Genomic DNA, 252611 nt, shown 5'->3' with positions numbered 1-252611 from the left:
CTTTCTCATTCTCATCTCTCATTTCATCTCTTATTCATTAAAGCTTATCTGTACTAGTTTACAGGAGGGATTAGACTGCCCTGCAAGGTCACTTGACAGGTGGTTATCTCATCAACTCAGCTCTCAGTTAACATAAGAAAAAGAGGATCATGGGGGACCAATGGTCACCGATTAGGCACTGTTTGTTATATAGAGGGCAGAAGTAGCTACAAGTAGTGCAGTGGGCCTTTAAAGGAGTCAGATTCTCATCCCTTTTCTCTATCTTTCTCCTTTTGTTTCCATTATACATGAAGGAGATCTCCCCAGCCCCTCTTTCTCTCTCAAATCACCATTATGTGTAGCAACTTAATTTGGCAGAGTTTAGACCAATAGTCTGCCACAAATCTGTCGTACTAATCAGCCAACGGGAAAGGTTATTCGGAATACAATAAAAATATTGTTTTTCTTCATATAATGCTTGATCAGAAATTATTAAGCAACTAAACTCTGAAAGCGAAAAATAATAGGTACTGTATGTGGCTGCAATAACGTAAATATTAATTTATTTTGTTTACATTTATTTTGCCCATTATTTCTATCTTGTAATCAGTTCTGGTTATTTTACATGTACCGGTATCCCGATCTTAAGTTTGAACTTCTAGACTTAACTCATACAACAGTAGCCTAATAGGTAATGAATGCGAACAACTCAGCAGCTGGAAAAATCAAAAGAAACTGAACATTTTCCTGCATAAAATCATTTATTTAAAAATACAATGTATACAGAATACACAAACTGTCAACAGATCTGTGTGTAATTTTGTTACTGAAGTAAAGTACCTTTGGATAAAACAAAATGATCGTTTCTTTTCTTGATCTTTCAAGGAAAGAATGCTATGGAATGCAAACCAGACTTATCAACTACAACAATAGCCATTTTTGACAATGGGGGAGAGTGTGGAAACATTTTGACCATGAGTTTTTGTTTCTGATATATCCATCATACAAATAATATAAATTGAAACATAATTTCCTCCCAAAGTCACACATACTTCTGAATAAAAAATAAAAATATGTACAAAATCATTTGTTTGCAGTTGCAAACTGAGGACTTCACCCCTGACCCTTTTTATGAATTAATTCATTTAAAAATAAGAAATAACAATACTGTTTCTTCTTTGAGAAAATGAGAGAAATAAACAAATAAGATTTACTAGATACATATCCTTTAAAATCAATAAAAACTAAAAATTGTTAAATCAGTTAATCTTCAATAAGTTATGAGTATTATATGCTTTAAAAAAAAATTACAAGCAAACAGAATGAACAAAGAGCCAACAATCACACAACTATCTGAGGGACAAAGACAAATACCAGTCTTTTGGTATGCACTCTTTGCTGTTTATGTTATCATTAAAGAAAAAAACAATTTGTTGCAATACATCGTTCCCCTCAAGAGATATTAAAAGTGGTTCATAATTGCAACTGAATACTGATGAGCATAAACTTCCTGCCAAAAAGGACTAACAAGAATGGATAAAACTGATTCCATCTGCTTATATATCATTTGGCATTGTGCATTAAAAATAATAACAGCTTTTCCCACTTGGACATCAAGATCTCTTACCGGTACTTGATATTTGTCCTTCAAAAAATATACAAAGATTGAAATTTGTTGCTTGCACTTGGAACCAAATATTGCTTGCCTGTGTGACTCCACATTTTGGCTGCCCTTGGATGAAAGAGTTCATGTAGTTGTACCACAATGCATTACACAGCAGTCAGCTGATTTTGTTACAACACAAGCAAAATAATATCAGGGAGTGTGAGTTTGATGAGTAATGAATAGTTTACTATTTAATGGCTTCTGCCAGTTTAAAAAGGTTTAGTTTACAATGTAGGCCAGCCAGCAAGTAAGATATCATCAGCTCATTCTGGTGAGAGCCTGTGGGTTGATAACTCATGTGAATTTACGCAGGGATCACTACCGACCTTCTGGCTCTAAGCTGACTATATTGCATATCCACATACATGAAAATGTTCGTTCATATCGACTACTTCTGCTGATCGAGAGCATGAAGGACATTTAAATAATATTGACTGCCTTCTGGGCAATACAACATATATCGCTCGAACCGAAGGTGAGGGTGATATATGACAAGTCGTATTGCCCTGAATTAGGCAGTCAATATTACTATTATTAACCACATCAGACATCTAGAGCAAACAAGAAACTCTGACTATCTTATACTCTTAAATTATGTAGGCTACACAGGGTTTCCTAGCATTAGAAGTTGCAAAAACATTGTCAAACCTGCACTGTGCATCCAGTGTTTGACAAATTTTCGATACACTGCAAACAGTTTGCCTAGGGTGTGATTGTTACGTCACAATAGAGTTCGCGCAAAGTGCGCATTTTCTTATACGCGATGTAAATTACAGTAGCTGATGCGCGATGTAAATTACAGTAGCTGATGCGCGACGTAAATTACAACTGGCTCTATATTATTGCTCACTAGTTTAACACGCATTTTGCCATTGACTTTTCAGAGCGGGCTAAAATATTTGTTCATTGGTTTACTGTATAACCATATTGACCGGCAAATTACACACAAAATCCCATTGACTTTTCTGAGCGGGCTAAAATATTTGTTCATTGGTTTACTGTATAACCATATTGACCGGCAAATTACACACAAAATCCCATTGACTTTTCTGAGCGGGCTAAAATATTTGTTCATTGGTTTACTGTATAACCATATTGACCGGCAAATAACACACAAAATCCCTTTGACTTTTCTGAGCGGGCTAAAATATTGTAATATTGTTGGCTTATCCATCAAACCTTGAGGGCAATAACATTTAAAAATTGCCCTGCTCAGATGTCTGATATGGTTAACAATACCCGATATAGGTTCTGAGAGTTAATACCCATCTGGCTGTCACCCAACAATATCACATATCAACAGACATGGATGTATTCTATGCATGCCAACACTATACATGTATGTCAGGTGCCAGAAAAGCCCATAAGAATTCCCACAGAGATCACTTCAGCCCTTCTGGCTCTGAGGAGAAGATATCACCTACCCACCCTTTGACTGTCACTGCAGTATCCTTTACATGTGGGCCCATTGTTTAGTTTTTTAAGCCCACTCCTCTCCTTTCTCATTACAAACAAACAGGCTATACCGTAATTTTTAATCAACACCATACTGACTGAAGCATGACGGTGTCAGCTCCATGTGGAAACGGTTAACTGGGTCATTCGGTTACTTCCATAACTCAATGAGGTAGCTTTACATGCAAGCAAGATTGTGTACATTACTTGTTCAAACAAGCATGAGATCGTTGGTAGAATCTCAAAATGATCTTCAATTTGTCCTGAATGACATTTTATTTTCCCCATTTATTTTATCAAAAGAAATCAGTGTTTTTTTTTAAATGACCAATGGCAATTGGTTCCTTTTCGTGTGACTGCCATTATTCATTGGTTTAAATCAAATATATTTTGATTTTGAATGAAAAAAATTGATAATAAAAACAAATGTGATAAGGGACACATTGCCTGGAGTCACCCTACAGCTTCTAAGTCCATCAGACAGCATTTTGGTATCTTCACTTTCCACTATCCACGCATTCACGGCACTGTTGGTCCAATCCCAAAGTGAACCTATAGCTTCTCCATCCATAACACAGCCTTTAAGTGTCTGCATCTCTGCATCCATAACACAGCCTTTAAGTGTCTGCATCTCTGCATCTAGTTCTGACTTCCCCATAATGGTATCCACACACGCTTTAGATTGTCGGTTGTATCTCAATAAGGATCTTTTGCTCATCAGTCTATCTTACAGACAGCATATGGTGACAGGATCACTTTCTTCTCATTTTCCCCCTATCACAAAGCAGTTATCCTGTGCATCTTCCTTGTCACTATCACTGCTGCTCTCATTGCTCTCTTCTTCGCTCCCCTCCTCACATCCTTCTCCCTTTCTCTTGGCTGAAAGAGAATTCAAAGGAGAATTGAATTTTGGATGAATAAGCATTGAAAGTGAAAGTATAATCTGGGAACACATTCTGGTGCTTTGGGCACGACAGCCATCTATCAATCTGTAATTCGTCGGCCCGGTGGCAGAAGGGCGTTAGCGCGCGAGCGACTCGAAAACTACTTTTCAATTATTAGCATTCAGAGATTTGTTTTATTTAAACTGCTTTCCGCCCTGAAAATTGATTTAAAACATAAAAGACTAATAGAAATGTTGTAGTAGAACACGGCCACAATTTTTTTCTTGGAAATAATTGAGTTTTATAAAAGTTTGAGGCGATTTAGTGCTAATGCCCTTCTGCTTAGCACTTCATAATTGACCTGAAATTTGAGCTAACGCCCTTCTGCCAGCCAGGCGACGAATTTAGCAAACAATCAATCATAGACATTGGATCTACTTCTATAATAATCTTAATCCCAACATTATCCCCCTTCCTAACATTTCCCCAGATTGAATCATCTGATCAATCATCTGAAATGGTCTAAAAATTTGTTGTAAGTACCGGGGCAAACACAAGGGTAACAAAGAGGATTATGCTTTTCAAAATGTAATAGCCATATATTTGGGTTTGCAAAGAGCCAATAGTATTAACCCTAACCCTGCACAATTTTCTGCATCATTTTTTTGTTTCATTTCACTGTATTATATGTGAACAAGGCTTATCAGAAATCACTTAAGGAAATGATTGTTCCTATTTTATCAATTGAAATACATTGTATATAAATAAATTAAAGAAAGAAATACATTACACCATTACTTTCTTACCCTTCTCTGCCGCTTTTTCTTTCTTTTTCTTCTTTGCTAGCATGTTCTGCTTTTGTTTTAACCTGCAGATGGCACAACAGAAAGATACATGAATAGAAAAGTAAGGAAGAGAGAGTGAAAAAAGAGAGAAGATTGAGAAAGAGAGAAGAGTGAGAAAGAGAGAAGATTGAGAATGAGAGAAGAGTGAGAAAGAGAGAAGAGTGAGAAAGAGAGAAAGAGAGAAGAGTGAGAAAGAGAGAAGAGTGAGAAAGAGAGAAGAGTGAGAAAGAGAGAAGAGTGAGAAAGAGAGAAGAGTGAGAAAGAGAGAAGAGTGAGAAAGAGAGAAGAGTGAGAAAGAGAGAAGATTGAGAATGAGAGAAGAGTGAGAAAGAGAGAAGAGTGAGAAAGAGAGAAAGAGAGAAGAGTGAGAAAGAGAGAAGAGTGAGAAAGAGAGAAGAGTGAGAAAGAGAGAAGAGTGAGAAAGAGAGAAGAGTGAGAAAGAGAGAAGAGTGAGAAAGAGAGAAGAGTGAGAAAGAGAGAAGAGTGAGAAAGAGAGAAGAGTGAGAAAGAGAGAAGAGTGAGAAAGAGAGAAGAGTGAAAATGAGAGAAGTGTGAGGGGGTAGTACAGAGGGATTGTATGACATGAAAAAAGGTCAAAGGAGATATAATGACAGTCAAACCTGTCTATAGCAACCGCCCATGGGAAACACAAAAAGTGGTCTTTGTAGACAGGTTTCTTTTATAGTACATGTTTCAATGAGGAACGATTTTCAAGGGAACAAAAAATGTGGTCTTTGAGGACGAGGTGGTCACTAAAGCAGGTTTGACTGTAGTAAGTGATCACATGTACTAGTATACACCTCTGAAATAACAATGCAGCCAGTTGCTTCTTAAAATAAGCTAAAAATTGATATTTGTCAGAAGTCCGATACATGCTCTACTCACTTAACATGTGCCTGATTCTGAAATGTAAAAGAACTTTTTAATAAAATATCAAAGTATGTGGAAAGAAAAGAAATTTCACAGCAACTGCTACCATAAGTTGCAAACGTATCATGATTGTATCTTGTTATGGAATATCTGAAAAAGGTGTAATATTAGAAGTATGGGACATACATTCAATACAATTTCCTTCACCTCAATCTAGTTTAATTTTGCTCTGTCCATGACTACGGCAACAAAAGGCAGATCATCAAAACTATTTGATTTAGACTACTACTGCAGAGTTAAATTCAAAGAAAAGATACACATACATAATAGGATCATGCAAAATATTGCCAGTTTGTTGTCCTGAGCGATGAAACGTTTTTTCAAATGCACTTCTCTCTTTGATTGTGCAGCCTTTCAAATAAAAAATTTCATACAAGTTCATTTTCTTTTCTTAAAGTAGATGTCACCCTAATTTTTTAGAAAAGGCTTAGACCCTTACCTCTTGGCACGTTTCTTGGCCGTCTTCTTATCAGCTAATTTCTGGTTTTCTTCAAGCTTCTCGTGGTAGGTACGATCCAATTCATCCTACATTTTAACAGTAATGATATGAAGTTCCTTGAACATTTGTGATAAGATATTAAATTTTCATGCACAAAAGTACTTTTTATGATTTAAAAACACACACACACACACTAAAGTTCATTCTACCAGTATGCCCCCCCCCCCTTTTTAAAGGATATAATATAGTGTGTTACTCATTATGTTCATCCCCAATTTGCAATTCATGGATTTGCAGGTAGAAAGCTCAATGTCATGAAGGCTTTAATTTCAGTAAATATTGATTACAATGGGCATACTCAACCATTTAATGGTTAATGTTGGTTAACAATAATTATATTCAAAGTGTTGTCAGCCCAAATATCAATCCTCTATATATACTGTACATGTACAGTATCTGGTACCTGGAAACATCAATTCAGAATTTCACCTATCACTTTCTATACTTTTCATGTTTTCATCTAAGATATATTAAAAATTACAGCATGGTTATACTCTGACACAATTATATAAAGAGCAACCCTACCTTTTCTCCTTTAACCTGGATGTAAGCTTGCCTGGCGTTCTCTCGGCGACGGTATCCACGGTAGACATGGAACTCTCCACTCCCAGCACCGGCACTAGATCCTAAGTTTAATATAAATAAAAACAAAAAAGATATGAAATATAACAAAATCGCTTTGTTTTCTAAGTTTGAAAACAGTATGTACTTTAAATAGTATATTTTAACAAAATCTGTTGAAATTGAATTCCATAACCTTTTAGTGGTTTTCTTTTCTTATCCCTTTGATTCACTGAGAAGTTTTTTTTCTTCTCAATCATTAAGTTAGCAACTATACCCATATCATGACAAATAACTTCCTATACAGTAAATAAAGGAAAATATTCTAATCTTTCTCTTTCTCTTAGAAACATCCAATATAATGAATACAATTAATTTCATACCAGAATACACCTCACATGTAGGTCATTCCTTGCTGTTTAAAAACAATATTGTTCACAACATTAATTCCTCAACAATGATGGATGACCATTCATGATAGAATGTCCAAACGTTTTACTGGTAACATGATTGACGATTCATAGGGAGATGGTCTACCAATATTTATTTATTGATTAGTCTTTTTTTAGTAGGGTGGCTCCATCAGTAGTTAAATACTGTTTTCCGTGGAGGCCCTATAACATAAATACAAAATTTACAAACTTCATCAGATCTGTTTAGTCTTTTAACAGCTGATCAAACATCAATTTTTAATTGCAAAAATTTATATGAAGTGCATTATTAATATATGCTTCATGCCTGCCAATCTTAGGAAGTGTCATTTCCTCTGTGCATGTCATTCAAAACACACTGGTACTGTGGGCACATTGTGACATTAAGGTGACATTATATTTTAAAAAGCGTATCACATTTATGTCATATATATGTTATATCATTTTTTCTATTACTTTTGTTCTACCTGCTAAGCTCCATCCCTAAAAAAAACACCTCCAAAAGCAAATGACTTCTGTTACATCATCATGCCAATCGTTCATCAGTCAACTTACCCATGACATCTCTGACAAACTCGGCAGGAGCTCTCGGAGTCCATTCCTTCTTCTCGTCTGGGATGTACACTGGCTTATCCTGCAGATGAAGGTCAGAAATAGTAAGCAAATAACTACCGTTGGTGAAGGTGATGGGACAAACTATCACTTCCAAGGCGATCTGGATGTAGCTATCTTTCCGAAGCGAAGCTGAGGATAGATAGCGTATGTGCATTGCCCTTTGTAGATAGTACCTCTATCTTCAGTGAAAGTACGTTGCACTGTGTAGATAGTAGTACTATCTACAAAGTGTAACGAACCTTTTGCTTCTCCCATCAATAATGGGCGATCTGTCTTTCATCACGTGATTTACTTTTGACCAATCGTAGTGCAAGATTCTTAGTATGTGGAATATAATGGAATATAATGCCATATAGTGCCATATAGTTTAGAATCAAAATCTCATCAGAAAAGTGCTGGCGTCAAAAGAAATGAATAATTGAACAAACTAATGCAGAGAAAACACTAGACTGAAAGATTCAGTCTCTGACATTGATGATTGTTCCACCACTGACTGCTTCTATACAGAGACTGAAGTACATGTACATTGTACATGTAGGTGTTAGTGAGGGTAGATTTTGTGTGTGATTGCCAATAACCCTGCAAGTTGGGGCATTAATCAGATCGGAGCAACACCCTCAAACTTTTGATTGGTATCGGCAAATTGTCGGTTCAACATTTTTTTCATTTTTGTTTACCGTTATACTTGAAATTTTGAGCACTCTAATTCCTAAAATTTACTCATATCTTGGATAATTCTCTCATTTGACGTTGTTGTAGTTCATGTTTAAAACTAATTTCATGCCTTTAACTGTTGTTTTTTTTTTGTAATGATCAGAAGGAAAACAAAATGCCAACATTTTTAAAGTTTTGGGCTATCAAATACCCCAAAACATGTAAAACTGGGATCACCGGTATTTTGTCATTTAGAGTTGTTGCAGACCATGTTTTTTGGTAGTAGGTGCCTTTTCATGACTTTGAAATTAATAATATTAGTCTAAGAAAAGAGGCAAAACATGTGAGCCGCCACCTTGGATTATAAATGACAATGGGAAAAATATGCATGCTTACATTATAATCCAAAATGACGGCTAGCATATTATTAATTTCAAAGTCATGAGAAGACACTTAATATCAACAAGCATGGTCTACAACAACTCCAACTGACGAACATTCCTAGCCATGGATTTTTTTAAAGTAATTTTATAGCCCAAAACTTGAAAAAAAAATTCTGCATTTTTTTCTTCTTTTTTTCTGATTATTTTCTGATAGTATTAATTGGTGATCAAAACTTATAATCCAATTTAAACTGATCTGCTGATGATCGGCCCCTGATCCGATTATTGGTTACAGGGTTAATTGCCAATTTGATTGCGTGCACAAGAAAACGGGCAGATTAGCTGAAGTCGCTATAGCCTATTTGGATGTTTTACAATGATTTTTTTATGTTATTTCACTTAAATTGTATAGTACAAAACCGGTAATGTGAAAGAGGATGTCGTTTAGGACACATTTCTACAAGGACAAATGTGTTTGAAGTTGAATACTGGTGAAAGAATGTGCAATTGTTGTATTTTTTTTTTATCGATATTTGTCTTTCTTCTGAAATCTTAACTGACAATCCTCTTTAACATAAGTGAAATTTGCCAATTTTTTAAGGAGAATTTGGGGCTCCCAACACTTCAGAGGGGCTATATAAGTTTAGATAAAGGAAACTGAGGGAAAATTGGCGAAAATCACAAGTAATATTTGAATTTTAAAAACATGGGCATCACCGCATCACTCATCATTATTAGAATCTAACTGTCTTTAACAAACTAAAAGACTTGTTTTTTTTTACATCTTTACATTCACAATTTAGCTACCGAGTATATAAAATACTGACATTCAAAGGAAATATGCCCAAAATAATAAATAAGATGACTTTTCAGCTAAAATCAAAATGATATCATACCCTGACATAAGTAACAGTAAGTAACACACGTTCATTTTGCGAATCCCTTATGATGCGGTCTCGCATTGAAACAGCATTACATCTACAGTCGAAATGTGTACAGGAATAACGAATACAAATGTTCGCATTCAAATAACTAAACTTGGGTTTACTTACAGGATTTCTCATCAATTTTTCGATCTGCATACGCTGTCTGCCTGCTGCGCTCTTGGGAAGAACTAAAGGGTCATCATTTTTTTTACGGAAATGCTTTTTCTTAGCGACGTCACTCTCTGTTGACGGATTGTTGGCCATGGTTTTTGTCAACTGTGCACTACGTCTATGGAGCTGTGCGAATATTCACTTCTTCTTTTTTAGCAAAATGAGCGTTCCATACTTATTTGTTTATTTTCATCTCGCACTTTCATTATCTCCGCTTCCCCACTTTTCTTTTTATATTTATCCTTTTGATAGATGGCATATACAACGTGAGAATTATCATTGGCAGTAATGTTGCAGATATTCTATAAAACATAATAAAACACAAACATCAACAATTATAGATCTAGTAATAATAATAATAGATAAGTCTAAAATAATAATAATAATAATAACAATAGTAATGATAATCTAGTTTTCTTTTTCGCACCCACCCCCTCACACACACACACACACACACACGCACACACAAACACACAGGCACACACAAACACTTTTTTTTTTTTTTTAACAATTTTGTTTTATTTCTCCAGATGTGTAATACAAACCATGACATACAATTGAATAAAATAAACGTGTTCAATATTGATGCTTTGACATAAACATAATTAAACACAAACTTATTTGCAGTATAATATAACTTAGCAACAAGGTAAACGTATAAGTACCTAAACATAATATGTCAATTGTAAATGTTATTTACTTATATATTACAAAAAAAAACAAATCTGGAGATAATTTTACTGAAACAATCCTGCCCCCTCCCTGCCCCCTCCATCACACAGACATACTCACCCTCTATCACACAAACATACTCACCCACTCACACACATACTCACCCACCCACCCACCCACCCCCCCCCCCCACACACACAGTACTCACTCAGTGGATGTCTGCCAACATTCTCAACTTAAGAAAAATATACTAAATAAGTTATCCTAAGAAAAATATACTAAATAAGCTATTGGGACTATTGGTTTCAATAGGGAATTCAGGATATGGGACTACACACACACACGCACACACGCTCGCACACACACACAAACACACACACACAAAGGTAATGAGCTTATAGAAATAGCATTTTTATATTATGGGCAACATTTGGGATTCTTATTCACCATGTATGGAGCTTATAACGTGTTATTAAACATTGAAATCTATTGTCATAAGGCCTACAAAAAAATAATATTGTATTGCCCTTTAGGTGCTAAAACATGGGTCGGTCGGTAGGAAATCTTTTCATTTTTTTATTTTTTAAACTCCCTCTTTGGGCTGATCGATATACCTCAGTTTAAAAAGCCAATCGTAGATTTCAAGATTTTGGGGTGGGTCGCAAAGGGCAATACAACATCTTTTTTTTAAGGCCCAATTTGTTTGCGGGTGCATTTTTAAACATTTATCAAGGCAGGATGAAAGGGGAATATCACCAGAATGGTAGACAGCTGATTATACCCCCTCCCACTTCCTGGCTAAGTTGCTAGATACACTCCTCTCCTAGTTTTCTCTTTTATTTCAATTACCCATCTTTTCTTCTCCAGTGTATAATGTATTGTGGTCCATCTTATATTTCTGTTATCTGTAAGGTAGGCCTACAGTAATATCACCATCGTCATAGTTATCAGGATCATCATTAGCATCATCTTCACATATCCATCTGTTGCTTAATCCTTATCATCACCATTACATTATCCTCCTCCCTCCTCCTCAATATCATCACCATTCATTATCAACCGTCATGTCATCAACCATTCCATAATCATCAGCAGCAACACCATCATCATCATCCTCACATTATCATCACCACCACCATCATTATCGACACCATCTGATCATCGTAATTACCTCTCTAAATCTATTACAGCTGAGATCCTCATCACCTAACATCCATTTTTTCAAAGAAGCGATACATGTACATTGTTTTGCATCTTTACACTCTCAACATTAAGAATTGTTGAAGGAGAGAGCCAGGATTGGATGAGAAAAGGGCAGGCTGAAGAAAGAAAGAGAAACAGAGAGAGAGAGAGAGAGAGAGAGAGAGGGGGGGGGGTGGAGAGGAATGAGAGAGACAGACAGAAACCCTGAGGGAGGCATAGTCTCACACATTGAGGAAGACAGGGCGAGAGAGAGAGAGAGAGTAGAGAGAGATTGTTGTAAACATAAATAGGACCAAAAAAAAGGTCATGACAGATTATGTAACAGAAACAAAACTAGAACAAAAGTTGTGCTTTTAGCCTTTTTAATAGATGTTCAAAATAAATGCACTATTTACAATGCGAGCTTACACAGATTGATGAAGGATCACTGTTTTCACAAATAAATGGACTCTAAATACTTTTTACAATGTTGGTGAAAACAATGTTTACTTCTCCCCTGGGTACACTATTATCAAGATACACATAAACATTTATAGGCTTCATTATAAATGAAGTCGGTCAAATCAATTGAGTTTGTTGTTAAAATAATTTTCTCTGTACAATGCCGTCAACAAAACAACAAGCAAATGACATGTGCAGGGCAATCAAAAGAGATGTAATTGTACTTTAAAGGCAATTCATGTAAGCTATATTACAACCTTAATTAATAATAGTACTTTTGAAAAATAAGAGGCTTCTCATTATAATAAGTTAAAAATGTACATGGGATTATTTCCCAGCACTTCTTTTATAACAATAACAGAAGCTGAGACATAAACACTGTAAGCATAATTCTGCAAACTTGTCTGCAATACATGGAATGCATAAATCTGTTTCTAAAAAGTCAAGCTCCATTTAATTTCCTCTTGAAATTAAATGGTCAATCTTTGTTTGTTTGTTTGTGTGTATTGTTTTCCGGGGGGGGGGGGGGGGGGGGGGGGGGGACAACATTTTTACAAACCAAGTCCTAAATTCAATGAAGAAACAGTTAAAATACCATACAGTAATACTACTGATTAATGAGCACATACTAAATGTGATTTGACACAATATGGCTCTTCACATGCAAATTTAAGTAACCCTGGTTTCTTTTTACCCCAATTTCAAACTCTGAACTATATAAAACAAAAATACTATGGGAATGCAAATGAAGGTGGACATACATGTAAGGACTTTTACTTTATAAAATTTACAAATCAAGTGAAGGGAAAAGATCTGTAAACTGAGTAAACGATTCTTCCCACAAGCTATCTCCTAGGCCAGGAGACCCTAGAGGACCCCCTTCATCACTAAATGGAGATCTGGGGGCATCACTGACACCAGAGTCTGACCCGGATCCATAGTCACTCCTTCCACTCAAGCTGTGAGAATCATAGTCCTTTGAAGGGGAGACCAATCCCATAAGTTCTTTGAGGTCACATGTCAAGGAAGTGTCTGAGTTTAGAGGGCTCATACTTTCAAAGTCGTCAAAAGTATTTTTATCGGTACCCATGGCGAGAAGAAGATCCATTTCATCTTCTCCTTCGATCTTGAAAGATTGTACAGTGTCCATTTCACCAATCTGTGTAATACGATCGCTGGTTATTCTGATACCCATCGTCTGTGGGATCTCAGCTGAATCTTGCGTCAAGGATGCATTAGCAACGAGATCGCTTCCGTTTATAAGGCTCTTATTTTGAACATCTAGAACAGGCTTCAAGTACTCGTGGTCAAACTGGATCAGTTCTTTGATGGATTCCAGCTCTGCTGCTGTGGGCCCCACCAATCCCCGGCGTTGCGCTTGCTCTTGGTCTTGCGCGTCACCAGACACAAGGGCTCCTCCTCCCTGCTGCTCGTCCTGTCCTTCTGGGCCGAGAAGACGAATGGCTCCGCTGACGGCTGCCTGGTTGAGCTGGCCGAGCAGCCCCAGAAGTTCGTCGTCAGACTCCACATCAGCAACGTCGACAGGAAGGTGAGGAAGAGTCGAGTCGATTCCTGCTGCGGAGGAAAAATGAGTGCTGCGGACCCAGGTGACTCGACATCAACCTCTTTCTTCACGGTCGGATGTGTACTGATGGGGGAGGGGGTGGACTCCATGCAATAGCCATGATCCAAAACGACCTGAAACAGCAGATTAAAAAGCAAACATTTTCTTTATAACACAGGTATTTGCTACCATTTACATAATAGTTCTAGAAGTTGGCCCATAAAGTACCAGAATAACATTTCACAGTAATTTCATGAATATGAAAAATAAATCATGAAGTTATTTGACTGGCTGCTACCATTTAATAATTTTTTTAATTTTACATCCAGATATGCGTTGTTAAACAAGTACATGAATCAAATGAAATTTCAGCACATCATTCAATGGATTTGAAAAAATTACAGTTTAAGAACAAGCACCATTTGAGAAAAGAAAAACAAAATTGAATTTGAAAACCTACCACTGACTGCGTCTCTTCTTTGCTTTCCTGGAGACGTTCCTTTAGTTCTTTGTTCTCTTCCAGCAAGGACTTGTTCTGTTTCTTCAGGAGGGAGTTCTCCATGAGAAGTTGTTTGTTTCTGGCCTCCATGACGCTTGTGACGGCCTCGAGGTCATCAAACTGAGCCTTCTTCCTATCCCTTGCTGTCTGTGCTGCTACTCTGTTCTTCAGCTTCCTATACAAAATCATTCAAATAAATAAAACGTTGTCACTTCAAGAAGTCAGGGACAGTAAAATGATAAAAGAACTTTGTTTGGCAAATCTTTTATAGCAAAAGTAGACTTGCTATTATACTCACAATTTTCTATTACGATTATTACCATGAATTGGTTCATAGGGGTTAGAATGGAATCTAATAAGGATATTGTTGTTGTTACTTGTTAATCTCTTATTTTAGTGAAAATATGACAGAAGTATCAACTTGTTTTACTTTTAGCTCATTATAATAATAAAGGAAAAAGCTTTTAAAAAATGTTTGTAATTCTTTAAATTTGTATCTGAATGTTGATGCCCTTACAATAAGTGAGGGGGCCCATAGGATGATGAATGTAATTACACTACAGGCATGAACAGTTTTCATATTTTAAAGTTTTTTCAAGGTAAAAAAGACATTTGCAGGGGGGAAGGTTGGGTTTTACAAAGAGGTCACATACTCACTTGATATCCTTTTTTTTTCATTATTCTTGCATTAAAAACTTCTTTTCTTGACAAAAGATCAATATCGATTAGTCTACATCCACTTTGGTCAACATAGCACAATGAACTTATAAATCCTTATCTCTACGACCTACCCCATCACATTACACAAAAATACAACAGCTGTTCATGCAATCAGCTGTTCGGTTCGTTCATGCCGAGCTTGACAACGATAATAATTAATATTTTCTCAGCGCATTAAGCCGTTATTAACATAGAAAAACACATTTGACCATACTTTCCCATACAACTTGTAAGACTGACACAATCAATAACATATGCCTGCCCTATAAACGTCAATTTTAAACATCAAAATTACCTTCTGTTCATTTTTTCTTCAGTCGAGAGATGTGTCAATCTCTGTCTCTTTCTCGGTGCCGGGTTAGTATCAGGCATCGCCGTCTTGCGGTTGGGGGTCTGCAGGCCCAGTTTTACATCCGTAGCTGCGGCCATCTGCTGCAGAATATGTGCCTTCCTTGAAGCAGGCAACATATTGAACGCTTTAATTTGGTCGGATTTGGGGACAGTCGCGATAATAATTTTCGTAGAAGCCATCTTGAATGCCTCTTAAAGACTTCCTTCGGGTATATATCTGTTTGGAGAGGGTTAAACCCACCCGTTCGCAACAAAAATCGATCTGAAAGAGGAGTTTCTGTCGTCTTCTACATGTCGTTTTTATTTGCCTACTCCCTTATGAACAGAAATTGTGTATACAATCAATAGATGATGGAGTTTTCGCGAATAGGCCACCGTGTCGATTTGTGATTGGCTGCAATACCGGGAGGCTACGTCATCAACCGAGGTTGTGATTGGTCAATTCACTAATTGGTGTGTGCAGTTCATTGTGACGCAATAAACGACACGTGGAAGTTGTTTATAAATAGAAGGTCCTCTTGGATCTTGCATCAGAAAGTCCAACTGAAAAGCGGTATTATCGATATTCCTCACAAATCATTTAGTGATATTTTGATAAATTACGACTCGCACTGATAGGCATATGACCAAATATACTGGAGTTCTTAAAATTAATAATGATCATATCTCGGGCCTGGTTCCACTACTTCATGATCAGATCATGCAAGCCCTTTATTGATTATATAAAATGATAGCGGGCAGAATTATTTTAAATAAGAAAATAAACGACGCCGTCTTACTTCACGATTATTCTTTATTATGCATATAATGGCATTCTTTTCACAACCATCAAACGATAGACAACAGGCTTAGACCATGTGCTAAATCGTTTGAAACGAGTGCCATAAAATGACGAAATTTCCATGTTTAAAGAGGTACATGATGCCTTCTTCAATTCAATTCAATTCATATTTATTTCATTTCAAACAGAAAGATAAACAAAGATATTACATTTTTGTTCATATATAATTATTGTTTTCTTTGTAATTATACAAATACACTTTGCACATAGTTGATATAGTTCAATACCCCCCCCCCCCCCCCCGTTTCATTCAAGTATGATGGCCCCTCGATCTTTCCATGTGTTTTGTTTGACCTGCATGATCTTTTCATTTTCTTTAAATTCTATTCTATTCTAAGCATTTCCTGTTATTCTTATTCCAATCACACACTGTCTACACAGTTATTAAAGATGATGATTTTTATTTATAACTTGTTCACAACAAAGTTTGTTTACAACTTCAGAACCAAAGCAGCACTTATCGATCATTGTATTTTGCCCTTCATACTATTTTTAAAGAATTTAGTCGCTTATGGTTATTTTCCACAATTATAGCTGATCATGCTGTTTCAAATAAAACCATAAAAGAGCTGTGACTCAAACTTCTCCACGTCATTCGGATAAGGTTCCCGACGGACAACAAACTATAGAATTAAAAGGAAAAAAAAACTTTAAAACTACGTGGCCTTACCTCTTGCATCAGCTATATCTTGCATCAGTACTTGTTCTCACCATGGTCAATAACAAACACGCCCCAAACCAAAATGACATTTCCCTTTGTGTGTGGGTGGGGGGGGGGGGGGGGGGGGGTAATGTCAATATCTCGTTTTAAAATGTGGTATGCAATTTTTGATTTCACAAATATTGCTAAAATGTATTATGAATTTTAAGGAAAGTCACGGACCAGTGATTGTAAGGGAAGTGACTTGATAAAGTTTGAGGTAGTGACGTAGCTTCAGGGGGTAGGGATACTTGCCCCCTTTATCAATCCCCCCCCCCCAAAAAAAAAAGGGGGGGAGGCGAATCTAGAAACGGGGAGGGGCAGAGGGGGGAAGGAACGTGGAAGAGAATACGCTACAACCACCCATCGAGTAGCAAGCCTGATGCCCCGTACCCATGATGTCATGTAGGCCTAAAGTACAAGTGCCCCTCATTTTCGGGAAGCACGTACGCTACGCCATTTGTTTGAGAGACACAGGCCATGCAGAAGGGTCGCGTCATTGATGTCCACGAAAAACTTATCGACGTGTCAAACTATTTTAGTGCATCCTGATTAGATTTCGAAATGTCAGGAAATGAAACAATAATTATCACCGTGACTTTGCGTGCTCGTACAATGGGCGCATGTCTTCTCTATATTTGTATGGTTTTAATAAACTTCAAACTGATTGTTGTAATTGGTCAATATCTTACAACATTTTGTATAGTTTAAACTTTAAGTGAAACCAAAATCAATTTCGTTCCCATACATTAATAGAGATCTCAATTCTCAACTAATTTCCAAACTTTCTATATTTCACAGGCCACATCTTACATCATTCCTTTAATTTTAAGCCTTCTATATCTAGCTCTTTATCGTAGATTCCAAATTTCCCTAAAAAGACAACTTAGCACTTTAGTTTTTGTTTTTTGTCCAATTTGTGAGGAAATATTTAGCAACGAATCGTCCAGCCGGTGAGTAAGAGGGGGGCGGGGGAGAAGAAACACATTTATTTATTTTTTGCTAGGGGGGGGGGCGGGCCCGTCACCCCCCCCCCCCGTGGAACCGTGACTGCCTCCTGTATTGTGTTATACATCAGCAGTTGGATATCAGTCCTTTTCCAATCGCTTTAAAAAAACACAGTTTGTTTCACAATGAAATGGCATGACCAGAACTCAGCTTAATCTTTTAAATTTCATTCTATCCAGACTCCAGAGTGAATATACATCCTTTTAAGAGCTCTGAATTATCCTAATTGGAAATGAATAATAAAATGCCGCGCGGAGACAGTCCCACTCACTTTGGCAGTTATTTTTGTCTCTTTTCTTTACGAGCAGGAATTACGACTTGTCACAAATATAGGCATGATTGATGCACACATCGGGTATATTATAATCTCCTGTGTTGCATGTACACTGTTGGTCATAATGGTGGAATATTTATTTTTACCCCAGTTTAGGGAAGGATTTTTAAAAAATTATTTATTTCTAATAGATCTAGATAATGGCATACATTGAATATTAATGTGCGAGTGTTTGTTTTGCGTGACTTCTTAATCATATGTGTGCTACTATGCTAATCAGCTAAGGGACCTACGTCCTTAAGTCATAATTGACAGTAATGAGGATTAATGCCTCACAAAACGGCACTAATATATAGCTGATCGACACGATTTTTATCCTGGGGCCTCAGAGTAACGAGGCCATTGCTTAGCCCCTGAATCATGACTGTACGCAGTGTTTGCTAGGGTACGCGGCCCCTTCCACAAATCCCCCAAAACGAAGAAAATGCAATAAATTGTCAAAAATTCATTGCATTTTCCCCGGCCCCCAACAGGAAAAAGTCCTCTGTAGGGCCATGCATTATGGTTCAAGGCATGGCCACACAGAGGAATTTTCCTGTTGGGGGCCGGGGGGAAATGCAATGAATTTTTGACAATTTATTGCATTTTCTTCGTTTTGGGGGATTTGTGGGGGCGGCCGCGTACCCTAGCAAACACTGCGTACAGTCATGATTCAGGGGCTAAGCAATGGCCTCGTTACTGTGAGACCCCAGGATAAAAATTGTGTCGATCAGCTATATTAGTGCCCTTTTGTGAGGCATTAATCCTCATTACTGTCAATTATGATTTAAGGACGTAGGTTCCCTAGCTGATTAGCATAGTAGCACACAAATGATTTAGAAGTCACGCAAAACAAACACTCGCAAATTAATATTCAATAAAATCTGAGAATGTATGCCATTATCCAGATTTATTAGAAAAAACATTTTTTTTAATCCTTCCCTAAACTGGGGTAAAAATAATTATTCCACCATTATGACCAACAGTGTATGATGAAAAGTAGTTTCATGAATCACTATAGCGAATTTGAAGGAGAAACAAGGAGACAAAATTTAATATGCCCCTCCTGACAGAGTTTCCGACCAAGAAAAAAAAATTCAGCCATCCTTTACGTGCTTAGTAGTTAGCAGGTTATTTCATGGTTAGTAAATAATATCAACGCATGGAATAAAGACATATCCTAAATGGTCTTAGCCATAATAAGTCATTTGGGACAACACCCCCCCCCCCCCCGTAATGCAAGCCACTACCCTCACATATTGGTTTTAAAATGTACGGGTCACAGTAAGTTGAAATGTTTTCCCTTTTGCTGAGGCCAATTTGGTCTGAATACGCCACTGTCATTAATTATGATCAGAATGAATAAGTCATGGATAAATGGAAAGACTGATGATGCACAGGAGTGGTTCTAGAATAATAATTTATTTTATTTGGGAGGGGGAGGGGGGAGCTAGGCTTGGGGGGTTCTTGCATTACATTAAATTTCTACATTTGCCTTGCGATATATTTGAGCCACCCCCCCCCCCCCCCACAGCCCCCACCACCCACCACTGATGACACTTGTGTGAATTATGAATACATGTAGCATCAATTAATTTGCCAGATAGTTGAGGGAGATGTATTCCTGGGATTCCGGCGATATGTAAGCCCAGGGCCTCGTCAAAGAGAGGGTTTTGGTTCGAGTTACAACTTGGGTTTCAGCTAAGGTATATAGGCATAAAGTCTGGGTAAGGGTTAGGTAGATAGCGCTTGGCCTATATAGAGCTGAAGTTATAAGAATTCGGTTAATACAGGATTAATAATAACAATAATAATAATAATAATAATAATAATAATAATATTTAATTTTTATATAGCGCTTAATACAAATGTCTCTAAGCGCTTTACAATATACTATTACCCCGGTCATTGGATTCAGTGCTTGCCCGCACACACTGTGTGCACAATCTCCACTCCTTGGGGAGCATTCCAGCCGGGCGTTACTTGACGCTCACAAGCTGTATAATAATAATGATAGGATATATTGATCTTGATTGATTGATATTGAGTAAATGTCAATGAAACATGTGTTGTAGGCCATTTTCGTAATATTTTTATTGTAAATTTAATGCATATGTCTGTGTATTGTTTGTGAAGTGCCCTCGATGCAAAAAACAAACATTTATCTGTTACGAATAATTGTATTTCAATATTCAGAATTCAAATTGCATATACTACGTGTTGGTAGGTGGGGGAAGTAATAATGTTTGTCAAACCTAGCAACAATAAAAGTATGCAATTTGCACTCTGACTATTAAGATAAAATTATTCGTAACAGCTGAATGAAATAATTTGAATCGAGGCACTTCACAAAGACGTATGATTTGATTACATTACGAAAATGACATAATCATGACCTACTCTGTGTGCAAATCGATTCGACAGTGCAGACAGTTGAGGTTTAGGAGAGAGTCGACAAGTCGGATGAAGTAATTCTGACTCTTAAAATTGCGTTACTTTCTTTTAAACAGTGGCGGAGCGACGTAAGTCCACCCAGTGAGGGGGGGGGGGGGGGGGGGTTGGAATATAAGTGATCAAAAAAGAAATTGTACTTGAAAGAAGAAGGTTCATTATTTATGACTATTCATCACTTTAGATGATGATGTTTCTAAGCAAGATATCAAAGATTCATCTACATTTATAATCATATATCGTTTCCTATATCGATGCTTCTGCTAGTGAGCTTACATCATTCGACGGCAATCTATACAGTATATAAATTATATTGATAAATGATATGCATAATAGTACAATGATATGAGGGTCTGAATTGAAAAAACTAATTTCAATCAATTCAACGCACTTGTCCTATCTGGCCTCATGCATTTTTTCCCTTCAGGCCTAAAGGACTTCATTATCTTAACACGTATACGTACACAGATAATTAACCATTAAGGGTGAGGTCACACTTTCATTTATAAGAGCTAGCTGAAATTATCTCGGAGGGCAAAATAAATTTGATGATGATGGTCGATTTCGGCGGTAGAAAAAAATTCCCCTCCTAAGGTTAAAAAGGCCCCTCGAAACTAAAGGTGCAAGATGTCCCCTTGTATTGCTGCCTTATTCACTTCCTTATTGTCAATCCTGAAGGGCTAAATCGGGGCCAGTTCTGCCCTCTTCTAAAACAAATCTTTATAGGGAAAATGGATTATACTAAATTATTTAAAAAAAACTGTCTATAATAAAGACATAAAAATGTCCAGAGAAGCCGTATACTTCTGTCATGCATAACCGCGGGGTGGGGGGGGGGGGGGGGAGGGGTAGATGTAGGATAAAGTAACGAGAAAAGGGCATTGTTATGGTAATTCGTTTAGAATAAAAGGAATCTCATTTACAAAGAAAGGGCGATTTTACCCCCAGAACATGCACCTTTTCTAAGAGACATTTTGTTCACTTAGCCATGTTAGAATTAGCCATTGGCCATTGGCCAGTTGACAGGGGCGTCTCAATTTAAGAAGGGATGTAAACTAAATACACCCCCCCCCCCCCCTCCCCCACCAAAAAAAATTTATCTCAGGCACAGGGCAATCATGCAGAAGCAGTCATTTTGGAAAAAAGTACGGGCCATACCGGTTCACACTATTTAGAATATTGTCCATTGAGTTGAACTTACGAGATGTATTGGCGGAGCCTATGGAAAAGCAGAGCTTGTTGTGGATATAGGCTCCTTAAACTTCAAATTACATAATTAACTAAAGTAAAGTTTATAAAAATACAAATATTCCCAATACAGCTAGGTTTTCTGTCACAGTGTGACCGCAACCTTTCGTCACATACGTATGTGCCAATGAATGCAGGAGGCTTCTAATTAATTCCACACTGTCTCCATTCGACATTCGTAATCATTGCTTCTGCATGTAAAGTACCGATTAGCTACACTAGCTAGTAGCTACGTCATGAAATAGATGAATAGAGTAACTAGATTCTAATCACTATCGGCTATATAGTGAGTGTGTATAATAATCAAACGGTATCATCATGCCTATCGAATTTTGTGCATATGCCTACACGATGTCTTAAAAAATGATCTATAGGTAGGGCTCTCGTACTATTTTCCATCCAATATAAATGCTATCGGATTCGTATACATTTCCAACATTAATGCAGCTCATTGCAAATCAATAATTAATTGTGCTCTTCCAATCGTTTCTTCTATACAGTTATTTTAATAAAATTGGGTATTTGTCTTGATTGCTCTCTGTTTCAAATAATAATGATTATTATTATCATTACTCGGAAGGAGCAAAGAATACACTAAGAATCTAGAATGATTTAATGGAGCAAACAATAAATCAGTTCTTGCACTCGTACTGAGACGTATATACAGAGATGCATCATCATCGTTCCAGCGATGATTCATTGAGAGCTTCCAACATTACGTTCGTCAGCTAGATTGGTTCATTAGTGCAGACTGCACGTGCAGATCGAGCCAATGTATGATCAGCAGCATTGCGTCTTACTTCATTAAAGATGTTGTACGAGTCAGCTAGGGTATAGCAAATTCGATATGTGTCTATCTATAATGATTTTGATTTTTAATTCAAATGTGTTTTCTCAAGGGAAATTTAAACGAAAATCAAAATGAACTTACATCAATGTTGGGGGAGGGGGGGGGGGGGGGGGGTGTCAGTGGGTTCTGGAGTATTAATATGTTTTTGTGTATTGACCCCTGACCAGCTGTTTTGCCTGTATACACCCCCTTCGTTTGTCTGATAATTATTTGTTCTCAAGATATAACCAGGGACCAATCCCAACTCTCTGATATATTAACCATCTTCAGAGGGAGATCCAGGCGTCCGTACCTGACCCAGTTTGACTCTACATTAATGTTATGACCATCTTTCTATGATCATCTGTCAAAATGTTTGATAATTATGGTCTTATTCAACAAATTGCCTCATTACATTTTCTATCATATTTTTGTTGAGTTTTAATTCATTGATGTATCTGTTTTGATTTGATCAGTTGTAAATTGGATATAGCGCTATAAAAGAAATTATTATCAGTATTGTCTTTTGTAATGCTCTTCTATAGGCCGAAGCATGCATCGTTCTGCACTTTTACCAATAAAGTTGAAAACAACTTTCTTTACCTCTTTTCATGAAATGTTTCCGACAATATGAATTTATTCTTGATAGACAAAGTATATATTTTCTTAGAAACGTATTGATCTATCTAAACGTATAGAGTCATGTAGAGTCTAAAGTCATCTGAAGAAGCGTGTGTAGAATTCAGGAAAGACATTACTTTATCTCCCGGCCCCCCCCCCCCCCCCCACTCAGTGTTATTTGGGGTACGCATATGCTCGTACCCTCTTTTTGAAAGCACCCCATATCTGAGGACTGCCAACATTTCCGAACCCCCCTTTCGCGGGCTTTTCGCGGGCTTTTCCTGCCTTGGAGACCCCCCTAAATCAGGTAAAATGCTCAATGTACCCCTTAAATTCGGAATAATTTCTCAGGAATCCAAAGAGATGAGAGAAAAAAGGAAAAACACCCCCTTTTTAAAGAAATCTCCGGGTGAAAAGTCAAATACACCCCTTTTTTTACAATTCTCGGGCCGGACTTTGTAGCACGAAAAGTACCCCTTTATCGGACATTTTGGCAACACGCATGCGGTCATTCCGACCTCTGAGTGGGGGGGGGGGGGGGGCGGGCTTTATCTATAAATATTTAAATCATTTTTTCACAATCGTTTCATGAAAAGAGATGAGAGAAAATCATATGATTATAATCATATTATAAGCAACAGTGTACCATTACCTAGGCATATTGCCAGGTAAGGGCCAGTTAATACCGATTATTTGAGGCATTTGAGTTTTGACACTGTTCGAGAGAATGGGCGATAGACATATACTCACAGATATGGGGGGTTTGGGGAGATCATAATTATTATTATACGAAATGTAACACGAGCAAAGACAACGTTTGGCACATACATTCTACACAGTTTACAAGATTTCAAGTTTATTTTCGCAACCAGCACTTTACGGCACCTTTGACCATATTGTTGCTAGAAGCAATTATGCATGCAAAAAAATATGTAATTCCAAGAACAGAGCAAACATGTAATCTATTTTAGAGCTGTGTACCAGCATAATTTTTTACAAAAACAGGAGCCTACATTTCATTGCTTTTACAGTATATAATTAGCGTTCGTCTATGAATATTAAACGGAATGGGGACTGACACGCATTGATCCATAGAGCCGCTTATAATTATGCTTTTATTAATTTGGACAATTCTCATTTTTAAAATCAAATAAAATCATTCATTTCCCCCAAATAAACACATACAGACATGATCATTGACAAATAATTTTTGTGAACAATATAGTGGTGAAATAAAAATGCATGAACTATCCTTTATAGCTACACACAAAATTAGAAATGACTTGTGAACTAAATCTTCATGACAAGTCATGAATAATAACAACAATAAGAACAACAGAAGTTACAGTACTATTACTACTACTACTTCTACTTCTTTTAATGATATTGATGATGACGATGATGATGATAATGATAACAATAAATAATGATAATCATTATAAAAAATAATGTTACTACTACTATACTACTACTACTATACTACCACTACTACTACTACTACTACTATACCAACCACTACTTCTACAACAACTACTTCTATTACTACTACAACTATTATACTACTAATAATGATAATAATCATAATGAAAATAATTTTACTACTACTATACTACTACTACTACTACTACTACTACTACTACTACTACTACTACTACTACTACTACTACTACTATTACTACTACTACTACAACTACTACTACTACTATTGCTGCTACTTCTACTATTGCTGCTACTACTACTACTACTACTTATACTAATAATTATGATAATAATACTTATACTAATAAATGAAAGAATGAATGTATCTCGTCAGATTTTTCTTGTAACTTTCAATACTTCGTCACATTTTCGCTTCTCCTCCTTTGAGCTTTTTATAAGGGGTTCATTCCCTTTTAATCTGCATACGCATTCGCACCGCCTCTTGAGACATTTACAAATGGATTCGCACTAATCAAAGGGCTTGAATCGAGACCATTAAATCGGATTTGCATGCTTGGCTTGGCTACTTCCCGCTGGCTATTCCTTAAAAATGCAAAGCGCTGGTGGGGCCCTCTAATTTCTGCAATCTGCAAATAGACAATCCAATATAATGTGTATGGGTCAATCGCATAATAATTACACCCTCCTGTATGACTGTGTGTTAATGTATGTATGTTATTCATTGACAAGTACATAGCCCAATGCCAAGTAAAGTATGATGCATAAAAGGACCCCATGGTGACTAATTTTACCCAATACAAAATGGTCATGAAGAAGACGAATATGTAAATTCTTCCCTAATTAAAAATGTGTCCCCTTTTCTAGTAGTCATGGTTTTGGGTAAAATACATGTAGATCATCATATTTTACGCTCTACCCAATACACATTTTACCAAATACAAAATAGTCATGAAGAAGACAAATATAAATTCTTCCCTAATTAAAAATGTGCTCCTTTTATAGTATATGGTTTTGGGTAAAATACATGTGGTTAATCATATTCTACACACTATTTTCCAAGAAGTTTATAACTTTATATCTAACTCTAAATCAATAACTGATGGAAAAATGCTAACGTATCTTACATCATTCTATATGTATTAAAACAAAAGTGGGAAAGGGGTAGATCTACAGATAGTGGATGATTACAAACCCACACAAACCAATGCCCAGCTTGTAGGTGCTGGAAACACACAATTTATACAACAGGAATCACACAAAGCAATGCAATTTTGAAGTTTCACTTGTTATTTTATTAGAACAATTACATTTATGAGTTTAAAGATCAACTCTTTATAAAGGGAATTAAAGAAAGATAAATACTTTTCTCCATAATGAAATTATTCAAATAATAATAATAATAATAATAATAATAATAATGATAAATCTTCATAAACAAACTACAACCCCAAAACACATTGAAATACGGTTGAATTTGTGTTTACTTTTACATAACACAACTTAATTCCAATACAACATTCTTTGGGTGTGCTTTCTGTTTTTAAATAATACTTTGAAAATAAAATCAACATCAGTCAAATTCAATAGCCTTGAACATCACATATTGAAATGTGCAAACATGACTTTAATGCCACATACAATAGGGTATTGAACTTGCCCTCAAGTTTATTTTTTGTAAATTTTTTCATTCATTGGGTAACATCTATAGGAAACATTTCCATTAAATTACATAACCAGATAACATTTCCGTCCAATATCTGTTAGTGCTCAAATAAAAACTTGGACTGCTTTATTTTTCAATAGCATTTTCAAGCAAGAAACAAGACGTCCGCTACATGTTATATCTACTCCATAAGACGAAAACAAATTGTACAAACAAATATTTTTTTTTTTCTTCGGTGCAGAGCTTTTAGGTCGTATGATTCGTATCTATTTTGTGAGTCTTTTTCCCCCACAACTGAGTTCTGCAAAGGAATTAATAATTTTAATTGTTGATTTATCACAATCATTTCCACGCCAAGGTATACATCTGTCTCTCACTTTCTCCATAATTTCTCATATTTCCCGCATTCTTCTGAAGTTGCTGTTCTTTTACCATCCCATTTCAATTTTCATAATTTCTGCTAGCTAGGAATTATAAGGAATGGTGTTTTAATGTACTACAATACTGAGCATACATTCATGTAGATCTACAGTACATAATAAGTCGGAAAACAACATTGTTTGGAGCAATTATAAGCCAATGATCTGCATGTACACAGTTCTGTTGATTGAATAATAAGATCTCAACTTTTTGAATTTCATGAAATTTGAAGAAAAAGAACCTGTATTTTTCTTTATCCTTGTTCCCCAAACAACAAGAAACTGATTTTTGTTCCATAGAATATGATTAAATATGTTATCAATTCTAACTTGCCTGCAGAAAATACAAAAATTATCAATATTGGATGAAAACAGACCTATAAGAAGAAGAAAAAAATACAATAAAAAGAATATAGACCTGGCTTTCTAGTTTCTACCTCAAAACATCAACTGGAGATTCTCTGTCACTTTCAAATAAATTCCTATCAATGGTAAACTCACCTACAAGTATATATAAATCATGCTTACTTCATAAGTATAGACATTTCTACACAAGTCTTAATACTAGAGATTTTTTAATGACCAATACCGGGCACATTCCTAAGACTGAGAGACATGAAAAAAGAGGAAAAAACTTTGATGCTAAATATACATGTACAATTGCAAAATCTATTATCTTACAGCAAACAATAATTTCAAGAGCTGACATAATATATAGTAATAGGGTGTAACAAATAAAACAAAACTTGAATAGGCATATCTAAAAATCACTATCTTGTATAATATCAAGCACTAGCAATATACACATATATCACAACTTGTGTATTAAGGAACATCAACTAAATGCAGGATAACGAAATGAATTTTACATTGATAGTAGAAAAAAGGAATATTAAGTTATACAGTGCAGTTACATAACTTACATCAAATTAGTTTAGTAATATCACTAATGCTCATGTGCAAATGCAAGTCTTATACCTAAATAGGGTTTGTGGGTTAAAGCAAATAGAAAATTATGTGTTGATGAATCTTTGGCTGCAACCAGAAATGATGGCATCTTATTTGAGTAGAACAGTGCCTTTTTTAATGTTTGAAATAGAAATACAGAAAGGGAGAAGGAGAGAAAAATAGAAAGAGAGGGGCGAGGGGGTAGACTACTGTAAGGGTGAAAGTGAGTGATTGAAAAAAGACAAGAAAAAGAAAGAGAGAGAGAGATAGAGAGAGAGAGAGAGAGAGAAAGAGATAGAGGTGAGGGAAGGTTCTTCCTAAAACAAATTTTGTATATCAAAATATTATTTGGAAAGTTAATTAGTAGATTAACAATAACTACAATTCGCTTTTTAGACAACATACACATCAATTAATATTGGACAAGTTAAAGTTCACTTAGCTATCTTGTCAAAATGTTCAGTTATTCTGTGAAGATGGATTTGTTGTTTGTATAACAGGAGACCCATAAGGCTGAAATCACACAAAATAACACTTTCTATGCAAAATAATCCCAATTTTCATAAAAAAGAAAAGAAAATAAGAATTGATGCGCTGTTCAGATCTGACATGAGATGCAATGAGTCCTAGGAGTATCAGTGTGGTGAAATCAGAGACATGCACACAAATGCAAATCAGAGTAATATGAAGAGGAACCAATACTTCACCACAGACACCCTCCATGCACAACTTGCAAACCATTACTAGCATCAGATTTAGATTGGAAGGATATTAAAATGCAAGAGAATGCCAACTTGGCTTTGAATGTGGTTTGGCTGAAGAGGTGTTTTGAATAGTTGCATGTCTAATTGAAAGGGAGGCCACAAAACAAAACTCTTCTAATAACCATGCCTTTCACAAGGCTGAACTGAAGATGTTTGTAACCAACTTGGCAGAACATATACCTGCTTTAGTGTCTTTTCCCCATAAATGTATTATATGAAAATTAAGTGTTAAATCTAGTTAGCCTCTGCTAATATAAACTATTTGGATCATTGTGAAAAGCTGATTTTGGTAAATAAACAAAGTTTCTAATTCTATATTCAGCTTTAGTATCATTATGACTATATTTGAGTTTATATGTACATGTAGATGCTATAAGGAGTAATATGTACATCAATTCATAATCACATCTATATGAGTACATCCATAAACTATAATAAATGAATCATTTTGAAACATTGCACTATGATCAATTTTGTTTGTCGTTCATTATCTAGCATGCTATTCCAGAGTTGCATTCGTATTAGCTGAAAAATACCCACAGGTGACAAAGACTAAATCCACTGTAATTTTTATTTTATCCAGCAACTGAATATGAAAATTCTCTAGTCTCTACTCTCTACAGCTACATTTTTAAAGAGTTGATATAAAAAACAATTAATGAAGCAGAAAGAAGAAAGAACCATTCAAAATTACAGGTGATACTTCATGAGTCCATTTTCACAGCACTGTGTACATTATACATGTATTGCCATTACACACAAATTCAGGCACAAAATACAAGTTTCAAAAATTCAAAATTTGCAAAATATATAACAAATGTTCTTTTTAAAATAGTCACGACCCACACAAGAATTAAATGATAATTAAAGACAAGAAATTCTTTACAAAGACCTTTGATTTGAATATCCAGTAATCCTTTCATATGCCTCATTGTGTGAGCTTCCAAAATCACATGAATATTTTGTACCAAAACAAGCGCTCCATGCAATGCATGCTATTTTGATCTGGACAAGAAAAAGATATCTACATGTACATGTTTATTATAATATTGTCTGCTGAGAGCCAGCAAGTCGTTAACTCTATAATTAAGAATGAGTTAGCACCCTTCTGGTTCTCAACAGATGATATACATGTAAACCCCTCCAAAAAAGTGTAAAAACTCAAATTGGATCGATTATAGCTCTCTTATCATGGCATAATCATCGCTTTGATTATTATCATTAAAAGTGTGTTTATTCCTTTTACATGTATATACAATATTTGTTATGATTTTGCAGAAATGGAGTGAGAAGTTCATCAGAATAAGGGGTAGGGTCAAAAGTGGAAAAGTTGCAAAATGGACTGGTAAGCACTGGTATTGTTATGCAGAGCACTCTTATTTCTTTGACATGCGAGAGTGGGATTTTGGAAAATGAGAGTGGGGCTGTTGTTCCCAACCGGTCATCCTTAAATGTCAAATTCTAAAGAATCTGAAACTGAAATCCATGCATTATGACTATGGTGATATGTCATAAGGTCATGCAAGATTTGCTACTCTTGGGTTATCAACTTTCTGAAGCATCATGCCTAGGTTTAAACTGTTGAAAAAGTCTGTGCAATATTTGAATGAGCAATGCATTTTGCAACTTTTCATGTTTGACCTTGCTCCTTATTTTGATCTACTGCACACTCCATTACTAAAAACAAAACAAAAACAAAAACAAAAACAAAAACAAAAACAAAAACATTTTAAAAAGGAATAAACCCACTTTCTAATTACCAGTATTCTAAACATAGTGATGATTTTGCCATGATAAGAGAGAGATAATAGACCATACTTGAGTTTCCAAACTTGTTTTGACAGGTTTATATTCCTGAAATTGCATAACTAAACCCCACACAAAATATGTTGGGTTGGTCTACACTGTACATCAATTTATAACGAGTTTTGTTTCGCTAATAGATGTTGGAAGTTTCATGAAACTTTTTTTCTTTTCTAAATCTAAGGAAGGCACTGACATGTATGTTAGTACTCAAGTTTTGAGAAGAAATGGAATTAATATATCGGTTAATTATGAAAATGGCCCTTTTTCAAACAATCTTAATAAATATTCAATTATCCGTACACTGTACATTTTATTACAAGCTACTGTAAATTCAGAAACTTTACACAACACTTTACATTTGCTGTGAGAATTTCTTTTGCAAATCACAAAATTCTTGTATATATATTGTAAACGGATACTTTCATAAATCTGTATCATGTATGAAATTTGTGAAAGTTTCTGAGTTTACAGTACGGTATGTTCCAAATGAGGAAAAGCATTTGGTAATTTGGAGGTATTATCTTACACAAAATTTATCAATATAACACAAATTTGAATTAGAAATTACGACAATCATGAATTTATTGTATTATCCATTCATTTAGCTATGGTTTCATATTGAATTTGGATGATTTCTGCTTACTTGATGATCCATCGCGATCACGACAGTACTCGTTCCAAATCATTTTCACCAGAATAACATGAAAGCATATGATAAGACTGACAAGTACAATCCAAACGATGACTGGAACTCGGAAACCAAGGTGGTCTTGGCCGGAACTGTTGACGGGTACCTCGTCCAACCACCGAAGTTTCTTGATGTGGATGATTTTCTGGAGATACTCAAGGTGCTTACGGTCATGTGACAAATACAGAAATGGTGTTTGTGGTTCGGTCCACTTGAGGTCCAGCTTCTGGTCTTGTTCTGTAAGCTGCAATGCCTGCAAGCAGCCGGATCCACAGGCATACAGAGGGCGCACCATATCATCTCGATTCTGGTAATGACTGACGTGAAGCGTGACCTTTTGATTTTCAGCAGGGCCCGACGGATCCACATTGATTTGCAGGAAGGACGAATTGTAGAGGATGTTCTCAAAAAGGAACTTGCCTTTGATGTGAGCAGGATCTGCATGAAATGAAAGCTCCTTGTCTGTGAATTGAGCAGAAAAGACACTGAGAAGCATGGCCTGGGTGACTCCTGTCACTCCAGCTGACAACAAAGAACTGCAACCATGTTTGTACAACGTATGCATCCAATGTGAGATCAGATCGTGAAGCTCCTGAGATTTCGTAAGCTGCATCCAAAGCTCTGGGTTATCAAACGTTGGTTGCCCGTTAAAGCACGACTGCGGTCGCTGCAAGGCACTCACTAATTCCTTCTTCTGCTGTATACTAAGACCAGGCACCAAGAGAGGGGCTTTCACTGACGTCATCATATAGTAAAACGTTGCAGTGACTAGCTCAGTGGTCAAGTAGGGAGAGTCCAGGTTTTCCTCTGCACTTAACAAGGGTTCAACAAGTAGTTTACTATTCCACATACTCTTAGACCACACACTAACATGTTCATCCAAAATGTCCCTATAATCGAGATGTAACAAAGAGAACAACTCCTCTTCTGTTTTATCAGTTAAACTTGCTATAACATCAGTGTCTGCATGAAAATCTAACACTGGCTCTGAAAATCGAGCAATTGCAATGATTGTCTTTGAGTATTTCGTGCCAGGAGCTACTTCCACTCTTTTGTCAAATCCTGTAGCTGCAATCACTAATGCCACATAGTGCTGTCCCTGTGTGTCTCTGACATAAGGTGCGGGAAACTTCCCTGTTGATATCACATACTCAATTGATTTTCCATTCACTTCAAATATCTCATTGCTTGTTGCGGATCCTTTCCAATTATTAGGACCATTCCTTGTAACAAGCAACGTGACTGGGACTGAAGCTGTATTGTCTACTTCTACCTCCTGATATAATATTGCTTCTCTTGTCCTGTGAGCCAGTGTGGTCACTTTAACCTGCACACACGAATCTTCTACATAGTAACATTGTATATGTTCTATAAAGCCCTTCTTGTAGTTGATGATAGTAGCACGCTGATCACTGTAACCTTCGATCTTAGTGCGCAGGAGCGGGCGGTAGGGTGCATCGGATGTCCAGGAGTCCCCTCTGAGATACAGATTGTTCGGCTTGACATGATCCACGATTAACTCAATGTATCCGTTTCCTGTCACAGCCAGCACCTTGGGGCGTTCGGGGCTGCGGGTGGCGTGCAGCACCGTCACCCCTGAGGGTCCATACTGCTCCTCTAGCTGGGCGACCTTGGCGCCCAGGCACTCGATGGTCACCTGTGTGGTCTTACCATGATGGATAACCCAAGGCCCGATGTAGCCAAAGATGACCAGTACGAGGATTGCTGCAAAGCAGAACTTCTTCCACTTTGTTGCTGGGATTGCCCCAGTGAGTGCGCTGATTTGACTCTGGAGCCACATGTGATATGCTATCTACCTCTGCATGGTCATCCAGTCTACAATGACTTTCATCTGATGAAGGACATTCACACTACAGCACTTGCTTTGGCATCTCACAATGCGTCTGTATCTGTTATGAAGAATCTGTAACACAGAGAATAAAATAACAAATGAATTCAATGAGGCATAAGGGTGAAATAAGAATACCCTTAAGAAAAAATCATGAGCTGGGTAAATGCTACATGACAAATGAAGATATAAACCCACGTATTGTTGGAGATGGTAGATTGTTAAAGGTAGTGTATCCCTTTTGCAGCCAACACTTACGAAAAGCACTGTCCAATATGCTCTGTGTATTGATTGCATCATTGGAGTATTACAAATATGATTATCTTTTTGATGACATGAAAAATATTGTATTAAACAGTACTTGTTTAATACATGTATACTATTCAATATATATATATTGTCTTACATGTACATGTATATCATCAAAAGAACAAGCAGAAATACACAGGTCTGATTCAATATGGAACTTTGACCCATAGTTAGACACAGTTACAGTACATGCTTGAGTTATTTGTACAGGGGTGATAGTGAGCACTAAAAAAAAAAAGTTTTTTGTTTTCCCCTCAACCACGCCCCCCTTTCGAGTAAGAAAATTGGGAAACCGTTTTAAATCAGGTTTTTATCAGGCCTGTATGTAGGGCAATCCAAACATCATTCAGTGAGCCTTAGGGCAGACCAACCATCAAAGAAAATAATTTGCATACTGTTAGTTACTAGTTAGTGTATAAAAATCAACCATAAAAACTACAGTAAATCTAGCATTCTATAGGCCAACAGTGTAATATGAGGTGTTGTGGTCCAGTGGATAAGTCTCTGGACTGAACCCCAAGGTACTGGGTTCAAATCCCTAGTCAGACCACGAATGTCCTTTGGCAATACATTAATCTATGTAAATGTATGTCCACACTCCAGCCAGGTGAAGTACTGTACATGGGTCCCCGGCAGAAATTAATTCCATAAAATGTTTGAGCACTGTAATGGCGGCCGTGCTAAAGCCTGGGTAATAACAATGGAGCACCTGGCCCCAGTGTTGTTATTACCATTATCATGAAGAAAATAACAAGATAAAATAAAAGCATCGGGAGATGGAACCAAAATTGGAATTCTATTCTGTGTGCTCCTCTTTTCTTTGCAAGTGCATTTGCATTGACTTGTCTCCTCACAAGTTGCTTTTAGATTCATTGAGAAAGTTCTAGATCTAAACTAAGTAAACGTGTGCTATCTCTACAGAAGTAACATTTGAAGCTAATATCTGTAATGTAAGTAAAGCATAACGCACAGAGCAAAATATTTGTGGGATTGGTCCCTTTAAAGCAGGAAGATCTTACTCAAACAGAAACCAAACTTCTCTACAACAGACACGTTCAACTGCATGAGTGGAAGTGTGATATTTTAGAAAAGTCAGAATATAATTTAAGATAAACTTGAGTTCTGGCATTGATAGAAAATAAATTCTCACAGAATCCAACAAAACTTACACTGAATGTTCAAGATTACAAATAAATGACATGTGCCAAAAAAAATTGGTAGAAAATGTATAGGGGCTGAGAAGGCTGTGTAATGCGCATAGAAAGATAAGAAAATCAAGGTACATTGTAAGTACATGTAGGCCCGACCCCATGTGCTTAACACAGGTCACTATGTGCAAAGGAGAGTTGTAATTTTTATTGAAGATAATTTCCAGCAAAATTTTGTGAGTTTTTTAAAATTTACTACCTTTAGTTCAAACAATCAAATCTATTCCAGGATAAACAATCCAGAATGAATTACAGCCATGTTCTCTCGACATACGATGCCCACACCAGAGCTTAAGATAAGGTAAGCTTTAACATATTCATTACTGTAACCACAGTTAATTTATCAAATTGAGTGTGACTGGTACAGTTTGTAGTTTGTACTGAATTGGCAATAAACTCTATTCCTCTATGACATCATTGGCTATCCACACAGGAAGGCTATTGCCAATACATAGCTCTTACGACCTTCTAACCGGGAAGCTGATGATATTCAGTATCTGAGAGGAAATGAAATATTTATACAGGGAACTCATGATAGCAGCAGAAGTTCAAACTCGCTTAAAGTTTCCTCATTCTAACAATTGTATAATTTTCCCAAAACTGGATTCATTTCCTACCCACTGATACTGAAACTGTATTAATGTGGTATTTTTAAAAAGATTTTTTAAATGTCAGTCTATTTTCAACTTACTAAATGTCAAAGTTTTTCCAGAGAACTACCAGTATGCATTTACTATTCAATGACAGAATTAGTTCTCTAGAAAACTAAAGAGTATATACGGGCCTCACATTTCCCACAATTGTACACACACAGTGAGCAATACAGTACGGTATGCTGTGCACTACTGCACTTGTATTATTTGTGCAGCGTTTTGCCGTGAAACCTGTGAGCAAGTGTATATTATTAATGTTCTCATTTAATTTTAGGAAAAATACTCCAAAAAAAGAAAGAAAATTGATACGAAACAGGTAAGAAAGACATAACCGACATATAAATCATGACCATTATTTAAAAAATTGTTGAAGAATTACAGTAGTTGATTTGTGGTCCGTTTTTCGAAACCGTCCAACTTCTTGACTATCCCACTGAAATGTGTGTTAATTCTATACACGTTTCAATGGGATAGTCAAGAAGTTAGATTTATGAATACTAGTACGACTGTTTTGAGAAACGGGCCCCTGGTGAAAAAGCACATTCCATTGGCACCAATATTTATTTTTGTCTAGACTAATTCATAATTGCATGATTGATGTAATGATGATCCTGATGTCTGATGATGAATTCAGATTTGTGACTTCATCATGATCATGATGATATGGATATCTTCCAATTTTTCTAGTAATGTCATTGATGATTATTTTTAATTTATGCAAATAAAGTTTCTACATGGCGACTTCGCTTAGTAGGCTTCCTATCCATGTAGCACTAGCCACTAGCACTACATCTATTGTTGTTACTAGATCTAGTGACTAATCAAAATTGATGACTGTGTCTGTGACTGTGACTAACGGTAGATCTAGAGTCTAGTCATCATGTTCAACAGTCAACTTCAACTTCAATTCATTCAAGTATCAACTAGGTCTACAATCAAAAAGAAAATACTGAATAAAGATCCATTGCCAGTTACATACCTCGTTAATGAATAAGAAGTTATAATATTATAAACGCAATGTCTCACTTCCAACAAAAGATCAGCGAACGCGATAGTACAGTCATAACCGTCTGCAATTCGGTACTACGTGTAGAAAACAATGGTTCAGTACAGCGCGATCATCGAACTTACGACTCTGGTAGGCTTATGTACAAAACTATCATCACATGCAATAGAGTGCAGATTAAAAACGACAGTAAAGTGTAATAATTTCCACTCAAAAGAGTCTTCCCATAAATTTTGATACAAAAATATAACTTTTATCTTTTCCAACTTGCTTAATTTTAATATTTTTATAGGCACAAATACTTTTAAAAATAAAATACACGAATATTTGCGGTACATAAATGTCGATCTTCAAAAAAGCAATTACTGTTGCCTCGCTTTGCCACGCCCTCTTTTGGCGTCTGTTTTATATACACGAAATAAGAAATGCCGGGCGTTGTCGAGTTTTTGATGCTTGGTTCTGTTTGGAAAAGTAGAATAAGATTTTAATAATCGCTCATACTTGTACCAGCTCAAACACTATTTCCACAGTATACTGTCTTTTTGTTGGGTCGTGTCTACTTTTTTCCTACATTTCTATTTCTGCTCTATCCCATGTTATTATTAATCTACTTCTTTAAAAAAAAAATTGTCGTTGTTCCTGAAAGGTGATCTGAGTATAACAACTTGTGCTTTTTTTACAGACCACCTTTTTTCCACTTTTTCGATTGTCTTTATAACTTTCTTGCTACTGTTCATGAATTTATTCTTGTTGACGATGAACTTGCTGTTACTGTTCATGAATGTATTGCTTTCATGTCAGTGGAAAGAAATTAATAAATCTTGAATCTTGTTCCTTTTTGTTATAAGACCGAGATGTGTTGAATCTCAGCTTTTTCAACAAGTCCAACAACGCACTTATGACAATGATTTGAAAATATGAAAACTTGATCATGACTGAGAAACAGAAATGAAAAATATTGACAATTAGGAGTAGGCCTAATTACAATTTTTTTTCTCGAAGGATTTAATTTTGGTACGCTAATAACTTAAACACATACTGAAATTGTTACCTTATTTAGATCCACAAGGAACATATACTTAATTATAAGTTATATTGCTTGTTTAATTTTTAAATGGAACCCGTGCATGTCTTAATTTTGTATTAAATGACGACCTTATGGACTTCTCACGCTATTGAATCAGTAATATTTAATGTATAGCCTATTAAGCTGAATCTAGTCGGACATTCCGTAAAAGAAATAACAATAAATTTCGCCCGAGACAGACGGTCCAGTATTCTGTCTGCCTATAATGATCCCGGCCTATGATCCACTAACATAACCTGAAAGTCTTTTAGAAAGTCAATTTCAATCGCCTTGAATATTTGATTCTGATAAATTAAATAAAATAACTTGATGTCAGGCTCCTTATCTATTTAGGCATTACAATAGCTAGTTAGGGTGACCGAACAGTTATCATCATTTCGGTACTGATTCTATGAAAATAATGTAATTACCTTTGTTTATCTTTCTGTTGGAAATGAAATAAATATGAATTGAATTGAATTGAATTGAATATATGCCTATAAATAATTTAATTTGTCATGAATAAAGTTGTGCTACTGAAGGCTGTTATTTTTCCTAATTAATGTTATACCCATTATTTCTTAGACACGACGATAAAAGAGGGGTTATATCGGGAACCCAGATGGATCTCTTAAAACGGGGAAACGGGGAACCCCCGAGTGTGTGCATGTGCGCTTGCTAGGAAATGGGGGAAATCCCCTAAAAAGGCTAATGCGCATAGTGATTGTGACGTTTCCGTAAAGAAACAAGGTAATGCGCGCATTAGTAGGAAGAAGGGATTTCTCCCTTCAAACGCACAGCGATTTTCGGAGCAATTTTAGAATATCTTTCACCACAAAAGAAAAAAACAGCAAAAGACTTAAGTTGTCTAGATGTTGGTTGACCATGCATTGAACGTCTTATCAAAAGACTTTAGTTGCTTAAAACTTACTCTGACCCTAATCCCAAGGTAACACTAAACGTAACCCTATGCCATGGGTGTCCACGTAAATAGACTCTTTAGAGTTCACGGACTCTATAAAAAAAACAGAATTGACTGGGAATTTATTGTCCCTTTCAGGAAATGTTTTTTTCACTGGTTTTACAGTCATTGTACATATATAATACATAATACAAGAAGAAATACATAGTACAATCATATCAAATGTACATCGTCACAAACGTAATAACATTCTGAAAAATGATTGTTACATTGGAAACGGAACAATACATACATTGATTGCAGTATAAACATAAACTTAAACTGCATCTATGTTACCATTTCAAGTGAAAATTTGAACATTAAGCTTATTGTTTATTTTAAAATGTAGGTAAGTTTAGTATTTGAAGCGAGTTATCGTGGCTAAATAAATGAAATAAAATGAAATATGTGGGCTATTCTAATATATCCCGACGCGAGACGTTCAAGTACAATTCTTTAAAATGTATTTACTTCTCATCTAAATTAATTAGAAATTGGCCTACCTAAACTTATATGTTCATTTACTTTTTGCATTACTACATTTATTTATTTTCAAAATTGTTTTCATTTATCATATTAAGTAGGCCTAAATAGTATCGGCCTATTTAAAGTTGGCTGAAAAGGCTATTTCCTTAGTTTCCCAAATATTTTTAGTAAATAGCTATGCATGAATCCTCACTCCCAAGAAGGTAGTTCCCCTCGATCGCTCTACCATTAACACTTATAGATCCATATACTCCAGAACAATCACTGTGTCCTTTTAAGTTAACAAGCCATTTAGCAGGGTTATGATGTTTAGTTAATTGTAACTCGTCCTGGCCTTCGCTCGTGTACTGACAGCACCCTGCTGCACGTTCCTCGAACATACCATAAAGCTGGCGACAATGCTTTTCATGCATGTGCTCCACGACTCTGGAATGAGCTTCCACGTTTTATTCGATTAGCACCATCGCTGGATGTCTTCCGAAAATGTCTAAAAACTCTCCTCTTTGACCATGATCAACAATAGATTCTTTTATAACTTTTTATGTAAAGCGCTGTGAAACAACAGTTAGTTCGTAAGAGCGCTATATAAATGACTTTATTGTATTGTATTGTATTGTATTGTATTCCATTTAAATACATTTATGTAATTTTAATATGAGACGCATATGATTTCCAATCCAGCACGAATGCACGGGCACCAGATCTAGATGCATCACCCCCCCCCCCCTCCCTCCCGAAAGCATCACACGGAGGCACCCTTTTCTTTGGGGGAGTGAAATGGGAGTGGCGGTAGCACCATTCCAGCTTATCATTCATACTTTTGGGCTTCTTTTTTTCAAGAAGGAGCGCATATTTACCGCCCCCTCTCCCTCCGTGGCGAAATTTAACGGAACCTCTATGACCGATCGTGGCGTATTTTGTGCCTTAATTGGGCTTGGTTCACAGCATTTCCCCGCCACGTACTGCGTGTTTACATTTAGACCTGCGATACCAGAAAATGGCTGCTGAACCAGAAAGTGTAGAAAGAATTTTGGAGGAGCACCTCCCAGCTGACAAACTCGAGATAGTGAATCGTATTCTGTATGGTTCATCTTCCAGGTAATAATTGCAATAAACTAGGTGTTTGTCATTTGCTGTCATGCAGCTTTTGTATGCCAATTATTTGTGCGATGCACGATGGACAGGTGCACAGCCGCTTATGGAGTCGACGGTCAGTGGTTGCACCGAGTCTGCCGTGCTTCCTCCCGGGGAAGTTCAGCGGAGTTGACCATCGATGCTTAGCCGGGCATTGGCCTTGGAAATACCTGACCTTGATTCATTTTTAATTTTCTTGTTTGAATATTTTTTAAATATTTTTTTCTTCCTCTTGTTTTCCGTTTTTTGCTGAGTTCAATTGTCTTTTTGGTGCAAATTTGATCCTATTCTATGACCATTTTATTTCTATTGTCTGATCATTAATTGCCACTATAACTTATATAATCTATATCATATATACATGTATGAGCTCCAAGATTCATTCATTAATACTAGCTGGCTAGCTAAACCTGCGAATGCGCACGCGCACATGGCAACCATTAGGGTTAGTGATAGGGTTATAATTATCATGCAATATCCCACGTCCCCCTTTCATCAACCCATCGTTAGCTTTTAATCTGTGGGTTTGAATCTCGGTATTTATTCAGTTCTATTTTTTGCCTTTATGAATAGTAAGGCAAAGCAATAAATAATCAAAGTCTAATTGTGAGGTAGGCACAGCTGTATAGCTGGACTCTTTGCGAGCTATAAAAATTGTGACCTTTACTGTGAATTCACTAATAATGTAATAATGAACGAATCTTGGAGCCCATATAGTGTCAACCGAATCAATTCTGAGTCTTCTTACTAAAATGAATTTCAATCCACTTATCAGGGTACTTGCTTTACCTGCCGAGTGTGCTGCGTTAGGTGAGAAGGGTAACTTTGAGGTCAAAGGTCACCAAATTGCTGCAGGATGTGAGCAGTTACGTTCTCCTCGTCTAGTCAGGATCGGCTTGATACAAAACCAGATTGTGCTTCCAACCACAGCACCAGTTAAAGAACAGGTTAGATTATACAAAACCAGATTGTGCTTCCGACCACAGCACCAGTTAAAGAACAGGTTAGATTATACAAAACCAGATTGTGCTTCCAACCACAGCACCAGTTAAAGAACAGGTTAGATTATACAAAACCAGATTGTGCTTCCAACCACAGCACCAGTTAAAGAACAGGTTAGATTATACAAAACCAGATTGTGCTTCTAACCACAGCACCAGTTAAAGAACAGGTTAGATTATACAGAGACAGGTGCAAAGGCAGGCAACCCTGCAGGATTTTGTTTAAAAAAAAGGAGGGGGCAATTTTCCTGGCCCATGAAATTCTGAAGAAAAAAAGAAAGAAAGAAAGAAAGGAAGAAGAAGAAAAAGACAGGCACGCTGGACTAAGGCTTTCTTTACCATAACACCCAGCTTTTAAATTGATGTCTGGCAAAAGACCAGTTTATAAAACTGTATTCAAATGTATGAATGTTTCTACACTGAGTAACTTATTATAGTTATTCATAAGTTTTTTTGAATAAATAACAAGTATCACATTTCTATAACAAGTTTGCTCACAATCAAATGCAACATTTTTAGCAGTTTTATTTATTGTATCTTGTTAATTTGATATTGATAAGATGTTTTATGGAATGGGGCCCCAAGTACTTTAAGCTTTTTCGGCAGACTTCCAGGATTGTTTGATGATTAATTGAAATTAAGGAAATAGTAATTTGGTTTCATAAATAATTTAATACTGTATTCTTTGCTTCATAGAGAGATGCCATTCACAAGCGAATTGCTGAGATTGCCGAGGCTGCCGGGAAGGCTCGGGTCAATGTCCTGTGTATGCAGGAAACCTTTGGTAAGAATGTTATCTTTAATATAGAGACGTAGAGTGTAGACAATGGGTAACGGAGAGATGAAAAATCAGGAATAGTTCAGGAAGAGGTCAAGAAATTTGATAACAAGAAGAGATGTCAAGAAAATAGTCTCCCCAGAAGAATGACAAGCAGGAGGAGAAATTGAGAAGACATTTAAAAGTATCCCTTTATGTATTGATTGTTTCAGGAATAATTTGTGTAACATGGATGAGCTTTCTTTCTTTAAACCAAATTTCTTTAGTTGCTTTTAAAGATAAAGTTGAGTTCTGGTCATGTGATTGCATTGTGAAAGAAACAGTGTGAAATCTATCAGAAAAGGTTGATCATCTAGTATATAAGTATTTGTGTGTATTGCAAGGTTCTGGAATCATCAAAATGATAAGAAATTTGGCCAAATCTTGGCAAAGTTACAAGCACTTTACACAGAATGATGTATATACATAGGACTACGATGTTTCATGTCATATTTAGAATATGAAGGCATTTGAAGAGCCATGCTTTTCAGGAAACATGTTTAATCTGATGTTCTTCCACCCTTGCATAATAAGAATGATAATGCTCACAAATTATTTGTTACCTCTTCCCAGAACTCAACCTTCTCTTTAAGTTTGCAGCAAGGAAATTTGAAAACAAAAAACTGAATGAAAAGATGACAGACTCAAATATCTGTATGTCATGATTTCCCTAGGAATTAAGTGTGCATTAGAGGTCAGCTATCCTTGTTTGACCTTATTTGATCTTGTTTCTTTGTCAATGTGTAGCCATGCCATTTGCCTTCTGTACCCGAGAGAAGACACCATGGTCAGAGTTTGCTGAGTCAGCAGAGGATGGCCCAAGCGTACAGTTGTGCCAAGAGGTATTGATTGATTGAAAAGGTTTTATTATGATTGCACTTCGCAGCCAAATGGCTGAATTATTTACAATTTACATTGGCAATGATACATACAAATGTGGTTTGAAAAATGGATCTACTTTGATAAGAACTAGATGCTATTTGCACAAAGTATAATATATGCATAACAAAATTGATGACCAACATGACTAAGGCAGTAACAGACAAAAGATAGAAGACAGAGAAAAGGGGCAAATTAAGTTATATGTTGTGAGGTGACACAAAAGTGGGTCAAAGGATGAGCAAGCAGTCCCTTTGCTCTCACATTCTCAGACACATCCTTCTGACAAACTTCTTTCATGTCAGTTATCTCTAAAGTTTGGCATGTAATTGATTATAATCTCTAAAGTTATCTTTGGTTATCTCTAAAGATAGAAGCTAAGTTGTTGCATATGTTTTACATTTCCCCCATTTTAATTAGGAACACAGTATAGTAGTAATTGAAGTTTTATAAGTTTATACATTGTGTAGTTACTTGGTAGAGAGATATGAAGATATGGCATACTAGTTCATTTGTTTGACTTTCTTTGTTGAGTTTTCAGATCTTTACAAGTCATATACATATTACATGTAGATATTATATCTGGAGTGCATGTTCACAGACAAGGCATTTCACTTACATTTGACTCTCTCGACCCTGGTGTAGTAGATGGATACATGGTTGAATCCATCCCTTGTAGTGGGTTTTAATTGTGCTCAATATGGCTACTGAAGTTAAATATAATTTCCAGAGGATAGTGAAAATGATTCAAATGTACTGTTTGAAAACAGGACATTGAAAACAAAAATATTACTGTACCAGCATTTTAATTTATTTTTGTTATTTTTTTAACTAATTAATGGGATAGTGATTTTGATGATGAAAATAATTAGTTAATAATAATAATAATAATAGCGCTTAATACAAATGTCTCTAAGCCTTTTACAAATATACTATTACCCCGGCCATTGGATTCAGTGCTTTCCCGCAAAGAAATAGATAGTGAATCTAAATATTTGATCTTTATTTTTTAATATTTCTAGTTTGCCAAACGGTACAACATGGTGGTGATCTGTCCTATACTGGAGAGAGATGAAGTTCATTTTGGAACCATTCACAATGCAGCAGGTATACACTTCAAAATACCCCAAGTGTGAAATTAAAGATGTTGGTGTTTAAGTTCTTTAATAACCCAAAACTAAATCTTTTTGAGTACACTGTGTTTGAATTTTATTTTGCAAAGAATGGAAACAAGGTTAACCTTAATAAATGTATATGAAATCTAAATTGAGGGCTAATTCTGACCCTGAAATATTATTTTTTTGTGTGTGTAGGATTTACCAGAAAAAAGGATTTGAAGTATATGTGTGAGTCTATTGATATGTATCATCAGTATTTTGAAATAAAAAAAAATAGGTGATTATAAGATTTAGGGTGAATAATTCCATTTGTACTGCAGAAAATTTGTGTTTCCTGTTAGTTTTGCAAGCTTATTGAGTTGCACAATTTGAAATGTGTTTCTTTCATAACATGTTCCTGCTTTCTCTGCAGTGGTGATCTCCAATACTGGAAAGGTGCTTGGAAAAAGCAGGAAGAATCACATTCCTAGAGTGGGAGATTTCAATGAGGTACTGTATGATAGAATATTGAACAGTTTAACCCATTGCTTACAGGAACCAAGGGATCCCTGTATTAAGCCTGTGGAAATAAGAGAAATAAGTAGTCAACAAGTTTATTTCAAAGTCTGAATTATTCATGAGAAACAACAAACAAAATTGAAGTGAAGAAAATGATGCCATTACGTACAGCTATAGATCGCTGACATGATGTTGTAGCTTGGCTGAATAATACTTTGTACAAGGGTAGTATATGATCTGAACTATTGTGACCGCGTAACTTGTATGTTTTGTTATTCCATCATTCCAGCTTTGTGTTCAATGATTCAGCTTTTAATATGTTAAGCAAAATATGAAGAACAAAACTCTAATTTCTGCTCCATAATATGGTTTTACCTGTAAATTCAAATTGGAACTTACATTTCTTCATGCATAAATTTATTAGCTGATAAATGTTTGCTTTTACATGAATTTTATCAAGAAAAAAAACCTTTGCTTGCAGATGAAGCAATCACATGACATTACGTTATGTTTCCATGAAAAGGACTACGGGTAGAATTGTTACCTCCTTTCATTCACCCAGTGCTTTAGATCTTTCGTGTTTGATTCTTACACGATTTCTTCTCATGTTTTTCTTCAGTCTACCTACTATATGGAGGGAAACACTGGCCATAGAGTGTTTGAGACCCAGTTTGGTAAGTATGATCTCTATTATTTTCTAGTTTTGCTTGCAATAAACATGGAGAAGTATATATGTGGTTTTGTCACATGAATGTATGATCCTACTAATAGGTCAACGAACTGATTCCCATGAAGGGGTACCGGTAAATTGACTCTAAAAGTAAAATAAAGTTGTAAATATTCACTCTGTCATATTATATTTCCATTCCATTTTACCGTTTATGATCATTTGTGATCCGAATTAGCATTGGTCTTATATTTGATTGAAAACAGTACATACTATGTTATTCAATTGCATTTGTAATTGGTGATATGCTTCTAGGCTATGTTAGTACTTTAACCTTTTCGTAATACACAATTTCAAGTCAGAACTATACAAGACAGAAATGAAAAGGTGAAAAAATGAAGGAGCAAAAGGAGCAATTAATTCCCCTAACAAAGTAGCCCATGCTTAATTGTTTATATCTTCTGCCGGTTTATAGTAGCTGCAGAGACATTACCTATAATTCAACTTGAATCTTTGCTATGTTGTCCAGGTCGCATTGCCATCAATATCTGCTATGGTCGTCATCACCCTCTTAACTGGTTGCTGTATGGTCTTCATGGAGCCGAGATTGTTTTTAACCCTTCTGCTACTGTAGGAGCACTCAGGTGAGTACTTCATGAAAGTTTGAGAGCCTCAAGGGATAAACTCCAGTGGAAGGACCATGTTAATTTATCACGGTCTAGATTCTAAAGCCTTCAACTAAGCAAATATTTTGCAGCACATGTAATTGTCATAGTTAGGTGGCTCTAAGCTTGACTGATGATGTGGAGGTTGTGGATTATAGCCATGGTGCGACACTAGTGTCCTTTGGCAAGACATTAATCTTCATTTGCCACTCTCCACCCAGGTGTTAAATGGGTACTGGCAGGATACAATTCTTTGAATACTGTGAGCACCAAAATCGCGAGCTAGGTTTTTTTTTTAATCAAGATTTTTTTTTTTTGCGTGAAAGGTTGGCTGGGAAGCATGTCAAATTGTCAAATGTTCATGATATGTTAAATGTAATCCCCTTCCTGTACATATCAACGCTAAATAATAAAATAAGAACATAGCGCATAGAGACCTTGGCGGTAACTTAGTGCTTTATAAGCACCGTTTTTATTAGGCTTGAGTCGGTACGGTCGATCACACCGGGACCCGACCGTTGCCGTCGGGTACCGGTTTCGTTTTTTGAGAACCGACGCTCCGAAAAAAAATAATGAAATATGTAAGAAATTGTAGTTTTGCACACCACTAAAATCAATCCACCTTAAAACTTTAGTATTTAATTGTTACCAATCATTTTCAAGCTCATCCTGAATCAATCCGAACTTCTGATATAAATATGGGTTGCAAAGGAGTTCGCCCCATGGCATGGGGTTGTTGTTGCCAGCTGCTAGCTAGCTACTGTACTGGCCGGGTCTCTCGGCAGGATTAATAAATCAGGTTGAAAGAAAAATTGATGTTTGAATAATAAAACGGCTTTCTAAAAAGTACTTCTTTACAACATACCAATCAAATAATTTTTAAAAGACAAAATAGATATTTTTTCTTTGATTTTGAACACCGCATGCTTCTTTTAAAAGCTGAAAATTACTTGGTAATCACAAGAAGTTTCGATATGGATAGCTGTTGCAAGGCAAGTTCAGACTAGTCTCGGAAAAATGCGCAGTGCTCCTCGTCATTAGCTGTAATGCGTGCCAGAACGAACCCAAACAAAGACGTGATCGTAACGAGAAAAAAATCATTAAAAACTACGAGAGCACAATTGGAAAGACAACTACTCAAAATTATCGTAAGAAGATACAAAACTTGGAGGAAGAATACAATAGTTGTCCAAGAAAAGCCACAGAAATAGTGATATTTAAGGAGTTACTATAGGTACAATCATTATCGGAATTGGCCTGCTGATATGTCCGAATTACACGTGTTTGAACACGAGGCTAGAATGAAACCAAATACCGCCCTCTACGGTAAAAAGCAGTATAACATAGGATTTGAGTATTTGCAGCAGGCCTTGCGATAAAAATGTACCCAGTTACTCCTCGATTATCACAATTTCTGTGGCATTTCTTGGGCGATTATTGAATTCTTTGTCCAAGTTATGTATCTGATTATGGTAATTTTGAGCAGTAGTTGTCTTTCCAATTGTGCTCGTAGTTTTTAATGATTTTTTTTCTCGTTACGATCACGTCTTTGTTCGGGTTCGTTCTGGCACGCGTTACAGCTAACGAGGAGCACTGCGCATTTTTCCGAGACTAGTCTGAACTTGCTTTGCAACAGCTATCCGTATCGAAACTTCTTGTGATTACCAAGTAATTTTCAGCTTTAAAAAAAAAGCATGCGATGTTTAAAATAAGAGATAAATATTTATTTTGTCTTTAAAAATTATATGATCGGTATATTGTAAAGGAGAATTTTTGAGAAAGCCGTTTTATTATTCTAACATTCATATTTTTGACCAGATTTATTCGACCTGCATAAATCAAACTGGCGGCTCGAATGTTGTCTTTCGATTTTTGCCTCAGTTTTTTTTACTTTTAGAGGCACGATAATGGCACTAAACATCGCCAATCATGGATGAAAATAATGTCAAATGGAAAAATATACCGATCTGAGCCGTGGTATGCATGTGTTGATTTATTTGATTGACAAAAAAGGTCACTTTTAAGGGACATACTGATGATAATAATCATGATTTGTGGTTTTTATAGAGGCAAGTGACAAATCTTGCGAGCTGACTTCGGGACACCGGGTCCCGATCGGTGCGAGGCCGTCGGGACCCGGTTTATGAAAATCCCGACATGACTCAGGCCTAGTTTTTATTATTATTATATTAAAATATTTACCCTCAATATCCTCATATTTCAATTAACGTGTTATCAATGCATCCAATATTGATTTTTTTTTTCCATATGGCATCAGAAAGCTGAACTTACTGAACTTTTTAAATTTTTTAATTTTTGTTTGTATACAGTGAACCAATGTGGGGCATCGAGGCTAGAAACGCTGCCATTGCACAGACCTACTTCACAGCAGCTATCAACAGAGTGGGCACGGTGAGGAAAAGATATTACTGAAATAAAATGTCAATTTTTGAAAAGCAGTTGTAATATATTCATCTTTATTTTTAGTCTTGGCATCAAATATGGTGGGAAATAACTTAGAAACAGCATGCAGAAATTAGGAATGAAAAATAGAGGTGGCGGTAATGATTGGATAACCTACAAAACAACCAACAACAAAAATCACTAAAAAAAGCTTCATGTATCTGAATTAATTGTCAAGTATGAACAGGTGCATATGCAGGACTGTTGAATAGAACAGAAATTATAACCTTTTCACCTCGTTTGCTGTTCTTAAGCAATGTGGTATCTCTGATACCTATATACTATCATTGTTTTAGTTTTTGCAAAGACAGTTGATTCATTTATTACATGTACCTATGTTAACATAGAGTCTTCACTCTTCATCTGACCATATGTTTGTTAAAAAATACCCTCTTTATCAATTTTCAGGAGAGCTTCCCGAACGAGTTTACATCAGGGGATGGAAAGAAAGGTATTTTATGTTTGTTTGTTTTGTTTGTTTGTTTTACCTGACTGCTGAGAAAGCATGTGCATGGGGACCGACGGCTTTAAATTCTCTATGAGGGACTTGGTAATGAGGATGTATGCCTTACCAAAGGGCACGAGCGCATCAACTTGGTTTTGAACCCTGGACCTCCCAGTTGCCTGACCACTGCTCTATCACTGAGCCATTGCCCCATCTTCACCTATTTTCAATCACAATAGAAAACAATTTGCCCCAACATTTGAAACCTTGCTTGAAGTCTTGGATATAGAGAAGAGCCAGTATAGTATCATGTATGATCAAATTTGCTTTTTACAATTACAGGATGTTATGGGACATCGCCTACATATATGGCAATGCAGTCCCTTGAGTGATGTCACAAATTAAGGCAGTGTTTGGGGAGCTCTTCAAGTTTTAAAATTAATAATAATCAATATTTTGAATGTTTCCAAGTGGGAAATTTTGATAAACATGTTCGCTCTAACCTTGTCCTATACAATGATCCTAATTAAATCAATATATAAAACCAAAGCACCTCTACTTTAATTGTTTCTGAACTAGCTTTGAACATATGTGTGCCATTCAATTTTTTTTTAAGAGCCTTTCTCCAATGTAGATCCCTTCTGATTTATTTGTGTATATTTTATAGTATTTGACATTTTTAAACAGGATTTCTGTAAGAAAGTAGATAAAGCCTGCCCATGAACATCAATTACTTTTCTTTTTTTGGTTAAAAGTGAATTATTAATGTAACTGATTATGTCTCAAGCAGGATTATGCACTTTCATTAAACTGTTTTGCAAATTACTTCTATGTACATACATGTTTATTGTACTTATTCATCAGTCTATCCTCTTGTATTTCATTTCAGCCCATAATGCATTTGGCCATTTCTATGGTAGGTATATGTGTTATCTTTGGTTGTTTATGTACCGGTATACCTTATCTATAATGATAATTAATTTTGTACAACTACAGTGTACTGTAATACCTCTCTTTTAAGGCATGAAACCCTTTACCCAGAACATATCAACAAACTAAACTGGAAGCAACATAGATAAAAGTCCTAAGAAGAAAACTATCTCAAACCTTTTTGTTATAACACAAGGCTTAAAGTGTACCAATCAGCTCAGTGAAAAATGTATAAAATCACCCTAAAAAAAAAGCTTCAGCTGGCATTCCGTGGGTTGACAGCTAAGGAGTATACAGGGGATAAAGATTATCATAAAACAGGGCACATGGAACCCAAGTCAGACTTGGGTTCTGTGCGGCCCCATTTTATGCGTGTGCATACTGGTACGTCAAGTAGTCTCCTCACAAGTTGCTTAAATGTTAATTTAGAGTGCATTTTATTGTGCAGAATCTCTTTTTAAAGATAAAAGTAATATTTGGAGCTCGTATTTTGAAATACTAATAGGATATGGAGTTACTAACATACAGAACAAAATATTTGTTGGTGCTTGGCACACTTTAACAAGGTGGAAAGAAAAGTCAAGGTTTCTAACAAAAATTACAAATCAAGTTTGCAGAGTGCTTTATTGATATCAAAATTCTTGATCACGGATGAACTTTTTTGTTTTGAATTCAAGCCAAACCATGTAGAACATGCTTATTGCTGGTGTAAAGGTAATTATGAGGGAATCAATTTTTGAAAGGCAGATCTAATCCTTGTGCAGTGATTTGTCTAAGATGCTTGTATACAAAAAAAATGCCTTATATTGTCGATGTTTTCCAAATCATGCATTAAAAAAAAAATTGTCACCAGACAAGTGCCTCTTTCATTCTTTCTAATTATCAGGGGTGATAGTGAGCACTAAAAAAAAAATAGGTTTTTTGTTTTCCCCTCAACCACGCCCCCCTTGAGTAAAAAAAAAGAAAAGACGATTCGCGGGGAAAAAATGGCATCTAACAACATTCCCCCCTTTCGAGTAAGAAAATTGAGACAAACTTGGGAAAATTGGGGGGAAAATTGGGGGAAAATTGGGGGAAAAATAGGGAAGAATAGAGATAATAAGAGGGAAATCGAGAAAATCAGGATAAAATAGGGAAGGAAAAAAAAATTGGTAAAAAAAAAAAAAAAAAAAAAAAAAAAAAAAAAATGATTTTTTTTTTTTTTTTTTTAAATCGGGAAGAAAAAAAAAATCGGGAAAAAATCGGGAAAAATAAAAAAAATCGGGAAACCGATTTAAATCGGGTTTTTATCAGGCCTGAATTATGATCAAAAATTAACATACCGATATTTGGATAGCCATTTTTCATCCACAAAATGTGGACTTGTCACTTTAGTTATTCTATTTTTCTTTGTAATTGGTATATTTACTAGATTTAAGAAATAAACATTAACATAATTTAGAAATTAACATTATAAGCCACATTCAACAGAATGATCAATTTGTTTGTGTTTGTCTCCCTCTCCAGGTTCAAGCTATGTAGCTGCACCAGATGGTAGTCGAACCCCTGTAAGTCATCAAAATAACTTTTCTCAAGAGTTCATAGTTGATAGGTGTTGTGTGTTACATCAGGAGTATAAATATATCATTGGAAAGTGTAAAATTGTGGTCAGGCAAGTGTGCAGAATTGTTTGCCCTTTCTTTTCATGCATCTGGGGGGTGTTTCACAAAGATCCCAAGTCGAACTTAACTCTAAGTTGGACTCAAATATTGTGAAGAGCCATCTGTAGCCTTAAAATAGCCTGCTCAGATGTCTGATACGGTTAATAATATAGTATTAACGACTGCTTTGAGAGAAATAGTTGTTTTTATACGCTCAAGGGAAGGTTACAATTGTGCTATTTCCCCGAGGCGTGCCGAGGGCAATAGCCCAATTGTAACCTTCCCGAGAGCATATAAAAACAACTATTTCTCGAATATTAAAGCAGTCATTAATACTTTTATATGCTGAAAACAAAAGAGTCAACTAATGACACCACCTTGGCCTTTCTCTATTTTATCTGCACGGTTGTTTTTTATGAGTGTATCTTTGAGAGTAGACTAGATCTAGATTCTAGTCTAAGCAAGATATTTTTACAATTTTGGGGGTGGGCCGGCCCTGTGGGGAATAGAGAGAAGAACCTGCGCTTTCATATGACACCTCACTTATTGAGTATCACCTTCAGGATCACAACAGATAAAGGTTTGAATCTCGATTTGAAGAAAAAAAACTTGACTTTTTTTGCATGGTCGCGCAATGCACATAGACTGCATAGAGACTGCATTGCGTGTAATCTCTATGGGAAGAATATAGCACACAACATCGGGTGCGCGATCAGACACCCTGACAACTAGATCTATTTTCGTCTACGTCTATACTGGTACTCCATTTTCAGCAACTAAACGAACATGTTTATGGATAATTTCACGTACCTTTTTTTGTTGTTCTTGCTGTCAGCGAGTCTTGCATTTGATAAGTTGAAATCTTGGGACAGTTTCTTTAGCCATTTTTGTCTTGTTTGGAATTGTCTTGTCTTGTATGAAAATACCGACCAATTCTTCGCACACGTACGGTATCCTCGATCGCTCAAACCATTTTTTAACATGTAAACCTATGGGGTAACCATGGAGACTGAACTATTTTCCCGGTAACCATGGTTACTGGGATTTTAGAACTGTTTTAACCATGGTTACTCAGAATTTTATAGAAATAGTTAAAGTTTATGAATGCAATTTCGACCAATCAGATGGCTGGATTTCTTAAGTGAGGTATATAATAGAAAATATGAATGATTTCAATCAACATTTTATGCCATTTAAAATAACTTTTACAAAATATGTTCATAGATGCTAATGGCTTTCCATAATTTTAAAGTCCATCTTTGAGATAAGTTCAACTTAGGATCTTTGTGAAACACCCCCTGGTATTTAATATTTAGGGCTCTGAAGCAAAAGTTACGCAGCAAAGTGTGGAATTCAATTCAATTCAATTCAATTCAATTCATATTTATTTCATTTCCAAGAGAAAGATAAACAAAGGTATTACATTTTGTTCATACATAATTCATAATAATAATAATAATAATAATAATGATAGTGGGTTCTTGTATAGCGCTCATGTCCATCAGAATTGATACTTCTTTGAATTGACTTTACTCCAGGGATTGTTGAGTTCATAGCTGATAACTAGGCGTTGTATATTACATCGGGAGTATAAATATATCATTGGTAAAATTGTGGTCAGGCAAGTGTGCAAAATGTGTGCAGAATCGATTGCCATATTTTATTCATGCGTCTACAATAATATTTAGAGCTCTGAACCAAGTTACTCAGCAAAATGTGGAATTCAAATCAATTGAATTCATATTTATTTGTTCATATATTTTTCAAGAGAAAGATAAACAAAGGTTTTAAATTTTTTCCATACATAATTCATGTCTTGTAAGGGTTGAGAGACGTATTATTGACCACACTTATTTGAATTTGATTGAATCCAGGGATTGTCGAGGACTAGAGATGGTCTTCTGGTGACTGAGGTAGATCTGAACCTGGTCAGGCAAGTCAAAGACAAGTGGTGCTTCCAGGTGAGTACATGCAGTAGCAATATGACTGCTTTTCATGTGTATACAGATAGATTATTGGTACGATTGTGATGGAGTTTCAAATCACATATTTTTTTAAACATAGTAAACATGATTTAAACGGGAAGGAGGGGGAGGGGGAGGGGGAGGGGGAGGGGGAGTTTTTTTTACCAATTAAGAGATTATTGATTTTTCCAGATTTAATATACCTCTAATGATTTTTGTTTTGATTTTCCAGATGACAGGTCGATATGAGATGTATGCGGAAGAGCTTGCTAAAGTGGTTGGTCCAGACTTCAAACCAAATATCATCAAGGAAACTGAATAAGAAGGAACACTTCAAAAGGACACACCACATTGATCATTCCCCCATCAAAATTCACTTACCTCACTTTTATGCATTAGATTTAATAGTCTCTGTAAATAGATATTAGATATGGGTTGATTTTAAAAATAACATTTGAAGTACTGTACTCTTCCTGCTTTTAAAGTTTGATAACAAACATGTCTAAGGATGATGGTGTTTTTAATGACAAGCTCTTTTATCTGGTTTGAAATAGTATTCTGAGAATCCATGTCACAGAAGTCTTGAACTAGTGGTTCTAAAAGGGACATTTTGAATTGTCCAAGTACATGAAATGTTGGATCCTTAAATGAGAGAATGAGACATGTTTGCATGGCATCATTGTTGCTAAACCCTCCACTCTGAACAAGCACAATATGCTGACAGCACAGCATCCATCAAATATGTATATAAAGATATATACTGCCTGAAGCCTGAGTAAATGAGTCACTGCCAGAAATGCAAGTGCTGTGGTCGTAACTTGCAGTATCGATTTGTAATGTCACATATTTTATTTGTCTAAGAACTGTAATAACTACAGCTTAGCATTGAAATGAATAATTTTGATTTTTGAAAGGGATTACAAACTAATTTATTCTTTGATGTTTTAAAGGGAAGAATTCAGCAACGTCATGACTATCTTTTCAGTCGCTGTAGGGGGTTAAAGCCACTCAAGGTTGATAGTGTTTCTCAGATTCTTGGATGAAGAAGAGCTTATTTTTTTTCAAGATGTAGGAGCCACAATCAGGGATGACTCGCAAATTCCCAGGTCAAAACTATTACATTGACAGTATATTTTAATTCTTAGACAAAGGATTTACTGCAGCAAAGTCAATGCAATTCTTATTTGCTGTAACAAAAAAGTATTGCCTTTATCGATTAGAGTGAAAAAAACAGTCATTTGTGAGTGTGCTCCCTGACTATATTTTTGTTGGTGCAGTAAGAGTTTACAGAGCCCCTAATTTCTATGACATGTGTATGGTCTAGCTCATCAAAGTGAAAGAATCTTGAGAATGAAAGAAAAACTTTCCCAAAAGAGTGTTGTGACCGTTTATATCCACATACACATCCATTCCAATGTGAAGAGACTTATCTCTATAATGCTTTATTTTGTGATAAACTGTTATATACATGGTATTTTTTAATAGTAAAGATAGTGCTTGATAGATTTCTTAGTAACAATATTTGTTTTAAAGTTACATAATGTTAGCAAGATGCAAGTCATTTTTCCTTGTATGTAATGAGGGCTTATGTAATAAGCGGGATAATTGGTTATGATTAATATTTCTACCAAATATTATCTCATTTTCAAGACAATCTTTTTGTTACTCTGTCTTCCTGTATCAGCATTATGTAGAGTACAAGTAATTCTCAAATTTGGAATAGTAGGCTATATTCCACATTAATCATGATACATAAATCAGATCTGAAATAATAAAATTACACAAAAATTAAATATTTTTTATGAGTTTTATTGGTTGCAGAAACATGATCTTCATAGCACTTCTTACTATCAAACACATTAAAGAAAAATGTCAAGATTATTTTAGATGACAGTGCGTAAACTTGGAAAATATATATTATATATGTTGTGTGCTCCCCCCAAAGCCCAGTCAGAACAGGGTTAAGATCCATGAGTAAATATAAATGAACGATCTATCAAACTTACGGTACTTTTATACTTCATTTTTTGTTAATGATGTATCCATGGTTTGGATTAGAAAATATGTTAACTTTATTTGCTTAGATGGTATATTAAAAATGCGCTTGTATATTTTGTGTTGGTATTACATTTGCAGGCTGTCTCCAAGAACTATGCTGGAAGATGGTTGCCTTCAAAATCATCATAAATGCATGCCAAATAAACAAGAAAACTTCTTTGCATAGCAAGTTGTGATAGAGATGTTTGACAAGTTTTGCAATAATAATAATCATTCCAGCATAAATATACCTGTATATTTTCAATGCTACATGTATGTAACTAACCTTATAAATATCAATTATGATAAATAGACCAGTGCACAATTTCAAAGTATGAATATGATGAAATTAACATGATACAATAATAAAGTGATATAAAAGAATCTATTAATTAATCATCAATAAAGCAATTAAATACTATATAAAGTAGAAAAAAACTGTACATTTGTACAGCATACATGTACATAATTTACATTCTCATTAAATAAATACATGTTTACAATCATATTTATGGTAGACTCTGTATAGAAATCAAAATTAAGTTCATCAAATCACAAGTACATCTCAGTGTATATTACTTGTGAAACAATCAATGAAACAATACAAATGTTGATACATTATTACATTCCACAGAAATGTACACTAAATCACAATAGCTGTACATGGAACAAAATAATTCAATGCCTTAGAAAAATCATTGCACTTTAAGATAATGTTTGTAAGCTAACAACTTGTATTGCCATGGCTCTCGTCTCTAGCACTGGTAACGGAGTAGTGATGATCATCCTTGAGAGGTCAAGAAGTAGACACTTTCAAACAAGCACAGATTCTTTATTTTCTTATTCTACGACCATCTACTGCTGAAAACCACTCCTCATTCATTATCATACACTAACCAAATCTTTAATTTAACCCTAGACTAAACACTATTTGAACCTAACCCAACTCAATCTTCCTTCTGTTTATCTTCATGATTCAATTCATTTATTTTTCCTCTTTCAATCATTCATATTTAGTTACTGTTATCTTCCCTTCTTTCTTTTCTGTCTGTTTCTTATATTTTTCCTTTCTTCCTCTGTTCCTTTCCCCTTCTGTTTTTATCCTTATCTCACTTTGCTCCTTTATCTTCACCTTTATGTCCCTTCTGGCTTTGTTCATCTTTCTGAACCTTATTATCTTAAAGAAAATATAATACCCTCACTCTTGTTTTTTCTTCTCTGTATCTTGGGATTGCTTCATGTAATCTTGCTCTAAGTTATGTAATTATGTTACACATTTTTTAATTTGTTATTTGTTAACCGCAACCAATTATTCAGTACAAATTTAATTTTGTGTTTGCAACAGATCATTAAAATGCATCTTATATCTGAACTCTAAACCTTCAGATTGTCTAATGATTTTTGCAATGGATAGCTTTTCCAAAAAAAATCACACACCCTCAAATGTTTTTTTCAATTTAAATGATAAGCTCACATTATTATTTGAATACAATTATTATAAACTGACTCCTTAAAAGTAGAAATTATATTAGCCTCTAACATATAGCAACCTGTAAATAAGTTTACTCATGGACTTGAAAAATAATGCTTTAAATGTAAGGAATACAAATGTAAATGGCTTTATAGAAAAAAAATAACAATCTAAATTATGACAAATATCTTGTAGAACTACATTGAATCTACACATCAGTAACATCATCAATGTTGATATGTAGCACATACATGTACCTTGATTATGTATTACTAAAAAAGGAATTCGGACTACTTCATCACAACATACAGTGCTATGATCTCAACATTTTAATCAATTCTAGCTATCATCTGAAAACCATTTCAAGTAAGTGGTATTATTGTGAATAGTGTAAATATTGTAAATGCTAGCATTTAGATGATGAGATGATAACGACTGTGGTCTACATGATTAATACCTGCATGTATAATATGACAATAAAATTAATCATGACAAGAATGATGTAATCATTTTGACAAAGAAGCTTTTTTTCAACTGTGATCAATATATCCACAGCAATACTAGGGACATTAAGAACCTAAAGTGGTAGGTAGACAGGATATAGGGTTACTGCGATACTACTTCTTCTACTTCTACGACGATACTCAGCAGGATCCTTAAGTCAGGATGTAGTGCTGAGGAATAAACTATCTAGTTCTTGGTCTAGATGCTTGGTGGAAGCGCTCCCTTGAAGCCCTCCAGTGAAGTAGTGTCAAGGGTGATACTTTAATGTAGTTAGCTTGAGAGTAGGTGAGAACACAATGTAATGTCTAAACGGTACATATCACAATTATAAAGTTGCAAGAAAGAGAGCCCTGTAACGACGACAACAGAGAGGTTTGAGCACTAGCTACTTGCCTTGGAACACACACTCAGTGCTCATACCAAGATTGAGGGGATTCAGAGAAAAAAATCAAGGGTTACTCTTCAAAACAAAAGATACTAACCAGAGAAATTAATATGTTGATGCTTATATAGCTCAACCAGCTTCAATATATACTTGCGCCTGCAAAAGTATCTCTCTCCCAAACTATTCCATTAGGATAATGCAAGGTCAATTCACTAAATTTAGCTTACTTGAAGACAAGATAAACTGCAAGTAATTTGGTGGAACACTTCATTAAAGTCTCAATCTGATAATAGCTACGGAGGTACAGCTGTATAAGACTTGCACACACTGTCACATCCCTGGCATAAAATCTGGAGTTACAGCATATGACGAGACACTGGAGGCTTGAACTGAGGACCTACAGCAATGCAAGGTAGTGTCCCGTCTACAGTGCAGTGTGGCTTGTAGGTCAGTGACCTGATTGACCTTTCCCAAAGAGAATTCTCTTGCCAGAATGCTTCTCCTCAGTGGCCTGGAAATATCAACACAGAGACAGAAATAAGTGTTGATAAGGCAAGTACAAATTCAAAGGGTGGTATTGTTGGAAGCGGACTAACTTTAGTCCATGGTTTAATCCACTGACTAAGTATGTATTCATATAGACACTTTGAATTCCATACTTAGTCGGTGGATTAAACCATGGACTAAAGTTAGTCCCCTTTCGAGAATACCACCCTAAGAGTATTAAACAATTAAATAGATAAAGAACAGAATGAATTGCACACAGGGAATAATTTAAAGGGAGTGAGTTTTCGTCTTCCATGTACAGAAGGCCATAATTCGCTGACACAAGACTTTGTGGAAATAACATTAATGTGTAAAAGTCTGCACATAGCAAACCCGTAGGCCTGTCAAGAAATACCCCCTAGTCACCCGGAGAGTCTTCAGGTGAGGGCAACGTGAGATAACGTCCTTACCTTACGCCAGAATGGAAAGAGATTGCAAAGCATTACATAAGTTCTGTTGGTCATAAAACTGAAGGCTAATTCTGGTGATTGACAACACCTGTTATTGGGTAAACACCTGAGCGATGTCAAATTCCCCATGAGAGCCCTCTCCTATGCGCTTTTAATACAGATTTAATTCATATTAAAAAAAGAAGTAAGAAGAATGGAAGAGTGCTATTAAACCAATTCATTATGATATCTACTTACAATGTTTGTGGCTTTCTGTCCCATCAGCAATCTAGCTTTATCGACATCTTCCCTGCAAGAGACAAAGAATAAAAAGCACACAACTCAAATTTAAGGACCATAAATATTGAAGATACAAGACTCCTATAGTAACACATACTGGTAACTGTAACTACGAGTCTGCGTTCAGACATACATGTACATGTATACCCCTTTTCATGAAAATAAAACATAATGTACTGTAGAGGAAATACAGACTAAAAAGTGAAGTAAGTAGATGCAAGCAGATAAGTAAGTAGATAAGGAAGTACACTGTAAGCAAAGAAAAAAACACAAAGGAAAGAAAGGTAAGAATGTAGGTAATTCAATAAGTAGTTACATAATGTAAGTACATAAGCAAGTGAGACAGTAAAAGTAAGCCAGCAAACAAATATGTAAGTTATTAAATGAGAAGTAAGTGAGTAAGTAAGTAAGTAAGTATAAGTAAGTAAGTAAGTAGGTAGGTAGGTAGGTAAATAAAATACTTAAGTAAGTGAGTAAGAAGTAAGTAAGTAGGTAAGTAAATAAGTAGATACGGCAGGTAAGTAAGGTAAGTAAGAATTAAGTTAGTAAGCAAGAAGTAAGTAAGTAAGTAAATTAAATCAGTAAAGCAAGCAAGTAAGCAAACAAATAAGTTGGTCAATAAGTAAGCAAGTAAGTTAGCAAGCAAGCAAATGAGTGCACTGTGAGTAGATAAGTTAGTAAATAATTACCTTGCATCAATAGGGACCGGTCCAGCATCATCTTTGCCTGATTTGAACCAAAGCTTCTCCTTGATTGCCTACAGAATGTAGAAATGAATAGAGGAAATGATGCTGTTACTACAAGTACAAAACATTTTGCCAAGTACCCTAAATGTACATGCTTTGATATGAGGGAAGGAAGTTATTGACAGTAGTCAGATAATCAAAATGGCACTACATTTAAACCCATGTCAATGTACGTATACATGGGTAATAACCTACAAACTTCACCTAGTCACATTAAATCATAATCAGGTTGATGATTTTCATTTTTCTTCAGAAAAAAAAGCACCAAATAAGTTTAAAGGTTTCAAAATAGTTTTGAATCTTTAATGGCAGTTTCTCTTCTAATACTACATACACATCACATCACATGAAATCATGGATCACGCTGTTTATTATGAACATACTGCTTTCATTTCTGTATTTGGCATCACACTCACCTGTGATACTAGAGCATTCTTGTATTCTTTCTTCATGCCCATAAGAAAGTCTAGCCAGGTCCAGGTCTTGTTGTGGTACTCTAACGATGGCAGCAGGAGATGAAAGTTATGCACGTCCTCCAGGTTCTTATCCTTCTCACCCTAAAAAGGTCACAGGTCAAAGGTCAAGTCATCATGAAATCAATCTTTCACAGTTTTTATAGTACATTGATACCTGTATATAAAGACCACTCAAGGGAAACATGAAAAGTGGTCTTCAAAGGCAGATGGTCTGTATTTACAGGTTCCTTCAGTACAGGTTTCAATGAAAAACAATATTTAGGGGAAACAAAAAAAGGGGTCTTTATAGACAGGTGGTTGCTAAAGCAGGTTTGACTGTACTACTGGTACATCTATTAGTATAACGCTATCAAAACTGTAAAATATGACAGAAAAAGATGAACTTAAAGGTGATGTTTAAGATATCGAAGAGGAAAGTTTACTCAGTCAGTACAACACCTGCCTGTCGGATAGAAGATAGTGGGTTCAAATCCAACCCAGGCTGATGACTGAAGCCTGCATTTTGTGTTAACAAGCCTCTCCTGTTTCATAGAGGTAGGTTAGGGTAAAGTGGAAAACACTCCATTCCTTGGGTAGGACATTAAATGGAGGTCCTACTATTCAAATATGAGCAAGGGGTAAACCCTGGTACAGTGGTTCCACCTGCACACCCCCAACCAGTTATCTCACAAGGAAAGAACCAAGGGATACAGTGAGTCAGTCCCCTTTAAAATATGATAACAATAATATTGCACAGAAAGTGCCCTCAGACAGAAAACATTAAGAAGCGATTCTGCATTGAGAATTCAATCTTCCTCGAACGGCAGAGTGACGAGTCGGACCTCAATGGGGAGGAAAGTGATGATGATACATGTCATTCTAGCTCATGGTTCCAATGGGTCTATTGAATCCAGATTTAGTCCTCTTCAGGAGTGAAAATGAAAATACCTTGTATTATCCTCCCCGATAAAAATGAAATTAAACATACCTTGTAGCTGACTAGCAGGGGCACAGCAGGAATCTTGATATAGACAAACATATTGTTCAATGCTCTTTCCTAGTATCATGAAAGAAAGGGATAAATAGAGATCAATGAAATGCTAGCTTACATATGATACATAATGTACATGTACATGTATCTACAATTTCATGCATAATTCATAAAGTGCAGAAAAAGCAAATATATATATAGGGTAAATATACATGTATGATGATAAAATAATTATTTCTGTGTAAATTCCAACAGCCATGTATGAAATATACTTTGTGCTTGATAGAGACAGCTCCCCTCCCTAAAAATTTTAAACGAGTAGAAGATATGATTAATAAATGTTGATCAAAATACTGAATTGTTAAACTTCAGGAAAAGAAAAAAAAGGAGTGGTATATAGAGACAATACATCTTCCAACTTTTCAGGTACCGGTAGTTGTACACAAAGTACTTGAATGTTAAGAAGCTACTGGTATTAATCTAAAGATCCCCACTCACCTTCATCTTGTCAATGTCATCTGTTTTCTTGAGTTTTGCCAGTAGCTGCTTTCTCTTTGGCTAAAGCACGAGTGAAACGTGTACAATAGAAGATTAAATCAGAGCATATTGCACAAATCAGGGGCCTGTTTCATAAAGTTTGTTACCAATGACAAATTCTTAAATTCTATGATAAATTTGCTCTGAGCCAATCAAATGCCATGATTTCAGTAGCTTATAACAGTCATTGTAACTTGTTATTGATAACAAGTTTCATGAAACAGGGCCTTGATCATTTGACTGAATGGTAACAATGAACAATTTGAAGAAAATGATAGTATAATGTATGAGACCTACAGGTGTGATAACTTTTAATCTGTGTACATCCTTTTAAATTATTCTTTTGCATACCTCAGTCTACAATGTATATGTCTAAAGCGTGTTGGGTTACGTCCATAAATTCTTAATCAATCAGTCTAGCTATGAATTCCAACCCCAGGACCATTTCCTTGGCAACACTCAAGATATTGGATTATCTCTATGTATCTGGATGAGAAATACTGGAGTATTAAAGGAAATCAAGACTATTTTGATTTGATAGAAAATTCATGAAGTGATTGATGGGTAGAGGGTTTAACTAAAATATGAATAGAATTTGTTGACTGAAATCTTTCTGCTACAGTGAAACCTGTCTATAAAGACCACTCAAAGGGAAACAAGAAAAATGGTCTTTATAAAGAGGTGGTCTTTATGTACAAGTTGCTTTATTACATGTTTCAAGGGGAACAAAAAATGTGGTCTTTCTATACAGGTGGTCACTAAAGCAGGTTTGACTTCATCATCAAGTGCTTTATAATCCACAATGGCTACAGTACTTGCAAACATGATGACTAACCTTTGCTGGTGTGACATCTCTTGGAAGAGTTCCACCGATGCTTGATTCATCACTGCTTGTTGATCTCAAGCTACCACTCTGTGTCATAAAGGACAGTCATTGATACAACAAGACAATATCAACATATGTGTATTATGACGGAAAAGAAAGTAATTACCCTGGTTAGGAACATGTCCATATTCAACCCTTTCGAGACAATCATTCCACATTTTATTGATTTGGCTCAATAACTTTTGTTTCCGAGCCATGCATAAAAAATATGCCAAATGTATTTGGATATTGATCCATACCAATCGCAAGTACTAATATCAACTGTTTATAAGACTGCCCCAGAAATCTTTTTTTAGAAGTATTATTATTTCATTGCTGATAATAGAGATATTACATGTATTTATTGATATTGCAGAGAACAAGAATTGCATTTATTTAATCTTTAAACTACTGTAACAATTTCTCTTTGGAAAATAATGAGCTTTTAACTCACCCTTGTGAAGGTGCCTGGGTCATTCTCATCAGAATCCATCCCTGAATCAAACAGAAGAAATAAAGTGAGGAAGGAAGGATGGGCATGCAGTCATGAAGAAGTTGAAGAGAAAATAAGATAGAGAGAGGGAGGGAGATAAATACAGAGAGAGATAATGAGGAAGAGAGCGATATGTAAATCAATAAACCATAAAGAGACCAAAAGCATTGAAATAAATAAATTAAGTTCAAGCTTTAGTACAGAAAATTGTTGAATGAATGTGGTTAATTTAAAGTAAAAGTATATACAGCTATGTTCAAGCTTTAGTAGCTTCAACATTAAGCAGCATACATTTCTTTATATTTGCAACACATAGCCATTCCGATGCTGTGATTTGTTCTCATTAAACAAAAAAATACTTGTCAAAATAATGAATACTGCAAAAATCTATCTCCAAAGGCACATCCCAAGTAGCAATCAGTATATGTACTCACTTTTGAGCGTATCATCACTGATAGCCGAGGCAGACACAGGACCTTCATGATCGACCGATCGTCCAGGGAAGAAGAAAGCCATGACCTTCTTAAAGAAACGATTGGTCAGCTGGATGGTCAACGGTACTACATGGACCTCAAAGTTGTCCTGTACTGATATCCCACCAACTGAAAATTAAAAAAAGAAAAAATTTCCATTAAAAATGAAAGTTTTTGTTGATTGGTAGATGCAAGTCTTATCAATTGCCAACATTCTATAATTGTTATGATTTATAAACATGTTTTAAGAGAACACTGAAACAAACATCACTAACAAAAAATAAAGGCCGGTAATGTCTGTTTTACACTCATTCATAAATCCTTTTCAATTTACATAAAATATTATTGTTCTCTCCACATTGTACCCATATTGGGAAAAAGAGATGGGGGTGGGTGTCTGCTTAAGGACCCTATACGATTAAAATACAACTTTATATCAATGGAAAGCTGAATAAACATAGAATACAAAGGAATAACAAATGTATTTCCCCTTTCAGTATTGCACAAAAGCAAATTTAAACCTTATGTTCCGCACCCCTCCAAATTACGGGTCAACCGAGATCAAATTTTCTGCGGTTACAGCCACAACAAAAGACGGGACCCAAACGCTTGTCTATATTAAAAGCTGAGGCGATGAGCTGTGCTTAATTAATGCAAAGTCATTGTGAATATGCATACTCCACATAAGATGATGTCAGTTTGAGTTTTCAGAGAGCTATTTTACTCCTCTTACAGACACTAAAATGGCATATAATTGATTTTATTGAAATCTATGGCTTATAAGCTTTCAGTTTTTATATAATTCATGTATTTCATTTTCCACTTTTGAAAGGGTCTTTAAAGGGCAAATCAGAATTTTCTGAATATATATATATATATATATATATGAAGACATCAACTTTAATACACGTTGTACCAATATTTTTGCCGTCATGATAATATGATTGCAGGGCCCTCAGGGGGAACAGTATAAATACTGATGAGGCTACCCTGGGTAAACAAGACATATTATTATTATTATTATCATTATTATGAAGTAGGGAAAAGTATATTTTTGTCTTCAACTTAAACCCCATTGTATCTGCTATCTTAAAGCAGTACTGCACTACTTGTAGCTACTCACGCCCTCTATAAAGCCAATGCCTAAGCGATACCCATTGATCCTCCATCCTCCCCTTTTTCTTATGTTAATTGAGAGCTGATTTGATGAGATAACCACCTGCTAGTGACCACGCAGGAAGGTTTAATCCCTCCTGGCCAAACTAGTGCAGATACTAGGCTTTAATTTTTGTATATGTGTTATTTCATCATTTTTGAGACGCAGCTAGCCTACACTAGTCCATCCGTGATCAAAGCTCATTCACTCATGATATCATTTTATCTTATTGCAAACACAGTAGCTCACCTGGTGGCTTTCCTCGAGCGATAACCCTGAGAGCGACCTGTGCTGATCTGCCACTGGTGTCCTGGGGTCTTAGAACCTCCTAAAAAGAGTATTGAACATCAAATGATTACCCCCTTCAATGACCCGATATATATCTCAATCTCTCAAGATTTTAAACAAACAAACTTACTACTGTATACACACTGAAAATTAATTTAAAAAAATCTCCACATCACAACACAGCAATCAAACCTGAATTATATTAAATATCAAATTTAGTAGCATTTGAAATTTGGTGATAAGTATTTGTATAGACATTAGCAGAAGTTAGATTAATCATGTATTCTCTTATTATGCCTAATTAATATTATCTCATGAACTTCTCACAATATTTTTCCTGGTGTACACTATTCTCTGCTCAAATCTATATATTTTCTGAATAGAAAATATAAATGTATTTTGGAACAATTTACCTGAAAATATCAAAAATGTTCAATCCCTGAATATATCCAAATCCAAACTAAAAAAGTACCTGGTACCTTGTACACAATCTTCAATAACTCCCTTAATTCATGTACCTCTCCTAAATTGAAATTATAATTCATTAATTTGTTTTGTTTTGTCTTCTTTTCCAGTATAAATAACACATGTATCAATACAAACAAGGGTTCATGTTATAAGTTTATCACTTTTTTTATAATCCCCCACATTGACATTAATTTGTTTGTAGTATAATATTATTCTGTATCTTTGCTTTTGTTCTTGTCGATTTTTTTGTTTTATTATGTCACTAATGTGTTCAATAATTAATACATATATCGTGTATATTGTTTTGTTGTTTTTATGGAAATGTGGAAAATATATCAATTCAAACATCTTATTTTGTTGCAAATGCAACACATGTCCATACCTTATAGACATCATTGGGAAGGAGGTTTGTGATTGTCACATAGGCTAGTTCCATCAGGTTCTCTGTAGAATCATCAGACTTTATATTCCTACAATACCTGGAGACAAAAGTGAAGAGTGAGATGTAAAGTTAATGAAAACATGTTAGAGGAAGAGAGAAATGAGAGAGAGAGAGAGAGAGAGAGACAGACAGAGACAGAGAAAAAGACAGCCACAGGGATAGACAAAATAACACAAAATGACAAATACATGTAGCATCACAAAAATAGCTGAGAGGGGAAGATAGCAATATAATACCTGAATACAAAATAAAAAGTGAGAGTTCAAGTCAATGAAAACATGGGAGAGGAAGAAAGAAAATGACACAAAATGACAAATACATGTAGCAACAGAGAAATAGCCAATGAGAGAGAAAAATAACAGTATAAAAATGAAGGAGAAATGAGAAGCAAAGCAGCAAACAGAGAAAGACATATGACTTTGGGTAGTGTGGAAAAAGTAATATTTACACTTCAAATCATCATACATTAGCCAATTTCATAATTATTTTTCCTTTTATATTCTTTCTCTCTACGAAGGGATATATTTGTGATATGTAGTACAGTATATTTCTATTACCTTAAAAAGAAATTTAAACTAGGTGATTGAAGATTCTTTGATCTGCCAAAGCGTGTTTAGTAGTTATGGCATCTATGGTATAATGCGCATAAACAGCAACAAGCTTTGATGACTAGAAATATTAATGGGAGGGGTTTTCTTACTTGAAATGTCTGAGTTCTAGATCAGCAATACCAAGCTGTCCATCAGCTTCTGTCAGTCTCCACTTGGCCAGGCTGAAACATACCTCAGCTCTCCAAGCAACACGCACACTATCAGCTAGAAATGGGTAAAAATTATCAAATAATTATAACAAATGTTGTGCATTTATAGTATATACATGTAATAATTATTACAAATGTTGTGCAATTAATGTGTTGAACAAATGCAGCATATCATCGAACAACTTTTTTGTTCAATGGTAAACAATTTATTTCAAAATATTTCGGAAAAACTTTAATGAATCTTGCATTAAAAAGAGAAGAATCATATGTAAGATTTGAATACAGAAGTGTGCAAATAAAGCTTCACATTACTGTCTTTCATGTTTATGAATTAAAAAAAAAAAACAGATTTATAAAACTCAAAAAAGCATAGGACAAGCATAATTTGGAAATATGTTTCCAGTAATGACATTATAATCTTGATTTCAAAGGGCTATGCACATACCTTGATGCAGTTTCTTCTTCAGTGCTGTCTGTAGCTGGATCTCCTTGTAACAACTAAAAGAGAAAGTAGAAGAAAGAAAAGAAAGGTAAAATTCAATGTGTCATTTTTTGGCTCTTTATGAACGACATAAATTTACTTTACTTTTGCTGTACACTGGGTTCACTTTTATCCCTTTTTGTGTGAATATCAGCAACATTTCTTCACTTTCCCTCATTGACACATATAGATACAAACTGAATATTCATAGCCCTTGTAAATATGATGCTTTTTGTGTTTTTCTAAACCCAAGAATGAAAGGGCCTCTGTTGACTACTTTGAGATGTTAGCTTTAATGTGCCACATTCTTAAGAAACATAAAGCGGGACTAATCAATTTTCCATACACTAAAAAAATGTCAAAATCTTGTAATGGTATGAATAATTTTGTTGTTAAAGGGAGTGTAGCCTGACGAGACTACGTGTCTTTCTTGTGGCCTGACTCGGGGCCAATCTATAATAATAATACGCTAAGGCTCCGCGGGGGGCGCGACGTCACCGCGAGCCTTTGTATTCTATTGTTTTTTAATGAGATCGCCGACCCAAGTTGGTGCGGCTATCTCCTCCTGAACCCTCCCCTCGGGGCACCCGTGCCCGGTGCCATCGTCCGCGGGAGAGTCAACTCTGTGGAATTGGCTATACTCCGCCCGAGGTCCTCCTCCGTGTCGACGTCCAGGGCGAAAACAGACGCGACATGCATAATGCAGGATATGCGTGACGACAGAGATACCTCATGGATATTCAACATTGCATCCGTAGACACACGACCGATGACCATCCACTCACATTAAGTTGCGTATTAAATGCACGATGCACACGGTCGGGCTTACCCGTGTTAGGTATCTTTCTATAGGATGTGCTTTGTTGTAGCTAGGACGTGCTTTGCATGTAGTAGCTGCACAAGAGATGAACGGGGCTTCCCGTCGACGTCCAAACTTAGAGACCTATTTCCATCATGATTGCCGCGATTTTGATATAGTTTTCGTGAATGGAGGTATGAAATCAAAGCTTATTTTGTGATTACTACGGCCATATAGTCTAGACCTATACTAAATTTTTATTATCATTTTCTAAAGGAAAGTTTTCACAAGAAAATCATTGGACTGACTGTTTAGTCGCAAGCTGCCTTCATACAGTGCAGGGCTTCTGTTCAGTGTGTGTGAGTTGAGACGAGCTTGCAGGAAGCTCCAACACCGGCACCTAGCACCGCAGGCGTCCGACGCCTGCGGCGCCGGTGTTCGAGCTATGGAGTTACGCTGTAGTGTGTGTGAGTTAAGCTGAGCTGAGCTCGAGTCGAAGAGATTTGACACTTTGAAATTGTTATCTGTTGGTTTGCATCATTATTGCCGCGATTTCAATATAGTTTCGTGAATAGATTTACGAAACCTGAGCTTAGAATTAGTAAAAGTATTACTCATGTCTACGTTTTTAAACGACTACCTGATTTTCTTGTGAAAATTTTACTTTGAAGAATGATTATCGAAATTCATGGTCAGAAATAATCACAATCTAGGGTCTATTATGTTACAGTTCTTGCATCAAATCAATGCATGAAAACTTAGTTATTGAACTAGAATGTTTTTTGTTTTTTTTAAATAGGCAATTATGAAATAGGTAGCCTGAAACCTGAGCCTTCTAAACAAATGTCAACAAAGTGAAGGCCTATATCCTTTGATGAATTAATGAAAAAGTAGCCCCAGAAAAAAGAGCCCCCGAAAGTTGAAAAAAGTAGCCCATGAAAATTTTTCCAAAAATTTGAAATGGAGCCCCCGAAATGAAAAACTTAATTTTTTGCCTGCGCCCCCCTCTAGAATCCCGCGGATTTCCGCGGGTCCTGAGTTGAGTGTATATATAATATAGGCGTGGGGTCCCCGGGTTTCAAGGGGCCATAAACCCCAAAAAGCTCAGGGGGTTACGTTCTTCAAAGTGGGGGGGGGGGGGGGGAGAGATCAGATCGCAGCGAGTTGAGTGTATATATAATATAGGCGTGGGGTCCACGGGTTTCAAGGGGCCATAAACCCCCGAAAGCTTGGGGGTTTTAGGCGTTTAATTAGGGTCAGATGAGCATTTTTTTAATACTTTATTTGTGACACCTGCGGGTCACTAATTGGCGTGGGTCAATACGTAGTGTTGCGTACCACCTACGCTGGCCTACGTTACTATATGCTGAGGGACGGAAAGGGGTACGCAAGATGAACGAAAACAATTCAACATGTTTAATTTTTTTCGCGTACTTTAGGCATAGAAACTTGACGCAGAAAGTACGTCTTTTTACGCAACACTACGCTACATGCCTACGCAACAGTACGCTACCCTACGCCAGATCGACAAAGCAGTAAAAGCTTTCAACACAGTAAGCAACCATAAGCAAACCCGTACGCCAGCCTACGCATAACCTACGCAGGGACTTTTTTCCCATTAATACGCAGCCTAATTTCTGCGTAGTCGGTACGCCACACTTACGCAGTTCCAGTGGCTTAAAGAATAACTACCGGTACAGTTGGATCGTTTTTTTTATTTTTTTAAATAAGGCCAAATTAAAAACAAAACATGTTTAGCGTCCTGTTTTTTCGAAAAATGGGGAGGAGGCCCCTTTTTTTTTTTTAACTTTCAAAATGGCCGCTCCGTACATTTTCCCTGACATTCGGGCTATTTTTCAAGATGGCGGCCGACAATTTTTTTTTTTTTTTTTTAAGTCAGAAATACATTTTAGCAGTGTTTTTCATGCTTTTTTTCTTTCAAAAAATTCAAAAAAAAAACAAAAAAAAAAATAGGAGGCGGCCCCCAAAAAGGAAACGGGCGGTGACGCTGTTTTTTTTCTTTCAAGAAAAAAAAAAAAAATATATATATATATATATATAGACTATAGACCCTAATAAAAAAAAAAAAAAAAAAAAAAAAAAAATAGGAGGCGGCGAAAGTGAGAATATGGATAGGAACAATTGAAGACAATAATCATTAATAACGAAAGTGAAAACGAAATTAAATTATAAATTATCTGCAACAAATTTTAATTACAAATATCTGATTTCACTTTTTTCTTCCAATTTTTAATTTTTATTACATGGTACAGATAAAAAAAAAATCAAAACGCTACATTAAACGGCAAAAAAAAGGTTTATATTTTTACAAGTAAAATATAAATAAAAAGAGAAGAAAATGAAAAAATAAATAAAAAGTAATCATATACAAGAAAGAGAAATAAAAATGAAAATAAAAGAAGAAAAAAATGTTCCAAAGAAAAAAAAGGGTGTTAAATTATATAAAATCTAACGTAACCTAAATTAACCTTAATTTTGTTTGTATTTAAATCAATATTATTTTCGAGAGCGCATATATATCTATTAACATTTTACAGCCCCCCCCCAACCCCCTATAATCCCGTGGATTTTTCAATGTGAATACCAACAAGTTAGACTTATGGTGTCCTCAAAATGGCAAATAAAGTTGGGTAGGAACTTATGGTTTCCTCTAATTTGCAAATACAGTTCTTGGTGGTTTTAATTTATATATCTATTTACACCCCCCCCCCCCTTAGGTATTCCGCGGGTCCTGCTTCTATTACAGTTATTTTCTTTTTTTTTAATCAGAAATACATTTTAGCAGTGCTTTTCATGTTTTTTTTCTTTAAAAAAATCCCCCCAAAAAAAAAAAAAAAAAAAAATCAAAAAAAAAAAAAAAAATAGGAGGCGGCCCCCAAAAAGGAAGCGGACGGGGACGCTAAACAAGTTTATTTTTTTAATGGCATGATTTTTAAAAATTAAAAAAAAAAAAAAATAGGAGGCGGCCCCCAAAAAGGAAACGGACAGGACACTGTTTTATTTTCTTTAAAAAAAAAAAAAAAAAAAAACAACAAAAAATTCAAAAAAATTCAAAAAAATAAATAAATAGGAGGCGGCCCCCAAAAATGAAGCGGGCGGGGACGCTAAACATGTATATTTTTTAATGGCCTGAATGGCAAATAACGTTCTTGATGGTTTTAATTTCGAAATTCTCTATATATCTATTTACACCCCCCGCCCCCTCTAGAATCCCGCGGATTTCCGCGGGTCCTGCTAGTCAGGTATAATACGACTATGGACGACGCGTGAGGAGAACTTTGGTCTGTTTCGTGAATGCTGACCATGAAGAGATTAAGTTGCTGACTGTTATAATCAAGTCCATTTGTTTACATGCAGTTGTCCAAAAGAAGACGTAGATGGCGTTAACCAGTATTTGCCAAGCTACACTCCCTTAAACTGCATGTGTGACGATAGGCCACTGTGACATCCTCTGCTTTTTCCATTAGTAGTCCAAAGCTGTTAAAGAGTTTCACATTGACTCACCTGACCATGATCCGCAGATCTTCTGCAGCATTCAGGAGAGATTCTTTGGATTCATACAGCTGCTTCTCTAACTCAGATACCTTCCTTACAAGTCTGCCAAAAAAACAAAACAAATTGAACTGAATAAATCAAAGGACTTGAAAGCAAATTATTTTATAATACGCCTCTACCATCCTGGAATTAAAAAGGACTTTAAGTAATGTACTTCATTGGTATCATCTCAAGACTGAAAAAAATGAGCAAACTGATGGTCCCACTACAATCTTGAAAGCAGAGTTCTATCATCTTGGTCGATAAAGGGAATGATTATTGTATCTGTAAGGAGTATGAAAAACAAAATAATGACACAATATTTCTATTCGAAAGGAAGATCTTGCAAAACTTGTTTGAAACATGTTTGAATCTTGTAATGAACAATGGGCTGAATTCAACTAATGATCTACATATCTAAATATACCAGTATACAAATGATGCATGCGCATGAGTTCATTATACGATCTATCCGCACTCGAGTTGAGGCTGTGTGTATCTATCTGAGTGCGATAGATACACACAGCATCAACGAGGGCGGATAGATCATATAATGAAAACATGCATCATTTGTTTTATACAACGAAACTCCTAGATCCTTGTTATTTGATGTAAAAAGAATTCATTTAAGTTTGTTTCGTGGCAGTATATGGCTTACAAATAAATCTCAAGTTTAATAAGGCTTAATTTAGTGCACACACATAGCTATAGATATAGTAAGGGCACTAATTACCTCTATACCCATTCACGCATAGTGCTGCGCAAGAATAGGCTCATGCTCACGCAGTATTAAGCGCTCTAACTCTACGTGCACTACTGCGCTCTGAAAACGTGTTCGATAGTACTGGAAAATATTGCACTCCTTTTCATGAAAACGAGTGCGATAGGCTCAGTAAATGAATCACATGTGACCGCGCATGACCAATCATTTGATTAGGATCTGGGAGTGAGTTGTATAATAAATACTATTTTACAATACACCTCTACCATCCTGGAATTAATAATGGCTTTTAAATAATGTACTACAATTGAATGGACCTTATCTTAGTTTGATTAAAAAGAGACAAACAAAAGACAAAACGGGATTAGAATGAATATGGAAAAATAAGACTGGATGAAGTGTACAATGAGAAAAAGGATGAGAAATAAGAAGAAATATGTCAGGAAAAAATGAGAAATGAAGGACCGAAGAGAAGAGATGGATAAAAGTGATGAGAATAATTGTTCTTAGCATCCTTGTATATATATTTGTTCTTACGGTTGTTCATTGCCCGAGTCTTCCAAAGAGCGATGAGCATTGTACAGATCTCTCTCGATCCGTCGATTGTGCGAGATATAATTCCTGAAAATTCAAGGCAAAAGAAAAAAAGAAGAAGAGATATTGCAAGTTAACATCACAGTTTAATACTGCATTTACTCTCGATATTTACATCTATGTAGTGGTTATACTAATGATAATGACTGTGTTTTCTATTTACCTGAGAGAGTTCTGTAGCTGCATGATGGGTTCTTTTTGATCTTCAGTGTTGTTGAGTTGTAAGGCAAACCTCATGTGCTGCATCCTAGCCATGGCCTCCTAACATGGAGGGAAATGGAAACATAAAGTCATGTTCATCTTTAATCATTACTAGCATTCACTCTTATAACAGTCATACTCACGATGAAGAGCAGTATCACCATCCTTCTCATTTGCTTCCTCCTCATCCTCATCATATTAATCTTCAATACCACCCTCATCATCTTCTGTCTCATAATTTTCTTGATAATCACCATCACAAATATCATAAAAAAGAATAATCAGCTATTTTTTCGTCCTTTTTCTCTTCCTCCTCATTCTCCTCCTCATTTTGTCATTCTTCTTCTTCTTCTTTTTCATCCTTCTCCTCCTCCTTATCTTCTTCTTTCACTTCCTTCTCCTCCCCATTATCATCCTCCTCCTCATCATTACAATTCTTAATATCGGTAAGATGCGAAAGTTCATGTGGTTGGACAAGCAAGTGTGCACTTGTAAAATGGCGACTGGCTGGAATGCTCCCCAGGGAGTGGAAAATGTGCACACATTGTGTGTGGGTAAGCCTGAATCCGATGACTGGGGTAATAATATATCTTGAAGGTGCTTAGGCACATCGTTGGATCGATGTATTGAGCGCAATATAAAAATAAGAATATTATATATATTAGTAATCATCATCAATCATTATCTTGAATGACAACATCATCCTCCTTTATCAAATGTATGATTTCCAAACCTTTCTCTTTGGTTCCACATAGAGCAGTAGGTTGTTGATGATGTCCATGATCATGGAGTACTGGGCGGAGTTAGTGCAGATATCTAGGTCATGATGGACCACCGTGATGGAATTGATGGACTCCTCTTTACCAAGTGGGTCACCATCATCGTCTCCATCTCCCTGCAGGAAGACAAATAGGGATGAATTGATACAGGCACCAATATGGTAACATTTCAGTCGGCTTCAAAATAATCGATCAATCAATCCATTTTTATCAGCATTTCTGCATTATATATGCTCTTTTAGACCATACACATATAAATATACTGTTACAAAAGTTTCTGTATTTTTATTTTACAAACAAGCTTGAAAACTTTTACTATGATGCATAAGTCTAAAACGGCCAAAGGATTGTTGTAATGATGATATTGTACATGTTTGTGTGTATTGGAGGGGGGAGGGGGGGGGGGGGTGTGAGGAGGGGTAGACCAAAATCACAAGGACAGTTCACTTATCTGCTGCTATGCTGTGGGTTATGCCATCATCACTATGATAATGGTCATGATCATAATTACAATCAATACAATCATGTTACACCATCATAAAAATCAACCTTATCATCATCATAATCATCATCACCATCGCCACCATAATCATCCTCCCCATTACCCCCACCATCATCTTCCATATGATGTCATACCAACATCGCAATCATAAACCATAGCCGTTACTACCATCCTCATACTATCATCACCATCACAATACAATCTACTCCTTACCTTGTGCACATCTCCTCTGGCAAGCACCTGTGCTGCTACGTCAGGATCCACATCACAATACAATATACTCCTTACCTTGTCCACATCTCCTCTGGCAAGCACCTGCGCTGCAACGTCAGGATCCACATCCCTCCCGTACATGTTATAGTAGAAGCGGCATGAACACCGGGAGATGATTCGCTGGAGCTGCACCGTATCGTTCTCCACGTCCTCTGAAGCCCCGCCTACCGTGTCGCTAACGACCCCACCCACGGAGTCCCCACTCCCCACCAGGTCAGGGACGTCGGTCACGCTGCGATTGTGGTTGGGGTTCTTCTCGATGTTGGAGATGGCAAGCCATTTGACATGCTCTTCTTGGTGATTGGCTGGGCCCGCTCTAGAAGCAGGGTAACCAACCGTTGCAAAGTACTGTCAAGGGGAAATCATAAAGCAAGGTAAAACTTTGACAAGGCATTCACCTACATTTGCTTCTCTCCACCTAGGTGTTGTAAATGGGTATGCAGTAGGAAGAAAATTCCTTGAATGATGTGAAAACCAGAATCTGTAGCCTCTCTCTCATTAAGCCAGAGTACCTTCCATTGTGGATATCAGTGCTATTCAAGAGTCTGAACTAATCCTCTGCCAGACAGCATGAAAAGTATTTGTAACGAGTGAATTATACTTCATACTTCCGCAATGTTTTTTTTTAACCTGACATAATCATATACAAAATGTCACTTGAAAATCCCCCCAAAACTCTTACCATTCATCTACAAGTTAAAGTGCTTTTTATTTTCTTTAAAAGCTGTTTTGAGTTGACCATCTCATTTTTGCTTCATTAGAAGTTGTTTTTCATGAATTTGATTAATTGTGCTTCATCACCTAACCAACATTTTAACTTAGATATCACTTAGAAAGTACAAAGAACAAACCAATAACTTCTTTCTTACCTGCATCCTATCCAACGTGCCTACCACTGTAGTCTTACTGGTCAGTTTACTGTCCATCCACTTTGGCCAATGAGCTCTCTGCATGACCTGAGCATTGGCTGCACATACCAGTACATAGCCAGAGCTGGCTGACCCTCGCAACATCACCTGGCTGTTGATTAGCTCCACTAGAGACAGAATACAAAAATATAAAACTAGATTGATGCCTCCGTCATAGAGCAATTTTATAAACCAAAACAGAAGCAATTTTTCAAATTCAATTTTGATTGTAATCCATTGACAGGTTCTCAGAATATTGTGATTACAAGCTATTTCTGAAATACATGTATTACCCTTTAATCTTTGACCTCATGACCCCAAAATCTAGTTCTTAAATTGTAACCTTACCTTGTTATCTTATGTTTGATAATTTCAATTTCAATTTGTTCTCTTGTCATTATTCTGTTTAGTTTTACCTGCATCAATATTGTAAAGCGCTTTGACATACATGTAAATCTCATATGAAAAGCGCAATATAAGTAAAAGTTATTATTATTATTATCTAATGAAGATGACCAAATGAACAAGGATGAAGAAGAGCCAGCGTCAGATCAGACAGAGATCATTTAATCTCAACGTAGTCTTGCAAAGGGACATCTGATAAAGATGACAAAATGCTAATAAAATTGGACCTATACCTCTTACATAATCTCTATGTACAGGTTCAACAAATAAAACAACAGTGAATGATTGTCTTACCAAGCCAATTGTTGGTCATGACATCATCCTTGTTGCAAGCTAGCACCCCTGAGAGTTGCTCGGTACTTCCCGATGTCTGGAAAACAGCAATAGAGAAAATCAAAACAGGAAAATAACCTCACTGTTCCAAAACAAAGTCATTATCAATGAAATATAAACAAATATTTCAACTGAACTCATTACGTAATAAATAAATTAACAACATTTTTATTCTGTCTAAAAAACCAGTAAATAATAATAAAATTCATGTGTGTACAAGTCTGCACACAGTAAAACTGTAGGCCTATCAAGAAATACCCCCTCGTCTCTCGGAGAGTCTTCGGATGATGGTAAAGATAAGATAAGTGGGAATGGATGGAAAATGCAAAGCATTTAATACATACATGTAAGGCCTGTTGGTCATATAAGTGAAGACTAATCCTGGTGATCGACAACACTTATTACGGGGTAAACACCCGAACGGTATCAAATTCCCCATGAGAGCCAAATCCGACGTGTCTTACAGTTTTACCAACCTCTTCAGTGAAGACCATGAATTTGGTGTTGGCCTCAGCCAGGAGCTGTTGTAGCATGCTAGCCCCATGGCCCGCCTGCATCTTAGACATAGGGCTAGGGGTGTGTCCAGCCACCCCTGCGGAGCTGGAACCGGCCGAGGATGGGGTACCAGGACCACTCTGTAGACCACCAGTCTGTCGACGCTATGTCAGAAAAAAATCGAAAGAGGCTTTGAATCATGGATGTAGAGGTCAAACATTGTGGATTTAAGAACATTAATAATAATGATAATAATAATAATCCGCTTTTATACAGCGCTCAATACATCTACGATGTCTCTATAAGCGCTTTACAGTTCGTAACTTTGGTTAGTAAAAAGCATGGGACACAACAAATTCCCAGGGCCAGGTTCAAACAAACATAAGCAGGTTCTTTTGACGAAAGAATATATCAACACTCTTTTCATTAAGGCTCCCGCTTGGTGTTACTGAAAGCCTCCAATCGTGAATACTCATTCACCATGGAAACCTACCGGGAACAAAACAAATTTCTGTGGGTAGTCTGGCTACAAATTTCAGTGACTGGCGTCATAAATTTCCAATGACAAAAATTAAAGAGGAAATAAACCCTGATATTAAAGTTGGTTTTAATAGAAGCAGAAAAGAAGAAAAACAGGTCAGTGAAGTTTGAGCAAAACTTGATTATGAATTAGAAAGTTATGAATGTGTGAAGGTGCAATCAATAAACACAAATTGGCAACTAAGTGACATATCTGGCAAGCTCCCCTCCCATTAGCCCTGTCTTAAAAAAAGTTTTAAATTCTATATTTTCCCTCAAGAAAAAAAAAAATACAATCACCCTAAATATTATTATTGCAAATGTTTTTTTTTTAAACCCATGTACAGAACAAATTCATTCTATCATCAATAACTAAGAAAACAAAGTTTATGACATTTTTTGTACAGAGCAAATTGGAGAGGAGCTTGCAAGATACGTCACAGTGTTGCAAATCTCTGTTTCACTGATGAAAATTTTAAGAATTCATAACTTTCCTATTTCTAATCAGATTTATCTCAACTGTCACAAAGTTGTTTCTCTCATTTGTGTTCTGCCTCTATTAAAGCAACTTTATATCAGGGTGGACTAGCTTCCCCTATAATCACTAACACTAACAGCGCCTAGCTGGGAGGTTAGCTAGACCCACTAAAGTATGAATAAGTTTTGAGAATATAAACTTACTGCTTGAGCACTGCTGTCCATCTTTACACCCTTCAGGGCCTCTGTGGACAGATTCTGCTTCAGAGTCTGAGGAGAAAAAGAGAAGAAATACAGTCAAACCTGTCTATAAAGGCCACTCAAGGAAACAGAAAAAGGGGCCACTGTAGACAGGTGGCCTTTCTAGACAGGTCCTACAACACACATTTCTTTCACAAGGGAGACAAAATACATGGCCTCTAAAGACAGGTGGCCTTTATAGAGAGGTGGTCACTAAGACAGGTTTGATTGTACTTTGTAAATGAAGTATAGTGTACATATACAATGTATGTGGTGGAATGAGTCTTTATCATACTAAGCTTATGTTGTGTTTTATGAAAGTTAGTAAGGACGGGAAAACAAGCTTTGAATGTACATTGTTGTACACGATACATCTCTGTTTTTTTGAGAATTTTTTTTTTTTTTAAATAAAAGTTATTTGTCTTCCTCATAAATCTAAAAACGAGCATAAAATAGAAACTTAAAGAGAAATAAATGTATAGGAAGGAGGGAAGGACAAAAAATAGGTTTCATTAAAGTGATACAAAATCATAATTACCGATAATAGATTTATATCCATGAAATAACCATTTTCCATAAATCTGAAACATTATATTTCCCCTCCAATTCCTGCGATGGCGAATATATATTATACCTGTGCTTTGCTGTAGGAGTCGTAGAGACCAAAGACTACATCTCGGTTGAACCTTGTCCATGAACCTCTGAACTCATACACAACCAGCTTGTGAATGAAATCCTGGGAATGGAAAATGAGAGAAAAACGGAACAACATCATGAGAAGAATGAGATGATGCTTTGTTTAAAGCAGCAAGCAATACCACAATTGTGCTGAACTCAACAAGTTTGAAATCAAAGTGACCCTAATCAAATCACTTAAAAATGTAATACTGAATACTGCAATAAAAGTGCCAATGCCAAATAGAAGACAATATAAAAACATTGAAGATTTTGAAAATAGTTAATATTTAATTTTGAATTCTTTCAGTCCTTATGAACCAATAAGTTTAGAATCATTGATATCTTTATGAAGAGATGAATCGGTTCAAGTGAATTTCACACCAACATCTGTATCTAGCTTCCCATCACCCTTACAATAGATATTTAAACATGTAAGTTAGACAATACTAAGAGAGAAAATCCATTGTGGTAGTATAATTATACAGATATTTCATTTCATTTAATTTATTTTTCCACATTCTAGATGAAAGAAAACAAGCTGATACAAAGTAGTGTACATTATAAAATTTAAAGGAATTCATACATAACAAGAAAAACAGGTTAGTTACGAGGGGGGGGGGGGGGGGAATAAGATGTTAAACCAGTATTCAAAGGGGAAAAACAAAAGCAAAGTTGCTGGTCAGGGTTAATCCTCAAATTAATCATAATAATAATAATATACCGCTTTTATATAGTGCTTAATACATCGCTTTTATATAGTGCTTAATACATCTATGATGTCTATAAGCGCTTTACAGATATACTACCACAATGTAAACATAGTAAACATAATAAACATATTAAAACAAAGGGGGGGGGGGGGTTGCGATCATTGAATTTGGAATATTTGGATATAGCATCCTGACATTGACAACATGACATCTTACCCTTTCTTCATTCTCTGTGTTCATTCTCTTAGCATCCTTTACTTCTTCTTCCTCCTCTTCAGAATCAGAAAGATTCTCTGGTGTCGGCTCCAAGTTCTTGCACTTCTGGCGACAGTAGCTAACTCTACAGAAGGTAACAGACAATACGGATAGGTTTGTTTATATCATTGCAACTGGAGATCATTCAAAGGTAGGAAGTCAATATGGCTTTGCTTTAAAGTTGACTTCAAAGTTCTTGCACTTCTGTCAATGGTTACAACTAACAGGATAGGAGTAAACCATTTGTTCTTTTGAAATTAATGTATGTTTTGATAGATGCAAGTAATTCACAAAAGAAATCACATACATTTATATTTTGTTTAAGGTGGGGATAGAAGACATACAGCAAATGTAAGATTAAAAGGAAGAAGGAAGAGAAAGGAAAACTGATGGTAAGTCAAGGATTGAATGGAATTTATATATAAATGAATATTATGTTTTTGTCATTCAAATGTATTTATGTATAAAATTGCATGTTTTTAATTAATGCATTTTTACAAATATTTTTTAAAACAAAGCTGGAATCTAGATAAAGTGAATTTAATTGAACTTAATTGGACTAAATAAGAATATACAATGTTTACTAATTGACTCACTTGGTCACGCTGGCAAGATGGTGCTTCTCAGCTGGGGGCTTGATGATCATGTGACACTAAGAATTCACAAAAGAAGGGGGAGATAATATAAAACCACATAAGAAGGTAGATAATTCACATATTTAGTACATGTACATGTAGGCAATCGGACTAATAAAGAATACAACAAATTCCAAAAGGGTATTGGTTTTATTACAACAGTCGTGACCTCACCCATCAGCATTATCACACAATCTCACTATAACTTGTCCTTTTTGTCATCATCATTATCATCAATTATTTTTTTACTGCCTACATCTTCATTTCTTCGTCCTTGTCATTGTTTAATTACTTTTGTCATGATTTTGAACACAATAAAAACTGATTTAGGTCAGAAGCACCTTTTCAGGAGGACACACATCTCTAAGACCCCCATCATCTACTGCATTCCTGAAGAATGATAATAATAATAGTCTGGATTTATATAGCTCTTAATGCGGAATACCGTCTCTAAAGTGCTTTACAGATACATGTATTATTACCCCGGTCATTGGATTCATTCATGCACAATGTGCACCATCTCCAGTCCCTGGGGAGTATTCCTACCATATGGTCTCAGTGAGGGCATAATCAATTACTAACATTTCTCTCTTAGGTATTGAGTTGCAAATGTAGATTAATGCCTTGCCAAAGGACATTAGTGCCATGTTGGGGATTGAACCCACGACCTTTGAATTTCAAATGCTGACTGCTTACCTTGACTTCATCTGCATTGGATGTGTAGAGATAGACATGGCTCTCTCCTACTTCATAGTCTAGCTCAACAAAGCTCCAGTCAGCCTAGAAACAAAAACAAATCAAACACAATATATTTAAACCTATTGCTCATTTAAATGGATTCTGGCCTACATATATATCTCTAAACATGTTCGCTTGACAAAGTGATTTTTAAAAATACCAAATTTCTTCGGCAACAAGACTGTGGGAGTAGGTTGAAGTAGTAAAATAAAAAGCAATATCTATTGGTAAAAAACTTGGCTTGACAAAGCAGGTAAGATTTGTATGATAATGTTCTTTTTCCTTGTTTGTTTGTAAGTATTTTGTGTTCATGCACTTTGTATCTTAATATGTAAAGGTGCTTAATACATATCATTATCATTATTACTAATAGTCATTTCCCTTCCCTTTATACAACGACTGTAGATGGTTGACTTACTATGGGTCTAAGGATGAGGTCATCATTGTTCTGTATGAGACGAAGACCATTCTGAGAATGGAACATCCCCTCTCCTAGACACACCTCTATACCCCTCTGCTGGGCGAAGGAGGCCCAGTAATTCAATCGTAAAGCTGGAAACTTGGCTTGGAAGTCTACCAGTCTGCGAGACAAAGGTGTAAAGAGTCCTTACTAACAAGTTCAACTTGGCTTACTAATAGTAAAGACATGTCTTCTAGGAGACAGTACTGTTTCTACAAGAACTACTGAATCTCCAAACTATTAGGCATTTTTCTTAACTTACCCATATTCAACACGACACAGATGAGCTATAATGTCGATGAGGAGTCTTTATTAACGAGTTCAACTTGGCATACTAATAGTAAGAAAGTCTTCTAGGAGATAAGTTCTGTTTCTACAAGAACTACTGATCATGGAATTGACTCTCCAAACTATTAGACAGTTCTCTTAACTTACTCATATTCCACACAATACACATGAGCTATAATGCTGGCTTCAATTTCCCTCCCCATTTTCCAATCTAACTTCCTGAATCTTTTAAAATCATATACAAATTTGATGTATGATAAGTTTTAAAAACTGATATACCGTGCGAGTCAAAAAAAAGTTTACACCTAGAAAATTGCTAATTATTAAAAAAATCATCTATGAACAGTAAAGTATTATACATCTTATGAAAAAGTGTTTTATCCCAAATCATTTGGTATCATTTTTGTGTGGTATGTGTTCACGCTTAGATGAACATGAGGCATTGTTTGCGAGAGTGCAAAAATCGACTTGCGCCAAAGTGATGCCTACAGCATGTATTATATTGGGATTAGCGGAGTGAGAGAATGAATTGAATGTATCAAATGAAATGCATTGGATATGCTTTTTGCAGAAGCAAATTCACAGACACACACACACACACACACAAATGTACGTTGATATTCGATATTTGATATGTGTGGCATGATTAATTTTGTTCGGGATGTTATTTGGATCTGCAAAGACCGAAATAATAGTCAAATCCCGATTGTTTTATTCAAACATCACATAAGCAACTTTGGTGCAAATCGATTTTTGCACTCTCGCAGACAATGCTTCGTGTTCATCCAAGCGTGAACACATACCACACAAAAATGATACCAAATGATTTGGGATTAAACACTCTTTCATAAGATGTATAATCATTTACTGTTCATAGATGATTTTTAAAATAATCAGCAATTTTCTAGGTGTTAACTTTTTTTGACTCACACTGTATGTATAATGCAAAATGAAGACAAGTACAATGAGAGACAATAGAATGTAACTCACGATGAAGCAGTAACTGCAAACATCAACAACAACAACGACATCAGCAGTATTATATGTATTGATAAAAATGCTTCTATTCATCACTACAGATAGCACTGGCAATTGGTACATGTGTACATGTATATCTAAACAATAATTAATTTTTGATTAAAACCTTTCATCTGACTTGAGCAGTGTATTGAACAGTGTATATGAGTTTGGCTAAAACTTGGCAAAAAATTATTGGACATATACAAGCTATCAAATATTCACCAAAAAATATTTTGTTGTGTTGTTTTTCTGTTTGTTTGTTTTACCTGACTGCTAAGACAGCATGTGAAGTCTTGTAAGTAAGAATCCAGGGGACCAACTGCTTGAAGTCCTCTCTAAAAGAATTGGTAATGAGGATTAATGCCTTACCAAAGGGTACTAGCCCATCAAATTGGTTACCTGGGACATCCCGTAGGACCACTTGCTCTACCGCTTTGCCTTCGTGCCTAACTCCTTATATTATTAAATACTAAATATTCCATAATTTGAATTCTTACTTGAAGTGTCTACTGAGCGGAACCTTCTTTGTTACTGTGTTGTTGAAGAGTCTCCCTCTCCTGGTTGGTCTTGTAACATTACCAAGGGTGCAGGACTGTTTGATAGATGGAGAAAAGAGTCATGTTAACAAACAATCTTATCAGTTAACCTGGTCGGTCTTGTAACATTACCAAGGGTGCAGGACTGTTTGATAGATGGAGAAAAGCGTCATGTTAACAAACAATCTTATCAGTTAACCTGGTCAGTCTTGTAACATTACCAAGGGTGCAGGACTGTTTGATAGATGGAGAAAACATTCATGTTAACAAACAATCTAATCAGTTAATCTCCTTGTATGAGATCACTCTATCGGTATGACTAGAATAGTATATTCTCACAAAAGGTTTTCAGGAAAATTTAGCTTTTCTTATAAACTAAATTCTCCTCCTGGCACTTCTTAATCAATTTTTACTGTTCCTTCCTTCCATCGATCCATCCACCCACCCATCCATTTATCCAGTCAGCTATTCATGCATGCATTCATTTACTCATTCATGTTTGCATTCAAGTAAACCAAACAATCAGTCTATCCGCCCATCAATCAATCGTACAAAAAGAATTCAATCATCATAGCCTTCACCCTACACAATGTATATTTAACCTCCAGATTCCACCTCCTCAAACAGAAGTTCACATTCTCCCATTCATTAATTCATGCCATCCACAAACCTGAAAGTTCTGAAGCCATCTCATGGTACTACTGTAGAACAGGCAGGCTGGAGGGTCTTCTTCCTCACCATCCTGCTCAAAGAAATAATACAGCATTGATTTATTATCGGTACATAAAAGTGTCCACCACAAAACAGTGTCATGTACAGTCAAACCTGTCTATAGCAACCACCCAAGGGAAACACAAAAAGTGGTCTTTGAAAACTGGATCCTTTAGTACATGTTTTAATGGGAAACCATTTTCAAGGGAAACAAAAAAATGTGGTCTTTGTAGACAGGTGGTCACTAAAGCAGGTTTGACTGTATATTTTAACCCATTGAGTCTTGAATTCTCTCATTCTCAGAGGTTTGATATCAATTTTGTAGGCAATGAGCTATAATCAGAGTTATTATATTTACACTTGCTACATTTTCCCCACAGTTCTATTCTAAAGTTTCCTTCTATTAAGTACAAACAGGGTATACAAATGTACTTTCGTGCAATCACGTATAGAGAGATATGTAGAGGTGTCAAGGTCGAGTGGATATGTCATATGATTCGTTATGTTTTTGCAAAGTCACAAGCAATATTGAATAAAGATGATTTTATTGAAGAAAAAAAGAAGAAAAGAAGATATGTCACAAGACTATGGATCACAAGGTCCGCGGTTCGAGTCCGGCCGCGGCACTAATGTCCTTTGGCAAGACATTGATCTACATTTGCCACACTCAACCCAGGTGAGGTAATTGGGTACCAGGTAGGATTATTCCTTGAAATGCACTGTGCGCTGATAATGGCTGCCAGAGCTAAAGCTAGGGTAATAATTTCCTGAAGCTCTTTGGAAGCGCATAGGGACGTTAACTTTAATATGCGCTATACAAGAACTGAATATTATTATTAACTTAGCAACCAATCCGTATAATTTCAATCTTTAATCGTATTATTGTTTAGACCAACAGGGCCCATGTGGAAAGCAGTTTGGTAACTGACAATGCTACTCTTTAAAAAATAAACTACAAATTCATATAATCCAGTTACCTTAGGCCCTTTGAGTTCCAAGGACATCCTGAGGTTAAGATTCTGCGACCTGAAAGCCCCATACGAGTCATGAACCTGCAATCAGGTAAAAAGACAAAAGAAATAACAGATAGATTTTTGTTAGGACTAATTCACTTTCTGTACAGCCATCAAAACTACTCATTGGGGGAGGGGGCAGATGCTGCATTCATCTTCCATTTTAATTGGTGATGATAATAACCAAAAATATGACTATAACATGCATCTGATACTTACAAGCAGCATCTAACATGCATCTGTATGATTGTCTCACATTCTATAATTACCATGGACAGAAAATCAACAGTAATTGCAGTAGCTGACTCTTTGTCAGTTGCTATTTTGAGAAATTCCATTATAAGACAAAAATACCAGTTTGCAGTTAGCACACACCAAAAAATTAACCCCCAAATATTCACAGATCTCTTAAACAAGGAGAAGCCCACTTTGTGCACTTTAGAATAATCACTGCCAAAGTGATGGAGGTGCTTCATGAATATGTATTGTTTGCCCTCCAGAGAAGTATAACCCCCCCCCCCCCTGTGTATCAGAAAATGTACACTGTACCATCAGTGCTTAAATGAATGATGATTTCATAACTTCATGAGCAGATATCTAGTATTCACCGCCATGGGTTTTACAATTCTGTACAAATTACCTTTTTTTCTGCCCATATGCAGTATCTACAAACTGGCTTATTTTCTACTCAAAGCCAGAAGGGTATCAACACTGTTTAAAGGTATGAGTCTTCACCATCTGGCTCTCTGCAGATAGATATCTAAACTTCTTCAATATATAAGGACCCTGTAACTACCTTGCCCCTCCTTTGGTAAGCAAAGTACACCAACTGCATTAGACAGGTAAATTGAACCATTTCACCATTCTATGCCAACTGAGTTTCCTCTTAACCATAGTTGGAATTTGATACTTTATCCTACCAGTGAACCTTCGCAGCAAAAATTAGGAATCTCACAAGTCAAAATTAGGAATACAGACTATTTTGTAATCTTTTCACACATAATATTACAAAAAGAGAGGAATGTAGGGTTCAAAACAATAGCTTGAAGACCAAAATATAGGAATCATTCCTCCAAAATAGGAGTAGTGAGCAACTTTGCTTTTTATCCAAGCTTCAAAAGTGGAACACTGGATATTTTCTGCTGGATCATTGCTGAGGGGTGTCATCACCACTAACCTGAGTGATGGAATGAGCTGGGACCTTGTCTGGCGCACATGGCATGATGCTGTGATGATCGTTACAGTCTCCATTAGTTAACCATTCAATGCCGATGCTGCAAAATATTGATAGGAATGAGATTCTCAATGTTTCAATCATTCATTCATTGCTAATATGCAAACATTCATTCTGCCTTCAAATGTGTCAAGGTACACATATAAACCTGGAAATTGAAGAAAAGTTCTAACATTTGTCTTGTTACTACAGTAACTGTCACTTTCCTGCATCAAGTAACAAAACTAAAGTGATGTAAATAAAAATAAAAAAACATGGTACATTTTACTTTATCTGAGTCACACATGTTGTCAGTGACACCAAGCTCTACACTTGTGGGACAAAAGAGGCAAGGATTGGAAAAGAAGACCTGTACTTCATTGTTATACTTATACAGTTAATCTTTTACTTTAGTGACATCTATCTGACTATCTAATTTCTGCCTTGAATTGATGGAACAATCATTCATGTGTTGAATTATTATTATATCTTTATTGCAACCAAAACATGAGGTTGGAATAAAAATAAATATAAAAATACAATTTGATAGATGAAATTGGTAGAAACAAATAATGTACACAAAGTCAAATAAACTGCAGTCTGATACATAAATATATGAATAACCATGTGCGACAATCAAATGACTACACTTTATAACATAAATTAAAGTAAGCTAACGAGTATATACCTGTAATATAAAGTATAATTTATAATGATTGTAAATAGTATTGAATCAAACTCACTCCCATCTGAACTTGGGCAAGTGGATGAGTCTGACATCATCATACTTGGATGCAGTCCTTACAAAGATGTCCAGGTTACCCTTGATTAAGAAATGGGCTGAAGAAAAAAGAAACAAAAAATGAAACAATAATAATAATAATGATAATTATATCAATTCATTTAGCGCAGCTGCTATAAAAAAACACTCTACTGCTCTGTCATGAAAACAGGATTCCTTAACAGTAAGTAATACATACGGACACACAATATAAAAAGCCATCCAAAAGTTCCTGAAAACAAGTGCATCTTCAACAAAACTTTGCAGACAGCAACAGATGAGGCTTTTCTCATATCTAGTGCTAGGTCATTCCAAAGATGGGGAGTGATGCAACTGAAAGCACAATCTCCAAGAGTTACTTTATTTTTGTGTGAAGTAGCTTTAGAAGCAGCTTGTCCAAACTCTTCACTATTAACATACTAAACAAGACATAACAATTGTAGAATTGTAGAAATATCCAAAGTAAGACTCAGCATAATTTCTAAAACTTAAAAAAAAAATTCTTTTATATCAGTGCAAAACAATGACATTCCTGTATAATTTTGAAGATAAAATAAAATGAAATAGAAATACATGTTGTGTATTGTGTGGAAGAGGATCTCAATCATTTATATCAGATAATTCTCTACATCACATTGATTTGCAATTCAATTTTTTTTTTCCTTACTACATCTGCTCTACATGTATTTTGAGGGTAACAAGGACAAAACTACATAAATGAGGTATAAATTTCCTCAAAATATTCAAATCCATACCATTGGTCCAATCCAGATAGATATCGCTCCACTCCCAGTCGAGTTGCTCGGTGGTGTTGTAGGGATCTTTGGTTGTAAGCCACATCATGTTGCATTGCTCCAGCGAGATGGTAAGCCGACCATGGAAGAGGAGGCGGACCTTGTCCCAGAAGGGGAGGGGCTTGCTGGGGTCAACGGAGGGTCGGTTGAGTAGGTTCATGGCTAGGTTGACCTGACCCCAGGCTGGCTCCATGCTGGGACCATATGCCATGCTCATCTCAGTCGCATCTACATGCGTGATGGATGGTAGAGTGGAATTGTACAGGGAGAATATAATTTTTACTGGCTAATAATACATGCTTGCATCAGATGTTCTTTGGAGACAACAATTGCATTCATTTGTAAATGTTCATCATCATCATTTTCATCATCACGATCAATATCACAATCATTATCATTATCATAATCATCATAATCCTCGTCTCTAACATCATCATCACTATCGCAAACACCATCATCCTTGTCCTTCTCCTCATCATCATTGTTGTTTTCATCATCATCACTATTATCATCATCATAACATCATCATCATCATCATCATCACCATCACCATCCTCCTCCTTACCATCATCACCATCATCATCATCATCACCATCCTCCTATCAACAACAACAACAACAACAACAACAACAACAACAACAACAACAACAACAACATCATCATCATCATCATCATCATCATCATCATCATCATCGTCGCCGTCATCATCATCACCATCCTCCTTATCATCATCGTCATCATAGCCAACATCATCATCATCATCATCATCATCATCATCAACATCATCCTCTTTATCATCATCGTCATCATAGCCATCATCATCATCATCATCATCAACACCATACTCCTTATCATCATCGTCATCATAGCCACCATCATCATCATTTACACCATACTCCTTATTATCATCGTCATCATAGCCAACATTATCATCATCATCGTCATCATCAACACCATACTCCTATATACTCCTTATCATACTCCTTATCATCATTGTCATCATAGCCATCATCATCATCATCATCATCATCATCATCAACACCATACTCCTTATCATCATCGTCATCATAGCCAACATCATCATCATCATCATCATCATCATCATCATCATCATTATCATCATCATCATTATCATCATCATCATTATCATCATTGTCATCATAGCCAACATCATCATCATCACAACCACCATGAGCATCATCTTCATTATCAAGTTTGAAGTCAAATCAATCTTATGCCGTATTGAACAGCATATACTCACCTGTAGTCATATCATGGAAGAACTTGAGTGGTGGCATACTGCGAGTGACCTTCACATCCTGCCAGGGTTCACTTATCTTAACCAGACCTTCGCGCTTAGCTGAAAGAAACATTTGAAAGAGAATGGATATTAAACAAATTAATTAAGAAATGTGCATGGCAGAAGTGATTACAAGAATGCTGCAACTGCATCGTCTCAGGCATCCTAGAGAAACCTGCTTGTGCATGTAGTGTGCTTTTGCAATTCACTAGAGGCTTTTAAAGCATTTTGGTTATAAAGGAAGTTATCATAAAGTACAGGGATACATATTTCTTTAGAACGTTCAAGTAGAGAAATCATGAAACAATCAAGTTCTCCTTATAATGCTAGAGCCAGGGCAATAATTTCACAGCTTTGTGGAAACGCATTGAGATATTACATACCAATGTCACATGCACTATACAAGAAATAAAATACTATTTATATATTCAAAAGAATAAAATATTGAAGCCTGTCAACAATCTGCAACAAGTTCAGTGGATAATCTCTCAGTTGGAGTGAGAACTGTTGAACCTGCCCGATCCAATCCTCAACTTGGTGGCCCACTGTGTTCAGCTCTAACCAGCTTGCCCCACCAGTGCCAGTCACCAATCTGCCACATGTTCAAGGGATTACCTCTCAGTTTCAGAGAGAACTGTTCGACCAGCCCCGCTTCACCCCTATGCCACCCCTCACCATCTACTTGTCCCTGTGCTTACCTCTTGGTGGCCCAGTCTGTTCAGCTCCAACCAGCTTGCCCCACCAGTGCCAGTCACCAATCTGCCACATGTTCAAGGGATAATCTCTGAGCTTCAGAGAGAACTGCTTGACATGGCCTCTAACCATTCGACACCACAATGTACTGAACTCTGTATCCTCTGAGGGTGGTGGACTGAGGAGAAAGAACAGTGAATGTAAGTTTATCAAAAGAATTATCAAAAGAGCCATAATGAAGCAAAGTTATCACAAAGAAATTACTTTAGCAAACAACAAAGTATACTGCACATACAGAATTATTATTTGAAATAAATGTACACATGTAACGTGAAACAGTATGAACATTCTTGAACATACATAAATTACAGATTCTGAAAAATCTGGAAAAGTATATCTACTCTGCTCTGAAATGGTTCAAAAGCAATCAATAGCTAAAATCAATCATTAATTTCAAGAATCGATAGCTATAAAAACACTCTTCCAATCTTTCTCTACTCATGCAATACACACTTGTTTTTAATCTAGGACCTCCCTGGCCCGAAGACAACCAGCTTTCGTTTTACATACCGTGCATTTTAAGTATAAATCTAAATATCTCTTGAAGAATTTACACTCCCCTAAATAAGCACGGCAGAAAACATTTCATTCCTTCTTCTCTTGACATATCCATTTTAAGGCATTGTTTAACAAAGTTAATTAAATCTGAGATGCACGGCCCTACGCGTGTTATCAGTGTCTGTGATATGGTATAATATTGAAGCCCTGTGAGTGACTGGTTTTACCATACTCGTTTACCCCAATAGACTGTAGTGTTATGAAAACCGTAATTTCGATTTCCAATCATAATATCTTGATAATCAGACAGGTGATCGGCTTGTAAAAGTCATGGGGTTCCTGACTGACCTAAAGGTTTATAATTATTATTGCAGCATGAGCTAAATCCAGGATTTTGTTTCAGAATCTGAGACAAAGTTACCCAATCCCTTTAATCCCATCATCAGTCCCTATCCCATGCTTACCTTGCCCCATCTATCTCTTTCATGTGTCGTAGGATGCTCTCTCTGCCGTTCATAGACTCGTCTGCGAGGGCGCTAATCTCTACTCCTGTCAAGGTCAAGGTCATCAGAACCTTCCTTCGTGGAGTGGACGCGTACAGCCTCTGAGATCGCTTCAAGAAGATCTCAATGTTCTTCTTCTCCAGGGAGATGTACAGCTCCTCAATCTTCTTGGCTGTAAAGGAAAGAACATACATGAGATTAAGAGCAGTCTATATTACTACATGAGTACAACCTTAAATTACACTTTTGATCCATAAAATTGAGTACCATTGTAGAAAGTTTTTAAGTGCCATTTTCAATCCAGATATGACACGCAAAGAAGTAGATAAATTAGTTTAGAGTGGTACAATCCTAACTACATGTAATGGAATTTAAGTGAAGATATTGGCCAAAATATCCTATCTCCTCCTTCACAAATCAAAATCTTAAACATATAGATCTCCAGTCTCAAATCAATTACAGGAATTCATCAAAACTTCGAGGCCACAATAATTTTTACAATGTGGAATCTCTAACATTTGACAAGATTTCATAATTCAATGTTCAATTTGACATTTACTGCAGTGAACACTGATGAAACAACATGGGTCATGAGTTATGATGTGCAGACGGCCATGATTCGCGGACACCGGACTTGGTGAAAATACCATTAATAAATGTAAAGGTCTGCACACAGCAAACGCTGGGCCTATCAAGAAATACCCCCTAGTCTCTCGGAGAGCCTTTGAGGGAAAAGAAAGATACTGACTTTACTATATGGACATGCAAAGCATTACATAAGGCCTGTTGGTCATCAAACTGAAGGCTAATTCTGGTGATTGACAACACCTGTTTTGGGGCAAAAACCTGAATTGCCTCGATTTCCCCATGAGAGCCCACTCCTATGTGTCTTTAAGCCCGTCTGTACTAGTTTGGCCAGGAGGGATTAGACCACCCAGCATGGTCACTGACAGGTGGCTATCTCATCAACTCAGCTCTCAACAATCAACATAGGAAAAAGAGGATCATGGGAGACCAATGGGCACCGCTTAGGCATTGTTCTCTATATAGAGGGAGCAAGTACCTACAAGTAGAGCAGTGGGGCTTTAAAGGGAAAGTCCACCCCCAAAATAAGTTTGTTTCGATAGAGGCAGAATAATAAGAAAATCAGGTGAGTGAAAGTTTGAGCAAATTCTGAATGAAAATAAGAAAGTTATGAATTATTGAAGTTGTGATCAATCAAATACAAATTGGCAACTCTGTGACTTATTATACGAGCTCTCCTTCATTTGCTTTGTGCATAATATTCCATAAAATCATGTTTTCTTCGTTGTTGATGACGGAATATATATTTGTTCCTTGCAGGGGGAGTATAGAAACACATTTGCAATTATTATATTTAGGGTGCATGTATGGTTGAAATTTTTCTTGAGGGAAAATGAAAATTTTAGATTTTTTTAGTACTGAGCAAATGGAAGTTGAGCTCGCATGATACGTCATAGAGTTGCCAATTTGTGTTTGATTGATCACAACTTCAAAAATCCTAACTTCCTTATTTTTAATCGGAATTTGCTCAAACTTTCACTGACTTGTTTCTCTTATTTTTCTACTCCTATTAAAACTAACTTAATTTCAGGGTGGACTTCCCCTTTAATACAAACCTGGTAGAAACTGGCCATGATTCCTTTTGAGTCCTTCCACCTTGTTGTCCAGGAGTTCTCTCCTATGTTCACTCTCGGCTCGCTCATCTTTTATCAGCTACAAAGAAGACAGGACAGAAAGTAGGCAATTTTGAGGCATTTGAAAGGATTTCAGATTTAACATTAGCAAATTTGAAGAAAATGAGGGAGGGTAACAAATCATAGCAATACCTCTGAACATATAAGAAAAGGAGATGCTATAAATTCTCTAAAACATTTAGGTACTGATACAGTGAACATTTATTGGAAGGATATTTGTTTGAAGATCATTAAGGTATAATGCTACTTTATACACCGTAACTGAGTATTTACATAGATGAATGGCACAAAAACTACACTACACACTGCCAAAATTAGGATTGGAGCAAGAGCCTCAAACTCATTCCTAATTTTAACCTTTCCCCTTTTTGAAATCACAGATCTAAGGAATATAACATTAGAGATTGAACAGCGATGGCACAAACATGTGCAAGTAGTAATCATGACTAATGCAAAACTCTCAAATTATTGATAGTCCCCTTTCTAGATAACATTTATGGAAGGAATATAATACAGCACTCACCTCATAGTTATCTCCAATCTTCACCTCGAACGGATCATCATTCATCTGGATCTTGATTACCTGCATAATAATAATAATAATAATAATAATAAATTATATAGCGCATTTTCCATATTCATGTTCAAATGCGCTTGACAGTTATACTATTAACAGGTGTTGAGAGGTGCTGGTTGTGAAGAAATCTGGGTAGGTTATTCCACACTTTAGGAGCAGCAGTTATGAATACTGTCACCAAGTGTAAGAAGCGTCTTGGGAGACGGGTGGTTCAGCATGATGCCCAGAGAGGAGTGAAGGGAGTAGCGGGATGGTTGCCCGATTAGAAATTAGAAATTAAAATCATATAATAACCATCAAGAGTTTCCATCAAAAACCATTAAAATAAGAATTGAACATAATGGGACCTGCCCTTAATGATCTTGTGTCCTTTTTTTGTTAGTACAGTACAGTGGAATCGTAAAGCTACACGTATGGAAGTCAACATAAATAGTCATGTACATGTAATGTCTATTTTCAAAATTAAAATGTGAATATAAAATTGGGAAGTGACATGACTGAAATAAGGCAAGACATGCACAAGGAAACAAATAAAATACAACCCTTGAGTTGATAAACAAATAACAAAAATAATGTGTTTCTCATCCTAACTTTACAAAAAAAGGAGGAGGCATGGCAATTGTTTTAATTTTTTTCTTCCAAGATGGCTGCCATGCTAATTATGCAATGTAGCTGGCCTAGCCTATTTATTTACAGATATTGTGCTTTGTGAGTAAACTGATGCAATCTATGACAAAACAAATGATTTTTATCACCTTAAAAGAAATAAACAAAACGAATATCACAGGCTTTTTTTTCCTTCTGAATAGTAAATAGTAAAAAAAAAAGGAGGCGGGCGGAGACGAGAAACACTTCATTTTTTTAATTTGGCCTAACACTCTTCATAAAACATATTTGCCTAACCAAAATGTTCAGATGGCTGAATATGTTCTTACCTGTGCCCTAATAAGGATGTCAGCATAGAGCTTCTCCTCACCAACACGCTTCTTAGGATGTAATAACTTCAACCACTTCCGGATGTTGATGATCTGTACAAAAAAAAATGGAATTGAAATGAAATATCATTTTTTTGTTTCTCCAAATCACAGATGTCATGACACATTTACTAAGCAACACTGTGCTGTTCATCGGTTTTAATTACTAAGTACATAAATAGGGCACAACTGTCAACGTAACATCAAATATGATTTGATTTGAAATGAAATGAATTAGCATTTAATTTTGGTTCAGTCGTACAAACTCTGAGGTCAGCCTTTATTTTACTGCTTTGATGTTTTTTGTTGTGTGGGTGAAGGGTATAGGTAATGATAACTTATAAATATAGTAGTCTATGTCTATTTTCAAAATATATGATAAATCATAGACCTGTTAGGTAAATCTCATCAAATACTGAATTGTTGGTGTAACAGATTATTTCCCAGTAAGTGTCTCATACATGCCTACCTCAGTGTAGTTGTCTGCAAAGTCATACTGATCGGGAAACTCAATCTCAAGAGATCTCATGAAGATACCCCTATGAATGAGAGAGGGAGAAAAAGAAAGAGAAAGAGAGAGAGAAAGAGAAAGAACGAGAGAAAGAAAGAGAGAAAGAAACATTAAATCAGATTGCATAAAGAAAAGTTTACTAGTTTACAATTTATTCACATGAAGATGTCTTGAGATGAGCTATACACACAGTGATATTTTTCTCCTGCATACATTCAAACTGATCTGTGGAAGCTGAACCATACATGTATATTTTCTTTTGATGTATAATACTTCTATACTTATGTTTGTGTATTAAAATGTATCATAAATAATTGAGAAGCAAGGTGATAAATAAATGACGAACTACAAATGTGATGAATATCTGTGCTATAGTAATATTAAAGAAAAAAGAACAAGAACATTTAATACATCAACTCTAAAATGGTGATGACCATTCAAAAAAATTATCAAATTTCGTCTTGATATGATTGACAGCTAAGCAAACAACATACTACAGGGTATGTTAGGTACAATGTATGTCCTGTTAATATCAAAGAGAGAGGTAAATGTTACAACAAAGGAATGTACAGTTGGTGATGAACAAAGTGCTCATTGTATATTTATGGTGTAGTTTTCACCATAGCAGTATTTATGAAATTGACTAGCAAGGTTATTAGGCAGTGTCACACAGAAAAATCCCTTAAAAAATCTTCTTGCTTCGTTACAGGATTTTTAATGGGATAATTGATGACAGACAGAAATTAAGAGGATAACTAAAATCTGGATAACTAAAATCCAGATTTTTGGCCTCTGTGTGATACCGCCTGGTATTTCCTATCATCAACCAGGTTGATTTCATCCTGTAATGTACCACATGAAAATGTGATAGGTGCATATTTATGGTGTAGTTTTCACTATTGAGGTATTTATGAAATCAACTAGCAAGGCTGGTATTTCCTGTCATCAACCTGCCTGGTTAATTTCATCCTGTAATGTACTTCATGGGAATGTGATCAGTGGGCACCATGGCCTACATTTGCAATGAAATATGCTCCGAAGAAAAAATTGCCACCCATCTCTCCCAAAAGAAGAGAATATTCATGCATTGGTCTTCAAAACTAATTTCAAGAACAGACTTAAAAAGTAACTAGACTCATGGCCAAATAAAGAAAGTGTAGTCATGAAGAATGATAAAGCAGAAGAAGGAAAAGGGGGTCCAATACACGTATGTAAATAACTGTGAAGGAACATACAAAATAGAAAACATGCACAGAGATTAAGCAAAAGAAACATGAACAAAAAGTTATATGAGTTAATGCCCTTCTGGCTCTGCACAGATGATACCCAAAAATCCAATAAAATGGATGCATAACAAACTATAAAAAATGCTGATACAAAATATAAAGATAACATATACTTTGAGTATTAAGGAAGTAGGAGATGTGCTTTAAAAATTGTAGAAAATATCTGAGAAAAAAAGAAGAATTGTTTTGGACTATTTTTTAAATATTTTTTTTAATTACCATGCTCTGTTGGTTGTTGATTGTAGATGGCTGAAGCTCATTCTGTCTTCAAGTAGCTGTGGGTGGTCTACAAGCTTCTCTATACAGGCAGCCTGACGAAGAAAATAGTTGGATGAATTTACTTCAATAATGTTCCAACGTCATTCACTCTCACAAAATTGAATGTACAGTCAAAAGAAACCTCATCCCAAGAAATAACAAAAAGCAACAGTAAACAAAGGGCAAGAGGCAATATTGTAGGGGTAAGAATACCCCATACCCCAACAATGTAAAACATTGATCCATATGCTTATTTTCTACTTAGTGTTTTATCATACAGCAATATAAAGCACATCATTTTTTTCAAATTCTATCTTAAAGCTATTTATAGCCTCATGTTTGAACCTTTTAAATATTAAAAGACAGAAAAATAAGAGATAATACCAAGGGTAACCATGTCTATCTATTTGGTCTTGTTTAAAGGTAAAGACCAGTTATGGTCATGCGATTGCATGGTGAAAGAAACGTTGTGAAATCGATCAGAAAAGGTTGATCATCTAGCATACATGTAGACGTACTACAAGGTTCTGGAATCATCAAAATGATAAGAAATTTGGCCAAGTCTTCATAAAGTTAGAAGCACTGTACACAGAAAGATGTATATGGGACTACACACACGTGCATTTCATATCTCTCAACAGGCAAGAGATATACTAATTTACCAAATATATCAATTAGTAGGTGGTTTCCCGTCAAAATTTGTATCATCATGTAATATTCAAAACATATTCTTTCACATAATTGGTCATAAGAGCTTCCATTTCAATTTTTTAAATTGGGGCGTTTCCATTACTGGTCTTTACCTTTAACAAGGGTTGCTTATGTTTCATCAGTGAATTCATCACTGTTTTGCAAGAAAACCTTCAGTTATTAGACCAAGAAACATGAATTGAGAAAGAACAAATTTACCTTGACAACAAAGAGATGATAGTCATCAAAACCAAGAATGACCTCTGTGGATGTGACCTTCAGAACCTTGGAGCCCTCTTTCACTAGATACAGCTCCTTGGCTTGCACAAAATTTCTAAAAAATGAAACAAACAATGAAAAAAAGAAAAGAATTATATTTAATTACTTGTTACATGATATATGAACAGAGATCATATAAATGCACAGACGGTTCCATGACATTTGCTCCGACGACAATTGCTCCGCTGTAAATTTCATACACTAATCGAATGGCTAACTTCAACCCTGGATTCAACACTATACCCTACCCTAAACCTAACCCTAAACCTAACATAAAACCCTATTGAAACCCTAACCCTAACCCTACATCTTAGACGAAATAAAGCCCGGAGCAATTGTCGCAGGAGCAAATGTCGTGTCACCGCACAGACATATGGCTGTGTGACCAAAGTTCTAAAACCTAAGTTCGCTATCTCAAAATATTGGTAAAATTTCGAAAACCAGATATCACCAATGGAAAGAGGAACATCAATTTATGGAAATCTTCATTTTGAGAGCAGATATCCTCAAAATTTTAAGTAATAAGTGGTACCGACTGATTGTGTATCTTGCCTTGCAAGTTATGAAATTACCTTATTCTTGATGGATCATATTTTTTATAAATCAGCGTGAAGTTAGGTCTTTTTTAGATGCAGCGCATGCATGATCGGACATCAAGTTTTTAGATATCGATATCTCCTAAATCCTTTAACGATAAATGTTATAGTTGAACCAATTTGTAGTAAAATACTTTGCGGTCCATTTGGTATTCATTAAAATAAATAAATTTATGTAGAATATAAGAAATCATGGATCGAATATCACATTTTCTAATATGTTTTAAAATCTCTGTGAACTTTGGTCACCCCTTCATACATGTTACGTGACTGCCCCCTCCCATACTTACTTGTGCTTGGAGGAAAGCTTGTAGTGAAACTCAACCAGTCTGACTTTCATCACAGCGTTGATACCTGGGGATGAGGGAGATGGGGAGGTCGTTGATGTCGTGGACTCTGAGCTACATGCTCCGCTGTCTCCCGCACCTTGCAAGGTCCCTGCAGTCAAAAATACACCAACACAAAGTTCATGATATAGATTTTTGATCAATTGACTGGGGAAGTTATGGACTTCAACTTCATTGCCATTGACAAATGATCTTTCCCGGCTTAGGATGACTTATGAATGAAGTACTGGACTGAACAGTTAACTTTGGCATGCTTACATGTGCAGTGTACATGTATTAATCATCTAAACATGTGGAAGTCTAAAGTTTTGAACTAAAGCGAGTAAATTGTAATGACAGAAATAAACAGTATACAAGTTGTAAGATGCTCATATCCTGGGAAATCATGAAATAGCAGAATAATGTGGTTACACATGTTACAAAGCAATAGTGAAGAAGAATGCGTAGATGTTTTCAAAGGACAGTTTTACAACAAAAGGGAAACAGTGCCTGTACATCAAGTTAAATGAATGAATGAATCTACAATAATAATAACAACAATTCATTTATAAAGCACTTTTCATACAATACAAAGTGCATTGAAATCCAATGACTACCTAATCAATTTATTTTCACTTTGATGGAAACAATTGCCCAGATTAAACAAATATACTTAAGTTTGTATTTGGTGTACATGCAGTTTCTTGTTTCGTTACCTTTGAGTTCATTTGCAAACGCTTGCAACTCTTTGACGTGATGGTAGACGGTCATGTGACTTGATGTATCCCATGATGCCTTGATCCCTTCAGGAAGCTGCACCGTCATGTTCTGCATAATGAAGGAGAAGACATGCAAAGGGGATTTATTCAAACAGACATGATTATCCATCAATCTATTCTCTACTACCAGCCACAAATCTCCATGAATAAGATCGGTTGTACACATTGTACAACGCATGCCCCAGCAATAATTGCTCTGCAGTCAATTTTCTTACATTTACCGAACTCCCAACTTCACCCCTGGACTAAACACTATACCTATTCAAATTAAACCTATATCTACATATTTGAGGAAATGAAAATATGTTGATGTAAATATGTCTGACAGAGAAAACTTATATAAGTATACGGGAGTATATCAAATATAGTGATGGGTGTTTATAGATTATAAGAATCTGAAAATAAAATTGAATATTAATTGAGTACTGGGAAAAGATTAAACAATGTACTATGATAGAAATGCTTTCTTTGTATTGAACTTAAATGAATTGAGGGTTTGACATGATTCGATTGAGTTTGGGGTGTATACCAGTTATTTATTTATTTATTTATTTCTAATCTTTTGACAGGGTAGCCCATTCACCAACAAGTAGTGGTCTTCCATGGGGCCCTGAATAAACATGAACATATTTACATAGTTTATAACATTTATACAGAACAGTTACAAAAATAATACTCGTTTGCAAAATAAACATATATCATTAACCTAGTAAACAGTAATGTCAATAGGAAAATATTAATTAAGTCGCAATTATGTGAATAAGTCATGTAAATATTACAGAACATGCACGTAGTGGATGTCCCGCTGAGCCCTTCACAAATTACAACTACAGAGGAAACCATAATCTTTGACACATAAGTAAGACAGAGCTACATGTATATGAAGTGCATCGACTGTGCAAAAATGCACTTTATCCACTATGATTTCCACATTTCCAAAGATTGGAAAACATTGTGTTAAAGAGATGTCAAGTTACATGACCTTTTCAGCTGCTGCATACTGTGTTGAGACTTCCTTGACTTGCAACAAACCCTCAGGTAACTTGGCATACTTTTGACAGTTGAGAACCTGATTGGACAACAGAAAAAAATTATAAATTTTTAAAAAGAATTCAGGACAAATTAAAAATCAACTTTTCTGACGCTTCACACACTTATCTAAGTAAACATGATGTATGAACAACAATACTTGAAAAACAAATTTAATTGAACAAAACAAAATTACTGAGCATATCATTTACAATTAAGGCAATTTGGCTCATTGGTATTAAGGCGATTGTTACATGTAGGTCCCCAGAAGGTCCTTGCTTCATAACCAAGTCTAAAGTGCTAGAACCCTTTGGAAAGTTATCAATCATCAGTTACGTAGTCCCTTGCATATGACATAGAGCTGTAGGTCCCCTGGATTCTCAACTACAAGCATATACTTGATTACTCTATAGCAGTCAGGTAAAAGTATATTTGTAAAGCACTTAGAGACATTTGTATTAAGCACTATATAAAAATTAAATATTATTATTATTATTATCAACCCATGCAGTTCTGTAGATGATAGAGTGCATTTATTTGCCGAGGTGTTGTGGTCAAGTGGATACGTCACCGGACTGTGAATCTCAAGGTCTGCGGTTTGAGTCCTGCAGCAGAACTGTATTCCTTTGACAAGACATTAATCTAAATTTGCCACACGCGACCCAGGTGATGTGAATGGATACCTGGCAGGAATTAATTCCTTGAAATGCTAGAGCGCCGTTATGGCAGCCATGCTAAAGCCGGGTAATAATTGCGGAGCGCCAGGAGTGTCGAGTGTGACAGATATGAGCGCTATACAAGAACCCAGGATTATCATTATTATAGTAGCACCGCAGCAAAGAGATACGTAACTCACTTTTGTCTCCTTCTTGATGATGAGGAACTTGAGACCATCTACCGCTGACATTGATTCTGTAGTACCTGAAGTCATCTCAATCACGTCCATGTGTACCAATAGACTCTCTGTACAGAATTGAAACATGCCATAAAACACTTTAAAATATTTATTAAAAAAAGAATTATAGAACATAATGGAAACATCAAAGGCTCTACAGATAAAGACTTGATAAAAATTAATGTACAGGTAAAGCCTATGAACATGTAGAAGAAATGTGTGGAACGAGAGTCTTAGAAAGTTACTAGTAACATGTTGCCCATCTCCATGTGTCATGGTATTACATGTACCATATATATATCTTTAAGTAAGACTGTAATAAAATATTACGTTATTAACAAGTAACATAAAATAATTGAATTTCAATGGCCATCTGTTATTGGATGACTTTTTTCAACTTCATTTTGGCCCTTTTGAATCCCCCTACTATTTAAAGCAACAGTCCTCCTACTAGCCTGGGAGGGTGTTTCACAAAGATCCAAAGTCTAACTTAACTCTAAGTTGGATTTAAAAATAGTAGAGAGCCATTTGTAGTCTTATAATATATTCAAAAGTGAAAAATTAAGTATTTTAGACTTTTTATTAATTTAACATCAAGAACATGAAATCTCCTTGATAATAGAAATTATGAACAATTTGAATCAACATGTTACTTATGCTTTTAAAAAAAAATTTACAAAATATTTCATAAATGCTAACGGCTTTCCATAATTGTTAAGTCCAACTTAGAGATAAGTTCAACTTAGGATCTTTGTGAAACACCCCCAGGTTTGCATTGGTTAATCTTAGATGGCTTAAAAGGAAGTCCCTTACCTTTGATGGAGCTGGTGAAAAATGCATTGAAGTCATCCAACCTGAGAGCAAACCTATGCTTCCTACCAGACCTGCCCATGGTAGGATCAACCTTGACCTTCCTCCGATGATTACTGGAGGGGTGCAGCGATGCCCCCCTCAGGTCCACCATGGTCTTCAGGACATGCTGGATGATGAGATGGAGGGACGGGGAGCTCTCAAGCTGGAGGGAGTGCACTGAGCACTCCACGTCCACCAGGAGCTGGGATAGGTCCATCTGGAGAGTTGAGAAGAAAAAGTCTTGAAAGATAAAACGTATGTTTAATGTATTGTATGTGCATATATAAAGCACCATTACCATATTAATAATGAACCTGTTAATATACAGCAGGCTTGTGGATGCACCATGTGAGAGAGAGAGGGAGGATTGAGGAGTCCTGAAAAGGACTCTCTGTAATCTTTCTTGAGGACTACACACCCTCAAGAAAGATTACAGAGAGTCCTTTTCAGGACTCCTCAATCCTCCCTCTCTCTCACACGGTGCATTTGCAAGCCTACTGTATATCTACATCACCATGCAAGCAGATACTTACAAGCAGCATCGAACCTGTTAATGCAGGACAGAATACTGACAACATGGAGCATCATATCAGAACCTAATAGGGACAAGACCTGTACTTTGCATTGGGGTACATTTGCTAATAAAAAGTAATTACTACTATACATACATCAATACAATCAATCAAGTGACGCTTCAAGAATTGATAAATATGTTACACACTTATCCGTCTTGTAATTATGGGAGCAAGGAGACTGTAGAAACAAATATCTATAAAACTCTGTATAAAAATGAAACTAGATTGAACTTCTACTGCGCGCAGTCGAAAATGATGCCTCCGTTATAGAGCAATTTTACAAACCAAAACAGAAGAAATTTTTCAAATTCAAGTTCAATTGTAATCCATTAACAGGTTCTCAGAATATCGTGATTACAAGCAATTTCTCCTATACATATTTGACCCTTTGATCTTTGACCTCATGACCCTAAAATCTACTCAGTTCATTGGCTCTGCAAGATGTCCTGAGTTGAATAGTAATCCATCTGTCAGTTCTAATGAGAATGCGTTCACAAGCTATTTTTGCAAACATAATGAGCCCATGACCTTTGACATTATGAACTAAGAATCTACTCAGTCTATTGGCTCTGCAAGATACATAAATGATCTAAGTTTGGCAGAAATCCATCAATCTGTTCTAATGATAATGCGATCACAAGCTATTTTTGCATACATAATGAGCCGCATGACCTTTGACCTTGACCTCGTGACCCCAAAATCTAATCAGTTCATTGGCTATGCAAGTAACATACATGACCTAGGTTTGGCAGGAATCCATCAATCGGTTCTTGAGATAACGCGATCATGAGCTGTGTTTGCATACATAATGAGCCCTGTGACCTTTGACCTTTGATCTCGTTACCCCAAAATCTAATCAGTTCATTGGCTCTGCAAGATACATACATGACCAAAGTTTGGCAGGAATCCATCAATCAGTTCTTCAGATAACGCGATCACGAGAACGGAACCTACGTACGGACGGACAACCAGAAAACATAATGCCACCGGCTACTTCGTAAAGGAGGCATAAAAAAGCAACTGTAAAAACCAAGATAGATGAGGATGTAAAAAAAATACCTTAGCATCAAGGGCTTCTATTGCACACACAGTTCCCCAGACATGTCTTGTTGGAAGCATTGCTCCAGAGGGGGTGCGCACTGACTCACCCACCAGCAGATACAGCTGTTCACTATGCATACTCCCTCTGGAAAATATGAAAGAAACGACATGAAACAAACATAAATACAATGTGGAAACCCAGAAAGTGGCATTCTGGAAGAAGGGGGTGACAGTATGGAGGCCTTTGGAGACCCTTTAAAAAAATCATGTTGGCAAACTGGAAGATACCAAGACCAACCTTTTGTGTTGCTTGTTGATAAAATGTTGCTTTTCTGCCTGAGAACTTGTCAGTGATTTTGGAACAACACCCCTTTTAAAAAATGATCTGGAAATGCATCTGAACCTCATTTAAATAGTAACTCTTGTATGGAATATACTCAAACTATCTTTGAATTTCTTTAGCATTATACAGAAAGGCTTCAATCAACATAGTGGGTGATGATGTTACAATCAGATGTATTTTCCTATTCTTCAATTCAATTCCATTCAATTCAATAGCAGTTAAATACTGTTTTCAGCAAAGGACACAGGATTTATCCTGCGGGTTGACCCTTGTAGATCATCAAGAGTCCATGCACTGTACTATGGCATCTGGGCATTTGGGCGTGCGCCTGTAATCCAGCTAACATTGGAAATTACAAACTGATTCAGCTGGGACGCAGGTTCAAAACTGAGTCACGTCTTTCGGATGGTGACGTCTGATTGATTCACGACTGTAAAAACCCAATACACACACACGTACATACACCGTTATCACAGTCATACATGTACCTTATGTAAGCGAATGGCTTCTGGACCGACTTGCCGGCATCCGATGTAACGCTCCAGCTTCCATGGAGCGTGGCTAATCTCACGGCACACTGAGGCACCTCTTGACAGCTGACCTGACACGAGAGGTCAGACAGGTTCAGGTCAAGGTCAACAGGCAGGCAGAAGTGTTGCCATGACTCCCAATCAGATCTTGAACAAATAAGCATAAAATAAAAGTGAATGGTTGTCTTTCACAACCAACATTGAACATAGGAAACTTAAAGCCCCAGTGTACTACTTGTAGCTATTTGCTCCCTCTATATAGAAAACAATGCCTAAGCCGTGCCCGTTGGTCCCCCATGATCCTCTTTTTGTTATGTTAATTGAGAGCCGAGTTGATGAGATAGCCACCTGTCAGTGACCTTGCTGGGTGGTCTAATCCCCCTGGCCAAACTAGTACAGACAAGCTTTAAAGAACAAACAAAAGTATAATGGGTTGACCTACTACTGCACACTGAAGGCTATTTCTTCGTACTACAGAAAATATTTTCCATGAAACGTCTTTAAAAGTTGGTGACATACAAACAAAATACCCATGAATGAAGTCCACTAACTTTAAAGAAGTGAACTCTGCAGCATTTAGCGAGGACCATCAAAACAATGCAACCATTCAAATTTTGTACAAGCTAAACAGCATGCTCTAAAAACTGTCAAAGATTACTACATGTTTGAATGTAACATTTGACATGGAAGATGTCAAGATGAAGTATTCATGAATTTGGTATAAAAATTGACACCTCAATAATAGCAAAAACTGCAGCCTCTAAACAACTTGTGAGTTTCAGTAAGGTTTTAAAATCAAACCTTATATGCTGTCCTTTTCATATTCTCTGGATACTTTAACAGTTTTAGAAGAGGCCATTCAATTATCATGCACCCTGAAATGCTGAACTAGTTGATCTTGAATTCATACCTTGACAGACTGCTATTTAGTTGTTGTGGGGAAGACAGCAACGGAGTCGGTGACAGTTTCCTAGGTGGTGGCGGTGACGATGACCTCGACGACGGGGGTGATGATGATCTTGATGAAGATGACGACCCAGTTGACCCTGTGGATGTGGAGCGCGGCTTGCGCAATGCGATGGTTTCCATGATCCAGCCGGCCCAGAATAAGATCTCGTCTTCATCGTACAAGGAATGTCCGCGCTGTAACTCAACACCAACCTGTACGCATCTCTCATTGACCTGCAAAAAGCATCATTCGTGTTTTACAATCAAATATATTTCATGGCTAGAATAGAATCTCTTTCTTTGTTGTACAAGGAATGACCACACTGCAACTCAACACCAACTTGTATGCATCTCTTAATTACCTGCATTTAAGCACTATCCATGTGTTACAATTAAATGTGTAAAGGATAGAGGAACATTACATTGTACATGATAAAATACCTTCTAGGTTCATGATCAGCATTCAGAGTAAAAAAGAAATTATAACAGTAATAAAGATGAAGTAATTCATCTCTTTCTGAACAAAAGTTCTTTCTACAAAGTCAAAACAATCTTTCAAGTCTTCAAGTTAGATGCTTTATTTCTTTAATAAATCATACATACATCTAGAATTTCTGCCAAGAGGAGAAACTTTAGGATGATGGTAACATTTCTATATCAGGAACAAAGTTATTACCATTCTTTAACTGTCCACACACACATAGTTCATTACTCAAGTTTCAAGGGGTTATATTATCTTTGGTATTCAATGATACTCACCAGTAGGTATGTTTTTAGGCTTGTTACTCTCAGCAGTTTGGTGGAATTGGCATTCATTATATCCACATCTGTAATTAAATAAAGCAAAATCCTATCAATATGAAATCATTACACATTACATACAAAAGTTGGCAATGAAAAACAAGAATTTTTTCAATTGAAAAGCAACTCAAAATATACTATACTACACTGGAAGATGAGTAATAATTAATGGCTAGTTATTAATTCAATTATTTATCTACAGTGTATCGTTATAATTTTTGATTTTTTTTTTCTATTTTAAAAACCGTTGTTGGTATTCTTGATGCAATCATAGAGTTTCAAAATATACATATTAATGTTTTGAATGTTTGGCTTCCTGGGAGTAATTTCAATTTAAAAAAAAAAAATAAATCTTAATTTACTGGGTGCCAGCCAAAATTTTCCTTCCAAATGAACATTAACCCTTACTGTACTGGGCTATTTTGAGCACCTCCTGACTGGGGGGGGGGCCTGGGAGGCCCCCCCCCTATGATCTCGGTCATCGGATGTCCGATGAACACGAAAATTTGCATGTTTGTAGATATTTACGTAACGAACAAGATGGTGTAATTAGTTTTTTGCGAATATGCAAATTTTTGTCGTTATAGCCTAATTAATTATGCAAAATGCTAATTTTATGCATTTTACAGAAAACGTGTCAAACTTCACTTTTTGAACGTTGAAACTCATTATTCATATGAAACTTCTTTTCTAACACAAAATATTTATTTGGATGTAATTAATAATGATAATTTATGCAAATTTGATGCGATTTTCAAATATTTATTTTCTTATGTATTTTATTGTTTTTTTATTTCTTATTATATCTATTGTTTTTATTTCTTATGTATTCTTTTGTTCTGGAATACATCAAGTTACTTTGAGAAACATATAAAAGCAATTCGATATCAATTCATATCACCCACTTAGGAAGGAATACATCTAAACCTGTATTCACATTTCTACTTGTACATGAATATATGCAATTATAGCATATTTTTGATGACATGCGCATACTAATTGTTATGTAACACCTCACAGGTATATCCGATTGCGACGAAAATGGTATCAAAACGTGCGTAAGACTTGAGGGAAAAAAGTCATGAAACGACAATTCAAAATTTCAAGCGGTTGCGGCGCAATCTCCGAAAATGTCGAGGGGGGGGCCTCCCAGGCCCCCCCCCAGTACAGTAAGGGTTAATGGTCTATCAAAAAAACATTTAATTAAAATTCAGCTCTACCCCTGTCTCTCTGATAAAAACATAAATATTTGTAACAGAGTGTTTCAAATGGACAAAACATCTTGTGAAAAAAGTGTACCTATATGTCTTTGGCAAGGCATTCATCTATATTTGCCTTTCCATACCCAGGAGAGGAATGGGGACCTGATAGGATGACGAATGCCTTTGTGTTAGTAATTGCCTTATGCACTCACGGTGACCATATGGTTGGACTACTCCCCAGGGTGTGGTGATGGTGCACATTGTGCATGAATGAATCCGACAACCGGGGTAATAATATCTGTAAAGCGTTTAGAAACAGTATTTCATATTAAGTGCCATATAAATTCAGATTATTATAATTATTATAATTATTAACATATACTTACGTGAGCAAGTGAGATGACAGGTGATAGGGGGTAGTACCAGATCACCGTTCTGTGAACATACGATACCATCTCGACTGGCTAGCTGACTAGTCAAGATTACACTCTTGGTGTTGAACTGCAAAGACCTGATCATTACAAAGATAAACATCTATTAATGGAAAGCTACATGCATCATGTAATAGACCATTTTTGTAATGTAATCAAATTCAATGCATAAATATTTGTTAAGTGCCACGTTACAAATTGTTTCATTCACCTGTTACGATTTATTGTCTTTCAATAGTCAGAATGCGAATTGCATACATTAATTGTTGCTAGGTAGGATAAACATTATGGCTTGTCCTACCTAACAACTCGTAATGTATGCAATTCACATTCTGACTATTGAAAGACAATTACTGGTAATCGTAACAGGTGAGTGAAACAATATGTTACAAGGCACTTAACAAAGATTTGTGCATTAAATTTGATGACATTACTGACTATGTTGGAATAATTTAGGAACCAAACAATTTTAATATTGTCATTAAACAAACAAGGACACAAATTTTCCTAAAGAAATATGCCATTATTCAAACAGTTTGAAATAAATCTGGTATGAGCAGTATCAAGATGATAATAACTTAACGCTGACATTTCAATAACTGCATATCAAAGAATGAGATATAAGTCTATTTTGTACACAAAGCACTACATAATATTAAAGCACGTTGAATATAATACAATAACAGTGCTATTACCCTAATGACCTTCTCTTAGAACAATGAAAAGGTGAGTGACAAAAATAGAAGAAATGTACAAGTATATGTACTGACCTTTGACCCCCTTGTAGCACTATCTGCCAAGAGGCTTCCTTGATGTCTAAACAAGCTTCCTGAAGAGAGAGAAAGAGAGAGAAAGAGAGAAAAAGAGAAAGAGAGAGAGAGAGAGAGAGAGAGAGAGAGAGAGAAGGGTGGAGGTATTAAAAGGAGGTATTAAAATCAGTGATCACAAAAACACATAAATTATGTAAGATAGTTTTCCACTATGATATCCTTGGCAGTAGCAACATTCAAAGTAGACTGATATAGCCTTCTGGCATGGAGAATTATTTAATAAATCTGACATTTGTCATCCTTTTCCTTACATAAACAGTGACCCTGCATGCACAACAGGGGGAATAACTAACAATTTTTGGCATATAATGGCCAACAAATTTGTCCCCAGTTTTTCTTTATCTACATCCAGCGGCTTGATACATAAATTAGACATGTGAGAGTATATAGATCTACATGTAATTGTTATATACTATACAAAAATAAACAAGGCATCACATCCCCATATACAGTATTAAAAGAGAGAAGACAATGTACATGTATTTCATCTAAATGTAAAATGTAAATTAACAGTGAAGGAAGACACAAATCTGTTCACTCACCTCTGGAAACTTTCTGGTAATGATTTTGAGCTTCTGAGTGAGTGGATTTTCTGGCATGATTGTGCTGGGTGCATCAACAAATTCCTCTTGGACTGCAAAAAAAAAAAAAAAACCCAACATTATACTGATCTTTCACATATAGTGGTGGAGACAGAATTTGCAGAACATGTACATCTATATAAGAAACAATTAAACAACATAAATGAGACACTATGCTCAAAACTTTGCTAGAAAGATTTTGATATCATGGGTTTCTGAACTTGACTATGAAAGAACATATTATCCACCCGAAGAAGTCTTGAATAAGCAATGGAGTTTCTGCGATACAGAGTTTGTCAACATGTTATGGGCAATGTTGGAGGTAAAGTGGTCATCACTCTAAAAGTAACTGATCATGTAGCAAATGCATTGCCTCCCTGATTGGCAAGAATAAAACACTCAAAGAATTACTGAAACAATCAATGCTCACTCTTTAAAAAAAAAGGTTTGCAAAGAATTATTTTGTGCAATGTTCGTGGTAACAGGTTATTTTGCTTCTGTAGCAGATACATATGGGTGAAACAAACTCCTGATATGAACAGTGAAATCTCTTCAAATAACAAATGAAAAACAAATGGTTTACTGGTAAGCAATGTTGATGGTAAAAAGGAACAACTTTGTCTTGACCTTTACATGCCTGAAAGGCTTGGCTCATTCTTATTTGGTTGCACTGCTTACCCAATGCTTTATACCTAACAGAAACCTAAGGTCTTCCCAAAAGTCCCTCTTTACTATCCCTTCGAATCAATACACACAACACTCTTTTCAGGTTGCATCAGCAGGTCTTTGGAACAAATTACCAGAATATATAAAAATTGTGATAATGTTGAAAACATCAAACCATGTCTTAAAACTGTTACAATTTGTTGATAACTGATGACTAGTTGAAGTAGGCTGAGCATACCTCACTCTACTTTATTCTTTTCTTCTCTGTATTATAGTGCATAGTGACAAATTTGTGATATATGCTATATAAATATATAATTATTATATATTATTATTATCATCGTAATTATCATTATAATTGTTATTATTATGTTTATCATTATTATCATTACTATTATCATTATCATTATCATTATCATTATCATTATTAATATTATTATTATTGTTATCGTTATTATTATTGTTATCATTATCATTATTATTATGATTATCATTATCATTATTATTATGATTATTATCATAATTATTAGGTGATGTGATTTACCTGGAATCACAACAGGTGCAGCTTTAGACACTCTAGTCAGTGCAGTAGGCAAGAAACCTTCAGAGATGAAGAGAAATCAAGTGTTAACAAAGAAGAAAAGGTAATTCTCTGACTGCTAAAATCATGTGTAGTTTTAATACACAGCAGTCAAAATGTTAAATGAGAAGTCCACTCTGATATCAATTGGGTTTTAATAGAAGCAGAAATACGAATGAAACAAATTAGTGATAGTTGAGCAATATCCGATAAAAAATAGGAACATTTTTGAAGTTGTAATCAGTGAAACACAAATTGGCAACACTGTGATATATCTTAGGATCACCTCTCCAATATTCTCTATACAGATAATTTCATTAAAATTGCCAATTTGAGCGCACAATCAAAAAATCATAATTTTTAATCGCTTTTTGCTCATACTTTCACTGACCTGTTTCACTCATTTCTCTGCTGCTGGTAAAACCAAATTAATATCGGAGTGAACTTCCCCTTTAAATGATTAGTATGAGAATCTAAAGAGTTCTCTCAAAGTTAAAGTCATACACTCAGATATATTAGAAAGTTTGTCACACACTGATGGGAATTCGCAAAAACAACTTCAGTAAAGCGCACTATGATGATCACATTTTCTCTTTCAACTTGATTCTCTTTTGCTCCATTCCAAAATAAACTCTCATAATAGATACAAAGAGACAATAAAAACATTTTTTTTTACTGCAACATAGAAGATGTGTTTTGAGTTTAATATTACTTGGTTAATCAATATTGTACTCCTACGTTTACTCTGGTTCCCGTTTCTAAAATATAAAATATGGATTGGGAGCTAACATGGCTCATAGCCAAACATCAAATATTAACCCCCCATACTTTTGACAATAATTCCTCAGATGAAAACACTATCAGAAAATGATTAAAAGGGATCTGCCAACTGGGTATCTGATGTTTTAATGATCAAGTTTTTTAAAACTGAAAAACATTGGTTTTCTGACTCAGAACCATTTAACACTCATCTATATATGCCTTTTAATTTGAAAGGCATTTTGACACGTGCAACTTTGACCACTACTATGATTGCAATGATAATAAAATTACTAGATATTCACTTTCATACAGACACAGCACACAGTAAAATCATGTTAGCCGGGGAACTGTTTGAATTTTGAGTGTGATACTTACCATCATAGATTGTGATATTTGGACTACCAACTTCAATGAACAGTGTCTGAACAAGAAAAAAGATGAAAATAAGTAAAATCAAGCATACAAATTGTACTATTCTGCAGATTAGTTTTACTAGAGAGTCTCTACAGAGATAAAATTTACTCCTCCACAAAAGAAAAATAATACACATCCAAATAGTTTGATAAAAATATTGAAATCAGGGCTAGTACCTGATTATCAATTAATGACTGAATCAAATTACGTTACATAGGACTTTAATATGCAATTATTACTAGAATAATGTTATATAAAATTAAGCTCATCATCATCGATATCATCACCCAATTATTTATTATTACCAATAGTAATTTCAGATTTGGATATCTATACTACAGTTGACAGTCACATGTACGATCAAATACTCTATTTGACATCAGAAAGGTAATTCTTTATGACTTTATCATATGGTAATTAATCAATTCTAATGTTATGTTCAATCTTTATGAAATATTGTACTCATGACCTTACTTTAATTTATTTCACAATGTAATACATGTAATGCGATTGTAGAACATTGTTTTTCATATTTTAAGACTCAACAGTTTCTTTGACTTTGTGTACACTTTTTCTACCATTGTTATCCATCTGTTTGTATTTTTTATTTTTGTTTGAAATCCAACCGTAAGTTTTGGTTGCAATACAGAAATAATAATAATAACATTCTGTGGGTATTCTCGCAGGATTCTGTAATCAGTTTGAAAGAAATGTGTTTTACTACTTACTGTCAGGACTCTTGCTACCAGATCAATCTGGGTTGAGACCTTGATGCTCACAGAAGCCTGAGCAACATGTGATTGATCTCCAGCATTCTAAACAAAGAATTAAAAGAAAAAGAAAAATAACGGTTCTGGATTTCGGACTTTCTTTCAGGCATATATGACTCGCAGTTCCAACAAAGAAAGTAGTTGGGATGTATTTGACACTGAAAGGCTACACATCAATGAAATTGTATTGTATAGCATGTCGCACACATAGGTTTGGTCTACAACTGGTTCGTCTACTACCCAATTAGTCTGTTCCCATATGGTCTACACCAAGCTCGTCTATTATCCACAAGGTCTAATAATCATTTGGTCTACTGACCATTTAGGCTAATAGTCATTTGGTCTAATCTCCAATAAGTCTACTTCCTATTTGGTATATTGCTCATTTAATCTAATTTCCAGTCGATCTGATTCCCAGTTTGTCTAATGCCCATTTTGTCTACTATCCAGTGTATCCACATGGTCTAATAATAATTTAGTCTTATATAATAATAATCATCAAATGATTCTTAGACCTTTCTGTCATGGGCCATATAATTCTTTCCTGTGACACTTAGTTACAACAAACCCCCAAAATAGACTTACAAAATAGATTCATATGACCTTGGTTAGGACTTGGAGCTGTACTTTATGCCCCTTTGTTGCATAATCTATAACTACATTGTGGCAAGCATACACGATTAGCACCCTAAGCAAATAACTGTAAACCCTTACAAGCAGTAAAAAATTCACCAACTTTGACATACACATAGTTTCACAGATTATTCACTAGTTTGGAACTTATATGTTTATGAACTGAGAAAAAGATGCATACCCTAATACGTATTTGTGAATAATATACTTACTGGCTTTGCGCTGCGTAGCATCCGTAGGGAGAGTTGTTTAGATGAGAAGTGTGCCGAAACAAGTCTGGAAAAAAAGAATATTAATAAAGGAGTTATGTATTACTACATGTATGTCAGGCATTTGATGACAATTACAAAGCAGGCAAATATGTCATCAAACCTACGACATATTCACATTTAGATGTAGCTCATTGTATCATAAGACCTTGAGGAGTTTGATAATAACTAAATTTTACAAATAAAGATTTGAGAATTCACATAAATATTTAGGAATTTACTACAGTTCCACAGCGCTCTGTAGGCGGGCCGATCCTGTTCTCACTTTTTCAATTGGTCTGCAAAGTATTCTTCAACACCACTCTTTTCGATATCAGATTTTTACAGATGATATTCAAATACTCACTTCATTCAAACCTAATCAAAGCTTTGCAGCCAGCCCTATCCATAATCTTGAGGCTCATGTACAGGATGTTTATAATTGGTTTAACTCACATTCAGTGAAACTAAATTTTACAAAATGTGAATTTGTATTTTACGGTTCCAAGACACAAGTCATGGGCAGCCTTTTTATCATTTTGTATAGCAAAACTCAAGTTTCAATTGAATAAGGTTTCTTTTACTTTTACTGCCCTTGCTGGCCCTAATATTAGCGCTTAGAGACTTCGGCGGTAAACGCTTTATAAGTAACGTTTTTATTATTATTACTATATTGCTGTACAGTGTATCTCATGTATTTCGTAACCTCAGAGTGTCTTTTTACTCAAAAATGACAATGTCTCCACAAATGCAACACGTTTATCCATGGATTCATCAACAGAAAGAGGGAGAGAGACAGAAAGGAACTGATTAACGGAGACAGACATACAAAGATAGACACAAATCAAACGAGAGAGAGAGAGAGATAGAAGGAGAGAGAGAGAGAGAGAGATAGAGGGAGAGAGAGAGAGAGAGAGAGAGAGAGAGAGAGAGCGAGACAACAAACAAGAAAAGGTGACAGAACAGCAAACTGTACCTACTTTTTATTACTATTTGAAACTGACCTTTCATTTGCTGCCTGTCCTATTAGTGATGTATCATTGACTGTAACATGTAGGAGCGAGTCTGTGCCCATAGCTCCCAATAACATCACGTTGACAGCTTCTATATGAAAGGATGTTAACTGAAGGGGAGAATGAGATCATAATAATAATTATGTGAGTCAGGAAAAATGAGAAATTGGTATCAAAACCTAATTCGTTTAATGATTGAAAGCAAAATAAGCATCTTGGTTACAAACATTGAATATGTGTGCATCAATCAAATAATTAGCAGTATTAAAATCATAAAGATCATTAGTAATTGGTGATCTGCAGCAGATCTGATGACAGATACATGTAGCAGGCAACAGCAAATAACACTTGTTATTAGAAAACAATATATATTAATGATATAATAATAATAATAATAACATTAATAACATCATTAGGAGTATAAATAATTGCAATAATAATAATAATAATAATAATAATAATTGCAATACTAAAACGTACCTGGGCTCCATATTGCAGCAATGAAGGGAGGCTACTTGAGATGAATTTGGATATTCCTAGAATGAAATTAAAAAACAAATTAAAGACATTTAGTGGTATCTCCATTTTTCAGTTTTCTATCAACTGCAGTTTTATGTTATTCTGTGTTTTCGCCAGACTCCTTATCCCTTAGACCATAGAAAGCCAGGTAAAGTTTTTTTTGAGGTTTGCTCTGTACATTCTAGCTTTAGACAAGTTGATTTTAGGTGATTGTTACACTAGGAAGTTTTAGCATGGTATGCCTTCGAAAAATAAGAAATCTGTACCCTTAACAGGCATTCGCACATGCAGCGGCAGTGTAACTGGTAATACGCGGTAAATCTGTACAAAGACGCAAAAACAAATTCGCTGCTCAATCATGCAGCCCTTCAATGCACGAAATATGTGAACTCTCACATCGCGGCATATGATAAAACAAGCTTAATTTGGCTTAAGCAACACCCCCAATTTTTTTTTTGAAAAAACAGAATATTCCGGATTTTGGGGTCCTAAAAATCCAGAAAAACAGAATATTCTGGATTATTCGGAAGGGTTGGCAGGTATACTACCCTAACATATATGACCATGGGAATGCTGCAGCGGCCCTATAATTTCTATTTGCCCTAGACATTTTATGTGATTGAGGCATTATTCACCTGATCTAGGCTGGGTTGGGCCAGGGTGGGACGGTGGCCTCATGGGAGGTAGATCATCCTCCTCTTGACTCAGCTCGGCTCTCACTCTCACATCCCCTATGTGCAAAGCCATAGGGTGTCTGGAATTACATTTTTAAAAAAATTAAAAAACATAAGCAGAAAAACATAGATATTTAAAATTCTATTTGTCAATTTGAGGCTTAATTCATATAATTTTTTTTAATTACCATTTTCTTTACAATACATGACTTAACCACCCCCCCCCCTCACATTTTTCATGTGTGATTTTGATCTTTTTGACATACATGTATGTTACAGGGAACGTTCATGCACACTTTAAAGACAATCTACCATTTTTCTTTTAATTTCAGTTTTTATTTGATTCCATTTTAAGGAACACAAAGAAGTATAACAACAAAGAATACAAGAAAACAAAGTAAAATAACTTTATACAATAACCAAAGAAAATAAACCCAGTGCACCATTTCCACTCCTTCTGTATTCAATTCTGTTAAGCTCATAGAGACATGCAATTATGCACTACACAAATACTTTTAGTTTTAATGATTATAAATGCCTGCAGATCACCCAAAGAAAACAAGTGTCAGTATAATGCTCTCCTCATTGGCTAAATAAAAAACACATGAATAATGCAATACTACATAGATACTTCCATTTAATTTTGATCCTAATGATAAACATTTCATAAAATATACAAGACATTCATTTTACTATTAAAAACAAACAATCATTTCAAGAAAAAGGAAAAAGTGTCAAGAATTCAAAAGAGGCAAACAAACCATTAACACATGGCACAAGGATAAGAGAATGCAATAAATTTAGATGTCAATTTTGAAACTTACAGTTGCTGGGAATTGAATAACCTCCATGATATCCAAATACAGTCAATCTCCTGTGACAGAAAAAAATGGAAATGTTAGGATTTATGAAATACTTTACAGATGTTGAGAGAAAAAGGATGGTAAAAGTAAACTACTTACCTAGCAGTAGTGCAGAAAGTTTACCTGTCTGTGCTAGCCTATTTTCTATCCCTGGGTGCATAAATTGCAAAACATGTACGAGAGATACCCTACAAATTGGCCACTCTTTCTATACAATATGGAGCTAAAAATTTGATTTAAGATTGTCATGATAATTCTAAATGTAAAGAAATGTCAAACATTTTGAAAACCCATCATTTTAACTTTTTCTCTTAGAAATTCTTTAAACTAGTAAGCAGGGTTTGGAGAGGAGGATCGAGGGGTACAATTTCAGTGAGCTAGGTTTTATTAACCTTTATCAAAATATGTTTTAGGAGTTTGGTGTGCTCGGTGACCATTTTTTTTCCTTCTTTAAATCTTTCAAATTGGTTTAAATTCTCAATGGATTCTTCTATATATACCCAGGCGTTGTATATCCAGTTGATTAAAAACAGCAATTTGAAGAAGTTTACAAGAATATTTTCAAAAGGACAGATGTTCATAATGGTAGTGCTCTTTGATGAATACTTTTCATTAAATCAGAAGGCAAAAGAGAAGGCTTTATCTATATGTTAAGTATTCTGGATCCCCCATGCCCTTCATTTATACTATGTTCTCTTTGTCTAGTGTCTACTTACAATGCTGCTCTTTGGAAGCTGGATAGCGATACTCTTCAGTGAGAAGAAACCAAAGTACTCAATGGAAATACTCTTCTTCAAAACCTTGCTCAGAACTTTAGACACTAAGATGGCACTGAATCTGAAAGATAGAAAAAAAGGAGGAAATAACAGGACTTACAGGAGCAACGATACATTCAGTTGATTTTTAGAAGCAAAAATATAGTCTCTTTCAAATTTGTAGCTACTAGGTAGGGAAGCATGGCCCTCGCGTACACAGATAACGCGTGGCGCGCGCGCCACGCGTTCCTGATGGGCCCGACCTAGCGCCACGCGTTCTTAAAAAAAAAAAAAAAAAAAAAAAAAAAAAAAAAATCAATTTTTTTTTGTTTTTTTTTTTTTTGTTTTGTTTTGTTGAAAAATCAGAAAATTCCGGATTTTCTGGTCCTAGAAATCCCCCCAAAACAGAATATTCTGAATTATTCGTAAGGGTTGGCATTAAGGTATTAAAAATTCATCAAATTACTTGTAATACTTGTAAAAAATAAATTTAAATTAAAAAAAAAAAAAAAAAAAAAAAAAAAATCAAATTTTTACTTTTTTTTTGTTTTTTTTTTGGGGGGGGGGGTCAAATTTTCCCTCGGGTCGCGCCACACGTTTTTAATTTCTTGGCGAGAGGCCTGTAGGGAAGATAGTTAATATTAATGAATATATAAGGAAATAAATTGGAAAATTTCTTACTAAGACCTTGGCTAGGAGCTAGGCCAGAGCCAAATGCAATGTTTCCTCATTTCATATTTCAATTCCAGTAAAAATCAAATTAAGCTAAAAGAAAGGGGGAAAATCATCAGGCATCAACATTGTCAGATTTGTAGTACTGTTCATGCTTCTGATCTTTAATCTATGTTGATTTATTCAATTCAAAATTGTCATGTTGCCAAAGAAAAATAAATATAGAGTCTACAATGAGAGACGAGCTAAGTAATACAAAACTTACAACACAATCTATAACTGATTTAAAAAAAAAAAAAAAATTATCACACTCACAGACAAGAAAAAAATTACATGACGGAATCAATTTATATTTGATTAAAGATGGATTTAAGATAAACTTATCATACAAGTGAATGATCATTATAATCCCACATCTTTCAATGCTGACAAAAACAAACAGACAAAACTCAAATCATGTTCTGAATTAGACTCAAAATATTCAAACACAATTTCCATTCTATTTACATCCCAAAATCGAATATGTGGGACCGTGGTTTCATGGCAAAATTTTATCAAGATAGTTTAATGCGGATATTTCACTTTGTAAAGGCCTGAAAAGCACTTACCTTGACAAAACCACAAACAATAAAGTAATTAAAAACAAATAAAGTAGGAAATATGACAAAGTCATTTTGAAAACGTGTAAAATAACGAAATTTCTGTGCACATCCGCAGTTCGTCAGATTGTGTGACGCCGCCCTCTGCAGGCAATAAGAGGACAGGATATACCGAGTTGCTAGTAAACTTCTAAAAAAATTGCAAAAATGTCGGCGCCTACTGTTAAGAAAAGAAGAATTTTATCGAAAACTGATGATGAACAAAGCAGAAGTTCATCACCGAAGAGAGAGTCGAAAAAGGCAGTACATGTCAAAGTCAAAAGGGTATGTCAATCAAATTCAATGTTCGAGTTTAGACCGTTTGCATTGTTTGCCTTGCTTATGCACGCTTTTCTACCGGGAAAATCCCGGTCGTAAAATCCGGTCAACTGAGCTGAACACATAAATTTAGGCCAAACACCTAGATCTAGCCAATCAAAAACAAAAGAGTTCTTGGTCAAATCTCTGTAGGTTTAACATTAAGAAGCAATATTATAAAACATGTTTGATGCTCGTTTAAATGAATTTTTAAAGCATAGGTCTAGAGGTCTAAGTTAGACCTACGGCTACGCAAGCTTGATCATTTTGAATTTGATGTTGATGTTGTCGTTGATGTTGTTAATCACAATTTTAGTTTTAAATTTATGATATTAATGTCAACACTACAGGAGGGGCGCCAACCTGAGGGGTGCTGAGCCGAGAATAAGGATTGTCTGGCATAAAAGAGGATACCATATTTGCCGGCGATAAGCCATAAGGCGGCATAGACTAGGCCGCACCCCCGATTTTGACATTTAAAAAAAAAAAGAAGCTTTTTTCGAAGACGGGATTTGATCTCTTGTGTACAAATGTTGACCGCTCGGCCATCCTGCACTGATGAAATATATAGCGGTTTTCTCTGAACTGTTTATTGCGCCATAGCTCTTGTGTATTAAAATGGATTAAAAATGGCGACTTCGCGTGCTGGATGCTTCGCGGCAGCTCCGTTAAACGGGCCCTTCTTTTACTTTTGCAATGCATTGGCACGACCTTAGATCAAGATCTATCGGGTGATGTTTTTTTTTAAAGTTTATTTTCGTCTTCATGTCAACAATGCAAGATAAAATTGTCGGTAAGATGTGTGGAAATGTCCTGTTACCATAGTGGTATAGTTATTGTACCATTAGTAGTCCCATATGTGCACATTTGTGCTGGTTTTGACTTACCTTTTTTTTTTTACTCTTTCGCCTTAAAGGCCGCACCCCGACTTTTTGATATTTTCTCTTCCAAAAATACTGCGGCCTTTACGCCGGCAAATGCGGTAGGCGCTAGTTCAGAAGTATATTCAGACTTTGTTTGACCTGGCAGGAACTCCGGCGTGGAGATACCCTAGTAAAACATACCGAAAATCAACTAAATCTTCATCAATTGTTCAAATAATTAAATGGTCATTATTTAAAAGTCTTAATGTTTCTTATCCGTTTTGTTTCAATTTTTGTATCTTTTTTGGAGTATTTTTCCTAATAATACTTTCTCACAGGATTCACGGCAAACTGCTGCATAGAGTCCATACAATTGCATACCATACCGACGGTGGGGTGCGGGCACGAAGGTGTGTGTAGTATACTACACACGCGCAGGCCCCCACCCCACCGTCGGTATTGTATGCAATTGTATTATGCAGCAGTTTGCCGTGAATCCTGTGAGAAAGTGCGACTATAATCTAAGCAACTCATCATTAATCACTACAGTTGCTAACTTATGTTATTCGTCATGTGAGCTACCGAGCGAGAAATAGATATGCGTGTGCAGATTCTATGCGCTGTCACCATGGGTTTTGGCTGAGCAGAGTAACACCTCCCTACTTTCACTTTATACAGGAGCAGTCTCCATATGATGAAGAGAAAGAAGTAGCAGCCCGAGACAAGGAGAAGGATCTACAGCTTCACAATGAGACCTCTACGAAGCTAAGGAACTTGATGGCTGACATCCATGCCTACAAATCTAAGGAGCAGTCAGGGAAGGTATGTCAGGCTTACAATTTTTCAGTTTAAAAGGGTCATTGGGACACTTTCCCTGGATGTCATTGATCAGAGTCTGTGAAAATATCGTTTCTATTAAATAGCAGTGACAGAATATTTGTGACACCATTTAAGAGACTTAAAGGAAATCCAACCCAAATAGACAACTACTCTAAAAGAAAGCAGAAAAATCAGAGAAGCAAACTGATAAAAGTCTCAATTAAATCTCACTATATATAAGGAAGTAATGTATTATTGAAAGTTGTAATCACTATACGTATGGGCACTTCAAATTGGCTGAAGAGGTATTGTCAATGTGATGTTGTGCCGGACCACTTTCCCATCTGTTCCAACATATAGAATGACCAAAATTTAAATTTTTCAACAGTCCATAGCTCAGGAGGGTCTATTCTTTTTAGAGGACCTATAATAACATGATATCTATAATATAATTTATTAGTGCCCTAAGAGAGAAGGAAGTAACAAGAAAAGCAGAAATTTATGATATTTTTGTACACAGCAAATGGGAGAGTTATCCACTATCTACCAGTATGAGATTTGCATAGACTTTGTGATCTCATATTTCAAACAATTATAACTTCCTTTAAAACTATTGGTCTGATTGATTTCAAGCGTTTGCCATTCTGTTTCTGTTATTTTTCTGTTTATTTTTTGTATCATTTATGCTGTTATACAAATCAAATTATTACAAGGGTTGGATTGCCCTTTAAAGATAGCCAATTGGGCTATTAAACAGTTGTAGACTAATAAGACTGCAGTCAGTTCGTGTAGGGTGTGCCAGGCTGAAGATAGAGAAATAGATCAAGATGGTCTATCTATTGAGTGCCATTTCATGATTACATTGGACTCATTGATCATATCTTGTTTTCACTCTCTTTATTTTTCTCTGTTTTCTCTCACTTTTTGTTTCTCCCACCCTCCCTTCCCCATCTCTCACTTTCATTCTCTCCCTCTCTATCATCCCCTATTTTTCTCTATCCCCCTCGTACTTGCTCTATTTCCCTCTCTCTTTCTCTATCCCCCTCTCTCTCTATCCCCCTCTCCCTCTCTCCCCCTCTCTTTCTCTATCTGCCCCTCTCTTTCTCTATCTGCCCCTCTCTTTCTCTTTCTCCCCCTCTCTTTCTCTCTTCAGGACGATGAGATTGATGAGAAGCAGAAAGAAGTGGCCCTCTTGTTTGTAACTCTGAAGAAATTAAATCGTGTGTCTCATCTCCGATGTAAGAAGGCTCGGGACGAGACCCAGGGAGCCAAGCAGAAGGTGGATAACTTGCATCTTCAGCTTCAGAACCTACTCTATGAGGTCATGCATCTACAGAAGGAGATCACAAAGTGCCTCGAGTTCAAGTGAGCATCGGCTTTGATACAATTTATTCCTTCATGTTACATTTCATCTCTATTTCATGTTGACCTGTAAATAGTTCTATACATTTCAAATTTCAATTTACAATAGTTAGGTAGTTGTCTTTCATCTGAAAAATCCGGGGTTTGTTTGGATAGGCAGTGGGTTTATGCCTGTGGTGGGGTATTTTCTCTCAGTCCTGCAAGAAAGGCATTATCATATTGGTCAGTGTTCAGTTGGTTGCTAAGCATCCCATGCAAAAGTTGGCTTTTACTGCTTGTTGATTCTTACAATGTACTCTTATGACTACTGAAAACAAGCCCAAAAGGTTCTTCTTCTATGCAAGTCTTTCATCTTTTGTAGTTCTGCTCCTTGTCTGCTTACAATGAGTGAATATGCACTTGTATTTTGGCCATCAAGTATTGATGACAGCTTTCTATAGAAATTTATTTTCTTTAAGTTATCTGGAGGTTTTATCTGATAGATTCTTTTGTTTTTTCCCTTTTAAATCTTGTTTGTTCCCCTTTTAAATCTTGTTTGTTGTGGTACCATCATGCTCTCTAGTAGTGTTCATGGAGATTAAAAAGAGGATATAAAGTGACTAAACCTCTGTTTCTTCTGCTTTTTTTTTCAGGTCCAAGGATGAAGACATTGAGTTAGTGGATGTGGAAACGTTCTTCAAAGAAGCTCCTCCCAGCATCTCTAAACCCTCCACCACAAAGCATGATGAACACAAGCTACAATTAGCCAGGCTAGATTGGGAATTAGAGCAAAGGAAAAGGTGAGACAGTTAGTTGAAAATATATCTTAAAGTGAGGTTTGATATTTAAAAAAAAAGATTCAAGTGAAGCCATGTTGAAAGTGGAAGCTTGCTAATGAGTTGCATTTTCAGTCTTTCATTTTAAGGAAATTAAAAATGGAGACCAGATATAAAGGGGTCATTGGGGTAATATTTGATAGAAAGGAAATGAAATGAAAGGGAAGGTTAGTTATATCAAAGTATCTTGTATTTTTATTTGATAGAAAGGAATCATTTTTGTCTTCTATTTATACTGTTAGAAGAGACTGTTGAGGCAATTACCTGATTTACTGTGTTCAAATAAAATATAGGGAAACTTGTTTATAAAGACTATTCAAGGAAAATATGAAAAGTGGTATTTATAGGCAGGTGGTCTTTATGTACAGGTTTCAATTAGAAACCATATTCAAGGAAAATGAAAGATGTCTTCATAAACAGGTTGTCTTTGTATACAGGTGGTCGCTAAAGCAGGTTTATCTGTAATATTACATTGTTCCACTATCTGGGTGATAAACACTCTTTTAATCCATGGCTTTACTATCCTTACATGTGATTTATAATATTTGCTAATGCTCATTTCTCAACTGTTTTGTAGATTGTCCGAGCAGTACAAGGCCAGGCAGGGAAACCGTGATGGAGTGGCTAAGAGTATACACCAGAAGAAAGATTACCTGGAGAGCTTACAACCAAGACTCTCTAATATTCTTGAGGTAAAATATCCTCTGTATTTCTGCCCCTCGTTGCACCCCTTGTGCGCAAAAAGTAGATGTAAAACTGGAACTTGTTATGATTAATTTTGTACAATTTTCTTTTGCTTGCTTAGTGACGTCACACACTGGACAAACAGCTCAGTACCAGAGTCGTGCGTGTATTAGTCTGCAGCTAGCCAGCCGTGTCCCGTGTGTGACGTCACAAATATTGACGCTCTACAACGGACTGCTGAAGGCAGAAAATCTGGATCTCAAAACTAATATTTTTGAGAGTTGATTACTGCGGGCCCCGAACAAATTTTGAAGAAGAGAGTTGTTGTATTTGATCAGTAAGGCTTCCCCTTCGCAATGATATGAGTTTTGCATAAATTCAAAACACTTTTGATTCTTCGTGTGTCTACTTTAAATGGAACTTCCCTTGACTGTCACAGTATAAGCCACATCAGAGATAGCATTTGTACAGATGACCCCCAAATATCCACAGATCCTTTGAACATAGAGACGTCCCATTCCCATGCAGTCTAGAATAATTACTGGAGGCCCTTCTTTAATACCTTTTGTTTTCCCTCTTGGAAATAATACTTCTACCTGTGTATCAAAGAATGTATCGCTAGTGCATAAATGATCAATGATTAAATAACTTTCATGAACACGTACTTAGCAGTCGTCTTGATGGGTTTTAGAGTTTGGTACAAGTGACCTTTATCTGCCCATGCACAGATGGTATCTCTGAAGAGGCTTATTTTGAAGAAATTGTGCATTTTGTCTTACAATATCTTACAAATAATATTTGAATTAAGCATAGTGCCTGTTGTATGATTCCGCTTTTTTTCTGATGCATGGTAGGCAAGCGAATAACATTTAATTTCTACTTTGATTTTTCAGGCTACCATCCCTGTTCAGCAGCACTTATCAATGCCTTTCAATGAGATCCGATCTCAGCACCAGCTAGCCAAGCTTCTACCCAGGCCACTATACTTCCTCTATGTGCAGGCCAATGCATACCATGAAGCTTGTGGTGAGTATCTCATTTGGGAATATTTGAAAAATAGAATTAAACCAAAGTTGCATAAGTAATAAGTATTTCATTTGGGAATATTTGAAAAATAGAATTAAGCCAAAGTTGCATAAGTAATAAGTATTTCATTGGGAATATTTCAAATATAGAAATCAGCCAAAGCTGCGTAGTAGTACAGAAATGCTCGTGTTCCTCGGAATGAATGTCACATTCTTACACAGGAGAAGTAGTCTAGATATTGATGGAGAGATGTGAAGTTTTTGTGCAGGGGTTGATTGCAAAATACCATCAGAAAATTCATCAGAAACACACCGTCAGGCTCATATTTTGAACTCCAGGATTTTCTTTTAGAATTGATCTACTTTGTATGTACAGGTTGTATAATGATTGAGCAGTAAGTCACATGGTGAAGCGTAATGAGAGTAAAAGTAGTAACTGTCTCTAAGGATCACTATCGATCCACCCTCCAAATGGAGGATATGTGGCTGGTAGAATTGTACAGCTTTCACTATGAACATGACGGACAAAGAAAGCGGACAAAATATACAGTTCCTCATTCTACCCTCAACAATTGCTATGGTAGACAAAGGAACATCCCTTCACTGCTATTATGTAAAAATCTGTAGAACAGGTTTCACATGCATATTCACCTGTTCTACACATTTTTACATAATAGCAGTGAAGAAATGTTCCTTTGTCTACCATATATGTTAATAGTGTTTAGACCTTAGATTTCCAATGGTAAAAAAATGCATTCATTAAACCAGTTTTTATTTTCCCGATGCTACAGATGGATCTATGAGTCTGAAGATAGAAGGTGATGCAGAGACTGCATCCTCTACTCTCTCTGCTTCCAATGAGGATGAGGAGGATAGCGACTCAGATAGTGAAGAAACACTGTCTGAATCAGTAAGTAGGGCTTGTAGTTGTCTCTTTAATATCAATATTCATCCAGTATAGGGCACATATGATAGAAAAAAAAATACAATGATATAACATTTCAGCCAAATCATTAAAGGAAAGAAATTTGTCTTCAAATTGAAATACAATTACATAAATCTTGGCTTTGAGTCGTCCATTTGCAAAAGATGAATATCTTATATGTGTTTGAAATAACACTGACTCAGATGTCATTTCTGTACGTATTAATTCATTGATTGTATACACATTGTCAGCAGTTGAACGTGTAAGTTTTTGAAAGGTATGTGAAGTTTTGCTTAAAAGAAGAACAAAAATCACTTCCTAAAGTTTTGACTTTTGCCTTGAAACCATTGTTCTACCTTTGTTCACCTTTCAGAAACGCAGGAGAAAGACGATGGGAGACAAGCTGGAAGAACAGAGACAGAAGATTCTTGCCAAGCATCCTCTACAAGTCATTATGACTCTCAGATTCAAAGGTAAAACAAATACTTGGTATTTTTCCTTTTTGTGCCAGTTGCATGTTATTTTGTCTTTATTGTGACATGATCCTGCTATTGTCTCGGGTTATTATTATATTGTCCCCCCCCCCCCCCTCAAAAAAAAAAAAAAAAAAAAAAATCATCAGTTATGAGTACTTTGTTTATAGCTATGCTGCATTGAATCTTAAAAATAGTATACTCATGGCCAATCATATTCATTCAACACCAAAACCCCAAATTCTTATTATTGATTTTTTTTTTTTTTTTTTTTTTTGGGGGGGGGGGGGGATAATCTTTATATACATTTCTTTTTAAAATTAGTTGCATATAAACTGCATGTCAGTGAGGGCAATTTGTTCCCACCTCTATTAGATGTCATGTGTGGAACTTTTTCATTATCCATAGATTTAGCTTCTTAATGGTATTTGTATTTGTATATGTCAAACTTGGATGATTATTTTTTACTTCACCTGCACGGTAGCTCGTGGGGGTGATGGTTATCGAATATTAGGGACTTTTAGATTTGCACGACGGAGAATGTGGACTGCCCTTTTAAGGCAATGTGACGTCCTTTTAAGGCACTGGCAGTGACGTCACATTGCCTTAAAAGGGCAGTCCACGTTCTCTGTCATGCAAATCTAAAAGTCCCTAGTAACCTATCACTGTTTCCATGCTTGAATGCTTACTCATTTGCATATATGACATCTTCAGGTAATCACTGTGATCTCCATTAATGATCCATTCAGGGAGGGGGAGGGGGTAGTTTACAGGGCTGGTTTGTTTGATTTTGATTATCTTATCTAAAATCCTATACCTCAGATTTAATTTAATTCAATCTTTAACAGAACCATCTTACTTGAAATGAACATGATCCTTCTATCATTTTGTTTTCATTGCATGCTTGTTCTATAAAGCTTGTAAGTATATTTATATAAAGTACAGGTTTAGTGTGGTTTGTTTTGATATTCAAAGTGCTTGCAATTGATTCTTTTGTTTATATGGATTCATCAGTTTAAGGTAAAGTGACAAATTTTACTTTGGTGATGTCTGAATAACCATAGGTAAACTTAGTTGTGTGATGTCGAAGATTCTTAAGAAAACTTGTATTTACACTTTTCACTGTTGTGTATAACAGTATTACAGTGTGTGATCTTAATGTTTTGTTCAAATTCTGTTCTTCTTATGTTTACACTAATTGCAATCTAGTATGAAGTGCACTTTGAATATCTTTAATTTTGTGCTGTTGTATTTTTATACAGTTTGTAGCTTTGGCCAATGAATTTATTAATATGAGTACTAATAGTTGATTCCCTGTTAACATGTTGATTATTGTTTCTTCTATTATGATATAGTGTAATATTGTAATCAACTTTTATTTCTTCTTCAATTATTTGCATCCTATTTGTATGTTGATGAATTTATCCCCAGATGTTATCATGAGCTGTATTCTTGGAGTAATGTATGTAATCATAGTAGAAGTGCAGAATGAATGTATTCTAAATAGAATATGTCATGCTGCCAGTTATTAAACAATTCTCACGTTTTACAATACATGCGCCACCACTGTTCGTACCATGAGAGGCAAAATTATGGCAAAGAATGAAGATCCATATGAGAATAACATTCTGCAGCTTCACAATAGAAGACCATGATGACAATGTCGACTAGATCTAATCCAGATCGAAAAGCAAAATGATGATGTGCCGGGACTAGGCGGCAGCTAGTGGGGCGGGCTCCCGGTGATGTCTCACCAGTGTGCAATAAATAACTAGCAAGCATTTTGTTGAGAAAGTTGTTGACCCATCTCCCAAAATTACCGCGCTAGAGTGACTGTCGCAACTGAAACGAATGAGGGCGTAAGGATTTTGAAACGTGAGAATTAAAATATATGATCTGGTAGTCCAATCTTGCATGGACCATTACATTTGTCTACATGGTAAGGGATAATATGATAGTTTAAACCATTTTTCTTCTTGTTTCTGACTAGGTGGTACTTTACTGACTTTAACATTCAACTACATGATGGTGCTTCAGATCATTACTGTTAATGTAGACATCAAGCTTGGTGGTTCTGTACAGCAGGTTGCCAACTCAGCCAGGTATGTTACTACAAACATTTCACCCGCAATTAACATACACAAAAACTAAATTTGAGAAAATATTGCTCCTCTATTGTACTATGTTTGTTTATTGTAAGGTCATTCAAACTTGTTATTATGAAGCTCAATGTGAACTAAAAAGCTATATCCATTATTTTTGTATTTTTATGAACATTTTGCAGACATAAGTTGTTTTTGATGATGTAAATGGATTGTCAGACGTCTATTTATGTTGCAGCACTAATGCATGCAAAATGTGAACAGTAAATGGACACTGTTTGTTTAGAACATCTGAATGAATTATCTTGTTACCTAGTTTGCATCCATTAACTTTACAACATTATTATGAAAATGTTGATTAGCATGATTATTGGTAAAGTAATACTCTTAAGTGTGTCCATTTTAATTTCAAGAGAATATTTGCAATGATGACATCGCAAGTTGATGATGGTTGGACATTTTCATGAAAGAAAATATAGACATTGCAGGATAATTTGACGCCAGTATCTCAAGTGTCAGATTGCTGTTTTTTGAGACAGTAACTCACAAATGGAGACGCGATAGCTCAGTTCAGACCTGCCAACCAGTACGATTTAGTCGTATTTAGTACGATTTTTAGAAGCAAATACGACAGTACGATTTTCCTTAATAAAATACGATTTCCAAAAAAAAAAAAAAAAAAAAATGATTTTTAATAATTTTTAATAATTTTTTTATTAATATTTTGTGTGTGTGTCCGCCATTTTCAATGTCAAAATTTCCATTCTGTCCTGTAAAGTATCCTACAAGCATCTCACATCGGCAATTTGGGGATGTTTATTGGTTATTCTAACACACCAGTCGTGACGAAATAATGCATATTCGACCAATGATCAATACAAAAAATTCTTCTTGTAAGTAGAAACTGTAAGAGGCATTGATCCGCGTAACAATCCGTGTTTATTTTCAAGAATACAACTTTTGTCAGTAAAATACAACTTTTGACACTAAAGAATACAGTTTTTGAACTCCAGAGGTTGGCAGGTCTGTCAGTTGGTAGAGCAGTAGTCTTGTAAAACCAAGGCGATGCGCTAGTGCCCTTTGGTAAGGCATTAATGCCCATTACCAGGTCCCTCAGAGAGGACCTACAACCGTTGGGCCTCCGGTTGCTTACTATAAGCATTTATGCTTTCTTAGCAGTCATTAAAAAAAACAAAAACACTACAAACAATCCTCTGAACATAATTGACCCATTCTGATGTTGTTTTCTGTGTTCTTGTAGCGGTCTCTTGTCGCCGTCAAATCTGCTGAGCTTGCTGTTCCCAGGGGATGATGGGAAGGAATCGCCCAAAACAACCAACGCCTATCAGCTTAGCAAGATAGGGTAGGTATTGAGGATAAAGATTGGGTTGTCTGAGGTCAATCTTACATATCGTGTGCTTGGAGGTAGAACGGCATTATCTTACTGTCCTCCTGGTTCCAAACAGACAGTACATGCGATACAAGCTATATTATTGCTATTTTCAGACCTCCTAGGCTGGGTAAATGAAGCTGAAACAATCAGACACCTCTCATTTGGGATTCATGTATTTGATGTGGAATACTAGTTGTTGTTGGCTAAGGTTTGTCAAAAGGACAAGATTAGGTATGATCTGTTCCATCATGCACTCTTGTGTTGTTGTTACATGTACATTTCATTATCTATGTGGCATTAAAGAATATGGATTAATCAAAGACTAAGGATTAATGTCATAAGTGGATGCCTCAAGGTAAGGCCAGTGCCACATATTATAAAGAGTTGATATTAGTCTCAACTTATTTGCGATTGGTATCAATTGTATCTATGTGCATAAGAGATAGGAGACTGCGAACTTGCCATTGATCGGAGGACTTGGGATTGATTTGGATCATTCGCAACTCTTTACAAGATGGGGCCCTGGTACATTACACGAGTATTTCAAATGCGCCAGCCATTCAATGGCATTCATAGAACAGTTTTAGATGAATATCTAGCTATAGACACAACCATTTAAAGAAGGGTTCAAAGGTCAAACACATGATTTGGGATCTTCCTGTGAATTGACTTTTGACAGAAATTTAGTAGGACAATCTACACAAACAAATGAGGGCATGTAGACAATTGGGTGACAACTTTAGGTGCACCCATCATTATGTGTTGGGCCTCTTGTTCACTGTTCTCTGAATAATGAATCGATTTGAATTAAGCAATCAATAAACATGTTTAGTTACATATTCAAATTTTATGCATACTTTTTGAACAAAGGTTGTTCTTGAAAACTTGAAAGTTTGCCTGGGGCTTGCCCGATATAGCAACAAATAATGTATGCAGACTGGATTCCATTTATTGTAGTTCATTCATTAATAACAGGTTAATGGAATAATTTGACACTAGGTCCCCAGGAAAGAAAGATCCATAAATTTGAATATGCAAGACTGAACTGTACCTAGAAACCACTGGAAAAATGTATATATTCAACCTTTCAATTCTGTTGTATTTATCTAGAATGAATGACCTGGCCTCGTACATTGGTCAGATCGGTCATCCATACCGCTGGGTCCAGTGGTTAGGTGGGCTAGATTTCTTATCAGACAGTGGTGGGAACACGGTCAAGGCCTCAGCAGCCCTCAGTAACAGTCATATGGAGTCAACGGTCAAGGCCTTGAAGTCCAGGGTCAAGGCCAGACTGACACTCAATCAGCAGCTGCTCAGTCTAGGTGAGACTTTTGTAACAGATCCCATTCCTAATGATTATTTTTCCTCAACTAAAATATCTTACCTAAACCATTAATACTAGCTGGGGTTTATGGAAAAGGATACTTATACCAAAATTTATTATGTAATAGTTTAGTTCCATTTCTTCCCATCCTTTTATTGGAGTAGTCTTGATGATTCCTTTTGAACTTTGGGGAGAGTGTTTTATGAAGGTAGGATGCCTGTGAAAATCAAGTGTTAATGACTTACCAGTATTAGGATTTAGGAGACAGTTCCATTGCATCGTTTAGGTCTAGTATTTGAATCATTTTCAAATGAAACCTACATACAAACATACATACAGCCAGATTGTTTCATGATACATTGATTCTTTAAAGTGACTTGGTAATATTGTTGAAGGTTGATAAAAAAATTGCTTAATTTTTGTATAAAATGTTACTTACTATATTCCTTTTACTGTACTAACCCTCTGACATGCAAAAAATCCTGAAAAAATTCTCAAACCACAAAGATATCTATGGTTTTCTTTGAAGGCGTCGATGTACAACACCCTCTAGCAGTGATTAACAGTAAATTCTCCCAACCATTTTTGAATTTTCCCAACCGTTTTTCCATGACAAAAATACATAAAACAGGCTATAAAAAATCTGTCAACACTTAAATGTCTGGAATGGAATGTAGAGCCATTTTATTGCTTTGTGAGATTTCCATTCACCTAAAATGTAATTAGATTTTAATAATATAGTTGGGAGAATTAAAGAATCGATCAGATCAGTTTTTGCCAATTTGTACCATGGATAATGGTCCGTTTTCACTCAAATTTTCAGATTAACTTTAATTGTACATCTAGCATTGAAGTCACTACCTTAGCACCACTATCTCTCATCTGAACAATGTTACCAAGTCCCTTTAATATTTTTTCACATTATCTTGTCTTTGTAAAACTATTTGTAAGTAGAAGGGAAAACAATAGCAGTTCCTGCAGCCTCTATCAACCTGTTCCCAACCAAGATCTGTTCATCTCTCAAATCCTGGACAACAATAACTGCTGAAGACTTCCAGGTAACGTACATGTTGATATAGACAGAAATAGTCGTCTGGTATGGGGATTTCTTTTATGAAAACTGACATTTGTCAACCTTCTACATTCACAGACTCCCTTGCCAAAGGCACTGGGGGGGGGGGGGGTCTAACTTGCCAATTTTTATTGGAATCCAGCGAAAATTTAACAGTTTGATTTAGAAAAATGATGATAGGAAAGAAAATGGATCAAACTTTCATATACTTTAAAAAATAACATTAAAAATCACTGTAAAACATCAAAATGTTAGGACTTACTTTCAGCTAATTTGTCCCTTTTCTTGAAGCTACTGTGCGAATTGAGATCAGCAATGAAACACAAACTACATTGTGTAACTTACCCTTACTAACCCGTACAATGGACTTCAGTCTCTGTATAGAGGCGGTCAGTGGAGCCAGAGGTAGTCTCGGCGCAACAACTGTTGAAATCAGAGACTGAAGCTTTCAGTCTAATGTAGATATAGCCATGTTCACAATGGGTGACTTCACTATTGATGTTAATTTTCAGTGAGATCACTGTGTGAGACATTGTATTGTTTTAATTGGTGTTAGTGTTAATTTCACTAATTGGGATATTATCTGTGATGTTGCTGATGACAAGTTCCACAATAAATACTTGTTCAGATATAAAGCGGCAGAATCACAGCGTTTTTTCATTATAGAATAGAACTCAGTGTAAACGCATAGTTGACTTTCATTTACACGTTGAAAGAAAAACATGGCAGCATTTTTGTGGCCGAGCAATTAGTTTCATTTTGTATGTAAGTGGTATTTTTAGTTGCATTGAGTTTTGTGTTTGAGTGGGTTGGTGATGTTAACATCAACATTAATGAATTTATAACCTTGTCAACAATCAGTAGAGATGTTCATTCTTTTGAGTTTCCCCCTGACAATTGGTCTTTTTCTTTTTTGTCAATCCTCTAAAACCAGGTTATTCCATTCTTGAGAGGGCACCCTTCTGCTGACAGACTGGATGACTCGCATACAATCTTTCAAGCTATGATGGAGCGAGGCTCAGGTAAAGTACCAAATACAAGTGTGACCTTACAATGTAGCCTATGATGATTGGTCAAGGAAGGCTAGAAAGGTTGTCTTTATAGGCACGTTGTCTTTCTGTACAGGTTTCAGCAATAAATATTTCACTAAAGGCTTGTTCAGATCAGTATGTTAAACCACAGAAGAAAAAAAACACAGAATGTGAAATGTGGTTTTCATAGAGGTTTGACTTACAGCTGAAATTTAAAAAAAATGAGAGATGATGAGCATACAGGATAGAACTTTTTGCCTCCTCATATCATTATTATTTAGCCTGTAATGTTCACAACATACCGAGGTATAATGTGTGTTCATATGCAGCACCAAAAACAACATACATACATGTAGTTCAAGGACCCTTTAGATTGGTGTTAGGACATTGTTAGATTGTAGACTGGATAAGTGGATAATGTGACTCCAGAAGGTAGATAGAAAGGTATTACTAATCTTACCACATTAATCATTTATAATAATTTATATTATTTATAATAATCAAATCAAGCTCAGGGTAATATTTTGCTACGATAGCTTAAAGAACATGTTATTTGTACAAATGATTACAGAGGCCAGTATGTATGTCGCTGCTAACCTTTTTAATTCATTCTCCCAATATGGTTTTGATTCTATCTCTTCAATACAGCCAAGCTACAGGTATTGATACTGCTCGGCCTAGACTACCCTAACCAGCCACCTCATTTTATTCTCAATCTTCAGTGGGTAGGACAACGCAACTCCAACAACGATCTCCACATCAGGGTAAGGACATTGATTGGAAAAATATATCTATTTACCACTTTGTAAGATCTCACAATTATGAACCCAGTGCGCCATTTCCAATCCTGTATTCTGTTCTGCAAAACGCATAGAGACATGCAATTATGCCTATGTATTGTGCGCTATTTAAAAAAAAGTTTAATTGATTGTTATTATAATAATAACATTCCGCTTTTATATAGCGCCTAATGCATCGGCGATGTCTCTAAGCACTTTACGGATATATATTATTACCCCGATCATCGGATTCAGGCTTGCCCTCACATAATGTATGCACATTCTACACTTATGACCTGGAATTCTTTTTTTAAATGTCCATCAAAGTAGGGAGGGTTGATATTTGCATTGCCCCGAGTATTACAAGGAGAGCCCATCCATATACAATTTGTTCAATTATTGCATTTTGATCTGGAAGGCAGACATAAGTTGGGATTGTTGCACAAGCTGATCTTGGCTTTACGTTGGCGATACAGCTTCGATAGCTGTTTTAAAGAGAAGGTTGAGTTCTGGGACGAGATGAAAAATAATTTGTGAGCATTATCATTGTTATTATGCAAGTGTGGAAGACCATCAGATAGAAAGTGTTCCCTAAAAAGCATGGCTCTTCAAATGCCCTAATATTCTAAATATGGCATGTAACAACTTTAAAATCAGGACAGATTTTTATGCCACATATTCATGTAGTCACATATACATATTCTGTGTACAGTGCTTGTAACTTTTACCAAGACTGGGCAAAATTTCTTATCATTTTGATGATTCCAGAACCTTGCAGTAAACACCAATACTTATATGCTAGATGATTAACCTTTCCTGATAGATTCTACACCGTTTCTTTTACAATGCGATTGCGTGACCAGTACTCAACCTTCTCTTTAAATGTTTTTATTTTGACCAGGATATGGAGGCCGAGTTAAACATCCACTATGGTGAGCTGATCGGTAAGACGACCGTCAACCATCTGATGACTAACCAGCTTCAGAGGGTTCTTATGTGTCTGGATGTGTACCTAGAGACCCAGCAGGGGCGCAGGAGAGATGAACAGGCAGTAGGAGGTACAGAGGGACCAACAGAGTTTGTCATGGAGAAGATGTATACAAGAGTGACGAGGTGAGTTAGCTAGCAATCATCAATTCTGGTCTGTGTTTGTTCGTATCAAAGCTACAACCAGCTGTTTCATTGAATAGTTGGCAGTGAGTTGCCATAAGGGAGGTTGGTCTACTTTTGGTTAAATGCAGGTGTGTGTTTTGATGTGCCTTTAATTTGCATCAACTTTTTACTTGTATTCACAGAGACCTTTGAATAGATGTATGAGGGGTTCATAATAAATTTGACTAATAATCCCTCCTCCCATGCAAAAAAAAAGAAGAGTTACGGTATGTAATATTTAAGATTTATCCCCTTATATTTTGGCAGTAAACTGCGTTTCTTTTTGGAATTCCCTAAACAAAGTCTGTTTTAAAATATGAAATAATTTTGATTGAAAAGTCCTATTGGATTATAACAGTAAATTCTCCCAACCATTTTTTGATTTCCAAACCGTTTTTCCATGAAAAAAAGACATAAAACATTGTATGTACAATGTACTTTAGAAAGGAGAAATAGTGATTTGAATGTTATGTGTTAATTCAGTATATGATTCATGAAATGAATGTATGAATACAAATATGTCTTTCTGTTATTAAATATTTATGCCAATTTTTTTTTTTTTTTTTTTTTTTTTTTCAGGGGTAGGAATCGATCCAAGCCATTCAAGTACAACTCTCTGCAGGGATACTTCATGCAACGTCTTTAACATCAAGGACAGTCAGCATTCCAGTTCAGCTAGGGACTTTATTTGCTTGTAGACTAGGTTGTGGTAATGTGGTGGAAATCCTATAGTAACACAGACTGAAATCCATCTTGAAATCTATGAATTCACATATTCATCAGCTGATATCTCTTGTGTTTCTATGAATCTGCTTTTATTTGTTTAAAATTAAATTTGATCCACTCTTGCTAGCTGAGTCAGTTTACAATGTTCATATGGATTTAAGAGCAATTCCATACCATGAAAGCCATATATACCAACATGTTTCCAGACAGGTTGGTTTAACCGGACAGTTCATATCAAACAGTATTTTAAAGAAGTTTACATGCAATATTTCATAAATCTTTTCTTAAGACTTAATTTGGACAATATAATAAAGGGCAAAAATATGTGATGGTGAGTGCCATTTGATGCCTATTTCATGTTAGTTCCAAACGCACAAATGACAACTTTGATTTGTTAAGCCTGTGGACACACATACCCCTAAATATATATGTTCTATGTAGGTGTTTATGTGACCAGGGGCCTCTTGCCTTTAAAGTTGCTTTCACCCATTATATACCCAGACCAAAGTAACTTGAGCTGGAGTCTTATGAGAAGGTGTGCTGTATCAAAATGTAATTGGATCCAAGAATTTAAAAAACATCCCCCAAAACCAGGAACAAAACAACAACAACCAAATGTAAGTTCCAAATAAATGATCCTGATTGGTTGAAGATTAAGTTTCATTTATTTTCTTTTGTTGTGTTTAAATGTAAATTTGTATACGAGAGGCCCGAGGTCACCTGTTAACGTAGAACTCGCATCTGTGGGAAATTTCATATTCATTTCAATTCATGTTGTTCATTTGCTTAAAACCCATCAAACTCATAACAGAAGTGTAAAGACAAAAGACCAATTCATACCAAACACTATTCTATAGTCATGCATGCAACACTCTGCACTATTCAATATCCAATAAGCAAAAACTGTTTCTTTACAATTGTGAAGACCTTTGGTTTCTTCAGTTACGGTTAAAATACATATGGAAGTTGATACTGATAACATATTTTTTGTTTTTTATATTGCAATTTTTCAAGCAAAATTTAGAAATAAAGGCTTTTAATTTGAATGATGTTAAGTTAAACAAATTACTTTTGATCTGTACCAGAACTCAACATTTTATTAAAAATGATTTTGTTAAAACAATGCAGTTAAATTTTTATTATGTCAGACAACATAGAAGTACACAAATCATAAGGCGCATCCACCATAATGTAGTGTTTTATTTTCATTTTATTGAAAAATTGTTTTGTACAAAGGTACATACCTGTATATTCACATTTTGTAAACATCATGTCATGTATATACATACGAGCCTAGAAGGGTTTTAATAATAAAATAAGACCTGAATGAAATCTTTAAATAATGCATTGCTTTATTTTGTTGCAAATTATGATTTATAGACTTCACGAAAGAGAATGTATTCCCCCTGAGAGTATGTGCAATATATGTATTATTTTAGAAGAAAATACTCAATTGAAATTAGAAAGTATTAAAATTGCAATCGGGAAATTTACCTCTGGTGCTCTTTTAGAAATATGGATCACATCATCTATTGATTTAAGGTTTTGTAATGGATAGAAAAGGCAAGTGGGGAGGGGGGGGGGGGATGTTTTGCTAGTTTAAACAATAAATGCTTTTTCAGATATGAAGTGGCAAAACCGCAGTGTTTTTTGTTTGATGACATGTAACTGAATGGTAACTGCTCACAAGAAAGGTCTTGTGCGGATTCACTGAGCTCTGTGTTAAAACATACAGAGATGTCAAGCGTGTTACACTTGCGTCATTAGTAATTTAAACAAAAACATGAAAGGGAAGAGAAAAAAAAAAAATCTGCCACAGATTACAAGCGTTACTATTGCTCCTCCAAGAAATATTTAAATTTTTCAAATTTTAGTTCTATGTAGATGGAATTCACTCCATGTATAATGGTTGTTGCCGTGTTAGGCAGACTTTTTGCATACTTATAGGTTGTCAAATGCAACTTTTGGTTAGGCATTACACGACATGTGTGCAAAGAAGTTTAGACATTGAATAAAGTGACAGAGCGAAATTATGTTGATGAAGTGTTGAGAATAGCTAAAGAAAAGAGGCGAGAATTGCAAGGGAAGAGTAGAGAGAGAGAGAGAGAGAGAGAGAGAGAGAAAGAGAGGGGGGGGGGGGGGGAAAGAGTGGTATTCTGGAAGTATTTCATAATATATAGAATTAAACATTTCAATTGTTACACTATATTTAATAATGAAAAGCCATCAGTAAGTTACTGCATAGGTGGCTGGTTACACAAATTGCTCAAGAAGACAATTGTGCAAATCCCAACAAAACAGAGTTTAAATGTATAATTGAAATCTCTCCACATTTATCGAAACTAAAAATATCTTCAGAATACCACACCTAGATTTCAATTGAAAAAATAATTACCGGTAGTCGAAAATACATAAAAGTAAACCTCATATGAAAGAATTTCAATTTATTTTAACCATGATTGGTAATCGGCTTACCATACAGTCACTATGTTGAACACATGTAGCTGTTCTCACTGCCTCTTTCAATAATTCTAAAACCAAAATAAATAAATAACCCTAAGCATAAACTAGTATAAAAGTCTTCCTGATACGGCTTTTCAATGATGCATGTTGGAAGAGCTATCAGTTGTATTAATTCCATTCAATTTAAATTTAAAATTTGGTCAGAACACTGCAAGAACACATTCAATTGCCTTTCTCTTTTTATTCTAAAAATGTTTTCCAGAAACTTCAAGGTTTTGTTCTGTAACATCCAGACTCTAGCACCGTTCAGGCTCCCAAGACTAGGTGGACCATATTTTGTTTTCAGTATCTATTGCTGAGGCAGTAAGAACAGGCCCTTCAAAACAGACCACATTAATATTTACAATATAGTACATCATAAACACGCCTATTAAAATGATTTGTATACAGTGATTGGGCTATGTAGATCGTTTCCTGATCTTGTATTTGCCTTTCTGCATCTGTGTGACGTAAATCCTCATCTTCTGGTTGTCAAGAGTCTTCTTTACCCAGATCTGTTGAGAAATTAAAAGGAGATTGTATTTTAATATGAATCTTAAATAATGTACAAAATCACTTCTTTGCTCTGAAGTAATTATTATATTCAATTATATATCAAGAATCGTAAGAATGTTCTAATTGGACCGCCAATCAAATTTTAGTATACATGTAATAGGATTTATAATTATAATTATTTAGACTCAGATTTTATTGATTTGATTTGATTTGATTTATTGGTTTCTGCATCTTTTTTTCATCATACATTTTCATGGACATAATATGGTTTGATACAATATTTTAAGTGTATATAATTTTAAACAGATAATAAAACTAGATGGAATTTTGACTGCGCGCAGTCGAAAATGATGCCTCCGCCATAGAGCAATTTAAACAAGTTTGGAATTTAAATCTCCAGTGGTTCTTGAGATATCATGATAACAATCTCAATGTATGGAATTTCATAAGTTGACCTCTGTGACCCTTGACCTTTGACCTACATGCTCCAAAATTTAATCAGATTGTCTTCTTATGGTGATACACACTATCATTAAGTTTGAAGTTTAAATCTCCAGTGGTTCTTGAGATATTATGATATGGTGATACATACTATTATTAAGTTTGAAGTGAAAATTCTCCAGTGGTTCTTGAGATATCGCGATAACGATCTCAATGTATGGAATTTCATAAGTTGACCTCTGTGACCCTTGACCTTTGACCTACGTGCTCCAAAATCTAATCAGATTGTCTTCCTATGGTGATACACACTATCATTAAGTTTGAAGTTTAAATCTCCAGTGGTTCTTGAGATATTATGATAACAATCTCAATGTATGGAATTTCATAAGTTGACCTCTGTGACCCTTGACCTTTGACCTACGTGCTCCAAAATCTAATCAGATCGTCTTCCTATGGTGATACATACTATCCTTAAGTTTGAAGTTTTTACATCTCCAATGGTTCTTGAGATATCATGATAACAATCTCAATGTATGGAATTTCATAAGTTGACCTCTGTGACCCTTGACCTTTGACCTACGTGCTCCAAAATCTAATCAGATCGTCTTCCTATGGTGATACATACTATCCTTAAGTTTGAAGTTTTTACATCTCCAATGGTTCTTGAGATATCATGATAACAATCTCAATGTATGGAATTTCAGAAGTTGACCTCTATGACCCTTGACCTTTGACCTACGTGCTCCAAAATGTAATCAGATTGTTTTCCTATAGTGATACACACTATCACTAAGTTTGAAGTTTAAATCTCCAGTGGTTCTTGAGATATCATGATAACAATCTAAATGTATGGAATTTCATAAGTTGACCTCTGTGACCCTTGACCTTTGACATACGTGCTCCAAAATCTAATCAGATCGTCTTCCTATGGTGATACATACTATCCTTAAGTTTGAAGTTTAAATCTCAAATGGTTCTTGAGATATCGCGCTAACAAACTCAATACAAGGAATTTCATAAGTTGACCTCTGTGACCTGTGACCTTTGACCTACGTACTCCAAAATCTAATCAGATCGTCTTCCTATGGTGATAAATACTATTCCGGAGTCTTAAGTTTAAATCTTAAATGGTTCTTGAGATATTGTGATAATGGTCAAACGGGACGGACGTACAGACGGACAACCCGAAAACATGATGCCTCCGGCACCACCTTCGGTGGCGGAGGCATAAAAAATTAAACAAATATATTGAATGCATAATTAACATACATTAGATGCAGGAGGGCTACAGAAATAAGCAAAGAAGATTAACAAGCCTCAATACAAATCTGAAATACTCTTTAAAAAATTTAGTAATTTGTTTTGAAACAAGCAATATATTCCATTGTATATGAAGGATCATAAGAATATTCTGCTAATAGGACAATAAGTCTACTTCTAATGCAGTTATTTGCATGATTTCTTGAGATTTTTCCCCAAGAACTGAAGGAGAAAAAAAAAGAAAAAATCAGTTATCATGGGTTACCCTTTCACATGAATCATCCAAGTCAAACCACATATGTTTTCCACTTATAAGAGATGGTCTGAGATACTGGTCTCACATACATCCCTTTAGACCCTCTACCATAGCGTTCCACGTCACTGCACCTTGTCAGAAAGGTCAAAGGTCACGTATCTAACGGCTGACTTTTAAACACAGGTTTATCATTCATTGCATGTAAAACAATGAAGGAAAAAAAAAGCCACTTTACCTCAATCTGCCCAATGGAGGTTACAATTGCGCTGACTTTGCCCATGTCCTTCGACTCCACATAGACATTCTGGCCTCGATGGAACCAGCGCTTCTCGTAGAACAGTTTCCCATCCTCGATCCTGACGTTGTACTTGTGGTTGCTACTGCTTCCTGTGGAGTGGCTGCCACTGGAGGTAGTGGTGGTGTTGGTGCTGCCAGTGGCACCAGTGGTAGTGCTGCCGGTGTTGGTGCTACCGGCAGCGTTGCTGGTGGCACCGCTGCTGCTGTTATGGTTATGATTGCTGTGGTTGGAGTGGGATTTCATACCGGTCTTTGGTTTCCAAGCTAAACAGAAGTAAACACAGGTAAATTCAATTGGGATAGACTTGTAAAAATAATACAACAAAAAACTCATAATTTAATGCTGTTGAACAAGGATTGAATAGAATTCATGCACATGATAATGAAATCAACAGGATATAAATGCAATATGGTAAACAATAGTAATATACTGCATGGTTTCATCACAAACAGGGCACAAATAATGAACGTAATAATCATGTGTATACATACGCAAATATAAGCAATGTTATTGAAAAATTTGTCAGGTGTAAATTCCATTGTTGGGGTAAAGTGGACTGATTTAGAATTGAGGCGTGAACAGAAAAAAAAGGTGTCTCTGCATAGTACCTGCTGCATAATTTCTACCAGAGTACATGTTCCAGTATCCTTTTGTACAATATTAATCTTTGAACTTGAAAAGTAGAGAAAATGATATGCCAAACTGACAAAATTAGCTTTCCTCCAATAACATATAAATTGTAATAGGTAGTGTAGTGTGTGGAAAAATGTAATAAAGAAAACAGCATCACCCATTTGCAAAGAAAGAGCTTATTCAATCATTCATGCAGTGTGAGAATTTACAGACATTGGGTTAGTAGAACAATTGTCAATTAGTATTAATCAATCGTATGTATACCATATTGAGAGGGTATAAAATCAGCTGAAATTCAAATGAATGGGTTACAGTGAATAAACAAACAATGTTATACAGTTATAGGAATAAGAGCACATCACCAAAGATAAGAATTAAAAAAAGGGTAAAATATGATAGCTTCTAACCTAGTAGAAAACTAATCTAAAGCTCAATGCAGGGATATCTGAGTTTATGATTCTAGGCTCAAAACAAATCTATGGAGGGAAACGTCTCTCTCAACAATTATGATGGAAAACTTCAAAATTGTCACTAACTTTCAGAACATTATTCCCACATTTAAAGTTATACAAAATACTGATTAAGCTTTTAATGCCACAGATTTTCTAACAGTCATTGCATACATTGCTCAAATCTTGATTCTCCCTCTTTGGAAACAGCCATGCATTTCGTATAATACTTTTGTATTATTTATTCACTATTATACTTTGTAATAGTGTCAGGTATGCATCAGCTGCAATTCAAATGTCTTTGAAACTACACCCCTCTCACAAGTTTACTATTTCATCAGAAATATCTTCACTGGCTATTCATCTAAGTCTCTACATGCGAGGCCAAACTCATCAATGAGGGTATGAAAACATTCCTTTTGTGCTTCAAACAACATGTAACCATGGTGACGTAAGGGTTATAAGAAGGCGGGCCAAGAACTTACAAGCTTTAGGTTTCCAGGATGACGACTTCTCAGCTGACTTCCGCATGGACCCTGCCAAGATAAAGGGCACTTGCCAGGCTAGTTTTTTTTCTTTCTTCTATTTTACATTTCCCTCAAAAATATTTCCCCATCAAAATGTCATACCCAACTCAACTGTTATACCTCAGTTATATAATATCTAAAGTTTCTCTGAAAGACCAGAACAAAATGCAGTAAATTGCCCTCAAACTACTTTTGCAAATACGCGGAAAAATATGAGAAAATGAAAGGAAATGGAAGTAAGAAGGAAATTGTAGCGCACTAAATCTGTGAGTTGTAATATCGGCTGCTGAACAACAATTGAGTGTGAACACATCACAAACAGTTCAAACTTAATGTTCTTCTGTCTCTTGATAGGCAATATACACATTCGTGATGTGCACTACACTTCAATCATTCCAGAGCTGCCAACCTTGTGCGACCAAAAAAAGGAACCATGATGGCAAAAAAGAGGAATTCAGTAAAACGACACTTACAACCACGCGCGACACACTTCCAAAGTAGAAATGTCCATTCCTCATGCTGTTTTTACTTATCCATATTAGGACCTTAAGTTTATTTACAAGTACGGAAGGTATTTATTTATTTTTTTTTGTTGGTATTATCAGCGTTTCATGCTTTTTGAGAATATTTTTCTCTTCAAGTATGTTTTGACCTTAGTTTTCTATTGAATTTGTGATCAAATCAACTTTTTAGGGCAACAATTTGCCCTAAAATGTTGATTTGATCACAATAATTTGCTGTGCGGTGTGTAAATTAAAAAAAAAAAAAAACACATTTTATGAAGAAAATAATGTGGAGAAAAAAACGGAATAATTCTGGGAAAAACGTAATGGTTGGCAGCTCTGTCATTCCATTTAAATGCAGTGAATTTGAGGCAGTTTACTGCATTATGAATAAGGCTTTAATAACGGACAGAAGAGCGGGATTTTTAAACAAGTAATTTCCCCATGTAGCATTTAGACCTCCTCTGTAAAACTAACCTATTGTAGCTCCCTTTGCACAGCTTATAAATCTTACAGTCCTGTCCAATTACCTGAACCTTATGTTGTTAATCAACCATCCCTATATCCCATTACAACAAATGCACACCCATCAATAATAATATCGGAAAAATGAGGAATAGCAGTGAACAGGGTGAAGAGTATAACAGCTCACTCACTCACTAGCTGAAAGCTTCATAAATAAGCAAAACAGTGAAAATGAGAGCACACTCTGAAAGGCTTATAAGATGAGACAAGATACACCACTTTTAAATATCTGTTATGTTGCCACACCACCAGTGCATAATATGTTTCTTTTTTAAATTCTCATAGAATTGAAAATAGAAAGTGGGAAATGCACAAATTGTGTGATGTTTTTCTTTCAATTTCCTGCCGAAGATATCATATTATCTCTATAAAACAGAGAAGTTATATCAATTACTGACTTTTACTGAATCATGTCTCCCATCCCTTCATCTGAATTCCCCCAAGTGGTTAGTTGAATTGAAAGACACGCAAACAGCTTCGGAAAATGATTTATAAGTTTGATGTGCCATGTAATACAAATACACCCTTTACCATGTACATGCAGTTTATACAATAAAAGTCACCAAGCAACTGGTTTGTATACATACCTGATTTCTTTGTGGTCCCACTCTTGTTCTGTTTAAAATGGAAAAACAGCACAGAAATGGTTTAATTCCATATCTATTATTTTTCCATACCTCTCATTTATATTCAGTACAGTCATTCTATGATCCTATCCAAACAAAATATGAACAATGTAGTCTGTATAAACTGTTCTAAAACAAAGGCACGGTACAATACAATTACAATACTGCCGCTTATAACATACCTAATTGATAGGGTAAAGTTAAGGGGAGGCGCGCTGGCTCAGTGGTAGAGCAATGTCTCTTAACCGAGAGGTGCCGGGTTCGAAACTAAGTCGCTGCGCACGTACCCTTTGGTAAGGCATTGATCCTCATTACCAAGTCCCTCGGAGAGGAATTAAAGCCATCTGTCCCCTGATTGCATACTTACAAGCATACGTATGCTTTCTTAGCAGTCAGGTTAAACAAACAAACAAAAAAACAAAGTATATGCTTAGAAAATCTGCAAGCTTATGTCTTGAACACCTAATATGTGACATTTCTTTTCTTATACAGTAGGTTGCGGGTGCACCATGTGTGAGAGAGAGAGAGAGGTTTGAGGGGTCTTGAAAAGGACTCTGACTCTGTAATCTTTCTTGGAGGAGTGTAGTCCTGAAAAGGACCGTTTGTTATCCTTCTTAGCATATAGTTCTCAGGAGAACTATAGTGCTTCTTTTAAATTCTACTAAGAGTTCAAGTCAAATGTAAATTGGAAGTTATAAGAAAAGCAAAGACACTATAAAAAACTAGATGGAACTTCGACTGCGCGCAGTCGAAAATGATGCCTCCGTCATAGAGCAATTTTACAAACCAAAACAGAAGAAATTTTTCGAATTCAAGTTCAATTGTAATCCATTAAAGCTTATCTGCCATAGTTTACAGGAGGGATTAGAGCGCCCTGCAAGGTCTCTGGACAGGTGGTTATCTCATCAACTCAGCTCTCAGTTAACATAAGAAAAAGAGGATCATGGGGGACCAATGGTCACCGATTAGGCATTGTTTGTTATATAGAGGGCGCAAGTAGCTACAAGTAGTGCAGTGGGCCTTTAACAGGTTCTCAGAATATTGTGATTACAAGCTATTTTTGCATACATAATGAGCCCATGACCTTTGACCTTGTGACCCCTACATCTAATCAGTTCATCGGCTCTGCAAGTAACATACAGTCATACATGACCTAAGTTTGGCAGCAATCCATCAATCGGTTCTTCAGATAACGCGATCACGAGCTCGTTTTGCATACATAATGAGCCCTGTGGCCTTTGACCTTTGACCTCATGACCTCAAAATCTAATCAGTTTTACAGCTTTGCAAGTAACATACATGACCTAAGTTTGGCAGCAATCCATCAATCGGTTCTTCAGATAACGCGATCACGAGCTCGTTTTGCATACATAATGAGCCCTGTGACCTTTGACCTTTGACCTCGTGACCCCAAAATCTAATCAGTTCATCGGCTCTACAAGATACATACATGACCAAAGTTTGGCAGGAATCCATCAACCAGTTCTTCAGATAACGCGATCACGAGCTCGTTTTGCATACATAATGAGCCCTGTGACCTTTGACCTTTGACCTCGTAACCCCAAAATCTAATCAGTTCATCGGCTCTACAAGATACATACATGACTAAAGTTTGGCAGGAATCCATCAACCAGTTCTTCAGATAACGCGATCACGAGAACGGGACGTACGTACGTACAGACGTACGTACAGACGTACGTACGTACGTACGGACGGACAACCCGAAAACATAATGCCTCCGGCTACTTCATAACGGAGGCATAAAAAACCTGTAAGTTTCATAACATACAACATGGCTGTTCACTAACATTTTTTTGAAGGGGATCAGAATTTGACTTTTGAGAGTCTGGATGCATGAGCCCCATACAGTTGTAAAATATTTAGTCTAGACGTAAATTTGGGTCACCCATATGTCCCAGTTATATATATATTGATGCCAAGCCCAGCATACAATATATATATATATATTTTTATTTTTTATTTATTTTTTTTTGGGGGGGGGGGGGAATTAAATTCTTCAAAAGAACATGAATAAAATTATATGAAATTATATGGAAGGGTTTATAAATGAATATGAAAGGAATTATATAGAATTATATGGAAATGTTTATAAAAGGACATACCTTAGTGAGGGCCTTCAGATCTGATGCAATCTCCTCCTCATTTAATGTATAGCAGAATGAACGTACATGGCAGTTAAGGAGAAACATATTCATTTCAAATGTATGATAGATCTATAAAAAAATACCAATAGCTTACCAGTATCATTTGGAATGTTAACAAATATTAGCTATGTTAAGTCTCTCTCTCTCTCTCTCCCTCCCTCCTCCTTTCCCTTTTTATTTCAAATGTATGATAGATCTATAAAAAATACCAATAGCTTACCAGTATCATTTGGAATGTAAACAAATATTAGCTATGTTAAGTCTCTCTCTCTCTCTCTCTCTCTCTCCCTCCCTCCTACTTTCCCTTTTTATTTCAAATGTATGATAGATCTATAAAAAATACCAATACCTTACCAGTATCATTTGGAATGTAAACAAACATTAGCTATGTTAAGTCTCTCTCTCTCTCTCTCTCTCTCTCTTTCTCCCTCCCTCCTTCTGTCCCTCTCTCTTTCTCTCTCTCCATCTTTCTCTTTGTACAAGTATATGAGATATTGCCCTTCTGGCTCTCTCTCATCAGATGAAAGCAGTCTCAAAAGGATATCAGGAGTTGGTTTCCTTCTCTTCTCTGGTAGAGGAATAGGGTCATTGGGTCTCCGTCGTAGCTTCCTTGTGATCACTGGCTTGATCTCCATTGAATCTGGTTTGGAAAAAAAGAAGGAAAAATCAGAATTAGATGCTGCTTGTGAGTATCGGCTTTCATGGTGATGTAGATATACAGTAGGCTTGCGGATGCACCATGGGAGAGAGAGGGAGGATTGAGGAGTCCTGAAAAGGACTCTCGGTCATCTTTCTTGAGGTTGTGTAGTCCTGAAAAGGACTGTTGGTGTAGTCTTGAAAAAGACTGTTGGTTATCTTTCTCAGCTTATAGTTCTAAGGAGAACTATAGCGCTCGGAGATGATGGGTGGCGGGAGTGGCTCGACGTTTCGAACAGGTTGATTATCCGTCGTCAGGACTTCTCAATCCTCCCTCTCTCTCACATGGTGCATCCTCAAGCCTAGTGTAAAATCAGAATTGTCATGACTTTCTAGAAAGATCACTCAAATAGTTTTTTTTTAAATAGCTGTTAAACTATAGTGGTCATTAACATTGGCAAATGTGTTGCTAAATCTTACTTCAATTCAATTTAATTTATTCAAGTCCATTTAAAGAAAGTAAATTGAAAATACATAGTATATCCAGAACATATGTTTATTCCCATAAGGTCAAGATTAAAATCTGTCGGTAGAAACAACCATAAAATCAATGATTTCTGCCAGAGAATAGGGTCATGGTGATGATTCTAGTGACCAAAGTGTCCAGTTATTGTGTGAAAAGAAAAGAACCCTGAACAACTAGTTTTTAATCTATACCTGAGACAGAAAGTAAGAAGGACAGGTAAAAGGGTGAGATTTGGACATACCTCCTGTCAGCTCCATAGACTGATGTTCAATCTCTATCATCCTCCTTCTATCATCCAGATCTAATAACAACGTCTCCATGAGATCCACCTTCTTCACCTAGAACAAAGAGACATGGTAAGAGAGATTAGTAGACAGATGGATAGATCAAACAAACTACAGAGTGCAATGACATGTAATTATGGGACTGGGACAAGTGAGAGATACCGGTATATAAGAATAGGCACTGATAGAAACAAAAAAGAGTAGATACATGTAAGTTAGAAAATAATTGGATATGCATAAAAAAAAGTGAGAATTAAATTGCGATGAAAATGATGAATGGTGTTGCCATGTTCAAATTGAATAGGAAGAATAGGAAGAAGAGGAAGAGGAAGAAGAAGAGGAAGAAGAGGAAGAAGAGGAAGAAGAAGAAGAAGAAGAAGAAGAAGAAGAAGAAGAAGAAGAAGAAGAAGAAGAAGAAGAAGAAGAAGAAGAAGAAGAAGAAGAAGAAGAAGAAGAAGAAGAAGAAGAAGAAGAAGAAGAAGAAGAAGAAGAAGAAGAAGAAGAAGAAGAAGAAGAAGAAGAAGAAGAAGAAGAAGAAGAAGAAGAAGAAGAAGAAGAAGAAGAAGAAGAAGAAGAAGAAGAAGAGGAAGAGGAAGAGGAAGAGGAAGAGGAAGAGGAAGAGGAAGAGGAAGAGGAAGAGGAAGAGGAAGAGGAGGAGGAGGAGGAGGAGAAGAAGAAGAAGGAGAAGAGTAGAAGAAGAAGAAGAGTAGAAGAAGAAGAGTAGGAGGAAAGAAATAATAATGTCAGTTGGCTGAAGATCTAAAGCATGACTGAAACCTTTCCAATTTGAATGCTACAAAGACTACATTGCCTGAAATCTGGTATCACTGACAAAACACCCCTTCACAGATTCCTGTCTAAAAAAATAACTTACCTCAAAGTCTTTGCCAGCATTCTTCTGATCTTTCAGATATTCTCTTTCCACAAGCTCCATCTAAAACAAATCATGCAACAATAAATCAATGTCAAGACTCACTTTTCACTTTTAATTTCTCTTTTATTTTTCTGTTGACTGTTAGTTGACATGCATCAATGTCATAGTGCACCAATGTCCTTTAGCAACACATGAAGCTACATTTTCCACTCTGTACACAGGTACATGTAAATAGGTCATTGGTAGGAAATGCTTGAGCACCTCTCCATGGCAGTTCGGCTTTGAGGAAGTTGAGGAAGCATAATAATGTGGTACTTCTGCTAAGTGCTGTGTTCAGTCAAACCCGTCTATAGCAACCGCCCAAGGTGGTCTTTATAGACAGGTGCTTTTTGTAGACAAGTTCCTTTAGTTCATGTTTCAATGAGAAACCATTTTCAAGGGAAACAAAAATGTGGTCTCTGAAGACAGGCTAAAGCAGGCTTGACTGTATTTGTATAGTAGCTGGCTGCAGAATATAATTAGACATACATGCATTATTGTTATTACTAGATTGTATTATCAAATTCTTCTACTACAAAAAATGAAAATTACACTGTTATAATCTAATCAAGTCATTCTACTTTGGAATGTTATTCCTTGAGCCACACAATACCATCTTTAATACAAAAAAAAAAAAAAAAAAAAAAAAAAAAAAAAAAAAAAAAAAAAAAAAATTAGAATTTGTGTTGGCTAAACTGCAGCAGCATGTTTTGTGCTTAATGACCAAAAGAAATTTGCACAGGAAAATTAATTACCGCCCGGCCATCAATAACTCTTTAACCAGGATATTTTTAGTCACATCTTGCATTTTGATATTGTTGGAAATTTTTGTGTGTTGTTCTTCCCCACTGTGTTTTGACAATGAACCAAAAATACAATCACCTGGCTTCTCATTAAAAATAAAAATCACGGCAAGTTTCGATCAATACTTTAGTTTTTAAACAAAAAGTAAACAGGTTTACAAGAGAAGAAATATCCTGACTTGCCCTGACATATCAATGATAAGTAACGTATTCCCATGAACTTTAGCATATCAATGTCAAGGCTATTGTAGCATACCTCTACTTGCTTAGCAATCTCTGCCATGCGTAGACGCTCTTTGAATTGTTGCTCCATCTTCTTGAGTTTGCGGTTGAGTTCAGGGTGTGTGCCATCCATCACCTGCTGAAGCTGCTTCTTCAGCGTGGCCAATTTCTCTTTGTAAATCCTGTTGATGGTCAATTCAAATACAGAATAGAATAAAAACAAACATTTTATCAGAAAGATCATTGATTCTTTGAAGAAAATGACTACAACACTGAATGAAAAACAATAATATAATAAAATAACAATGATATTATAATATCATAACATCATATTAACATCATATTAAATATTATAAATAATATTACAAAATAATATTGAATAACCTGTATCTATTCTTTCATAGATTACTCTTCATGTCTTTGCTACTAGAAGCCAATATTACAATTCTGGAAATGGAATTTTCATCATCAAAGAAATGTGATTGCATATTAAATAATAACATTCACATCTGTGCCCTGTTTGGTATAATTTTTTATCAATAAATAAGTGTTATAAGCTACTGAAATCCTTATATTTGATTGGCTTTCAGCAGATTTGTCATAGATCAGTGACAGTTCCTATTGATCACATGTTGTATTATGAAACGGGACCCTGTTGAACAAAGATGATGCAAAAAAAGTTCAACTTACATCTCTTTCATCTCTGTGTATTCCTCTTCAAGTTTAGCTGCATCCGTTTCACTGGCATCCTCTGTATCTAAACATAGTGCAAATTGATATTTCACATGAAGTTAATTAAAGTTTACTTAAAGGGTGGTGCATTTAAAGTAGCTCACAGTACACTAATCACCTAATCATTGCTAACGTTTAAATTTCACAAATAGGACATACATGACATATTTATAATGCCTGCAAAGTTCTACAGAATTTGATGTTGGCTGCAAATGGGACATACATGTAGTACCTTTAAAGTACTGTTCTATTTGGATTTACATCATGTATATGTGTGGTATAGTTTTTACAATATTCGATGTTTGTATTAACGAAAATAACTCAAGATATACTAACAATGTGTATTAATGAGATGTTCATACATGTATGCATTAATTAAGTTAACAAACTGGAAATACACAAGTTGAACCAACAAAAGTGAATTAGAGATCTAAGTGTTTGTAAAAAGGTTATAAAAGAAACTTGCAAATAATGAATAATGAAACAGTTGCCTCATTATGAGCTGAAAAAAATGTGACAGGAAACTCCCAATCAAGTTTCATTGGCCTTATGAGCTATAAATCCTCGGAAAGACGCGGACAACCCATTAAAGTAGACGGTGAGATGGGGGTATTTTATTACGCGCAATCCGTTTTTCACATTGCCAGCACGTGGATCGGGAACCTGAAACCAACAGAGCGCCAAAGAATAAAAACGTCAGCAAAAATGCAGACAATCCTTGTATTTTAGGACACATTGCGTCTGCGTATAATAATAGGGTGTCTGAACGATTTTTCAATTTTCAATTTGGGATCGTTTTTCACCATTTTTGTTGGATATTGGAATAAAAAATGTAATCAGAATAATATCTTTCAAATTTCAAGACTCACCGATGTTTCTATCAAAAGATACAGCCCCTCAAAAACTGTGCATTATTCATAGCATTTTGGTCAGAATGGACAGAAAAGTGGTTCACGCAGAGTTATAATTTCTGCTCAAAAGCTGCACAGCTAATGCACAGCACGATATGCAAAGCGTGGAGCAAGGGTATTTTCAAACTGTTGTAACAAATGATCCCTTGGGACTAGAGAAAAAATAAGTGCATGGATTCATTCTTTACAGCTGGCCCAACTTATCCCTCGGGGGGGCAGTTCGTGAAATTGATAAATCTCCGAGTTACCATGGAAACGATGTTTAAATCGCTGTTTTGAGCAAGATATTTTTAGAATTCCGGGGGTGGCCCCCTATGGGGAATATGGAGAAAAACCTGCTCTTTCATATGACACCACATTTATTGAGTTTCACCTTCAGGATCATTTGTTATAAAGGTTTGAATTTCAAATTTTTTCATAAAATCATTGACCATTTAGCATGAGCGCGCAATGCACATGGACTGCATAGGGATGTGTGCAATCTCTATGGGATGGATTTTAGCACACAAAACTGAGTGCGCGATCAGACACCCTAATAATAACCTTGTTTATGTGGACGATCCTCATTCTCGGACCAGCGGCGGCGCCCCTACTGACAAGGATATCTTGTTTACTTTTAGTCTCGTTCAGTTCACACAAATGATGAATTATTATTTGGAGAGTCCAGTCATACTCATACTCATAGTCATAGCCAACTCTGAAGGCATTTTGCTATGTTTAATGTTTGTCGGGTGTGGCCTGTGCTGTGGTGGCTGTGGCAGTGTGGGAATGACTTGTGAATAAGAACACATTTTGGGATTTGTTTAGTTTACATCACTCTTCATGCATGGCCATGAGTATAGCCGCCAATTTAAGGCTGGATTATCATAATATTATAACCTAGCCCTTAAGGAATAAGGCTAACAAACCATTCACAAACTCTGCTTAGCTCAACTAATATATATCGCGCTCAGCTGCTCAGCTCATCAGCTCCGTAAACGGCGCGGCGCGGTGAAAGGCCTAGGCTAGAAGCCGCTGTTGCATGTATCGGTTAAGCGCGACATAGACACGGGAAGCCACCGGCCTGGCTAATGTGCAATGCTGGACAGTGCAGTAGACGCGGGCTATTTACCTTCGTCCGATTCTTGTTGTGCCGTCGTCCTCTTTTCTCGAATATCCTCACTGTCGCTGAACTCATATTCTCGAGCCGGATCGACGCCGTTCGGCAGGGATTTGTTCCCTAACATAATGCTCATGTCTGGATGAAAATTGTCGATGAATCAAGAAATTATTTGAATTAATTAAGTCAGAAACCGTTCATCAGCGAGACAGCTAGAGAAACAACAATCAAGTGAAGGGGAAGGTCAAGAGTTCATTTGGCTTTAAAGAGAGCCTAATTGGGCGAGAAGCGAAGGTCACGACGTAGTACTTAGTCTTTACTCCAATGCTTTTGCAAATCTTTCATATATAACATAACATCGAAAAAAGGGAAACATAATCAATTGAGGATCCAGGGTTCTAAAAATAATCAAAAGAGATTAGTAAGAGAGGAAAATTGTTATCATAGATCTACTCCTAACAGTTTGAAAACATTCAATTTTGGGAGCGATTAATAACTTTGCCATGAGAAAAAAAATTCTATTTAGATCTAGACTCTAGATCTAGACTAGTCTACATTAATTCTGAAAATATATGCTTTTCCAATAATAAATACATGTATATAGATCTACAACAAATACACCCCAGCGCCACACACAGAAATTGTTTTGTAAATTGTATGCCCTTTATTAACTAGGACTGTCAACTATATAGTTTATTTGACTTTGAAAAATATTTAATATGGTTATGCAATATGCAGGGAGTTATTCTTCTTATTATTATTATCATTATTATTTATTCGGCAAAAAGAAGAAGAAAATCATTGAATACAAAACAAGAGTAGGCCTAGAATCTATATGGAGTTGGAACGCTCATGGGTTATGCGTCAAAATATGCACATCCTATAGGAAGAAAATGGAGCATCAATATTTCTTGTATATATTTGTATATTTTCTCAAACTCCGAACACAACTTTAGACTTTCTTATATATAAAGATCTATGCCTCCATGAAATATTAAAAATGAAAATGAAATGAACAACATGAATAACGACTTTAGTATGAATCTAGACTATTCAACGGTAGCAGTTGTGCTTGTTTATAGCCAAGAGCATAAAAAATATCGCCAACATCTCCATTTCTTCGCCCACGCAACTACAGTATTGATAACATGTGTGCACCAGTGGCACTGCATTGCATGCACTGCATGGGTTTTAGTTAGCTAGCTCTGCCGTGCCTGCTGCGCCAGACATGTTTGCAAGTTGTCTCATCCGTCTACACAACTTTGCATGACATTTTATTGAGTGTTCATCATTTGTTTGAGCCTTATATTTACGTCATCTTATGCTTCTTGGGCTTGGTAAGTGAGCCATCATGATGAATGCAAATTGGAGAGTAAAGAGTTTGTTTTTGTGTCAGACCATCAATGTCATGATCAAACTCAAAGAAGACTTGAAAGAGTTTAGGCCCTACTTTAAAGTTACAATTTGAATTTGAATAAGACCAATAAGAATCTAGTAGTCTACACATATTACATGAAGAGTGAATACCACCAGCCCAAATAAAGTCAGATCCACAAGATCTGCATGTGCTATGTAATTGTGATCTGTAAATGGTTGCCTTAATTGTCAAGCCCTTAATTGTGAAAATGTAGACTGAGTTTTCCGTCTCTTTCGATCGATCGTTAGCCTCTTATTAGGGTACCCATTAAGAGGCCTCTTATTGGGGTTGGGTCTCTCTCTTTAGAGAGCGCCGACCCTACCCCAATAAGAGGCTAACGAACGAAAGAGACGGAAAATTTGGTCTAGTGAAAATGTGGCATATGAATAGAAGATGAATAGTTATGTAAGTGTTGTAAGTTTGATGAATGTATGTAATTCATTTTTTAAAGGTATTATTTAATAGTTTTAATAAAAGATGAAAGTTAAAAGATGAGAAAGTTAATGTTCAGCACTTCAGCTTGCAGAGACGCCAAGTTCAAAGATCGGCAATGCGTGACATTTTCATGATTCGGCGCGCAAGCACGCGTGCGAGGGTATAACACGCGTATAAGGTATAGCGTTTTTTCAAAATCTAGCGCGCGCGTCGTGCGTAAGAGCATTTTCAGACCCTCGAAATGCGTGATGTCACGCCTAATGCGTGATACTTGGTGGCTCTGAGCTTGATTAAAGATTATGTTGTGCTGTTTGACTAATCAAACTGAGTGTGTTAATTTGAAGTACATCTTGTTTTCCTAATAATATATGTTTCCATGCTTTTTGTTTCTTCCTCTTTTTTTTAGGTCGTTTTTCCAGGGGTTCTGCATTTGATTGAATCATGAGTGTTGATAGTAAAGGACCGCTGGTAATCTCCGCCAAACAGAGTACACCTAAACGAGTCACCCCAGGCAAACCTAGGAAAGGTAATCAGTATATCGGCCGCTAAAAGACATAGGGTGTTATTCATGTTAAAGATCTAGGAAAAGTGCATTATCCCCCCCCCCCCACTCCCAAGATAACCTTTGTGTCATCTTCAGTGGCATCTAATGGGGGAGGCGAGGGTGGGGGGGGGGGATGGAGGATGAATTGGTCTTGTCACTGCATGCTTATCTCCACTCAAAATCTTTCCCAAATATTGATAAGCTATTAATTGTGCATCGACCATTTTATTTTGATAGTCAGAATGGTGGTTGCATTCATTGATGCTATGTTAGGCAATCTACATAATTTCTTAGTAACAATCAAACTGTGGAATCTAGTCCAGAATATTAACTATTTTCAATAAAAACAAAATTGAATTCAGGTGTTGCTTTTCCATCCATAATGGTTAACATCGTTTGCTTACAAACCTTAATACTGTGGCGTAACCGGGCTCTACCGGGGTAGCGCTCTGCCTTGCAGTCTTTCTCAGCTGAACCTGGTCCTTGCTCTTGACAATCAGTCATCAACGAACTCTCAGTGGGCTCTCACATAAATATATCGTGTAAGAAAAACGTGGCCTCTCATTTCACTCACTCCTGCAACCACTAAATTTCTGCAGTTCAGGTAACTTGATCTCATTCTAAGTTGCTGATCTCTATATCCCGTCGCAACGACAGCTCAACATTGAATGACTGAATGCTTGTGTATTCGTTTCACAATTAACTATGACGCTCTCTACATCTTACTAAATACTGGACCTATTATTATACAAATAATGAATGGTTATGAGTTCAATAGTGCGAATATTTTCATGAGTTGAAAGATTAACATTCTATTCAACGAGGCGTCAGCCGAGTTGAATAGAATTAACCTTAATCTTTCAACGAATGAAAATATTTGCACTATTGAACGAATGAAAAACATTCATTATTTGTTTTATACAACATCGAAGAAGATCTAATAGAACGTTAATCAACAAATTATGCTCTACTCCTTATATTAAAGATAAATTAAAGTTGGAGTCAAGCCTTCTCGATTACATTGGGATTGCCTTGGCGTCAGATACACGCAGGGATACGCGCGCGCACGACTGAGAGGTACGCAGCCTGCATATAACCAAAAATGCACGACCGTGCAATATACCATCTATTGAATATCATGTGACTAACAATCCTCCAATCAAATGACAAGGATCCACGTAGGTGTTGTATAAACTACAATATTCAACTTTTGTACTTGATTTCAGGTGGAAAGGTGATTGGGCAGATTCCTGTGGAACTCTTAAATGACCCTTTACTCCAAGATGCTATGAAAAGTGTAAGTGTATATCAATCCAATTCAATTTTCTTTCTTCAATTCAATTCAATCTACAAAAGTCATAAAAACAGCCGGGTCAAATGTGCACAACAATGGGGAAGAAAATTTATATATAATAATAATAATATTCATTTGTAAAGCGCAATAACTATGTGGATATATTCTATTGCGCTGCAAGAGCTCGTAAATGCTGTGCTATACATACTATATGAACAAGTGAGTTTTCAGTTTTGATTTAAAATTATCTAGTGATGGGGCTTTCCTTATTTCTAGTGGTAATTTATTCCATAATCTAGGGGCAGCACAGAGAAATGACCGGTCCCCGAGGGTTACTTTGGTTTTATATGGGGGTATTTGCAACATAAATGTGTCTTGTGTACTACGAAGGTTACGACCATGAGTTTGAGACTTGATGTGCAACAATTCAGTAACGTAACTAGGAGTTTGACCATTTAGAGCTTTGTAGACTATCATTAATATTTTAAATGTAATTCTCTGGCGAATTGGCAACCAATGTAGTTCCTTTAGAAGTGGAGTTATTCGAGAGAATTTTGGGAGGCTGCAAATTAGTCGTGCACATGTATTTTGGACCCGCTGCAACTTGGAGATTTGTGAGTCTGGCAATCCATACAATAAACTATTACAGTAATCTAGTTTACTAGTAACACATGCATGCATGATAGTTTTCATGCTGTCCTGATCAAAGTATTTTTGAATGCGTCTCAAATTATAAATCATGAAATAGGCTGATTTGCATATTTTAGTGATATGTGAATCCATATTCAGGTGGGTATCAAAAGACACACCTAAGTTTCTAACAGTATCAGATGGGGTTATGGTTGAGTCACCAACTGATACACTACGCGACCTAAATTTAGAAACCTGGCGTGGAGTACCAATGACCAAAAGTTCTGTTTTGTTATCATTTAACATCAACTTGTTTTGCAACATCCAAATCTTAATATAAACAACACATGATTCTAATTCAGAAATACAATGATCTTCAGCCGGTGTGTTAGGACAGAAAGATAGGTATAGTTGGGTGTCGTCTGCGTAGCAGTGACAACTAATACTAGGAAACTCTGTATGGATATTTGTAAGGAGTCTGCTTGTATACAAGGTAAACAACAGAGGGCCTAATCGCGACCCTTGAGGAACGCCAAAAGGCACATTGAATACATCAGAGACAACGTTATCAATTTCAATTTTCTGTTTTCTATCTGACAAGTAAGATTCAATCCATTCGATAACCTTGCCATCAACCCTAAAATGGCTTCTTAGAGTTTTCAGTAAAAATGAGTGATCTATTGTGTCGAAAGCACTGCTCATATCAAGGAGAAGCAGCAGACTTATTTTCTGGTTGTCCATTGACATAAGAAGATCACTTTTTATCCTAAGAAGTGCTGTTTCAGTACTGTGAAATTTTCGGTATGCTGATTGATTAAGCGGCAACAATGAATGATGTTCAATGTGCTCAAGAATCTGTTGGGTAGCAGCACCTTCTACCAACTTAGAAATATACTGAAGATTACTAATGGGCCTTAAATTACTCAATTCTATGTCAATATTAACAAAATCATGCGATAAAGAACGATGCAAACTGTACATGATTGAGTACATGAGGGGGTACTAGCAAAAAACCCAAGGCCTATCAAGGGCTACTCCCTAGGGAAGTTGGGATAAGAAAATAATATTATCTACTAAGAACCAGAAACCTGTTAACTTGAATCCTGTCGTGCCTCAAGACTTTATTCTTTCAGCAAATGTGAACATACTGACTTTAGTGGAATACCCTGTGCCGCCTTTGAATGATTTTCAAGCAGACGATGCCTTATAAATGCTGTGCATCATCATCATCATCATCATCATCATCATCATCATCATCATCATTTTCCTTTAGATAGAGTTAGTGCCCTTCTGGCTCTCATAAGATGGTACGAAGCCAATTTGGGCATGTCCCGAGATGTTATGTTATTCAGTGTCCCATACAATTATGATCATAGATTGACATACAAATATGATTGTAAGTTGATGTGATATTTGATCTGATAAAGTTCTAGTGCAGCTATTGGCTTAATGAAATCATCAGATATACCGGTACATGTACTTAGATGTGGTCCAAATTTCTGTGCAAATCTGATTATGGTCATAGATTGACATTCAAAAAATGATTTAAAGTAATTTAGTGGGATATTTAGTCTCATAAAGTTCTAGTACAGCTATTTGCTTTCAAGAATGAAATCGTGAGATATACTCATAATTTAGATGTGTTCGTAAAGTCTGTGGCTCTGTGCAAATCTGATTTATCACTTTAACAGATGAACTTGACAAACTTGGTCATTTATTGAGCATACTTCCTCTCTACAGAATGGAGCATGGAACAGTTTCTGCTTCATTTAAAGCAGTAACTTTTTTTCTTATGTATTAAAAACAAAATAAGCAGATGGGATCATTTCCTTTTTTAATGCTTCTTTGAAGAAAATAACATAATAATAGATGATGTGTGAAGTGTATGTCAGATCAAATTGATATTTCCCAAATTCCTACCATGAGATATGAAATTGCATCGTTTCTTGTTGGTAATTTCAGCTTCCACAAAATTACAACTTTGAAATTCCGAAGACGATATGGCGGGCAAGATCTATTGGAGCAAAGAGAGGTAACTCGCTATTAACTTTTGAATCGGCTTTGTTCATCATAATGTAATTTCTTTTTAATTAACATCAGACATCAGCTTCAATTTGAAATTGGCAAATAAGAAAAAGTGCAGTCAATTAATTAAAAAAGGCTAGACAAAGTACAAATAAAATATAAAACAAGTAATAATTCCAGATAATTTATCCATTTTATTTTCCAATTCATTCTAGACATATGATTCTTTCTTTTTTTGTGAAAACTTTCAGGTTTAATCATTAGAAACTGTTTAAACTTTGAACTTCACAGATCCAAAGGATGACATCCTTTAATAATAATAATAATAATAATAATAATCATTTAAAGTCCACTCCAAATTTTATTAAACCGAAAATGGAAATTATTGTTGCCCAATTGATTGTGAGCCCGGCAGCCACTGAGCAGCGCCAGATCGACATTGCTCTATTTATGATACCATATAAGTAATGCTTTTTGCAAATAGTTAATGATAACAATGTTTCTGTTTCTTGCATCTAGTTGCTCTGCAGTTTCCAGAAGGCTTGCTCCTATTTGCTTGCACAATTTCAGATATAATTGAGAGGTATGATATTTTCTTTACATTGGCAGTAAATATATGATAACAAGGAATATAATATTATATAGGTTTTCCCTGCCAAATTCACATTTTTCCCAGTCCACTTGATAAAGCGTTCTTTCAATTTATGGCAAACATTGTTTTCAACTTGGACAGTAGTTAAAAGATGCACCTGTGTCATTCAATTTACAGTATCGATAAAGGGATGTTACATTTTTATAAGTTTAATTCATTCCGTCTAGTCACTCTAGTGTCTGTGCCAAGATTCAGGCAAAGTCATCGGCACTTACAAAATGGTGATCTAGTGCATTCAGATTTGTGAATGAGCAGTCAATTTGATAACATGTTCATTCAAATTAACTTGGATGTTGTTTATAAAAGCCCCTACTTACTTTCTAATGTAATTCCCTGAGAGTGAATGATTTTGATTTATTCACTTTCTTCCATTGTCGATATATGATGTATTTTTTAAATGGTCAAAATGAAATTCTTGATTTTGTTTCCCATTTTCTTCACCTCCCATAGCTACATCATCAGAGCCTCATAATTGCCCCCCCCCCCCCAAAAAAAAAAAAAAAAAAAAAATCTGAACAAACTGTTTTTTTTTTTTTTTTTTTTTTTTTTGGGGGGGGGGGGGGGTTGGGGGGAGTGGATGGCGTGCTCATGATAGACGTCATTAGAGGGTAGAAATATATCCCCATTAGTTAATGGGGTGCTGCCATACATGAAAATGTAGCTACTATCATGATGATCATTCTTGTTGTTTGTTGAGTAGGTTCACTGACGCAGACACACTGATCATGGGTGATGTGACGTATGGGGCATGTTGTGTGGATGACTTCACGGCCAGAGCTCTAGGGGCAGACCTCATGGTTCACTATGGACACAGCTGCTTGGGTAAGCTACACTGATGGATGGAGTCATAGTTTGCTGTCATGGAAGGCTGATTGAGTAATATGTGAATTAGAATGAGGCTAAGTGCACCTCGTCTCCTTTCATTGGGCTAACATAATATGAAAAAAGCAGATCATAATTACTCCTTAGGTTTATAAGGGCTACAAACTAGTGATTGTCTAGGGTGCCACTGATAACTGTGCAACCATGAGGCATGCGAAGAGGAAAGTTCCAAGACAATTTCCCCTAAAATGTCATGGTCTATTGGGTACATCACTGGACTGTGGGTCACATGGTTCGCAATTCAGATATGACGTGGCAAATCTGCTGTGTTTTAAAAAAAAATGATGATGTAAAGATGTATACACTTCTATTTTTGTATCTCGTAACACAGATCGCAGTGAATACGTGCAGGTAACTGCAGGACCTTTGTAGCGCGCAGTTGTCATTCATGTGTGTGTGTGTTTGGTGGTTTACCATGTCATATTCGAATGAACCTTAATTGTGCTGTTGTATTTTTTCACAAGTTGGTGAAAAGCAGTTGTGATTACTTTGGATGAGGGCAGAGAAGTCAATGAAATAAATGGCAACTTCAGTTATCTTCAATAGTTCATGATGCAATTAGCCTTTTGTAAAAATTCATGTATTTTTAATTGTAACTTATCATTTTATTTCTAGTTCCATTACTTTTGCATCATCTTTGCTCCTTATCTCATTGTTTTCCTTCTATTCCTACTTGCTCTTTATATCACAGTTCCAATCAACATAACATCAGATATCAACATGCTGTATGTGTTTGTGGATATCCAGATAGACACAGCTCACTTCATAGATACCATCAGACACAACTTTGATCCGGGGTCATCTATAGCGCTCGTCAGTACTATCCAGTTTATTGGAGCCGTGCATGTAAGCAATATCTCACATTATATACCTCTCTTTAGTATGTTGAATAAATCTAGTCATCTGATTGGTCGAAATTGGAGTGCCCGCCTACCGGTCAATAGTCTTTTAAAAGATGCCCGCCTACATGTACCAAGAAGATACACAATACTATACCAAGAAGATACACAATTTACCTGAATATGGTAAGGAACTCAACAGATTATGCGTGTTTGTTTTTGTTCTTTTCTAAGTGAGCTCTCTTTAGAGAGGAATATTGCTTGTTTCTATTTTGACTTTATAATTGATCGATTGCATGGCTCTTAAATATGCAACAGATAGAGTTGGTTTATTCAAAGCACTGTTTTTGTTTTTGTTTTATTAGGCTTCTGCAGGAGAGTTGCAGTCTGACTACACAGTGGTGTTACCCCAAGCTAGACCCCTCTCTAAGGGCGAGATATTAGGATGCACAGCACCCCAACTCAATCAAGTAGACTATATCATGTAAGTTATTAATATCACTTTTCTTGTTTTAAAATCTTTACCATAAGTAGGTTTTCAATTTTGATTGATATTGAGACTCCTGATATTTGTCTGTCTTTGCTTATATATCTCTTTCTCTCTATCTCCTCTCTCCTCTTTTAATCACTCTCATTTTTTTCTTCAAGTAATTTATTCACATTATTTGAATTTATTCCAAATAATTTACATATTTTGGAGAAAATAGATAGTACTGATATTGGTCGATAATTTGTCAAAAGCTCTTTTTGCCCTTTCTTAAGAACTGGTATAACTTAAGCGATTTTCATACTACTGGGAAATATACCTGCTTGAATAGACATATTAAAAATATTACATAAAGGCTGTGCCAAAAACAAACAATCGCCTTTTTTATAACACGTGTGTTTATATCATCGTATCCGGGACTTTTACTGCTATCCATTTGCCTCTTACATACAACACAACACTGAGTATATGACATTACAAGCAGTATACAAAAACAAGTTAGAAGTACAAAAAGTATTTTACATTTAATGAGTATCAGAAAAATCCAAAAAGATAAAATGTAGAAAACTTCACACTCCAGGGAGATATATAAGTCAGCTCGAACGTACACAATATCGCTAACGTGACATAATTATCAAAAGTTTTTGAGGTCGATATCTGAGCTTATAACTATAGAGGTCGATTTTCCACCAGAGGCTTAAATTGAGGCAATAATCTTACCATCATGAGTCCATGCAGCTAACACCTTCCTGTGTTTGTAGGTTATTGCGTACAGTTGGTCATTGTGTTGTGTGAGATCCTCTTGAATCATGATTCCAGTATATTTCAGTGATCGACGTGCTTGTATGATTTCGGTGGTTCGCTTGCGATATGAGCAAAACTTGACGATGATGGCACAATGATGCCTGCCACCAGGCTTCACGACGCGATGTGATCGGTCGATGTTACCTGGTGACGGGGCAGGTGGCAGGGCAATTCTATGCTGATCCGCCCCATCTCTGGCAGTAGGTTGTAGCATACTTCTTGTGAGTTATATTTGATGCACCGTAAGTATTTTGTCAGTGCAATATGATAGAGTTCATATTTTTCATAACTACTCTCATTTGTTTATGTCTGCTACCTTCAGTTACCTTGGAGATGGCAGGTTCCATCTTGAATCCATCATGATTGCTAATCCGGCCATTGAAGCTTACAAGTAAGTTTGCTCACGGTTTGTCAAAGCCTTGAATTCATTTACCACATTTTATTCGTTTCCATGATTATAATGGGTAGCGGTGTGCTAGCAATTGACCAGTGTACGAACATATTTTTTAAATTTTACACATACCTTTTAAACAAAGGTATTTCTTGACAACCTGAAAACTTGCCTTAGGCTTGCCCGACATAGCAAAAAGGGGTTTGAAGTATTGTAGTTCATTCATAAATGGAATACAGTAACTCTTCGCTAGGTTGCCAGGAAAGAAACATCCATAAATTTCAATTTGTTAGGAAACCGGTCTATTGAAAAGTTTTACAGCTTGGTTGAAAATAAAGATAATGTAGCTTCTTAGATCTTCCTAAAACAGATATAGGTATATGTATTTAAAATAAGTTCCCATAGAATGGTTTGTTATATCAAGTGTAATTACTAAACTATGATCCAAGGTTATAACGTTAGCATGCCAGGAGCATCATGGCTTCTTGGACATGTGTATAATACAAGAAGCCATGTTGATGGTTATTATTATTAAACCAGAATTAGAACTTAATGTTTCAATCGGGTATGGTCCATACAGCAACGTCTTCTCAAGAGACGCAGCATATGTATGACTCTGTATTTTCCACACAGTTACTTTCAAAAAGCAATCGCATCCTCCATTCAGGTACAACCCCTACAGCAAGGTCTTCTCAAGGGAGTACTATGAAAAAGAGCGTATTTCTTTCAAAAAGCAATCACATTACCTGAACTCAACTTTACTTTCAGTGTTAATGTTCTTAATCTTCCAATCAGGTATGACCCCTACAGCAAGGTCTTCTCGAGGGAGTACTACGAGACAGAGCGTATGCATGGTTTACGTCAAGAAGCCATTGAGAAGGCCAGGCAAGGCAAGAAGATTGGTCTCATCTTGGGGACTCTGGGGAGACAAGGATCTCCTAATGTTCTAGATGTAAGCTGGTCATTTTAGTCCTTAAACTAGATGAATATAATGAGGAAGACGATGATTATTATTATTTTTTTATTTTTTTATTTTACAAATCTACACAAAACAGAGAGAAGTTTCATCCTCAGGGTGTTCTTAAAGATACTTAAAGTCTTTGTTTTGCATGAAAATAATTTCATAATTTGAAGGAAAAAGGGGGGAAACAATCTCTCATAGTTGATATTTCATGCTATACATGTATTAATTTTTATTATGAATAAGGTATTTAGAATAAAACCATATACTTTTCTGGATTTGCAGCTCTGGGGGGGGGGGGGGGGGGCTTTTGAATGACATGCTTTTCTGGTAAAGCTCAAATCTTTAGTAAACACAGGGGCCGGTAAAAGTTTGTGACAATATATATATGTTTTTATTTGCATCTGATATTTGCTTTCAATTCAGACACGTGTGTTTGTTCATGCCTTTTCTTCATCTCTTTCTGGAACATCATGTTTGTACCATTTCCAAAAGGATTTCTCCTTTTCTAAAATGGTTATACAGGTATAGTTCAAAGATTTAAAAAAAAAGAATTTACAGAAATTATCAAGATATCCAAAATAATATTTAGAAAAAAGTTTGTGATTATCCAGTTTAAAATAGTTTGAGCTCTATTCACAAAGTTTGTTCAGTTTGGGATTGTCATGGTTGATTTATGTATTTGCTCTAGATGTCTGATTTCTGATAACAATAAAAATATTGACTGGCTTAACTTTCGATAGATACCACATATATTGCCCTCAAAAGACCGATATTGCCCTCGTCTTTAACTCTGGGCAATGTGAGTCTAGTTTGGGCAATATAATTGTTATCTCCCTCAAGGCCAGTCAATATTATATAAATGTACATTTTATAACCCTGTATTTTACAGTAAATATATCAATTTTAGTCTCTGGACTTTTGCCATTTTCTTCTTGTTTTTACAATAAAGCCGAAATTGAATTTGACTTTTGTTTTTAATCCCTTGATCATACTTCTCAATGTACAGAGTCTGAAAGAGCAAGTGACAAAGGCAGGGAAGGAGTATATAGTCGTACTTCTATCTGAAATCTTTCCTGACAAGCTGGGATTGTTTGCAGACATTGATGCGTAAGTATTTTGCTATCTCATTAACGGTATTACAGTTAAAATATTGAAAGAAAAAAAACATCTCAATGAGTAGATCATCCTCTAAGATGCACTGCAACCATGATAGATAAAGTGGATAATTTATTAGTCTGAAATATCACAATAAAATGCCTTATAGCTAGTGCAGCCCACAAATTTACCCATATGGGATTTACCATAATTACACAATACACAAGATTTTATATGATTTATTGTTAGTCATTTTCTAAACATTTAATCCAATTTTGAAGTAATGCATATATACAAACTTGTTCAAGTATTTATATTGTTTCCATGTATCTTTCAAATGATTATTTTCATATTTTTGTAAAACAAAATACTTATGTACAATGTGAGCGAAGTTTCATAATATGATACCAAAAATATACAAATACACTAGATGTGCATTATGGGAAGGTATATATATATATATATATATATATATATTGAGCGAAAGAGATTCATTAGTTAACTTACTACCTCAGATCAATGTCTAATCCTAAAAAACAACATACATCATACATGATAAATCTGGTATTTAGTTTAATGTGGATACTCCTAAAACATTGACAGTTCATAACACTCTGATTTTTATTGTAAAGTAATCCCTGATAGCATTAGATATGAAATGAAGTAAATGTATGTTACAAGTTTTCAGGGGTAAATAATACATGTATTCATTTCCTAACCAACAGCTGGGTGCAAATTGCCTGTCCACGTCTATCCATCGACTGGGGATATGCCTTCCCTAAGCCCTTACTATCACCCTATGAGGTATGTGAACATTCAATATTTGTGATAATTACTTGTCCAACCAGAATGATAGTACACAATGAGATGCCATGTGTACTCCTGTGTGCTTGTTTGGTTGTCAGGCATGTACATGTCATGCTGATATTTAATTGTTTGTGACAAATTGTAGATTTAGTTTATGTTACGGTTGTACTGATTCACCCCCCCCCCCCCCCATGTGATTCCTGTTAATTAATTATCTTCTATGTATTGGTAAACTTAAAAGGTCCAGTGACTTGTTATTGAGCCCTTTCTTTCAGTTTTATCAATTTGATAAGCCATTATTTGTTCATTGTTGTTGCTTTAATTGCATTCTTGTATTAAAGTAATCCTCAATTTATTTTGCTTCTTGTTATTTGTGTTTTCATTGTTATTGTGCAAGTGTGGAAGAACATCAGAAAAAATGTTCCCTGAAAGGCATGGCTCTTCTCATGCCTTCATATTCTAAATATAACATGTACAAGCTTTAAAATGAGGACCACATTTTTATGCCACATGTTTGTGTAGTCCCATATACATATTTCTGTGTATAGTGCTTGTTATTTTTACCAAGATTGGGCTAAATTTTTAATCATTTTTGATAATTCCAGTACCTTGCAGTACACACCAATACTTATATGCTACATGGTCAACTTTTTTCTGACCAATTCCACATCGTTTCTTTCACAATGCAATCGCATGACCAGAATTCAACTTTATCTTTAAGAAACCATACAGAGTCCAGTCATGTACAAGCTTTTCTTATAATCTAGCTACATCTATTAAGTTATTTTGATTTCCATGACATTCCTATTAATTTACCATATCTCCTACAGGCTGCTGTAGCCCTCAAGTCCATTCAATGGCAATCCAGGTACCCCATGGATTTCTATGCTAACGATAGTCTTGGACCATGGACACCTAACAACCAAGCACATCGACCCTCAAGACCTGTCAGGAAATCCAAAATCGCGATAGAGAAAGGCGACTCTTCAAAGGACATTCCTAAATCTGAAAGTGCAACTTCAACGTCCACTGAGCAAGGAGAAACAAAGAGATGATAGTGGAAGTCAATGAAACCCTGGAGAGATTTGTAATAAACTTTTTAAGCTAAACTATCATTGTGATAGTTTTAGAGATTCAGGAACCAGATTCTGAAAAAACAATGTTATGTTTTACGTGAGGGAAAACGATATTCGTCGTCATAACAAACCAAGATTGAGCGGAACTAACACTTACCATTGATGCTTGAGTAAATGCAATGACTTTTAACTTTACGTGAACACAGGCAGCTTTGCGTAAACATTACCCAACGACTTTTCCTAATTTTGATTTGTTATGACAATTAACATCATTTACTAACATGAAAGTTAAATTGTTTTCAGAATACCACCACTGCACCTTTTGCAATATATTACAGTGTGTGTATTGTATTTTTTATGAGCCTCGGATAATACAACTACCTTTTTGAGGAGACAGATGATGTGACTACTGTAAGTTCATTCTCTATACACTTTATAATGTTTTAATTCTCGCTACAGCAAACGGCCGTAGAGGGCAGCTCCAGCCACAGGTATATCTGGCAAAGGTTATTGCCCTCGGCAAGCCTTGGGCAATAGCTCGATTGTACCCTTCCCTTGAGTGTATAAAAACAACTAAGTTTCTCAAAGCAGTCATTAATACTATTATAATTAACAGATTATGATGGTGCCTACATAGGTCTCATGAAATCATTGAGGGAGTTTATGAAACCTGAACAATGGTTAAGTAAAATAAGGAATTAGTTGACACTGCTGTACATGCTCTATGGAAGCCGGAAGAAACCTTGTCTTATCGTCTTATATATATTTTGTGCCTGTGCTTACCGGTGCTGTATGGAAGAAAGGTTGGCATCTACTATCAAGCATTGTATTTGCTGTAGAGTCAATTCAGACATTTTTATTTAGAATTGGTCTGATGTGCTGATAGTAAATGATCTTCCCCTTATAATTGATATACCCTATTTACTAATTGTATGCATACTTTTTCAACAAAATTTTCTCTTATCTACTACAAAAGAGTTCCAGAGGGTTGCCTAATGTAGCAACAGCTAATGTATGCTAAGTTGATTCCATCCACAGAGATGTCATTTTTCATAGCAGGTGAATAAAATGGCTGGTTAGGGAGAGAAACATGCATACATTAAAGTACATACATTTAGTTAACAGGTCTATTCATACAAACACAATGAGGTAAATATTGAGTACCGGTAATTGCAATTCAACTACGGTGAATTGATGTTATATCTACAATCATGTTGCGGCCTGATAATTATAGTACCGTATAGAATGATCTTGTTTGCATTTTTTCTGGACAATTCATGCATTATATGTTTTCCAGTCAAATTGTTACCTTCAAAAGGCATCACTATTTATTGTCTATTCACTATGATGTGTACTTTGTGTATAGGCAAAGTACTATATAAAAAAAAAAGAGCAAATTAACACAAAAATATGTGATCTATTTGATATTCTTGGAGTTGTTGGCTTTGTAAAAGTGTTCATGTGGTACCATACAGAGAAAACACTGACTTGATGTGTTTAATGTAGGCATGAGTAAGAGATGCAAGATGGGGTCGAGATTTGTGGTAGGGAAATAGGTAGGCAGGAAGAGAAAGAGAAAGAGAGGGAGAAATATATATATATATATATAGAGAGAGAGAGAGAGAGAGAGAGAGAGAGAGAGAGAGAGAGGAGATACAGAGAAGGAGAGGGGAAAGCAGGACAGGAGTAAAATGTATTGGGGACAAAGAGAGAGAGAGTGAGAGAGGAGTAGAAATGGATGCATGAGTGATAAGTGAGAGCTAGGAGAGAGTTATTAAAAAGTTATTAAAAAGTGAGAGAAACTAAGTAATTAGTGGGTTTGAGAAAGAGAAACAACACATTATTTAGAAGATAATCGAAAAAGAGAAACATGCAGTGACTGAGGATGAAAAAGAGGGAGTGTATGTGAAAATTATACAAGATGTGAGGGAAAAAAGGTGTTTGATGGACAAAGAATGGAACTATAGATAGCCCTACGTTAAAATCTCAGAAACTAGCGAAATCCAAAAGTTTAACCGACCTCCTAGTTAAGTCTGCCGAACGCGCGTTGTTGCTGATTATTATGATTCTAATATTTTGATCGAATCTCTCGTTACTTATGGCACCCCCCCCCCCCCGGCTCTCTCTCTCTCTCTCTCTCTCTTTCTCTATCTCTCTCTCTCTCTCCCTCTCTCTCTCTCTCTCTCTCTCTCATTCTCTTTCTATCTCTCTTTTTATCTCTCTCTATCTCTCTCATTTGCTCTTATTGTGTGTCTTGCTCGCACGGGTACCTATTACTTAGTCGACGGTATAGTCTGCTTGGAATAGTGGTCAATCTAACTTTTCATAAATAACAAAGTCTTTTCGGCAACAGTCAAAAGTTTCTTACAAGTTTTTTTTTGTTGCCAAAGATCCGCCTCTTTTAAAAGAATTACTTAGTCCTCGCGCTTCTCTTCCGGTCTTCGTCTTGTTGTTTCCAAGAACCTCTTTGATCCTTTTATGAGGAGATCGGCAAAATAAGTCCCTGATTAGAGTCTGGACATACCGAAAGGACAGGTCGACAGGAAACTGTGGCTTGAGAAGCGGCATCTTTGACAAGTTTTGAAAGCGGAGAACAATCTTAAGGAATACTCGCAAATTAAATGAATTATTCATTGACTAGTCCTGATCGACGTCTTCATTGGATGATGCTAAGTGACCAATCAAAATGCTGAGCGGGTGACAGCTAGCACATAAGTGATACGTATTTTGACAGCTAGTCGCTAGAAGACACACGCTAAAAATGACTATCTTCTTCTTTTAAAGCTTATCTGCCGTAGTTTACAGGAGGGATTAGACTGCCCTGCAAGGTCACTGGACAGGTGGTTATCTCATCAATTCAGCTCTTAGTTAACATAAGAAAAAGAGGATCAAATGGGGGACCACTGGTCACCGATTAGACATTGTTTGTTATATAGAGGGCGCAAGTAGCTACAAGTAGTGCAGTGGGCCTTTAACATCTTGTTTCAGTGTTTCTATTTTCCCCGAAATTAAAGAAATCTCAAGAAATTTAGGTTTGTCAAGGAAATTTTTCCAGTAATGAATTAATTAAAAGAAATTTCAGGAAAATATTCGGGGAAATAGACAAAAAAAAGATAAATGAATGAATGGATAGATGAATGAATAAACAATGATAGCTTCTTTGTCCATATTTCAATTTCTGTAACAGTATTTACCTTTGCTTGCTTACTTACGTTTGCCTATAAGGAGACCTGCACACACGCAAAATTATTTGTGGGGGTGCTAAACTAAATTGAGCTATTGTGACATCATAAATAAGCTAAGGGCCTATATGGATAAATAGGCGTGGGCTATAGCGCCGAATAGATTGTGAGAATCACATTTTAAATGTCAGGAAATGGTGATAAATTCCTGAATAATTGAGAGTTTATTCCAGGAATTTGTTTTTCAGTTGCTTTGTTTAGAAATTGCATTTCTAATCTAGACAACCTCCGGTCCAAACACATCCGGTCCATGTATCTCCAATCTATCCTCGACTAAGTTTGAAGTGTTCTCAACACGATCTTTTTTTCCTACAAGATGATGAACATCACCATGACAACCATGCTATTTAACTCCTGCTCTCAACTGATGAAAAGGCAGACTGAGATTTTTGAGGCTGAATTCAGCATGAATACAAGTCTTGAATATACGTACATTTTTTATCACGACCATATAATATATACTCTACATAAAAGACCCTTCACGAACCGACTATCATAATGTCCCTTTTATGGGAAGATATCTGGATAGGCTTAGTTGGTTGAGGGTATAATAGGTGTTATACATATAGAGACAATAGTGTACTGTCACCCAATTCCGAAAATACTACCTAGAATTCATTTCCAATTAAAAAAATATCCAACTTAATTTTAAGAGCTTTTCAGATGTCAACTAATATTTACATTATTTATTATACAAATACCACAGAGTAAGCCAAAAATCTTCAGAATCAAGAATATTCAGTCAATTCTGCATCGATAGAAAAAACATAATCACGATAGAGGTAGGCAGATGTATTCTAATGTGAACACATATCGATAGCTATCTTTAAGGAACTATAAAGATTACAATCGATGTGAGGGAGACAAATTATTACTAATGGGGTGATGGTATAGATGCCTCAGGAGTAGTTCCTGGAAATTTCCTATGCCATCAAATTTTACGAAGAAAAAAAATACTTGTAATCAAAATGATTACATGATATATATCTATCTCATCTGTGAAAATTACCAATCGGTAAATTTGCGGTAATTTAAGTTCTTTTAGATGTTACGTTTCGGGGTAGTAGTTTGGGATAATATTGTCCTCGAGACTCGAGTAATTATCCTCCGAGGATAGTTTTCAACAGTTGGATTAGTGGTCTGGGGCTTCTTTAATGAGGGGTGGTTTCCACATTGATTAGCCAGGTATGGGGTTCAGCTAGGTGCGCGTCTAGCCATTGTTTCACTGAATGTAAAAGACACCAGTTTCCAAAGATCCGGCTTATACAGAAATATCCTGAATAACTTCTTTGATCGTTTAAAGGAGTATCGAACGTGCCGAAAAAGGGTGTTTTTCAAAAGGTGCGACTTTTCGGACGATGCTCCAATTTTACCGAAATCTTTTGTTACTTGATGACAATTGGGGATATGTGATAATCGGGAGCATTCTGTTTAATCGCTGGTCCTTGGTTTTCATTGGATAATGCCAAGTGACCAATACAAATACTGAGGAAGTGACGGCTCTTTGCAAGAAGACACGCGTCGACAACAACTCATACTTTGTTAGAAAGCGCATTATGCATAATAGTACTTCACCACGCGAGTCTTTATTCGAAGAGTTCCAACTCGATCAATTCCTCTCAAACAAGACGACGGACACCACGATGACTACCTTGCTACCTTCCTCCTACTCTCAACCGATGAAGAAGCAGATTGAGATTCTAGAAGCTGAATTCATCATCAACTCACGCCCTGATATCACTACTAGAGATCGGCTGGCACACACACTCAAACTCAGTAACCTCTTGATTCATGTAAGTTTTCTTCTTATTACAGCATATTGTACATGTATTATTAAAGAGTCAGATCATAGATATCAAATTTTGCTTTCTATCTTGTATCAGCAGATCTGTTGTTACTAGATACCACGTTGTATAGTGATTATGATAATTTGGGTGTTTATCGTCTTGCTTAGTTTTACTGTGGGGTTAGACAAAAAGTTAAATAGAACATAACCTATACATCGATGGACAGTAATGCGCAGTATTGTGTACTGTACAACAGTAAGAGTCCTACAATTCTTAGAAGCTAATCTTTTTTGTTACTGTCCTTTTCTATTTGTTCAGGTTTGGTTCCGGAACCGTCGTCTAAGGCCTAGTCGCAGTCCACCTCAGAAGGTAGTTCTTCAGACGAGCAAAGTCGACATGAATGACCACCCCAATGATCTCGCCGTCTCCAAGAAAAACGCCGATGTACGGAAGTCGTCGTGCAACGTCGCTGATCACCCCATAGATCTCTCGATTTCCAGCAAGGCCAGTCGAAAACGGAAATCGCCATGCGACATCAAGGATCACGAGAGGACACATCAGCCCTACGAGAAACCAGACATCATTCCGACATCGATGACGTCATCGAGCTACCATCCCTCTGATAGTGGCGCCATCCAGCACAGAGCATCACGTGACAGACCGAGCGGCCCTATCAGTTCGCTGATGTCTGTTGACTTTCTCTCCCGTAGCAGCCGTATCGACAGGACGCCAAGTCGTGACGTCATACATCTGTTCAGAACGCCGGTGTTTTATTCGTCAGTTGCCTTTCCGCATGTCACTTACTACCGTCGTTACAACGATCTTTAGACTCTGTAAACTTTTCACAACGAAGTAGGAATGTTTTGATCCTTGTTATATTCATATCTGTCTTGAATTAAGACAAGAACTGTACATAATTATTGTTAGTTCTACTATAACATGATTTTCTTGCGGTTGAGTTATGGCTGTTACTTCAATTTGTTTTTCGTTGTTGAAATAAACTGTAGAATTCAAAGTTTTTCATCACAAAGTATAGGAATGTTGTAATCCTTGCTACATCGATATCCATTTTGATATTAGACAACAACTGTTCACATTAATGTGTGCTCTGATAAATAAAATTGTTGTTACTTCATCCTTTGTTTCTCAGTCAGTTTTGATTTTGGACTTTAAACAAAAATCAATTCCACAAATAGGTACATACAAACCTTATAATAAAGAAATATGGACAGTGTGCGTTTTGATTGAAGCGTGTATCAAACTAGAGGAAGGTGATCAGATATGCACATAAAAAAGGATGGGAAATGAAATAATGGGGCTTGTATAGGAAAGAGTGAGAGTGTGTACATATTAGATTTAAAGACGGAGACAGAATTTTGAATATAGAACTGGTCTAGAGAGGTTGATGAGCAAAAGAGAAAGGGAAATAAGATAAAGAGCAAGAAAACGATACAAAGTTGAAAATAAATGTTTTATAAAATGCAAATGACAATGAAGATATCTCTCTCTCTCTCTCCATTTCTTAATATCTTTATCTCTTTCTGCTCGTATAATAATCTTTCCACGTCTATCTCGGCGGCTCATTTTACCTTAACCTCTCTCTCTCTCTCTTTCTCTTATTTCCCCCTATCTCTACCTTTTCTCTGTCTTGAATCTGTCACAGACGGGTGTATCTGCTTTATAATATGTCATAAACAATCAAAGCAAAGCTTTTATTAGTTGATATCATTTTAATTTGCTATTTCTATCTTACAGCAAATTAGATGTAAGCTATTTATAGTTGATGCCAACTCTGTTATTATACATCGAAAGAGAAAACACCGTCGACCTACACCTTTTTCATTCTCTGTGCAATAACTTCATCGGAAAGCAAATAACAAGTAATAATAATGAAAAAGTTATAACTGTCACTTGGAAATTAACCAAGTAATTACTATTATAATATCCCACCCCAAGAGGGGTGAGGCATATAGAGGGGAGAAATAAGGGGAGGGGGGGGGGGGGGTGAGATACGTGCACCCCTTAACATTATAATCATGATAACTTAATACGATCTTGTTTATTAGACAGGAGATTTTGATTTTTCATATTTTATGCAATTTCTTGCAAAAATAAATGTGTAGAATGTGTTTCTTAATTGGGATTTCGTTTATTAGGCGCTTGTTTCCAACATTGGAATGTGATTTTCTGCCTCCATCATTTAAGCTGTCCATGCAAATAGATCATTACATCACAACACTAAAAGCTTGTATCGTTTATTTTTTTGGACGAAAGGGACAACAAAAAAATTGGATGTGACTCATGTTAGAATTAACAGGAAAATGACAAAATTGTGAAATTTTGAACGATGTTTGTACTATAGGAATTCATATTCAATAGTTGAATCGTTAATGTCACTTTGACGTATATAGTGCCTGACAACTTTCCAATTTGTTTCAGTACGCAAAATGACTAAAATGTATGACTCGGGAGGTTTTTTTCTTCAGAGGACCTGTATAACTATATGTTATCCATAATGTAAACATGACATACCAGGGAGTTGTCAATGACTACGTCACCAATTCACTCACCAAATTGCGAATTTGCCGAGATTCACATAATTATAGAGTTAGCGGTCTCATATTTGAAACATTCTTAACTACCTCATTATATGTCCGATTTAATTCAAACTTTCGCCATTCTGTTTTTTCATCTTTCATGAGAATGAAAACAAAAAAAAAGGTTGGATTAGCCTTTAATGTTAAGGGGTGATATACCACATTTTTTTCCGCGACAACTAACTGATCGCCACAAACCATGCGGCCATATTTTATCCCGATGCTATTATATAGGACTCACTAGGTCAGTGATCCCCGGACCAGAACTCCTTACTTACAATAACATACCTTAATAAAGTTGTTCAAATGAAGATTTGGGGCAATTTTATGTTATTTTGGGAAGCTTCTGGTAGTGGGTGGTGGTCTTGGGTCAAATGGTATATAGCCATGCTAAAACAGGGGTAATTGTGTAGCACAAGTCTGACAGACATAGGCACAAGAGCCACTATTACCATTTAGTAGAGGCTACTATGAAATCCCGTGAGATAATCGTGCCAAAATTGTTTTTTTTGGCTAACTTTGTCAATTTCGGGGTGCTGAATCTAAAAAAATTTGGTACCATTTTTTTCGACCACGTCTTGGGCAGCCATTTTGAATTTCAAAATGGCCACCATAAATAGTTGCATTTTGAGCATTATTTCATATTATAGACATCATAGAAGGTTCAAATTTCGGATAAAAAGCATGGCATTGATGTCTGATATAGTAATACAAATTTCCATGAAATTGTGCTTTGTTCCGGATAAGCCGCCATTTTGAATTTCAAAATGGCCGCCATTGTTAAGCCTATTTCAACTTGAATATCAAGTTAGAAGTGCATGGAAAGGTTAAAACTTGTTATAGTATCATCATTATGATGATATACATGCTTTAAAAGGAAATACATGCTTCGTTTAATGATGACCATTCTAATTAGCCGCCATCTTGAAATTCAAAATGGCCGCCATAATATGGTATTTCAGATTTGTAACACATATTGGGTATTTGAGCGCTTAAAATGCGAAATCAATCATTTTGGAAGGCATGTGATTCTAGAATCAATCACGGCAGTCAACTCCTGCTTTATATTGCGATATGTTGAATTGAATAATGACATATAATGCATGGCATAACCTGAGACTGATAAATCATGCGATTGTGATTTCAAAGACCAAATGTCTACCAAATGTACCTCCTTACAACTGTGTCTAAAATGACAACTAATCTTATGGATGTGAGTTTAGTTGCGACGTTGAAACAACAATTTCTTATAATCTATAATTATATATTCACCTAGTCAACATCGGGGCTATTCACATCATAGTCCTGTGTATTTTCACAGTCACAACACTTGCATAGGGCTGTGCAAGGCAGATGGTTCTTCTTGCAAGAGCAATGGCTTTTGCATTCCTTCCGACATGAGCATTTGACCAATTCCATGACTGCCTTCGGCGCAGGAAGCTCTAAACACTTGGTTGCACTGAATGTTCCTTCTGGGGAAAGCTCCCATCCATTTCCATCTAGAGGGGGCAGCTTTGGTTTTGGAACTTTGTATCCCTTGTTGACTCTGGCTACGAAGTTTGCCCTCTGGATGTGTGGTGTCAAGGATCCAAGGGTTGGTGGGAGCTTTTCTGCCTCAAGATTTTTTGCCCTGAATAACTCCCATCTAAGGTCACTCACTTTTGTGGCTTTGCTGTTTCTAGCATACACCTTGCAGACAAAGTCTTCCAAGACTGATAACACACTTTCCTGGTTGAAGTCTTCTTCACCTAATGTTTGGAATGCATGGACTATGTCACATTCTGGGTCAAGGCCCAAATACTGCTTGATCCATCTGCTCTTTGAGATGCCTGCAAATTTACCACCCCAATCGGCACCACTGAATGCATGTAGACCAAGCAAACCTTTGCTTTTTTCGCTACCAACTGCAGAACATCTCTCAGCAATGTCAATTGTACGTTTCGCATTTCCCTTTCCAGTGATGAAGCAAAGGCGACCTAAGACATTGTGTGTAGAACAAAGATCCATCAGATATACAAAGACGTCAGTGTCTGGAGAATAAACATCAATATCTATGATGTTCTCTGCTGCTTTTGAGGTAGCATCCAGTACATGCAATGGGATGAGTGTATCCGCTTCCTCATGTGTGTGATGGGTGAGTTCTGGATCAAACATATCTGGCTTGTTGGAATATGTAGCATTTCCGTAGACGACAACAACGTTCTTGCTACTATTTGTATACTCATGCAGAACAGCCTTTCCAAGATATTCTGTCAGTTGCGACTTGGTGTAGTTGTGAGACAGAAGAGTCTTCAGTGAAACGAGCTTGATGTTGGTATTGTCCTTGATATTAAACTTCACTGGTTCAATACCTGCAGTCCTTTCCCCTCTAGTCTGTGCCTTGAGGGAATCATCAATGTATCTATCAAAGATAACACGTGCTTCATCGTACTGGGATGCAATTTTCCTTATGCTCCTAACAAAAGCAGCAGCAAAGTCGGAGCAGTCAACCATTGATGGGGACTTCGTTATGGCCTGGACAACTGCCATGGCATCGATGATGCACAGTTTGTCTGTTTTCTTGTCTTCTCCTGATGTCTCTATGTTGGGTGAATCTTGCTGCTCATTGATCTGGTCTTCAGACTGACTATTCGGTTCAGTTCCATAGGTTTCTATGGCATGGATGAAAGAGCTTTTGTCTGATGGGATAAGGAGAAGGCCATCTGAGGTAAATAGCGACCTAGGAATGACAGAAAATTCATATTTTCCAATTGTGTCACCCAGTGAATGTATCATTCCAGGTCTGGACTGCTGAACAACGAGAAATCTTGCAAGAAGTTGGCGATCCTCTCTTAGCTTGACGAGCTTGGCTCCAATCTTACACTGTGTCTTCTTTCTGCAAGAGCTGAATGTCTTCAGTTTGGCCTTCCTCATTGGGTCCCAGATAGATTTCTTGGCCGATGACTCAACTATTCTGTCAGATACAAATTCTTGGAACATGATCTTTCCCTTTACATCTCTTTCAAGAATGTCCTCCTTGAAAGCTTCAGGAACTTGCATGTTAGATACCATATTCATCAGCTTCATTGACCTGATTTCAAATGGATTGCCCTCGCAGTGTCGTATGATTGCTTTCTTGATTGTTGAGGAATTACTGTGCATGCGAAGAGCCACAGAACCACTGAGCTGATAGTGCTCCTTCGTAGTTTGAGAGTCATTGGTGGTACAACAGTAAGCATCTTGGAAGTCTTGAATGAGGATGACCAATTCAGGGGCAATCATGAAAAACCTACCCAGTGCTTCTTCATTTTGTGTTATTCCAGTGATGCCGCCAGCTACTTTCACTTCCCTGATCAGCTGTTCCAATGTTTGGTCAACAAATAGGTTCGTGAATGGGATGCCAGATTTAGTGACCATCATGAAGTCCCCTGCCTTTAGTGCATCCCAAGTAGTAGGATCAGATGTCTTCAGCGAATGCATTTGAAGAAGGTAGATTGGCACCCCGGCCCCCCCCCCACTCAGTGTTATTTAGGGTACGCATATGCTCGTACCCTTTTTTTGAAAGCACCCCCTATCTGAGGACTGCCAACATTTCCGAACCCCCCTTTCGCGGGCTTTTCGCGTGCTTTTCCTGCCTTGGAGACCCCCCTAAATCAGGAAAAATGCTCAATGTACCCCCCTAAATTCGGAATAATTTCTCAGGAGTCCAAAGAGATGAGAGAAAAAAAAGAAAAACACCCCCTTTTTAAAGAAATCTCCGGGTGAAAAGTCAAATACACCCCTTTTTTTTTTTACAATTCTCGGGCCGGACTTTGTCGCACGAAAAGTACCCCTTTACCGGACATTTTGGCAACACGCATGCGGTCATTCCGACCTCTGAGTGGGGGGGGGGGGGGGGGGGCCGGGATTGGCACGAGCCAAGCATACTTGTATAAGTCATGTGCAAAGTAGTACTTGACCTGTCGATCTTCCATGGAAGCGAGATGCAGCTCCCAGTTCCCCTGTCTGCTAGCTCGAATCACATGCAGTAAACTCTCAACTTGCTTCATGTAGTTGAGTAAGAATGTTGCCATCTCGTCATTCTCTTGGATGATTGTGGTTTGATAATGCTCTTTAATCATCGAAGTTACCTCCTCAAAAACCTGTTTAATGTCACTATCTCTCTCGTGTAACTTCTTACGAAGCTCTTCGCATTTCTTAATCATGCTGTCCAAGTGCTCATGATGTACTGCTTCAAACAGGAGATCATAGCACGCCATGATGTTGGTCATGTGGAATTCAATACCACGTTTGAACCACTTTCCAGTGAATATTTGGCGGATCGTTGAAGGGGAAAAGAGGCCTGCTTCAATGCTAATAGATTCCAAGCCACTGTCCTCGAGATATTTTGCAATTGCATGCAGTGATGCGAATTAGCAGGCATGGAGTTCACCAATTCGAAGAATCCAGTTCTTGTTCCCTGTGGAAGATTGAAGTTTGGTTGCTCTCTCATGTATCTATACACATACATCCACGTGGGTGAGAGCACATGGGGAGCACATGTCATATCAAAGATGTATGCTGGCAATCTGCATAGACACGTGATACTGCATTCTGATGTGATGCGTGTCTCATCATGTCTTATCTCTGGAATAACAGGCCTGTATTTGCACACTGAAGTTTTAATACGTCCAGTCCAAGGCATTTATTTTTCTAGTTTTTCTTTAACACCACATTCAGTAACTGTTATATGTTATAATTAAGCCCCCCCCCCCCCGGGTGGAAGAAGGGGGGGGGGGTGATGCGTTTAGGCATATATACGATGATCAAGATGACAGCCGGTATTCTATGTACCAGGTCCTGCAAGCTTTAAATACAGATGATCTCTCAAAATGGATGATTCTAAGGTACTTTCAAATTAATTAATATAGCAAATGTTATTCCATGGCGGCCATTTTGAATTTCAAAATGGTGGCCAATTCGAATGGTCAGTTACTGGGAGCTTGTGTTTTGTTTGAAAACACACATAGCATCAATATTATGATAATGTTACTGTACAAACCTTTCCAGGTGCTTATAACTTGAGACATGAGATAAAATAGGATTAGCAATGGCGGCCATTTTGAATTTCAAGATGGCGGCCAATCGAAATAAAGCAAAATTTTATAAAAATGTGTATTGATATATCAGACATCATAAGCATACATTTTATCCCACATTTGCACCTTCTCCAATGTCTATAATATGAAATAATGGTAAAAAATGCATTTTTTATGGTGGCCATTTTGAAATTCAAAATGGCCGCCTAAGACGTGGTCGAAAAAAATGGTACCAAAGTTTTTTGGATTCAGCACCCCCACATTGACAAAGTTAGCCAAAAAAAATCAATTTTGGCACAATTATCTCACGGGATTCAATATTGTGACATTACAGGCTGTACTAATTGTTATTGTTATTATAGTAGTACTACTACTAGCTAGTCAGTGTACAGTTTTCAATAGTTTGGTTAGTTATCTTGTCGTTCTATTCGAGGGATCGTTTGGAGGATTGCACAGGAGTATAGTCATTATATTATCTGAGAAAAGATCCGGCTTAGAGAGGGATATCCTCAGGTTATTATCGTTTCATTGTTTCCAAACACTCTTTGATCCTTTTTAAACCTACCATCAGGAAAAGTGCCGACCATGCCGAAAAGGACTTTTTTAGATGGTGCGACTATAATCCCGCTCCATCACCGAAAGCTTTTGTTAGTTGAGGACAATTAGGATGTGCGGTAATTAGGAGCATTCTATCGAAACTCAAAGGTTAATGATTAAACAATGCTGAGTAAGGTGACATCTACCATGCATGCGCAAGGAGACACGCGCCCATGCATTAAAAGAAAGTCTTCTTCTCGCAACACGTTATTAGAAAGCACATTCTCGTGATTACCATCAGTCCCAAGACATTCAGACCTCCAAAATCGCGAGTCTATCTTTCATTTCGGAGTTTTCCATTTCAACTTCAAACCAGATGATGAACATCTCCATGACAATCATGAGTCCTTCCTCCTGCCATCAACTGATGATGAAGCAGACCGAGATTCTAGAAGCTGAATTCATGATCAACACACGTCCTGATATCACTACTAGAGATCGGCTGGCACGTACACTCAAACTCAGTAACCTCTTGATTCATGTGAGATAGTATAAGTATTGTTATTAGGTCAGATCATAAAATAGATATCAAATTTTGCTTTCTCTCTTCTATCATCATATTTGTTGTTGTCACAGAACGCTAACATCGTTAACTTGTGAAGATACGCACACAACAATAGAGGCCACTATATGTGATAATCAATATTATAAATTGAGTTGACCGTTTTTAAATAGTTTTTTGTTTGACTGGGGCGTACAAAATTGAAAAGAACTTCACATATATCAATGGTATATTATTAATACTCTCTCATTATATCTGTGTAACAATGAAACTCCCTCATTTTTTGCTCTTTAATTTCCAGGTTTGGTTTCTGAACCGGCGTCTAAGGCTTGATCGTCGCAGCCCACCTCAGAATGTAGTACTTCAAACGAGCAAAGTCGACGTTAACGATCATCCCACTGATCTCTTCATCTCTAACAACAACTCCGAAGTAATTAGGAATTCGTCGTGCGACGTCACTGCATTATCACCCCCATCGATCTCTCGATCTTATGCAGCAAGGCCAGTAGACAACGGAACTCGGCGTGCGACATCCTTGACCACGAGAGGCCATCTTACTCATGCAAGAAACCAGCAATCATTCCAACATCGATGACGTCTCTCGCCTGCTCTTTTTAACCATCCCTCTCTTTCACTTGCTCTTTCTCTAACGCACTCCCCATGCCATTGATCCTTTTCCCACCTCTACTCTCTAACTTTTTGTGATCCTGTCCGTCTGTCACACAATCACAAATACCTTCGATAAATCAACTGAATGGCAATTTCAGTACTGCCATAACTTGAGATCTGAATTTTAAATTTTTTGTTTTGTTTTGGTTGTCACACAGTTTCGTACTTGTGCTACTTGTGCTTGTGCTACGTAACCACAGAAACTGGAGCCCATCAGGCACAGCAGCTGCGTCCTTTTTTGTCCCACATTTTTCAATAAGACAATCTAAACGTCTTACAGACCATACCTCAAGCTACCGAGCAGAGTTAGCAGCAATAACAATTGCCCTATTATGGGTTGAACAACTAAACCTGCACGCAGGGGTTGTGATATTCACAGACTCCCTCAGCGCACTCCTCTCAATGCAATCAATGAAAGGAGATAAGTCAGATAACTTCATAAACGACATCAAGTATATATACACAAGACTGGCATACAAAGGCATTCAAGTCCATCTAGAATGGATCCCCTCTCACTGTGGAATACAGGGAAACGAAATAGCGGACCTTCTCGCAAAACAAGCCCTAACTGAAGAAATACAAATAAATAACAAGCTATGTTTGTCTGAAATGAAAGCAGTATTGAAAATAGAACTATACAAGAGTTGGGAAGAAACATGGCAAAATTACAATAAAACAAACGTAAGACCTTTCAAACCAACAATTCAACATAACTTTGAGAGCACCCTTTTTAGAGACTGCGAAGTCATAATTCGTAGGCTCAGACTTTGCAACATAGGACTAAACGCAGACCCCTCAAAAGTATGGGTATCCCAAACAACCCAACCTGGCCAAGCCAACAAAAATTGTAAATACTGTAACACCCCTGAAACAATAACACACTATCTGATGGAATGTCCAACATATACAATAGAAAGAGCAATGCTGATAATGGAAAGTGATATAACGAGCCCAAACGAAATTATGAAACTCCTAAAATCAACAGAAAGTGCGACCCAGAGAGCAATGATCCGCTTCGTTCGTAGAACGAGGCGTTTTGAGTGTTCCTAATTTTTTTTTTTTTTTTTTTTTTTTTTTTTTTGCACATATCGCACGACAACCAAATGCCCTAAGATGTTGATACCTACTTTGATAGAAAAATAAGGTTTTACAAAATGGAAAAATACTAGAAGAGAAAAGGTAAGAAAGAGTAAAGACGGATTGAGGACGGTAAACCCCAAACAAGAGACTCTGGAGATCTACCCCAGAATCCTCTCACCGGCACCAGAGTTGCCTAGGCCAATGATGGCCGAGAAGATTGCGCAATGTACCGCGCCGGTCTGGCAGGAAGGTGCCAATTGCGGTGAGGGGTTTTCATGGACCAGTAGATCTGAGATTATATTATCCAAAAAAAAAAAGAGATGAGTATGAATTTACAAATAGTACCAAAATATAGAAGAAAAAAAAAAGAAAGAAATAAAGTGAAAGGCGTAAATATTCTAAAAAAGAATGAAACGCCGATAATACCAAACAACAACAACAACAATCCTGGATTCGCCACTGTAAATGACAAGAAATTGGAATAGATGCTAACGTGCTGAACGACATGGAAAAGAACGAAACGAGTGTTAATCATCATTAGATCAGCTAGATAACAGGCCAAAGCAAACGGGTTGACTAATAAAAACAAAATGGGATTAGACGAGAATTTAATCAAATGGTATTTAGCCAAATGACAATATATTCAAATCTACATGCCATTTATGCTGTATTTAAATAGCCAAAGAGAGGAGGGAGGGGGATGTATTATTTGCCCGGCCCCACAAATAGACATTCCACTGGCTTGGACTCTTCCCTCAATGAAATTATATTTCTGTTTCTGTCTGTCGGCCGTCTCTCTGTCCATCTTTCTCTCTCTCTCTCTCTCTCTCTCTCTCTCTCTCTCTCTCTTTCTGTCCCTCTTGTGCACTTTCTTACATTAACCCCCTTCATTATACTATGTGCTGTTTATGTTAAAACTTCATACTTTAACAATGACAAACATATGCATTTATTTCAGTTTTAAAAATAGATCTATTTATTACATCAGTATATTTCTATGTATTCACAATTGATTGATTTCACTTGAAATCTACATCTAAATCAATATATTTTGAAAGAATGTCATTGCTTGGAAAAGTTCCTCAACTGTAAGGTTGAACAGTAATTAATCTTCTGTTTCAATATATAAAACAGTACATAACTGTGATTACAAATATCAAATGAATCAGCTTAGATAAAACAGTTGCAGAAATATAGATATTTTGAACAATCCAAGAGGTAATCGGACTGATGCAAGATCTATGTAGTACTTTGGCTCTTAAAGGAAATACTTAAATTCTCTCATACTAATATAATAATTATAATTATAATAATTGATTTTGACACATTTGAATGTTCACCAAATAGTAATCCAAAAATCTATTCCACAGAACTCCCACTTAAGTTTACACACACCAAAAGTGCACTGAAAATATCATGGTTCAACCATTCTGCTTGTTATCCACTACCAAAACTAGTACTGTATTCTAGTATACACAAAGTAAACACCCATCTCAAAAGCATACATTTTATTTAAACCTTGAGTTGCTTTAATATAGAGTTAATAAAACAAAAACTAAAGGAAATATTTCAACATGAAAACAAACATGTATCAGTAATCTTAAATGATAGCACACTGAACTATAGTGAATGAGATACCATGAGGTTGATATTGCCAAAGATTTGTGCTTGACAATCTCAGCATTAAAGAATCATCAAGAAGAAAGACTGATAAATATAAATAACCTTTTTAGGAGAACTAAGGGATTTCAACATAATAAAATAAATAACATTATAAATAGACAAGTACTGATGACTATTTTTCCACTTGCATAAGAGTTGAGCATTCATTCAAAAGTACAATAAAGTAAAATCGGTCTACACGTATCTCAAACTTTGTGCAAAAATACCCAGATATATACCCTGATACCCCAATATGATATAACTACCCAATGTCCCAGGCACACTTCCACACCTCCCCTAACCACATAAAAGCATTATCTACACATCGTTGTCTACTGTGAGCTTGAAGAGCATTACCTTATTATGAACTTCACAGAGCTAACACCTCTCTGGTTATCAACAGACCAAAAACAAACACAACCATCAACAAAGGCAAGATGATAAGTTTTACTAACTAAAAGACCTTTCTTGAATTAGCCTTAAAGACTTGCATAAAGGAGATACAAGGATGCACCATGAAACAGTCGATCTTCCAAACTGCATTCTGTTTTGTTCACATGCCAATACTGTTTTACTTATACGAAGGAAGGATCCTGGGCATCGTTTCACGAAACCGTCAAGAGTTCAAGTTCACCAACATCCCATTGAAACGGTGTCCAATTTATTAGATATGTTTTCATAGGCTGTTGGCAAACTTGTACTTATGATGATTTTGTGAAACACTGCCCTGGAGCATGTGTTTTGGACTGTTAAGACTAACTTCTTCACCACCTTCCGAGACATGATCTCTGCCACTCTTCTTTTTCTGCCACTCTCCCATGTTCAATATGTCTCCAATCACAATCAAATACAGGAGAGGGGATCATTTTGTCTTTCAAAGGATAGACAAGCAATATTTCATTTTCTTTTTTTACATCTACCGTACTAAAGTTAATGCCGTCCTATATAGCTCTCCAACATACAACTTTTTAATAAATGATCACGAGAATAGAGGTTAAGTTATCCACAAACAAGAGGAAATTTTGAGTGCAGAGACCTGTGCCTCTATCCTTGCTAGATGATACAGCTTTTATTCCCACTCCACATATACAGAGGTATTATGCGTGTGCAACTTGCCTTCGGTCCAAACTGGATAAATCCATCTCCTCCTTAATGATTCCTGCATGTCCAAGATGATACAACTGTATTCAAATCATGCACTCTCTACAGTTGGGTTCATATACTGCCTTTGCGGCATCCAGTCAAAACCGGTTTTTAGTCCACTTCATGATTTGGATATAGTCCAGTTCGTATACACAGCTGTCCTACATGACAAAGAAGGGTTCATAGCATGTAGAGATCGAAGGCCCTGTTTCGAATGGGGGTTCAACGGGTACAAACCAGAATAAACCACTTCAATCAGATATATTCTGGTTTAGAGGTATGCTTCTCTGTCCATGTAGACACATGTTATAATCACAGCATGTACAGAAGACTCTTCAGAGGTGGGTTCACATATTGTCCATGTAGCTTCCAGTCCAAACCAGAAAAATCCGCTTCTTCCAGTATCTCCTTCTCCTTGGTATCCTTCTTCTCTCCAATGTCATCTTTCCTGTAGGAACACATGAAGCAATAAACATTGGTGGATGTTCAGAATACATGAAGATATAATGGTTTATCAATGGCTTATCAATAAATACAAGAAATATAAATACAACTCTGAATTTGAAATACCGCTGAAACACTAGCATTAGCATGTAGCTCAAGACCTACATGTAGTCTGTTTTAGGGTTAATCTATAGAATATTATTCCTTATACATATGCAAGCTACTTTTAATAAAATGCCATATTCTGATGAATGATTCATCTTTCATATATGCTCTTTCCAGTTAAATATTGTTTAGCTTTATATTATACACTGTATTTGTGTCTCTCAACAACATCGAACAAAAACATGATAATAATAATCATAACTAGACATAATACTTGTTTGGAACAAGTATAGGTGGGCTGGTCAACTAAAATTTGAGACAAAATAGAGCAAAAATAAGCGAGATACTGCTAAAAAACAATGTCATTGATGTAATGATGTAAACGAAATTCACCTTCCATAGGCATAACACGCAACATAAGAAATTTCTGATATGTGCCCTTTAATCGTAATTTTTACTATGATGATGCATCAAAATGAAAAATGGTGTTGCCCGAGCTTGTAAAGAATTGTCTCAGCTACATCATATCGAAATTTGGAAGAAAATCGATCAATATTTACAGAGATACAATCAATGTTACATAAATATGCTGACGTCATTATATGCAAATTCGTATTTTGAGTTCCAAGGCCATTATGATGATGTCACGATACATTTAATGGCCAAATGAGACATGGAATCATATTTCCGACTCATACTCTATCTAAATATGAAAAAACATTGAAGGTCACGGTTCATTCCAAAGAACTATAATGGATTTTGTATAGGCATGTTTTTGCCCATATATGCTATGTAATAAAAGAGCTCGCACGCACGGAAATTTATCTTGAATTGACGCTCATCTTGTTATTAATGGTCATAAAGAGATAAACATGGTATCAAATTCCTTGAAAACATATGAGAAATATCATGAAAGAAAAAAAATGGCGATTCTATGTTGTGTAATGGTGTTACGCGCGAAAACGCGCGCGCATGCTCGTACGCGCGATTTTTTATAAATTGCTTAAAATGACCTGAAACGTATGCCAAAAAAATTTGAGACGATTATGAGCATTTAAAATTTTTGCGCGCGCACTGTCGCGCGGACGTACGCGCACACGCGCGTTTTTTGACCTGAAATTGACCGGACTGATATTGACCTTGATCATGATAAATATGAATGAGAAATACCTTTTGGTTATGAAGATATGATCAAGAGATGATTTTCAGAAAATTTCACAAAATGGCGCCTAGATGACGTCATCAGTCAAGGTCAAGGTTGAAAACCTTACCGTGTTTTCTCCATATGCCTATACATATGTGTGCCAAATTTCAAGTTATTTGATTTAGCCATTTTCAAGTTATCTTGTTAACAAAAAAGTGGTTAGAAATAAAATAAATAAATAATAATAAAGGCAATTTTAACAAAATTATAAGGTGGTCTGTATAGATACAGCCCACCTGATAATTCAAACCCTATGGTATGTTGAATTTCCTTGATATAGAGTCCCCTACAAGCATTAGACTATGCACCTTAACACAAATTGCTACTGAAGTAGTAAAGTGGATTACTATAGTAAAGTAGAACTTTTATCCATCTGACAAGATTAGACAAGATCAGGGGTGCTGCATGTCCACAAGAGAGACTGGTTGTAAATGACCTCCAAAGTTGTTCTTAGTATTTATGACCCAAAGTAAAAAAAAAAATCCCCCATGCCATAGAATCAGTGGCTGATCCCAGGGGTCCCCCCTTCCCCCAAAATGGCGAAAAAAGGATGGCAAAAAGAACATTCATGGGCTAATGACTGTTGGTTTTGCTTTTTTGCTAGCTCGTCAGAAAATTAAGTAGTGAATACAGTAGTGGTCTCGTAATCCGGCGACACAGGTTCGAAACCAAGGCGATACGCTAGTGCCCTTTGGTAAGGCATTGGTTCTCATTACCATGTCTCTCGGAGAGGACCTTAAGCTGTTGGTCCTCTGGTTGCTTAATAACAAGCTTTTATGTTTTCTTAGCAGTCAGGTAAAATAACCACCACTAAAACACATCGAAAACTTGCTGAACTTTTATATTTCTTTCTTGTCAAAGGATTTTGAGCCCCCTGCAAATTGTTTGTGTGGATCTGCCACTGAAAAAGTCTTGTTTTCTAGATGCATGATTAAGGACTACTTACGTAAACTCTCTGTAGTAGAGCCTTTCAAGAAGTGCACAGAAGGCACCAAAGAAACCTGAGGTGAAGACTGTATCACCCTCCGCACCAAGGTATCCTAGAACAACGGCTACCTTGTCTGGTTGAATGGTGTCAACCAAAGCATCTAATACTGCCTTCTCTACCTCCTATAGAAGAAGACAATAATAATAATAATGATTATATTGGATATTTATATAGGGCACATATCCACCATGCATGATGCTCAAGGCGCTCCAACTTTTACCCCAGCTCTGCTAGCTAGGCAGCCAATTTCGGCGCTCACAGCATTCACGGAATTCCTTCCCACCGGTACCCATTTAACACCAGGGTGGAGAGTGGCAAATGAAGATTAAAGGACATTAGTGCTGTGGCTGGACTCGAACCGCGAACCCTAGTGATCCACAGTCCAATGACTTATCCACTAGACCGCAACACCAATAGAAAGAAATTAATAATTTACATCATTACAATGCCATGGCAACCATTGGTAAACTAAAAGAAGTCAACAAATCTTGAAGGAAGTTATTTGATTTCCAGAAACTTACATTAATTTTCTTTCAAAACCACTACCAGGACTTTGAATAAACACACGTTTCCGGAAGCAGATGAGAACTCTAAATATCATTTTTTATCATCTTCTCTACAGGTTAGATAATAAATTAATATGCAATCAAAGAGTTCCATTTGCTTTAGAATATATCTAATTTTATAACAGTACAGGTATTTTAATAATTTGTGATCATATACACTTTTGTCATTGTACTGTAACTATCATTTATACAATTTCAAAGCAATTAAAAAAATGAAAGTATAATAATCTGGATATATCTTCTAGTATTGCAGTTATCATTCAACGAGAAAGTTATAAAATTGCATTGTAAATTCCCATATAAAGCAGTTACTGAGAAAACCTCTGGGCAAGGCTTTCTAAACAAAATAAAATATGTCAAAAAAATCTCACCTTTCGATTTATTTTCCCATCATTGTCTTTGTCCACCTTCACAAAAGCTTTCTTGTATAGCGCCCGCCTGCGTTGGCTGATGATGCAGTGCCTGCGCAGGTATTCTACGGGAGACATCTTAGCCAAATCACCAACGTCCATAGGAAGTTCAAACCTAGCCGCTCGTCTAGAGAGGGCGATACGACCCCTTAACCAGTCACTCTGTTTCAACATCTGCATGGAATAATTTAACCATATAACCAAAAATATCGATATTAATGGAAAATTCTAATAATATTTCTTAGCTCACAGAACCAATAACTTGAGTTTTACTAGAGGTCATCAATTTGAAGATTACATGGGAGAGAGATTCACTCCCATCTGTACAAACAATACTGTTTTTAAAGTTGTATTCCCTTGAATCATGAATTATTCTTAACTTACATTCAAGAAAGATGTTGAATTTTAATTAATTCCAAAACAGAATTGAGAACGAGATCTTTACACAAATGAAAAAGTCTGGTGTTTCAAGCCAACCTTGTTTGGAAAGCCTATAATCACAAAATGCCTATGATCAAGCAAATATGGTCTATAAATTTCAGGACTATTCCATTCTTACTCGTACTTCATTATAAATAAATAACATAATACAATAAAATGCCCCCATCCATGGCATACATTAAGCCCTCTCCAGGACAGCATACTCGCTTATTGGGAGAGTACTTATCAAGGTTCAAGATTTCAAGTTACAGTATAATTGTACGTTGACAGTGCCATGAACATGAATATTCATGTAATGAATATGCATAGAGAGGAATTTCTTCACTCACCCTATTGGTTGGTTCCAGTAGGCTAGCAAGGCCTGGGTGAGGTCCATCCTCATCATCTGATTGGTTACCACCTTGGCGCTTGGCTCTCATCTGGAGGTCAAGTAATTGCTGGAGAAGGGATCAAAGTTCAAAGTTTATTGGAACACTTTTTTCCCAGAACTTCAGGAAAATTTGGAATGAGATGGCCAAATTGCATTTAGAAACTTAAGTCCAATTCTGATGATATAATAAGTGAATAAATAGATGAAGCAAAACAAAAATAATAATGATGAGATGAAACCTACAGCAAGTTTAAAGGTGACTGTGCACTCTGCTGTGATCTCTGCGTGCGACTGAAGTTCAAAGTGAAAACTACTTATACCAGGAAGAATAAACATTGACCACAAGACCTTGAACATGGTGGTTTTACTTTGAACTGGGGAGTGGACCTATCATCAATATGTGGTGATGACGTAAATATACAGTGACCACAGGAAGTATGAGTAAGACTTCTGAAGAAGTCAGTGATGTTCTTACACTTTTACTTTCTATTCACTTCTTGATCTTGTTATCAAATATTGAATTAGAATGTCATGCATTACTGATACTTTCTAGCTTAATTTGATCCTACAGCAGGCATGCAGCGTTTGGCTTTTTAAAAATTTTTGCCAGGAAATGTTTAGAAGTGATAACTGAGTGGATAAGTCTGGGACAATATTTCATTATTGTTTTGTCCACTCAAAATCAACAAAATGGGTGTACATGTATATAAAACTAAATATGTAGGTAAGACTACATAAAAGATATGCTATGGAGTGGAGGTGGGGTGGGGGTGAGAGTGAGGACAAGGGGCAGTGTGTAAATGAAAAGCCAAAGAAACATTCAACTGTGGTGCTATATTTTAAGCCTGTGCTGTGATGAAAACTATGGGGACAAAGGAATTGATGTAATGCTCCCTCTTTGCTTTCACTGTTTCAGTGTAATCCTCCATCGCACATAACTTGGAAAAATAAAGAAGAAAAACAGTAGTTGTGCACAACACAACATAATGACCTATTTTTGTGTTATAAGATGTACATGATCATATGTCAATGCACTATGCTTGAATTCTTTTTAATTTGCTGCATTTCTTTCTTGAAATTTACAGCATCATGTGCATGCACAGGGCCTTATTATTGAGCACCGCAAATCTCTTCGGTGATCAACTGAGGAATCAAAGGGGATGGGGAGGATTTGTTTGTTGAGCATTTGACAGAATATGAAACATATGAATTACATACATATATACGGTGGACTGACGGATGGATAAAAATATGGAGTAAAGAGACCTTACAATCTCTGTACTATAGGATCTCCTTTCTTAAAGACTGATTGATGGATGCGAGGGATAAAGGAAGGAGTGCACGTGATTCGGGATATGTGGATAGACGAATATCCCTAAATGAATTAAAGGTAGGTAATACTATGATGGTTATAAAATGAAGGAATAAATGGTTTGGTAAATAAGTGCATTAAGCCAAGCATATATGAGTGCATCAGTGGATTAATATACGAAGAACTATAGGAATTATACTGTGGTGTAAGTGGACATGATCATCTAGCTCCTGCCAGCTGGGGGATGAGGGGAGGGGGAAGGGGGGGGGGGTAAATCATACCCTTAATCAAACCTGGCTCTTAACATGCAAAATATGATTTAACATGCAGTTCAAGTGGTCATTCTTTTGATGTTTACTATTCGCATTGTGGTAACTGATATTGAGAATAAAAGATACCCACAACCAAAAACAAACACCACAATTAAAGGAAAAGCAATTTGTGCAAAACTGTATAAAACTGTTAAGAAACAAATGAAAATATCCCTGAAGCACCAAAAACACTAAAAGAGCAAACACATTAAGATTTTGTCATGATTCTTTATATATTCCAATGACATATGTGCAGGAACTGGTAGGATGAAAGTGAATGGATGTTAAAAGGGGGAGGGTATGAATTAAATCACATCAAAGGCATAAACAAAAAGCAAAATCATGCATACATACTTTTATAGACTGTAGATTCATCCGTAACAAAGAGACAGTTTTCAGAAAGAGAACAGATAGAAGGAATAGAATAGACGTTAAACAGGGGGGAATAAAAACATATTACAAAATAGATATTTCATGCAGAGAAGTTAGATATCATTATTTCATGCTAAGAATTTCATGCTCATATAACAAAGAATTATATCATATGCTATTAAAGGATTCAGTAGAATTCTGTTAGATTTTAACCATTACTCATAAACATATCATGCATGCTAAAATATTAAGAGTAGGGCTAAGTCATTACATTTTTTTCTCATCCGGCAAAACTGGTTGATAATATTAAATAAATGGGGGTTTCCTATAACCGTGCACATACTGTAGTCTTCATGTATGGACTTTTTATTTCTACCTCCTTTTTTACTCCTTCAATTTACGGTTAAATATTTTGCAAAATCGTACACCGTTTTCCTCTGAATGGACATTCAACATTTTTTTTAATGTTTTGACTCAGCCCTTATCAACAAGCAATCATTAAGAAAAACTATACAATAAAATTATGTGAAGATGAAATATAAACAATTCTAGAAAATTAAGGTATAATCATGCCATGCAGATTAGTTAAGAAAGTACACTATACATATAGTGGCAAATAAAAATGTTTTTTTTTCCGGAATGTCTATTTGTGTTGAAGTTTCTATTTCTCAATCTTTGTTCAAACCAAGATATAAAATATCTTTGCCTGTGCAATAGTTCCATGTCACTGAAGTTTGAGACCAAAGTGGATAATTTCCCCCTATACTGTATTCCAATAACCGATCTTCTTTAAGACAAATCAAAATGTATTCTATCTGTGTTCTGTTCACATATCATATATTTATTTTAAAAAAATGATATACAAAATATGTCTGGCAATATGTAATACATGTGTCATTATAGTGAGCATATTTAAATCACAGATAACAAAGCAGGAGGATAACGAAAAGGACAACTATCATGCTTGATTTCCTACCTCGTTCCCACCCTAAAAATAAAGAATAAAATCAAAACAACTTCCCAAAAAGGTCTAAGTAACTTATCTCATTAACTAAACTATAAAGAAGTGACATACAAAAGGCACACATTTAATGATATTGACCATCATCATGTTTATGATATATGTGTGTAAGCAATTCAGAATGGGTCTATATATTTATAGCAATAGAGGGGATTATATATATATAACTCCAAAGCAACTCAAGCTCATTTGCCTTCCTTTGATGAAAGAATATCTATCCTAGCTAAATATTTATTCTCTGTGATGCTTTGATATGTCATTAAACAGATTTCAGTTATCTGTTACTAACAACACTTTAGAGCAAGATGGTAAATTAAAGGTCAAAGGTTATATCTTTGTACGTACCTGAGGATCCATCCCAAACATATCAACTTTGACCTTGGTTGGAGGTGGGCCAAGCTTCTTCTTCTCCGCAACTTCTTGGGTAGCAGGAGGGCTAAAATCAATGTATTTTACCAAAAATATGAACAAATAGCAACACTTAATACAAATGACCCCAAAAAATTATCCGCCCCATACATTAATTAGTGGAATGATGTACAATCAGTGCAATCACCCATATGAGTATTTTACAAAATATTTATGCGTTTTTAGTATCAAGGATTAAAAGAACTAACACCACTGGTAATCATAAAATGACACCACTAAATCTGGGCATTGATGCAAGGAAATGGAAGCACATTTGGTTTTTTAACACTCCTTTTTATTTCTTAATTGCTTTTCACAACTGATACTGAATATCCCCATGATTAAGAAGCGGAAGTATTCAAGGAATGTGTCCTTCTGGGTACCCATTTACTTCACTTGGGTGGCAAACGTAGATTAATAACTTGCCAAAGGACATTAGTGCCGGGGCAGGGCTCGACCCACAAACTATGTAATCCACAGTGCGATGACGTATCTGCCAGACCACGACACCTCTACATCAATCAATATCATACTATCCTTCTCTGCAATCTTTACTGATGGACTTCATGTCTGCTCTTGTGAGATTTACTTGTAATCAAATCCCTTTAAGTAGAGTCCATTACTCACCCATTATCTGTTTTATCTGGAGCCTTCTCTTCCTCCACCTTAGTCTCTCCATTAGGGAAGGGTTTCACAGGAGGTTCTACAATAGGTTCAGGCTCTAGGGTAGCTAAGGGAGGGGGTTCAATCTTTATGGGCGGGGTCACTTCTTCTATCTTGGCCTCGGAGGGGGGTTTCTTCAGGGATGGTTTGAGTGGTTCTGGTGGACTCTGAATAAAAGATGAAATAATAATGATGAAACAAATTTGTGAGATGTTGTACATAATTTTATTCCTTTGAATCACTTGATAAATTCAAGGGCTATCGATTACTTCATCCTCAGTACATAATAATAATAATAATCAACTACCTTTTAATCTAATCATATCAGATAATAAATTATACAAGTACATTCATGTATATAATTTGAATGTTTCCTCTCACTGTCTATACCTGATTTCTTTCCCATGAAAATCTTCCGCAATATATGGATGTTCTCTTAATAACAAACATCTTGTGCCTCTACAATACATGCTGCAGAGACGATCACTCCATGGTCAATGATCTACACTATCTGAATTAAAAACTCCCTACCTGAACCAAACACTACATCCAACCAAAGCCATAAACCTATCCTAAAAACCTAACCCTATATATTTTACAAATTAAAGCCTAGTGCAGGAGTTAGTGGTAGATCACCGATAATGTCATTAATTTCCATAAATAATATTCATGAACATTGAGGATTTCAAGTCAAACATATGTGGTCTAAAATGTGGCATGAGTCAAGTGAGCTGGAAGCATACTGTAACAAGAAGAGTAGATTAAATGGAATGTTAAATATAATGTTAGTCTTTCTTACCTTAATGACTATTTGAATGGGCTTTTTCTCCTTCTTCACGGCGACCGGCTTCTCTTTGGGCGGGTCTTTGGGTGGCTCCTGTATCCTGACCTCCTTCTTGACCTTTGGCAGGGGCGGGACAGGGGGCTTGGGTTTATGTACACACTCCCTGGGAGGTTTGATAGACAGTTCTGGTGGTGGTGGTGGGGTAGGGGATTTGGGAGGAGGGGAGGGGCTCTTGGGAGGGGGCGGTGGTGGGGATGATGGCTTTTCTGGCAGCTGCTGTTGGATAGGTGAGGGAGGAGGGCTGGGTATAGGGGTGGGGGCTTCTTCTATCACAGGTGGCTCCTCATCTACTGAGTTCCTTCTTGATACTGATGGAGTTGGTGTCTGGGATAGGAACAAATAATTATCATTAAACATTTACCTTAACAAAAATAACATACTGATGTTTATTCATAAACCCTATTCAACTGCTCAAGAAATATGTTTAACAACGTTTAATGTACCGTACATGTCCTATTATGAGAAAAAAGTTATTGTGTATAATACTTGGCAAGTATAATGTATATCTTGCAAGATGTTAGTGGGTTATTACCAACACTGTGAATACCAAAACATGAAACAATTCACAGAAACAAAATTAAATTTTAAATTCTAAAAACAGTCAATGTGAATAACAATAAAGCTGTGAATATTCAGTAAAACATTGAGTTTGGCTGGCTAAGCATGCCAGAAACTCCACACAAAGTTACTTGGTCTACTCTTTAATATCATAATATAAAAGTTGCTTCTCAATCTATATTTCAATGTAATCTCATGAAAGAAGTTCTACATTTGATGTGTACATACAATCAAGCAATGGGATATTACTGCATTTTCCTAGTGTTTTATTTCAATTAAACTCACTGGAGCTATTATTTCCGGAGTCCATGCCTCCATCGCCTCTGTTGGAGGCTCCATCTGAGTTTCTTCTTCCACCAAGGCTGGTGGAGGGGTGGGGCTTGATGCTTCAACTAATGGCTCTGCTATGTCTAATGAAAATAAAACCACAATGTAAAAGAAATATATATCGGTGATCATACATGTATATAGCAAAGATTTACTTCATATTTCAAACTCTCACTCTTTAAAAAAGTAACTATATAGTAGTATCAAAGAATGGTCTTTTCACAATCTTTCTGTAACCTATGACTCAACACTAACAGGTGCCCAGGACACATTAAAGCTCAAGATCCAAGTCAGGACCCCCCCCCCTGCCCCCTTTTCTTAATTTTAACATGAGGCTCATGCAGACAGACCTTAATTTAATTTTGACCCCCCAAAAAACAAACAAGGGAAACGCTCTCGGCGGTCTCGCCTGCATAACGCAATTCAATATGATAAACCAGAACGTCAATGACGTAGCGCTCATCCGCATCTCACAACAACAAATATCGTAAATTTTATGTGGTACACTTTTGAACTGGTCAAAAATAGAAATTTGATGCCCTGGAAGGGACATAATTTCATTTCATTTGCATAAAGTACCATAAATAATCAATGGAGCAAAATCTCACAATTCTGTGTAAAAGTTTATTGTTCCAAATTTAGCTCTACCAGATAAGGCAAAATCGGTCAAGAAATGAGGGAAAAGAAGCAATTTTTGTTATTTTTGGAATAAATTTGCATAAATTACCATAATTAATTAATGGAGAACAATTTCAAAATTCTGAATAGAAGTTTAGTGTACCAAAGTTAGCTCTACGATATAAAGCAAACCAAATCAAAATCGGTCGAGAAATGAAGGAGAAGAAGCCTTTTTTGTGATTTCGAATAAATTTGCATAAATTAGCATAGATAATGAATTTCACGATTCTGTGTAGAAATTTTAAATCCCCTCCTAGCCCTATCATATGAAACAATCAGAATCAAAATCGGTTGAAAAATAACGAAGAAGAAGCATTTTGAAAATCTTAATGTTGATGCCACAACAAAGTCTAAGTTTGTTGACCTTAAATGGCCTTTGACCTTAACTTAGTGACCTGAAATTCTACTCACATGATTGGAGAGACTTGATAACCCTATAGTCCAAGTTTCATTGACTAAGAACTTATACTTTCAAAATTATATCAAAAATTCAAAAACTTAACCTTAGGTTAAGTTTTCGATGATGATGCTACAACATAGTCCAAGTCTGTTGACCTGAAATGACCTTTGACCTTGACTTTGTGATCTGAAATTCTACTCTTATGATTGGGGATACTTGATTACCCTATAGTCAAAGTTTCATTGACTAAGAACTTATACTTTAAAAATTATACCAAAAATTCAAAAACTTAACCTTAGGTTAAGTTTTTGATGTTGACGCCGTCGCTGTCGCCGTCGCCGTCGCCGCCGCCGCCGCCGTCACCGGAAAAGCGGCGCCTATGTCTCGCTTTTTGCTACGCAGGCGAGACAAAAATGTGTAGAGCCCTGAGAGAGAGAGTGAATAAAAAAATAATTTACCATCTTCAATGTTGATGTCCTCCTCCAAGAAGTCATCTCCTACCTCCTCCACCACCTCCTCCTCCTCCTCATCATCATTGACTACTGGTGGAGGAACCTCCTCCTGGAAGGCTTGTCTCCTCCTAGGAGCTGGAGGGGATGGGGTGCGGTCGTGAAGATGGAGGGGAAGTTTGGAAACAAAGTTGGTGTAGTATGGTACTCTCCCTCTTTGTACCTGTCATACAAAATTTGAAATACTTTTGATTAAAGGTGGGCTTTATGGTAAGAACTTGAATTACTTTTTTTTCTTCAAAAAGAAGAAAATATCAAATAATTCAATTAGTTTATCCCAATTGATTAAGTTTGATGAACAATATCTAAACACATATAAATCTATACAAAGCTGCCTTCCTGAATCAAGTCTGTCAAAATCAAATGCTTAAACTGTCTACATTCTCTCATAATAATGTAAACATACTACTTAAATCTCTTTGTGATGTTTCTAATATATAAACACATTACAGGATATAAAGATTGACTTACATTATTATGCCTGGGAAGACTTGAGATCTCTCGTTTCTGCCAGCAAAAATAAATAAGAAAAAAAAATGTGATATCAAAATATTAATTAAAAATGAACCATTGGTCACTTTTTATTCCACAATCGATTCATCCTCATTGGCCCATCCATCTCACTCCTTCCTTCTCTAGATCCCTCTCTCCTGGTTCCTTGTGATTCTTTCAACATCTTTGCTCCCTTGACTTATTCCTGTTTACCCATGCGTAATTCTCCCCTTTTGTATCTCTTTCAATTTTCTCTCGTAGTCAAAGATAAAGAGACACTGAACAATAAAATAAAATGGCTTACCAGTTTGATACTTCTAAACATTTTGAAAGCAAAGTAATATTCCCTCTGTGAACCAACACGGCCAAGTAAAGTTTGCCTCATGAATGCAACTCCACCTCAAGTACATCCAGGTCTATTCTCATAACACTCCACATTGGTCTCATAGATCTTATAAACACTGATTATTTCTTCCAGCGTATTAAAACAAAGAGCTCTTATATTACAGGTGTACAGACATGATTATTGCACTTCACCGTGCATTAAGACAGAAAAGCTGGGTCTGTTAAGATTAACTGGACCATGTCATTTAATGTGTCCACTTGTTTGCACTCTAATGTATGTCTAACTTGGTAACTAAAACTGTAGTACAAGGTGATAACGTGTTTATTTGTTGTTTTCTCGACAGTTGATACTCAGTGGATAAATAATGCATCTTATTTTCATTGAGGGTGCTCAATAGAATTAAGGAGTCTTGAAGAGCAGCTACAAATTGTTTGAGAAACCTGTTATTCTACTTTCATGAATGGAACTTAAAAAGTGGTTTTATTGTTCCTTCTGAATACAACTGAACTACCAAGTGTCAAGCTTAAGACACATAAGGCTTTCGCCTTTACTTTACATCCCTGATGTTGCTGTTAGAATTGCCTGATAATCAACTTGGTCATTAACAGGTTGACAACACATAATATAAACGTGATATATTGAAAGCGCAAAAGGGTGGAAAATTGCAAATGGGTTAGCTATGAAACAGATATCTTTAATTTTTGACAACATTAAAAAAAAAAAACTTAGCAATATAGTTCACACTAATATGGTTCTAACTCTACATTTGAGTTGAGGACAAAAGTTTATTAACTTACAGTGATAGGTGCTGTCTTTGGCCTTGTCCAGTTATATCTTCTATCATGATGAGATGGTAAATGAGCTGCCAGCAGCCCCGTTGATGATGTTGGTCTGTGTGAGCTACTCGACGTAGGCCTACACGCTACCGGACAGAAAGCACATGAATGCTGTACTTCTTCTCCAGTCACTTTCTCATATTGTCTAATCAGCTGCTCTTGGGTGTGGTGAAATCGTTCGACTTGCGTCACGCTTTTATTCTGAGCTGCAGACGGTCTGTGTTGCCGTAGCAACACTGCCGATGCACTCTTGGGCCGTCTTGCCAATGCTCGGACGGTCTCTGGTGAAAAGTTATAACAGCCCACTTTCTCATTCTTAAAGTTCTCTGTAGACCGAGCACTACGGGGTCGTGATGAGAGCCTATGTTTGACAGTGGGCGTGCCACACTGGACACGCCCATGAGTTGCACTCTTGACCCTTCGATGCAGGTGCTGAGAGGGTGTGGTGGGGCGCAGCTCTCGATGGTTACTACCGTTTTCCAAGTATCTGTGGGTGGAGTGTGTCGCTGAATGCGGTCTGCAAAATTCTTTTTCCTTGAAGTTGCGGTAGCCGGTGGCTAGCCAGGGCAGACTCGGATCAAGCATTGTGGGAATGGTGAGAGGTCAATGGCAAGGTCAACAATAGAAAATTACACCTCCTGATCCTGCTTAAGAAAATACTGGCCTTCAGGATTCCATCTTGAAAGTGGATTCATGAAGAATATAAACCTGTGATAAGATAAAAGGAATGGTTGTCTTAAAGATTGCAAAATAAAAATGCTATGCAATATACTTTGCTGGCTAAAAAATTATTCACTCAATTCAATAAAATAGACATTAAGTTAAGGAAAGGAATGAAAAATGGTTAGAGTTCTGTCTTTGAACCTTAATTTATATTCATACCCTGTAGTCATCAACTAATAACCTTTGTTATACTGTACAAATGATTTTTTTTATTTATTTTGTAAAAAAAAAAAAAAGTTGAACTTTGTAGCCTCTTTGAAGCACAATTATATAAAAATATGAACACAATTTTCAATTGTTACAAATTTACTTATTTCATTTACATATGTCTACGTGCAAGTACATTCTACTTCTCCTCTTTTTAATACATGAATTTGAACTACTATATCAATAAACATAAAACCCAATTTCATGCTTTCTTGTATATCATGGTTGATATGACAATATCAGCCTTCAAGACTTTTGCCATGTTGGTTTGTTTATACAATAAAACAATAAATCTGAAATTGAATTAAAATTGAAAATCTAATAAAACACAGATATGTATATAATGCATTTATCATATACTAGAAATAGAATAACATATAAACATCACTCTACATACATATTCCATCTATAATTTAAATCCGTGTAGCATATCTTTGAAATACAATCATCAACAATGAACAATTACTCCTAAAGAACAATAACTTAATCAAACCAATTGAATAGCAAAAGTACTCTTGGTGCTGTGATTTCGACATATAAGATATTTAAGACTCTTAATTTTTATATTTAATATTATTTCAATAACGTGACCTGTAATATGTTACTGGCCTACAGCTATACAGCTGATGTCATTTTGTGACGAACAAAAAAATATATTTCAATTCTGATTTTAATCATTCAGTTCAGTTCAGTTTATTAAAAAACACATGGCATATAGTAATCATGACGCAGGATTTCTTAGGGGAGGGGGCCCAACTTTTTTTTTTTTTGCTCCCGAAAATTTGAAAACCGCGCCGGCCAAAAATTCGCTCAGTGGAGGGGGGGGGGGGGGGGGGGGGGGGGGGGGGGTAGTGAGCACATTTTTTTTTTTTTGATCCTCAAAAAAAAATTCAATTTGCACCCCCCCCCCCCTTGAGCGCCAGGGGGGGGGGGGGGGCCCAACCCCCAAAAAAGGTAAAAATCACATGATTTTACATGATTTTTTTCTCAAGGGGGGGGGGGGCCCGGGCCCCCGGGGGCCCCCCCCCCCCCCCCCCCCTGGATCCGCCACTGTCATGACGAACAAACATGATCCACAAGAAATGCTTGTGAGTGGGGCCCCTGTGGAGGATGGTCGTCTCAACGTGTTTCAAGGATCTGCGCAATTCAAAAGATGAAAGTATGCCTGTAGTGTACTCTGTAGGATGCATGCGCCCAAAACTTTTAATTTACATGTAGTAAGTACATTATCAATGCTGTTCAAATCCTACTGCATCAGCTTGCCACTCGAGTACAAAGCTAAAGATAGTGCAAATTTAAGACAGACATTTGACCAGCGGGACAATTATTTACACAGCAAATTAAAAAAACAACGCGATAACAGGTTCGAATTCCAGACGGTGCGGTGAAAACCGTATCACCTTGATTGAAACAACCTGCGCACTGTGCACTGCACTCTCACCGCTGAAGCTACGGCCAATGTGCGTCGAGTCGGGTTGGCCGCACCCTCGCAAAATTGTTAGGAAATCTTCAAAAAATCTTACCGTGGAATCGTGGAAAGTTCAATCCAGTGTATATTTCCTTTAACAGTCTCTCATTGTCTCTGTCACTGATATGCCCATGTCCCTATCGTTTGCTAGTGTTTTTTTCCAAGGTATTTTTAGAGGACACTAATAAGAAAAAGCAGTTATTAATCAGACCAATGGCCCGTGCAAAACACATGATCCGACTCCATAGCAGACCGCACAATGAAGTTGTTTACTTGGGTAGGGCTATTGTTACAGCGTTGCTATGTATTGTGTGCGGAGTGTGTGTATGTGCTGGAGCTCAGCAGAGTGTGCGAGCCAAGGGAAGGGGTGGGTCTATTACCCCTCGCTTTGTTTTCTGAATCTTTAGCGTGGGTAAAAATTGGATCTAAAGTCTAAGAAAACTAGAAATAGTAGACTATTGCATAAATTTGGATGATTTTTTTAGTTCTAGACAGACTTTTGTTTCGCAATTGTATTTCATCTCACAATTATCGTGCCAGCCAGTGACGCTTGTCCTTCAGTCTAACATAATTACCATGAATAGGCGCTTGAGTTTTATTGATTAATTCGACAAAGTATGTCGGTTTAACCATAGACCTGGTGGTAGGTCTATGGTTTAACTAATAGAAGGACACAGACATATATTGTATATCCCTTTCTTTTCAAGATTGTAACGATTATTGATGATTAATTTACGTCACGTTCTCCCTCTTCAAAGTTCATGAAAAATTCGGTGGAATTAATTGATTGACGTGCCTATATATATATATATGGACTCGATGTGCTCTGTCCCTCTCATACCAAACAACAAGTACAGGTTTCTTTGATATAATCGTTACTTTCCTCCTCGTATGGCCCCTCATGCAACCATGTCTCAATTAAACATCCGATACCTTATTCCATTTTCTTTCTGTCTGTCTTGTCTATTTATAAAAATATCTCTTTCTCGCTTGCTCTCTCATCATTCTCTTTCTCTCTTCTCTCTCAGCTACCACAGCCCCCTGCGGCTTTCTATTTCTTTCCATCTATCTCTCCCTCTCTCTCTCTCTCTCTCTCTCTCTCATTCTCTCCCTCTCTGCTCAGTCTTCTTTATGACAAACGAAACAAGCAAAACAGAACAAGCAACAACAGAAAAAAAAACAATCACTGAACAGCAAAAACGAAACAAAGAAAAAAAATCAAACACCTAAATAAACAAAAAAAATATCAATTAAAAAAAAACATCTTTCCCCCTCATACTGAATGGTTCAGGTGAAACATATGTAGCTACATTTACGGTCAACAAGAATTTTTTTTTCACCATATTTTTCCCTCCACAGAGATTTTGTTGATTTTCATTTGAAACAAATTAACAAATACAAATCTTTAACCTTTGTTTTCTGGCGTATGACTTTGTGGTTGATTTTGTCTCGCAGAGATAAATGCGACATCTTTCTTTCCATAGCTCGTTGAGTAGTCACGAGCTTCTGTTCTAGATCCTTTGTCAATGACCATGTTTCTGATTATGTCATAGTTGTTAGAATGCATTGGTTGAACACTCTTCTTCTTAGTGACATGGGTATGTTTTTATCGGTCAACATGTCTTTGTATCTTCCAAAGTTCATCCATGGAGAAAGTCAGAGAATCAAAGTGGAGATGGGTTGGGCATGAAGCAAGACTTCAGGACAATAGATGGACAAATCGTTTAACAGAATGACAACCAAGGATGGGAAAGAGAAGAAGAGGAAGGCAGAAGAGAAGATGGAGAGATGACCTGACATCATACATGGGAACGGCCGCTTGGACTAGGACAGCTAGAGACAGAAGAGAATGGAAATTTCATAAGGAGGGCTTTGTCCAACGTCTGGATGAACTATAGCCTGATAGATAGATAGATAGATAGAACAAATATATATTCAAGGTAATTTACATTTATAACATAAATAAAATTGGCTTCTCAAGATACAAGTATTGTTGAACTGTTGAGATAACGGAAAACTAACAAATCAATAATTCATTTCTGATATTCATGGAAAGAAAAAAAATACAGAAAAAAATGTCAGTTTATGTAAACAAATTCCTGAATTGAAACCATTTTCTTGTGAATTTATTATTTCTTCAATACGAATTTGCAATATACTTTTCGTTTTTGAAGTAGTTTGTAATCGAAACTCTAATAGAATAATCATGAATAATCATGTAGATATAGCACAAGATAGCTAAACTGATCTAAAACATTAATTTCAATTTCACGCAGTGTCCCATTTTAATTACATCCATTCATAAAGAAATAACATACTATGTGAAGATATCGAGGAAGAAAATGTATCGCTTTGCGGGAGTCATGCCTCGAGCAACATCAGAAACAATCATTTTCTGTTCCCTGTATGCCATACACTGTAAGAAGAATGTGGTTTGATGACATCATGCTATTCAATTCCACTTGCTATCGATTGATCCTTTGAAGTGGTTTTTGGTTTGGCGGATTGAAGGTTACAAAACACAACTTTTAATTGTTTCTTGTATTTACTACCTGACTCAATAAATTCTCGCCATGTAACTATCAGCGTCTCTGGATGAAGGACATGAATGAGACAATCCCCTCGCATTCAAAAATCTACCGTCGACAAATATGAAACCTTTTAGAGCATTGTTGCCAAATCCCCCAAAATAATGAGAAAATTTCCAGTAAAATCTGTACGCAAATTTTCTTTCTTTCTTTCACCATAATGATCGTTATTCAATATTTGTTCTGATTTTGGAAATCAAGAAAATTATTTGTGAAATTGTCACAGTTTTGAAAGGAAACCGAAAATAGTCTCAGGTTTACACTCAAACTCATTGTACCATTGTACCACTCTAGAACATTCATTAATGATAGAAACACAATCATGTTTGAGATTATTATCCCAAACCCTCATAAAATCAATCTTCTTTTCTTTTATATCTCTTTTGTAACTCCTTATTTTGATAATTACATAATGATAATTCATTGATTTAGGCAATAGTCGCTTTAACAAAGGCTAGTATTCACAAATAACGAGGATTTCGGTAATACACGTCGTAGCCTTGTTGAAAAGGCTGCTAATATCAATATTTCGTCAAAATAATCCACTTGTGGGGCGTTTAGCGGAATTGAAGAACAATTATAAAGGAAAGGGAAAGAAAGGAAGTGTTGATAAAGGATTGACGTTTTATTAAACACTTACTATACGCGAGACTATTTTTTGTTTTTGTTTCAGAGTTGTGTACAATAAGGTGAAATGAAAATAAGTGAGGATAGGGGAAGGAGTGGTCGAAGTTGAGAAGGTTGTGAGCAAATCACAAAAGTTGAAGAGTGAAAATTGAAGAGTGTAGTTCTGAAAAGAACTGTTGATATTCCTCTGCTGTGGAGCAGATTTTTTCTTGTTTTGAACTACAGTTTTCTTTCATGAACAGGAGTCGCGACGCGTTTCAAACAGTGAGCCCTTACCTGACGACGGAGAACACACTGTTTGAAACGCGTCTGTCAATGAGTAACCAATGCGAATATATTATAATTTCTTGCTTTGCTTTTTATATCTCATCTTCATTTTCATATAACAAATTAAATAAACCTCAAAGATCTTGAAGATTTATGAAAATTCGATGCAACAATACATCAGATGATAATATTTTCTGCTTAAATCGTTCTTTTTGCTTCAGCAGTAACTTCATCGAAAAGTGACTTTAAAAAAACCCTGTCCGCTATCCAATTTAAAGCTTCTTACACACTTAAAGGTACTATGTCCCTTTTGCAGCCAACCTCAAATGCTGTAGAACTTTGCAGGAATTATGAATATGTCATGTATGTCCTATTTGTGAAATTTAAACGTTAGCAGTGTCCTCATATTCAAATTATGCAAGGAAACCCGTTTACTTGCTAGACTTTACTGTCAGACACTATTGAGTGACTGACTGGCTTTTTTCTTCTTTGGTAATAACATACATGAAAAGAGTTGTAAAGGGTACATGAGCATTTGTCTACATTAATAACCCACTTCTTGTGATGGCTAAGATTAAACTGATTGAATCTTTGCGCAGCATAAAACGTATGACCATTCGGTACAATTGTCTGAAAATCAAGACTATTACTTTTGGGCTCTATAGCCCTAAAGTCGATTTGACAACTAATAGTCGTTATTTTCCCACTTGAAGACATTTTCAAGCCCCACCTTTTTTAGGGAAGTTCTAAATTAGTATTATCTTTCAAATGCAGTTGGAATTTAACTGTTTCATTTTTGTTGGCCTGCAAAAGGGACATAGTACCTTTAATGGGGGGCATGTATCTCCCCCGCCAGCGAATTTTTTTCCGTACTCGAGAGGGCAAATACCCCATGTGCGCATGCGCGTGGACTTGTGATTTCTCTGCTACTTCCCATACGAAATGTACATGTATTCGCATCTACTGTGCACGATTCGCGTTCTACGAGTAAACGATGGCATAGTAGTCTTCAAACACAGACTCTGATTTGCCAGTTTGACAAAACAATTACGCATATATCGTGCGTAGCAATAGTACTAGTATTCAAGACTGAGTAGTTGTATGATTCAGACATTTTAGTGCTTACAGAAATGCATCCCAAATTGAATAGCATGGTATAGTAGTCTGCAAGCACAGACGCTAATCGGACAGTTTGACAACATAGTGTCTTGAGTAGTGCTTTATATTCAAATATGTGTAGTTTTATGATTCAGACCCTACTGGTGCGTGTATTGGAAAGGCATCTCAACTTGCAGAGTGGCATAGTAGTCTGCAAGCACAGACGCTAATCTGACAGTTTGACAAAATAGTGTTATTCAAGTCTGAGTAGTTTTATGATTCAGACCCTACTGGTGCGTGTATTGGAAATGCACCTCAACTTATAGAGTGGCATAGTAGTATGCAAGCACAGACTCTCCTTTGACAGTTTGACAGAATAATATAGGCCTATTGTGTATTGAGTAGTGCTTTTATTCAAGTTTTCGTAGTTTTCTGTGTTGTGCCACTGCTCTCTCACTCTCTCTCTCTCTCTCTCTCTCTTTCTCTCTCTCTAGCTCTCCCTCCAGTATGCTCGCACTCTCTGTATTACTTTTATTTATAATCATGGTCTGCTGAGAGCCAGAAGGATGTTAACTCTTAACACAACGAATGCCCTTCTGGCTCTGAACAAACGATAGTAGGCCTATATATGATAAACCCACACACCATAAGGTCATTTATTGGCCTTCTCAAAACCGTCATTCTGTAATAATATTTCTAACTTTGGTCTAATAACTCTTTTGTCAGTGCAATCAATGGTCGAATGAATAATAAAATTGTGATTTTTATCTAGTTTCCGTCCTTTGTATTGATTTATTATGTTAAAATTGATAACAACATTTAGTATAAGTTACAAGTATCTCTTTTATTAAAGCACAAGCACACACACACACACCCATACACGCCACACCACTTAATTTTAAATGTAGGCCTGAATTAAAAAGTTATTAATTAGCATACAATCGTACATGAGCTCTACCATCAAATGAGTGTTTTTGACAATGATCAAACATGAATCAACAGTGCAGTAAAATATAAACATAGGCAAGTTTTTTAATTCTTTTAAATTACCTGGTAAAACATATTCTTAAAAATGACTTAAATGGTCTTTAGGATTGCAGGACACAAGAACACCCTGAAGAAGAAAAAATTTCATAGTAGTGCTTATTTGGGGAAAAATACCCCTCGCCGCCGCCGCCGCCCCCCCCCCCCAAAAAAAAATGTCCATGCCCTAAATGTTCACACTGTCAGTCTTCAGTTTCTCTGATGTCCCTGCCCTGTCAACTCTTTAAATATATAGAGTGTCATCACAAATTAATGTGGTAGGGACCTTGACCATAATATACAAATAACTGTGGTACTGAACTTGACCACATATAGTGCTTCTAAAAATACCTATGAAACAAAGTGATTGAGAATTGTTGAGGTGATCTATGAATCCTAGATTCAATTATGGAGCGTATGTTATTCAAATATCAAAATCTCATATGCAATAACACCAGGTCAATATTTACTCTTCCTTTTGACAATTTCATTGCCACCAGTCATTAACGGATAGCTTTCCCCTTAATCTATATACCTTTTGGGCATTTATAACAACAATTTCCCACAATTCACTGACATAATTTACAAATTATATTCAATCTTAAACTTTATCATATCTGCTAACACAGCAAGACTATCCTTTATTTAGCAAGTTGGTTGAGTTTGTAACAAATATTCAACAATTAAGTTCAGTCTAATCCATTAATGAAGTTGGATTTATGCAAACACCTTAGAAAAATGTTAATAAAATATTGTACGTCTAGTATGTACCATATAAACTCTGGCTCAAATTACGCGAAAGCTGTTCCTTTATGTATTGCCAAAACATACTTTTTCCCTGCCTACTCGGTTATCTTGCCTGGTTACACAGAACACAACCAAGTGGTGGGATAGATCAGTACACAACAATGAATTATAGCACATACAAACATATCGTTTTATTTTACCCACCTGCGACCAGGGAAAAGATGGCTCTAATTCCTATTGAGACATGGTAATCAGGGCATTAATTGGCGCACAGATCGACTTGGTTTCAAATTAGGGAACTGTTACAAGACCTCTGTTCTATTGACTGAGCTATCAACAATACATGTACAATAAAAAGTCTTAAAGCCACAGTGAACCAGAAGCCCTGTAAAGCTCCACCTTGAGTATTAAACTTCCCATCTGTCCTGTTTCCTAACGTGCATTCTGATAAGAGTAGTCTTATAATATATGCCCAATTGTGGTTGTAAACAGTGTGTTTTACATGTGTTCATTGATTCACTCAACCATGCAGACTCTCTTATCAGCATAATCCCCTTATCAGGAGATTATAGTGTGTGTATTGACTTTATGTTGAATAAAGCATTGAAATATATATGTATTGTCAATAGTTATCTAAAAAGGCATATTTATAAGACTAGCTTTTATAATACATACCCTATTAGAGCCCACACACAGTGTGGGTTAGTTCGGTCTCGCTTTAATATGAAAAGCAAATATTCCAAATATATGTAAATGACACATAATTTAGAGAACTATTCTCTAGATTATGATGCAACTGAGCAATAATCCTATTAATACTATAAGCTAATATAGCAAGGGTTGTATTGTGCCTCATTAAATATTTCTAAACTCAACACGTTCAGCTCAATTTGGTGATTTTACCTTTATGCCACAGCACTACGAAGATCCTTTTACATTAACCTGTATCTCCCACACTTGACCCAGGTGATCCATATATTGGTACCTTGTTTAAATGAATTCCTTGAGTGACTAGTTATCTTGGATGCCGCAGCTACGATAATGATATGATAATGATTGGGTAATAATAGTAGCGCTTTGTATTCTGAGCCAAAAGGGTCCTTAAATTCAAATATCATTACCCATAAACTGGCATTTCATTCCTTTGTTTTTAATTCCTTTTTGTTTCATTATGAAACTTATGTTTCTAATGCTCATTTTAAATGTCAGGGCAAGCCCAATCCAACGTGGACAAGATTAAAAGAAAATATTTTATTCTAATGTCAAATTGTTTTCACCGACAGCTTGCAAAGATATATACGCATGGAAGTTATAAATCTTCAAAATTAAGGTTTAAAAAAAAATTGGGTGGGGATCTATCTATCATTCGAAACTCTTGTGCAAAAATCCGCTGAACTTGGAAAAGATGTATGAAATATATAAAAGGAGATATTATGTTTACTTAAATATGGGACTGTAAATTTTCAAGATTTTTCTCACAGTCCATCTGCGGCTAGAGATCAAGTGTAATAGATGATCTTAATTAGCTTTGTCTACACTATTTTGTAACTGAGAAACAGGCAATAATCAAACGTAAAGATCATATTACTGTAATACACGTACTACATATAGTCCTCAAATGCAACAAAATAAATATTACATCCATGAATTCCAGAATATCTCGGTCAACGTACATGTACATGTATATGGCAAACTAACACTTTTAATGCCCAGCTGAATGCCTCTTACCCAGTGTAACATTTGATTCAACACAATGAGATAGAGAATGTGATGCAGGCCGTGGATTTTGGGGAAGCACACCCCTCTTTACTGCAGAACCACGCTTCTGCACCTTAGCATAACCATGCTCCTTTTGATTAATTTTTACAGGGCGACCAGTAATTAATGCCCTTCTTCCACCTAAAGCAGCCTTTCGCCTGCTTACAGCAGTGGGCTGCACCCCAATCTGGGTGGAAGTTTGCAGGCCGGATCTGTTGCCACGTTTTGCTTTCTTAGAAACCGCATAGCCACTGTACTTGCCAAATGTTACCAAGGCAGATATGAGAGTGCTATCTGTGGTGATGTTCTCAACGCGTCGGACAAACTTAGTCAAGGGGCCTCTGAAAGAATCACCATCTTCTCTCAGCTTGGTTGTTAGAGTATCGACAAAGTTGTGAAGCTTTTGAGAAAGATCTTCATCGCCAACAGATGTCTCGATCCTTCGTCCCCTCTGTGAAAACGAATTGTCGAAAGACCTTTGTAATCCCAGAGACTCTATCGCACGTATCTGAGGATCTTGGATGGATGATGTGCTTGGGCCCATCATATCGTCCCCCTGGTGCTCATTGGATGGAACTTGATCATCAGCGTTGTGGAGACTAGCGAACCAATCATCAGGTATATCATCTCTGCCTGCATGACAATATAATAGACACCGGAATAGATAGGGTCAGACTTAATTCTCATACAATCATGTGTACACTTTTTGAATCAATTATTATGGAAACATTAGGATTATTATATACACATATTTTAAGAGAGAGAATGGTTTATTTATTCATGAAAGACTTCAATTTCTCCATTATCTATCTAAAGTTTACTTATTTTCAATTTGGTAATAAAACAGACACATACTTGCATAAAACTTGGGGTTTTAATTTTTGCCTCTGCTCCTCTTTCTTTTTGTTTTTACATTTTGATTTATTTTTCTGATAGACCACTTACAGGTATATGGTCTTTCCTTGGTACCGGTACTGTACTTGTTTTAAGGTTTCACATAAACATGTACACTTGGTTTTCACATTCATTCGAGTTCCAGTGAAGACATCCTCCATTGTAACATAACATCCTGTGACAGCCTGATCAAAGTAACAATATGTGCTATTTTTGCTGATATTGCATGTATAATACAGTCCACTCCCGTATAAAATGTTGCTATAATGAACACAAAAGCACATATAGAAACATGCATGTGCCATGTTTGAAACTGGGACCAGGGAAATCACCTTGTTATAACAATATTTCGTTGTATCATGCACCCGCTGTATCATGCATGCCTGTTATAGTTGGAGTAGACTGTATTATAAAATTAACAAAAGACAGTACACTCTCCCTACCACTATCAACTTGTCCATTAATTATCAAAGAGTTGAACTGTGTTTTCTATGTGTTCTTCCAAATAAAAAGAACAATCCGAATTCTATAGCTGTACATCAATTGTCACTATTGAGTTTACCTGTTGCAATGATATAATACATTTTCCTCAGATTAGGTGAAAATGTTGGTAAGAAGTTTGTGCTCTCAACATGGAACTTCTTTGTGACTGCACTCTGATGTTTACATGGTCCACCGGTGATTCCAATCGGACAGGTGCATGTACCCAAGAAAATATCGACATGATACAGTCTCCCTGATGATGCGCTAGGTACAGTGAAGCTTGTGTCACCTTCCTACAAATAATAAGACAATTAAAAACAAGAAAGTATATCAGAGAGATGAAAGAAAGGGGAGAGGTATATAAAGAGATCATGCAAGACAGACAAAAATATAATGTGTGTTTAAAAGTGAAAATTATTTTTCATGATTACTAAATCTTTATGGTAATCAATTAATTTTTTTTTTTTAAATGATAATCTCACTTCGCTGTATGTAAATTGAAGTTCAAACATAATGTCCTTATAATAAAAGTTAAGGGAATAAACTTATCCTTTGAATATCTATCTTTGATCTTCATCTACATTAGTCAATAACTTTGATGAAAATAAAGATGTATTGTTCATTAACAAATCAACCATGACTATACCTTTTATCTGTTTAAAAAAATTATCACAATAAGTTAATTGAAACGCTGCATTCTCATATTCTTTTTGTTTACCTTGACGATATTGTCCAAGTTGACATCACCATCGCGTGCATTGTACTTTGACTGGGAAGGGTTAGCCATCCTGTTGTTGGCAACATCGATCAGCCTACGAATGTAGTAGTCTTCCATCCGGGTGCAGAGAAAGTGCACCGCTTGCGTGACATTGTACGCCTTCAAGCGCTGAAAGACCTTCTCTTTAATGATCCTCATAGCGCTCTCTACAAAGTTGTTGGTCACATTCCCTCGCGTTGGTAGCTCCTTGTGTAGACACAGTGCCCACGCCTCACGTCTCTGGTATACCGTGTCTACATGGGCCCGGAACTTGGGATACTTGCGAACGATTTCATCATTCGCCAGATGATCTTGCCGTGCATTCAGGTCACCAAGGCTCTCAGCATACACAAGACTTTTGAAGAGTCTGAGAAGATAGGGACGGTCTTGCTTTCGGATGCCACTATGCGCATCCCACAACCACCTCCACATTGCCTGCAGAAGATGGAAGACACACAGTATCAATGAGCATTCTGGGTAAACTGCATGCAGTCCTTGACGAAGCGACTTGCAGTCATCCGTCATGGCGACTTGAGGACCATTGACACCTCTTCCATGGAATGCATCCTCAGGTAGTATAGACTTCAAGAGGTCAAAACCAGCTGTTATGGTCGATTGCGATTCTGAAGTCGTCACTACGATCCCTAGTGGCAGCCCTCCTGCAGATGAATGAGTTAACATTACGAAAATCCGGCTATTATGCCTGTCACAGTTACCACTAGAGTCAACAAAAACCATCTCTCCACTGTGTTTCACTTTGCCGTGCACTCGTTTCATGACAGGTGTACATATGGCAATGACAGTTTGGTTGTCCGATGTCTGCTCAATTTTTGCACACGTCTGGTGCTGTTCTTCATTATATTGATGTATCCTGCTCTCCAGATCTACATACATTTGCTCACCAGATGTTGCGCCGTATGATTGCTCAAATAGCTTGTAGTAAAACCTGTTGAAGGCAAAAAATTATACTTTCATTAGGCGATGATATTCTCAATTCTTCTTATATTAAAATGTTGGTATGAATTTATTTCCTTAATCCCCATGAATTTTTTAAAGAAGTTTTTGTTTTCAGGACAGAAACAACCTAAATTCAATATTGCACACAAAAAATAATGTATCCCTGTTTAAATTGATGACAAATAATTTTGTTTGTATGTTTCCAACATTTCATCTTGCAATCTACATGGTCTAGATTATGTTTCATTATCTAATAGGTATGTTTCATAATCTAGTAACCAATTTGCTAAAGACTACTTTTTTTCTATTCAGAATTGCTTTCATGAATAATCACATTTTGTATTATCAACATAAAATTTGCAGAACCCAGGCTACGGAATTCCCTCTGGCCCTAAAATTTTACAACCATGGTTAGAAGAGGAGATGAAAGAAGGGTAAAAACAAAGAGGAAAGATATAAAGAGGAGATGGTAGAAGGGTAAAAGCAATGAGAGGAGATGGTAGAAGGGTAAAAACAACGAGGAAAGATAGAAAGAGGAGATGGTAGAAGGGTAAAAACAACGAGAAAAGATAGAAACCAATAATTTCAGAAATTGGCCCATGTGACCTTTGACCTAATTACTCTGAAGATCTAATCAGATTGTCTTGCTGTAGTGATCTCATCAAGTTTGCAGTTTATATCTCAAGTGGTTCTTGAGATATCGCGGTAACAGGGAAGCAGGACGGACGGACAACCCTAATACTATTACATCATGATGCCTTCGGCACCACCTTCGGTGGCGGAGGTATAAAAATATTGCATGTATAGGCCCTACTCCTAATTTTGAGGTTTTAAATCTTGTAAGATTTCTTAAGATTGATCTATGTACTAGCTTTGATGACTTGCCTGTAGCAAAAATGAAGGTCTGGGCAGATAGAGCGGTCTGTAGAAACAAAGACGTACTGGTCTCCGTGCACCTCCTGGAGGTCATGCTTCATCGTATCAAGCGCCGAAGAGGGAGAGTGTCCATTTTCGAACAAGGTTTTCAGCTTGGCAACGGTGGCTTCAGAAACGTCTTTCCTCCTAACAGCATTGGCGCAAGAGAGGGGATGGTTGTGTTCAAACCTCAAGGTAACAGTGAACAGAAGTCCTGCCGTGATGTGAGGATTTTTGGACCTAGTCAAAAGTCACCCGAATAAGAGTGGTCATATTATTTCTATTTGTTACTTTACAATAATATCAGCATTAATCAAAATATTCATTCATCCAAAGACAGCATACTGTAATTAAAAAGAAAACAAATTGAGACGAAAAATAAGTAAAATTATTGATAAGAATCAAATTATCTGCCAGGAACTTTATTTGTGCACAATGCATACCATTTTGACCCAAATTAGTCTTTCATATCCTCCACATTTTTGTGAAGTAATTGTCAAAATGAATATTATTTCAGTGACATGGTTGCCAATTTGTGGTTACCATGGCAACACGAAATGTCATACAACCACAAAATTTTACGAAAAGTCACCAAATTTGTTGAAAATGATCATGATCAAGAAAAATTTGGCTTGGATGAATAGAAAGAAATAAGAGAAACACAACATTTCAAACAAATAAGCCAATGAATGAGAATGATATGACATCTTAAAAGTTGAGACCACTAGTCTTCACATTGGTAATGCGACCATGATCATGTGTTATACAGGGAAAACAATTACATTTCCTTTAATTGTACCCATTTATATTAATTTTTCCCCAAATCTTTTTGTAGACCAGATATTCTTTCGATGAGAAGACATGTAAAAATATGTTAGCCATACACCGTGGACAACAAGTCTGTTGTATTGGGAAAAGAATATTTTGAATAATATTTTACAAAGTTATCCATGCATGACATCACACACAGTGACCACATTGCTCATGGACTTTTATAACATATTAGTGATCTCAACTTTCAAGGACTAATTTTCTTATTACTATCAATTTTCCTGAAACCTCCACTGTCTAATATGTTTCTTTTTTTTTTCTCCAGAGTACAATACAAATTGTATGTTAAAGGGTAAATTATCATCAATTGCAACACTAAGGTACATAATAATTACTTACAAGACTGAAATTCATTTTAAAAGCATACCTGGAATATTTAATGGACCGTTTCAGAACAAGGGACATTGTGGCAGGGCACTTGGTATCTTTGGTTCTCTTTCCAGGTTTGGATGTGTGTCTGGTATTGTGCTGGCATCGCAAGTCAACCTTAAACATGAAACAAAACAAGACAAATACAAATGTGTCTCCTACATGCCTCTGCCCTTAAAACCATTTACTTAAGAAAATGACCACTGTGACCCTTGACCATTTATACTTACTCCAGAGTCTAATCAGATTGCTTCTTGCCTAGATAGGTCTAGTGTTATACACACTAATTACTATCATCAATTTTGTAATTCATATAATCTTTTTCTTGTAATATTGCGATAACGGGAAAGCAGGACGACAACAAAAAATGTTATATGCCTCCGGCACCACCTTCAGTCATAAAAGAACAAGAAAAAAAGGACTTCATGCATGGAATTAGAAATAAAGAATAAAACGAGCAATCACTATTAGGAAAGACAAACGTAACCATAAACAGAAACATGATCATTGCAGAGAATTAAGTTGTCTATTGAAATTGACAACTTAAAAAGAAAAGTAAAAGACAAAAACATTTCCTCAATTCTTCAGAATGCATTCTTATCATTATCATTTCTACCAGCCTCTGACATCTAAAATCAAATGCCTTTCCTTGCATGGTCAAAACTATAGATCTTTAAAGATTACTGTTGTTCTCTGTTTTCGGTCACCATGCAGATTTAGATTTAGATCGAGTCTCAATTTTTTATTTTTTTTTTTGCCCAGAGGATAAAAAAAAGAATGCCCAACATATTGTCCTTTATTTGATTGAGTTTACAGTATAAAGTGTAATTTGAAAGCCATCTCACCCTGTAACTGTTGAAACGACCAGCGTCTGGATATGTTCTTGCCAGCCTCCAAGTCACTGAATCAGTTCTGCTTTTGAAAGCTTCCAACCAGGTTTGAACCTCATCCTGATTATTTACTTTCATTCTCAGCATACATTCGAAGTTGCTCTCCCCACCAAGTGTCTCGTAGCTACAAACCTCATGTTTAAATTGTGATGGCAGGAATGACTAAAAAAGAGACAAGACATAAAAAGAAAATTGAATTTGATTATCCCAAGGAAAATCAGAAATTTATCATGAATATTCAATGATTAGTAAATGAAGAGATAATTAATATCAATATCATCCCAAGGAAAATTAGAAATTTCCCATGAGCAGTCATGGATTAGTAAATAAAGAGATAAACTAATATCAATATCACCCCAAGGAAAATCAGAAATTTATCATGAATATTCAATGATTAGACTCTAGTAAATAAAAAGATAAACCAATATCGATATCATTCAGTAACAATTATTAATTGATGCAGTCCCTAGCTGGTTAAAATTATTTCTCTTCAACCTTGGAGGAAATTTCCTCCAAGCTTCAACAACTTAGCATTTTTATGGAGTATTAAAAAACTTTCCATTTATACAAGGTTAACTATATCTCCAGCAAGGGAGTTAAATGGCAATAAACTGAATGTGTCCAAGGATACAGTGGTTTTGCCAGGATATACTTACATGAAGACAAGGGGGAGACAGGAGGTAGGGAAGGAGGGGGGGGGGGGCGGGGTGTGAAGGAGAAGGCGAGTATTCTAGGGAGCAGCCATTGAGCATACCAAGGAGTTTCTTGAGCATACATAACTTTCGTAAATAACAACATACATTATATTCCTCCCCACAACCATACAGGGAGAAAGAGGGGCAACCCTCCCCCCGCCCCCCCCCCCCCCCCCCCCCCCCCTCCCGTGATGAACAAGCTGCAGGGGTTATGACATGATGAAGGACATTGGTGGGTAATGTAAACACATTCCAAAACTAAATGGCCACAAAAAAGGCACAAAGTGAAACAAGTGGACCCTCTATACTTGTGTTTAAAGGGGAAGTACACCCTGAAGTTGAGTTGGATTCAATAAAAGCAGAAAAATGAGATAAACATATCAGTGAAGGTTTGACTAAAATCCATCAAAGGGAAACATAGGTTATGAATTTTTAAAGTTTGCGAGCTGCTTTCCCATTGTAAATTCCATTGGCATTAATTTGCCCTTTTTCATGTTTTTTTTTATGAAGGAATATAGATTCTATCTATTTCATAGAGGTGTGTGTATAAACATGTGTCTAATGATATAATATCAAATGCACAGGTAAAATGGTAATATGGATCGATCTGGAGTCTAAGTTAGAGATCTATCCTTCTGGAATGTAGCTTGCAAGTGACATCACAAAATTAAAACTTTAACAAATTCATAATTAAGTTCAGGAGATTGCCAGCTAGGTTCTTAGTCTTTGTTTACTTTTAATTGATTCTAATTATGAATGACAATGCAGTGGCGGATCCAGGGGGGGGCCGAAACGGCCGCGGCCCCCCCTATTGGCGGCGCAAAAAAAAAAGAGGGAAAAAAAAGAAAGGAGAAGAGAAGAAAAAAAGGAGAAGAGAAAAGAAAGGAGAAGAGAAAAGAAAAGAGTAGAGAAAAGAAAGAAGAGAGAGAGAGAGAGAGAGAGAAAAAAAAAAGAAGATCCTCCCCCCCCCCACCTCACTCCCACTCCGGGGTCGGAGGGACCGATTTTGTGTTCCCCAAATTTCCGATAAAGGGTTACTTTTCACGCAACAAAGTCCGGCCCGTAATACACACAAATCCGGCCCGCACTGACTCTACACACCGAAGATAAAGGGGTGCTTTCAAACTAAGAGAGGGAACATACATGCGCATACCCTAGATAACACTGAGTGGGTGGGAGGGGGGGGGGGGGGTGGGAAGGGGAAGAGAAAAGTCGGGTGAGAAAGGGGGAAAGGCAAGGAAATGGCGCTAAGTGACAGTAACGACGAATAAGGGAAAAACTGTAATCGGGAGATTTGGGGTCATTCCAGAAGGCTTGGGAAACGTTATTGAATAGAGGGGGCCGGGCCAGCCGCATAAAATCTCGAGCCACGGATTCAAAGTTAAACGTTACAAACAGCCCCTGCTTTTTGAAAAAAATTGAAAAGGGCGCAATGTTTTGGATGTCTTTCAAATAGAAGCTATATACTAAACAGTCAAATTTTAAATTAACGGTAGGGCCGCTTCACAACTCTTATTTTGCCCTTTATTTAGATTCAGCTCATACCAACTCGCTTGTGCTTATATTTGAACTCATGTAGGTAGTGATAATGGACAGCGGCGGCGATCCTGGGCCCGATAGAGAGACACGTACACGCGTACGTCCCCCCGGAAGAAAGAAATATACATGTAGCGGAAAGAACGTACATATTGGACTAAAGGATTTTCTAGAATGCATAATTTCAGCATTCTACATTGCAAAATCTCGCTTGGTCGCTCCGCTCCGGCCCTCGCCCGATAACACAAAACTAAGATATGACGCTCCCGGTCGCGATTATTTCATGGTTGGTGTATACATAGATCTTTTTTCCCCTTTCATTTCTACTGACCTAATTGTATGCTATCACAATCATGATTGTTTCATTTTCCCTTTAAAGCATGCGTAGCTAGGGGAGGTAGGGGCAGTAAGAGGACATAGGACGAAAAAAGGAGCAGACAAAGAAACATTTTTGACAAGTCTAAAACGGGACAACAAATCATCTTCTTTCTCTAATAATTTAATGAAACGTTAAGCTTCTGCGCTTTGCGCTGGAGGGGAAAACTGAATTCAGCTTCGCGCGGTAGAGGGGGGGGGGGGACTCAATTCAGACAAGGATTAAGAGTCGAGAACGGTACTCTTCTTTAATGATTTAATGAAACGTCGAAGCTTCCGCGCTTCGCGCGGGAGGGGGTATAGAAACTGAATTCAGACAATGATTAAGAATCGAGAACGGTACAACGAATCGTCTTCTTTCTCTAATAATTTAGTGAAACGTCAAAGCTTCCGCGCTTCGCGCGGGAGAGGGAAGGGGGGGGGACTCAATTCAGACAAGGATTAAGAGTCGAGAACGGTACTCTTTCTATAATGATTTAATGAAACGTCAAAGCTACGCGCGGGAGGAGGAAAACTGAATTCAGACAAGGATTTAGAGTCGAGAATGAAACAACGAATCATCTTTTTTCTCTAATAATTCAATGAAACGTCAAAGCTTTCGCGCTTTGCGCGGAGGGGGAAACTGATTTCAGACAATGATTAACAACCGAGAACGGTACAACGAATCCTCTTCTTTCTCTAATAATTTCATGAACATTAAAGCTTCTGCGCTTCGCGCGTATAGGGGGGGGGGGGGGGGAGGAGGGGGGAGGGGACAGCGAGCTGCCCGAATATGAATTTGTTATATCTTTTCTCGTATATTTTGGTAATAAATAACACTTTCACAAAATACATATTATCCTCAAATTTTTGCTCGCTCGCTTCGCTCACTAGCCGAATTGTGAAACCAGAACATTACTTTTTCGGGCAAGAGGCTTCAGCCCCCCCCCCCCCCCCCCCCCCCCCCCCCCCCCCCCCGATGAAAATGTCAAAAAAAATTACCGGTATGGTGCTTCTAATATGACCTTGTCAGTATTGCCAAATGTTGAGTTGAAAAACTGTCTGCGCAATTTTCAAATTTCCGGCCCCCCCTATTGGAAAATCCTGGATCCGCGCCTGCAATGTGACGACTGATGCTGATGATGGGGTAAATGTTTTGTGATGATTTAATCAATCAGTTATTACTAGACAGGAATATAACGTTAGATCTATAACGTTAGACTCTAACTTTAGAAGTCTAACTTGTTATGAATATGATGCTACTTTTTTCCCTTTAAGTTAAGATCATTAACCCCAGATCTAAATGTTACTACATGTAGTTAGTTAAGTTGTTGCTGTTGTTGTAGTTAAATTAATCAACCAGTACCCCCACATACACCTTCGGTCTAGGATTTAACTTTAAATTAGACTCTAACTGTTAGATCTAGATCTAATTCAATTTTCTTTTTTGGCATGCCATATTCACATGGTCATGGACTGAGCCTCCGCGTGTCGTGAACAATGTGGTCGTGAACTGTTAGACTAGTCTAACTTAGTAGTTTATTAAGTTAATTCTAGATCTAAATTGTGTTTATTGTTGCTAATAACGGTATTGTCACCTAATAAATTTGAACTTACCTCTAAATCGCCTAAAGACCCTGGATCCTGATTAGCATTACAATAAGCACACAATGATAACGTCATGGTGGAAGCGTGAACTTTCATCCAATGAATTGCGGTGGCATTGCTATGGGCATCGAGCGCACGTGTGTGCCCTGATTTGGGTACGTACGTATCGCGTATGCGCTAGCTAATTTGCTGTGCAGCATTACATAACTATGTACAAAATAGCTCTCGATCGGGTAATAAAATAGGGGGTCATCTATATGAGGCGCCGTTTGTAAAACAATTATATAGACAAATTATATGTTATATAATCATTATTTAACAAATAATAACCATTATTTACATATAATGCAATAAAATGTACATTTTTATTTGTATATAATTCTTAACACATTTTTATTATTTATAAATAATGACAAAGAACGTTTCATTATTTATATATAATTGCCATTATTTATAAATAATTACAATTCACACTTTCATTATTTATATATAATAAAAAGCGTATTTCAATTATATAATATATAATGAAAAGCACATTTCCATTATATAATATATAATGAAAAGCCATTTCCATTATATAATATATAATGAAAAGCGTATTTCCATTATATAATATATAATGAAACGCACATTTCCATTATATAATATATAATGAAAAGCGTATTTCCATTATATAATATATAATGAAAAGCACATTTCCATTATATAATATATAATGAAAAGCGTATTTCCATTATATAATATATAATGAAAAGCACATTCCATTATATAATATATAATGAAAAGCATATTTCAATTATATAATATATAATGAGAGGCGTATTTTCATTATATAATATATAATGAAAAGCACATTTCCATTATATAATATATAATGAACAGCGCATTTCCATTATATAATATATAATGAAAAGCGCATTTCCATTATATATTAAATAACGATTGTGTATGCAAATGTCAATGGTTGGTAACGCCCATAATATGAATATTCATGAGCTTGACTGATATTATTATCCTCTATTCCAGGCACCTTTCCATTTTGTGTTCTTTGTGCATTCTTATCAGAAATCCTACGTTCGGTAAATAAGTCTCTGTATCACCATTCTCCTTCTTATTTGTATGCAGATTTGGTTATAATGATTGATAACTGTAATCATCCTCATTATTTTAATAAGAAATTTTTCTATCTGTGATGGAAGTTTTTATGTACGATTGCCTGATCTGAAGACAAGACTTTCGCTGCATGCATATTTAATGTATGACGTCACCCACACAGCAGAGTGAGAGCTCGAAGTTTTCTTTGAAAGTTTGATGGTGAGTACAGCTGTAATTACGTTCAAATCTCGTAAATTGAATCATATTTATAAACATATCTGCTGTAGGTATGAATCTGCTGATATGTCTGTATATTATGAAGTGGTTTAAAATGGTTATATCTGATGAATTTAGGAGTAATCTACACTCGAACTTTTGATTCGTTATTTATCGTCGTGAGAAATATTGCAGCTCGATTGCCATCGTCACTCCTTGATCCTTGGCCCAAACTTTCGGGCGAGACCCTCTCTGAAAATTAGATACGAGTATAGGGTCTATAGGCAGATCACTTCACTAGCGCTAGCTGCATCAATGATACAAGCTTTTTGTTACTTTTAGGTCCAACTGTTGAAAAAACTACTTTCATAGTTAGGTCAGAAGAAAGTTAATAGCTAACACTAAAAAGCATGGTCACAGTTGACATGAACAAGCGCCAAAATTTAGACCAGATACCGAGATAGTTAGACGCGACGAGTACGAGAGTAGAAAATTTGAGGCCTAACAAAGTTCGGCCTACAGACCAGTAAATAATTGGACTACCTGTGAACAGGCGTGGATCCAGGATTTCTTAGGGGGGGCCCAAATTTGAAAAGAATCTGCACCACCCCACTCTTACATGCAGGTTCCGCTAAACGTTTCTCTAAGTAGGTGAGGGGGGGGGGGGGGGGGGGGGGGAGGTATTTACGATCAAGTAGAGCGTTGTGAAATTGGCGTGGTGTCTAAGGGCAAAGAACGTGCGGGGGTCAAGGGGTGGAACCCCCAGAAGCTCAGGGGTATAGGCATTTAATTGCGGTCAGATGAGCATATTACTATTAGCATACCTTATTTGTGACACTGGCAGGACACTAATTGGCGTCACTATTCTTTCTTTCTTTATAAATTTGCCATTGTCCCACAAACGCATTAAAAAGTATAATTTATTATTATTAGAAAATTATGTCATTTCAGCAACATTTGTAAATCACCGGTAATCACCGGTATCGAATTAGAAATAAACCACGTTTGAATTATATTTGGGGGGCATCTGTCAACCCCCTCCCCTACAGTAAGTCCCCTTCCCCATCAGTACGCCAGTGCCCCTCCCCCCGATCTACACGTAACTGATCTCCCCTACCTTTCTTCTTTCTCTTTTTTTCTTTCCCTTTCTCTCCTATTTCCCTTTCCTTTTGCTAGGGGGAAGCAAGGGCCTTTTGGCCCCCCCCCCTCCCCGATCCACACATTGTTGGCGGGATTAATCGCAACTGTTCTCCCCTTCTTATCACCCTTTTCTTTTCTTCTTCCTCTTTTTTGTTCCCTTTTAGCTCTCCTCTATCCCTTTCCCTTCCTTCTCCTTTTTTTTTTTGGGGGGGGGGGGGGGGGGAGGGAGGAGGAGGCAAGGGCCTTTGGCCCCCCCCCCCTCAAACTACAACTTGTTGGCGGGAAAATTGCAACTGATTTCCCCCTTCTTTTCTTCTTCCTCTTTTTCCTTCTCTTTATCCCCTCTTTACTTTTTTCTTTTCCTTTCCTTCCTTCTCTTTTATTTTTTGATGGGGGGAGGGGGAGAGGTTACAGCTGGGAGGCAAGGCCCTTTCGGCCCCCGATCTCCTTTTCCCCATTTTCTTTTCTTCTTCCTCTTCTTTCTTTCCCTTTCTCTCCTTTTTCCCTTCTTTCCTTCTCTCTCTCTCTCTCTCTCTCTTTTTTTTTTTTTTTTTTGCGGATGGGGGGGGGGGGGGGGGGGGGCCAAGGCCCGCTCGGCCGTGCCTGTCTGTGAATGTGATACTCGTAGTCGTACAGAGTCTTGTAGCTATCTAACAAATTAAAACACGATCCCCCCAAAAACAAGATATTCAGTCTAGACTACATTGTATACAGGGATACGTATAGTGGTGCCTGTGTGTTTCTTAAACTCTTTGTTGGCTTAGCCTAATTTGCCTCTGCTCTAGGCTCTATCTTTGAATTTTTGTTTGCTGTAAACACGATTAAGTTTTCTCTGTCATATATAGATCTAGGTCCATACCTTTTTTGCGTTTTTTCAATTTGATAAAATGAACAGTTACGAGACATGCATCTAGATCATCTAGAGACTGTAGATCAACTAGATCTGGATGAAGGATGAAGGAGGGCTTTTTTGGTAAAGAGAAAATCCAAATTAAAATAGAACAGTTAATTCTGCAAATGCTCATCAATGTTTAAATGATCATGCTCATTTCCTTTTATTCTAAGAATTGAATCCCCCCCTCTCTTTTACAGGAGAATGTACAGAGACACTTGTCGCAGTTAATGCATGCAGTACCAGATGCTTGCTTTCTTGGAGTATGTGCTTGAAACAAGAATGTCCTGGAGAAAACAGACCACCAAAAGAGAAGGTAAACATATTTACTTTTGATCTAACTTGATCTGTTTATTTTTTTCAAGTAAAACAACATTTTGAAATGAGTGAGGTCAAGGCCAAGCTGGAGGGGATGCGAAGGGCTGGTTTGAGAAGTATGTATTAATGGGATGGCTATGTATGATTCCACATGAAAAAATTTGAGGCCTAGGCCTACAATGTACATGCAAGACATTTTTATGTTACAACAGAGATACATGTATGAAGTAGGTATCAATGTTTTACTTTCATTCTCTTCTCTTTTCATTCAACAGACATACATGTACAGTATGGACTATGAAGTTCTACTTAGCCTCTTCAATGAACTGCTGGAGCTGCGACTGGGTATCAAAACCTTGGTATTATAAACTTCATAACCAGTGGCGGAGATATGTTGTTAGCCAGGGGGGAGGGGTCAGTGCCCCCCCACTTTTTCAAGTACCCCCAGTATGCCCCTTTTATGGCCTTTTCACATAGGTAAAGTGCCATATTACTTTGACAAGTTCCCCTATAAATTTGTAAAATTGCCCCTTCCCCATTTCACCTCTGATAAGTGCCCCTTATCCTTCGACAAGTTCCCATTATTCTATGCAATAAGTGTTCATTTTCCATTCTCATAACTGCCCTTTTTAATCTCTAGTAAGTGCCCCTTTTCAACTACGAGAAATGCCCCTTTTCACTTTTGATAAGTGCCCCCTCCATCTCCTGATTAGTGCTCTTTTCATCTCTGATGAGTGTCCCATTTTGTCTCTAATAACTGCCACTTTTATTTGACACGCCCCCTTTTCCTTCCTAATAAATGCTCTTTTTTCTGATCATAAGTACCCCTTACCCTTCTCATAATTACCCCTTTTCATCTCTCATAAGTGCCTTGTTTACTTTAACATGTGCCTCTTTTCCTTTTTAATAAGAGCCACTTCCCCGTTTTCAGAATAGCCCCCTTTCACCTCCAATAAATGCCCCTATTAAAATCTGATCTGCACCTCCCTTTTTGTCTCGCCTACAAGCAAAAAGTGAGACATAGGCGCTGCTTTTCCGGTGACGGCGGCGGCGACGGCGTCAACATCAAAAACTTAACCTAAGGTTAAGTTTTTGAATTTTTGATATAATTTTCAAAGTTTAAGTTTTTAGTCAATGAAACTTAGACTATAGGGTTATCAAGTATTCCCAATCACGTGAGAATTCCCATTCTCATAAGTGCCTTTTTTCATTCCTGGTGAGTGCCTCTTTCTGTAGGTGTAAGAAGTGCCCCATTTTCACCTCTGATAATTACCCTTTTTACATGACACATGCTCCTTTTCCCCTTATCCCTTTAGTGTCCCCTTTTCCTCTCATCATTAAACGCGCCCCTAATTTCAAGCGACTAAGAGTAACTTCCCCCAAAGCTCGCTCGCATTTATAGATGATATAATTACGTTACTTATTAAAGGTCTTTTCAGTCTTCCATTGTGAGAATGTGCTTATAACCCCATCAGGATTGGGTTTTTCCCTCTTAATAAGATGCAATTTTTTGTACTGCAATATCTTGTATAATAATAATAATAATAACCTAGACTTATATAGCGCATTTCATCTTCGAAGAAAATAGCAATGCGCTTTACAATATTACAATATTAATACAACAAAATTACACATAACAACTAATTCATGAACTAAAGATATATATGTATGGTGTATAAAGAGAAACAAATGTTGAAATCGTCCCTGATAATGTAATCACAATGTAGGGGTATATACCTTTGTCTAAAAAATGGATATTTTCGCTTTGAGATTCCCTTTTTTTCCAGAAAGTGCCTATTTTGTTGGTGCCCCCCCCCCACTTTGGAAGATGCTCCGCCACTCCTGGGGGGACACATCAGTCAAAAGCGCGCACAGGGGGGGGGGGGGGGGGTGGGTTGAGGGGTAATGTGCCCCCCTCCGAAGCTGAATTTTTGAACCTGGATTTTGTCAAACTCCCAATAGATAAATATCATTCACAATTCTCTTCAAGCAGTACGTGTAACTTCACCTTGCAAGCAGTATGTTTAATTTTTTAATCACCTTGTATATTGTGTCTATAGGGCAAATAAGATGTAGTCAAGTACTCAAGTTACCACCTGTCAGCCAAGATCAAACTTTTGGAATATAAGAGTTTTGGGGAGGGGTCATCTTTTATCAATTTCTGTTTATTGATAATAATTATAACATTTGGGAATGGGCCTATGAGTATGATTTATATATTGTATAAAACAAGCAACTGTTAATAAAAGGTCTGATATACCTTGGTGCGTGTGTGGACCACGGAGTAACCATCACACTAAAGGATGTTATATACTATTGTACAGTATTATTGTTTCTCTGGAAAAAATTGCAGTCATTGAGTCATAGGTATTTTTTTTTTTTTTAAGAAATGTTTTTATAATGTGTTTTATAATGAAGGGTGCAGGTCATGATACAATACATTCCCTGGAGAAAAAAATAGTGCTCAGATTTAGCCTAAGTATGCTTTGTTGAATTTTTAAAGAAAAAAGTAATCTACAAATGGAAGTAGCAGATGAGGTCATTTGTGCTTAATATTTGACCATCAATGTTATAATCTGTAAACATATTAGTTTGTTGTAATAAAATGAATAAATTAAACATGTTTCTTATCTTATATACAGTATTCCCTTCATATCTTTTCTTTTTAGTGTGCATATATGGTTGGATAAATAGAATCATATGTGGAAAAAATCTGGAAACAGAAGGTGAGAGTTCAGAGAGAGAGAGAGAGAGCAAAAGAGAAAGGAAAGGAAATGAGAGAACTGTTTAATGGTGAGAGATGTTGATGTCGTGAAAATGAAAAATTTATAATGCAGTGAGACAGCGAGAGAGAAAGAAAAAAAATTTAAAAATCCATCTTATAAATGCATTAATCGCCTCGCCGCAATGCGGCTCGTGGGCGATGCTCTGCATCGTCATAGGGACAACCCCCCCCCCCCTTAGCAAAAAGCTAGATCCGCCCCCCCCCCCCCCCCCCTGATAGGCCCTGACAATGAAATCTGGAGAACATACAGTTTCACAAGGGCTGGACTACTCGGTCTCGTGGATCAAATAAAGAAATAATGGAAGTTATTATAAAAGTATGTTTTTCTCTCTTGTTATGATAATGGGAGAAAAAAACCCTGTTAATTAGATTATATTAGTTTTAGCTTCAACTGTTTGATATTAATATGCATGTGGGCACAAATAGCAGCAACTGCGGTAAGTGATATCTACGGTATTCCTTGAGCTGCGGTAAATGATCTTATTGTATATGCCACTTACTGGTTTTCCATAGACCTGTGCACAAATGTTATCATATAATGCTATTTAAAAAAAAATTCAATAGGATGGTGTACAAATCGAATATATTATGCCATTCTTTCCACTTAACTTCATGTTATTCAATATCCGTGTCATTCAAACAATACAGGCAAACATTCCCTGATGTCATTAAGTTTACATCAATCTATCTGGCTTCTCTCCTTATAAACAAGCCATCTTCATTGGAATTCACATCCTGAATTCCAATGAAGATAGACACCTCTCTTGCATTGTACATGAAATATCCATTCACTGATCTCCGTACCCTCAATTTTACGCACAGAAAGCTCACACTAACCCGTAACCAAAACCACCCTGAAATGATGACAATATTCAAAAGATCAATTCATTTGTAATCAAGTGTGCATTTTAATTCATTTGATCCCTTGATAGTCTGGGTTCGGTATACCGAAACAGGGGAGGGAGCAGCTTGTGGCGTGGAACCATAAGGACCAACGAGGTTCTTTTGGGACATAGTTTATATAAAATTACCAAGCTGAAACCTACCCTAATACCAGTCACATAAATCAATGCTCAACTGAGTATTTGTTGCGTTTTCCTCAATCATGACTTGTTGAGTTTTGTGCAGAAGTGCTACAATCCATTGTTTGAGAATGTATATAGCGAGTAGTCCAAATCTGGAGGGTCGCAAACTCCTTCTCAACCTCCATTGTTACATCTTGATTCCTGAAGAGCCTTGTGATTTGAGATGAACTTGGGAGAAGTTCCCACCTCGTTTTGGAGGCACACGCTCCTTGTGCTGACTGCTCCTCTTCAGCAACTACTACAGACAAGTCCACTTGTATCTTTGTAACCATGCAATTCCAATAAGCCAGCTGTTCATGAATAAAATGTTAATTGAAAGAAGAAAAAAAAATCCAATATTGTTACAAGCACTTTAAGATCTAAAGCTGACATCACAAGTATATTTCTTTTTCTTCTTTCTTGTTGTTTTTCTTCTTCTAGTAATCTTCAAAGGGCTATTAGTTTTATATAAATTCACTGTTTGCTCAACAGGAGTACATTCCTTATTTTCTGTGCCAACGAGAGATCCCAGATTAAAATATTACTTCTCATTATGGTCTGAAATGAAATACCATATTGCCAAACATGTATTTGATTACTAATATACTACATGTCTGAGTAAAAGATCTAATCAAACATTCCGACCATTGTTTTAAAGACCGTCAATACTACTGGGCCAGAAGGGATTAGACCACCCAGCCAGGTCACTGACAGGTGGCTATCTCATCAACTCAGCTCTCAACTAACATAAGAGAGGATCATGGGGGACCAACAGACACCGATTGGGGAAGTTTTCTATATAGAGAGAGCAAGTAGGACAGTGGGGCTTTAAGAATGGCAATTAGCATTCATAGAAATGGCATAGAATTTACATCCTTAAACTTTAAGCTTTGAAAACCTCGTTTTGATTTGAGTGTAACTTTTGAGTTATTAACAACCAAAAGTTTCCAGTGATTTGTTTTTGTTTCACTTTTAGTACACAAACATATTTTTCTTTATCACACTTGCAGGATATAATCATATAAGATAATTTGATGTTGTACTGCTAGCCTGCCCCCCCCCCCTCCCCCTCTATTATACGAGTGTGAAAAAAAATACAATTCTTTGTAGCCTTTCTTGATAACTAATCAAAATTTTGAACTTCAGTTAATGTTGTTTAAAGAATATATTATGAAAGTGAGATGGATTGCAGGTGGCAAGGGTGTATTGGTTGAGAATTGCAGGTAATAATTCATGCTCTACTATGAGCCAACTTACTTCACACACTATCATCTTGCAGCAGGGTAAGGTTTTTACATAAATTTTAGAACTTGCAATGGGATGTACTTAAATATCAACTTTGTACAATAGCAGTATGTAGAAAGGAATTTAGGATAACCTGACTTTGGGTCTGCCAATGCTTAACACAAGCTTTATTTCATCAAGATATGGTTATTGCTCAAGTTGTGATAGGGTTTTAGATTAGCTTTAGGGTTAATATTACGTTTAGCTATGGATCCAGGATTAAGATTAAGAATTCATTTTGTGTTACAACATAACCACTAAACAATAGAGCAGGTCGTAAAAATCAGATACACGTTTCACAAACTGGGGGTCAGCGTATTTTTAGTTTACTAATACAAAGGAAGATTTTTAAACTGCCAATGATGAGTATCAATACATACAGCTCCACCAGCACCTGGAAAATCTGATTGTACGACACTTGTTCCTCAAGACATTTGCTCAACATCAATTTCCTACACTATTATCCAAATACTTAACTTCATCCCGGGATCCAACACTAGACCTTACCCTATACCTAACCTCAATCCCAATTGCAACCCTCGGCCTAACCCTACACATTTGACAAATAAAGCCTTGAGCAGTCGTTGCAGGAGCAAATGTTTGGTCACTCGAAATGCCATGACAGGCTCACTTGCTATGACTTTATCTGTTTCTTTACCAGATTTTAAAAAAACCATTGTAATATTCATTATTAATTACCAGTCCATTGTGCTTTGCTCCTAATATGTCAGGCACAAGAGGCCATCGCTTTCAGGTAAGGGGCAGAACATCAAGAGTGGAACCTCAAGGCACCCCCTGATCTGTCAACAGGAAGCCCTCCTTCTCAATCCCTGGAACAGAATTATAAACAATTCAATAAATATTAACCAAATTTGAAATAAATAGCACTATTTAATATTTTAGTTGTCTTTAACGTTTACTTTTTCAGCAAAATTTGAAGGTCAATTGTTTTTTTGTTTTTTTTTGCTTGTCGTTCCTTTTCATGTATTGGACCCCCCCCCCCCTTTCCCCCCGCACATGAGCTTAAAATGTTAATTCTAAAAAGAGAAACACTTCAGCAACGTGTTAGTAGACATGTGGATTCATACATAGCCATCCCATGAATACATACTTCTCAAACCAGCCCTTTGCATCCCCTTCAGTTTGACCTTGACCTCACCCATCAAAATTTTGTTTTACTTGAAAAAAACTAAACAGATCAAGTTAGATCAAAAGTAAATATGTTTACCTTCTCTTGTGGTGGTCTGTTTTCTCCAGGACATTCTTGTTTCAAGCACATACTCCAAGAAAGCAAGCATTTGGTACTGCATTAACTGTGACAAGTCTCTGTACATTTTCCTGTAAAAGAGAGGGGGGGGGGTTTAATTCTTAGAATAAAAGGAAATGAGCATGATCATTAAAACATTGATGAGCATTTGCAGAATTAACTGTTCTCTTTTGGATTTTCTCTTTACCAAAAAAGCCCTCCTTCATTATCTAACATTGAAATTTATATTCAATTCCTTGATCCAGATCTAGTTGATCTACAGTCTCTAGATGATCTAGATGCATGTCTCGTAACTGTTCATTCTATCAAATTGAAAAAACGCAAAATAGATATGGACCTAGATCTATATATGACAGAGAAAACTTAATCGTGTTTACAGCAAACAAAAATTCAAAGATAGAGCCTAGAGCAGAGGCAAATTAGGCTAAGCCAACAAAGAGTTTAAGAAACACACAGGCACCACTATACGTACGCCTGTATACAGTGTAGTCTAATTTGGGGGGATCATGTTTTAATTTGTTAGACAGCTATGAGACTCTGTACGACTACGAGTATCACATTCACAGGCAGGCACGGATCCAGGGGGGCCCCCCCCCCCCCCCACCCGCAAAAATAAAAAGAGAGAGAGAGAGAGAAGGAAAAGAAGGAAAAGAAGGGGAAAAGGAGAGAAAGGGAAGGAAAAAGGAGAGAAAGGGAAAGAAAGAAGAGGAAGAGGAAAAGAAAAGGGGGAAAAGAAGGAGATCGGGGGGCCGAAAGAGCCTTGCCTCCCAGCTGTAACCTCTCCCCCTCCCCCCATCAAAAAATAAAAGAGAAGGAAGGAAAGGGAAAGAAAAAAAGTAAAGAGGGGATAAAGAGAAGGAAAAAAGAGGAAGAAGAAAAGAAGGGGGAAATCAGTTGCAATTTTCCCGCCAACAAGTTGTAGTTCGGGGGGGGGGGGGGGGGGGCAAAGGCCCTTGCCTCCTCCTCCCTCCCCCCCCCCCAAAAAAAAAGGAGAAGGAAGGGAAAGGGATAGAGGAGAGCTAAAAGGGAACAAAAAAGAGGAAGAAGAAAAGAAAAGGGTGATAAGAAGAGGAGAACAGTTGCGATTAATCCCGCCAACAATGTGTGGATCTGGGAGGGGGGGGGCCAAAAGGCCCTTGCCTCCCCCTAGCAAACCTAAAACAGAGAGTAGGAAGGGAAAAGAAAGGGAAATAGGAGAGAAAGGGAAAAAAAAAAAAGAGAAAGAAGAAAGGTAGGGGAGATCAGTTACGTGTAGATCGGGGGGGGGGGGGGGGGGGGGGTGGGGCACTGGCGTACTGATGGGGAAGGGGACTTGGGGGGGGGGGGGGTTGACAGATGGCCCCCAAATATAATTCAAACGTGGTTTATTTCTAATTCGATACCGGTGATTACCGGTGATTTACAAATGTTGCTGAAATGACATAATTTTCTGAGATTTTTCCTCAATGTTTAATAAATTATACTTTTTAATGCGTTTGTGGGACAATGGCAAATTCATAAAGAAAGAAAGAATAGTGATGCCAATTAGTGTCCTGCCAGTGTCACAAATAAGGTATGCTGATATGCTCATCTGACCGCAATTAAATGCCAATCCCCTTGAGCTTCTGGGGGTTCCACCCCTTGACCCCCGCAGGTTCTTCGCCTTAGACACCACGCCAATTTCACAACGCTCTACTCGATCGTAAATACCTCCCCTCCCCCCCCCCACCTACTTTTTTAGAGAAACGTCTAGCGGAACCTGCATGTAAGAGTGGGGTGGTGCAGATTTTTTTGTCTACCCCCCCCCCCCCTCCCGGTTTTTGCTCATTTCGCCACTGCCAGTGTCACTATTATGTACCAATTTTTGGCTTGCATAATTTCAAATTTGGGGGCCCCCCCCCCCACTAAGAAATCCTGGATCCGCGCCTGTTCACAGGTAGTCCAATTAATTACTGGTCTGTAGGCCTAGGCCTCAAATTTTCTAGGCCTAGAGGTCTACTCTCGTACTCGTCTATCTCGGTATCTGGTCCAAATTTTGGCGCTTGTTCACAACTCATGTCAACTGTGACCATGCTTTTTAGTGTTAGCTATTAACTTTCTTCTGACCTAACTATGAAAGTAGTTTTTCAACAGTTGGACCTAAAAGTAACAAAAAGCTTGGATCATTGATGCAGCTAGCGCTAGTGAAGTGATCTGCCTATAGACCCTATACTCGTATCTAATTTTCAGAGAGGGTCTCGCCCGAAAGTTTGGGCCAAGGATCAAGGAGTGACGATGGCAATCGAGCTGCAATAATTCTTACGACGATAAATAACGAATCAAAAGTTCGAGTGTAGATTACTCCTAAATTCATCAGATATAACCATTTTAAACCACTTCACAATGTACAGACAAATCAGCAGATTCATACCTACAGCAGATATGTTTATAAATATGATTCAATTTACGAGATTTGAACGTAATTACAGCTGTACTCACCATCAAACTTTCAAAGAAAACCTCGAGCTCTCACTCTGTGTGGGTGACGTCATACATTAAATATGCATGCAGCGAAAGTCATGTCTTCAGATCAGGCAATCGTACATAAAAACTTCCATCACAGATAGAAAAATTTCTTATTAAAATAATGAGGATGATTACAGTTATCAATCATTATAACCAAATCTGCATACAAATAAGAAGGAAAATAGTGATACAGAGACTTATTTACCGCACGTAGGATTTCTGATAAGAATGCACAAAGAACACAAAATGGAAAGGTGCCTGGAATAGAGGATAATAATATCAGTCAAGCTCATGAATATTCATATTATGGGCGTTACCAACCATTGACATTTGCATACACAATCGTTATTTAATATATAATGGAAATGCGCTTTTCATTATATATTATATAATGGAAATGCGCTGTTCATTATATATTATATAATGGAAATGTGCTTTTCATTATATATTATATAATGGAAATACGCCTCTCATTATATATTATATAATTGAAATGTGCTTTTCATTATATATTATATAATGGAATGTGCTTTTCATTATATATTATATAATGGAAATACACTTTTCATTATATATTATATAATGGAAATGTGCTTTCATTATATATTATATAATGGAAATAGGCTTTTCATTATTTATTATATAATGGAAATGTGTGTTTCATTATATATTATATAATGGAAATACGCTTTTAATTATATATTATATAATGGAAATGGCTTTTCATTATATATTATATAATGGAAATGTGCTTTCCATTATATATTATATAATGGAAATATGCTTTTCATTATATATAAATAATGAAAGTGTGAATTGTGATTATTTATAAATAATGGCAATTATATATAAATAATGCAAAGTTCTTTGTCATTATTTATAAATAATAAAAATGTGTTAAGAATTATATACAAATAAAAACGTACATTTTCTTGCATTATATGTAAATAATGGTTATTATTTGTTAAATAATGATTATATAACATATAATTTGTCTATATAATTGTTTTACAAACGGCGCCTCATACATCTAACTGTTTAGATACAAATTTGTTTTCCATTGGCGTCAAAATGCATGCACACATCTAACGGCAAATATCCGGCACGTGAAATTCTGAGTCTGGTCACAAATCATGATAAAAATAATGACAACTTAGGCCTAGGCCCTATATTAAACAAATAATTGTAATAATAAAGAGCAGGGCATTCTGAGTCGAATTCTTTTTCGATATAGGAGTAGGCCTAGATCTAGACGGGAAAAAAAGGATAAAATGAATAACTCCGTTGAGCATCAATATTTTGGGCCTATAGTGCTACACCAGATTCAATTTTATTGATTTCTGAAGAAGAAAACATTATAGGCTAGGCCTAAGTGCGGAATGTGTCGAATCAATTTTACAACTGAATATTTGTCTTGCTTTGTCTTTCCGTTCGTGCCCACAATCAAGATGATTGAATCATTTATTTCATCATGTGTGTTTGTTCTATCACGATTTTATTATTAATTTGACCATGGATTATACTGACAAAGGAGTTATTAGACCAAAGTTAGAAATATTATTACAGAATGACGGTTTTGAGAAGGCCAATAAATGACCTCATGGTGTGTGGGTTTGTTCAGAGCCAGAAGGGCATTCGTTGTGTTAAGAGTTAACATCCTTCTGGCTCTCAGCAGACCATGATTATAAATAAAAGTAATACAGAGAGTGCGAGCATACTGGAGGGAGGGCTAGAGAGAGAGAGAGAGAGAGAAAGAGAGAGAGATATGGAGAGAGAGAGAGAGAGAGAGAGAAAGAGTGTGAGAGAGCAGTGGCACAATACATAGGCCTACCATGGGGTCTGGAATCATTAAACTACACAAACTTGCATAAAATCACTACTCATCAATACACAATATATTATTATGTCCTTGCAGACTACTATACTACACTCTACACATTGAGATGCATTTCTAACGCACGCACCAGTAGGGTCTGAATCATACATCTACGCAGACTTGAATAAAGTACTTCTCAGCACACTACTAGTATGTTGTCAAACTGTCAGATTAGCGTCTGTGCTTGCAGACTACTATACCATTCTATACAAGTTGGAGACTTGAATAAAGTACTTCTCAGCACACTACTAGTATGTTGTCAAACTGTCAGATTAGCGTCTGTGCTTGCAGACTACTATACCATTCTATACAAGTTGCAATGTATTTCCATATGCACTACTGGGTCTGAATCATACAACTACACAGACTTGAATAAGCACATCGCGACACATACGCATATTGATTTGTCAAACTGGCAAATCAGAGTCTGTGTTTGAAGACTACTATGCCATCGTTTACTCGTAGAACGCGAATCGTGCACAGTACATGCGAATACATGTACATTTCGTATGGGAAGTAGCAGAGAAATCATAAGTCCACGCGCATGCGCACATGGGATTTTTGCTCTCTCGAGTACGGAAAAAAAATTCGCCCCCCGCCATTCTCTCTGTCATATGTTGGTGGCAATGAATAAATCAATATTGTCAATTGTTTCTCGACTATGTGATTTTCGTCAAACATACACTCGCTAGTAGTGTTCATGCTAATAATTATGTGCATTTAATGAATGTATAAAAGTGTCGATCGCAGTGGAGTGGTTTAAACACTAGAATAGAGATGCGAAGGTCATGGGTTCGATCCTCGGCATGGCACGTATGTCACTATTGAGTCTACAATGTTTTCTCTCTACCCACGTGCTAAAAAGGTACATGGTAGGATGCAAACTTCATTGTGATTTAATTTGTACGTGTGCGCCTGTAAAATGGCGCCTGACTGGACCATAGTCCACATGAAGGGTAAAGGGTGCATCACGTTATGATCGGAGTGAGAGAGAGAGAGAGAGCGCGAGCGAGAGAGAGAGAGAGAGAGAGAGAAAGAGAGAAGGGGGGGGGGGGGGTGAGAGGTGGGAGAATATAAAAACTGGCCGAGATTTTTCGAGAGAGTTTAAAGAATGTAAAAGGAGAGAAATGAAGTGAGAAAGGTTGTGTTTTCTTTGAATGTAAACAAATAAAATATGCGTGGGATGAAAATGGGAACACTTAAATATTCCAATACTAAAAAAAAGAAAATGTCTTAGAAAAAAGTACAAACATTTATGGATAAATCATACAATAGAGGTTTTGCAAAATTAGTGAATCATGTTATTCTGCTAAGCAAATTTATAGAGAATAGCATCCTCTTCGACAGAAATAAAAAGGAAGCTTTTAGAAAGTAAAAGTCAATAGTATAAATTGGTAATCGATCATAACTCCATAGGAATCCATCATCGTAAGTTGGAAAAATTTAAAAATGTAGTCGTTTTTAGCTTTGATATGATATTCATAAAAATTGTAATAAGGAAGAAGGAAGGGAAATGAAAGTGTCGTGAGTGTCATAACATGTTTATTGGACGCCACAAAGCTCTTTCTTTTATTTTTATTTTGTTGGTGTTTGTACTTTTTCTTTCTCTCTAATGTTTTTTTTTAATTTTTCATTTAAAGACCAAGTGTATGCCTATTTGTTTGCTAGTTTTTGTCTATCTTTAACATAGGTTCCAATTCATGGGAGTTAGATGCCCAAGGTGTTTATTTGCTCATGAATATTCAATATGTAAATTTGAACTTGATATCTTTAAAAACACTGGGCTATAATGATGTTGACATTTTCAAATAAGTCGTGCGTTATGTAGCTTTCAATTATAGTATGTAAATATAAATCTTCGTTGAATGTTTATCAAATATTTATTTGTAACACCTGTGAATGATGGAAATGTAATACCACGTAAAACAAACAAAAAAATTCTCGTTGACAGAAATTATTATTATTATTATTATTATGGTATTATCATTTTTATGATGGTAAGTTTGAAAAATATGAAACAAATATATCACGCATTATATCCTGCATCAAAAAAATTGTTGGCTTTTGATTGGTTGAGAGCTCGTCACATGACCAGAAATATTTGAATTATTTTTAGAAAGTACTATATGAGAGTACTATTTGGGTTTGCTATTTTGGAGTTGAATTTTTTTTTTTTGAATTGATTTTTATTTATTTTTAAATCTTAATTTAATGAAAACAAAATGTTTTAAATCTTTTTAGATAAAAATTGACATTTTTCTGTTCTAATTTTTTTTTTTTTTTTTTTTATAAAATAAATTTTTGATGCAAGTTATAAAACAAATATACCATGCCTCTATTCGAGGTACTGGTTAAAACTATGGGCCTCGATGACTCCACAAGTACCATTTGCTTCGGGGCTGCGCCCCTCAGCAAATAGTACTATTGGAGTCACCTCTTGCGCATAGTTTTAACCAGAACCTCTCAAGACAGTGTATATTTGTATACTATTTCAAGCCACTAGTGAAATTGTGGATTCCACGGCGACAGAAATGGCACTATTTTCTTCGGAGCTACGCCCCTCAGAAAATAGGGGTATTCCTGCCACCTCGATCCATAATTTCAACTACAGCCGCTCAGTGCATGGTATATTTGTTTACTATAAGAGAATAGTACTAATCATGTTCCTGAGTGCTAATAGTTTTAGCTTGTTCCGAGAATGTTTTATATCCCTTCCACCTGTATCATTCCTTGGACACTTGTGTAAAGCGCTTTGAAAGGGCCTCCGGTCCTGAAAAGCGCTATATAAGAACGAGCTATTATTATTATTATTATTATTTACATCACCGTATCCGGACACCTACCCCCTGGACATCCACCCCCGGATAACCACCCCAGTCAACTACCTCCTAGGACAACTACCCCCTAGGACAACTACCCCATAGGGCAACCACCCTATAGGAATACTAACCCCAGGACAAATACCCCCGAACAACTATCCCCCAGACAACTTCCCCCTAGGACAAGTACCACCGGACAACTACCCCCAGACAACTACCCCCTAGGATAGCTTTCCGGGGGTTAGTTGTCAGAAGGGTAGTTGTCCGGGGGTAGTTGTCCTGGTGAAGTTGTCCTAGTTGTCTAGTTATCTGGGGGTGGTTATCCGGGGTGGATGTTCAGGGGGTAGGTGTCCTAGAACCTCACATCACATCCAAAGAAGAAATAAAGAAAATGAAACATTGAAGGATGTAAATATGTTTAGCTATATAGCGCTACAGGTACTGCAGTATAGTGCGGTTACTGCGGCTCATCGTAAATTGCACGGGGTGAGCGCCGTGCCACCGGAGTATATGTGCGGATGCATTTGGCATCCCGTACGCTCGCTGAATTTTGCCAGTTTGGGGGGAGGGGGGGGGGGGGGGGGGAACGAATAGGTCACTTTTTCCCTAGGGAAAAGGTGAACTATTCGTGACGTCAGCAATACAAAAAATGAACTATTTGGCAGGAAATATATTTCCTAGTAAATCTATTCTTTTCTTGTTGTGTACACTCCTAATGCAACAATCTTACGATAAGGGATATAATAAGAAAGGTACCTTTAAACAGTCTAACACGCTCAAGGCGATAGGCGAGTGTGTTTGGATTGTTTTGAATATACCGAGTGTGGGTAATATTACTAAAGCCCGAACAAAAATGATGTTATATTTGGTTTATGAAATGATGTTAAATTTGTTTTATGAAATGATGTTTAATTCATGATTTTACTAATGACCGGTCATAAGTATTTACCAATGACCAGTCATTAGTAAAATTACGTGTTAGGCAAAACAAATGCCTGCTCACGTGTACGCTCTCGACCAATCATTTGATAATGATCCGCTTCATCATCTTATGACACTTTATATTGACTTGGTGTATTGACATGACTTGGATTTGTAGAAGAAAACAAAATATTTCAGATTTTGAAAATATTGTAATTTTGTTGAAAAAAGCAAGATATTTCACACACACACACACACACACACAAAATTATTATCATTTTTTTTTTAAACTTTTTTTTTTTACTGTATGCCTAAAAGGTCGTCCAATATCTTTGAATATAAAGTAAAAACCACCGAGGAATCGTCAGGGTATTATTTACCTTCTGTACAAGGAAATACTCTCTTCAAGGCTTTGTCTGGTAGCATCTCGAGTTCATGTTCCTTGAATTCACATGATATCTTTACTTGTGTTTATAACAAAGCGGATAACATTCAAACTGGCATCTTTTCCAGTCTTTTCTATTTCCTGAATAACTATAATAATCTGACTTACGGGCATAGAACAAATAAGCATTATTGCATGAAAAAGTGAAGTTTTCTAAAAAAAAGTGCGTTTCTTTCCAGCATTGGGGTGCTCGGGAGGCACTTGGGTAACCTTTAAAAAAATACAAAATAAAAAAAATAATATGCAATTTCTCTGTATTTTTGTCGGAAAAAAACATACAAATCCAGCACAATGTCGTCTCTTTTTGCATTGGAGAAGAGCAAAAATAGCTAGTTTCCACCCGCCCCCCCCCCCCCTCAGTGTTATTTAAGGTACGCATATGCGTGTTCCTAGCACCCCCTCCCCTTTTCAGCATAAGTCCGGTGTGTAAAGTCAATACGGGTAAACCTTTTTCTTTCGTTACGGGCCGGAGATTTTGAGAACACGTATGCGGTCCCTCTGTTCCCGGAGGTGTGTGTGTGTGTGGGGGGGGGGGGCGGCGGTGGGAGTTTCCATCACACTTCGGCCGGTCTCACAAGCTCTCACTCGTTCCATTGTGGTCAGGCGGTTTTGGGGTTAGTGGCTAATGAATGTACTTATCGTTAGCTTTCTCCTGGTATTAAACTTGTTTTAATTGATTGTATATTTTTGTCGGAATAAAGGAAACCTAAGAGCTTGACAAATATCCCTCAGCGTCGGTCCCGGATGCACGCGCAAATAAACAGGTTCTAATGACGTCATCATCGCTAAATTGGCGTATTGTATCGTAATACGCTACACTTTCACAACGTTTAATTATCAATAAAAAATAATTTTTTTTTGTTTATACCACTGAAGTTTGGGGTACAATTTCATGAGTAAATTTTAAATAAGAGCCATTTTACTGTTTTGATTTACTGTATTGTACCATTAAAGTCGCAGGGTAGAAAGATGCATTATCCAACCGTGCCAAATGTCATTTACGTACAGACATTCTGCTAAATGAGTTCGTGTTGTTTTTAAAGAATCCACTGCTTTCTGCTCCACTAAACGTCCATGTGGAGTCGTTTATCAACTAAGTGTATTCAAATTATGGAGTCTTCCTTCCCAGGTGTTTGCGGTGTTGAACTACTTGCACGATGAAGCCAGTTTGTGGTCAACTTCTTTTATGAGACAAATCTAAGCAAACGTTTCCATATGATGTTATCTATATAAAATATGAAACCATATCATTAATGATTTATGTTTGCCTGACTGGTATACACATGAACTTTAACATTCATGTGTCAAATATCCGTATGGCTAATAGGGCTCCTATATCTTTGAATATGAAGTAAAACCACCGACGAATCTTCAGGGCATTATTTACTTTGTGTACAAGGAAATACTCACTTTCTTCGAGTTTTTGTCTGGAAGCATCTCGAGTTCATGTTCCAGTAATTCACATAATATCTTTATTTGTGTTTAGAACAAAGCGGATAACATTCAAACTGATATCTTTACTAGTCTTTCCCATTTCCTGAATAACTATGTGATCTATATAAAATATGAAACCATATCGTTATTGATTTATGTTTGCCTGACTGGTATACACATGAACTTTAACATTCATGTGTCAAATATCCGTATGGCTAATAGGGCTCCAATATCTTTGAATATGAAGTAAAACCACCTACGAATCTTCAGGGCATTATTTACTTTGTGTACAAGGAAATACTCACTTTCTTCGAGTTTTTGTCTGGAAGCATCTCGAGTTCATGTTCCAGGAATTCACATGGTATCTTTATTTGTGTTTAGAACAAAGCGGATAACATTCAAACTGATATCTTTTCCAGTCTTTTCCATTTCCTGAATAACTATGTGATCTATATAAAATATGAAACCATATCATCTTAATGTTTACCTGCCTGGTATTTCCTTTAACATTCATTTGTTGGATAACCGTAAGGCTAATAGGGGTCCAATATCTTTGAATATGAAGTAAAACCACTGGGAATCGTCAGGGCATTATTTACCTTGTGTACAAGGAAATACTCACTTTATTCATGTCTTTGTCTGGAAGTATGTAGAGTACAGCTGACATGCGATGCTCCACTGGCATACTTTAACATTTACTTCATAGCAAAGGGCAATTCCACACGGGATATTTTGACAGAATTTAACCCATGATCAAGGTTCTCTTCTTTTCCCACTTCCCACAGATAATGCATTCATCTTTTGAGCAGAACCACATTTTACATTAACTGTATTGTTTGAAGCTGTGGAAATTCAGTAGGATGTCTGTTTGGAAGACGAAACACAAAATAAGTCAAATTTGTATATTCTTTTGGATTTCTGAGGACCAAAAATATATGTTTAACATTGTCGTAAGATAACAAGTGTATCCCCAGACCCTGTAATGATTATGCCACTTTAGAATATAACACTAATCTGTACTACACAAAAAAAGTTTATCGAAAAATTAAACTGCCCATGTTGCATTGCCCATCTATAGGGCATACAACGTTGTGTATCGCTGTTATCAACTTGGACACGCCACTTGTCTCCCACTTTCTCTATCTCCCTCTCTTCCAATGTACCTGTCTGTCTGTCTGTCTCTCTCTATCATACACACACTTTCCTTCCAGCTATTTCTCTCCATATCAGGCTTCCAGCTATAGTTTTCCAAGAACAACAGGTTCATAATACGACCTATATTAATGATATATTGACTGCTATGATAGGCATAGCTGTTTCTATAGGCTCAAGGGAACGTTAAATCCTGCTACGACCCCGTGGCGCGCCGAGGGGTTATAGCAGGATGTTACGTCCCCGAGAGCCACAATAAAAACATCTATGCCTCGAATATTAAAGCAGTCCATAAATCTTTTATATACCGAATTCACAAACAAATCTACAAAGAATTCTTGCCTATCCTTTTTTTGAGTAAAGATTGGTTAAAACATTAGAGAAAATCTGAGAAACTGTCTGTTAATCTTTGCTGGAAAGTTAACTGATTGATACGATCATTCGAAAATCGCACACATAATGTGGCCAGAATTCACAAAGGAGGTTTGTCGACAAACCTAGGTTTATGTGCGTCATATGACGCGTTTTGACGCGTTTTTACAAACCAAAGTTTAACGCGTCATATGACGCACATAAACCTAGGTTTGTCGACAAACCTCCTTTGTGAATTCGGGCCTATATGATTTCCGCGCTCGAACAAAGAAACTTTTTACACGTAAACCAAACGGGAGCTCAGCAAAATTTAACTATGCTGCCCGTTACCCGGGCAACGGGCAGTTGTTCGTTTCTTTATGGGCATGGCTAAAATCACGACTCCAATATTGTGACCAATCAGATGGCTAGATATATTCAACATACTAAAGAGAGGTATATAACAAATCATATTCCCGGGTTTACTCGTGACATTGGCATTGGCCTGGGCTCCATCCAAGCAATATTAGTCGTTGGCACTATCATTATCTCAGCATATCTTGTAAACGTCTGCACTCTGTACAATTTTGGAACCTAGCTGGTGTCTTCCTGTGTAACCAAAGGATTATTATATATGTACTCTTGACGGATGATCGCTAAAGAAGAAGGCAGAAGGCACAAATACTATTACTATAGCCCAAACCAATTCTGTTGAGGAGAGTAATACGTACATCATGACGTGGGAGATAATTTTCCAATTATCCATCCTCCTGTTATGTTCACTTGTCATGGTGTCCCCGAGCCAGGAGATCCGGGCACATGACGAACACGGAATTACAAGCGTAGCAGGTCACGTTAACGGTACTCTTAAGAGCTATGCTTGTTATGTGGATTTCCTGGAGAAAATTGCCGATTGCAAAAATAGGCAGCTGAAAGACGTACCCAATAACCTCATCAATGATCTTCGTTCGCTTGATCTGTCGTCAAACCTCATCCGAAGCCTCCGGAATACTTCATTCCTCATGTACTCTCTCTTGGAGAAGTTGAACTTGTATAACAATCTCATCGGCTTTATCGATTTAGCAACTTTCTTTCCTGTTGACCAACTGACCAGCTTGTCTCTAGACCATAACCCCATTTTCAACCTAACCGATATCTTTCAGGAGTCCAAACGGTTGTCGAGTCTGTCCCTTCAATTCTGCAATTTATCATACTTCCCGAATGAGACCCTCGGATTCTTACCTCAGCTACAAAGCCTTGATTTAAGGGGGAATGAACTAACGTATATAAATATTTCGAAGTGCCCCAAAAGAACACTGACTAAGCTAGACTTCTCTTCTAACAAATTTCAAGAAATATCAGCTGATGTTCTAAATTTCCCTTGCAGGACAGAACTTCTTTATCTCGGTGGGATTAGTTTCATGAAAATTGATGCAGATGTTGTTGCTGATTTTCCCATTCTTGCTTTGGTATTTGAGTTTCTATTACCGGGGCCAGGGCAAACATTGCAAGTATGGAAGAATTTGTTTACGGGTATCGTTCAATCTGAGATAGATGAACTGGGTCTGCTGATGGCAATCACAGACGTTCCTCGTGACTTTTTTGATCCATTTCGTGGTAAAAGGCTTTCTTACCTACTGCTGCAACAAAACGAGTTCAAGTGTTACCCGTCCATCTTTGCTAATCTAACATCCGTTTATGAGATGGTGCTAGAGACATTTCATATAGGAGTTCTGGAGCCTGCTTTCTTTGATGGCATGAAGGAACTTCGAAGCCTTACAGCTAGTAACACAAAGTTAGAGCAAATCAATCCTTCGGGGTCATCATGGAAGATTGATCTTCGGGAACTGGATTTGTCAGAGAACAACCTTCAGATGTTGAGTCCATTTGCCTTCAAGGGTCTGGCAAATCTTACATTCTTGGACCTGACTTACAACGCTCAATTAATGATTATACCAACTACATCTCTATCAGGACTTGACAACTTACGAACGTTAAATGTATCCCGTACCAGAATCGCACAAATGACCTTATGTACTCCACTTCTCGAAACATTCGTTTTCATCATTAGACCCTACGACTGGTGGCGGTCTCTATCTGCCTTAATTCCAGGTAAAACATTTCAGTCCACGCCATATCTTAACAGCATCGACTTAGCTTACTCGCATGTGATATTGAGAGAGCTGTGGGATTCATCTGAGAATATATCTCTGTTTCAAGGACTTCACAATTTAAGGTATCTCGGACTGAAACAAAACAATATCGGAATTTTACCGTCTGGAGTTTTTGACAACCTTTTGGCGTTACAAGTTCTCGATTTGGGTGCCTGCCAAATTTTCACGATCGAATCTGGCGCCTTTGCTTCGATGACCTCACTGAACACTCTATCTCTGCAAAATAATAACTTACAAATACTTCCCTTGCATATCTTCGACAACCTGAATCATTTGAGTAACTTTATGATTGGAAATAACGCATTGCTTTATATCGATGAGGCTTTATTTGCTAAAACGCAGATGATAATTTCGATAGATCTTGCAAGAAATCAGCTTAGCGTTTTCAATCAGACAACATTTTCCAAAATTTCAACCACACTAACTTCAATCGATCTGTCACAAAATCCCATCGAATGCTCCTGCAAATCGCAATGGTTAATCAAGTTACTGCGTGGAGCCATAGATGTTCAGAATGGTAAAGAAACAAGATGCTCATCTTCATCACCGAAACCTTTTGGAGGAGAGGCACTGGAATCCATCCAACCGAACGATCTCTGCACAGCGAATTTTCCTGTATACTTTTCAACAGGGTTCTCCGTTGTAATTGTCGTTATCGTCATCGTCATCGTGTACCACTACAGATGGCAACTGAGGTACAAACTCTTCCTTCTCCGACTCTCCATTTTGGGCTACAGAGAAATCCTGGACGAATACGATCGCGAGGATTACGACTTTGACATCTACGTCATATCGACAGAGGATGATGAGAATTGGATTCAGGACAAACTGAAACCATATTTTCAGGGATTGCCGTACTACAAGCGAAGCAGAAACGTCTTTACGGAAGATGATCTTCCCCTTGGCAGGCATCGCATGGAAACCATAGATCGCGTCTTGCAAAAAAGCTTTAAGATTCTTGTATTACTGAGTGAAACTGCCTGCGCTGATGGCTGGTTTCTGGATTGTTTCCGTATGGCAATGGATGAAGTGGCCGATACTCAGACAGAGAAAATCGTAGTGGTGTTCCTGCAGAACATTGAAGAAGATGTGATGCCATTTTATGTGAGATGGTACATGGGAGGCCAAGGGCCATATGTAGAATGGGTGGAAGATGATGATGAGGGGCAGAAATACTTTTGGAAACGTTTAGAGAAATGTCTGTCTGTAAACCGTAAACGTAACCATCTTATACCTGCAGAATAAGAGTTGCTTAGTCTATCATTCTCCTGCTTTATTCTCTCTGTCTCTTTTTTGCTCTTCCCATTTTCGTTATTATTACGTCTCAGCACTATAACCCCTTTTTTTGCGGGGGGGGGGAGGGGTGGAAGTGTGATGAAAATTCGAATAGGCCTATTGTGATTCACCTAAATAAGTTGACCTTCAGCCTAATAAATGTTTTGTCTTTGCCTAAGGCGTGGCTCATCTGAAATCTACGAAATTTGCAATTTCCTTCAATCTCATGAATACTTAAAAAATACAAAGAGCGGTAACGGAATGGCAAAAAAAACCTGTTATGCAGTTAACGTATGAAAATAACCACTGTAACGGTAAAAAGAAGGCATGTTTAGATATGACATTTTCATGGACAATAGTACAATTAAATGATATAATTGCCCAGTAGCGCATGCATTTAGGCCAATACCCAAACCGCACATACAACATAGTAAACATTATTGAGACGGCACGAGGCTTTTTTGTATATTAAAATTGACCGAACAGTTATTTATAACCAATGTTTGCAATTGTGAAATACAAAAAAGGGGAAAATGCAATTGCATAATACCTCATAACTACACCTTCCATCTACTTTAATAAATATCCTAATTCGTTAAAATGAGTATGGGTAAATCGCCCTTCCAAGCTTATTGGGTCGGCCTTTAAAACTAAGTGGTTTATTCATTTGAAATACATGTATATATAATAACAAATGGATGTATGGCATTGCTGAAGGATCTGAAAGTATCACATTGTTATGATAAGGAAAACCTCATGACAAAGAAGTGAGAGTTTGTAGGTAAGCCAGCCACCTAGGTTTTCTAACTAGTTTCTTTTAAAGGATATATTAAAACTTTCGAGATAACTTACTGGAACCTCTACATCAAAATTATTTCGGACTGGAAAAAACAATGAATGTTTAGAACTATGCCTGCGTGTTATTAAAATCTGTAATGTTTAAGTTTAATTTCATAATATAATTACATCTATATATGTTACTGTAAACTTAAGTTTACGAAGCTAAGCACTGTATACATTTCGAATTATATAATTGCATCTGATGATTTCTTTTGTAAATGTTTTGTTTGTTTAACTGTATATGTCTGTTTTTCTGCTTTTACGCTTAAACTGTATTTTTTATGAAAATAACTTCTTTTGATCGTAAGACTACAAAATAATTTGGAAACCAATGAAAACCATATGTTTTTTATTCTGTTTCAGACCCTTATGGGCCTATTCTGGTGTTCCACTTTATTCTATGTCTGCAGATGAAATGTTACGATATGCAGGAGTTGACTTGTGAATAAGCTATTCGGGCAGGTTTAATATCGACACAGGTTTTTAACATATCCAAATATGCAATGTGTACATTAAAAGAAAACAATTTAACTAACACTATTTTACGAAGGTTTCACTTCATAGAAGTCCTTGGAATTCTCTCCCCAGTACATTCCGAACCACCACAGACTTTACTTTCTTTAAATCACAACTGACATCTTACTCATTCAAAAACGTTTTCTCATGACGTTTAAACTGCATTATTGTATTTCATCAAAATTTAATTATGCATTACTGTACTTTATCATAATTTGCTTTAATTTCTCTGTAATTAATGTTGATAATTTTTACCAGGTCCAAGATGCAAAACAGATTTATTTCTGATTTTGTGTACCTGTATAAATATGTATAAATAAATAACAATGCTTTTTTTGATATTTCTTTAGTTCATTGATTAGTAGTTTTATGTAATTTTGTTGTTTTATTATTGTAAAGCGCGTTGTTATTTTCTCTGAAGATGAAATAGATAGAAACCTAGGTTATTATTACTATTGTTAAACTTAATATTTAATGACATGTGTGAAACAGATTTAAGGAAGATATATCAGACAAAGAAATAGAGCGAGTGTGTGTGGTGGTGTGTGTGAGTGTGTGTGACAGAGAGAGGGAGAGAGAGAGAGAGAGTATGGCATAAAGAAAGAAAAGTTGTGGGGGGGGGGACACTGAGTCATACGCGAGTGTAGTCATAGATTAAATCATAATGTACCAAATAGTTCCCTCCCACGTATACAATCTCTCTGGGAGGGATTTTTTTTGGAGCTCCTTGAAATGATTGACTAATCAGAAGGGACATCCGTTGTTGCAACTATATCTAGTCTGAATCAACTAGATACAAAATGAAACAGAATACCGCCACCATGTGACATTTGTCGCATGTTATTACATGAATATAGCCAACGTGTACCCATTTTTTTTTTTTTTTTTTTTTTTTTTGGGGGGGGGGGGGGGGGGGGTTACGTTCGCATAAGTTACATTCGTTCGTGAAAAGTTTGGCAAAGATTGTTCGCAGGGGAACACTGAGTAGATTTTTAGTTTTGGACATGTTCAACATTTTGGTCGTTTGGTGTACGTTTCTTCTTCGTCCGCTGTTCGTTCAATGCGTCCATATACGTCCACCCATACGCAACTTTGCCATTGCAAATGTAAAGCGTATACATAACATTTTTCCTCTTCTATTAATGAATGGCCAACGGATACACATTCTATTCCGACCTACATTGACTTTCACAAGGCGTCGAGTCTACCAATTAAGTAACGTGCGTCCACTGTACAGTTTCAGTACAGCTAGCTTATTTTAGTCTGTGACGTCACAGCAGCCGCGAGTAGGTCCTTCATCGTTTCTCGCTCATCGGAGATGGGGATGCGCAGAGACTCCGTTAATCAACATGAATATCACCTGGCTGATCCAGGGGGAGGGGGGGGGGGGGATGTCGAAACGGCCGCGGCCCCCTATAGGAAGCGCAAACAAAAAGGAAGAAAAAAAAGAGAAAACAGAGAAAAAGAGAAGAAAAGAAAAGAGAAGAGAAAAGAAAGAAGAGGAAAGAAAGAAAGAGAGAGAGAGAGGGAAAAGGAGAAAAGAAAAAGAAGAGCGAAGTCGTGTGACAGTAACGACGATTAAGGAAAAAACCTTGGGGTGGTTTTGCGGGGTGAAATGCTCTCGCATGGAAGGAGGGGGGGGGGGGGGGACGGGTGACTGACCGTTTTGTTAAATATTTTTAGGTTGTGCAAAATTGAGTCGGAATTCAGCTTATTTTCAAAAATAGTGTCTGAAAAGGTAAGTGTAAACAAACTTCTGAAAAAAATGTAGGTGTCTAAGCTTAACACCGTCCTCTCGCGTTATTGGATGTTATTTGGATGAAAACGGCATCCCAATTGAGGCATTATTTTAAATCGTATTTACTATTGAAGCATCGTATAGTGATAAGCGTTGGTTTCCAAGGATAACATCAAAGTTTTTGCCACTAAAAGTAATTAAACATGACACAAAATCTACATCAAAATTTGGCGCTGCATAATACATTATATTGTCACATATAGTTAACTTCTTACAAGCGATGCTTATTGTGACGTCTCTCTCCACGGCTGAAAGCACCATCCGACGATGGCCAGTAATATGAGTGTAGATTTAAGTACGATATAATCTGGTAATTCATATAGGTTTAGATTGGTTGCAACTTTACCCCTTAAAACTTATCTGCCATAGTTTACAGGAGGGATTAGACTGCCCTGCAAGGTCACTGGACAGGTGGTTATCTCATCAACTCAGCTCTCAGTTAACATAAGAAAAAGAGGATCATGGGGGACCAATGGTCACCGATTAGGCATTATTTGTTACATAGAGGGCGCAAGTAGCTACAAGTAGTGCAGTGGGCCTTTAAAACCGAACACAAACTGACCAATCATTGCCTATTAATAATGTATTTTTTGTTCTGTCTGTTGTCGGTCTCTGTAGTATGACTAGCTTATTACAACTCACAATGAGGAAACCGAAGAAAACCAAACGGCTCAGGTGACACACATGATCTGTAAACCTAATTAACTCAGAGGGAAAGAACAATCGCCCATTGATAAAAAATGGGCATATTCAAAGGAGATACCCATTGCCCCAAATTTTAATGAAATACAATGATACCAATACCGATAAAGATAAATGGTTCGCTATCTATTCCTATAAATATAATGAATATGTTAAAAATCTCCGCTGGCTCTTTTTTTCTTTTTTTATTCAAGTTCTTTATCATTTTATTCTTTATTTATTTTATTCAAGTCCTCTAATCCCAATTTTGTTATAGTTTATTTTAATTTGCTCTTTTAATTTAACAAAACAAAATATACCTCTTCATTCGATATCCACGTCCTTTGCTCCCCATCTCTCTCTCTCTCTCTCTATTTCTTTCACTCACATTTTCTCTATCTACCCGAGTTTCCTCACCCTCTCTTTCTCTCTATCTATCTCCCTTTCTCCCTATCTCCCGCGTTACCCCTATACGACGATCTTTCGGTCTCTGTGTCTGCTTTAGTCATTCTGTTTAACAGACAAGGCTGCCCACATCTTCAATATCAATCAGTTTTAAATCGAATGTTCAAGAAATCGACAGATAAGGAATTATTGAGAAAAAGTATAACATCTAACATCATTGATCTTTAATTTTTCCACATGAAATCAACAAATATTATGGACATCATTTTCGATTCTGAATACAGAGTGCCGTCCATTTACAAGAAATGTACTCTTTGAGTTCTATATCTATATCTGCTTTGCTGTGTGAAATATGGCCAACTAGGTGGTTTACGAGTATAAAAAAGCGTTCAATTCTAAAAACAATAATAGCTATAACTTGTCTTTAAAACCAAATAGGTAATTTTCTACAACTGTTACAACATAAACGTTACAGGGATAATAAGCACATATAAAAAGTGATTAATGGTACATAATTTGAACATCAAAAGTAAATAGGACATGAATTACAGCCTTTCTGTGACATCATAATGAGAGGATTTAGAGGTTCACATTCAAAGTTCAATGTACAATGGAGTACGTGACGCATTGGAAATCAGCTGGTGGATAAAACATTGGCATTCCACATACAGGTGTAATACAGCTGCTACGGGAGAGAAAGTCAACAGACATCGGTGAACTGGTGGCGCCACTTGGTGTGTCACGTGATGCACTGTGCTGAATGGCGCCGCTGAGAATGTCACGTGATGTTTTGTGCTTGATGGCACCGCTGGAAAAGTCACGTGATGCTCTGTGCTGAATGGCGTCACAACCAGAGGGATGGTAGCTTAATGACGTCATCGATAGACGTGAAGGTCGACAGTCACTGTAGCTCTGGGGAGAGAGTGAGCTAACAGACATCGATGGTGAAATGATGGCCGATTTCTTATAGGGAGGAGACGTCCAATCGTAGTCATAGACGTCGCAAGGCGATTTCCTTTTTCCAGTAGTTTTGTTGGAGATGGACATCGGTAATTGTACGGGGATGTTGTCTTTGCGCGTTTGACATGCTACTTTGGGAGTAGGGCTGTGACGAAGGCTTAACCGGCGGGTCTGGAACCAAACCTAGAAATGTGTCGACAAAAATGTGGTTATAAAAAAAATAATTGTCATCCTTGACCGGTTACCAATACAAATGTCAGTAAAAACAATGATAACAAGAAACTTGAGTTTTCAAAATTCGATGGAATACACAGTAAAAATTGCATTATTCAGACAAATACAAGAGACTCGTTTGTGTTTGCTTTAGCAGGTTAAATGCCATTAAAATGTATATAATATTGATAAAATGTGCTTTATTATCCTATTAGTCTAGATTACAAAATGATGTTGGTGTCACAATTAAAACTTACATGAATCAAGAGGTTACTGAGTTTGAGTGTGCGTGACAGCCGATCTCTAGTAGTGATATCAGGGCGTGAGTTGATGATGAATTCAGCTTCTAGAATCTCGGTCTGCTTCTTCGTCAGTTGAGAGCTGGATAAAGGAAGCATGGTTGTCATGGGGGTGTTCGTCATCTTGTTCGAGGGAGAAACAGGTTGAAGATAGAACTTGGAAGGATGAGAACCGGACTCGCAAATTGAAGGTATAGAAGTGATCACAGACTTGTTGAGATGGAGAATGATTGGAACAGAGTGAGTCTTCAATGGTGAGTTTCCCCAGCGGTTGACGGGGATCATCTCGTGTGGCCATGGACCTCCTTTCATCGTGTTTCAATAGACACATAACTTAATCCAAACGATCAAACGAAAGAGCAAGGGTTAATGATCGACTACGCACCGACAGGATACCATAGAATCTATTGAATAAACTCACATTCCAGTTCTTGCTGGATAACAAAAGAATTTGTCGACGTCCACAATCATTCACTATGAACATGACCGACAAAGAAAGAGGACAAAATATACAGTTCCTCAGGTAGTCAGACAAAGTAACACCCCCTTCACTGCTATTATGTAAAAATGTGTAGAACAGGTGAATATGCATGTGACACCTGTTCTTAACATTTTTACATAATAGAAGTGAAAGGACGTTCCTTTTTCTACCTGAGGAACGGTATATTTTGTCCTCTTTCTTTGTCCATCATATTCATAGTGATTCCCACTGTCCAAAAAGGCATTTTCATTTCGGAAACTAAATGGTGGCTCGATAAAGGATGAGAGAGGAGCTTGGAAAGAATGACAATACAAGGAGCAGGCCATCCATTCATTAGAGCCGGAGTTTTGTTGGTTAAGCTGCATGGTTGCTAGTCAAGCTTGTTAAAGGTCGGTGAAATCCAAATATAAGTTGATTAATATTTTGTTATCTAAAGATATTTCATAGATTATAAATATTTTTGAAAATAATTTTCTCAAACCTAAACAACGCTCCAGATTTCATTCCCCTAATGACATCATCTGTCAATCATTAGTAAGCTAACAAGATACAGTGGTATGTAGCTTCACCAGAGCTGACCACCTGTTTACAATAGACCATACAATACCAACACAGGAGTTGCTATGTCACGCGTGCTGTAGCATCACCAGGAAAATGAAGGTAATGTGGAGGTATTGTATGAAAGAATGCAATTCTTTTTTGAGCAAGTACCGAGCTTGGGGAAGTTACAGACCACTGTCTCTTGTTAGTTCACTAATGATTGACAGATGATGTCATCAGGAGAATGAGATCTGGAGCAGGTCTGAGAAAAAATTTTTTTTAAATATTTAAAAATCTATGAAATATATTTAGATGTTTGAATAACAAAATATGAGTTGTATGCAGCCGTGCATATCAACAAGAATCAACTTATAATTGGATTTCACCCCACCTTTAAGTTAAGGTATTATACTTGTATTGTTGTTGCATAAAATTCTTGTTTGCTAGCCATGTTGCCCTCATCACGCGACCCTAGCTGTCACGTTGTTGCTAAAATTGATATACAATGTATTAGCAAAATATACGAATCATTTAGCATCTGTCCTACAATGTTATTTTCCATTTTTTTAATGAATCTTTCGATCCATAGGAGTTGGATTCATGAAACATGGTCACTGAATATAATATTGATTGGCTCAGTAATACACATTCCCATTATTTTTTGAAAAAACGGGGATATGCATTAAAAAAAAAGTGAACCAACTTTTACAAGAAAATCCCCTCTCACACTAAACGTGCATCAGTATACAAATAATACACAGCAGTGAGGGCATTATCGCCTCGGGCGTGTTAGACTGTTCCAAAATTACATCGTGTGGGTAATTTTACTAATGCCCGAACAAAATGATGTGTATTATTTGTTTAATAAGATTATGTTTTAGTTGTTTTATAAGATTACGTTTTATTTGTTTTATAAAATGACGTTTTAAAACATGATTTTTATAATGATCGGTCATTACCATTGGATAATGACCGGTCATTATCCAAATTACGCGTTAGGCAAAATAAATGCCTGGTCACGTGTACATTTTTAACCAATCATTTGGTTAGGACCACGTCATCATCTTATAATACGTATCATACATGGCGCAATGGAAATTGTCTAATTCTGCAACAATTGTGATACTACTACATCGCTTCGCACAAAAAGTTAGTGAATCTTGTTCGTCTAAATTTATTCAAATTCTCCCAGAATCAGGCAATTAAAAAATATATATATAATTCACAGAATTATCTGTAAGCGGAAAAAATAGCGTTAAAGGGGGTGTAGCGTGACGAGAATACGTGTCTTTACCGTGGCCTGACTCGGGGCCAATCGGGTATAATGCGGTCGCGTCGTCCGTAATCGTATTCACGAAGTAACGTGCAACATACGCGAAACCGAAGCGTGAGAAGAATTTCCGTCAGTTTCGCGAACGCTAGCGCGCTCTGACCGTTAATCAAGTCCATACGATTACGTGCAGTAGTCCAAAAGAAGTCGTAGATGGCGTTAACGGGTATTTGCCATGTCATACTCCCTTTAACTGTCCGGTAAGTTCAGGGGCTGAAATGGGTCTGTAACCCCTTCCCATCACCCACCCACAAGAAATTTCCTAACTATTGCCTCGTATATTTGGGCAGCAGAGCGCAACATGTTTTCGATCATCATTTCCCATGTAAGGTTTCATAGAGTTGTTAGTCTGCAAATTGCTAGAGGAAGGCTTATATTAATTGAATTTCTCCAGACGCAGGAGAGAAGGGTATATAATGATGTTTTACTCCTTACTAATCTTGTATTCATTCATGCTTAATGTTATTAATTTATACATTCATTCATTCATCTGTGCTTGAGTCTGTTGAACTGTTAGATACATTGATTCACACAGTCCCTGAGTAATAACTGCAAAGCTGTTTTTAAAATGAGTTCGAATGATCATATTTGATTGGTAAAAGTTACATGGGAAGAAATTTATGAAGATTAATCGGGTATATTAGTTCTGAGAGACCGATTCCGTGGATATCTGAAGGGCACTCAGGGAATCATGCGCTTTATGTTATTGTATCAGACGTGTCAAACCAAAGCACATGCTTTATAGAATATCCTCTTTCCTTATACGCCAATGTTAATGTATGACAGGGAAATAAATGTTCTTTTGAAATGAATTGAAGTGTCTCGTTATTACTCTACGGCGTGCTTCATTACAAAATTTCCTGCACGAAAGAATTACGATTATCCGGCTTACTTCGTTCCATTGAAAACGGGTTTTCGCGTCGGTCGGGTTGTCGGGTTACACGATCTTTCGTGAAAACATAACCCCCAATTCACGAAAGGTCGGGTGTGCCATGTTGTCGGGTTACATATTTCGTGAAGACATGCCACCATATTCATGAAAGGTCGGGCAAAGTGAGGGCAAATAATCACCATTTTTTTCTAAGTTTTTTTTTGAGATTAGGATTAT

General features: G+C 36.5%; 14 protein-coding genes and 3 long non-coding RNA genes across 23 annotated transcripts; 7 read left to right on the top strand and 10 right to left on the bottom strand.

Annotated features, from left to right (window-relative positions):
* Window positions 1-3315: 3315 nt before the first annotated feature.
* LOC586116 (PRKR-interacting protein 1 homolog) lies at window positions 3316-10307 on the bottom strand. Its single transcript, XM_785912.5, has 6 exons — window positions 9955-10307; window positions 7806-7884; window positions 6784-6884; window positions 6199-6284; window positions 4791-4852; window positions 3316-3979 (listed from the first exon to the last, which is right to left on the bottom strand). Exons 1-6 carry the CDS (start codon window positions 10090-10092, stop codon window positions 3864-3866), a joined length of 582 nt encoding a protein of 193 aa, XP_791005.2. The 5' UTR covers window positions 10093-10307; the 3' UTR covers window positions 3316-3863.
* A 1912-nt stretch (window positions 10308-12219) lies between these two features.
* On the bottom strand, window positions 12220-15789 carry LOC586069. The gene is given in 4 exon segments (XM_785864.5): window positions 12220-13659; window positions 13662-14013; window positions 14340-14553; window positions 15394-15789. Coding segments are annotated over 4 exon segments (1359 nt in total). The 5' UTR covers window positions 15630-15789; the 3' UTR covers window positions 12220-13102.
* A 10380-nt stretch (window positions 15790-26169) lies between these two features.
* On the bottom strand, window positions 26170-36368 carry LOC586026 (uncharacterized protein KIAA2013 homolog). Its single transcript, XM_003726446.3, has 2 exons — window positions 36187-36368; window positions 26170-33112 (listed from the first exon to the last, which is right to left on the bottom strand). Exon 2 carries the CDS (start codon window positions 32987-32989, stop codon window positions 31106-31108), a length of 1884 nt encoding a protein of 627 aa, XP_003726494.1. The 5' UTR covers window positions 32990-33112; window positions 36187-36368; the 3' UTR covers window positions 26170-31105.
* A 3284-nt stretch (window positions 36369-39652) lies between these two features.
* Window positions 39653-56413, top strand: LOC585985 (beta-ureidopropionase). 3 transcript variants are annotated; one of them, XM_030992299.1, is made up of 14 exons: window positions 39653-39824; window positions 40636-40807; window positions 41558-41645; window positions 42426-42520; window positions 43580-43664; window positions 44088-44164; window positions 44793-44847; window positions 45370-45484; window positions 47836-47917; window positions 48377-48419; window positions 49303-49329; window positions 50850-50890; window positions 52858-52944; window positions 53180-56413. In XM_030992299.1, the coding sequence occupies exons 1-14, from the start codon at window positions 39724-39726 to the stop codon at window positions 53267-53269; spliced, it is 1158 nt and encodes a 385-aa protein (XP_030848159.1). In that variant the 5' UTR covers window positions 39653-39723; the 3' UTR covers window positions 53270-56413. The 3 variants fall into 3 exon arrangements, with proteins under 3 accessions (XP_030848159.1, XP_030848160.1, XP_030848161.1); XM_030992300.1 differs by lacking the exons at window positions 39653-39824; window positions 40636-40807 and adding an exon at window positions 40856-40975; XM_030992301.1 differs by lacking the exons at window positions 39653-39824; window positions 40636-40807 and adding an exon at window positions 40986-41031.
* Window positions 56414-57218: 805 nt separating this feature from the next.
* LOC757261 (protein KIAA0100) lies at window positions 57219-117755 on the bottom strand. 2 transcript variants are annotated; one of them, XM_030992296.1, is made up of 64 exons: window positions 117651-117755; window positions 116332-116452; window positions 115577-115626; window positions 114714-114832; window positions 114040-114095; window positions 113551-113669; window positions 112511-112574; window positions 111624-111710; window positions 110857-110902; window positions 109684-109740; window positions 108435-108526; window positions 107833-107891; window positions 107018-107142; window positions 105388-105455; window positions 104591-104862; window positions 103639-103827; window positions 102826-102952; window positions 101153-101408; window positions 100301-100407; window positions 99398-99484; window positions 98353-98464; window positions 97601-97748; window positions 96655-96769; window positions 95707-95798; window positions 94160-94229; window positions 93652-93744; window positions 92663-92722; window positions 92062-92158; window positions 90383-90593; window positions 89366-89538; window positions 88629-88727; window positions 87329-87595; window positions 86536-86632; window positions 85757-85853; window positions 84544-84618; window positions 83526-83597; window positions 82817-82911; window positions 80970-81132; window positions 80510-80593; window positions 79775-79830; window positions 79140-79263; window positions 78170-78271; window positions 77500-77565; window positions 76281-76463; window positions 75766-75841; window positions 75028-75194; window positions 74174-74506; window positions 73338-73499; window positions 72567-72664; window positions 72347-72430; window positions 71059-71151; window positions 66699-66751; window positions 66194-66308; window positions 65434-65530; window positions 64545-64623; window positions 63101-63268; window positions 62628-62668; window positions 62144-62221; window positions 61270-61329; window positions 60769-60837; window positions 59742-59882; window positions 59269-59336; window positions 58538-58589; window positions 57219-57855 (listed from the first exon to the last, which is right to left on the bottom strand). In XM_030992296.1, exons 1-64 carry the CDS (start codon window positions 117713-117715, stop codon window positions 57793-57795), a joined length of 7014 nt encoding a protein of 2337 aa, XP_030848156.1. In that variant the 5' UTR covers window positions 117716-117755; the 3' UTR covers window positions 57219-57792. The 2 variants fall into 2 exon arrangements, with proteins under 2 accessions (XP_030848156.1, XP_030848157.1); XM_030992297.1 differs by lacking the exon at window positions 109684-109740.
* A 24-nt stretch (window positions 117756-117779) lies between these two features.
* On the top strand, window positions 117780-135883 carry LOC593673 (THO complex subunit 5 homolog A). Of its 2 annotated transcripts, XM_030992298.1 has the most exons (17): window positions 117780-117965; window positions 119540-119683; window positions 120834-121045; window positions 121675-121821; window positions 122435-122549; window positions 123435-123567; window positions 124358-124476; window positions 124865-124964; window positions 125882-125884; window positions 126955-127066; window positions 128328-128429; window positions 129570-129781; window positions 130738-130841; window positions 131790-131877; window positions 132535-132650; window positions 133567-133778; window positions 134397-135883. In XM_030992298.1, exons 1-17 carry the CDS (start codon window positions 117849-117851, stop codon window positions 134461-134463), a joined length of 2103 nt encoding a protein of 700 aa, XP_030848158.1. In that variant the 5' UTR covers window positions 117780-117848; the 3' UTR covers window positions 134464-135883. The 2 variants fall into 2 exon arrangements, with proteins under 2 accessions (XP_030848158.1, XP_798236.2); XM_793143.5 differs by lacking the exon at window positions 125882-125884.
* A 1078-nt stretch (window positions 135884-136961) lies between these two features.
* LOC100893545 (sin3 histone deacetylase corepressor complex component SDS3) lies at window positions 136962-151628 on the bottom strand. 2 transcript variants are annotated; one of them, XM_030992302.1, is made up of 11 exons: window positions 151383-151628; window positions 149319-149385; window positions 148663-148810; window positions 147565-147624; window positions 146648-146744; window positions 145789-145884; window positions 145203-145264; window positions 143041-143068; window positions 141384-141434; window positions 139754-140079; window positions 136962-137560 (listed from the first exon to the last, which is right to left on the bottom strand). In XM_030992302.1, exons 1-11 carry the CDS (start codon window positions 151504-151506, stop codon window positions 137465-137467), a joined length of 1155 nt encoding a protein of 384 aa, XP_030848162.1. In that variant the 5' UTR covers window positions 151507-151628; the 3' UTR covers window positions 136962-137464. The 2 variants fall into 2 exon arrangements, with proteins under 2 accessions (XP_030848162.1, XP_030848163.1); XM_030992303.1 differs by lacking the exon at window positions 141384-141434.
* Window positions 151629-152527: 899 nt separating this feature from the next.
* LOC590421 (2-(3-amino-3-carboxypropyl)histidine synthase subunit 1) lies at window positions 152528-167102 on the top strand. The gene is made up of 13 exons (XM_030992295.1): window positions 152528-152707; window positions 153629-153748; window positions 154993-155063; window positions 157653-157722; window positions 158235-158298; window positions 159068-159189; window positions 159941-160095; window positions 160454-160572; window positions 161702-161770; window positions 162566-162722; window positions 163741-163841; window positions 164555-164633; window positions 165467-167102. The coding sequence occupies exons 2-13, from the start codon at window positions 153664-153666 to the stop codon at window positions 165689-165691; spliced, it is 1317 nt and encodes a 438-aa protein (XP_030848155.1). The 5' UTR covers window positions 152528-152707; window positions 153629-153663; the 3' UTR covers window positions 165692-167102.
* A 3097-nt stretch (window positions 167103-170199) lies between these two features.
* LOC590448 lies at window positions 170200-171876 on the top strand. Its single transcript, XM_790052.4, has 2 exons — window positions 170200-170747; window positions 171060-171876. The coding sequence occupies exons 1-2, from the start codon at window positions 170511-170513 to the stop codon at window positions 171567-171569; spliced, it is 747 nt and encodes a 248-aa protein (XP_795145.3). The 5' UTR covers window positions 170200-170510; the 3' UTR covers window positions 171570-171876.
* Window positions 171877-182195: 10319 nt separating this feature from the next.
* On the bottom strand, window positions 182196-200334 carry LOC100893407 (wiskott-Aldrich syndrome protein homolog 1). 2 transcript variants are annotated; one of them, XM_011670052.2, is made up of 13 exons: window positions 200107-200334; window positions 197615-198361; window positions 196451-196486; window positions 195929-196142; window positions 194351-194475; window positions 193463-193831; window positions 192628-192830; window positions 191938-192028; window positions 190554-190562; window positions 188536-188643; window positions 187727-187939; window positions 186748-186911; window positions 182196-184496 (listed from the first exon to the last, which is right to left on the bottom strand). In XM_011670052.2, exons 2-13 carry the CDS (start codon window positions 198236-198238, stop codon window positions 184361-184363), a joined length of 2292 nt encoding a protein of 763 aa, XP_011668354.2. In that variant the 5' UTR covers window positions 198239-198361; window positions 200107-200334; the 3' UTR covers window positions 182196-184360. The 2 variants fall into 2 exon arrangements, with proteins under 2 accessions (XP_011668354.2, XP_003730326.2); XM_003730278.3 differs by lacking the exon at window positions 190554-190562.
* Window positions 200335-206270: 5936 nt separating this feature from the next.
* On the bottom strand, window positions 206271-210739 carry LOC115926842. The gene is made up of 3 exons (XM_030992294.1): window positions 210255-210739; window positions 209616-209829; window positions 206271-208792 (listed from the first exon to the last, which is right to left on the bottom strand). Exons 1-3 carry the CDS (start codon window positions 210723-210725, stop codon window positions 208104-208106), a joined length of 1374 nt encoding a protein of 457 aa, XP_030848154.1. The 5' UTR covers window positions 210726-210739; the 3' UTR covers window positions 206271-208103.
* A 926-nt stretch (window positions 210740-211665) lies between these two features.
* On the bottom strand, window positions 211666-218697 carry LOC115926838. Its single transcript, XM_030992293.1, has 4 exons — window positions 218458-218697; window positions 214211-214417; window positions 213364-213482; window positions 211666-212405 (listed from the first exon to the last, which is right to left on the bottom strand). Exons 1-4 carry the CDS (start codon window positions 218542-218544, stop codon window positions 212111-212113), a joined length of 708 nt encoding a protein of 235 aa, XP_030848153.1. The 5' UTR covers window positions 218545-218697; the 3' UTR covers window positions 211666-212110.
* A 1017-nt stretch (window positions 218698-219714) lies between these two features.
* On the top strand, window positions 219715-222704 carry LOC115926841. The gene is made up of 3 exons (XR_004065297.1): window positions 219715-219762; window positions 221992-222107; window positions 222385-222704. It is a non-coding gene; the product is annotated as an uncharacterized LOC115926841 (long non-coding RNA).
* A 1456-nt stretch (window positions 222705-224160) lies between these two features.
* Window positions 224161-224744, top strand: LOC115926840. Its single transcript, XR_004065296.1, has 2 exons — window positions 224161-224314; window positions 224359-224744. It is a non-coding gene; the product is annotated as an uncharacterized LOC115926840 (long non-coding RNA).
* Window positions 224745-225778: 1034 nt separating this feature from the next.
* Window positions 225779-231059, bottom strand: LOC115926839. Its single transcript, XR_004065295.1, has 4 exons — window positions 230967-231059; window positions 228471-228580; window positions 227942-228072; window positions 225779-226269 (listed from the first exon to the last, which is right to left on the bottom strand). It is a non-coding gene; the product is annotated as an uncharacterized LOC115926839 (long non-coding RNA).
* Window positions 231060-241562: 10503 nt separating this feature from the next.
* LOC105440655 (toll-like receptor 4) lies at window positions 241563-243410 on the top strand. The gene is made up of 2 exons (XM_011671081.1): window positions 241563-241890; window positions 242797-243410. The coding sequence occupies exons 1-2, from the start codon at window positions 241563-241565 to the stop codon at window positions 243408-243410; spliced, it is 942 nt and encodes a 313-aa protein (XP_011669383.1).
* A 4472-nt stretch (window positions 243411-247882) lies between these two features.
* LOC586893 lies at window positions 247883-249517 on the bottom strand. Its single transcript, XM_786652.5, has 2 exons — window positions 249111-249517; window positions 247883-248823 (listed from the first exon to the last, which is right to left on the bottom strand). The coding sequence occupies exons 1-2, from the start codon at window positions 249462-249464 to the stop codon at window positions 248281-248283; spliced, it is 897 nt and encodes a 298-aa protein (XP_791745.2). The 5' UTR covers window positions 249465-249517; the 3' UTR covers window positions 247883-248280.
* Window positions 249518-252611: the final 3094 nt, after the last annotated feature.

Source organism: Strongylocentrotus purpuratus, unplaced genomic scaffold, assembly GCF_000002235.5.
Source record: "Strongylocentrotus purpuratus isolate Spur 01 unplaced genomic scaffold, Spur_5.0 spur5_scaffold_2, whole genome shotgun sequence".
In the NCBI taxonomy this organism is placed as follows: Eukaryota; Metazoa; Echinodermata; class Echinoidea; order Camarodonta; family Strongylocentrotidae; genus Strongylocentrotus; species Strongylocentrotus purpuratus.
The sequence above is the reverse complement of the archived record's forward strand: the minus strand, read 5'-3'. Positions and strand labels throughout refer to the sequence as shown.

Bases quoted from the DNA above. Each gene is read 5' to 3' on its own strand.
- LOC590448 (XM_790052.4), top strand. From the start codon at position 170,511: ATGCATAATAGTACTTCACCACGCGAGTCTTTATTCGAAGAGTTCCAA. The intron at 170,748-171,059 runs GTAAGTTTTCTT...CTATTTGTTCAG, and splicing joins TCAGTAACCTCTTGATTCAT to GTTTGGTTCCGGAACCGTCG.
- LOC115926838 (XM_030992293.1), bottom strand. From the start codon at position 218,544: ATGAAAGTTCACGCTTCCACCATGACGTTATCATTGTGTGCTTATTGT. The intron at 214,418-218,457 runs GTAAGTTCAAAT...TCTCTTTTTTAG, and splicing joins GGTCTTTAGGCGATTTAGAG to TCATTCCTGCCATCACAATT. The intron at 213,483-214,210 runs GTGAGATGGCTT...TTCATGTTTAAG, and splicing joins GTCGTTTCAACAGTTACAGG to GTTGACTTGCGATGCCAGCA.
- LOC115926842 (XM_030992294.1), bottom strand. From the start codon at position 210,725: ATGTGGAGGTGGTTGTGGGATGCGCATAGTGGCATCCGAAAGCAAGAC. The intron at 209,830-210,254 runs GTAAACAAAAAG...TATTATTTGTAG, and splicing joins ACTTGGACAATATCGTCAAG to GAAGGTGACACAAGCTTCAC. The intron at 208,793-209,615 runs GTAAACTCAATA...ATTGTCATGCAG, and splicing joins GTATTATATCATTGCAACAG to GCAGAGATGATATACCTGAT.
- LOC757261 (XM_030992296.1), bottom strand. From the start codon at position 117,715: ATGACTTTGTCATATTTCCTACTTTATTTGTTTTTAATTACTTTATTG. The intron at 116,453-117,650 runs GTAAGTGCTTTT...TCTATCTTTCAG, and splicing joins TTGTTTGTGGTTTTGTCAAG to ATTCAGTGCCATCTTAGTGT. The intron at 111,711-112,510 runs GTAAGTATATTA...TTCTTTGTTTAG, and splicing joins TGCTACGCAGCGCAAAGCCA to AATGCTGGAGATCAATCACA.
- LOC593673 (XM_030992298.1), top strand. From the start codon at position 117,849: ATGTCGGCGCCTACTGTTAAGAAAAGAAGAATTTTATCGAAAACTGAT. The intron at 127,067-128,327 runs GTATGTTACTAC...GTGTTCTTGTAG, and splicing joins CAGGTTGCCAACTCAGCCAG to CGGTCTCTTGTCGCCGTCAA. The intron at 129,782-130,737 runs GTGAGACTTTTG...ATTTGTAAGTAG, and splicing joins TCAGCAGCTGCTCAGTCTAG to AAGGGAAAACAATAGCAGTT.
- LOC105440655 (XM_011671081.1), top strand. From the start codon at position 241,563: ATGGCAATCACAGACGTTCCTCGTGACTTTTTTGATCCATTTCGTGGT. The intron at 241,891-242,796 runs GTCTGGCAAATC...ACTTTTCAACAG, and splicing joins GAGTCCATTTGCCTTCAAGG to GGTTCTCCGTTGTAATTGTC.
- LOC100893545 (XM_030992302.1), bottom strand. From the start codon at position 151,506: ATGAGCATTATGTTAGGGAACAAATCCCTGCCGAACGGCGTCGATCCG. The intron at 149,386-151,382 runs GTAAATAGCCCG...CACTATGTTTAG, and splicing joins ACAACAAGAATCGGACGAAG to ATACAGAGGATGCCAGTGAA. The intron at 147,625-148,662 runs GTATGCTACAAT...GATTTGTTTTAG, and splicing joins AGATTGCTAAGCAAGTAGAG to ATGGAGCTTGTGGAAAGAGA.
- LOC590421 (XM_030992295.1), top strand. From the start codon at position 153,664: ATGAGTGTTGATAGTAAAGGACCGCTGGTAATCTCCGCCAAACAGAGT. The intron at 163,842-164,554 runs GTAAGTATTTTG...CCTAACCAACAG, and splicing joins TTGTTTGCAGACATTGATGC to CTGGGTGCAAATTGCCTGTC. The intron at 164,634-165,466 runs GTATGTGAACAT...TATCTCCTACAG, and splicing joins CCTTACTATCACCCTATGAG to GCTGCTGTAGCCCTCAAGTC.
- LOC586026 (XM_003726446.3), bottom strand. From the start codon at position 32,989: ATGTGGCTCCAGAGTCAAATCAGCGCACTCACTGGGGCAATCCCAGCA.
- LOC586116 (XM_785912.5), bottom strand. From the start codon at position 10,092: ATGGCCAACAATCCGTCAACAGAGAGTGACGTCGCTAAGAAAAAGCAT. The intron at 6,885-7,805 runs GTAAGTTGACTG...TATTAAACTTAG, and splicing joins GTTTGTCAGAGATGTCATGG to GATCTAGTGCCGGTGCTGGG. The intron at 3,980-4,790 runs GTAAGAAAGTAA...ATTCTCTTTCAG, and splicing joins AGAAAAAGCGGCAGAGAAGG to CCAAGAGAAAGGGAGAAGGA.
- LOC100893407 (XM_011670052.2), bottom strand. From the start codon at position 198,238: ATGCTTGATCCGAGTCTGCCCTGGCTAGCCACCGGCTACCGCAACTTC. The intron at 196,143-196,450 runs GTAAGTCAATCT...TTTGTATGACAG, and splicing joins GTCTTCCCAGGCATAATAAT to GTACAAAGAGGGAGAGTACC. The intron at 186,912-187,726 runs GTGAGATTTTTT...CTTCTTCTATAG, and splicing joins ATGGGAAAATAAATCGAAAG to GAGGTAGAGAAGGCAGTATT.
- LOC585985 (XM_030992299.1), top strand. From the start codon at position 39,724: ATGGCTGCTGAACCAGAAAGTGTAGAAAGAATTTTGGAGGAGCACCTC. The intron at 43,665-44,087 runs GTATACACTTCA...CTTTCTCTGCAG, and splicing joins AACCATTCACAATGCAGCAG to TGGTGATCTCCAATACTGGA. The intron at 44,848-45,369 runs GTAAGTATGATC...TATGTTGTCCAG, and splicing joins AGTGTTTGAGACCCAGTTTG to GTCGCATTGCCATCAATATC.
- LOC586893 (XM_786652.5), bottom strand. From the start codon at position 249,464: ATGAAAGGAGGTCCATGGCCACACGAGATGATCCCCGTCAACCGCTGG. The intron at 248,824-249,110 runs GTAAGTTTTAAT...ACACATTTCTAG, and splicing joins TCAGTAACCTCTTGATTCAT to GTTTGGTTCCAGACCCGCCG.